The 254,757-nt window shown below is 40.0% G+C and overlaps 2 protein-coding genes across 3 annotated transcripts; one reads left to right on the top strand and one right to left on the bottom strand.

Annotated features, from left to right (window-relative positions):
* Positions 1–15,703: 15,703 nt before the first annotated feature.
* On the top strand, positions 15,704–225,138 carry FSIP1 (fibrous sheath interacting protein 1). The gene is made up of 12 exons (XM_061430723.1): positions 15,704–15,879; positions 23,213–23,345; positions 33,768–33,951; positions 38,732–38,886; positions 40,181–40,274; positions 60,891–60,989; positions 63,263–63,387; positions 64,853–64,963; positions 73,266–73,424; positions 84,162–84,302; positions 202,452–202,962; positions 221,741–225,138. Exons 2-12 carry the CDS (start codon positions 23,220–23,222, stop codon positions 221,785–221,787), a joined length of 1,752 nt encoding a protein of 583 aa, XP_061286707.1. The 5' UTR covers positions 15,704–15,879; positions 23,213–23,219; the 3' UTR covers positions 221,788–225,138.
* Positions 224,355–240,155, bottom strand: THBS1 (thrombospondin 1). 2 transcript variants are annotated; one of them, XM_061430721.1, is made up of 22 exons: positions 239,997–240,155; positions 239,340–239,435; positions 238,497–239,056; positions 237,493–237,568; positions 237,001–237,200; positions 236,765–236,887; positions 235,651–235,744; positions 234,070–234,246; positions 233,578–233,754; positions 233,103–233,276; positions 232,743–232,870; positions 232,487–232,639; positions 231,864–232,082; positions 231,254–231,361; positions 230,559–230,718; positions 230,290–230,408; positions 228,461–228,695; positions 228,045–228,272; positions 227,605–227,876; positions 227,092–227,189; positions 226,848–226,987; positions 224,355–226,457 (listed from the first exon to the last, which is right to left on the bottom strand). In XM_061430721.1, the coding sequence occupies exons 2-22, from the start codon at positions 239,404–239,406 to the stop codon at positions 226,450–226,452; spliced, it is 3,516 nt and encodes a 1,171-aa protein (XP_061286705.1). In that variant the 5' UTR covers positions 239,407–239,435; positions 239,997–240,155; the 3' UTR covers positions 224,355–226,449. The 2 variants fall into 2 exon arrangements, with proteins under 2 accessions (XP_061286705.1, XP_061286706.1); XM_061430722.1 differs by having other exon boundaries at positions 234,070–234,243.
* Between the last annotated feature and the right edge of the window lie 14,602 nt (positions 240,156–254,757).

Here is a 254,757-nt window from a genome sequence, read left to right as displayed (position 1 = left end):
GAGCCGGATATCCTGGAATGTGAAATCAAGTGGGCCTTAGAAAGCATCATTACGAACAAAGCTAGTGGAGGTGATGGAATTCCAGTTGAGCTATTTCAAATCCTGAAAGATGATGCTGTGAAAGTGCTGCACTCAATATGCCAGCAAATTTGGAAAACTCAGCAGTGGCCACAGAACTGGAAAAGGTCAGTTTTCATTCCAATCCCAAAGAAAGGCAATGCCAAAGAATGCTCAAACTACCGCACAATTGCACTCATCTCACACCCTAGTAAAGTAATGCTCAAAATTCTCCAAGCCAGGCTTCAGCAATATGTGAACCGTGAACTTCCTGAGGTTCAAGCTGGTTTTAGAAAAGGCAGAGGAACCAGAGATCAAATTGCCAACATCCGCTGGATCATCGAAAAAGCAAGAGAGTTCCAGAAAAACATCTATTTCTGCTTTATTGACTATGCCAAAGCCTTTGACTGTGTGGATCACAATAAACTGTGGAAAATTCTGAAAGAGATGGGAATACCAGACCACCTGACCTGCCTCTTGAGAAATTTGTATGCAGGTCAGGAAGCAACAGTTAGAACTGGACATGGAACAACAGACTGGTTCCAAATAGGAAAAGGAATACATCAAGGCTGTATATTGTCACCCTGTTTATTTAACTTATATGCAGAGTACATCATGAGAAACGCTGGACTGGAAGAAACACAAACTGGAATCAAGATTGCCAGGAGAAATATCAATAACCTCAGATATGCAGATGACACCACCCTTATGGCATAAAGTGAAGAGGAACTCAAAAGCCTCTTGATGAAAGTGAAAGTGGAGAGGGAAAAAGTTGGCTTAAAGCTCAACATTCAGAAAACGAAGATCATGGCATCTGGTCCCACCACTTCATGAGAAATAGATGGGGAAACAGTGGAAACAGTGTCAGACTTTATTTTTCTGGGCTCCAAAATCACTACAGATGGTGACTGCAGCCATGGAATTAAAAGACGCTTACTCCTTGGAAGGAAAGTTATGACCAACCTAGACAGCATACTCAAAAGCAGAGACATTACTTTGCCAACAAAGTTCGTCTAGTCAAGGCTATGGTTTTTCGAGTGGTCATGTATGGATGTGAGAGTTGGACTGTGAAGAAGGCTGAGTGCCGAAGAATTGATACTTTTGAACTGTGGTGTTGGAGAAGACTCTTGAGAGTCCCTTGGACTGCAAGGAGATCCAACCAGTCCATTTTGAAGGAGATCAGCCCTGGGATTTCTTTGGAAGGACTGATGCTAAAGCTGAAACTCCAGTACTTTGGCCACCTCATGTGAAGAGTTGACTCATTGGAAAAGACTCTGATGCTGGGAGGGATTGGAGGCAGGAGGAGAAGGGGACGACAGAGGGTGAGATGGTTGGATGGCATCACCGACTCAATGGACGTGAGTCTTAGTGAACTCTGGGGGTTGGTGATGGACAGGGAGGCCTGGTGTGCTGCGATTCATGGGGTCGCAAAGAGTCTGACACGACTGAGCGACTGATCTGATCTGATCTGAGTATATTATTTGACATAGAAATATGCCGGGGTCCAGCCCTGGTGGATCCAGGGAATTCGAAGCGGGGACGGCTTCGGTGAGGATCAGGAAACAACTGCTTAATTAAACATTAATTAAGGATATAAAGAGTGGTTAAATAAGGATAGCTCAGTGAGGAAATTCAGGGGAGAAAAGAGGCTGAATAATTCAGCCAGAAGGTGAGAGAAAGAACGACATGAGACCAAGTTTCCGTGAACAAGGCCCGCACTTTATTTTCCAAAGTAGTTTTTAGACCTTAAATTATGCATAGAGGATAATGGGGGAAGGGGTAGAGTCATGCAGCAAGCCAGGCTTTCTTCCTGCAAACTTATCATATGCAAAAGCTTAGGTGATTTGCATCATCTTCTGGCCCAGAGGCCTAACATTTTAAGACCCTTTCTTCAGAAAACTTTTTTTTCTCTAAAGGTGATTAGTCAAGCGCCACCCTCCAAAAGCATTAAAGTTGCATTCCTATAGGGCAAAGGTGTAGTGGGCTATAACCAGAAAAAGAATTAACTCAAGGGTCCCAGGTTACAAACATTAAAGCTACTATTTACACCAATCATATTAATCAATACACTGCCAGGGACACAGCAGGTAAGGGATATGGAGACTTAGCAGCAAACATTGGCCCAACAAGTGAAAAACCCTTCACCAATACAATTTCTAATCAATCTTTTAACTGCTCAAAGGAATCTGTATTTAGACAGTTTAGAACATCTCATGCCTCTCACAGTTGGGAGGCTCTGAGCAATCACATGTGGCCGGAAAAACCTATTCAGGCAGGCTAGAGGACTTCCAAAGGAGTTTGTAGGTTGAAACACTATCACACCCAGGAACTGCATTAACTGGAGCTGTAAGTTAACTCTTTTTTTCAGAGAGAGGTAGTGGGGGACAGCCCCCTGTAAAGTCAGAGGTGTAGGTGAGAGCACAAAGCGGCAAGTGGGCAGACTCTGGTTTTGGGGGTAGATGCTCGAGAATTTCCAGGGGGACTCCTGAGGCTCGATCCCGCGTTTGCGTATGCCGAGCCTCCTTCCTCATGACCTTTGCCACGGGCGGAGTTCCTCACGCTGGCTCCTGGCAGTGATAGACTTCCAATTGAGCTATTCCAGATCCTGAAAGATGATGCTGTGAAAGTGCTGCACTCAATATGCAATATGCCGGGAGATGGCTCCCGGCAGAAATACATGGTTATAAAAATCTTTTCTAGTTTATTTTGACTTCCCTCTATCAAAATTCTCATTCTTGTTTGCATTTTCTTCGTTGTGGTTTTTATGGAGGAAATTTGGTGTAAACAGGTTTTATTTATATACTACTACCCTAAAGTCCATGAAGAATTGGACTCAAACCTGCCTCTGGGCTGTTTCTCTGTGAGAAACATTTAATCTAAGTTCATGATCATTTAAAAGGCAAATGATACAAGGGATAATTTTCTTCTCAAACCCAGCTTTTGAAAGATAATTCTAGGACTTTACCTGATTTTAAATATAGATGAAATAATGACTACAGGTCTAGAGAAATGAGAAAATTGGAACTGCATTGAAAAAGAAAATGTACCTAAAACTTTGTTCAAGTTTTTCAATGGTTAACTGGAAGTTGACTTTGAGAAAGACTAATACATTCTGTCCTTGTGAAGACTGTTTGAACATATAAGAGTGCATTTACGTGAACACATCATAAGTTGGAGCAGATGCCTTCATCCATTTCCTAAACATCCACTTTCCTTCCTTCTTCATAATGTCTACCCTATCCCATCTCCAGGGGAGATTATGATTAGAGGAGACTTCTTGCTATATTTAAGACTAATCCATGTATAAATATAAAAATACAAATTAACTTTACAAAGTGAGACCTACAAAAGTCTATTTAAAAAGCTTCTGAATTTTGCCATGCACCATCAGACTGAACAAGGAAACAAGAAACCATATGTATCCTTAAGGAGAATTGAGAAAACAAGGACATTTAGGCCTTCAGGGTGAGAGTGACCCATAGCTTTTTGCTGATATGTCAAATGATGTCAATTTACTCAGTTAATTCCTTTGGTTTGGCTGTATAAGCTAGGCAATTGTAGGCTGTTCTGAATTACATTCCCTGCCCCCCCATATCTTCTCAATAACAAAGAAGAAATATTTCTTTTTCAAAACAATTTTTATTGGAGTATAGTTGATTTACAATGTTGTGTTAGGTTCTGCTGTACATCGAAGAGAATTACTTATACATATATCCACTCTTTCTAAGATTCTTTTCCTGTATGGGTCATTACAAAGTACTGAGAAGAGTTCCCTGGCTTTTAGGAGCTTCCCTGGTGGCTCAGACAGTAAAGAATATGCCTGCAATGCAGGAGACACCGGTTTGATCCCTGGGTTGGGAAGATCCCCTGGAGTAGGAAATGGCAACCCACTCCAATATTCTTGTCGGGAAAATCCCATGGACAGAGGAGTCTGGCGGACAACGGTCCATAGGATTGCAAAGAGCTGGACATGACTAAGCGACACTTTCACTTTCCCTAGCTTTTAGTTTTTATTGGAGTATAGTTGAAGGTGTATTTATTAAAGCACTTTTAAGAATTACTGCTTTTTAAGAGTAAGTTTGCTTCAGAATAATCTAGTTTGCTTCAGAAATTAATTAAAAACCCCCATCATATTATAGATAAATATGTATAAAATATAAAATGTAATAGATTAAACTATTCTAGAATTGTATTTATTTATCATTAACCATATACTTTAAGAAGCTAAAGTGAAGGTAATATAAATTTCTTTGCAATAACTACTTCAGATCATTAGAGTATTAGAAGATCTTAATTAACTTTAATTTATAATTCTCTCTACCTCAAAGTTTATTCCTGTGGTAGCATTTGGCTTCTCTTTGCCTGGTTTGTATTTATATATGATTCACTGTAGGATATTAAAGCACAGTCCACAGACTTCTGTAGGAAATGATATGATCTCTATTTTGCAGATGGGAAAACTAGATGCACAGATGGCCCTAAGAGATGAAGCAAATTAGAGACAGAGCTAAAAACAGTACAGAAGGTATTAAGAACCAGCTCTTCCACTGCATCCTCCAAAGCACGGATGATCGTTATCATTTCTCATTATTATGACTATTTTTTGAATACCCACTTGGCACATATTATTAAACTATGCTGGAGACTGTATTAAAAGTCTTAATGCCTGACAGCTGTTTTTCTCAATGTTATTTCCCAAAGTTCCTTCCGCTTCATGATTTCCTGTTTCGTGATAGAGTCATTCAGTTCAAATAAATGTTAAGAAACTTACTGGAATGCCAAAACTGAGATCACTCAGCTGAGAGTACTCAGAGTTGTCATCTTCTGCCTCAGGTCCTCCTTGTTAATTTTGAGTCTGAAAGAAGTGAAAGTGAAAGTCATTCAGTTGTGTCTGACTCTGAGGCTCCATGGGCTCTACAGTCCACGGAATTCTCCAGGCCAGAATACTGGAGTGGGTAGCTGTTCCCTTCTTCAGGGGCTCTTCCCAACCCAGGGATTGAACAGGGGTCTTCTGCATTACAGGCAGATTCTTTACCAACTGAGCTATCAGGGAAGCTCTGAGTCTACCTTTAGTCTCTACCCTTAGTTTAATTTGAGAGTCATTGCCTTCACATCACTCTCACCCAATGCTCAACCATACTCTTCCATGCAGGCATATAAAATGTTAACAAGATTCTTTCATTCATAACAGTAACTGTTGTTGCATTTAACACACATTATTGTAATGGAATATGTGTTTGAGACATGGTCCCTGCCCTCTGGACAGTTTAAGGGAGAAAAAAACCCCACAAGAGACAGAGCAGTAAATGATCAAATGCTGACAAAAGTGCAGAGGGAGGAACAATAAAAATTATCCTTCACCGAGAGTGTGCATCTTCCACAGGGATCTTGTTTTCACGGATGGCAAATTTTTCTTTAAATCCAGGAAATTTCTTCCTCCATAAAATGCCCATTTACTTCATATATTCATAGCACTTAGAATTTGGAAGATCTTAGCCTAGTTATATACCACCTCTGTAATTTAATATGAAGAAATGGATGCCCAGGAGATTAAGCAATTTTTTTCAAGGCCGTGGACCAGAACTCGTGAGTTTCAAAAATGCCTAATCCATAAGCAAGATGTGTGGAGGGGAAACCAGTGCTTTAAAATGTCTTTTCCATGACACCGAGAAGATGAAATATTTCTCTAACTAATGCCTTCCATTTTCTTCCTGCTCTTATCATGAATAGATAGGTAACTACTACATATTGGCATTCAGAAATCCCCCTTCTGATGCTTGCTGTCTAAAATGAGTGGTGGTAAGGAGTTGGAGGGGATTAATATGACCATCTAGTACCTGCCTCTGACAGGCTCTCCAATCAACTAGGTATGACTGGAGAAAGGCTGAAAAGCTCACTTGCTCAGAAATAGCTTGCTAGAGGATTTGACTCAGGTAAGGTCATAAAGACTACCTTTATGACCAACATAAAGGTAGACAAATGAATGCAGGAACTCAAGTGTGCCACCTGAATACAAAATTCCCATAAATTTGGGCCAAGTTAATGAGCGCTGAAGAATTGATGCTTTTGAACTGTGGTGGAGAAGACTCTTGAGAGTCCCTGGGACTGCAAGGAGATCCAACCAGTCCATTCTGAAGGAGATCAGCCCTGGGATTTCTTTGGAAGGAATGATGCTAAAGCTGAAACTCCAGTACTTTGGCCACCTCATGCGAAGAGCTGACTCATTGGAAAAGACTCTGATGCTGGGAGGGATTGGGGGCAGGAGGAGAAGGGGACGACAGAGGATGAGTTGGCTGGATGGCATCACTGACTCGATGGACATGAGTTTGAGTGAACTCCGGGAGTTGGTGATGGACAGGGAGGCCTGGTGTGCTGTGATTCATGGGGTCGCAAAGAGTCGGACACGACTGAGTGACTGAACTGAACTGAACTGAATGACCTGTAGATACATAACAAAAAATAGTTCGCAGTTTCCACAAAAATACCAAGTTACCTGTATCAAAATATACAAGATAAGTGAGCATTTAATGGATGACAGGTATGAACTGAACCTGATAATTCACCTTTTTCATTCTTCAACATAGATTAGAAGGTTGCTTTTGTTTGAAGCACAAGTACTCATTTTATTAACAGTTGCAAGAAAACATTCAATACAGAATCACAAGAACATTTTAATTTCTCTATTTCTACAAAGTAAGGAAAAGTATTCAGAAGTTGCCTTCCCATTATTTAATAGATGGGTGTAAATTGGAGCCTGGAGAAGTGAAGAGGCTTGTCCTAGAATCAACAATAGAGGGAGATGTAAACGCAAATCTCATAAACCTAAACCATTTTTCAATTCATTCTATTGCATTGTGCTGTAAAAATAGGGCACGCTGATTGTGGTTTTCTCTGTTTAATACTTTGTAGATCACAGATGAGAAGACCGGTGGCTGTTACCACTGTCCAGATGTTTCTACACAGGCAATTCTTGCTTATCTGCTTGATGAACATATATATATATTTTTTTATATCGGTATGAATACTGTGGAAGTTCAGACTGGAACACATGAGCAGGTGGTTTCCAAAGAGAGCCAAGTCTGCTTATGTCAGATATTCACAGAATCTTGGAGCTGAAAGTAAGCTTAGAAATCTTTATCCTGCCCCTTATTTTACTAGATGGAGAAACAGATTGAAAGAAATTAAGAGACCAGGTCAGCTTGTTGAAGATTCTGGCTGAGAAAGCAGAGATGTGTAATTTAAAATGGTTTTGTGTGCCAGTGTTGGAGTTATATAATAAATTTTGATCCAAATTAGTATATTAATTCCAGTTTGTTTGTGATGATAAAATGAAGAGAAAATAAACCAATCTCAGTTAAATAAGTAATTGAATGATCAAATAATAAAAAGGATTTAAACAAGAAAGCCAATAGTCATCAAAATGGTGACTGGTTCCTAGTCTAATAAACTTATTATCTGTTCAGATAGAAACATTACTTTGAACTGAGAGAAAATATGTGTGAGGATTAAGTGAGACCCTAAGAACATCAGGATGGCAGCTTGAGAGCTGACTAATGAACACCCCTTGTGATTGTTCACCTTTGTCTTCTTTATCTCTGAGATGTTAACTCAGAGAAGAAAAAATTTTCTTTGTTGTTACTGAAGATCTTTGAAGTTTGATCTGAATACATTTGAAATGTGCGATGTAAATTTGTTTAACTTTGTTTCAGTTCAGTTCAGTTCAGTCGCTTAGTCGTGTCTGACTCTTTGCAACCCCATGAATCGCAGCTCGCCAGGCCTCCTTGTCCATCACCAACTCCCAGAGTTCACTCAGACTCATGTCCATCAAGTCAGTGATGCCAACCAGCCATCTCATCCTCTGTCATCCCCTTCTCCTCCTGCCCCCAATCCCTCCCAGCAGCAGTCTTTTCCAGTGAGTCAACTCTTCGAATGAGGTGGCCAAAGTACTGCAGTTTCAGCTTTAGCATCAGTCCTTCCAAAGAAATCCCAGGGCTGATCTCCTTCAGAATGGACTGGTTGGATCTCCTTGCAGTCCAAGGGACTCTCAAGAGTCTTCTCCAACACCACAGTTCAAAAGCATCAATTCTTCGGTGCTCAGCTTTCTTCATAGTCCAACTCTCACATCCATACATGACCACTGGAAAAACCATAGCCTTGACTAGACGGACCTTTGTTGGCAAAGTAATGTCTTTGCTTTTCAATATGCTATCTAGGTTGGTCATAACTTTTCTTCCAAGGAGTAAGCGTCTTTTAATTTCATGGCTGCAGTCACCATCTACAGTGATTTTGGAGCCCCAAAAAATAAATCAAAAGGTTTCTATAATAATAAAGTTTATAAAATTTTAATTCGAGAATACACTTTACTATACAGAGACCCAATTTAACACAAAAAATGAACAAACAGAATACCCTATGGGGTCAGAGACCTAGCTCAGTTCAGAAGTGATTTGGAATCAGACAAGCATGAAGCATGACACCCAGTCCTTGGACTGTGTTCTGAAATCATGAGTTTCTGCCCAGGATTAATTGTTACACCGAAATTACTAAATTTCTCTCCAGCCATTATCCACTGGCAGCGTCTCGCGTCCATATTCCTGGCGGGGGCCAAATGCCAGAAGTAGAACTGTGTAATCTCAACTAGCATCCAGCAATGGAGACTACAGCTAGCCTTGGGAAACTTCTGGCAACTCTTTAAATCTTTACAGGTACAGAATTGCCTGAGGCGACCAAACTGTGGAGCCAGCTGTATAAACCAGAGAGTAAAATAGTCTGTTACTGTGAGGGGATTCTCCAAGAAGAGAAATTTTCCCTTTCTGGTGAGAATGACTCACTTAGCAGAGCTGATTTCTTGAGGGCAGAACTGAGATGACCCAACCCCACTGGCCAAAAAAATTTTTTTTGGATTTTAGAATGTATCTTTATTCTCTTTGATTTATTTTACTACCTTTTAAATAATTAAAAAAAAGTTTTGGTCACTCCTTGTGGCATTGTGGGATCTTACTTCCCTGACCAGGGATCAAAGCCACACAGCCTGCATTGGACCTGTGCCTTCTGCATTTAAAGTCAGGATCTCAACCACTGGGTCGCTGGGGGAGTCCCTATTTTACCATACAAACACCTGTTAGCTTTCTGGGGGCTTCCCAGGAGGCTCAGTGGTAAAGAATCCATCTGCAATGCAGGAGATGAGAATTCGGTCCCTGAGGCGGGAGGATCCCTTGAAGAAGGAACTGGCAACCCATTGCAGTATTTTTGCCTGAGAAATTCCATGGACAGAGGAGGACTTGAGGACACGACATCAAATTGGCTTTCTGGGCCATCAATGTATAGCTGCACCGTGTGTGTTGATCTTTATGCATCTCCACAGCATCCTGGCACAGTTTCCCAGCACACACTGACACTCATATCACTTGAACAAGTTAAACATGATCACATGACAGTGCTGGGTTTACTCTTTTCACTTAAAAAATCAAAGGGTATCATTATGTACTGGGGCTACCAGCTATTGTGAAGTAGCAAGCTTCCCTCGAACCCATAGGGACTTTTAAAATGGGGCCATCCTCTGACTGGCACTTGATTCTGTATGTGTGTGTGCTCAGTTGCTCAGTCGTGTCTGACTCTTTTCGACCCCATGGACTGTAGTCTGCCAGGCTCCTCTGTCCATGGCATTCTCCAGGCAAGAATACTGCAGTGGGTTGCCATTTCCTGCTCAAGGGGATCTTCTTGATCCAGGGATAGAACCCATGTCTTGTGTGTCTCCTGCCTTGCAGGTGGGTTCTTTACCACTGAGCCACTGGGGAAGCCCCTGATTCTCTACACAAATGTGTAATAGACAGAGTAAGGAAAGGGTTCAGAATCCAGGAAGCTGGAGGCGAGAACATTCTCATTTTCTAGCTTACTCTTTACAAAGGGAGTACTGAATGTCTGTGTTCAGAGCCCCTGGATTGCCCAGATCCAGGGGTCTCTCTGGTTCCTTTCAGAGAAGCAACCTCATCACTATTTATCCTTTAAAATGCAAACTTGAAGTCAGTGTTGTTCAAAGCATGCTCATCGTCATACTGCACCAAAATCACCAGTGTTTGTTAAAATGAAGATTCCTGGACCTCCTAACTCAGAGAATAGGGACTAAAATCAACATTGTATTTATTTATTTAGTTTTCAAACTTTAAACTTTTTATTTTGCATTGGGGTATAGCCAGTTTACAATGTTAAACTACCAATGTTATGGTAGTTTCAGGTGAATAGTGAAGGGACTAAGCTGTACACATACGTTTATCCATTCTCCCCCACACTCTTCTCCCATCCAGGCTGGCACGTAACTTTGAGTTGAGTTCCATGTGCTATATAGTAGGTCTTTGTTGGTTATCCATTTTGAATATAGTAGTGTGTAAATGACCTTCCCAAACTCCTTAAACATCCCTTCGCCTACCGGCAAGTTCATTTTCTATGAGTCTCTTTCTGTTTTGTAAGTAAGTTCATTTGTATCATTTCTTTTTATATTTCACATATAAGGGATTACATATGATATTTTTCCTTCTCTGTCTGACTTACTTCACTCAGTATGACACTCTCTAGTTCCATTCATGTTGCTGCAAATGGCAAAAATCAACATTTTAAATAACATCTGAAATGATCCTTATGAACAACAAAATCTGAGAACCCATTTTTAGCAGATTTATTTCATAGCTTTTAAGTATTGAAAAAAGAACTAAACACGTACTAAATGCATTTTTACTGTGAATAAAAATAGGATTACTTGTTCCAGAACTTGCTTTTTGCTGTTTAAGGCTTGATTTACTCCCTGGTCTTGCCTCTTGATTACATGGGTAGCGCTGTGGCCAAGCAGGACCAGGAGGAACAGGAGAGAGTGGAGTTTGGGTAAAAGGGTATATGAAATAAAACATGGACTTTTATAGAAAGTCTGCAGGTTTTACAGGAATACAAATAGGTGAGAACTTTAGTCTTTCAATATTATCAGTGGTTATTTGATATTAGGTATCAAATAATAGGAGCCTGGCATGCTGCAGTCCATGGGGTCCCGAAGAGTCGGACACGACTTGGTGACTGACCAATAACAATTTTATAATATGGAGAGCTTCTGAGGTAACTCAGCAGTAAAGAATCTGCCTGTAATGTAGGAGATGCAGGAGATGCTGGTTCCATCATTGGGTGGGGAAGATCCCCTGGAGGCAGAAATTACAGCCCGCTCCAGTATTCTTGCCCAGGAAATCCGTTAAGGCTCTCATCAGGCTCCAGTCCGTGGGGTTGCAAAGAGTGGACACAACTGAGCACATACATATATTTATATATTTATAATATGTACTAAGATTTAAAAAAATAATCTGCTCTGATATTTTTGGTATTTAATTCATGCTTATTTGGATGGCTATTATATATGTGCATGCTCAGTCACTAAGTCATGTCCAACTCTTTGCGACCCCATGGACTATAGCCCACTAGGCTCCTCTGTCCATGGGATTTCCCAGTCAAGAATACTGGAGTGCGTTGTCATTTCCTTCTGCAGGGGATCTTTCCAACCCAGGGATAGAACCCATGTCTCTTGCACTGCAGGTAGGTTCTTTACCACTGAGCCATCTGAGAAGCCCCACTTAAAGACGTACCCAAGCACAGTTCAAACAAACAGAATATTTCAGTTCAGTAGCCTCTTGGATCACACCTAAAAATCCAAGGAAATTAAGTTTCTGAAAGCGGATTTGGAGTTTTGTTTTTAACGGAAGGCAATCAGCACCATCTAGTGGACACAAGTAAACTTTCTTCTTGAATTCAGTCCAGTGAGAAGGTGAAGAGAACAAACAGGCTTTGGAATTGGGCTGGAATCCAAGTACCATTTAGTTACCAAATGAACTTGGCAAAACCACTTAACCGCTGTGCTCTGCTTCTCAAGTACCCATCTGGGTAATAACAGTGCTGTTACATAGGTGTTATGAAGTGACATGGAATGACGTATCTGAGGCATGTTCTAAACCCTCAGTAAATGTTACTTTTTAATAACTAAGCCATAGATAGATTCACATGTCATGGGAACTGTCCAGTAGCACACATTTTAAATTGCCCATCGAAGAAATGACTGTTAAACCTAGTTTGTAGAATCTATGATACAATTCTTAGTGAGGTTTCTCTCCTAGTACCGTGTTACATTTGGCTGAAGCTCATGGTGAGAAAAAGGAAATTGGGACAACAAGGCTGGAATGATAGTTGGAGTCCAGATGGAATACAACGTGGGCTCATTCATTCATTCAAATCTGACTCCACTCAGAAGGAGAATGTCAGGAACAGAGAGAGACTGAAAACAAAAAACAAAAACCAGCTTTGAAACCAACGCTGCCATATGTCACCAACCTGGAATGAGACCAGGGAAATTTTAGCTTAAAATATCTTGACTGTAGATGAAATCTTTATGAATTATTTTGAAAGGCATAATTCTTTCTAGAATATTTTGGGGGTGGGGTATGAACACAGCTCTAACATATTTGGTGCTCTAACATATTTGACTGTGAATTGTTTTGAGGGTATAATTGCAATGGTTGGCATAGAAGTAATTCAGGAAATTAAAAACAAAGACACAATTTATTGTGTACTAATACACAACAAATACAATTTATTAAAGTTTGCCCTCAAGGCACATACTGTCTCTCAACAATCTATACAAGGGAAGCAGCAGAAGGTAAATAAAGAGAATGAGAATGATAGAAAGCAATTCAAGATGAGGTGAGTTTTATGCAAAATGTTATCAGTGGGGACTTATTTTGAAAGGTTACAAACAGTAAATGGACACTACATTTCTACTGAATTTGAACTTTCTATTCACTTGCTTTATATGTATTTTATGCTGTGTAAGCAACAGTTTTTAAAAAAATGATAACAGTCAATCATGAGCTCTGGACACAATCCTGATTTTTCTTAGTTGTTTTTCCCCCTCACATCCCCAATAAATCTGAAATGTGTTGTTTTCTGAAGAAGCACCATTGATCACCAAAAATAAAAATGGAAAGAATAGCCTTTATTCATGAAATACCAGCATTGTGCGGGCATTTGGAGATTAGTCTGTAGCTACAGAGAGTGATCTGTGGACCAGAAGTATTGGCATCACCTGGGAGCCTGTTGGAGTCTTGGCTTCCACCTGACAGAATTAGCACAGAATGAGGAAATTATAGCCCATAAAAACTTATGGATTTACCCAAGGTCACCCAGCTATTTAGTGCTGTGCTGTGCTTCATCACTCAGTCGTGTCTGACTCTGCCTATGGGGTTTCTCCAGGAAAGAGTACTGGAGTGAGTTGTCATGTCCTCCTCCAGGGAATCTTCCAACCCAGGGATCTCAACCCAGGTCTCCTGCATTGCAGGCAGATTCTTTACCATCTGAGCCACCAGGGAAGCCCATTTAGTATCAGAATCCAAACAGTGGCATCGCTCCCCTTTATATAAAAGTAAGAGTGTCAAGGGAACAGAGTAGGCCTTCCATGGTGGTTCAGAGGTAAAGAATCCACCTGCTAGGCAGGAGACCCAGGATGGACCCCTGAGTCAGGAAGATCCCCTGGAGAAGGAAATAGCAACCAACTCCAGTGTTCTTGCCAGGGGTATCCCATGGACAGTATCTGGCAGGTTACAGTCCATGGTCACAAAGTCACAAAGAGCTGGACACCACTTAGCTCCCTGCCAAATAGAACGGCAGAGATGGGAATTATTATTTAATATAGAGTGGTCAGGAAAAACCCACCTGAGGAAGCAGACACCTGAAGGAAGAGAAGAAACAACCATATGGAAGGCTGGGGAACTGTGTTCCAGGCAATGTGTGTGAGTGTGTGTGTCTGGCAATGTGTGTGAGTGTGTATGTCTGTATGTGTGTTTATTCATATTGGAAGAACAACAAGGAGAAGGAGTAGGATTTCCAAATTCCCAACAGATATTAATATTTGGCATGCATAAACAAGAAATCAGAACTGTTAGGAGCTCTCCAAATTTTAAGTTATTCTTAAAATACTTCCAACCTTCTTCATATTATTTACTCATTATCATGCTATATGAAGCACTTGTTTAAAAAATAAGAACTATTAAAAGCATTTATGAGACGTAGCCTGTAGCAAATATTCAAATATTGGAGTACACAGAGAACATTATTGGGTGGGTACCATTTGAATAATGTAACACACAAATCTCCAAGCAAGGCTAACAGCGCTTCACATAATCATGGGTTGGAAATTGCCCAGTTAAGAACTTATTTCGAATAAAAACTTGTTCCTTGGACTATCACTCATAGAATTTGTGTAAAGTATACAATAAGTATCAACTTATTAACATTTATTTTACTTGCAAGAATGACTATTAGAAGACAGTTAATGTGCAGAAACACACACTTACCACACTAATTGCAAGCAAAATTGACTGGTTGAGTTGTGATCGCGTCCTTCCTAGGTGCTCCTGTCCTGGTTCCTGAAATGTTAATCTCAGCTTCTGACTCACAGTGTTTCCTGCCCTTGCTTTTGATTTATCTTGACATCAGTGGATCTCTATGTTGATTGCTAAGGTTTAATTCTTGCAGGAGAATTAGAACTCTCTGTCCAATTTTCCTGATTTCTCAACTGACTTTCTTTTAATTTGGAAAAACATATAAAGGTCCTGAGAAATGCTGGGAAGAAATTCTTGAGTAGAAACACTAACAAGGAGGACCTTGAGGAAGCAATTATTATCTCAGGCCCCAAGGAGGGCCTGAGACTGGCAGGATGCAGTTATTGATTAGGTGAGACGTAAGAAGGTGAGGTGGAGGAGGGACTGTGGAGAAGTTCAGTTTTTTGACATCTTAAGTTTGAGGTCCTTCTTACATCGATGTCATTGAGTCAGATAAGCATGTGGATTTCAGAGCTGGAGATAGAAATGCAGAATGTAGAAGTATATGGATGACATTTACAGTCAGGTTTTTACACCCACCACTGCCCTAGTTCTGCACACATCACTTTTATCTATTTGATCTTCTGAAAAATACTTACAGAATACATACCTCACGACCTAACAATGAGGCTAAAAGGTCCATGTATTGAAAATCTCTTGTAAACTGTAAAATGCTGCTTATATTGGAAGAAGCAGATATTTGATGGCACTGAGGATGAAGAAAAGTCAATTTGAGGACCCAGGGAAATAGTCTTCATGCGCTTAGAATTTAGAATCACAAAAGAAAGAAAGTGCAAATAGCAATTATTCCCTTCTTTGGATTGTGGTCCAATCTGGGCAAAATTACTATTTTTTATTTACATGCCATCCAACATTTACTAAGAACTTCACAGAACATTATGTTTTTGAGCGCACAACAATGTTGTGAGGAAGCAATCATTATTACCCCATTTTACGGAGAAGCAAACTGAACTCGGAGAGGATAAGCTGACCTGTAGAGCATCATATTAATAGTGAGGACAGAGGCATACAAACATCCATACATCCTCGTTCCGAGTTCAACCTAAATACGAACAAACCATTCCACACCCTCCGCCGTCCGCCCAGAAGACAGAGGAGACAGTAGAGGTTCCTCAGGTCTCAGGGTTTCGTCAGGTTGTGCCCCAGCCGTTCTTGGGCTCCCATGTCTTGTTTCTAGATGGTACTGTCCTTTTCTCCTATCGCGAGACTGGAAGCGTCCGCTTCTGGTTGCCAAGGGAACGGCGTTCTGAGAGGCAAGAGGGCTTAGGACCCGCCGCTTCTTCCACCTGTAGAGAAAGAGAAACTGCGGTGGCGGGAAAAGACCCCTCCCTTTCGGGGGACAGTGGGTGACGCTGAGTGTCAATGCTCTGACGACTGGACACTGGTTTTCGCCCAGAAGGTGAGGGACCGCACAGATTAGCAGCGGAGCTCTGTCGCCGGACTAAAATCCAGTCAGAGTGGAGCGGAGTCCCATCTGGCTGCTGGGCTGGGGATGGGCGGACGGTGTCAGCGGGGGGCCGGCCCGGAGTCCTGGGAGGGAGCTGTGGGTCTGACCTCGGAGAAGCTTCAGTCTCCTCGAAGGCTGTGCCAGGATTTCCTGGACACTGTAGCAAACGTTCCTGACCGTAAGACCTAGTACCAAGGACTCCCACTGTCGTAGCCCATAAGATCTAGAACTTGTGTTACAAATTAATTACCAGCCATTTAAAATAGTCTATAAGTGACAAAGGATGCAAATAGGTATTTCACAGGAATAAAAAAAAAAGGTGGGCAGTAAACATTTGACTAGAGACAACTTCTTTGGTGATTAAAGAAATGTAACTCATAGATACTTCTTGACATGTACCAGATTGACAAAGGTGAAAAGCTTTGACATAATCAGATTGGCCCTGATGGGGAAACAGACGCCTTCATCTCAGCATACCCTGTTGGTAGTAATGTAATCTGGTACAGTTTTGTTGTAGGACAATTTGGTAGTTTACCAAAATTTGAAATCCAAGTGTTCTTTGACTCAACAATTTAAAAAAATTTATTGAAGTGTAGTTGATATACAATGTTAATATCTTCTGTATAGCAGTGACTCAGTTATACATACATATATATATATGTATATTCTTTTTCATATTCTTTTCCATTATGGTTTGTCACAGGATATTGAATATAGTTTCCTGGCTATACAGTAGGACGTTGTTTATTCATCCTATTTTTAATATGTTGCCTCTGCTAATCCCAAACTCCCATTCCTCCCCTCTCCTCTCTCCCCTCCCCCTTGGCAACCACAAGTCTGTTCTCTGTATCTGTGAGTCTGTTTCTGTTTTATGTATATTCATTTGTGTTGTACTAAATTCCTCATATAAGTGATATGGTATTTGTCTTTCTCTTTCTGACTGACTTTGCTTAGTATGATAATCTCTAAGTCTATCCATGTTGCTGCAAATGGTGCTATTTCATTCTTTTTAACGGCTGAATAATGTATTTAATGGGCTAAATAATTGTATATATGTACCACGTCTTTGGGCTTCCCTGGTGGCTCAGAGGGTAAAGCATCTGCCTGCAGTGCGGGAGACCTGGGTTCAATCCCTGGGTCGGGAATATCCCCTGGAGAAGGAAATGGTAACCTACTCCAGTACTCTTGCCTGGAAAATCCCATGGACGGAAAAGCCTGGTAGGCTGCAGTCCGTGGGGTCACAAAGAGTCAGACACGACTGAGCGACTTCATTTTCACTTTTTCCTTGCCTCTTCTGTTGATGGACATCTGTTGATGTCCATCTGTTGATGGACAGATTTAGGTTGTTTCCATGTCTTGGCTATTGTAAATAGTGCTGCTATGAGCATAGGGGTGCATGTATCCTTTTGAATTATAATTTTGTCTGGGTATATGCCCAGGAGTGGGATTTCTGGGTCGTATTGCAATTTTGTTTTGACTTAGCAATTCAATTTTATATTCTGGACATATAAACATAACTAAGCAAAAATTTGTACAAAGAGGTTAACTTAAAATTGAGGTATTCTTTACATACCGTAAAATTTACCCTTTTAATATTGCAGTTCTGTGAGTTTTGACAAACGCATACAGTTTGTGTTTATGTAATTACCATCACAGTCAAGATACAAAACACTTGCGTCATTCTCCCAGAAATCCCCTTATACCGGTTTATGTAGTTAACCCTTCCTTATGCCCAGTCATCCATTTTCTGTCCCTATGCTGCTGCTGCTGCTGCTGCTAAGTCACTTCAGTCATGTCCGACTCTGTGTGACCCCATAGACAGCAGCCCACTAGGCTCCCCCGTCCCTGGGATTCTCCAGGCAAGAACACTGGAGTGGGTTGCCATTTCCTTCTCCAATGCATGAAAGTAAAAAGTGAAAGTGAAGTCGCTCAGTCGTGTCGACTCTTAGCAACCCCATGGACTGCAGCCCACCAGGCTCCTCCGTCCATGGGATTTCCAGGCAGGAGTACTGGAGTGGGGTGCCATTGCCTTCTCCGTCTGTCCCTATAGTTTTCTCTATTCTAGAAGTCATATAATTGGAAACAAATACTATGGAGACTTTTGAATCTGGCCTCTTTCAACTTAGCGGTATATAGTTGAGATTTGCCTAAGTTTTATGTCAGTAGTTTGTTTTCTTATACTGCTGAGCAATGTTCCATTGTATGGCTGTACCGCAGTTGCTTATTCATTGTCTAGTTGAGGGACATTTGGATTGTTCCTAGTTTGGGGCAGTTGTTAATGGAGTTGCTATAAACCTTTATGTGCAGATTTCTGTGTGATTACAAATGTTCATTTCTTGGGTGAATATCCAAGTGTAAGATTGTGGAGTCGTAAGGTAAGTGTATGTTAAACACTGTAAGAAAGTGGCAAGTGGTTCTGCAACGCTGCTATCCCATTTTGTATTTTTGTATTCTCATCAGCAATATATGAAAGTTCCAATTGCTTCAACTTTGTCAACACTTGGTATTGTTAGTTTCTTAAAAAAGTAATTTTCACCATTTGAATGTGTAGCAGTATCTCATTATGGTTTTAATTTGAATTTTTCCCATGGCTTAATGATATTGACCATCTTCTTATGCTAGCTTGCTATCTATACATCTTTGGTGATGTGTCTGCTCAAATCTTTCTTATTATTGAGTCCTGATACTTCTTTATATATTCAAGATGTAAGTCCTTTGTCAGCTATGTGTTTTGCAAATATTTTCTTCCAATATTTGACTTTTGTTTTCCTTTTCAGTAGTGTTGTTTGAAGAGTGGAAGTTTTAAACTTTGATACATTCCAATTTATCAGTGTTTTCTTTTATGAATCATACTTCTGATGTTGTCTGCCAAGGGATTCCCTGGTGGCTGATGGTAAAGCGTCTGCCTGCCACGCGAGAGACCTGGGTTTAATCCCTGGGTCGGGAAGATCCTTTGGAGAAGGAAATGGCAACCCACTCCAGTACTCATGCCTGGAAAATTCCATGGATGGAGAAGCCTGGTGGGCTACAGTCCATGGGGTCGCAGAGTCGGACACGACTGAGAGACTTCACTTTCTTTTCACTTTCTGATGTTGTATCTAAGACATCTTTGCCTAGCCCACAATCACACATATTTTATAGAAAGTTTATAGTTTTGAGTTTTTCTTTTAGGCTTGTGATCAATTTTGAGTAAATTTTTGTTTTGCTTTTTATAGCAAATCTTCCATATAGGCTAAATGAAACTGATTTTTAAAATGCTACATCTATGCAATAGAGTACTATGCCATGATTTGAAAGCATGAAATGTATTTGTGTGTGGTGCTACAGAAAAGTCTCTGAAATGCATAAAGTGTGAAAAAGCAAGTTGTGAAGTACCATGCCATTTGTGTGTGTTTGTGTTGGGTAGGAGTAGGTAGTTACAGGATAGAAAGTTTGCATATGCCTAAAAAAGTAAGACCTACAAAAATCTATCAACTGTGTTTCTTGGGATGAGGGTAAGTTGAACTTGAAAAACTTTTATATTGTTCTATATTATTTGCCTTTTTTCCCCTCTCATAGGCAAATATTTCTTACATAATAAACAAATATAGAAAGTTAAGAAAAAACACCACAAATAGTTTTTAAACATTAAAATCATGAAAATAAATGTAATTCAACTTTTTAAAAAGGCTGGCTATTCACTGTAACTAAACAGAGGAGGATTAATTTTCTTTTTATTCTTTCATTCATCCCAAAACATCAAATTACATTGGCCCAGTGTCCCCATTTTGGTTTTAAATCATTCATGGTGGTTGCATTTCTCACAAGCCTATATGAAAAAGTTTAATCTCACTTGAAATGAATGTTAGGAAAACTTTGTACCTCTTAACAGTGATTTATTGCAAGTTAGAATCTGGTCATATATCCTTTTGTTTAATGGAATATCAAGAACTGAATAGTATTCTATTTTAGAACTATCTTTAATGTAATAAGAAAATGCTGATCACTTAATGTTAAGTGAGAAATACATGGATTCAATTTTGTTGAAAAAATATGAAAAGCAAAAATGGAAAAGAAATGTGCCAGCAGTGTTTAGCTCAGGGTGATGAATACTGGGTGATTTTTATTTATTTTTGAATAGACTTTAATGTATTCCAGAAAATTTACTACAATAAATAAATTCTTTAATTATGAATTTAAAATACTAGAAAACCAGCAAGTAGAGATAAGCAAAAGGTAAAAGAAGACACAAGAACACCCATGAACCTGCTAGTCCAGAACCCACCATTGTTACTTCTTTGATTTGTGATCATCCTTCAGGTCCCTCTCTGTATATTTCTTTAATTAGAGAAATTGGTCTTGTTTTTTAAACAGGATATTGATTTGCTTCCTTCCTGCTTCCTGCCTTCCTTTCTTGTCTATGCCCTTTGCCAGTTTTCTATTGGAATGCTTCTTTTCCTTGTTGATAAGAGCTCTTTAAATATGTAAATGTATTAATCTTTTGTATATTATCTATATTGCATATATTTCCTCCAGTTTCTCATCTATCTTTTAATTTAGAGTTTTTTTTTTTCTTTTTGGTTTGATACTCAAGAGCAGTCAGTGTTATGTGATCACATCTATTAGTCTCTTATTTTTTGACTTATGCTCTTGATGTCCTGCTTGGTAAGTCACTAACCTCATTTTTGGGCTTCCCAGGTGTTTTCGTGCATGCTCAGTTGAGTCTGATAGCCCACCAGTCTCCTCTGTCCATGGGATTCTCCAGCCAAGAATACTGGCGTGGGTTGCTGTTTCCTCCCTCAGAGGATCTTCCCAGCCCAGGGATGGAACCTGTGTCTCCTGCATTGGCAGGCGGATTCTTTACTACTGAACCTGTGGTAAAGTGCCTTCCCAGGTGGCTCAGTGGTCTGAGCCACTCCTGCCGAGTAGGAGACGTGGGTTTGATCCCTGGGTGGGGAAGATCCCCTGGAGAAGAAAATAGCAACCCACCCCATGATTCTTGCCTGGGAAATCCCATGGACAGAGGAACCTGGCAGCTGTAGTCCATGGGGTTTCAAAAGAGTCGGATAGGACTTAGCAACTAAACAACAAAAAACCTCATTATTATGTAAATTAGATGTATGTTTCCTTCCAGTCCCTTGGAGATTTCATATTTTATATTTATTTATTATTAAGGAATTTAAAGGAGAAGGCAAAAAAACTTTTAATAAAGTAATATAGTAAAATATGTCAAAATACAGTATAATATTTACAGTGGAAAAAAATGTCACATCCTTCAGGGACAAATATCTTGAACTTGTAAACATTATGCTTGTTTAACTATTGTTTAGATTTGTCAAGTTTTGGATATTCTCTTTGATTTCCTATTTTGACAGGTTAGATTTTTTATACATTTCCTTTTACATACTCCTTCTCACATACACTCAATATAATTAAGGCACAGTATTTGGTTAAATCAATATTCAGTGCTTATATAATTAAAAGTATTTAATTATCATTTGATTGTTTGCTTTCTTGCACAATGCTTTATTTTTCTTGTGGGATTTCTCTGTGGCTACTGAGATTGTTTTCTAATACACTCAGATACATCTCTAAGTTCCTAATTCACTGCCCTTTATCCGTACTTTTTTCTAGGTGGCCAAATCATAAGATTGTTAGTTATATCCCTACCCATCCTGGGAAGTGTGTTTTATTTATGATTTTCAGGAGCAAACATAAAAGAACAGACCTATTTCTAAAGCAAATGGAGAGATTTCTGGAGCCTCTTAGCTGGTCCATGCCATTGGTGGTTCCCTGTGCCCCTCCCCTTATTGACGTGTATTATACGGGCTCTGCACAGGCTTCCATCTCATTGCTCCCTCTGTGCACTGCAATAAGTCTCCCTTGACAGGCTGCTTAGGGCATTACAAGACATTTGGCCTTTCAGTGACTTACGCTTTTTGATTGTGATGTGACGGGCCAGGGTGATCCGTCATCCCACAATAATAATGTCAGTGCCTTCCTGAGTGAGCCAAAAACCCTTTTACAGAGTTGAATAATGTTGAGATCAATGCCTTTTTCATTTGGTGAGATGGAAAGAGTTGACCTACTGGTCCTTGACGCCTCGGTACATTGAATGGTTGGGAGCTAAATCATATTATCCCTCTGTGTGCCTTGGAGGAGCATGGGGTTGTTCATGTTTGGGCTTCCTCCTGTGTCCGGAACTTTCTTGGACTCTGCCTTCCCTGTTCAAAAAGAGAAAGATAGATGAGTCATTTTGTAGGGTAAGAAAAGGACATTGTTTCACTTGCTGGGCCAGAGGCAGTTGCCTTTATTCTCTTATGAGAGAAATGGTTTGATTCATAACCAGTAGGAATTTAGGAAAGGATTTGTTGGAAGATATCCAGTCACACATATGTAAAGCTAAGTATTGAGAAGGCAAACTCTGAAATTCTCTCTGTTTCTTCCATTTTATTTGGCATGTATGCCACCCCAGCATTACTGAACAAATCTGGAATGGTCCTGATCAAGGGCACAGTTTGGCAGGATCAAGGTGCTGGCAATGCTCAAGTTTTCTCATTAGATTAAACCACCCTGCCTAATATCTCCTGCTTTAGGAAACAGTCCTGGGAATAGAGCAGCCAGACTGGTATAAGGCCTTTGGATGGTGTCACCCGAAAAATAGTTAAGGAGATTGGCAATGTGTATCCAGATAATGAAAGTCTGTCCTCTGCTAGATACAGTAGGTTCAGTTCTCTGTTGCTTCAGGGCAGAAGTAGAGTTGTGGGTCTTAGAAGGGCAGGGTTGATAGAAGAGTGATTACCAGCAGCAGCAGCAGCAGCAGCAGCAGGTACTCCATGAAGATTTGGTACCAAGGAAGAGAGGAGAAATCAGAGCTGAGAGGGAGCCCAGGCTGAAGGCTGAGTTAGAATAAGGAAAGTAAAACCAAAAGCAAGTAGAGGCTTTGGGAAGTTATTACAATGAAGCATGAGTCTTGGCTGAGAGGTGTGGTTCTCCGAAAGTGTCTTCTAAGGCCTAGGACACAGTAAGTGTTTCTCTTGGAGATGCAGAAAGCCACTGAATGGCATTCACTTCTGCACTTTTTTAGCCACTTTCAGAATCTAACATCCTGGGCAGCATGTTTTTTCCACTTACAGTGATGTAAAATGTAATGATCCGTGGACATAGACATCTTTTGATGAAGTTAGGGTCCTGTGAGTTTGGTAGCAACATAATCCTTGTAACAAAGGCTCTGAGTTAACTGAATGTTAACAGTGATGAAACATTTAAACATACAAGTCACAGCTTGCTTAAAATTTTGTTTCAGGATATCAATGGATATTATAAAGGGAAACTTGGATGAAATTTCAAAACCAGCCTCAAATTCAAGAACACGTCCTGGGAGCCGAAGTTCAAATGCTTCTTTGGAGGTACTCTCACCAGAACCAGCATCCTTCAAGGTACTTTGCTGTTTAGAAATGATATAAACGACTTCTTTCAATCTCTAGCAATTGGTGAACCAGAGCTGTTGTTAACATCCCCTTCTAAGGTTCCTCTTTAAAAGGTGTGTTCTGGGAGCACTCATAGATTTCTTGTTTGTTACTTTAGATCTTTTTATGTGAAAATACTCTTTCCTTCTTTACTTTCCCCTCTTTTGGGGGTAGGGAGGATAGAGTATGGCTTAATTTTCCATAGTTGTACTTTGATAATGCTCATTTGTTAACTTTTCTTTTTTTATAAGAAAGCTTTGTATTCCAATATCTACTATGCCACCATTGACTCTTAACTATGAAAAAGATTCATTAATTTAAAAAACAGAGTCTGGATCAAGACCACATGGTGTATATTTAGTAGGTACATTACCCGGCTGTGACTCCCTTTATTATCTTTATTAGTCTTTCTATCTTTTCTCAAAATATCTAATTCAATATTTTTTTTTTTTAAAGAATCTTTTTCTCTCTGTGATGTGGGGCAGTTTATTTGTCTTAAGGTTGTGGGAAACAAAAATTTTGAAGCTTATGGTGAAAATTTTCTTTGCAGTTTTATGACTCCCTTCTCACGTATTCTTTTGACTTATGGGTTAGACTGCATTACAAAACTCTTAGAGGAGTGTCTATCATGATTTAATGCTGGAAATAGAAAACATTCTAGGCATTTCCAGCCTAGAATGTATTCCAGATTGAATACAAGAAATTCAGTTCCTAAATCAATTGAGGGCCAGCTGAAAAGGAAATCACAGAGGGGACTTTTCTTGGATCATTGGTTCCCAGATCACACTGTGTGTGCATGCTCAGTCACGTGCAACTGTTTTGTGACCCCATGGCCCGTAGCCTGTCAGGCTCCTCTGTCCATGGGATTTTCCATTTCCTCCTCCAGGGGATCTTCCCTACTCAAGGATCAAATCCAGGTCTCCTGTGTCTTCTGCATTGCAGGCAGGTTCCGTACTGCTGAGCTACGAGGGAAGCCCAGTCACACCACCGTATCCAAAATCCAGAGATCTGAAAGCTGCTGCTGTTGCTGCCTCTGATATTCTACACTTCTCTCAGAACCATAAAACTGGTGACTAGACATGCAGAGGTGACTGCCTTTGATATTTCTTGTCAATAATATAGGGCTTCCTTGGTGGCTCAGTCAGTAAAGAGACCAGCTGCATATCAGGAGCTTAGCAAGATGGCTTCTACCTCATTTCTGTGGTATAAATTTTGTGCAGATGCACCTAATTGGATGAAACTAACACATATCCAGAATCCAGCCTGCAAGCAGCTTTGTAAAATACAGTTTCTAGCTTAACTCTTATGTTTTTTTCATCTAATCCTGCATCATTACTGTGTGTTAACTCTTACAGCATTGTAATAATTCTTGATATCTGATGAGATCGGTCTCCCCATCATATTTTTCTCTAGGACTGTCCTAGCTGTACTTGGCTTTTTGTTGTTTTTATATTTTAGAACAGTTTTCAAGTTCTTTGAAAAATACTGTTGAGGTTTTGATTGAAATCGCTTTGAATTTATAGATTAATTTGGAGAGAATTTCTAATTTTATGATAGTAAATCTTCCCATCTATTTACATAGCATCTCATTGACTTCTTTGCTTCTAATTTAAACATTTTACATACTGTGAAATTCAGTCTCTTTTGGTGTTTAATTTTGAGTTTGGCACGTGTGTGGAGTGATCTTATCACAATCACAATATAGAACAGTTCCATCATTACCTCTCAAAAATGCCCTCATGCTAGCCTGTCATAAATAGTCTCTCCTACTCTTAATCCCTGGAAACTCTGGATCTGATTTCTGTCCCTTTAGTTTTTCCTTTTCCAGAAGGTCAAATGAATGAAGTTAAAAAAAAAAATGTAGCTTTTGAGTCTGGCTTTTGTTTGCTGGCACACTGCGTCTGAGACTCATCCATGTTGATGCTTGTTCACTCACATCTTTTTATCGCTTAGCAGTGTTCCATTGTGTGGGTAAACCACAGTTTGCTTATTCATTCCCCAGGTGAGGAGCATTTGGGTAGTTTGCAGATTTTGGTGATTATGAATAAAGCTGCTGTAAATATTTGCATATATACAATAAGTATAAAGTAATATCTCACTGAGGGTGCAAATGAAATTTCCCTGATGACTAATAATGTTGTGTTTTTATGTGCTTATTTACAATTCACATATTTTTTTTGGAAAGTTTATGTTCAAAAGACTCTATCTGGAATACATAAAGAACTCTGAAAAGTCAATAGTAAGTAAATAGTCTTTTGTCAGATATATTATTTGCAAATATTTTCTCCTAGTCTGTAGCTTGGTTTTTCTTTCTTTTAACTGTGTCTTTTAAAGAACATTTAACATTTTAAGTGCAATTCATCATGCTTTTTTTCTTTGGAGAATTGTATTTTTTGGTTGTATCTAAGAATCCTTTGTTTAACCCAAGTTCCCAAATATTTTTTTCCTGTTTTTTCTGAAAGTTTTAGAGTTCTGTATTTTGCATTTAGATACTTGCCTCTTTTGTTGCCAGTGAGAAGGCTTTTGTAAGCCCACTATTCATTCCAGTGTGGGTTGTCTATTTTAGATATTTTTCTCTGGCCACTTTATTTTTTTCCCTTTGTTTTTGATATCTATTATTACTCCCCTAGATATGGACTTATTTAATTTGTGTTTCCGAAGACTAGTACTACTTCAATGTAAGGATATGTGTTTTTTATTTTTATTTTTAAAACTTCTTAGCCACTGTATTTTCATATGTTTCAAATATTGCCTGCATTTTTTTTTTCTATTTTAACATCCTGGAAGTCCAATAAAATTTCTTTTGAACCTTTCTCTTCTATTCTTTATGTCTCTTAAAATTAAAAAAAAATTCATTTATTTCTCTGTGCATCATGCTGGGGAATTTTTAATATATATTTCTTGGAATTCTTTCTAATACTATGTCAAATCTGTTCTTTAATCTATCCATTGAATTTTTAATCTTAATGATATATTTTTAATTTCTTGAAGTTCTTTGTCATTTATTTTCAAATTTATCTTAATCTTTTTGTGTTATTTGGATTCTTTCTTCAGACTCATTAGAACTATTTATCTTTATCAGCTTTTTATAATAATATCTTAAGTTCTTTTATTTATTCTGAATCTTGCTTATTATTAGGGCTTCCCTGGTAGCTCAGTTGGTAACGTATCTGCCTGCAATGCAGGAGACCCTGGTTCGATTCCTGGGTTGGGAAGATCTACTGGAGCGGATTAGGCTACTCACTCCAATATTTCTGGGTTTCCCTTGTGGCTCAGCTGATAAAGAATCCACCTGCAATGTGGGAGACCTGGGTTTGATCCCAGGGTTGGGAAGATCCCCTGGAGAAGGAAAAGGCTACCTACTTCAGTATTCTGGCCTGGAGAATTCTTAAAAAGAATATCTTATTCTTTTTGTATTATTTGGATTCTTTCTTAATACTCATTAAATCTTAATACTCATAAATCTTTATCAGATTTTTATAGTAATATCTTAAGTTCTTTTGTTTATTGTGACTCTTGCTTATTGTTGGTCATGTGTTCATGGCTTTTGAACTTTGGGATTGTAAGTTTTAATTTTGGAAAATTTATGGAGCCTGATTTGAAGCTGTACCTTCCAGAGCAAGTTTCTGTTTGCTTCTACCAAATGGCTCAGAGATACCACTGGCATGAACCTTTTTTTTTTTTTTTTGGCTAATTTTTCATCTTGAAGCATTCCAGAGCTCATGAATAATATTAATTGGAATTCAAACCCACATAAAGCATGACCCCATGGTTGCACATTCTCAGGGAAGACTGTTTCCCACTTGGAACTGCTGTTGCTGCTGCTAAGTCGCTTCAGTTGTGTCTGACTCTGTGCGACCCCATCGACAGTGGCCCACGAGGCTCCCCCGTCCCTGGGATTCTCCAGGCAAGAACACTGGAGTGGGTTGCCATTTCCTTCTCCAGGGACACAGACACATTTTTTGTTTGTATCCTGTGCTTTTGGATAGATATATTTTTCTAGTCTGCACTGTCACTGAGGAGGCACCTTTTTAAGGGATCCAGCTTCATGAAGCAGGAGAGGGAAGGGTCTTCTCCATCCTGTCTTGCATGAGCCCAAGTCCTAGTCTCCTAGCTCTGTGTAGGTGGTAAAGCCCAAGGCTATGGCTTTCTGAGGCCAGCATATTTTTCTTTTACCTGTCCTGGTACTAGTGGTAAAGAGTCCTGCCTGCCAACGCGGGACACATAAGAGATGCAGGTTCAGTCCCTGAGTTGGGAAGATCCCCTGGAGAAGGGCATGGCAATGCACTCCAGTATTCTTGCCTGGAGAATCCCATGGACAGAGGAGCCTGGTGGGCTTCAGTCCATAAGGTTGCAAAGAATCAGACATGACTGAAGCAACTTAACACACACATACTCTGCTCCCACCCAGCCCCGACCAGGTCATCTGCTTTAAGGATATATAAAGGTTCCTATTTCAGTTTTTGTTGTTGTTCTTGTTCAGTCTCTTAAGTTGTGTTTGACTCTTTGGAACCTCATAGACTGCAGTATACTAGGCTTCCCTGTCCTTCACCATCTCCCAGAGTTTGCTCAAACTCACATCCATTGAGTTGGTGATGCCATCCAACTATCTCATCCTCTGTCATCCCCTTCTCCTCATGCCTTCAATCTTTCCCAGCATCATCATCTTTTCCAATGTGTCAGCTCTGCATCAGGTGGTTAAAGTGTTGGAGCTCCAGCTTCAGCACCAGTCCTTCCAATGAATATTTAAGGTTGATACCTTTTAGGATTGACTGTTTTGATCTTCTTGCTGTCCAAGGGACCCTCAAGAGTCTTATCCAGCATCACAGTTTGAAAGCATTAATTATTTGGTGCTCAGCCTTCTTTATGGTCTAACTCTCACATCTGTACATGATTACTGAGAAAAGTGTAGCTTTGACTATATGGACCTTTGTTGGCGAAGTGATGTCTCTGCTTTTTAATATGCTGTCTAAGTTTGTCATAGCTTTTTTCCCAATGAGCAAGTGTCTTTTAATTTCGTGGCTGCAGTTACTGTCTGCATTGGAGCAGTGATTTTGGAGCCCAAGAAAATAAAAGTCTGTCACTGTTTCCATCTTTTCCCCATTTATTTGCCATGAAGTGATGAGACCCGATGCCATGAACTTATCTTTTTGAGTGTTGAGTTTTAAGCCAGATTGTTCACCCTCCTCTTTCACCTTCATCAAAAGTCTCATTAGTTCCTCTCTGCTTTCTGCCATCAGGGTGGTGTCATCTTCATATCTGGGGTTGCTGATATTTTCTCCTGGCAATCTTGATTCCAGCTTGTGATTCATCTAGCCTGGCATTTTGCATGATGTACTCTGCCTATAAGTTAAATAATCAGGGTGACAATATACAGCCTTGATGTAATCCTTTCCCAATTTTGAACCAGTCCATTGTCCCATATCTGGTTCTGACTGTTGCTTCTTGACCTGCATACAGGTTTCTCAGCTTTTAGTTTCCTTTTAATTTCTGTTGACTGGCAATTTCCCCAGTATTCTTGTGAGCTTAGAACTATTCATTTCTAAGTAGATGGAAAGTTTCAGTTTATTCGGTTTTCCCTATAGCCTAAAGTGGAGTCTAAAACAATTTTAGATTCCAATAGCCCAAAACAATTTTAGACTCTTTAGTCTCAAGCTTACTGATTATAAACCTAAACTCTGGAGTTATGGGTTCAAAATAGGCTTTGCTGACCACATTTTATGTGATTTTGGGAAAATTATTAATACTTCGACTCTCTGTGTCAGTTTCCTAATCTGTTCAATACTGTCCACCTCTTAGGCATGTTTTGGTGCCGGGGTCCAGCCCCAGTGGATCCAGGGAATTTGAAGCGGGGATGGCGTCGGCGAGGATCAGGAAACAATTGCTTAATTAAACGTTAATTAAGGATATAAAGAGTAATAGAATGAGGATAGCTCAGTGAGGAAATTTCAGTGAAGAAAAGAGGCTGAAATAAGGATAGCTCAGTGAGGAAATTTAGTGGAGAAAAGAGGCTGAATAATTCAGCCAGAAGGTAAGAGAAAGAACGACATGGTGAGACCAAGTTTCGGTGAACAAGGCCCGCACTTTATTTTCCAAAGTAGTTTTTATACCTTAAGTTATGCATAGAGGATAATGGGGGAAGGGGTAGAGTCATGCAGCAAGCCAGGCTTTCTTCCTGCAAACTTATCATATGCAAAAGCTTAGGTGATTTGCATCATCTTCTGGCCCGGAGGCCTGTTAACATTTTAAGACCCTTTCTTCAGAAAACTTATTTTTCTCTAAAGGTGATTGGTCAGGAGCCACCCTCCAAAAGCATTAGATAAAGTTGCATTCCTACAGAGCAAAGGTGTGGTGGGCTATAACAAGAAAAAGAATTAACTCAAGGGTCCCAGGTTACAAACATTAAAGCTACTACTTACACCAATTATATTAATCAATACACTGCCAGGGACACAGGAGGTAAGGGATATGGAAACTTAGCAGCAAACATTGGCCCAACAAGTGAAAATCCCTTCACCAATACAATTTCTAATCAATCTTTTAACTACTCAAAAGAATCTGTGTTTAGACAGTTTAGAACATCTCCTGCCTCTCACAGTTGGGAGGCTCTGAACAATCACATGTGGCCAGAAAAACCTATTCAGGCAGGCTAGAGGATTTCCAAAGGAGTTTGTAGGTTGAAACACTGTCACACCCAGGAATTATTAACTGGAGCTGTAAGCTAACTCTTTTTTCAGAGAGAGGTAGTGGGGGACAGCCCCCCGTAAAGTCAGAGGTGTAGGTGAAAGCACAAAGCAGAAAGTAGGCAGACTCTGGTTTTGGGGGTAGATGGGGGACTCCTGAGGCTCTATCCCGCGTTTGCGTATGCCGAGCCTCCTTCCTCATGACCTTTGTCATGGGCGGAGTTCCTCACGCTGGATCCCGGCAATGATAGAATTCCAGTTGAGCTATTCCAGATCCTGAAAGATGATGCTGTGGAAAGTGCTGCACTCAATATGCAATATGCCGGCTCCCGGCATTTTGGGGATAAAATGAGTGAAATATCTACAATTTTTAGAAGTGACTAGCAATGGCACCCCACTCCAGTACTCTTGCCTGGAAAATCCCATGGATGGAGGAGCCTGGTGGGCTGCAGTCCATGGGGTCGCTAGGAGTTGGACACGACTGAGCGACTTCACTTTCACTTCTCACGTTCATGCATTGGAGAGGGAAATGGCAACCCACTCCAGTGTTCTTGCCTGGAGAGTCCCAGGGATGGGGGAGCCTGGTGGGCTGCCGTCTATGGGGTCGCACAGAGTCGGAAACGACTGAAGCGACTTAGCAGCAGCAGCAGCACCTAGTACAGAGAAGGCAGTGGCGCCCTACTCCAGTACTCTTACCTAGAAAATCCCATGGGCGGAGGAGCCTGGTAGGCTGCAGTCCATGGAGTCACTGAGAGTCTGACACGACTGAGCGACTTCACTTTCACGCATTGGAGAAGGAAGTGGCAACCCACTCCAGTGTTCTTGCCTGGAGAATCCCAGGGATGGTGGAGCCTGGTGGGCTGCTGTCTATGGGGTCGCACAGAGTTGGACATGACTGAAGCGACTTAGTAGCAGCATGTAGTAAGTACTCAATACATCTTAGCTAATTGGCCTTAATTCTTTAACCTAATTGGTCAGTCCTTCCTATGTTATTTTTCATGAAATTCAGTGTAAAGTCAGACACATAGTAGCTGTCACATAACTGTGTTTAACAAATTTAGAATGAAAAATTTACCATTTTATGTAGGTAGGATAATATATTTACAAAGACCTGACAAATTTTAGAGTAGCAAAAGATTAGTATTTCTGCTTACATATTCCTAGGTGATGATTTTTTTCTAAAGCAGCAACTTCACAATATTGATGCACATGTTTTAAAACATAGCTTAATATTACCTCATTCAAATTTATTTAAAAGAAATATATCAACAATTAATTCCAGGCATATTTTATTTGAACCCACTAAGCTGTAGGTCAAAACAAACTCTAGCATATTTATTAACCAATGAGGACTTTGATACTTATAGCAAAGGCAAGACTTTGTAAAAGTTGTGATTTACGTGGAAAATTAGTAAGGTTCATCTGGGGTTGGGGTAGAAAATCCACAGGTATGCTGCATGTTGACTGCTGACTGCAAATGATTAAGTGTCTGTAAGCCCTTTTACATTGTCAGAATAATAAATCTTAGTATTTTGATTAGTTTTATTGCTCATTTGTCTTTTATTAATTTCTTGCAAAAATTTCTGAGTGGCAGAAAATGAATTTAAAATGCTAGAGGTTTTTTTTTTTTTTTTTTGCCACATGCTGTATAGCTTGTGGGATCTAGTTTCCTGATCAGGGATTGAAGCCGTGTCCCCTGCAGTGGAAGCATGGATTCTTAACTATTGGACTGCCAGGAAGTCCCTAAAATGCTAGAATTTTAATGAAATTTCTGTAGTAATGGTATAGTTCTCAGTCTTAGAATTTTGGTTTATTGTTGCTTCTGAATATTTTTCTTGAAGGAGCCAATTGTTGCAACTGGTGTAAAAAATCTCATGGCTTTCAGGTAGGTATCTAATTGTTTAGAAGTGTTTTTATAGACTACCTTTCTTGGGACTAACGTGGAGATGAAGTAGGGTACATGGAGCAATGAAAAGTGGAGGCTGAATGTGGCTTTGAGAGTGAAGAAGTAAAAAAAGCAAACAGGCCACAAGGTAGACGATCAGAGGGGTTGGGAAGAGAGAGGCCCATGGGCAGTGGGATGGGGAGATGGTTGGTGCTACTGGGGTGGGAAACTGTGGGTAAAATTGTGAAATGGGCAGTATTTGCCTTGTGTTGTGTTTCATGTCTTTTGTCTCATTTTTCCTGCTCATTCTAAGCGTCAGGATCATATGAGGTAACACGTGTGAAAGATCTTTGTGTATACTGAAATGTGGTATCTGAGTAGTTGCTAATATCTAGTTTTGTTACCCCTGTATAAAAACCCATTCTCAGGGAAAGATCAGCTTGATTCATTTATGCCAAGATCTAAATTACTGACAGGGCTTGTGTGACTTCTAGCAATTTCAGCATTCTCACGAAACTATGCAGCCTTAAGAATTTACTGGATATTATGGAATTTTAGGCTTTAACCTGGCCTTTCACAGAAGAATATTTTTGAACAGGAAACCCTCTTTAACACTTCCAAGATCACATAAAGTAAGCATTGTTTTGCTTATTATAAATTAGGTCTCTACTAGTTTCAGTCCATAATGTACCTGTTTTCTTCTCTGTTAAATTGGGGTAGTAATACCTATCCCAGAGGGTCATTGTGAGACGTGACTGAGGCAGTGTGTGTAAAGCACTCAGCACAGGACCAGGCCAGTAGTAATTCTCAGTAAATGTCAGTTATGATTTTTATACTACGGACTCAGCTCAGTTCTCCTGGGGCTTATGTCCTAGTTCAGGTGAAGAGAGATGCTTGTGCACTCGTGTAAGCTTGTGCAGTCATGTAAGCAATTAAACCCTGGCAGTTTAATTCTCAGCACCACCTGCCTTCTGTCCTGGAGATTCACAAGGGGACCCAGATGGCAATGATGGAGTGTAGACCAGGAGCATAAAAGCCTCCAAGGGCTGAGTCCTGCAGGGCTGGAGCAGACATTCCCTCCGTTGGAGGCGAAAGGTATGTCTCCACTCTCCCTGAGGTTTTGCCCTCTTGTGGGCTGTGTGAATTTCCAAGGTGACTTTTACTGCCAAGCAGAGCCTTCAAGCCCTGTGATCCCTGTTTTTGCTTCGTGCAGCCATGGATGTCTTTTCCTGTCCTCTCTCAGGAAAACACAGCTGCACCAAACTGATGTTTTCACCAGTTTTTAGCAAATGAACTTTGCTAAAATGGAAAGAGAAACCAAAATGAGATAGAAAAGCTGTGACTAGTATAAGAGTAAATGATTAACCAAAGCACATGGTTCTGATTTGAAGACCTCCATTAGAAGTACACTGTGATTCAGACTATTCACTTTGCAGCTGTTCAGTAGCCACATGTGAGCAGTGACTACTGTGTTGATTAGCTTGCCCTAGACCCTTGACTCTCCATCTGAAAGTAAGCTCAGGCAGCAGGGACCATTGTGCCTCATCCTCAGAGCTTGACAGAGAGAGATTCTCTTTGGGACAGATTCTTCTCTATTATTGCTAGAAATTGCTGGAGAGTGGTGCATATTACTTTGGTGCAAATGTTATTAAATTCAATTGTGTATGTAAATTGTATTTTATCAAGTGTTATATTATTAGAATAATTTAACACTACTGTATGATGCATGTCCTTACATATACTTATATTTGAGTTAAACTAGTCTAGAAATTTAAAATAAAAAACATTATTTTTGAAAACTATTTCTTTGGAAATAATTTTTAGGTTGATACTGCAATCAATTTGAACTCTGGTAAAGAAGGCCACTCAGAAAGCAATAATACAGAGGAAAGTAGAAACAGTAATGATAATAAAGGGGAAAGCTACTCTGAGAAAATAAAATTGCCTGAAGAGGGGTCAGATGATGATTCGAACTTGGGTCAACATCAGATAGTCCCTGAATGTTCAGGTAGGATAATTACTTGGTAATTAGCTAATGATAATTACAGATGCTATAGTTAAAATATTAGAATTACATAGTTTTTTATTATTTATTTTTTATTATGTAGAAATAATGATACATTTTTTTTGTGAGAAAGCAAATCACCAAGTTTTTATTTACAAGAATATTAAGAGTTCTTAAGTACATGTAGAAATATAATATGTCATATAATAAAATTGTTACTGTGATCATTTTAATCAAGTAGGAAGTATTTCTGTATTTTATGACGTGATTTATTGATCTTTTTGAAAATTATATGATAAAATGTATCCTGTAATATATAAATGCCTTTTAAGGGATAATCTCATTTGATTTTAATAACTTCTGGATTTCAAAAAACTCCTTCTTTTCCCATGGTTATTAATACTGGTCAAAGTGAATTAGAACAGCAGTTCTCAAAACATGGACTGCAAAGCCCTGGGCTCTGAGGCCCTTTTAGGAACTCTGCAGAGTAAAAACTAGTCTCATTGTAATACTGATATATCAGTAATATAATTCATTATAATACTGAAATGAGTCTGTTTGCTTTTTTGCCCACTGAGTGGTTTCAGTGATGGTACAAAAGCAATGGTGGGTAAAATTGCTGGTGCTCTGACATGAATCAGGACAATGAATGGCATCAAACTGTACTAATAGTCATTGTGTTCTTTAAGGCCTGGCATAGGCAGAAGAAAGAAATAGCCGATGTCACTCAAGAATGTTCTTGATGGAGCAGTAAAATTTTAAAATTCTAATTAATCTTGACCTTTGAGTACACATCTTTTTTATAACCTATGTGGTAAATTGGGAGGTACATATAAAGAAATTCTGCTGTATGCCAAGATGTGAAGGTTGTGTTGAGGAAAAGTGTTTGTGAGGTAATTTGAGAGTTGAACTGGTCCTTTTTTAATGGGACTCCATTTTCACTTGAAAGAAGAAGTGGCAGACAAACTACTGTTGTTCGGACGTAAGTATTTGGCAGACATTTTTGTAAAAATTGAAAGGGACCTGTTAATTCGGGAAAACAGCTGAAAGTATTTTTTGTCAATGATAAAATTTGAGCTTTCAAGTAAAAACTTAGAATCTTAGAAAATTTGTGTATGTCAATATGAGCTTTACAACTTCCTAGTACTTAGACTTTTCTGATAAAAATCAGTGGCAATATTAACAAATGTGATTTGTTGATATTGTATATTGAAATGTGTTAGTATTTTGAAGGTTTGCCTACTTCAGTGAACCACTGGCTTCCAAATAACCAATGCAGGATAAAATATCCATTTAACATGAAAAATAGATCCATGGATTTATGGAATAACTAGGGTTACAGATTTCACATTATAACTAAACTTTAAGAAACTACCTCTTGTCCAGTTTTAATATTAGTATTAAAGAAGAATATCCACCATTATCTGAAAAGGATATTTCTCCTCCCCTTTCCAACTACTGTGTAAGGCCAAATTTTCTTCATATACTTTAACTGAGGCAACAGATTACAGTAGATTGACTTTGAAGCAGGTACGTGAATCCAGCTGTCTTCTATTAATCCAGGTACAAAAGATTGAAAATATCACTATTCTTCTCAACAATTTTTTTGGAAAATATAGCTATTTGTCATAAAAGTGTTATATTTGTGTTAAAATGTAATAAGTAATGCCATGTTTATTATTTAAAAATGAATAAATATATATTTATAATATTCTTCAATTTCGATTTCTAATATGATAATTATCCATAGACATAACTCACATAAACAAAAGTTACTTTGGGTTTTCCATAATTTATGAACTATAAAGGAAAGCTGAGCTTGTAGTGGTGGCCTCCCCAGCCTGAACCTGAGGCGTGATGGGCTCTTCCCTCTCTGGCACAGGCCTGTGGGCTCCATTGAGGCAGGGGCTGCTCAGCTGCCCCTCTCCACTCAGGCCTTGACCAGCTCACTGGGCTGGCTGGCTCCCACTGCACAAACAGCCAGCTCGGAGCTCCACTCCGGGGGCACCAACTTTGAGGCTGTCTTGAGGGTCACAGGCTGGCTGGTATGGCCAGCAGAGGGCTGTGCTCACAGTGCCCACTGCCTCAGACAATGGTTCTGGTTGATGGGTGTGTCAGCCATCTCCACATGGCCACTAATGGACTATGGGTTGAAGAATGATGTTGCTGGAGCGGCCGGGTGCTAGTTCAGACCTGGCTGCTTTCTGCAGTTGTACGTTTCTGCTTGGGGTGCAGTAGCAGCGAGGCAGACACCAGCCATAGTTGCCCTACTCAGTCATTGGTTGGTGCCACAGTGGGCCCCTCCCCCAAGCAAGTGACTGTTAATGATCAACTGTCAATCAGTAACCATTAGTAGCCCTGCTCAGCCATTGGTTGGTGCCACAGTGGGTTCTTCCTCCTCCCCCTGTTGTATATTTAAAAAGAGTCCAGATTTGGACTGACGGGGAGATGGATGTTTTTTTGAGATGCTAGTCTGACATCTTCTCAGTCGGCTAGTTTTTTGACTCAAGTTGTCATTTCTTGTTCCAACAGCTTGTTTTCTGATTTATTGGCCTGTCATGCGGTGAGCAGAATGAGTTTGGGTTCAGTAACAAGCTCATAAACTTTGAGAACTGATTTAAATTGTGTTTGGCATGAGATCAGCTCTCAGACCAGGTGACTCAGGATTACAGTTATCAGGAAATGAGGTATTAGAGTTGAGACTAGCTAGTGGCCCCATTTACGTTGTATTGTTTATATTACATTATATTTACATTACAATGTAAACATTGTAATGTTTATATTGTATTACATTATATTGTTTCCGTGTAGCAAGAGTTAACTTCAAAAATGCCTGCTGGATAAACCACCTGTATACATGGAGCTTGAGAATGCTAGGGCTGCCAGTTGGAATTAGAACTAGAGGCTTTTGCGTTTGACGTATGTGAGCAATACAATTTGTAGAGTCTCCTTATTAGTAAGATCAGTATTCTTTTTGGGTAAGCTTCTTCCCTCTAAACATATCTCCTTTTCCTTTAAGAGAAAGTGATATACATTATAGGGAAACACCATTGGACTCTGTATTTTCAAAAGTTGCAAAACTTGGCTTTTCTTTGCATAATATGACATTTCTGATGATCTAAGCTGGCGTAGCTGAGACTTTAGGACTTGAACACCTATGCTTATTGCCAGGTTATCATCTTTCATCAGACTTTACAGAGGAATTATCTCCTGATGGTAAAGAGCTTTAGTTCTGGAGTCAACACAGATCTGGGCAGAGACTGACTCTGCCTTTTACTAGTTATAAGATGATAGATCTTGGACATGTATTTAACTCAGTTACAAATTAGCCTCAGTTTACTAATTTGTAAAATAGGGGCAATAATTATTCCGTCTCACTGGTTTATGGTGAGGATTACACAAGATAATGAATGTAAATAAAGCATTTAACACTGTGCCTATCAGGTAAATGTATAAATGTTAGTAGTAGTGATAGTTTTAGTCTCTCAGTCACGTCTGACTCTTTGTGACCCCATGGACTGTAGCCTGCCAGGCTCCTCTGTCCATGGGATTTTCCAGGCAAGAATACTAAGTGGATAGGCATTACTTTCTCCAGGGTATCTCCCTGACCCAGGGATTGAACTGGGGTCTCCTGCTTTGCAGAAGGATTCTTTACTGTCTGAGGTGTTGGCTGCTATTATTAATATGACCATTAATCATAATGATAATTATTATTAATCATTTATAATTATTATTAATCATAGTCATAAGTGAAAACTTAAATAACAGGAGTTCTAAATAGTTCCTAACTATCAATTATCCATAATTCAAGAACATTTTAGAGTGTTTTGGGCTTCCCTGGTGGCTCAGCTGGTAAAGAATCTGCCTGCAATGCGGGAGACCTGGGTTCGGAAGATCCCCTGGAGAAGGGAAAGGCTACCAACTTCAGTATTCTGGCCTGTAGAATTCCATGGACTGTATAGTCCATGGGTTTGCAAAGAGTCAGACACGACTGAGCAACTTTCACTTTTACTTTAAGGTGTTTCAGGAAAATGGGATAACAGGAAGGAGTGTAGATGAAAGGTGTTTAGTTACATGGTGTACTTTTCTGAATTTGTTTCTGACATGGTGGAATTACTCTGTCTCTGACATGCTATATTTTACTATAGCTATTTGTGTAAGTGACTTCTCTTTCAGTTAGTCTGAAGCAATTGCAGGATAGGGTCTTTGTCTTATTCTTTGTTAATTATGAATATAGAAAGTATAGCAGAATGAAGGAGAAAGAATTTGGGGTTAAAATCATATGAGACCCACTTCTGAATTCAGTGCTATAATTTATTAGTTATTTGAAAGGATTAAGTTATCTCAACTGTAAGGGAGAACTAAATGTCTGTTTCACAAGGTTGTTAGATAATTATATGAAAAAAAAAAAAAGCGAAAGCAGGCTTCCCTGGTGGCTCAGATGGTAGAGTCCACCTGCAAAGCAGAAGGCCCAGATTTGATCCCTGGGTTGGGAAGAACCCCTGGAGAATGGAATGGCTACTCATTCCAGTATTCTTACCTGGAAAATGTCATGCACAGAGGAGCCTGGAAGGCCACAGTCCATAGGATGGCAAAGTGTTGGACACGACTGAGTGACTAACACTTTCACTTTTTTCCAAACCAAGATACATGACACCAATGTTAGTTATTACACCAACCATAAACATTTGTTGAATGAAAGAACAAATAGTAAAACAAGAAAAAAAAAAGCTTTATGATTTTAATAAACTTCATGCTCATTCCTACTTTCAACATAATACAGATGAATTTGAATTAAAAGAATTAGATTTTCAACTTCAGGATGCGATTCAAAAGATGAAGAGGCTTGACAAGATATTGGTGAAGAGACAATACAGAGAAAAAGAAATTAAGAAGCAAGGTCTAGAAATGAGAATAAAGCTGTGGGAGGAACTTAAGGTAAGAATTGTATAATCTTGTGCTGACATGTGAGAAGCAACTTCCTCTAATAAGTAGGAATAGCGTGGCCTCTGGTAGTGCTAGTGTGGTCTGCCTTAATTTATTTTGTGGAGGTAGGGCAGTAGTGTTTATATGTGTGTATGGGGTGAGGGAGCAGTGAGAGAGAGAGTTTTCTGGAACTGGAGAAGGTGATTTTGCAGGATTCCAGATTTCGGGCACTGCCCTGAGCGTCTTCATTCCCCAGACAACAAAATAGGCTTCTCTCGCCAGTGGACAGACAGCACAATAGGCTTCTCTCTCCAGTGTCTGGCCTGGGCGCCTGGGTTCCTCCATATCTGGAATAGAAAGGAATTTGGTGCCTACGTTCATCAGCTATGTATGTCAGCTTTTTCTTCAGCAAGCTTACAGTTTGGAGATCAGTACACAAAAACAAAAAAATCTAACCCCCTGGTTACCATTATTACTTGAGTAAACTTTTGTGACAAGCAAGCGAGGAGTTGACTATTTCACATGCTGGTCAAGATCTCTTTGGGAAGCTGTAAAATGCCTGTGGTCTGTGACCATGCTCTATATACTTCTGTCTTAGTGAATTTCTAATGCTTGATTAACTCTCCTTGGCCTTCTTGGACCTTTTATTCTCTGTAGTATTGAGGGGTGGAAGTTGACCAGATGTTGGCACTGACTTGTGTATAGCTATTGCACTTTTAAGATAAGGACCATTATAACAACAGATGGATTGTTTTTTATAAATTCTACCTTGATTAGTTGACTGACTTCCTAGGAAATTTCCCAGGCAATGATGTGAATTAACAGTAAAGTAGTTAAGAATACATTTTTACAGGGTTCCCAGGAAGACCAATGGGAAGGAAAAGTAAGTATATAAAATGCAGTGCTTTAAGCTAGAAAAATACATTTTAGCAGGAAAAGTTAGTCTATCACTTACCTCTGTTGAATTTCAAAGCAAATTTTTACTTGCTTGGAAATATGAATTATAACTGGAATCATAATAAAATAATACCAATTTTGAAATGTATGAAACTTGCTTATTATTAAACAGAAACTTAAAGCAAGGTAATTATCATATAGAGATAGACATATTCCAACTCTTAACTGGGAATGCTCATTGACAGAATTTTGAGGGTATAGGAAACATGAACAGATTTCCTAATTAAAGGAGTAAAAATGACCTGTATTTATGAACAGAATTGGAAACCATCTTAGAATTTAAAAAAATATATCAGTGAATACAGTTGCCTTCTTTCCCCATGTTTAAGCTTTTATTCTCTTTTATTAGTCTGCAAAAAATGATGAAGTTTTGCAAAGTAATGAGGAGATGGAAAATACAAAAAAGTTTCTAGCTTTGACTGCTGCATCAGAAGAAACTGTTGGTGAGTAAAATTGATTCATCTTTATTTTTATCTCAGAGTCATAGAATATTTGGATTAAAGTAAAATTCTCAATTCAGTTTTCTTTTTCTTTGTGAGTTTAATTTTTCTTTAGGAGAAACCATCATGTTAGGTAGGACAATATGAAACTATGGTGAATTTGAGTACATTTCAGAGTCTTCTAGGGTTTGTGTTCTAGGGTTTGTGTCTGCTCAGAGATGAGGAAACAAGGAGTGAAAAATCAGGAAGTAGACCAAGCATGTCTTTGCCGGTAATTGCTGTACCTCTTGGATGCCTCTAGACACCTAGTTTATGTTCACAGTCCCCTAGTTGTGTGACGACATCCCATGGGGTTTCTCACTCAGGCCTCTGCAACCTTTTATAAAAATCTGTTACTGATTTGTCCTTTTCCTATTCTCTCATAGTCCTGCTTTATGAGACCAGCTAGTTACTTCTGTGCACGTGTTTCTACTCCCCTTGTGTGTATGTAGCAGTTGATCCTTGAACACATGGTATTTAGGAGCACTGGCCCCCGTGCAGTTGAAAATCCAAGTATAAGTGTATTGGCCACCTGTCTCTGTGGTTCTACATCCACGAGTCAGTTCAGTCGCTCAGTCGTGTTCGACTCTTTGCAACCCCATGAAATGCAGCACGCCAGGCCTCCCTGTCCATCACCAACTCCTGGAGTTTACCCAAACTCATGTCCATTGAGTCGGTGATGCCATCCAATTATCTCATTCTCTGTTGTCCCTTTCTCCTCCTGCCGTCAATCTTTCCCAGTATCAGGGTGTTTTTCAAATGAGTCAGTCTCTTCTTCCCATCAGGTGGCCAAAGTATTGGAGTTTCAGCTTCAACATCAGTCCTTCCAATGAATACCCAGGACTGATTTCCTTTAGAATGGACTGGTTGGATCTCCTTGCAGTCCAAGGGACTCTCAAGAGTCTTCTCCAACACCACAGTTCAAAAGCATCAATTCTTTGGTGCTCAGCTATCTTCACAATCCAACTCTCACATCCATACATGACCACTGGAAAAACCATAGCCTTGACTAGATGGACCTTTGTTGGCAAAATAATGTCTCTGCTTTTTAATATGCTGTCTAGGTTGGTCATAACTTTCCTTCCAAGGAGTAAGCGTCTTTTAATTTCATGGCTGCAGTCACCATCTACAGTGATTTTGGAGCCCCCAAAAATAAAGTCGGTCACTGTTTCCACTGTTTCCCCATATATTTCCCATGAAGTGATGGGACCGGATGCCATGATCTTAGTTTTCTGAATGTTGAGCTTTAAGCCAACTTTTTCACTCTCCTCTTTCACTTTCATCAAGAGGCTCTTTAGTTCTTCACTTTCTGCCGTAAGGGTGGTGTCATCTGCATATCTGAGGTTCTTGATGTTTCTCCCGGCAATCTTGATTTCAGCTTGTGCTTCCTCCAGCCCAGCGTTTCTCATGATGTACTCTGCATATAAGTTAAATAAGCAGGGTGACAATATACAACCTTGACGTACTCCTTTTCCTATTTGGAACCAGTCTGTTGTTCCATGTCCAGTTCTAACTGTTGCTTCCTGACCTGCATACATGTTTCTCAAGAGGCAGGTCAAGTGGTCTGGTATTCCCATCTCTTTCAGAATTTTCCACAGTTTATTGTGATGCACACAGTCAAAGGCTTTGGCATAGTCAAGAAAGCAGAAATAGATGTTTTTCTGGAACTCTCTTGCTATTCTGATGATCCAGTGGATGTTGGCAATTTGATCTCTGGTTCCTCTGCCTTTTCTAAATCCAGCTTGAACATCTGGAAGTTCACAGTTTATGTATTGCTGAAGCCTGGCTTGGAGAATTTTGAACATTACTTTACTAGCATGTGAGATGAGTACAATTGCATGGTTGTTTGAGCATTCTTTGGCATTGCCTTTCTTTGGGATTGGAATGAAAACTGACCTTTTCCAGTCCTGTGGCCACTGCTGAGTTTTCCAAATTTGCTGGCATATTGAGTGCAGCACTTTCACAGCAGCATCTTTTAGGATTTGAAATAGCTCCACTGGAATTCCATCATCTCCACTATCTTTGTTCGTAGTGATGCTTCCTAAGGCCCACTTGACTTCACATTCCAGGATGTCTGGCTCTAGGTCAGTGATCACACCATTGTGATTATCTGGGTTGTGAAGATCTTTTTTTTTTGTACAGTTCTTCTGTGTATTCTTGCCACCTCTTCTTAATATCTTCTGCTTCTGTTAGGTCCATAGCATTTCTGTCCTTTATCGAGCTCTTCTTTGCATGAAATGTTCCCTTGGTATCTCTAATTTTCTTGAAGAGATCTCTAGTCTTTCCCATTCTAATGTTTTCCACTATTTCTTTGCATTGATCACTGAGGAAGGCTTTCTTATCTCTCTTTGCTATTCTTTGGAACTTTCAGATGCTTATATCTTTCCTTTTCTCCTTTGCTTTTCGCTTCTCTTCTTTTCACAGCTATTTGTAAGGCCTCCTCAGACAGCCATTTTGCCTTTTTGCATTTCTTTTTCTTGGGGATGGTCTTAATCCCAGTCTCCTGTACAATGTCACAAACCTCCATCCATAGTTCATCAGGCACTCTATCTATCAGATCTAGTCCCTTAAATCTATTTCTCACTTCCAGTATATAATCATAAGGGATTTGATTTAGGTCATACCTGAATGGTCTAGTGGTTTCCCTACTTTCTTCAATTTAAGTCTGTGGATTGAACCAGTCAAGGATTGTGTGGTACTGTAGTACACATTTATTGAGAAAAATTTGTGTATAAGTGAACTTGTGCAATTTAAACTTACATTGTTCAGGAATCAACTGTATATTGTGATCTGCCTCCTCCTCTTCCTTCTTTTCTTTTTCTTCTTCTGCAGAAGTGCTGTGAATCATATAACTTATTTTAACCTATTTAGTAATGAATGTTTTAGTGATTGGGAAGAGTTGGTGTTTTTTGGCAGAACACTTTTTAAATCCTTTAAGCTACATCATCTAAATTGGTCATATAGTATTGCTTGGGCATTAGACTGGCTCTGAGTAGGGCTTCCAGGAGTGGGATTGCGGGGTCATATGTTAGTTCTATTTTTAGTTTTTAAAGGAAGCTCCCTAATGTTCTCCATAGTGGCTGCCCCAATTTGCATCCCCACCAACAGTGGAGGAGAGTTCCTTTTTCTCCACACCTTCTCCTGCATTCATTATTTGTAGACTATCTGATGATGGCCATTCTGAATGGTGTGAGGTGATACCTCATTATGGTTTTCAATTGCATTTCTCTAGTAATTAGTGATGTAATGGAACATCTTTTCATGTGCCTATTGGCCATCTGTATGTCTTCTCCGGAGACATGTCTGTTTAGGTCTTCTGTTCATTTTTTTATTGGGTTGTTTGGTTTTCTGCTGTTGGATTGTATGAGCTGTTTGTACATTTTGGAAATGTTGGTCACATTGTTGGCAAATATGTTCTCCCGGTCTGTAGGTTGTCTTTTCGTTTTGTTGATGGTTTCCTTTGTTGTTCAGTAGGGAAAGATTGAAGACAAAAGGAGGAGGGGGCAGCAGAAGATGAGATGGTTAAATAGCATTGCTGACTCAATGGACATGAATTTGAGCAAACTTCAGGAGATAGTGGAGAACAGAGGAGCCTGGTGTGCTGCAGTCAATGGGGTTACAGAGTTGGACATGACTTAGCGACTGAACAACAATGATCAAAATCTGTATTCTAGAATGCAGGAGTTAAATGCTGATTTATCCACTAACGCATTTCTAAGAGGTCACACTTGCTGTGCTTGACTCTGGAGCAAGGACTTTAAGTCAGGCCACTCCATAAGGGAATCCATGGTTGTAGCCTTTTAACATCAGCCTTTTTGGTCACAGGGTTCACTACTGAGTGAGCTTTTGGCCCTGGAGGGCAAGACTTTTGTTTTTATCTGGCCTTTCTTCACAAATTTGAGCTATCAAATATATTTAATTTTTAAAGCCCATGAAAGGTCTATATGGTTAAGTCAATCCTAAAGGAAATCAACCCTGAATATTCATTGGAAGGACTGCTGCTGAAGCTGAGGCTCCAATACATTGGTCACCTAATGTGAAGACCTGACTCATTAGACAAGACCCTGAGGCTGGGAAAGATTGAAGGCAGGGGGAGAAGGGGATGACAGAGGATGAGATGGTTGGATGGTATCACAGACTCAATGGACATGAGTTTGAGCAAGCTCCAGGAGATGGTGAGGTACAGGGAGGCCCGGTGTACTGCAGTCCGTGTGGTTTACAGAGAGTCAAACATGACTGAGCGACTGAACAGCAACAACAACATGGAGTTCACAGTTGTACCTCTGGAGTTACGTGACTACTGTAGACCCTTAGACATTTACATTTCTAACATGGAATCTTTTTAGCCTTCATGGGCTGAAAGCTGGAGTTACTAGAGGCTTAGAAGCTACAGCCAGAGAAAGTCATTGCTTAAATATTATTATTTCAAAGTTTCAGTTTTTAGATTTTGAATTCTTAGTTGATTATTATGTATTGGCAGTGTTTGTTGTGTGCAGAGCAGATAAGATGTAAAAGTAGGGTCAGTATAAAAGGAAATGGGATCTGTATGTCTTCTTTGGAGAAATGTCTATTTAGTTCTTTGGCCCATGTTTTGATTGGGTCATTTATTTTTCTGGAGTTGAGCTGTAGGAGTTGCTTGTATATATTTTTTTAAATTTTATTTTATTTTAAAACTTTACAATATTGTATTAGTTTAGCCAAATATCAAAATGAATCCGCCACAGGTATACCTGTGTTCCCCATCCTGAACCTTCCTCCCTCCTCACTCCCCATACCCTCCCTCTGGGTCGTCCCAGTGCACCAGCTTGTTTAATTTGAGATTAGTTGTTTGTCAGTTGCTTCATGGTATGGGGAGGGAGGAGGGAGGAGGGTTCAGGATGGGGAACACGTGTATACCTGTGGCGGATTCATTTCGATATTTGGCAAAACTAATACAATATTGTAAAGTTTAAAAATAAAATAAAATTTAAAAAAAAAAAGGAAATGGGATCAAAGACACTTTTGGGTAAGCAAGTGTCTGTTGTTCTTCATTCTTGATGTCGTCTGTCTTGATTAGTTCACACTTGACCAGTTCACCAGAACGAAGAGACGTTATTATTGTATTCCTTGTTCTTCAGATTTATTAGATTTTTTTGATGCCTAGTCTTCTATAGGAGGCGAATTTCTTTTTTTTTACTTTACAATATTGTATTGGTTTTGCCATACATTGACATGAATCCGCCACGGGTGTACATGTGTTCCCCATCCTGCACCCCCCTCCCACCTCCCTCCCCATCCCTCTGGGTCATCTCAGTGCACCAGCATCCTGTATCATGCATCGGACCTGGACAGGCGATTCGTTTCACATATGATAATATACATGTTTCAATGCCATTCTCCCAAACCATCCCACCCTCGCCCTCTCCCATAGAGTCCAGAAGACTGTTCTATACATCTGTGTCTCTTTTGCTGTCTCACATACAGGGTTATCGTTATCATCATTCTAAGTTCCATATATATGCGTTAGTATACTGTATTGGTGTTTTTCTTTCTGGCTTCACTCTGTATAATAGGCTCCAGTTTCATCCACCTCATTAGAACTGATTCAAATGTATTCTTTTTAATGGCGGAGTAATACTCCATTGTGTATATGTACCACTGCTTTCTTATCCATTCATCTGCTGATGGACATCTAGGTTGCTTCCATGTCCTGGCTATTATAAACAGTGCTGCGATGAACATTGGGGTACACGTGTCTCTTTCCCTTCTGGTTTCCTCAGTGTGTATGCCCAGCAGTGGGATTGCTGGGTCATATGGCAGTTCTATTTCCAGTTTTTTAAGGAATCTCCACACTGTTCTGCATAGTGGCTGTACTAGTTTGCATTCCCACCAACAGTGTAAGAGGGTTCCCTTTTCTCCACACCCTCTCCAGCATTTATTGCTTGTAGACTTTTAGATCACAGCCATTCTGACTGGCATGAAATGGTACCTCATTGTGGCTTTGATTTGCATTTCTCTGATAATAAGTGATGTTGAGCATATTTTCATGTGTTTGTTTGTTAGCCATCTGTATGTCTTCTTTGGAGAAATGTCTGTTTAGTTCTTTGGCCCACTTTTTGATTGGGTCGTTTATTTTTTTGAAATTGAGCTGCAGGAGTTGCTTGTATATTTTTTAGATTAATTCTTTGTCAGTTGCTTCATTTGCTATTATTTTCTCCCATTCTGAAGGCTGTCTTTCCACCTTGCTAATAGTTTCCTTTGTTGTGCAGAAGCTTTTAATTTTAATTAGGCCCCATTTGTTTATTTTTGCTTTTATTTCCAATATTCTGGGAGGTGGGTCATAGAGGATCCTGCTGTGATGTATGTCAGAGAGTGTTTTGCCTATGTTCTCCTCTAGGAGTTTAATAGTTTCTGGTCTTATGTTTAGATCTTTAATCCATTTTGAGTTTATTTTTGTGTATGGTGTTAGAGAGTGTTCTAGTTTCATTCTTTTACAAGTGGTTGACCAGTGTTAAAGAGATTGTCTTTTTCCATTGTATATTCTTGCCTCCTTTGTCAAAGATAAGGTGTCCATAGGTGTGTGGATTTATCTCTGGGCTTTCTATTTTGTTCCATTGATCTATATTCCTGTCTTTGTAGCTTCTTGCTGGCTCTTTTCATCATAGACATGTATTCAGTAGTCACACATATCTGATTTTTAAAAATCTTAAAACCCAAAAGAGATGACATTTAGTATGTGCTAAGTGTCCGACTTTTTGTGACCCCATGGACTATAGCCCACCAGGCTCCTCTGTCCATGGAATTCTCCAGGCAAGAATACTGGAGTGGGTAGCTATTCCCTTCTCTGGGGATCTTCCTGACTCAGGGATTGAACCCACATCTCTTACATCTCCTGCATTAGCAGTCGAATTCTTTACCACTAGCGCCACCTGGGAAACCAGCATTTACTATAGATTATGTTATTAGCCTAATTATACATTTTGAAACACTTTACATAACATAAATTATTAGCTTATTCCAAAAGAGGTAACTTTTGGAATCTTCAGTTTATGAAATGTATTATTAGCACATGTGAAAGAAATGAACAGAAAAGCAAGAGTCCAATTTGACCACATGACACTAATTTTGACAGTCTCATATTTCTACTATTACAACATAGTCTCATATCATGAAATGGTGTGACACTACTTGTATCTGTTCCATCCTGAGGGTAGTTTCTTTCCCAGATAATTCTCTGAACTTCAGCTATCCCCTCTTAATTAAAAATGTAAAAAAATTTAAAGCTTAAGCAATTATTTTCATCAAACCTATGTATAGCCAGAAAATGTAAAGTGTTCCTGTAAAGCTTATTATGAAAACAGGAAACCGTTTGCTCTGTTTTCCTCCACGGTCATTTTTTCCTCTGTTACCAGGAAAGCGCAAACCCTTGTAAACTGTCCAGTAGGTGGCAGCATCTAGTTAGAATAGTGCTTTAAGAGTACCTCTTGAATTTAGAGCCAGGCTTATTTAGACTTGAACTTTAAACACACATTTACAATTATCCAGACCTACTATTTACCATTCTTTTAATTTTTCCCCTTTAAACTAAAGGAAAAATCTTAGAATGAGTATTCTTTATTTTCCCCGGTCATTTCCTGAACTTCTTACTTAAGAGTAACTCAAAGGACTTCAGGCTAGTGGCAGAATGGCAATTTCCAACCTGCTTTCCGGCCCCCCAAACATAAAATTCACTGTAGTCCCTTTCTAACATCACAAATAACCAACAGTAAAAAGAAAAGTTACTTGTGTATTTTTTATAGGTACTGAACACAAATGAGGACTTGGGTCTAACAGAAAGATAAAAACCACATTAATTTTTTAAAACCACATTTTAGCTTTATAAGTGAGATAATAACCCATACTGAGGTTTTGAAAGGGACAGTATTGTACTTTCTAGACGTCTCAGAAATATTTTAAAAGTCTGTCTCACCATGTTTTTGAAGGATCACTTTAAAGTTTTTCTAGAGAAATATGAAATTACTGAACTAGGAGTTTTCCCTTAGTTTATAGCATTTATCTGACAGATAGAGATAAAATTCACTACTCTCTGAGACAAATATATCTAGTGATGGGATTGTTTGTTACCGGTGTTTTGGACAAAGGTTATTCTTTTTTGCCTCTGTTACATTTGTGACTTGTGTTTCCAGCTCCAAATGTACAAGTTTGTGTAAATACAAAACAGTGACATTTTAATCAATTAGGTTTCTCAAAATTTGCAAATACCTCTTTTAGAGTGCTTTTCTGTGAAATTCAGGAAATTGTTGCTTCTACTCTCGGATGTTAAGATGAAATATTCCAAGAAAATTTGGTATTCTCTTTCTGCTCTGATTTGCAGAGGACTGGGGGAGAAAATCACATAATTGTGCTCACTGGTATAGCTAAGGAGTCTTTTCTTTTTTAACCTCTGCTGGATTCTCAGTATAGCTTAGCGGTTTCTCTTATATTCTCCAGTATGGCTCTTCTGAATTACTACTGTGTGCTTAACCTCCAGTCTTCTTCTGTAAGTCCTTAGCCCAGGCAGTCTTAGTGTTCAGAGAAAATGGATCAACTGGGTGGGTCCACTCTTACTTTCTGCCTTTAAACTGCACTCTGACTGTGCTTCTCCACCCTCTTCCCTCTTCCCTTAAATGAGGATGCGTGCTCTTTTTCTCCAAGGCCGAAGTCAATAATATCCTGTGCTTTTCACTCTGCCCCTGGCTCCTGACCCATCAGTTTTTCTGTCTCTTACCACCTTCATCTCTTTCATCTCCTCTGGGTCCTTCCCTTCAGTTAACCACATTTAAATCTTTTGACCATAAAACAGAAGCAAAGAGCCCTCAAATCTACTAAGTGAAAGTCTCTCAGTCTTGTCTGACTCTTTGCAACCCCATGGACTATATAGTCCATGGAATTCTCCAGGCCAGAATACTAAAGTGGGTAGCCTTTTCCTTCTCCAGGGAATCTTCCCAACTCAGGGACTGAACCCAAGTCTCCTGCATTGCAAGCGGATTCTTTTACCAGCTGAGCCATGAGGGAAGCCCCAAATCAACTAAACATGCGTGTAAAACCTCCTCCGTCGGTTCTTCATGATACTCCCGAACAGGTACCACTCTGTTTCCCTCCTCTCTTAGGGTCAGATTTCTTGAGCGAATAGTCTGCACCTACTGGTGCTACCTGGTCAACTTCCATTTACTTCCCAACTGTATTTTCTTTTATCACACTACAGGAACTACTTTATCAGTGGTCCTCCTAACTTCTAAATCTAGTGACTTACTCCTGATTTTTATCCTATTTGATATCTCTGTAGCATCTGACACAGTTGACCACTCATCAGATAGTAACATTTTTACTGGATTCATCATTCCCTGCTGGCTCTCCTCTCCCTCTCCTTACATCCCATTCCTTCTTTTGTATATTTTCTCTGTCTTGACTGATGGTTTCATCATCCCCCAGTGTCTGTGATGGCTAATTGTATGTGTCAACTTGACTGGATCACAAGATGCCCAGATGTCTGTTTAAACATTATTTCTGGGTGTGTCTGTGAGGGTGTTTCTGGACGAGACTAGCATTTGAATTAGTAGACTGAGTGGAGTGTATTACTCTCCAGATTGTGGGTGGTCATCATCCAGTTAGTTGAAAGCTTGAGTGGAACTAAAATGTAGAGGAAAGGAAGATTTGCCCTCTCTGCCTTACTGTTTGATTTTCTCAGGCCCTCAGTGATAATTATTTTATTTATCCTAATTATCTTTAGTTGTTTGCTTTGAGTTTTGTTAGTTTATAATCACCTGGAAATAATACATATTTTTTTTTGTCCTTTCAATAATTATTCCTATTCTGAGAACCTTGTAAAGACTTAAGTGTTGGGATTTATGCAATGTATTTCAATATCTATTTAAATTATTGTCAACTTTTTTCTTCTTGACAAACCAATGTTTCAAAATTAATAGATTTAATTACTAAATTACTCTGTTACTAGATCAATGAATTTCTTGGTTATGGAGGATTATTCTTTTAATTTAGTACCAGCTATGAATGGTTGAATTTATTCAGAATTTTCACAACTATATTGGTGAGTGAGATTCGCTCTGTGTGTGTGTATGTGTGTGTGTGCCCACGTGTATGTATGTCATGGGGTAGCAGGTAGTGGGGGCGTTAGTAATGGTTGTGTCTATGCTTTTTCAGGCTATGTTAACTTCATAAAATGAATGGAACTAGCTGTCTACTTATTTCCATGCTTTGAAACAGTTTGTAAAACATGGGGATTTTCTGTTCCCTAAAAGTTTGAAAGATTTCACGGGAAAAAACCATCTGGTTCAAATAATTTCTTGGAGGCGATTCTCCGACTCTTTTCAGTGTCTTTCATATTTACTATTGTATTTCAGTTTACTAGTCTTCTGGAGTCAATTTTGGCAATATGTCCATGTCACTGAGATTTTAAAGTTTCCATTAGTGTTTAAAAATGATAATTCTCCTTCTTATTGTTTACATGCCCCATTTCTTCTAATTTTGTTAAGTGTTTGTTTCTCTTTTTAATCTAGAGTTTTCATAAAGTTAATTTTTAATCTTAGCAGTTTTGGATTTATAGGAAAAATATAGAATATATTTTAGAAATATAGAAAGTATAGAGATTTTCCATATACCCATAACCAGTTTCCCTTTTATTAAGATTAGTATGGTACATTTGTTAAAATTAATGAACTGATATTGATACATTCAGTTCAGTTCAGTTCAGTCGCTCAGTTGTGTCCGACTCTTTGCGACCCCATGAATCACAGCATGCCAGGCCTCCCTGTCGATCACCATCTCCCGGAGTTCACTCAAACTCACGTCCATTGAGTCGGTGATGCCATCCAGCCATCTCATCCTCTATTGTCCCCTTCTCCTCCTGCCCCCAATCCCTCCCAGCATCAGAGTCTTTTCCAATGAGTCAACTTTTCGCATGAGGTGGCCAAAACACTGGAGTTTCAGCTTTAGCATCAGTCCTTCCAAAGAACATCCAGGACTGATCTCCTTTAGAATGGACTGGTTGGATCTCCTTGCAGTCCAAGGGACTCTCAAGAGTCTTCTCCAACACCACAGTTCAAAAGCATCAATTCTTCAGCGCTCAGCTTTCTTCACAGTCCAACTCTCACATCCATACTTGACCACTGGAAAAATCATAGCCTTGACTAGACGGACCTTTGTTGGCAAAGTAATATCTCTGCTTTTGAATATGCTATCTAGGTTGGTCATAACTTTCCTTCCAAGGAGTAAGCCTTGGAAGGAAATTAAAAGTAAGTCTTTTAATTTCATGCCTGCAATCACCATCTGCAGTGATTTTGGAGCCCCCCAAAATAAAGTCTCACACTGTTTCCACTGTTTCCCCATCTATTTCCCATGAAGTGATGGGAACAGATGCCATGATCTTCATTTTCTGAATGTTGAGCTTTAAGCCGACTTTTTCACTCTCCTCTTTCACTTTCATCAAGAGGCTCTTTAGTTCCTCTTCACTTTCTGCCATAAGGGTGGTGTCATCTGCATACCTGAGGTTATTGATATTTCTCCCGGCAATCTTGATTCCAGCTTGTGCTTCCTCCAGCCCAGCGTTTCTCATGATGTACTCTGCATATAAGTTAAATAAGCAGGGTGACAATATACAACCTTGACGTACTCCTTTTCCTATCTGGAACCAGTCTGTTGTTCCATGTCCAGTTCTAACTGTTGCTTCCTGATCTGCACATAGGTTTCTCAAGAGGCAGGTCAGGTGGTCTGGTATTCCCATCTCTTTCAGAATTTTCCACAGTTTATTGTGATCCACACAGTCAAAGGCTTTGGCATAGTCAATAAAGCAGAAATAGATGTTTTTCTGGAACTCTTGCTTTTTCGATGATCCAGTGGATGTTGGCAATTTGATCTCTGGTTATTATTAACTAAAGTCCATACTTTATTCAGATGTTTAGTTTTTACCTAATGTCCTTTTCCTATTCCAAGATCCCATTCAGGATACCACATTACATTTAGTCCTCATGTCTCCTTAAGCTACTCTGGGCTATGCACTTTCTCAAACTTTCTTGTTTTTGTTGACCTTGGCCGTTTTGAGGAATACTGGTCAGGTATTTTGTAGAATTTCTGGCAGTTGTGACTTATGTCATGGTTTTCACATGATTATATTTGTGTTGTATGTTCTTGGGAGGAAGACCACAGAGTTAAAGTGCCATTTTCATCACATCACATTGTATTACCAGTATAACATTACTGTTGATATTAACTTTGGTCACCTGGCTAAGGAAGTATTGATATTTGTCAGATTTCTCTACTGTAAATTTTCCCAATATTTCCCTTTTTCCTTACTATCTTCTTTGGAAGAAAGTTACTATGCACATCTCATACTTAAGGAGTGCGGATGTTATGTGTCACTTCTTTGATGGCAGAGAATTCACATAAATTATTGTGAATTATTCAGTGTGGGAATACAGATTCATTCTCCCATTCATCTAGTCTCCCTATTTATTTATATCACTATGCTGCTGCTTAGTCGCTTCAGTCATGTCCGACTCTGTGCGACCCCATAGATGGCAGCCCACGAGGCTCCCCGTCCCTGGGATTCTCCAGGCAAGAACACTGGAGTGGGTTGCCATTTCCTTCTCCAATGCATGAAAGTAAAAAGTGAAAGTGAAGACGCTCAGTTGTATCCGACTCTTAGCGACCCCATGGACTGCAGCCTACCAGGCTCCTCCGTCCATGGGATTTTCCAGGCAAGAGTACTGGAGTGGGGTGCCATTGCCTTCTTCTTATATCACTATAGATGTGGATATTTGTTTTCTACTTTGGGTTATAATCCAATACTGCTTTGTTTTATTGCTCCAGTGTTTCCCACGTTTGGCCACTGGGCGCTCGTTCAGTTGGCTTTTGTGCCCCTTTGTCGTATTTCCTCCATTGTGAGTTTTGTTGTTGTTGTGTGCACTCCGTTACTCTCTGCCACTGTAAGATGCTTCAGATTCGTCTTCTATATTTCCTACGTAAGTCCTAGAAAATCAGCTCTTTCTTCAAGAAGCCCTGGTTCCTCCCATTGGAGAATGATATTAGAAACCAGATCTAGATGCTTGATCAACTTGTTGCTACTGGGGAGTTGTTGCTTCTGAGAAAGAAAGTATTTGTGTGTATGCTAACCTGTTATACACATATCTGTAAATATTTCTATGTATAACCATCTCTCTCTATATTAAGCTAAATATAGGTTCATACTGATGTCTCTGACTTTATTACCACATGGATCATTCTTGACTTTTCCTCTTGCTCGTGTATAACCTACATTCCAACAGTGAAAAACCTGGTTCTCACCATCGGCCATCTATTTAGTTAATTGTTCAATTCTACTGTACGTGTGTAGTGATATCAGAATTTTTGAGGACATAACCTAATCAACTGGAGTAAAAAGCTCAGATGCAATTTCTATTGCTTCTAGTCTTGCAGACTCTATTCATTTCCAGTTTACTTAAAAAGTGAGCATTCTTCCCTCCATCCTCTTCAGTGAAATTAATTTGTACATCAGTAACACAGATTGTTTTTTTTTTTTTTTAACCAAATTCTGTATTTTGTCCTGGGATTTTATTACATCCTAAATAATCTTTTGATAGTTTGCGTACATTAAGGTTCACTTTCTGTGCTGTGAAGCTACAGGTTTCCAAGAATGTGCAGTGTCATGTAATCACTGTTACGGTATCATACAGAATAGGTTTATCACCCTTAAAGATCCCCTGGGTGAATCCCCATTCAACCTGCCCATCTTCCTCCAAACCCCTAGCCACCACTGATCTTTTTACTGTCTTTCTAGTTTTACCTTTTCCAAATGTTGTAAAGTTGGAATCACTCTGTAAGTAGCCTTTTCAGATTGGGTTCTTTAATTTAGCAGTATACAGTTAAGATTCATCCATATCTTTTTGTGATTTGATAGCTAATTTCCTTTTGTCACTAAATAGCATTTCATTCTATGGACAGTATCACTGTTTTTCTCTTCATCTATTGAATGATATCTTGATTGTGTCCAGTTTTTGATGATTATAAATAAAGCTTCTTAAACATTCGTGTGCAGGTTTTTGTGTGGACATAAAATTTCCATTTTGTGGGTTAAATATCTAGGAGCAGGACTGTTAAATCATATGATAAATGTCTAGCTTTGAAAGAAACTGCCTGTCTTCCATATTGACTGTACCATTTGCATTCCCACCAGCAAAAATGAAAGTTCCTGTTGTTTTGCATCCTTGCCAGGAATTGGTATTGTCACGTTTTTGGATTTTATCCATTCTTATAGGTGTTTATTGGTATCTCATTGTTTTAATTTGCATTTATATTTCTGTAATGGCAAACTATGTTCAGCATCTTTTCAGGTGTTTATTTGCCATATCTATATTTTCTTTAGTGAGTTTTCTATTTTCTTATGGTTGAGTTTTCAGAGTTCTTTGTCTATTTTGGATGCAGGTCCTTTATGTGATATGTGTTCTGCAAGTATTTTCTGTCAGCCTGTGGCTTGTCTTTTCTGCAGGGCAGAAGTTTTTAATATTAATAAAGTTTAAATTATCAATTTTTACTTTCATGGATCATACTTGTGGTGGTGTTTATAAAAACTCATCACTAAACTGAAATTCACATAGATTTTTATCCTATTTTTATAGTTTTGCATTTTACATTTGGGTTATAATCCAGTTTGATTTCATTTTTGTGAAAAATGTAAGGTCTATGTCTGGCTCCTTTTTTTTTTTTTTTTTTTGCATGTGAACATTCAGTTGTTCCAGCACCATTTGTTAAAGAGATTATCCTCTTGCTATTCGGAAGTCTTGCTCTTTTAAGATAAGTTGAAAGGATGACCCTATATGTGAGACAGCAGAAGAGACACAGATGTATAGAACAGTCTTTTGGACTCTGTGGGAGAAGGCAAGGGTGGGATGATCTGAGAGAATAGGATTGAAACATGTATATTATTATATGTGAAACAGATCGCCAGTCCAGGTTTGATGCATGAGACAGGGTGCTCAGGGCTGGTGCACTGGGATGACCCAGAGGGATGGAATGGGGAGGGAGGTGGGAGGGGGGTTCAGGATGGGGAACACATGTACACCCATGGCTGATTCATGTCAATGTATGGCAAAAACCACTACAATATCGTAAAGTAATTAGCCTCCAATTAAAATAAATAAATTAAAAAAATAAAAAAATAAAAAGCAGGCATTATTTTGCCAACAAAGGTCTGTCTAGTCAAAGCTATGGTTTTTCCAGTAGTCATGTATGGCTGTGAGAGTTGGACTGTAAAGAAAGCTCAGTGCTGAAGAACTGATGTTTTCAAACTGTGGTGATGAAGAAGACTCTTGAGAGTCTCTTGGACTGCAAAGAGATCCAACTAGTCAGTAAAGGAAATCAACTCAGAATATTCATTGGAAGGACTGATGCTGAGGCTGAAGCTCCAATACTTTGGTCACCTAATGTGAAAAGCCTACTCATTAGAAAAGACCCTGATACTGGGAAGGATTGAAGGCAGGAGGAGAATGGTACAACAGAGGATGAGATGGTTGGATGGCATCACTGACCAATGGACATGTGTTTGAGTAAGCTCCGGGAGTTGGTGATGGACAGGAAAGCCTAGCGTGCTGCAGTCCATGGGGTTGCAAAGAGTCAGGCAAGACTGAGCAACTGAACAACAACAAATCACAGTTATAGGCTCAGAATAATGCTAGGCTCAGAATAGTTCTCAAGGAGGAGTATTAAGCCACAAAAATCGAGCTCCATTTATCTGTATGACTCTGAGTAAATTACTTTGCCTCTCTGAGCCTGATTTACCTCATCTGTAAATGGAGGTAATGCTACTCTGTATTGTGGTAATGCTATGAATGTTCAGCAAAATAATGGATGTAAAGGAGACAGTCACTAAATAATAAATAAATAAAGATAAGTTGAGTAGGCTTTTCTGGGTCTGTTTCTGAAGCCTCCGTTCTGTTGCAGTGGTCTTTGTGGCTGCTCTTTTACCAGTACCATGCCACTTTGATAGCAGTGAGTGTTTTCTCTTTTTAAAATTATACTCGAGGATATGTCTTTTTATACTTTTGTAAATCAATTTTGAATTTCTTTGTTAACTCTAGCGATTATCTTGATTATTTCTTTTCTTGAACTTGTTTTCTCTTCAGTTAAATTAATTTCTTCATTTAAATTAGTTAAGTTCTTTTTATTTTCTCTTAAAATCTGTGTCTGCTAGGGCTGCCATTAAAGAAATACCACAGACTGAGTGGCTTAAAGAGCAGAAGTTAATTTTCTTACAGTTTTGGAGACTATACGTTTAAGGTCAAGGTACTGGAAAACTCATTTTTGGTGAGCTCGCTTCCTGGCTTATGGACCTTCTCACTGTGTCCTCACGTGGCCTGTTCTTGGGGCCCAGGGGGAGAAGAGGTGAGGGTGAAGACACCTCTGGTACCTGTTCCTCTCCTTGTAAGGACACCAGTTCTACTGGGTTAGAACCCTACCTAATAATCTCATTTAACTTTAATCTCCTTAAAGTACAGCCACACTAGGGGTTAGGGCTTCAACATATGAATTTTGGGGGCATAGAGTTCAGTCCCTAACAATGTGATAAAGGCATCATTGCTATGAATTTGTTTCTAAATATAGACTTAGCTCTATACTGCATTCTTTCTTATGTGTCATTATCATTATTCTCTACATGTTGTTACTGTACTCTTATTTCCTCATTGACCTTATAGTTAATTAGAAAATGGTGCTTTTCCTTTGTTCTCCAGAATCTTTTATAAGCCCTCTGCTTTAAAAGCCAATATAGAAATCTGTAATACTGTGGGCATTGTTTTGATATTTTGAGTTTATTGAACTTTTCTCTGTAGTCTAACAGGGTGGTTCTTAATTGCATGGGACATTTGGATGTGTGCATTAAAAAAAAATATTTGTTTTTATTTATTTAATTTTATTTATTTGACTGTGCCAAGTTTTAGTTGCAGCATGTGGGCTCCAGCTCCCCATCTGGGGATTGAACCCAGGCCCCCTGCACTGGGGGCACGCAGCCCCGGCCACTGGACCGCAGCGAAGTCCCTGGCTGTGTGCATTTTTGGCTGGTGTCATGATGTGCGCTGGGAAGGGGTCTGTTTCTAATTCTTAGGGGAAAGCAAGCACTCCTGGTTCTCGTCCATGCTCCAGGCCAGCCATGCAATTGTATGTCATATGTTTCTGTGCGTGTGTGTGTGTATTAGGAGTAGGGGAGAGAATGAAAAAGAGATAGGGAAAAAGAAAGGGTGACTATATCATGCCCTGCCTCCCTTAAAACGTGCCCCACTGCCATTGGTGCTTTGGAGCATCAGGAGTAGGTGTGAGCCCTGTGAGTGGAGTCTCCTAGAATTCCAGGTGTTCAGTGAGGCAGAGCCCCCTGTGCTCTGGTTTCCCCATTTTCTTTGATGATCTCAACCTAACTCCAGGATTTCACCTCCAAAAGGGTGAGTTCCAGGGAGCAGTCTCACTTGTGAGTCACTTGTGTCTACTCTAAACTCATCCCAGTGATGTTCTTCTAGGTCTTTCCCATTGTCTGGGATGGGCTTTCTTCCCTAGGTGACAGGAAGCAACTTAAATCAACCCTCCAATCTTCCTCTTTCAAGACTCGTATTGAAATTTGTAAAACACTGTAGAATTTAATGAATCTTTCATTCAATAAAAAATTAATAAAAAAATTGTGCTCAACCCTTGATCTCTGAAGGAAGATTTCTTTTTTCCCTTTAGCTAAATGTTTGTAGTGAGGACATTTGAAAAACTACCTATTAACTTTTAATTTTGATATAATTTCAGATTGAAAGTCTCAAAAGTATGAAGAATTCGCAAATACCCTTTACTCAGATTTTCCATGTACTAGCATCTTACCATATCTTCTGTCGTCTTCTCTACAGATGGACACACACACAAATCAGGAAATTAGTATTGATACAATAATATGATCCAATCAACAGGCTTTATTCATGGTTCACCGGTTGTCCCACTTAAATCCTTCTACCAAAAGAAAATTCAAGCCCTTTCATTGCATTTAATTGTCATGTCTCTGTAGTCATTTTTTGTATTTTATGACATTGGCATTTTTGAAGGCTATAGGTCTGTTATTTTGTAGATAGTTGCTCAGTTTGGGTTTGTTTATGTTTCCACATATTGGGTTCAGGTTATGTATTTTTGGCAGAAACCCCATAGAAGTGGTACTGTATTCTCAATGAATCATAACAGGAAGTGTGTGATGTCGATTGTTCCATCGCTGGTGATGTTAACTTTGATCATTTGGTTAAGGTGGTGTCTGCTAGGTTTCTCCACTGTAAAGTTACAGTTTTCCTTTTTGCACTGGCTAAATTATCTTGTGGGAGGATACTTTGGGGCTGTTATCCTGTTATTCATTAATTTCTACCTGAGTCAGTTATTATTATGGTGTTTATCAAATCATTATTTTCTAATTCCATCATTTTTTCTACATGAATTAGATTTTTTGGTTTGCTTTTTACTATAAGGAAGAGCTTTCTAATGAAGGACTTTTGTAATTTAGAAAATGCTTTTTTCCTCTTAAGAAGTTGAGTTTCTACAGTTGAATATCTTTCTTTTACAACTGTTGTCTTTTAAACTCAAGGCTAAGCTATGAGACCTTTGTGTTAGGGCTGTACCCTGCTGCTGCTGCTGCTGCTAAGTCACTTCAGTCGTGTCCGACTCTGTGAGACCCCATAGATGGCAGCCCACCAGGCCCTGCCAATCCTGGGATTCTCCAGGCAAGAACACTGGAGTGGGTTGCCATTGCCTTCTCTGAGGGCTGTACCCTAGCTGTACCAATTCTGTCTGAGGCAATTATATCCTGAGACTATGCATGAAGAGCCATAGGGTCACATGAATGATTTCAGCTAAGAAAAACTCCTTGGTTTAAAACCTTCAGTATCACCTTGCTATAATAGTTTTTTGATTTGCAGGTTTTCATATTTTTATGTCTCTATAGGTACTTTAGTATAAAATTAAGTGAAACTGCTATTAAAGAGGAATTATGTGATCAAAAATATATTACCACTTTGGATATATGATGCAACTTAAACCAATAACAGAATGTTGCCAAATTGCTGACTTGCTGTATGCTTCAATGAATATTTAAGAACCCTAATAACAATGGTTGCAAAAAAATTAAAGTTTGAAAAGAACTTCAAAACTTTTTGCCTGCTAAGTAGCTTACCTGTCTTCTTGTAAGGCTTATACCACTAATTTGCTAGATTAACCCATCAAACAATGAACAAGGATTATGGTTGTACTGTCAGTCCTGGTGATGCGACGCTACATTATTATGAATTCCAAATTAGGGAATTTGAATTGATGAATTTGTTTTTACTATCAGAAGTTGTATGTTTTGAATTTGTTGGTGTTTGTGTCATGGTGAATGTATCTTGCCCATATCATCTCCAAGCAGGTGCTTGAATCAGGTTTGTTTCAGAGGTAGGTGGTGAATCCTCTAATATCTTCAAGACATGCCATGTTTTCTTAAGCAAAAACATTTCTGGGCCACAGCCTGACAGATTCTTTCATGTTAAGGCAAAGTGATATTTATTTATGTTAGCTGTTTCTTGTAAATATACATTGTCTAAATTAGCTTAATGGAACATAAGACAAATTAAATTAAACAAAAAGAGTTAAACACAGTTTCTTAAATTTTTATGTGTAGTATCCCAAGAGAATCAAAAAAAGGAAAGCTAACTGCCAAGTGTCTCTCCAGTTTTCTCTCAAACACATTCTGTTATTTTAATAACAGCTCATATATCTGAAATCTCACCTTGTGGATCTAAAATAAGGAGTAGAAACACAAAGTTATTCAGTGTGCATGTTCTCTGTTTTATGAATGTTAGAATTTGGTATATTATATCCAGGTAATTCATGTGATATTTTAGCACACCCTGGTGCATACTTCTTGCACAGAAGTTCTACGGAAACTGTTGACTGGCTTTGATTTCTCGGTTTCAGTGGCTCATGTGTACAAAGATGAATATCATTTCTATCTGAAAGTGACATTGTCTTAAGAAACGTGTAGAGGAAGTTGAGGAATATTGCAGAGGACATTATTAGATCTTATCTGTTTTTTAAAAACAACTGTCCACATAAACGATTCCTTATTTATTTTGTATGTATTGAACAAATGCTTTTTAAAAATTCATTTGTTTTTAATTGAAGGGTAATTGCTTTACAATATTATGTTGGTTTCTGCCATATAATAGCATGAAGCAGCCATAGGTTCCCTTCCTCTTGAACCTCCCTCTGACCTCCCACCCCATCCCACCCCTCTAGGTTGTTATAGAGCCCCAGTTTGAGTTCCCTGAGTCATACAGCAAATTCCCACTGGCTGTCTGTCTTACATATGGCAGTGTATATATTTTTTCCATGTTACTCTCTCCATTTGTCCCACCTTCTTCTCCCCCTACTGCTGCCCCATGTCCATAAGTCTGTTCTCCATATCTGCATCTCCATTGCTGCCCTACAATTGCATTCATCAGTACCGTCTTTCAAGATTCCATATATATATGTTAACATATGATATTGAACAAATGATGTTTAAATCACTAGATCCTTCTTGTAACAAGCATGAAGATACCTTTTTCTCCGTGTTTCACACTCAAGTTCCACCAGAAAACTATGAAAATCATATACAGAATGTCAAACAAGGTATGTGATTTTATATATTGTCCCAAGAAGATACTAGCTATATATACAAATATTCACAGATGAAATGATTTGATGTGATTTAATTCAGTGGTGAGGGGAAGTAGGTGAGGTTCTAGATGAAACAGGATTAGTCACGAGTTAATCATTATTGAAGTTAGTTGTTGAGGGTTCATTATAATAGTCGTCTTTAGAACATTTGAAATTTTGTATAATAAACAGTTAAATCTGGCTGCTAGTGATGGAAATCTAGTTTAAGTGAAAAAGAAAATTTATGAAAAGAATCCTCCTGGTAGATAGCTTCTTTGATTCCTAAGATCATATCCTTTCGCTAGTCATTGAGAGGGTGATTCAATTCCATAATCCTAGAGAAGAGACCAACTGATCCATCTTGGGTTAGGTGCCCACCCTTGGTCCAACCAATTCATCCAACCTAGCAAAAGCTGGGGTTACTACCGGGACATGGCAACTTCTACCCTGGATCACTCCCAGGATGGAGAGGAGAAGAGGACATTTCTAGGCAGATAGTTTTTACCAGACTATCTAAGATTTTTTCCTACAATGTATTAAAAGTGTATTTTAAAGAAACTATTATAAATGTAGACAAAGATGCATTTAATTTGATTTATTTTATTTTTTTATTTTTAAAAATTAGTTTAATTGGATGATAATTACAATATTGTGATGGTTTTTGTCATACATCAACATGAATAAAAGTTTTATATGTATAATGTAACAGTATATAACACTTTGTATAATTTGATTTATTTTAATGTGTTGTTTAAGAGAATATGAAACTTCAGCTGAATGAATAAACTTCAGATTTCAGTTAAAAAGACTATATACAACTTGGATTATGGGAAAGAGTTATATATTTTATATCTAAGAAGGCCACTCACCAAAAAAATAACTCATACTTTAACTATTGGTGTTTGTAAGTCACTCAGTCATGTCCAACTCTATACGACCCCATGGACTGCCTCCAGGCTCCTCTGTCACTGGGGTTTTCCAGGCAAGAATACTGGAATGGGTTGCCATTTCCTTCTCCAAGGGATCTTCCTGACCCAGGGATCGAACCCAGGTCTCCCACATTGCAGGCAGATTCTTTACCATCTGAGACACCAGATTGATTAAAGAATGAAATCTCAGTTATAAAGCGTAGATTTTTTTTTTTTTTTTGCTTAGAAATGTGTAACTTAAATTTGAGTAAAACTTTGTTGTTTTTTTTTTACTCAAATTTATTTTAGTCTGAAAAGAAATTAAATTCAGAGATCTAACACTTTTGATTGGTCTTTCCAACTAGTGTAATTAAAATTTATTCTTTAACTATTAAATTTGTACTGAATCTTTGCTAATGAGCCACAAAACACCAATTGACTAGCTCCCTGAATCCTTTTTATTGAGGTTACCTCTCATAAAACAAAGATAACTTTTAAGTAAGCCTGTCTGCACTGAGCTACTGGCTAGTGTTTTTTTTTTTTTCTCTAGTACTTTAATATGGCAGTTTATCCTGTTTTGTAAGGTGGACTCTATTTGTCATTTAGGAAGACTCTTTTTATGCATATTTTTAGAGCTTTAATGAAGGATTCGCATGGTCTTTTAAAAAATGCTTTAAATGTGACTACAGTGAAACCAAGATATTTTATAAAGGGGATAAGAGGCCACAAGTATTTTTCTTGCTCTTGTCTTGAGCACTCAGGGTCTGAACAATTGACGCTGATGCAAAGCTCTTCAAAGGTTGAGAAAAACTGACAAACTGAGATGGGCTTTAGGGGTTTGTGCAGATAGGACGAGGGACATCCAGAACACTTATGCCCCGACCTGGCTTAAAAAACAGGTTTGAACAAGAAGTTTATTTTTCTAAGATAATAGCGAATCAGTGAGTAGTAGGTAATGGTTCTAGTCTTTAGAGTAAGTTTTATGTCATATAAATACTAAAATAAAATACATGTTAAAATTCTCATGACATCAGCGATTTCTCCTTCATGTATATTGCTTGAAGTTCTTTTCATATCTCCCATGATTCCAAAGAAATCAACAGCAAGAAGTTTGACACATGATAATAACAAAAGTTTTATGAGAACTTCATTGTAAATTATGGTAGCACATTTATCTTTTTAAGAATAAATGTTTGTGTGTCTTAAGTTTCTGATCTGAAATTTAGGACCTTTTCTGCGTGTGTTTATTTCTTATATGTTTCAATATATGCTTAAGGTAAATTCTGGCATAATGGACAATTATAATTCTGAAAAAATTTTGAACTTTTTTATTATTAGATTCTACCTATGATGTGGAAAGAAATGAGTCAATGATCAAAGCAGAAAATAAACCTTTCTCAAATACAGAAAAGATTGAACTCAGGGGTAAACACAGCCAGGATTTTATTAAGCGAAACATTGAGGTATGTACCTAGAAATTTAGAAGCCAGAATGTGGGACTAAATGAGTTGCAAAAATGGAGATAGCTATGTTCGTTGTCTTAAAAAAATTTTTTTTTGACCATGATACATGTATATGTAATTGAAGCAATTTATATAACTGTAAGAGAAGTTTTATGAACCAATGCTTAATTTCACTATTTTCACTCCATCCTAGCCTATTCTATCTCATCCTACCCTCTTAAAAATTGCTAGCTGCAACTTAATACATTTGTTTCATTGCCCAGAAATGAATCTGGTTCCTGCAATTTGAAAAACATTTATTTAAATAATAGTTTTATATACTGTTTCCCAGATTTTAAATTGCATATTAATAAAATTGGTTTTCTTTAAAGTAATGGGACTGATTTTATGGTTGGTGCATTTAGAAATTTGAGTGGAAAATGCTCTTGGCAGAGGTGGAGAGGTCAACTGGTTGTCTGCCTACTGGCCCTGCCTCTCCTCTCCCAGCTCCTGGAGCAGCCTGTTGTTTGTCTCTTGCTTTGATTAGCTCACTGATATAGAGGCTTAACTTGGTTTTAAAGGCTGTGCAGTCTGACTTGGTTTGTCCTCCAGGCAGACTTAGACTAACCAAGGGCACAAGGACTCCTGTATTCGACCAGAATGTGAAATAATTTATAGCAAGAAATAAAAGTATGGTGAACAGAAGGTTCATGGCAAGCCACTCAGGCAGTTAAGTCACTAGAAAGCTACATTGATAAGTGTGACGTTTTAAGAGGAGAGAGTTAAGTAATTCTTCATAGTTCAAGCCTGATGTTTTCCACAATTAGCATGTCTTTTCCAGGGAGACTGGATTCATGGGTCAGCCTGCCACTGCCAGGACTGGCCTCTGGGACTCTTGACTTTTATGTGCTCCATGTTCCTATGATCTGAAAGAAACCTTTGCCAGCTTGCTCTTTTTGCACTGGCTCATTGTTTGTTGACTTAATGTATAATTTTCCAAGAGCAGTAGGGTTTTCCCCACATCCAAGTTCTTGCTGACACAGATAGCAGTTCCACCATAGATTTTCCTTTTTCCTTTTATCAATAGTAACTGAATCCTATTTAAACTCCTGATGTGATAGTCTTGAAACTTAAAAGCCGTTTCATTTAGTGGATATATATCACATAGAAAGTGGTAAGATTCCTCCCAAATGTCTCAGCAAGTATGTTGCATTTGATACATTTAATATAAAGAGAGGTTTGCAAACTGCCCATGTTTTATTTTTTATATAAAATGTTTGTTGAGATGGTTGAATATCTTTGCTTGGATAATGGAGCTCTTCCAAAATTTAGAATAAAACAAAATTACCCAGCAAATGAAAATGCCTAATATAACAAATTTTGCCTTAGTGAATCTGTATTGTAGAAGCCTCAGATTCCATTTTAATTTTTCCTGAACTATGAGTTGCTTTGAGTATTTAATATTTTCTTTTGATACATTCTGTAGTTGGCCAAGAATTCAGGAAAACCTGTGGTTATGATTGACAGAGAAAAGGAAAAGCTGGTTGAACTTTTGAAGGACTTAGACGATAGTGATTCAGGGCTGTCCAGTTCTGAGGTAAGTAAACTCTGATATTCTACAGGCTCCACATGTCTTAATTTTTATTTTAAAAATCATATTGTTGATCAAATAGCAAAAATTGCAGTAATTTTTCAAATTATGAGGCAATATTTTTAACTTAAAAAAATCCTGTTTTACAATTTTATTTTTATCGAAATTTTCCAATTTATTCTTGTTGATTCATTATTGACTCTCTTATGGCATTATAAGAGTGGCCTACACGTTGGTTTTCACAATAATACCCTCTGCCTGTGATGTGACGGGCTTGCTCATTGATGACATAGAGATATGTTTCTCTGGATCCTTTTTTTTGGACATTTCTTATTATCCCTAAACCAATTCCACATAATTTCAGTGTAATCTTTAGTAATCCTTAAGAGCACCATCCAGCTCCTGTCCAGGTAATGTTGGGTATTCAGTTCCCTGAAGAGTCTGGGGCAAGCACAGGCTGAGTCTGAGGAGTGAATCCATGGTGTGAATGTGAGTATTTACAGGGCCTGGGCAGGTCACGTGAGTAACGCAGGCTCAACATTTGCACTTGTTTGCATACTAAACTTCTAGCTCTGTTCTTACTTCCACAAAGAAATACATTGTCCTGTGTTCCTTGAAACTCTTAGCGCTGTCATCTAATTTTTATTCTCCTGTGTTTAATAGAGATAATACGGTGACTGCTGCTGACACCCTGGAGCAGCCTTTTACCTAGCAAATCTGTGCATCCATCCCCTGCTGTGACTCCTTCTCTGGAGAATTGTCCTGGGCCAAATGGGAGCTGACCAGTCCAGGAAAGGATGGCACCCGCCCCCCCGACCCCGCCCGGCCCCTTTGTTTCCTCACCTTGAAATAGGATGAGCTGTGTGCTGCAGTTTGTCCTCCAGAGCTTCCCCAGGGGTCAGTCGGTCTTCAGCTGAGACAACACCCTTGTCTGGCTTTGTTCCCTTGTTCCTAGCCTGCTTTCCTCACACCTCTAATCCTGAAAGCACTCTTCCGCTAAGTCACTTAAACAGGAATCTCTGCCTCAGGTTCTGGGTCTAGGGAACCCAGCCTAAGACATGTAGGTTCAGAGGGCAGTTTTAGCTCTGGCTAAAAAGCAGTGCATGTGCAGCAATACCTGGGCCAGTATGCCAGTCAGTGGCTGCTGCTGCCTAGAAATCCCTGCCCAGGGCTGCCTGGATCCTCCAATTTGTCAAGAGAAACTAGAAATTCAGATTAAAAAAAAAACCAATTCTCTATAATTCCCACTCCAAGAAAGGCTGGTGTATATTCCTCCAGGTTATGTATTCACAGCTGACACTGTGTTCTGGCGAAATGGAAAATGGATCTGCAGACACTGGAGGTGGTTTAGGAGAGTGGTTGAGTGCTGGCTTTGGCAGACTGGCTAGAAAGCAGGATCTGTCACTTCCCAGTTCTGTCACCTTAGAAAGTTAGGTCTTCTCAGCTCAGTTTCTCCTGGACAGAAATCTAAAATGGTCTCACTGGACTAGGATCAGAGTGTTGGCAGTGGGCTGCTTTCCTTTCTAGAGGTTCTTCAATAATTAATTAATTTCTAAAATCTTACGTCTTAACAGGGCAGGATCTTTGGTATGCTTTGATTTCCCTCTTCTCCCATTTCTCTAGAATGCATTGAAATCACTTGGAATTTTAGTTCCAGGATGTTATAAGTTTTCCTTTTCAGGATGTTATAAGTTTTCCTTTTAAAAATAGTATGCTTCTTATATTTCAGGAATCTTTCTCAACAGTAGCCAAATTTTAAAACCGCCTTATTACCTGTGTATTTAAACTCAACTAATTGTTTATTGGGGCTTCTCTGATGGCTCAGTGGTAAAGAATTGGCTGCAATGGAGGAGAGGCAGGAGTTGTGAGTTTGATCCCTGGGTCAGGAAGATCCCCTGGAGGAGGAAATGGCAACCCATTGCAATATTCTTGCCTGGAAAATCCCATGGAAAGAGGAGCCTGGTGGGCTACAGTCCATGGGGTCAAAATCATTTTTCCTGAGTTATTTTTCTGGAATTAAAAGAATTCCCCTAAATATGATGGTGTGTAGATAATTTTTGAGTGTTTGCATATTCAAAAATTAATTCTTCTCCCACTTGAAAAGTGAAAGTGAAAGTGAAGTCTCTCAGTCGTGTCCAACTCTTTGTGACCCCGTGGACTGTAGCCCACCAGGCTCCTCTGTCCATGGGATTCTCCAGGCAAGAATACTGGAGTGGGTTGCCATTTCCTTCTCCAGGGGATCTTCCCAACCCAGGGATCCAACCCGGGTCTCCTGCATTGCTGGCAGATGCTTTAACTGCTGAGCTACCAGGGAAGCCCATATCTCCCCCTTGAATGATGGCTTCAAATGGTAGCTTTAAATGGTGTTAACTAAATTCTAGATGTAAAATCCTTTCTGGAAGCTTGTAGGATTTTTCTCTTTATTTTTGAGTTCACCAATTTTGTCAGAACTTATTTGTGTACATCTTTAAAAATATTTTTGTTCTTGCATGGCATCTTCTATGTAGGCACTTTTTACATGAAGGTTCAATTTTTTCGTCTGTTCAGAAAATTATCTTCTGTTATTTCTTCTCTTCTGTCATCTCTTTTTCTTTCCTTTTGGGCTTCCTATAAAGTGGGTATCAGGTGGGAATGGGATTAATTGCAAGTCACAGAAAACTTTAAAAACCATGACTTAAATAAGAAACCTACTTTTTTTTTTTTTTTTTTTTTGTGACAAGAAATCCAAGTGTAAGTAGCTAGTGTCTTTTGATCTTCTTGACTCATGGTCTTAATGTGTTTTTGTTTTTCAGCATGCAAGATGACTGCTATATCTGTAGATAATGTGTAAATTTTCCAGGCAGAAAGAAAGGGGGAAAGGAAAGGGTAAAAGAGATACCTCTGAAGCTTTGCCTTTTCGCTTGGGAAGCTGTGGTCTCCCCATGACTTCCACCTGCACCTCACCGGCCAAGCTAAGACTGCACATGGTCATCCATTTCATACAGCTGTGCAGTCAAGACCGGGGATCCAAGGATTTTACTTCTTGTTATTTTAGCAGAGAAAGGTGAAGGAGGAGGACATTGGAAAAGGGGACCAGGTCAGTCTATGTACCAAGCCCATACATGGGTATAGAATCTCCTCCAGGATCTCTCCTCCAGGCCTTCAAGTATTTTTCTCATAATCTTTATCCTTTTTGTCCTTTTGCTCATCTACATTCATTTTACAGTTTTCTGAGTTGAATTTCAAACATCTCTATTTTGCTTACTTTGCTTGTGCAGCCCTCTTTTGAGATTGTTGCTATTTTTACAGTTATTATTATTTTTTAAACTAATATTTGCTGAAAGTTCTTTCTGCAAGTCCTCTGAGGAGAAGGTGTCCTTTTTCATTATCTGATGTGGGAGATATTTTATATGGAGATTCTATGACGCCGGATAGGTGGTGACACATGATGGAATAGAGATCAGAGGAGGAAGACGTGAATGTGGCAGGAAGGGACTGCCATTTTGAGGAAGGGACTGATCTATCTATTGTTTCCTGAAACGGTACCAGACTTGTTGCCATGCTTCGGATTTGCTGTATTCTTTCAAGTATCTGTATGTCCTTTTGGAGTGCTCTGCCACTTCACCTCTGACAAATCCAACATAAAGATGACTAACATGGTAATTATGTTTGAATTCCTCAGAACTCATGCCTGCTGGTTGTTCCTTACAGTGGCATGTTTCATTCCATGGATGTAATGTTCTCTTCAATTTGTCTAGGATACTTTGAATTTGTTAAAGATTTTTCCCTGTGTTGGGAACTCACAACTACTAATGACTTTCCCCAAAGCCGGAAGCCTCTGCTGTCACCCTTCCCAGCAAAATGGGTTTTGCATCAGATCTTAAATTCCTCACGTCTAAATCAATACTAGGCGGGTGAATCTGATTGTAGACCCTCATTCTGGCCTGAATCCTAGCTGTAAAGCAGGTGGTGAAAAGCATTTTCTGGGTTCTGTCTTAGGGAGGCGAGATTCCTACACATTGCGAGTGTAGGCAGAAACATGTACATCATCTGCTGCTGCTGCTGCTAAGTCACTTCAGTCATGTCCGACTCTGTGCGACCCCATAGACGGCAGCCCACCAGGCTCCTCTGTCCCTGGGATTCTCCAGGCAAGAACACTGGAGTGGGTTGCCATTTCCTCCTCCAGTGCATGAAAGTGAAAAGTCAAAGTGAACTTGCTCAGGCGTGTCCGACTCTTAGCGACCCCATGGACTGCAGCCTACCAGGCTCCTCCGTCCATGGGATTTTCCAGGCAAGAGTACTGCAGTGGGGTGCCATTGCCTTCTCCAACATCATCTACTACATGTTACATACCTATATGCAGGTCAAGAAGCAACAGTTAGAACCAGATGTGGAACAATGGACTCGTTCCAAATTGGGAAAGGAGTACATCAAGGCTGTATATTGTCACCCTGCTTATTTAATTTATTTGCAGAGTACATCATTCGAAATGCTGGGCTGGATGAAGCGCAAGCTGGAATCAAGATTGCCAGGGGAAATATCAATAACCACAGATACCCAGATGATACCACCCTTAAGGCAGAAAGCAAAGAGGAACTAAAGAGTCTCTTGATGAAGGTGAAAGAGGAGAGTGTGAAAAAGCTGGCTTAAAACTCAATGTTCAAAAAATGAAGATTATGGCATCCCATCACTTCATGACAAATAGATGGGGAAACAATGGAAACAGTGACAAACTTTATTTTCTTGGGCTCTAAAATCACTGTGGATGGTGACTGCAGCCATCAAATTAAAAGATGCTTGCTCCTTGAAAGAAAAGCTATGACCAACCTAGACAGTGAATTAGAAAAGCAGAGACATTACTTTGCTGACAAAGGTCCGTATAGTCAAAGTTATGGTTTTTCCAGTAGTCGTGTACAATGTAAGTGCTGGATGATAAAAAAGGCTGAGCGCTGAAGAATTGATGCTTTTGGACTGTGGTGCTGGAGAAGACTCTTCAGGGCCCCTTGGACAGCACAGAGATCAAACCAGTCAATCTTGAAGGAAATCAACACTGAATATTCATTGGAAGGACTGATGCTGAAGCTGAAGGTGCAGTACTTTGGCCAGCTAATGAGAGGAGCCAACTCATTAGAAAAGACCCTGATGCTGGGAAAGATTGAAAGCAGGAGGAGAAGGGGACAACAGAGGATGAAATGGTTGGAGGGCATCACCAACTCAATGGACATATCTTTGATCAAACTTTGGGAGATGGTAAAGGACAGGGAAGTCTGGCGTGCTGCAGACCATGGGGTTGCAAAGAGTCAGACATGACAGAGCGACTAAACAACAACACACAGTTTCCTTCTGTTACAGTATAAAACATGAAACATTTCAATTTCTGCTGCACTTAGTTGAACAGTTTCTTTTACTTCAGTCATTTAAAAAGAATTCCATTCAAACAAGAATTTAAAATTTATTAACCAATATTTAATCATTGATTCCATAGTTTTTATTTTGTGTGTGTGTCAGATTCTTATTTCTCTTAGGTCATACAGTATTTATATCACTTAGGAAAAAAGATCAGAATTTATTTATGACTAATTAGATTTTTTATAATTATGTATAATTTTCATATGCCAACTTGCAAGTATATTTTAAATGTTTATTGCTATAGTATATCTTATATGGATATAGTATAATCTCACTTTCTCCCTATTTTCAGACTTTTTGAAATTATCCTTTATTATAAGTAACATGGCAAAAAATTCAGTGTTTTGGGTTGCCAGAAATGGAGGCAAATTTTGGTTAAAAAAGGGAGAAAATGAATTTTTTGGGAGACTTGGGTACCTCAGAGGTACAGTGGAAAGTTTGAAGGACCAAGTTTGTAAACCAGGCAGAAATCAAGCAAATGGCCAGAAAAAATAGACAGAAAAATGGCCCTAGAAACTCCTCAGAAGCAGGCTGGTTCAGGGTTGCACTGCAGCCGCCAGACGCCAGACACCCATGCTAGCGAGCACTGCCGCCGCCTTCCCTGCTCCAACACTGGCTCCTCGCTGCTGTTGCTGTCACGGTTAATCTCTTCCCACCTTCCTGGCATCTTTGAATCTCTCTCTCCCTCAACAGTCTAAGTCCAGGCAGGGTGTTTACTTCCAATTGACTGAATCTAGTTCATTTGCTTGTCTTCTTGATGTCAGTGGGTAGGGAGAAGGAGTGTCTGGTGGGGACCTGTTCCCTAGAGAGGCTTATGCAGTATTAGTGTCACTGAAGCAGGAACGGAGATAGGATGCTGGGGCCAGGGAGAGACACATGTTAAGTCTTTCTGCATAAGTTTTTGCATGTACTTTTTCTGGTTACCACTTAGGGATTGATCCCTGGTTTTAGAGTCATGAAACCAAAGGGCATGAAATTCTCATGCTTCCTTGCCCTCCATCTGCCCCTTTGTTGTTAGTGTTCTTCATGGGTCTTCTGTCTTCACGCTTCTCTTTGTGACCTCACCCATTCCCATGCTCTGAGGGTTTGAATCACTATAGAATTATGGGTGAGTCCAAAATACTTATTTCCAAGTCTCTATCTTGAACTTCAGACAAACATATTTAACTATCTGACATAATCTGTGGATATCCTAGGGATATCTGTGAATATTGAAAGGCCCCAAACAGAATTCATTATCATTTGCCTCCTTAAACCTACTGTGTGTCTGGATATTCCTTATTTTGATCCATATGACCACTATCCCCCTAGTTGATAAAAATCAGAAATTTGGTTTTTATTCTTGATTCATACTCCTCCCTCATTCTTCCATCAAATTATTTCCAGATTCTGTACATTCTGCTTCTTAAGTATCTCTGGAATTGGTTCTGTGTTCTGCATTCCTAGGAAACATTCCAAGTTCAGACACTCATCACTTTTCTTTTAGATTGTGGCTTTTTCTTCTTAACTGGATTTTCTGCCTACCATCTCACCCTCACCAGCTCCAGTTTTAAAGTGCACAGCTAATTGTGTTGTTTCTCTAAGATGTTACTAAGATTGATTATTTCCTTTAGGAAGCCTTCTCCAAACACTTTTTATCCTTGCTCTTTCCTGTTCAGAGAGGCTAGTTGACCCTCCCTGATCCCCGTGGAGCCCTGGATTTACCAATACTTTTCACACCTTGTTAAAATCTTTGCTGTCAAGGGACTGAGAACTCCTAAAGGCAGGAATGTGTGAGATTCATATTGAATCACTAGTGCCCAGTATAAAGCCTCCCCACAGTAGGGGATTTAAAAAATTTTTTTAATCTATTTTTTAATTGAAGGATAATTGCTTTACAGAATTTTGTTATTTTCTGCCAAACATCAACATGAATCAACCATAGGTATACATATGTCCAGTAGGGGATTTTTGAATGAAATATTATGAATGGCTTTTAACCCATGAAGAAACTAAAATTGAGATTGACACATATACATTGTTGATACTATGTATAAAATAGATAACTAATGAGAACATACCATATAGAGCAAAGAACTCTACTTAATGCTCGGTTGTGACCTGAATGGGAAGGAAATCCAAAGGGGGGGATATAGGTATCAGTTCAGTTCAGTTCAGTTCAGTTGCTCAGTCGTGTCCAACTCTTTGCGACCCCATGAATCACAGCACACCAGGCCTCTCTGTCCATCACCAACTCCCGGAGTTCACTCAATCTCATGTCCATCGAGTCAGTGATGCCATCCAGCCATCTCATCCTCTGTCATCCCCTTCTCCTCCTGCCCCCAATCCCTCCCAGCATCAGCGTCTTTTCCAATGAGTCAACTCTTTGCACGAGGTGGCCAAAGTACACATATACATATATTCGTTTTGCTGTACAGTGGAAAACAATACAACATTGTAAAGCAACTATACTCTGATAAAAATTAATTTACAAAACTAAAAATAAAAAAGAGAAACTAATGTTGGTTGAATGGCCAGTTGTGATCTTGAAACCCAAACAACTGAGTTTATAGACTCAATTACTTTTCAGGGACAAATTTTGAAAATAACATGTCCACTATAGTGTAAACATGATTTCTTCCTATTCAACAAACCACTTTTCCAGAGTGGAGAAATATGGATATTATAAGACTCAGACTTTGAGGCTAAGAGATTTATTCCATAGTGGGAAAACCCTGCAAAATATAAGAATATGCAGAGTTGGCAGATAATGAAACCTTAAACTATTTAATTTTTTCTTGTACTATCCCAAGTTAATTCTATTTTTTTAATTTAAAATTTTTATTTGTTTTTGTGAGGAGCATTGATGTGGCTGTTTGAAAGGTATATTTTGGGAAAAATGTAGTGTGAGAATGACCTGGTGACCCTTGTTTCCTTTTAGGGAGGTCAGTGTGGCTGGCTGGTCCCAGGAGAAGGATACACGCTTGCAGTCACCCAGCATCAGCAGCTTGCTGAAATTGATACAAAACTCCAAGAACTTTCTGCCACCTACCCAACAATTTTCAGCTCTTCTCCAAGACCAGAACATCAGAATGATAAGGTATATTTGATTGAAGAGCCTATAGATTTCAGGTTTGTATGTACCTACGCTAGTTCACATCGTTTGACAATCTTCTTGTTAACTAAAGAGATTTCTTCCCAGTTGCTTTTCCTATGACTATAATTGTAGTGATAGTGATTTCCACAGCAGTGTGTATTTTCCCTGGCTGACTTTCTGTTCATTGTTCTTTCAGTTGATAATTTGCTAGGATGGGGTTACTGAGGAAATATTTATTTTAATATCTTTATGACTTAAGCTAATTCTTGATCATGAACAGAGGAGAGGAGAGGGAAGAGAATCAATGCAGTACTCATTCCTTTGAGAGCTTTATTTCTGTCTGTTCCTTGGTTCTAGGAGTTAGCAATGATAGTCACCTGTCCCTTACTCTGCCACATTCTTCTAGCTCCTTTAATTTAACAAGCAGTGAAGCTCACCATATGGGTTTCCCTGTGGCTCAGTGGTAAAGAAAGCTGCCTGCAGTACAGGAGACTTGTAGGAGATGTGGGTTCAATCCTTGGGTCAGGAAGATCCCCTGGAGAAGGAAATGGCAACCCACTCCAGTATTCTTGCCTGGAGAATCCCATGGACAGAGGAGCCTGCTGGGCTACAGTCCACGGGGTCTCAAAGAGCCAGACTCAACTGAGTGACTAAACAACGAAGCTCGCCATGCTGATGACCTCTATCCTGTGAGGATTCTTCACTTGATAGTTCCCCCAGATATTCCTTTATGTAGCTCGTGGAAGGTGAAGAAGAGCAGAAGAATGGCAGCATCTTTGGAAAAGTAAATTCTTTTCCTGCCCTAGGTGTCAGTATTTTGTGGGATCTAGTTTGCAGTTGGGTGGTAATTTTGCCTGAAGAGAAAATGGCTGGTCATTTGTTAGTCTACTAATCCTCCATCAATTTTGTAAACATATCGCCAAATCATTTTCTTACGATATTAGATGCATGTGATTTTACTTGTTTTTTTAAAAATGTAAATAATATCAGTAGTCTATAGGTAATAATTCTTATTTATAGTGAATCTTTTCTTCAAGCTGTCAGTTGAAGGTTAGGGATCTGGATTTGGGTCAGTTGAACTACCTTAAGGGAAGGGAGCAGTGTTAATATGCTCCCAAGAAAGTTTGGTTGTGAGGGAACCTTTATGGAGTCATCACAGCTTCCTTAAATTACATTCCTAAGGACCAGGCACAGCTGCCTTTGAGCCCTTTACACAGCTCGGTGGAGGTAGTGGGAACCACTGTTTTCTGGACTAGGGGCAGAGTTCTAAGAACTATAGAATCTCTGTCCTCACCCAAATATACCCCAGGACTTTGACACATCAGCATTTTTGCTGCTAGTTTATTTATGTTTACTGGGTACCCATTCCCAAAAGGAGGAAGCCAGGACAGGGGAATAAAATTGTTCAGGGATATTCTTTGTTCTTTCTCTGTTATAGCTGATTTTTGTTGTTGTTATTGTTGTTAGATTTCAAAGGCTGCTAAGATCTCAAAGCTGGATAATGGTCCAAAATACAGAAAATGTCTTTTTCACAATCATCAAATGTTATTCTTGAAAGAGAAACTTAGAATTTAGAAATTTGTTAGATGACAATGATCAGATGCTGTCATTGTCATCTAAATCACATTTCAAAGTTAGCATTTATGATTTAAACAAAATATTTAAAAAATAATAAAAGGGAAAACCAGTACATTACTTAGTTGTAACATACTGATATTATATATTTTTATGTGAAACAAACTATATTTAGAGAAAAGATAAAACTGCATTTTGGGACTCCTACTGGATGCAGAAACAGAAATGTGACATCCTAGTTATTGAAAGGAGGTAATTAATGCTCCTTGTATGCAAAAAAAAAAAAAATCTTTTGAGCTTTTATTAAATCTCCTGTTGGCATTTCCTCATTTCTAACTAAAACCAGTATTGCACATTGAATTTTCAGGCTAGAAATGCTAGCATGGCAGATTACTTTACGGATATTATTTTTGGATTGGAATTCTCTTTGAATAATACACTGAAAAGTATCTCAGGATAAACCCTGCATATCTATTCAGTTGATGAATGGCCTCCAATCTATTGCTGAACACAAATATTCATAACGCACAGTCATGGTATTTTAAGCTTTCTGCAAACCATTAACTCATCAGTAATTTTTCTCCATGTTCCTTAAGAAAAAAATGTCTTTTAAGTGGAATATAAATTTCTATTTTCAACAATCAATTAAACAAATGTTAATCAAGTGCTCACTGTATGCAAGGAATTGTAGAGCGTTTAAAGATGAGTCAGGCACATATAGAACTGTGGAGTGAGAAAGCCTTGTTTCAGGTTCTGGCTCTTCCACTTACTGGCTCTGAGGACTTGGGTGTTAATTAGAAGCACTTTAAACCTCAGTTTCTTCATCTGTAAAATAGTAATGATAATATTATTCCTGAGGGTTCTTTTAAAGTGTAGGTGAGTTACAAGTTAATATGTGTAAAATACTTAGCACAGTGTCTGACCCCAAAAGATGTTATTATTAATATAATAAGTGACTTAAGAAACTTATTGCCTTGTGAGAGGCACAGAATATATATAGATAACTGTGGTACAAGACATCATAGGTAAGAACAATAGAAGGCTATGAGCAAAGTGCTTTGCTGGTTCAGAGGAGAGAGAGAAAGCTCATCCGTAAGGAATATCAAGAGAGTTCATTTCAAGTGAGGGATAGGAGGAGGAAGAGAAACCAGTGAGTGAGGTAGAGGAGGTCAGAGTCCCTGGAGAAGGCCACCATCACATAGCATGAGGTTGAAAACTGGTGAAAATGGGTGAACTCGTATAAAAAGTCCAGATTTCTAGTTTCTTTTGAAAGATTAGAAAATCTGGCAACATTAGGCTTGAAGCACTGATTGACAAAGTATAGGACTGAGCTGAGTAGCAACTGCTGCTTTCCATGAAGCACAAGTTCTCCAATTTGCTACACCATCCATCACGCCATATTGTGTTGCCTACAAAACATGGGCCTACTTCTTGCATTTAAGTAACTTGCCCAGCCCCTGCCCAGGCCATCAAAACGTCTTTGAATGCCTGTTATTTCATGAGAGATGACGTGGTGGTGGAAGTTGAGTATCCAGATTAGTATGTGGCTTTACTTCTGACCTTAAAGCAGCTTGTAGGGTACTAGAGGATAGAACATATAAACATAGACCAATTTGTGCAGTGGGCCGACCATTCAGTGAAAGAAGTACCACAGTATGGGAACTTATCTTATGAGAAGTATGGAAAACATATGCTTGGGGAACACAGGGAAAGGAAAGTTTGATGAAGGAGTGGTATTTTAATAAGGAGTGATATTTTAAAAATTCATTTGAAAGTTTTAAAATTTTGATCAAGAAAATAAGTTCCCAAACAAGTTGAAACATGCAGGGTTTCTGTCTTACCTGACTGTGGCAACAATAAGATGCTAAACTGGTAGGCACATAAGCCCAGGATGAATCAATAATTTGAGGGGCTCCAGAGAGTTGGAGAAGGCGATGGCACCCCACTCCAGTACTCTTGCCTGAAAAATCTCATGGATGGAGGAGCCTGGTGGGCTGCAGTCCCTGGGGTCTCGAAGAGTCGGACACGACTGAGCGACTTCACTTTCATTTTTCACTTTGATGCATTGGAGAAGGAAATGGCAACCCACTCCAGTGTTCTTGCCTGGAGAGTCCCAGGGACGGGGGAGCCTGGTGGGCTGCCGTCTATGGGGTCACACAGAGTTGGACACGACTGAAGTGACTTAGCAGCAGCAGAGAGGTGACTCTGAGATGAAGGAAGTATTGGTTGTTGTGAAAGGGGCAGATGAGGAATCTCTTCCTTGTGGATTACAATGTTCTCATGTAGGTGCCCTTGCTGTTAGCTTCATGGAGATGTTTTAAAAGCAGCATTTGGCTTTCACATGTCTGATTTCTTTAGTGTAAAACAAAGCTTGTGGTCACTTTCAGAAGAAAGAATGGCTGCTGTTGCTGTAATGTGAGTAATATCATGTGGTTGCAGTTTTACATCTGCTTTTTATTTTCATTCATCATAGCAAAAGAGAACTAATTGAAGCAATTTTTTTCCTTAGGATCTGTGGTTTAACTGTGCATACCTTTTTGTATCCATCCCCTAACCTCCAACAAATCAGTTATTTCTTTCCACGTACTGTAAATCCCACCATAAAATTGAGTGATGTTCTATAATTTAGTTACTGTATTTCTTATTTGCAGCTGTGTTACATTCCAGCTTTCTCCAGAAATATCCAAGATATAGGCGTTATGTAAGCACTCAGTTTAAGTCCTTAGCAACTGGATTCAATAATAAATTCTATTCAGTTTGGCTCTTGTAAAGAAGTGTAATTTATTCGTCTCTCATGCAATCAGTCTTATTAAATCTAGCATTCCAGTTCATCATTAGATTTTGTTTTCCTGGTTGGGAGAGAATGTTCAGAAATGGCTCTCATTGACGTATGAGGAATTTCTTTGTTCTTAAGTCAGCTAGTTTAATTGACTATAAAGGTTTTCCTCAACTCGATTTATTTTCTTGTTCTTAAACTGTTGATTCAGTTGTATATGATTTTGATAAGACCAACAAATATTAACAAACATTTGATTGAGGAAAATTGTAGCTGTATTTACCTCTTCTATTGCCAAGAAAATTTTGACCAGCATTTAACTGTTTTTCGATCTCTTTCTGTTTCAATGTTAGCTAACCTTGAGGAAATATAAAACATGGTTTGATGTGTAATCTTAAAAGATGTTTTATTATTGAGTCCAGGAATTTGCAGAGTTCCAATAATGGCCATGCTGTTCACTTGACCTCAAATTACTTAACATGCTGATCAAGGTCAGGAACTGAGGAGTTTTTTTATGTATGTTAGTCACAAGCACAGAAATCTTATTGACCATCTGTTCATTAAAAAATAATATAGAAGTATGCCATGAGAGCATGGGTTTGTGGATTGAGGAATAAACAGGAAGTTAATTCAGACATCCTTGCCTCTAACCTGGCAAACATGTGCATGTGCAAGCTTGGTCATTCAGACTCTTTGTGACCCCCACGGACCATAGTCTGCCAGGCTCCTTTTGGTCCCTCCTCCAGGGGATCTTCCCGACCCAGGGATCGAACCCGCATCTCTTGTGTCTCCTGTATTGGCAGGCAGATTCTTTACCACTGCGCCACGTGGCAAACGTTCCCAATTAAATCTGTGGAATTCTTGCTACCTGTGTTTTACAGATTACTTTGAAGTTTATTTTTTTTTTCTTGGTTTTTCTATGCTAAGCCTCAAGATTTCTTTCATTTCATGGAAGTATTTTAAAATGATAAAAACAATCTGGCTAAAAGATTTTTTTCTTTAGTTTTAGTACTGCCAGGCAAAAGATCCATCTGATGACAGGAAATAGCAGTAGCCTGTGGAAAAGCATACCATTAGCTTGAAAACACAGGGCAAGATGGCTTTGTTTAGGCAGGTTTGTATTTTTCTGGCCCTTAACTCAATGCCTTATTTTCATATCAGATAACTTATGAAGGCGTGAGTAATTTCCTCTGTATTTGGCTTTTAGAAATGGGTTTACTTAGCTTCAAAGACCCCTGTTGGCTCAGTCAACATCACAGATATTTTTCTAAGCATGAACTTACAATCCCTAGGCAATCAATTAGTCAAATCGGCAAATATCTTGACCTCATGATCTGTTCTATTCCTGTGGCTCCTTAGATGTTCTGTGCATATTATAGAGAGCTGAATTTTTATGGAACTGAATTTTACTTTAACTGAATAAAGGCATTTCTGTATGACTCAAGAAATAGAGAAACAATATGCATGGTCAGAAAATCTGCTAAAAACTTTCACCCAGAGGAAATCAAGATCTTTCTGATGATCAGGAAAACAGACGGTACTGATTGGCACTTGGATGTGACAACAGAACCTCTCCTGGCACCACAGAGCTTCTTGAATATACCAGTATGCAATCTTTGCCAGAACAGATGATTACCTTTTCTTGGCCTCTGCTTTCATCACATGCTGTCTTTCAAATATTTGTACTATATGGTTATGCTATCAGAGACAAAGACTGAGGAAAGATATTATATATCCTTGGCTTTAATTGTGGTGAATTGCAGACTCAGCTTTCAGAACTGGAAGAAACTTTCTCAGAAGAAGTTGAGACCAGGAAAGAAAAAGTGACTTGCAGAACTCAGCTAAAATCTAACCTTGAGACCAGTATGTTTTGGTACAGAGAGTCATGTTGTCAAGGCAGAATGAAGATAGGCTTGGTAATGTTTTGTTTTCTTAAAAATAAAAAATAATTTTTATGCATATGAAATCACTATAGGTTTACTGTAGAAAATTCAGGAAATACAGAAGCGTCTAAGAAAAACAAGGTAAAATCAAGATTTTTACCTTACCTTACCATTTACCATCAAGCTAAATTTCCTTCTAGTCTATTTCTCAACAAGTGTGTGCACATACACACATACATACACAGAGTTCTGGGCAAGGAACAGAAATTGACCCAGGTTGGATTTTGAAGATAATGAAATGAAAGAACTATTCATAGATTTAAAGAAAGGAGTCAATAAGGGATGCTGGGATACTCAGGGACTAGCACCAGGGGTTAGGGAAAAGAAAAATTGTACTGGAACTTGGGGAGGCTAGAGTTGTGGTAGAAGAATCTGCCATCCAAAATTGTAATCATATTGGGCATGAGCAGAGGATTAACCAACTCCTCCCTCTTCAGCATGACAATTTGAGCTGTTTCTGTGGCAATCTGATGAAAGTTGGAATGTCAACAATGATAGGGGGCAACTTTGCTTATGCTAAAAATGACCTCTGGATTGGAAGAATTATAGAGACCTGAAGGGGAAGCCATAAATGCAGTGATTCTTGTGGCTGGGAATGTCCCTTGCTGAGACCCAGATAATGTACCTGTGGAGTCATTTCAACAGATGAGGCTTCTATTGGATATGAAATATTTAAGCCAGGGTGGCTTCCTTGCCCCTTGTACCTATATTGTTATGATGTGGACTGAAGCAAAAACTCCCATTGGCCAGGGATACCTGTCACTGTGTTTCCTGTCCTATAGCCTTCTGAGTTGGGGCTTCCCAGGTGGCTCAGTGTAAAGAATCTGGCCGCCAATGCAGGAGATGCTAGAGACATGGATTCAATTCCTGGGTTGGAAAGATCCCCTGGAGGAACAAATGGCAACCTACTCCAGTATTCTTGCCTGGAGAATCTCATGGATAGAGGAGCCTGGTGGGCTATAGTCCATAGGGTTGAAAAGAGTTGGACATGACTAAGCAGCTGAGCACGCATGCTCATCTTTCTGAACTGACTGGCTCCAAGTGTGCCCTCTGTTTGCTTTTGAACATGAATATTCAGTTGAATCTAAGAAAATCCCCTTAATGGGCATGTCAGGGATATATTACTGCCCAAATCATAGTGGCAAAGCAGGGAGTGGAAGGGGAGAATACCCCAAACTCTTTTTCTTGCTGCCCTCCAACCTTCTAACACTCCTTCTCAACATTGACTAAACCTAACCACAAGACAGAGGTCAGGGAGAAAGAGTGAGTGTCCCAGCTTACATCAAATGTTCATTATGGTTTATCATTCTGGTCTTATTAGTAGGCATTTGACTAAGTGCATGAAGCTGCTCTGAATATTCATGTTCAAAGTTTTAGTCATCATTTTCATTTCTCTTAGATGGAGACACAGGAGTGGAATTGTTGAGTCATAGGATTAGACAAGCATTTAAATTTTTTTTTTAATTTTAATTTTTTAAGAAACTGTCAAGCAGTTCTTAAAATGTTTGTGTCATTATATACTGATACCAACAACGTGTGAGAGTTTGCTTGCTCCATACCTCTCCAATGTTTAATTTTAACAAACTTTTTCTTTTGTCCTGTTCTAGTGGCTATGTCAGAGAAGGCAATGGCAACCCACTCCAGTACTCTTGCCTGGAAAATCCCATGGATGGAGGAGCCTGGTAGGCTGCAGTCCATGGGATCGCTAAGAGTCGGACATGACTGAGCGACTTCACTTTCACTTTTCACTTTCATGCATTGGAGAAGGAAATGGCAACCCACTCCACTGTTCTTGCCTGGAGAATCCCAGGGACAGCGGAGCCTGGTGGGTGCCGTCTATGGGGTCACGCAGAGTCGGACACGACTGAAGCAACTTAGCAGCAGCAGCAGCAGCAGTGGCTATGTAATGACCTCATTGGGACTTTAATTTGCATTTCTCTGATGACTTAATGATGTTGAGGATTTTTTCATGTGCTTATTTGTCATTTATGTTATCTTTTTTTATGAAGTATCTGTTCAAGTCATTTTAAAACTAGATTCTAAAAAATAATTGATTCTTGTTTCTATTGAATTGTGTGAATTCCTTGTATATATTGGATGCAAATCCTGTGTCATATTTATGTGTCATATTTTTCTCTCAGCCTGTGGTTTGTCTATTTTCTTAGTGGTGGCTTTGGATAAGTAAAGTTTAAAAATATTGATGAAGTCTGCTTTACAGTTTTTTTTTCTGTTTTTCTTTTTTAGCCTATCCAGTGATTTTTAGAAAATCATGGTTGTAGATTTTTTTAAAAATAATGTCCTTTAAAAGATATTTTTTCTATTTAAAAATGAAATCCAGTTTGGGTGTTTTTCAGGTCATTATATTCTATAGACTGACTATGTACACACCAAATCCATATGTTGAAATCTAATCCCTAGTGTGACTGTATTTTGAGGGGAGGCCTTTGGGAGTAATTTGGTCATGGGGTGAATAGAGTTAGTGCCTTTATAAAAGAGACCCAAAGAGCTTCTGTGTCCTTTTTATTATGTGAGGATGTAGCCAGAAGATGGCCATTTAGGAAGTAGGAAGCAGGCCTTCTCTAGATATGAAATTTGCCAACACCTTGATCTTAGACTTCCACACCTCCAAAACTGTCAGAAATACGTATCTGTTGTTTATAAGCCACCCTATCTGTGGTATTCTATAATAGCAGCTCAAACAGATGGAGACATTGTGTATCTTAACTTCAAAGTGGGCCATAAAAGGCTGGATGCATAGAGCTGCAGGGAGACCTTGGTACCAGCTATTACAAACTCCTCCTTAACATTAGGTTTCCTTCTTAAAGATCTTGTCGCTTGTAATTTACTCAGTGGATGCTTCTAGAGCTACCAGAAGTGAGTCCCCTTTGGGGGAAATAAGATGTAAGAGAGTCACTTCGTGAAATTGAGATACTCTTTTAATAGTCTCTTCATTAGAGCTTTATGCAATATGAATTTCATTCAGACATTGGTGTGATCAGAGTTCTGAGAACCGAAATTACAGTCTGTTGGCAGTGCTGATCAGCTTCAGGTTTGTGTTGGGTTCAGGGACACAGGGTGGGACCAGTCACGATCCCTGTCTGGGCAGGGACAGTGTAGTGAGTGCAGTGAGGGAACATGTGGCATGAGTGGGGAAGAAATTGCCTTTACTGGGTGTGTCAGGAGATATTTTTTAGGGAAATATGTTTGTGCTGAGCTCAGAAAATTAGGAGTCTCTATGAGGAGTTGGAAGGAAGAGGCATTGAGAGTGGAGAACTAGCAGTGGGCAATATCCCTGAAGTTTTGAGTCTGAGACCCAAGCAACAAGAGATGAGCCTAAAGAGCCATGAAGGAGTGAGGACTTTGTCCTTTAAGTCAGTAGTTCTCAAATTTTTGAGCAGTTGTTTCTTCAGGTGTCCCTAGTTCTTATCTATTGAGTCAGAGTCTCCAGGGTGGAGCCTGAGCCTTTGAATGTTTTCATGGGCTCTGGAGGCGACCCTGAAGCACACCGGAGTCTGAAAACTACTAGTTCAAGTGAATGATGAGGAGGCAGTGAGGAAGAGAGAAAGACCTTGATGAAAAAGGCATTGAAAAAGGCATTGAAAGTGAAATGGTGACCAACTCTTATTTAAGGAGTGAGAATGTGGGCAGATTCTGCCTAAGGCAACTTAAAAAATGTCATTTTTGCCTGTTACCTCATGACAATACAGAGTAGGAAATCTGTGGGGGAAATGTAGGAAGTTTAGTTATAGATACAAGACCAGATTTCTGTCAAGAAATATCCATTTTAATGATCTAGAAATAATACTAATTTTGGGAGAATATGGTTCTGTCAATTCAAATATTGCTGATAGTACTGAAGCCTAATGAGATACTTCCATTAAGTGAAGTAGCTCAGTCGTGTCCGACTGTTTGCGACCCCAAGGACTATAGCCTACCAGGCTCCTCAGTCTATGGAATTTTCCAGGCAAGAGTACTGGAGTGGGTTGCCATACTTCCATTACACAATGTTTATTCTTTTCAAAGGATATCTTCAGCCTGTATTTGTTAGTTATTAAGATTTCTGCATGCATGTGATGTACTGTGATAACTTTGGGGCTAGATCTTAAAGTTAATATCATTTTGCAGATGATGAAATTAAAGCTCAGAGAGGTTTTTTGATTCCCCTAAGGCCATCTTAGTCAGGAACCAGGAAAAGCCAGAGTTCAAAACTCCTGACTTTGAGAAGCCCAATTCTCTTCTCATTGTTGCACAACCACCTCTTGTTTGATGTACAGTTGGACCTTTCCCCCCAAAATAGTAAGACATTAGAAAATTATTTCTAAGTATTATTTTGAAGAGTAGAAATATTGTATGAGAAGCAAAGCCAACCTTCAAGGCTCAGTTACTCTGGAAAAATGTGTGATGGTACAGTTTCAGCCTGTGTATGAATTTTTTTTTTTTAATTAGAAACCTGACCTTAATGGTGATGATAGAAATACAGAAGTAGCTCCAGGAGAAAAGGTTCTTCAAAACACCAAAGAACAACGGGATCAACAGAATCGGTTGAGAGAGATAGATGAAAAGCTAAGAAAGATGAAGGAAAATGTGGTAAGTCTTTTTTTATTTAAAGTAACCATTTGATTGTATTAAAATGTCCCAATTTCCTTTGACTAATTCATGATTGTTTTTATGTGTTACATCAGTCAGGAAAACATGGGGATTTGTCAGTAAGGATTTGAATAAAAGCTAAAACTGTAATTCATAGAACATAAAGTAGTGTTATAATTAATTAATATGACAAAATAAACCTGTGAAATATTATCTGAAGTCAGAATAAGGATCCATATGCCTATATTCTGTGTCTTAAGAGACATACTTGTTCTTTTTTTGTGTGGAAAAATTTGGTAGTTATTCTGTATAAGATCATCTTTACATATTGAACTTAAAGCTCAAATAACTCCCACTTTTGGTTCATAAAAATATATTATTAATCATTAATATTCAGTTCAGTTCAATCGCTCTGTCATGTCTGACTCTTTGTGACCCCATGGACTACAGCACACCAGGCTGAGCTGTCCATCACCAGCTCCCAGAGTTTACTCAAACTCATGTCTATTGAGTTGGTGATGCCGTCCAACCATCTCATCCTCTGTTGTCCCCTTCTCCTGCCTTCAATCTTTCCCAGCATCAGGGTCTTTTCCAATGAGTCAGTTCTTCACATCAGGTGGCCAAACTATTGGAGTTTCAGCTTCAGGATCAGTCCTTCCAATGAATATTCAGGACTGATCTCCTTTAGGATGGACTGGTTGGATCTCCTTGCAGTCCAAGGGACTCTCAAGAGTCTTTTCCAACATGACAGTTCAAAACCATCAATTCTTTGGTGCTCAACTTTCTTTATAGTCCAACTCTCACATCCATACATGACTACTGGAAAAACCATACTTTTGACTAGACGGACCTTTGTTGGCAAAATAATGTCTCTGCTTTTGAATATGCTGTCTAGGTTTGTCATAACTTTCCTTCCAAGGAGCAGCGTCTTTTAATTTTGTGGCTGCAGTCACCATCTGCAGTAATTTTGGAGCCCCCCAAAATAAAGTCTGTCACTGTTTCCATTGTTTCCCCATCTATTTGCCATGAAGTGATGGGACCGGATGCATGATCTTAGTTAATATTAATACTCATTAATATTAATACATCCTAAATCCATCTTGAGCCTATTTCGTGTTTTAATTGCTTGCCACTTAAAGATGCATTTTTGCTGATTAGAAATGCTGTGTAATACTGTGATTTTTCCAGCTACCCATTGGATGTTTCTGAATTTTGGCTGCATGTTTAATTTTTTTTTTTAACCTAAAATGAATCATGGCAAGGCTGAACTTACGAGTCTACCTGCATTGTCTCCCAGGGCTGGTCAATCATAATTGTCAGCCGTATTTACTTCCTGTTTCCTACTAAATCCTACTGTCTTGAGTGAACTTCAGGCCTCTTTAAGTGTTAACCAGTACTTCTATTTGTGGCTCTGTCTTACCACTGTTCCTTTTGAGTTTTTGAAAATCTTTTCTTTTTTGTCCCTACTTGTATCATCCTTCTCTCAGCATCCTTACCTCCTGTCTAACCTCTTATAATCTTGTCACTTTCTTCTCTCGTATTCCATTTCATAAGCTGTTCCATGAGAGTAAGTATCAGGTAAGTGACTTTGATTAGATTCTGATCTCCTCAGAGCTCTTCAAGACTGTCCACCAATATTGACCAAGGTTCTTCACCCCTCATGGTCATGTCCAGCTGAACTGCTCTTCCTATTTGCCGCCATGGACAGCAGCACTGGCTCAGACTTAAAGGGTATCTAGGTCTACCTAATAAGAGTCAGGGAGAAGGCAGTGGCACCCCACTCCAGTACTCTTGCCTGGAAAATCCCATGGACGGAGGAGCCTGGTGGGCTGCACTCCATGGGGTCACTAAGAGTCGGACACGACTGAGCGACTTCACTTTCACTTTTCATTTTCATGCATTGGAGAAGGAAATGGCAACCCACTCCAGTGTTCTTGCCTGGAGAGTCCCAGGGACGGGGGATCCTGGTGGGCTGCCGTCTATGGGGTCGCACAGAGTCGGACACGACTGAAGTGACTTGGCAGCAGCAGCCTTAGCAGTATAGGTTAGCAGTATACTGTTGCTTCTGTTTTACACATCGAAGAAGAGGTAAGCAAAATGGATCACATTTGGATAGTAGAGTGACAAAGATAAGGAAGATATTAAAACCAGGTCATATTACGATTGTCGAAGAAGCTGGGTGTATTTATTTAGCCTGGTGAAGGAAAGATATGCATGCACGTGTGTGTGTATTCATGTATGTATGTATTCATGTGTGTGTGTTGTGGGAAGGAGGGGAGGAATGGTTTGGTAGAAAAATCACACATGATAACTTCCTAAAGAGATTTGAAGGACTGACATTAGAAGTATTAGTTTTCTTCTTTGTAGTGTAGGAAAAAAAACACGGTGGTTGGGAAGCCATAATGCCACAGATTCCTGGTAAATACTAGGGAAGAAAGTCAGAGTGATCTCAGTGGGAGTGGTCTATCTGGGGCAAGGTTTTCAAATTAGGCTTGAGTAACACTTGCTGGGTAGCTGTACAGAGGGTTTAGTATTAAGTCCCACTCCTGGGCATATGGGGCTTCCCCGGTGGCTCAGATAGTAAAGAATTCGCCTGCAATGAGGGAGACCTGGGTTTGACACCCAGGGTGGTAGGATCCCCTGGAGGAGGAGGGCATGGAAGCCCACTCCAGTATTCTTGCTTGGAGAATTCCCATGGACAGAGGAGCCTGGTGGGCTACAATCCATGGAGTTGCAAAAAGTCAGACCAACTGAGCACAGCACCTGGGTATATATTTGGAAAAGATGAAAGCTCTAATTTGAAAAGATACATGCATCCCACTTGGAAACAACCTAAATGGCCCTTGACAGATGAATGGATAAAGGAGATGAGGTACACTGGAATATTACTCATCCACTTTTGACTGTGTGGATCACAATAAACTGTGGAAAATTCTGAAAGAGATGGGAATACCAGACCACCTGATCTGCCTCTTGAGAAATTTGTTTGCAGGTCAGGAAGCAACAGTTAGAACTGGACAGGGAACAACAGACTGGTTCCAAATAGGAAAAGGAGTTCGTCAAGGCTGTATATTGTCACCCTGTTTATTAAACTTACATGCAGAGTACATCATGAGAACGCTGGACTGGAAGAAACACAAGCTGGAATCAAGATTGCTGGGAGAAATATCAATAACCTCAGATATGCAGATGACACCACCCTTATGGCAGAAAGTGAAGAGGAACTCAAAAGCCTCTTGATGAAAGTGAAAGAGGAGAGTGAAAAAGTTGGCTTAAAGCTCAACATTCAGAAAACGAAGATCATGGCATCCGGTCCCATCACTTCATGGGAAATAGATGGGGAAACAGTGGAAACAGTGTCAGACTTTATTTTGGGGGGCTCCAAAATCACTGCAGATGGTGACTGCAGCCATGAAATTAAAAGACGCTTACTCCTTGGAAGCAAAGTTATGACCAACCTAGATAGCATATTCAAAAGCAGAGACATTACTTTGCCAACAAAGGTTCGTCTAGTCAAGGCTATGGTTTTTCCTGTGGTCATGTATGGATGTGAGAGTTGGACTGTGAAGAAAGCTAAGCGCTGAAAAATTGATGCTTTTGAACTGTGGTGTTGGAGAAGACTCTTGAGAGTCCTTTGGACTGCAAGAAGATCCAACCAGTCCATTCTGAAGGAGATCAGCCCGGGATTTCTTTGGAAGGAATGATGCTTTGGAAGGAATGATGCTAAAGCTGAAACTCCAGTACTTTGGCCACCTCATGCAAAGAGTTGACTCATTGGAAAAGACTCTGATGCTGGGAGGGATTGGGGGCAGGAGGAGAAGGGGACGACAGAGGATGAGATGGCTGGATGGCATCACTGACTTGATGGACGTGAGTCTGAGTGAACTCCGGGAGTTGGTGATGGACAGGGAGGCCTGGTGTGCTGTGATTCATGGGGTTGCAAAGAGTGGGACACGACTGAGCGACTGATCTGATCTGATCTGATGAGACCACAACTAAAATTAAAAAAAAAGTAAACATGGGACTTCCTTGGCAGTCTAGTGGTTGGGACTTCACCTTCCAACACAGGGGGTACAGGTTCAGACCCTGGTTGGGGAGCTAAGCTCCCATATGCCTCAAGGCCAAAAAGCCAAAGCATGGAACAGAAGCAATATTGTAACACATTCAATAAAAACTTTAAAAATAAATAAAGGAACAAATATATATATGTATACACACACACACACACACACACACACACACCATGGATAGCAGCTGGCCTCCCTTTGCCTTCTTCAACCTGGTTTCAATAAGTTATCTTTAGTGTAAGAGAATCCTATACTGCCGTCAAAAGAATGAGGTAGATCTATATATCTTGGAAAGATGTCTATGATACCATATGAAGGAAAAAGAGCCTGTTGCATAAGACAGTGATGAGTATTATTCCATTTTTATAAACAAAGCAAAGCCATGGAAAAATCCTAGGATGGTACATATCAAGTGCTTAAGAGTGTTTTTTTCTTTTAGTGTGGATGGGTCAGATGGGGAGGTAAAAAAGGAAATTCACTTTCTATAGCATAAGCTATTGAAAGGGAAAAGTTTGTTGGGTTTCTGAGTGATTTTTATATTATTTCTCATACTTTTATGTTCTAACTTATATGCTTATTGCAATTGTAAACAGAATAAATGTTTAAAAATATGGAACACATTGATGCATATGAAAGATTGCTACTTACTGTCCCTCAATAGGTGGTATTTATACATTTAGAAAAATAGAATGGGTCATCACAAGTAATAATGTTCAGCTTCACTAGTGATTAAAGTTCATATTTCAGCAACCATTAGGCACTATCTACATTTATCAGACCAGAAAAAACAGTGGTAAATGTGATATGATCATGTTACTATAGAGAGGTGTGGAGGTGGGTACAGGAATATTTGAATGTCATTGGTGTGAACGTCTGTTGAACGTCATCGCTCCGTCACTCAGTTGTGTCCAGCTCTTTGGCACCCCATGATTGTAGCCCACCAGTTTCCTCTGTCTGTGGAATTTTCCAGGCAAGAGTATTGGAGTGGGTTGCCATTTCTTACTTGAGGGGATTTTCCCTGCCCAGGGATTGAACCCACATCTTCTTGTCTCTTATGTCTCCTGCATTGGCAGGCAGATTTTTTTTTTACCAATAGTGCCATCTGGGAAGCCCTTGAACTTCATAAGTAGTTTTTTAAATTGATTGCTTTTCCTTTTGGAAAGCAATTGTTCAATTGTTGTAGCAACAACTATTATACTTTTTATATTTTTGACCTACATAATTCTAAAGAATGTTTTAGAAATATTTCTGAAGAAATAACACCCAAACCAAACCAAACAAGAAATAACTTAAATGCTATCAAATAGAATGTTAAAGCATTTATACAACCTTAACCCATTTAATACTATCATGGGACTAATAAAATAACAAGTATGTAGATTTTGTCAGTAAGGACTTTTGATTGGAAATGAGTGCTATAAAACATAAAAATTCTAGGGACTTCCCTGATGGTCCAGAGGTTAAGACTCTGCGCTTCCAACGTGCAGAGTTTTAGTTCCTTAATCAAGAAACTAAGATCCCACATGCTGCATAGCACAGTCAAAAATTAAATAAATGGAGAGAATGAAATTATTAAAAGAAGTTCTAGATGGATTCTAAGTATCAGCTATAACTATGTAATGTAGATATGTATATATACTGACAGTTGTCTGAAGGGAAATACATGTGTTAATAGCTTAGCTTTATTTTTCCACTTTGTATTAAAATTTCTTTATTCCTAAAGAAAGAGTCATAATTGAGGCAATTTCTAATTTTCTTGTTTTATTTATATACATTTTAATCCTTTAACGTAATGATGAACTTTTTGGGTAATTTAAAGAAATAATTCATGTTTGGTCTTATTTTTCTGAGGTATCAAGTGTTCCATTGTGATAATAAAACTAAGAGGATGTTTTAAAAAATAAAGAACATCTTTAATTTCTAGGATAAGATAAAAATTCCTTTAATGAAGTTGCATAATAATTCTAGCTTTCACAAAAGAATTCAATTTTAGTTTTTGCATTTTCTAAGAAAGAGTAGTCAATATAATCTATCTCATTTACTCCTTTAATGATAAAATTTTCTCAAAGATGTTTTGTTACTATTGTCAGGAACTGCTTTCCACGGTTCCATTCATTCTAAATACACTGACCGTACTTTTTACGTCTTTATTGTGTCTCTTTTCAAATCTCAGTTTGAACTGAATTCATTTTTTTCATCATTTGGAAGTCTCTACTATTTCTTTCTGCATTCTTTTGCTTTTTGGTTTCCTGGAAACCACTGAGCCTGACCTTGTCTGGTGAACTGCATTGTCATGATTGCATCAAAATGTTTAGTACTTGAAGTCTTGTTGCTGAGCATTGAAGATAAGAATGCAGTTCACAAAGGGTGATAAATCCTTGTGTTCTGATTCTTATTTCGACATGCTCTTGCCACTTAACCTAGTACAAGAATACACAGACCCCAATCAGAAGACTGGAGGGTTTCTTCTGCTCAGTGAATGGATGGAGGGTCTACCTTCAATTGCTATAAACATGCCATAGAATCGGAATTATAGAATGTGAGAGCTGAAGGGGCCTAAGAGGTCACGTGGGCCAGTTCCATGGATCAGAAACCAGTGCCTTGAACAGCTAAAGGATTTTTCAAAGACTCACAATTAGTTATTGATAGACTTGGGCCAATCCCCAATTCTTTTGACACTTAAACCTGTGGACATTTCATTAAACCCAACCTCTCTAGGTCACTCCTGTATAGTTCAGTCAATTTTCAGCTAAGGTTTGGGGCTACTCACAAATGTGGGCTTTATTCTTAAACTGTTAAGCAGTCATTGTTTATACATCTTTTCTGAGTTCAACAGAACTCCAAACAAACCTAACATGTTTGTGGTTAAACTAGAAGACTAACTAGTAAGCTTAATGTATAGTATTTATACATTAACTAATTAAGGCCCGAGTTGGAAAAGTAATTACATTCTTTCTTTGGTGTCATTGTTCAGAACTGTAGGGTTCATTTAATCTTTATATTTTCATTTGTAATAGCTTTTAGGAAGATGGATAAAATAACATTGACACATTAAAACTGGTATTTTTTTATAGCATATGTAACCTTTGTTTTTCTTCTGTAGGTGATGGCAGGTATGTGCAATGATGATGCAAAATATTTAGTTGAGAAATTTTGAGAGTGAGATTTACACATTGATAGTTAAATCTTAAAAATTTTCTTCTCTTAATCATAGGCCAAGAAACACATTTTGAGACAAGTGGAACATAAAAAGTTTGTTCTCATAATCATAGACAGAGAAACATATTTTGAAACAAATAAGTAGAACATAAAATTTTGGCACATATATTTGTGTGTGTGCATGAACAAATATATATATATATATATATATATATAACAATGCAGAAATTTGACAAAACTTCTTGCAACTGAATAGTATCATCTAATGGTTGAGAAATAGCATGTATCAATTATAGGTACATGGCTGATATTCAGAAATTATTGTGGAGTGAATAAATGAGCCAGTAACCTTTGAAAAGATATTGGTTACATGTGATATTTGACTATAGTGTAGGATGAATTGAAAACAGTTAGTGGTAGTGCTTTGGAAATAGAATGTTAAGGATAATTAGATGTTTTTTCATTGACTTACTTTGTTTCAGTTATCATTTTTAATCCATTTATAAAATACATTAGTAATTTCAGTTTTAAATCCATTTTGGAACAAGAAGAGTTGTAAATATATCTTGTATTCTGTTTGTATAACAAAAGTATTTTTATAAGTATGAAGGATATTTTCTTCTGGTTTTTGACTGTTCACATGTATTATGATAATGCGGACTTGATATTATTATTAGGTGTGGTATGGTGCCTTTTTTGAATGATAATGTGTTGTATCTTGAAAGTCATTTTCAAAATGAAAATTTTGATGGCAGCTTTGTTTCATAATACTGAAAAACTTTGTTTTTCCTTAAAGCTTTACTATTGAGAGAGGCTCTAGGAATAGATAATAAAGCTAGTTAGATTTTAGCATAACACATTTTGCTTTCTGAATTGATTTTCAGAATTCACTGGTTGAGGCCATGTGTCATGGATGGGACCAATGCATGGACATACTTCAAGGAATAAGCAAACAATAACACATTGAAGGATATAATTAAATATAATTATATAAAGTAAATGAAGAAGGCAATGGCAACCCACTCCAGTACTCTTGCCTAGAGAATCCCATGCATAGAGGAGCATGACAGGCTACAGTCCATGGGATTGCAAGAGTTGGACATGATTTAGCAACTAAAGGGAGAGCTATAAAGTAAAATAAATATTATTAAAATTGTAATGTATACTCACAAAATACATTTAACCAGTATCAGATCAGATCAGATCAGTCGCTCAGTCGTGTCCGACTCTTTGCAACCCCATGAATCGCAGCACGCCAGGCCTCCCTGTCCATCACCAACTCCCGGAGTTCACTCAGACTCACATCCATTGAGTCAGTGATACCATCCAGCCATCTCATCCTCTGTCATCCCCTTCTCCTCTTGCCCCCAATCCCTCCCAGCATCAGAGTCTTTTCCAATGAGTCAACTCTTCGCATGAGGTGGCCAAAGTACTGGACTTTCAGCTTTAGCATCATTCCTTCCAAAGAAATCCCAGGGCTGATCTCCTTGAGAATGGACTGGTTGGATCTCCTTGCAGTCCAAGGGACTCTCAAGAGTCTTCTCCAACACCACAGTTCAAAAGCATCAATTCTTCGGCACTCAGCCTTCTTCACAGTCCAACTCTCACATCCATACACGACCACAGGAAAAACCATAGCCTTGACTAGATGGACTTTTGTTGGCAAAGTAATGTCTCTGCTTTTGAATATGCTGTCTACACTGGTCATAACTTTCCTTCCAAGGAGTAAGGGTCTTTTAATTTCATGGCTGCAGTCACCATCTGCAGTGATTTTGGAGCCCAGAAAAATAAAGTCTGACACTGTTTCCCCTGTTTCCCCAACTATTTCCCATGAAGTGATGGGACCGGATGCCATGATCTTCGTTAACCAGTATAGCATTTGTCGATATAAAATTAGAATGCATAGATAAAAATTATGACAATTTTATACGTTAAAACTAAGCCTATTACTTGAATGTTAACTTGGAGTAGGAATACTGTTTATTTTTCAACACCTAAGGTAATTTTTAGTATCATTCTTTTAGTATATTAAATTCTAAGTGAATGATTGAATGATTCTTTCCTAATGAAAATGTTATTAGTATTCACTGTTGTTGTTGTTGTTTAGCTGCTAAGTTGTGTTCAACTCTTTGTGACCCCATGGACTGTAGCCTGCCAGGCTCCTCTGTCCATGGGATTCTCCAGGCAAGGATACTGGAGTAGGTTGCCATTTCCTTCTCCGGGGGATCTTCCTGACCTAGGGATCAAATCCTCATCTCTTGGGTCTCCTGCATTCGCAGGCCGATACTTTACCATTGAATCAGCAGGGTAGCCCCTATTAGCATTCACAGATAGTCTTTAGTCCTTTTATTATTTCTTCAACCAGCTACAGCTGGTACAGTTTTTCACTTGACCTTCAGATCCTAGCTCTGCCTCTGGTTACCATCTCAGACTCCCTCTGGCCAAAGCAGGGACTATCTAAAGCAGTGATCTCAGTGTAGATGGTCAGAGAACTATTTGCTACTGGTGGGATAAGGAAATGTGACCAAAACATAAATCTGTATACTTTTTTTTACTTCATCAAGAAAAGCTCGCTTAGTGACATGGCTGATTGAAATTCTGGCGTATCTCTTTCTCCCCTAGCAGGACGTTAACAATGAGTTTGAGGCCTGGCATTGCTAGCAGGCCATTCTCGGAGGAACAGTGACTGCAGGGCCATTCTTGACCTCTTCTGGTGAGGCCAGAGGGACCCACGTGAGGTTGGGGACAGAACCATGTTCATTCTGTGCAGCTGGGGCTAGAGCAGAACCAGTTGGGCCATGTGGAAGACAGCCATGGAAGGACGCTGAAAAAGCTGAAGCAAAGTGAGAAATATTGACTGGAATCATATAAAGTTTTAACCTTAGAAACAGGGGAAAACAATAGCCTTGCAGTCAGTCAGTCCCTGTGCCAGGTCTCCAAGTAGGTGGATTTGACTTCTAGTTATAGGGCAGACTAGAGTTTAGAGAACATCTGCTCAGTAGGGAAAACCTAAGTATGCTGGATAAGATGTGTTGTTTGAAAAGTAAATTTAAAAGCATTGCTGAGCTGGCAGAAACGTAAGGAACTGTCTTGGAGGACAGAGATGAAAGGGCGGTATGAATCAGCAGGGGGAAGTAGCCACTGGAGCCCACTTTTGTCCTTGAGGTCTCTAATGATCTCCAGTGACCCAAAGCCTGCATTTTAGCAGGCCATGTTTAGGGGGCTCAGGACATAGAGCCTGAGGCTGAGGAACTGGCAACCTTATGATTAAAACCTCGTGAAGGAGGAAAAACTTGCTCTGGAGGGGGAGTGGTAGAGACCTTGCATTCTCATGTATGTGTGTGTATGTGTGTGTGTATGTATGTATCTGCCCTTCTCTATCTATCTATCTATCTGTCTATATCTATCTCTGCTTTGGTTGTGGGTGGAATGGAGAAAAAGTCTTCCATGAGTTTCCAACTACTAGCCTGCATGAAGGTAGGTTTTGGGTTTGAGTTCACACTACTTATAGGGCCTGAGAAAGCCCAAGTTGAATGTTCAGTTGAAAGTGGTCTTAGGTTGGCAGTACTCCTGAGTCCTGATAGAAGGGAAGGGAAATCTCATCTAGAAGAATACAGTTTAAATTCTTGCCGAATTCCCATGAATTCACAATAAAGACCCCCTTCTCCCCTCAAAAAACCATAAGGAAATAAGCCACCATAAGGATGAATTAATAGAAAAAACATACTGAAGAATCAGTTCCACATAAACTGCAGTTTGGAATAGTCTATTTCAGAGTGTAAAGTAAGTCTGCTTAATATATTTAAAGAAATCAAAGAGACTTTTGAGAGTATGGCAAAGGAAGATTTGAAATGGAACCAATAAGAACTCATAGAAATGAAAATAGAGTGAAAGTGGAAATTCTCGGAATGAGACCTTCCTTGATCTTTTCTCAGAATCCTGGCACTTACACTTATTTTCCCCCTCATTTTTCTGTAACTTCTCTAAAGTTTTGCATCATCCCTCTACTGAGAACACCACCAGTGTTTTCCAACCAGCCAAAGAAAAGTTATCATGTAACTTTTCTAGAACAGTACATCAGTCTTTGAAATCTAGGGCAGAAGAAAGAAAAAGGTATAATTACACACAACCTACATTTGTAAGAATCAGTTCAGTTCAGTTCAGTTCAGTTGCTCAGTTGTGTCCGACTCTTTGCAACCCCATGAATTGCAGCACGCCAGGCAGGCCTCCCTGTCCATCACCAACTCCCGGAGTTCACTCAGACTCATGTCCATCGAGTCGGTGATGCCATCTAGCCATCTCATCCTCTGTCGTCCCGCTCTCCTCCTGCCCCTAATCCATCCCAGCATCAGAGTCTTTTCCAATCAGTCAACTCTTCACATGAGGTGGCCAAAGTACTGAAATTTCAGCTTTAGCATCATTCCTTCCAGAGAACGTCCACGACTGATCTCCTTCAGAATGGACTAGTTGGATCTCCTTGCAGTCCAAGGGACTCTCAAGAGTCTTCTCCAACACCACAGTTCAAAAGCATCAATTCTTCGGCGCTCAGCTTTCTTCACAGTCCAACTCTCACATCCATACATGACTACTGGAAAAACCATAGCCTTGACTAGACGGACCTTTGTTGACAAAGTAATGTCTCTGCTTTTGAATATGCTATCTAGGTTGGTCATAACTTTGCTTCCAAGGAGTAAGCGTCTTTTAATTTCATGGCTGCAATCACCATCTGCAGTGATTTTGGAGCCCCCCAAAATAAAGTCTGACACTGTTTCCACTGTTTCCCCATCTATTTGCCATGAAGTGATGGGACCAGATGCCATGATCTTCATTTTCTGAATGTTGAGCTTTAAGCCAACTGTTTCACTCTCCTCTTTCACTTGCATCAAGAGGCTTTTTAGTTCCTCTTCACTTTCTGCTATAAGGGAAGTTCATCTGCATATCTGAGGTTATTGATATTTCTCCAGGCAATCTTGATTCCAGCTTGTGCTTCCACCAGTCCAGCGTTTCTCATGATGTACTCTGCATATAAGTTAAATAAACAGGGTGACAATATACAGCCTTGACGAACTCCTTTTCCTATTTGGAACCAGTCTGTTGTTTCATGTCCAGTTCTAACAGTTGCTTCCTGACCTGCATACAGGTTTCTCAAGAGGCAGGTCAGGTGGTCTGGTATTCCCATCTCTTTTAGAATTTTCCACAGTTTTATTGTGATCCACACAGTGAAAGGCTTTGGCATAGTCAATAAAGCAGAAATAGATGTTTTTCTGGAACTCTCTTGCTTTTTCCATGATCCAGCGGATGTTGGCAATTTGATGTCTGGTTCCTCTGCCTTTTCTAAAACCAGCTTGAACATCTGGAAGTTCACGTATTATTGAAGCCTGGCTTGCAGAATTTTGAGCATTACTTTACTAGCGTGTGAGATGAGTGCAACTGTGCAGTAGTTTGAGCATTCTTTGGCATTGCCTTTCTTTGGGATTGGAATGAAAACTGACCTTTTCCAGTCCTTTGGCCACTGCTGAGATTTCCAAATTTGCTGGCGTATTGAGTGCAGCACTTTCACAGCATCATCTTTCAGGATTTGGAATAGCTCCACCGGAATTCCATCACCTCCACTAGCTTTGTTCGTAGTGATGCTTTCTAAGGCCCACTTGACTTCACATTCCAGGATGTCTGGCTCTAGGTCAGTGATCACACCATCGTGATTATCTTGGTTGTGAAGATCTTTTTGTACAGTTCTTCTGTGTATTCTTGCCATCTCTTCTTAATATCTTCTGCTTCTGTTAGGTCCATACCATTTCTGTCCTTTATTGAGCCCATCTTTGCATGAAATTTTCCCTTGGTATCTCTAATTTTCTTGAAGAGATCTCTAGTCTTTCCCATTTGGTTGTTTTCCTCTATTTCTTTGCATTGATTGCTGAAGAAGGCTTTCTTATCTCTCCTTGCTATTCTTTGGAACTCTGCATTCAGATGCTTATATCTTTCCTTTTCTCCTTTGCTTTTCATTTCTCTTCTTTTCACAGATATTTTTAAGGCTTCCTCAGACAGCCATTTTGCTTTTTTGCATTTGTTTTCCATGGGGATGGTCTTGATCTCTGTCTCCTGTACAATGTCATGAACCTCTGTCCATAGTTCATCAGGCACTCTATCAGATTTAGTCCCTTAAATCTATTTCTCACTTCCACTGTATAATCATAAGGGATTTGATTTAGGTCATACCTGAATGGTCTAGTGGTTTTCCCTACTTTCTTTAATTTCAGTCTGAATTTGGCAATAAGGAGTTCATGATCTGAGCCACAGTCAGCTCCCGGTTTTGTTTTTGCTGACTGTATAGAGCTTCTCCATCTTTGGCTGCAAAGAATATAATCAGTCTGATTTTGGTGTTGACCATCTGGTCATGTCCATGTATAGAGTCTTATCTTGTGTTGTTGGAAGAGGGTGTTTGTCTGGGCAAAACTCTATTAGCCTTTGCCTTGCTTCATTCCGTATTCCAAGGCCAAATTTGCCTGTTACTCCAGGTGTTTCTTAACTTCCTAGTTTTGCATTCCAGTGCCCTATAATGAAAAGGACATCTTTTTTGGGTATTAGTTCTAAAAGGTCTTGTAGGTCTTCATAGAACTGTTCCACTTCAGCTTCTTCAGTGTTACTGGTTTGGGGATAGACTTGGATTACTGTGATAGTGAATGGTTTGCCTTGGAAACGAACAGAGATCATTCTGTCATTTTTGAGATTGCATCCAAGTACTGCATTTCGGACTCTTTTGTTGACCATGATGGCTGCTCCATTTCTTCTAAGGGATTCCTGCCCGCAGTAGTAGATATAATGGTCATCTGAGTTAAATTCACCCATTTCAGTCCATTTTAGTTCGCTGATTCCTAGAATGTTGATGTTCACTCTCGCCATCTCCTGTTTGACCACTTCCAATTTGCCTTGATTCATGGACCTGACATTCCAGGTTCCTATGCAATATTGCTCTTTACAGCATCGGACCTTGCTTATGTCACCAGTCACCTCCACAACTGGGTATTGTTTTTGCTTTGGCTCCATCCCTTCATTCTTTCTGGAGTTATTTCTCCACTGATCTCCAGTAGCATATTGGGCATGTACCAACCTGAGGAGTTCCTCTTTCAGTATCCCATCATTTTGGATTTTCATACTGTTCATGGGGTTCTCAAGGCAAGAATACTGAAGTGGTTTGCCATTCCCTTCTCCAGTGGACCACATTCTGTCAGACCTCTCCACCATGACCTGCCCATCTTGGGTGGCCCCACATGGCATGGCTTAGTTTCATTGAGTTAGACAAGGCTGTGGTCCGTGTGATTAGATTGACTAGTTTTCTGTGATTATGGTTTCAGTGTGTCTGCCCTCTGATGCCCTCTCGCAACACCTACCATCTTACTTGGGTTTCTTTTACCTTGGACGAGGGGTATCTCCTTGCTGCCACCCCTCCTGACCTTGAACATGGAGTAGCTCCTCTCGGCCCTCCTGTGCCTGAGCAGCCACTGCTCCTTGGACATGGGGTTGCTCCTATGGACCTTAAAGCTTGTGGATATTAAAAGTAATGTTTCTATGTTTTGTGTAATTTTAAAAGCTCTTCTAGTGGTGGTTATTGAGATTTGCAAAGAGGGCAAAGACACTGGTTGCTTCAGATAAATGTGGAGGTGGAATTCTGAGTTTGCTGTTGGATTGGATTGGGACAGGAGCTTGAAATTTTGCAAATGACTTGGGACAAAACCCTTTCTGTGATCAAGGGTCTACTTGTATCTAGCTTGACTGGAAGGGAACAGAGGAAAATTGTAAAAATAGAATAGGGCCATATTTAATGGCAGGCTATGATAAAATTGTATGATCAGCTCTTTCCTATGACCTGAATTGAACTTATAGGAAAGTTTTCATTGGTGTGTTAATTGAACTTTCATGACCAACAAAGTTGATGCTGAAAGTAACTATAAGGACTATTCAAACAAGAAGTTCAGTAAAATAAAACCTTTCACATTTGTTGTTGTTCAGTCATTAAGTTTGTCTGACTCTTTGTGACCCTGTGAACTGCAGCACTCCAGGCTTTCCTGTCCTTTGCTATCTCCCAGAGTGCTTTCAAGCTCATGTCCATTGAGTCGGTGATGCCATTCAACCATCTGATCCTCTGTCACCCCCTTCTCTTTCTGCCTTCAATCTTTTCCAGCAACAGGGTCTTTTCCAGTGAATCAGCTCTTGGCATTTAGGTGGCAAAGTATTGGAGCTTCAGCTTCAGCATTAGTCCTTCAAATGAATGTTCAGGGTTGATTTCCTTTAGGATTGACTGGTTTGATTTCCTTGCTGTCCAAGGGACTTGCAAGAGTCTTCTCCAGCACCCAACTCAAAAGCATCAGTTCTTTGACACGCAACCTTCTTTATGGTCCAACTCACATCCATACATGACTACTGGAAAAGCCACAGCTTTGACTATACAGACCTTTGTTGGCCAAGAGATGTCTCTGCTTTTTAAGATGCTGTCTAGGTTTGTTATAGCTTTTCTTCCAAGCAGCAAGCATCTTTTAATTTCATAGCTGCAGTCACCGTCTGCAGTGATTTTGGAGCCCAATAAAATAAAGTCTGTCACTGTTTCCATTGTTTCCCCATCTATTTGCCATGAAGTTATGGGACTGGATGCCATGATCTTCGTTTTTTGAATGTTGAGTTTTAATTCAGCTCTTTCACTCTCCTCTTTCACCTTCATCAAGAGGCTCTTTATTTACTTTCTGCTTTTTGCCATTTGGGTGGTATCGTCTGCATATCTGAGGTTGTTGATATTTCTCCCAGCAATCTTGATTTCAGCTTGTGCTTCATGCAGTCTGGCATGTCATGTGATGTACTCTGCATGTAAGTTAAATAAGCATGGTGACAATATACAGCATTGACATACTCCTTTCCCAGTTTTGAACCAGCTTGTTGTTCCATGCCTGGTTCTAACTGTTGCTTATTGACCTGCATACAAATTTCTCAGAAGATAGGTAAGGTGGTCTGGTATTTCTGTCTCTTTAAGAATTTTCCAGTTTGTTGTGATCCACACAGTCAAAGGCTTTAACGTACTAAATGAAGCAAAAGTAGATGTTTTTCTAAATTCCTGTGGTTTTTCTGTGATCCAATAGATGTTGGCAATTTGATCTCTGGTTCCTCTGCCTTTTCTAAATACAGCTTGACATCTAGAAGTTTTTGGTTCATGTTCTGCTGAGGCCTAGCTTGAAGAATTTTGAGCATAATCTTGCTAGGATGTGAAATAAGCACAGTTGTATGGTAGTTTGAACTTTCTTAGGCATTGCCCTTCTTTGGGATTGGGATGAAAACTGACCTTTTCCAGTCCTATGAGCGCTGCTGAGTTTTCCAGATTTGCTGGCATATTGAGTGCAACACTTTCACAGAACCATCTTTTAGGATTCGAAGTAGCTCAGCTGGAATTCCATCACCTCCACTAGCTTTGTTCATAGTAATGCTTCCTAAGGCGCATTTGACTTCACACTCCAGGGTGTCTGGCTTTAGGTGCGTGACCACGCCATCATGGTTGTCTGGATAATTAATATCTGTTTTGCATAGTTCTTCTGTGTATTCTTGCCACCTTTTCTTAATATCTTCTGCTTCTGTTAGGTCCTTGCCATTTCTATCCTTTATTGTGCCCATCTTTGTGTGAAATGTTCCCTTGGTGTCTCCAGTTTTCTTAAAGAAATCTCTAGTCTTTCCAATTTTGTTTTCCTTTATTTCTTTGCATTGTTCACTTAAGAAGGCTGTCTTATCTCTCCTTGCTATTCTCTGGAACTGTGCAGTCAGTTGGGTATATCTTTCCCTTTCTCCTTTGCTTTTCACTTCTTTTCTCAGTCATTTGTAAAGCCTCCTCAGATAATCACTTTGCCTTCTTGCATTTCTTTTTCTTTGGGATGGTTTGGTCAGTTCATCCTGTGCAATGTTACGAACCTCCGTTCATAGTTCTTCTTAGTCTACCAGATCTAATCCCTTGAATCTATTCATCACCTATACTGTATAGTCACAAGGGATCTGATTTAGGGCGTATCTGAATGGCCTAGTGGTTTTTCCTACTTTCTTCAATTTAAGTCTGAATTTTTCAATAAGGAGCTCATGATCTGAATCACAGTTAGCTCCCGGTCTTGTATTTGCTGACTGTATAGAGCTTCTCCATCTTTGGCTGCAAAGAATGTAATCAGTCTGATTTTGGTGTTGACCATCTGGTGATGTCCATGTGTAGAGTCATCTCTTGTGTTGTTGGAAGAGGGTGTTTGCTATGACCAATGTCATAACACTGGTCAAAACTCTGACAAAACTCTGTTAGTCTTTGCCCTGCTTCATTTTTTACTCCAAGTCCAAATTTGCCGGTTACTCTAGGTATCTCCTTACTTCCTATGGAGAGTTCTGACATATGTGGTCCACTGGAGAAGGGAATGGCAAACCACTCCAGTATTCTTTCCTCAAGAACCCCATGAACAGTATGAAAAGGCAAAAAAGTATGAGAGCAGAAGATGAGCCCCCCAGGTTGGTAGGTACCCAGTATGCTACTGGAGAAGAGTGGAGAAATAGCTCCAGAAGAATGCAGAGGCTGGGCCAAAGCAGAAACGACGTTCAGTTGTGGGTGTGTCTTGTAGTGAAAGTAAAGTTTGATGCTGTAAAGAAAAGTATTGCATAAGAAGCTGGAATGTTAGGTCCATGAATCAAGGTAAATGGATGTAGTCAAGCAGGAGATGGCAAAAGTGAACGTCAACATTTTAGGAATCAACTAAAACGGATGCGAATAGGTGAGTTTAGTTCGGATGACCTTTGTATCTACTATTCTGGGCAAGAATCCCTTAGAAGAAGAGGAGTAGCCATCATAGTCGATTAAAGAGTCCAAAAAGCATACTTGGGTACAGTCTCAGAAACAACAGAATGATTTTGGTTTGTTTTCAAGGCAAACCATTCAACATCACAGTAATCCAAGTCTGTGTCCCAACCATTAATGCTGAAGAAGCTGAAGTTGAACAGTTGTATGAAGACCTACAAGACCTTCTAGAACTTACACCAAAAAAGATGTCCTTTTCATCTTAGGGGATCGGAATTCAAATGTAGGAAGTCAAGAGATACATGGAGTAACAGGCAAGTTTCCCATAATATTTGTTATACTCTCAAGGCTTCTAGTCTCCTAATTTTGTACCCTACATTAAGATTGTAGGTTATGTTGGATTTTTCTGTGATCTCCATCTCTTTCGGTAGTTTTTCTATCTCTCTGGAACAATTGCAATCATATTCGTTAGGATTATAACATGGTGTTAGGATTATAACATGATGTCTTTGGTAGACATCATCAGTTGCCTATCCTAAGTCCATTTACCCTTCTTCCTAACTGATAAAACTCTGGGACAGCCATATACCTAGTTAAGCACACCTCACAGTCTCAGATTTCCTTAATATCGATGGGTGTCCTTGTGTGCCAATTCTGGGCAATGGGATAGAAGCAGGCATGCCCTAAATAAAAAGAGAAAGACTCAGCTGACATATGCCCTTTGCTCTTCATCCTCTCTCTTTTTCTTGGTTGAAGCATAAAAATATTTCTTGAGCCATCAGGAGGCATCTTGAGACCATGAGGGCAGAAAGTGAAGTCGCTCAGTTGTGTCCGACTCTTTGTGACCCCATGGACTGTACCTGCCAGGCTCCTCTATCCATGGGATTTTCCAGGCAAGATTACTGGGGTGGGTTGCCATTTCCTTCTCCAGGGGATCTTCCCAACCCAGGGATCGAACCTGGGTCTCCTGCATTGCAGGCAGACTCTTTACCGTCTGAGCCACAAGGGGGCAGAGCAGAAAGATAAAGGAACATGAGACAGTTATACCATCATGAAGCCACTTTATCAGCCCTTGTCTGTTCACTTCTGACATATCTCTTGAATTAGAAAAACTAGCCAGCCTTGGCTACTTTGGGCAGGTCTTTTTTTTCTTTTTTAATGAACGCAATACTGACTGATATGGTATCCTACTTCCAGTTAGATACAAAATGTTTAACATTTCATGTCTTGATCTGAACCTGTCACATTTTAGGAACTCAGTATCCACATATGGCTAGTGACTACTGTATTGGACATGGCAGTTTTAGAGTAGAACAAAGTGATTTGTATGCTATAGAAATACATTGGTTTATTCTAAAAATTTTTTTCACCAAAATTCTAATTGTCTAGGGTAGAAAGAAATATGCATAAATTAATTTCTAGGAGAATCTAACAATAGTGAGGAAAAAGTCCTACTGAAATTGTCCAACCATCTTTTTAAAGTGAGTCTGACCTTGGTTGTTAGATATGATCTAAAAAAAAGATGACCAAGAAATGAAAATTAAAAGATTTATTGAAACCACGTGTGTAATCTTGGAAGTAGAAAAAATACTCTCAGTTTCACCTCTAGGATATATTAAGAAGTAGGAAACTTATTTGTGTCTTTTTGCAATTATTCACAATGTCTAGCTAAAATGTTGGGAATTTATTTAGCCTGTTTTACCATTCTGTTATTACAGCCTTTTCCTTCTTAAATTGGAAGGGATGAGAGAAGATGAATTTGGGGAACACAGGAAAGGCTTTTATTATTTCATTATTATAGTCATTGAACTTCATATCAACTCAATTTCATTCCTAAAGTTAGAATATCTCAACAATCTTTATTTGGGCATAATATTTGCTAATGTAATTGTTATTTATCTCAGTTCATTTAATGAATCAAATATTCCAAGGAGTATTTAACTCCTTACTCTCTTTTTGATCAACCAGCATCAGATACTCTGTTCACCAGTAGCAAAGAGTCTGATGTCTCAGTAGGGCCCAGCTCCAATGAAGTTCCTCCTGCTGGAAGTACTAGACAACATTTAAAAAGGTTTTTTTAGACATACAAGAAGTTTTTTAGTTTGTTTTGTTTTGATATGACTAGAGACACACTTTATGAAGACAAGGGATTCTCTTGTGCCCAATTAGAAATAATAGATGACTGTTTCTGTTTTGTTTCTATTATTTTTATTTTTTAAATTGGCATATAGTTGATTTATAATATTGTGTTAGTTTTTGCTATACAGCAAAGAGATTCAGTTATACACATATATCAGATCAGTGGCTCAGTCGTGTCTGACTCTTTGCAGTCCCATGAATCGCAGCACGCCAGGCCTCCCTGTCCATTACCAACTCCTGGAGTTCACTCAGACTCACGTCCATTGAGTCAGTGATGCCATCCAGCCATCTCATCCTCTGTCGTCCCCTTCTCCTCTTGTCCCCAATCCCTCCCAGCATCAGAGTCTTTTCCAATGAGTCAACTCTTCGCATGAGATGGCCAAAGTACTGGAGTTTCAGCTTTAGCATCATTCCTTCCAAAGAAATCCCAGGGCTGATCTCCTTCAGAATGGACTGGTTGGATCTTCTTGCAGTCCAAGGGACTCTCAAGAGTCTTCTCCAACACCACAGTTCAAAAGCATCAATTCTTCGGCACTCAGCCTTCTTCACAGTCCAACTCTCACATCCATACACGATCACAGGAAAAACCATAGCCTTGACTAGACGGACCTTTGTTGGCAAAGTAATGTCTCTGCTTTTGAATATGCTATCTAGGTTGGTCATAACTTTCCTTCCAAGGAGTAAGCGTCTTTTAATTTCCTGGCTGAAGTCACCATCTGTAGTGATTTTGGAGCCCCTAAAAATAAAGTCTGACACTGTTTCCACTGTTTCTCTGTCTATTTGCCATGAAGTGATGGGACCGGATGCCATGATCCTTGTTTTCTGAGTGTTGAGCTTTAAGCCAACTTTTTCACTCTCCACTTTCACTTTCATCAAGAGGCTTTTGAGTTCCTCTTCACTTTCTGCCATAAGGGTGGTGTCATCTGCATATCTGAGGTTGTTGATATTTCTCCAGGCAATCTTGATTCCAGCTTGTGTTTCTTCCAGGACAGCGTTTCTCATGATGTACTCTGCATATAAGTTAAATAAGCAGGGTGACAATATACAGCCTTGACGAACTCCTTTTCCTATTTGGAACCAGTCTGTTGTTCCCTGTCCAGTTCTAACTGTTGCTTCCTGACCTGCATACAAATTTCTCAAGAGGCGGATCAGGTGGTCTGGTATTCCCATCTCTTGAAAAATTTTCCACAGTTTACTGTGATCCACACAGTGAAAGGCTTTGGCATAGTCAATAAAGCAGAAATAGATGTTTTTCTGGAACTCTCTTGCTTTTTCCATGATCCAGCGGATGTTGGCAATTTGATCTCTGGTTCCTCTGCCTTTTCTAAAACCAGCTTGAACATCAGGAAGTTCACGGTTCACATATTGCTGAAGCCTGGCTTGGAGAATTTTGAGCATTACTTTATTAGGGTGTGAGATGAGTGCAATTGTGCGGTAGTTTGAGCATTCTTTGGCATTGCCTTTCTTTGGGATTGGAATGAAAACTGACCTTTTCCAGTCCTGTGGCCACTGCTGAGTTTTCCAAATTTGCTGGCATACTGAGTGCAGCACTTTCACAGCATCATCTTGCAGGATTTGGAATAGCTCAACTGGAATTCCATCACCTCCACTAGCTTTGTTCATAGTGATGCTTTCTAAGGCCCACTTGACTTCACATTCCAGGATGTCTGGCTCTAGGTCATTATCTTGGTTGTGAAGATCTTTTTGGTACAGTTCTTCTGTGTATTCTTGCCATCTCTTCTTAATATCTTCTGCTTCTGTTAGGTCCATACCATTTCTGTCCTTTATTGTGCCCATCTTTGCATGAAATGTTCCTTTGGTATCTCTGATTTTCTTGAAGAGATCCCTAGTCTTTCCCATTTGGTTGTTTTCCTCTATTTCTTTGCATTGATTACTGAAGAAGGCTTTCTTATCTCTCCTTGCTATTCTTTGGAACTCTGCATTCAGATGTTTATATCTTTCCTTTTCTCCTTTGCTTTTCGCTTCTCTTCTTTTCACAGCTATTTGTAAGGCCTCCCCAGACAGCCATTTTGCTTTTTTGCATTTGTTTTCCATGGGGATGGTCTTGATCCCTGTCTCCTGTACAATGTCATGAACCTCTGTCCATAGTTCATCAGGCACTCTATCTATCAGATCTAGGCCTTTAAATCTATTTTTCACTTCCACTGTATAATCATAAGGGATTTGATTTAGGTCATACCTGAATGGTCTAGTGGTTTTCCCTACTTTCTTCAATTTCAGTCTGAATTTGGCAATAAGGAGTTCATGGTCTGAGCCATAGTCAGCTCCCGGTTTTGTTTTTGCTGACTGTATAGAGCTTCTCCATCTTTGGCTGCAAAGAATATAATCAATCTGATTTTGGTGTTGACCATCTGGTCATGTCCATGTATAGAGTCTTCTCTTGTGTTGTTGGAAGAGGGTGTTTGTTATGACCAGTGCATTTTCTTGGCAAAACTCTAATAGTCTTTTCCCTGCTTCATTCCATGTTCCAAGGCCAAATTTGCCTGTTACTCCAGGTGTTTCTTAACTTCCTAATTTTGCATTCCAGTCCCCTATAATGAAAAGGACATCTTTTTTGGGTGTTAGTTGTAAAAGGTCTTGTAGGTCTTCATAGAACCGTTCCACTTCAGCTTCTTCAGCGTTACTGGTTGGGGCATAGACTTGGATTACTGTGATATTGAATGGTTTGCCTTGGAAATGAACAGAGATCATTCTGTCATTTTTGAGACTGAATCCAAGTACTGCATTTCGGATTCTTTTGTTGACCATGGTGGCCACTCCATTTCTTCTGAGGGATTCCTGCCCGCAGTAGTAGATATAACGGTCATCTGAGTTAAATTCACCCATTCCAGTCCATTTCAGTTCGCTGATTCCTAGAATGTTGACATTCAGTCGCCATCTCTTGTTTGATCACTTCCCATTTGCCTTGATTCATGGACCTGACATTCCAGGTTCCTATGCAATATTGCTCTTTACAGCATGGAACCTTGCTTCTATCACCAGTCACATCCACAGCTGGGTATTCTTTTTGCTTTGGCTCCATTCCTTCATTCTTTCTGGAGTTATTTCTCCAGTGATCTCCAGTAGCATATTGGGCACTTACTTACCTGGGGAGTTTCTCTTTCAGTATCCTATCATTTTGGATTTTCATACTGTTCATGGGGTTCTCAAGGCAAGAATACTGAAGTGGTTTGCCATTCCCTTCTCCAGTGGACCACATTCTGTCAGATCTCTCCACCATGACCTGCCCGTCTTGGGTTGCCCCATGGGCATGGCTTAGTTTCATTGAGTTAGACACGGCTGTGGTCCTAGTGTGATTAGATTGACTAGTTTTCTGTGAGTATGGTTTCAGTGTGTTTGCCCTCTGATGCCCTCTTGCAACACCTACCGTCTTACTTGGGTTTCTCTTACCTTGGGCGTGGGGTATCTCTTCACGGCTGCTCCAGCAAAGCGCAGCCATTGCTCCTTACCTTGGATGTAGGGTATCTCCTCACCGCCGCCCTTCCTAACCTTCAACGTGGGATAGCTCTAGGCCCTCCCGCACCCGCTCAGCCACGGCTCCTTGGACGTGGGGTTGGTCCTCCCAGCCACCGCCCCGGCCTCGGGTGTGGGGTTGCTCCTTCCAGCCGCCGCCCTTGGCCTTGGGCTTGGGGCATTGGGTAGCTCCTCCCACCCTCTGCCCCTGACCTCAGACGCAGGGTAACTCCTCTCGTCGCCGCCCCTGACCTCGGACATGGGGTAACTCTTCTGGTTGCTGCCCCTGATCTCGGACGCTGGGTATCTCCTCTCGGCTGCCCCCGCTGACCTCAGCCGTGGGGTAGCTCCTCTCGGCCGTTCCTGCGCCATCGCAGTCTGGTACTCCTGGCCGCTGCCCCTGACCTCGGACGTGGGGTAACTCCTCTTGGCCGCCGCCCTTCGGGCATGGGGTCCTCCTGGCTTCTGCCCCTGACCTCAAACGTGGGGTGGCTCCTCTTGGCCGCACTTAGCGCGCCCGTCGCTGCCGCCTGCGCTTTAGCGCGCCCGTCGCAGCTTTAGCATACACATAAATACATTCTTAAAAAAATTTTTTTCATTATGGTTTATCACAGTATATTGAATGTAGTTCCCTATGGTATACAGTAAGACTTTATTGTTTATCTATTCTATATGAAACGTTGCATCTGGTAGTCCCAAACTCCCAATCCACCCCTCCTTCATCCACAACCTGCTTGGCAACCATAGGATGTTCTCTATGTCTGTGAGAGAGAATTGCTTCTAAAGACAATGAAGGAGATTTTGTTGAAAGATTTCTCTAATAATAAAGTAATTATGTAAACCTGGTTAGCAAAAATGGCTTTTCAAGCAATCCAGAAGGTATATAGAAGAAAGGAAAAATCACCCATAATGTCACCTCCTGAAAAGATGACCAATAACACAGCCATAGTTAACCCGTGGCTGGTACCCTACCAGACATTTTTCCTATTCACATGCTGCTCTCCACCACACACAACCCACTCCCCTCTTCTCTCTTTGCTTTCCTTCTGGGTTTCTTTGTTTTTGTACAAGAGTGGATTCATATTCTACAGATATTTCATAGCCTGTTCTTTCCTTTAACATCCATTAATAGGCACATTCCTATGTTAATAAAGTATATACTAACTTCATCATTTTCAGTAATATGCTATTATGATGAGTTTATGAGTGTTTCTGTTGTGCGAGTCCTGTAACTGTTCATCTCTAGTTATGGTCAGTATTTTTGTTGTTATAAACCATGATGGAGTGAGCATCTTTCTTCTATGCATTTGTTGAGTTATTTTCTTAGGATAAGTTCCTAAGTGGAATTGCTGAGTCAGAGTATATGTAGAAAGAGTTTGGCTGTATGTTGTCAATGTACCCTCCAAAGATGATGTTTAATTTTTATATGCACCAAGTGTTCCAGAGTGCTAGATCTATGTCAGTTGTGTTACCATTAAAAAATTTATTGCCACTCTGATAGTTTAAAATGATATCACTGCTTTAGTTTGCATCTTTTGGTTACTAGTGAATTTGGACATGTTTTCAAATGTTTTTTGGCAGTTTGTATTTTTTATTTGGTAAATTTTCTATTTATATATATTAAAAATTAAGGTGTTTTTCTTTTTAATATATAGCTATCTTTATATATTTAGAGTACATTCTCTTTGTTACATATTATAGACCCAACTTTTTCCAGAGTGTTAAATTATACTGACTATTTTCCAGTATTAAAGAAGTTTACAAGGGGCTGTTTTTCTAGCTTATTATCATGTGGTGTCATTTGTGAGAAGTATATGTGGGTTGTTGCAACTTGCTTTATGTTTCTTGAAATGGTATATCAAAAATATTTATATCCTTTCATGCCTAAGCCCTATATCTTTTCTGGAATATGTTTTGAGTAAATTGTGCCAGGGAATCACCATCTAAATTATGTTCCTGCTAAAAAGTCTGTTACTGACTTTGAAGTCTGCTGCTAATCTTTTCTTAGCTACAGTTCTTTGGATCTAAGTTTTAGATAAGCAGTGGCAAGTAGAAACATGGAAGAATGTAATTTCTTGTCTTCAGGGAGTCTACTTTTAATATTTTAGTTTAACGTTATAAACAGAATTAGCCAACACGGTTTTTATTTTTATTCTACCTCTACATTATATGAAAACACACACAGTCAACATCAATGATCTGATATTACCCTTCAGAATATTTTATGAGCTGATTATTCAAGCAACATGCAGCAGTTAGTAAATTAAAAAAAAATGTATTAAGATTTGAAATATCTGTTAACTGATACAGTATTATATACTTGAATGTTGAATAGTCCCATGCAAAAATGAAATAATAATTAGGAACAGAATGGAGATAGTAGATTATGCCATTGCTGGAACCATTTTTTGCAACATATATCTATCAATATGTTTGTATGCCTTAAACATATACAATGTTGTTAATATATGTTAATTATATCTCAGTAAAGCTAGAGAACACAAAAGTTTTGAAACACTTAGGAAAGCACAGAGCTTTTCATGGTTTGGAAAGTTTACTCACTAATTGATGTGTTTAGCTACTATTACACTTTTGAGTGTGAAAATAACATGGTAATATTAAATTTGATGATGAAAGCTAATAATATGTATTAAATTTGTGTCTCTAAGAATTTAAGATTAAATAGAGGACATGAGACAAATAAATACATAACTAGTGGGAGAATGTAAACAATAAAGATTTTGAAGGATGAAGTATAGAAGGTGGTATTTGATGCTTTGGCAAGTGTTAGAGAAACCTCCGCAGAGTTTGAGTTATTCACAGAGAAGGAGGGGAATGGGACAAGCAGAGGAGTCATAGCTGGATGCCACAAGGATATGGATGGAAGTGGCAACTGTGGAGGGCGACATGGCAGAGAATAACAAGGGCAGCGACTAACAATGGATCCTGATGTAGGGGTCAAGCACTATCCCCAGGTAGTCAGCTAGAACTTTGTCAAAATACTGGTCTTGACATGACTATTGCAGGCAATCTAAGAAAACGGGTAAAATGAGATGCACACACGAGAGAAGCACAATGTATGTGAAAGCAAGACAGAGCGCTCTAAAACCCTGTGGCTTGAGTCTGTATCCTGGGCAAAGGTAAACCTCACTGACAATGCATCTCTGCTACAAATTTGTATACCTGTGCCGGATTCATTTTGATATATGGCAAAACCAATATTGTAAAGTTAAAAAATAAAATTAAATTAAAAAAAAATAAATGGGCTAAGAAAGAGAGACTGTGTAATTCATTATGATTTTTCAATGGAACCTAACTCACATTATGTACATTTTAAATTATTTAATTAATTGACTAAAAATACCTTTGAAAACTGCATCATTGTAATTGACACCTTGTTTATAATATATAAAGACATGAACTGATACAGTTTTAAAGAATTTTGTGTATGTAATTTGGATCTTTTAAAAGTTGACTTTGTTTTATAATGCTTTCTGGGTTTTAGCCAGAAAGAAAGTGTGAAAATGAAGTTCGTTCAGTTGTGACTGTATAATCCATGGTATTCTTCAGGCCAGAATACTGGAGTGGGTAGCATTTCCCTTCTCCAGGGGGTCTTCCCAACCCAGGGATTGAACCAGGTGTCCCACATCGCAGGTGGATTCTTTGCCAGCTGAGCCATAAGGGAAGCCCAAGAATACTGGAGTGGGTAGCCTATCCCTTCTCCAGTGGATCTTCCCGACCCAGTAATCGAACTGGGGTCTCCTGCATTGAAGGCGGATTCTTTACCAACTGAGCTATGAGGGAATATTCCATTTCCACAAATTTCATAATTCTTAAAACTTTGATATTCTGACTTCCATATTCTTGACTGGGTTCAGAAAGTCCCAATGATAACTCATAGTAAGTTGAATGAGATCACAAGGCCTCAGAGGCCAAGATGGCTACATACTAAAATCTTTGAATTAGCATGAAAAACATAAAGACTACTCAGTGACATTTGCAGAGCATCATCATTGCCTTTGTTTTTATAGTGCATTATAGTTTGGAAAGTACTTGTCCCTGCAGTGTGACTTGATCTTCACGACAACCTTGGAGGTAGGTATAGTCATCACTACCTCTGTTGTTACAGGTGAGACATCAAGACATGGGGTTTAGGTGACCTGCTTGTAATCCATATCTCCTGACTTCTGGAAGAATTCTTGAAACATACATAGCCTCTGTCATCATTATTTGATCATAACTCCCTAATTAGATGGTATCGGAAAGCAATGCTTTTAATTTTCTTCTTTGTAGGGGCCATACTGTTTCAGGTTTAGTGGATTTGGTATTCAAATATTTGAATGAATTCTTTTTCCCAAGAAAGGTAATAATACAGCTCTACTTTAAATAGATTGTTAAAACCTGCTCCACTCTGGCAGATGTTTTGAAAAAATTAGATATAGGAATAGGTCAGTAGCCACGCACTCAGCTTGATTCCTTTGCAAAGATTTATTGCAGCGGTTAAGAGTGGAGAATCAAGTGGCCAGACAAATCTTTTAATTAGCCCGTGATCATGGAGCTTACCTCATTCATTCCCTAGATCTGTAGGGGCACAAAGAGAGGTTTTTTTAAATAATTTTCATACTGTTTTTTGTGGCTCGTATACTTGACTGTTCAGGAGCCACTAGACCATAAAATCCAGCCAGTGAGAGCATTGGAAGTCCCAGAGCTCAAAGGTTTATTAAGTGGTGTGAAACTCTATTGTTTTGTGCATGTGTTAAATAATTGCTGTCAATGCAAGACTGTTAAAAATTCCCAGCTAATAATAACACGAAGAGTACTTTATGGCTTCAAAAGGAGATAAAAGAATTTCTTATTCAGCACTTTGGCCATATCACAGCAGATGTCAGTTTTGTGATTGTGAGGACTTTACTTTTGGCAGATGCTCTCCCTTCTGGCAGCAGAGCTCTAATTACCATATAAATTAAGCTGGGAAATGAGCGGAGGGCACAAAGCCTGGCCCCTTCTGCTCATACCCACACTGAGAGGGCTGCTGTGCCAAGCAGGCAGAATGGGGGCCCCGGCGATGGAGAGGGTTCCACCTCCCCTTTCTTTCCATTCAGATTGATTAAGCTGCTTAGCTGCTGTGCAAACACAAGGATCATTCTTTCGCACTCACTCTCTCTCTCTCTTTTTTTTTTTTAACCCAGTGTCTTCTCTCCAACAGCATTCCATGAATTAGCCTAATCCATCCTGCTTTAATTCAGAGGCACTAATTATATTTCAGCATACATTCTTACACACTAAATTATAAGTATCCTTACTATAATCAGTTGTAACTAGTCCTTAAATTGAGGGTTTAGTACTTTCCTTTTATGGGATAACAGGCTTTGCTGTGTTATGTGATGGGATTAAATCCTTTAGGACTTGGAGTTGAAGATGTGGATGATGCATTATTTTTTTTTTCCTGAAGAACTCTATGTTTTCTTCTAGCCAGAGTGTAATTCAAACTTTGCAATGTCCTTTTACAATTTGTAAAATGGTATTTGATGTTTAGGTACATTTGGGATGTGAACTAATAACCACAATTTGTTGGGACATAATTATAACACAGATGAATAACGGTTTATAGTTGCAAAGTATTTCCCCTGTAAATTATCTTGTTGGTATGTAATAACCCTCAACATGGGTAATTTAGGAATTCATATGAGGTGACTGCTGCAGGCCACATAGTTAATTGGTAGCATAGCTGGTGTTAGAAGACTTATCTGGCTTTGGGGGGCTCTTTCCTCCCACCTTATGCTGCTTATTTACTGGAAGATTCCCCCAATGTTAAGCTAACAGACTTACAAAATTCCTGATGAAATGATCCTTCCTACCAGCATTATTTATTTGTTTTTTATTAGGCTTGGTGGAAAATCATCACAGTTTGTAGTTTCAAGAGAACCACTTGTGAGTATTGTGCAAAATTTTGCTTTTTACTCATACCATAAAATAAGAAGGGGCTTCTCTGGTGGCTCAGATGGTAAAGAATTTACCTGCAACTCAGGAGACCTCGATTTGACCCCTGGGTTAGGAAGATCCCCTGGAAAAAGGAATGGCTACCCACTCCAGTACTCTTGCCTAAAGAATTCCATGGACCAAGGAGCCTGGAAGGCTACAATCCAAAGGGTTGCAAAGAGTCAGACATGAGTGAGTGACTAACACTTACACTTTTCACATAAAATAAGAAACCATATTTTTTACTCTTTAGCTATTCTGGTTTCTTTGAACAATTATGCTTTAAAAATATGTTTAATTGGTTTTAAGCATCTTTAGAAAATTATAAAGAAGGTAGTCTGATGATTTTTCCCTTGAGAACTGTCTATTCAGAGTGGGTAAGAGAACTACAGAGACTTTCTCTTTTCAGAAAAGGGCTGGGTAAGAACCATATCAGTTGAGAGATATATCAGTTTCCTGTCCACTGTCCCCTTTCTGCTATGAAAAAAACTGTATACCCATTAATCCTCTGTGCTGTCTTGACTTACCTCATTGGGATTTCTCCTCTTTAATATTTAGATTTTAATAGATGAGACTGGGTAGAAAGAACCTTGACTTGTCAAGGTCAGAGACTCATCTGAAACTTAACTTCTTAAAGGAGAGCATTCAGCATGGAAATCTGAAGCAGAGGTTCTTAGTTACTAGGCGCTGCCCAGAGGTCACCGGCTAAGAGTGAATTCCCTTGGGCTTCATTTGGTAAGTCCTGTCCATTGACAGGACTTGGTTTACATACATCAAGAAATGATTGCCATAGTAAGTTTAGTGAACATCCATCATATCATATAGATGCAAAATGAAAAGTACTTTTTCCTTGTGATGAGAACTCTTAGGATTTACCCACTTAAAAACTTGCCTATATAATATACAGCTGTGTGCTTAGTTGCTCAGTTGTATCGGATTCTTTGCAACCATGTGGACTGCAGCCTGCCAGGCTCCCCTGTCCATGGGGATTTTCCATGCAATAATACTGGAGTGGGTTGCCATGCCCTCCTCCAGAGATAATATACAGGAGTGTTAATTATATTTATCACATTTTTACATCTCTAGGACTTCTTTATCTTATAAGTGAGATTTGAGAGGTATTAGAAGCCGCTCTTGGAGAAGGCAATGGCACCCCACTCCAGTACTCTTGCCTGGAAAATCCCATTGACGGAGGAGCCTGGTGGGCTACAGTCAACGGGGTTGCTAAGAGTCGGGCGTGACTGAGCGACTTCACTTTCACTTTTCCCTTTCATGCATTGGAGAAGGAAATGGCAACCCACTCCAGTGTTCTTGCCTGGAGAATCCCAGGGACGGGGGAGCCTGGTGGGCTGCCGTCTATGAGGTTGCACAGAGTTGGACACAACTGAAGTGACTTAGCAGCAGCAGCAGCAGCAGCAGCAGCAGAAGTCACTCTTTACCCCTCCCCCCAGTTAGACATAATGTTTAATGTTAACCATCTTATACAGGGAGGAGCAGAAAAGATTCCTGGTATGTGTATTTATATGATATTTGTGACAAAAAAAAAAAAAAGAAATATGTTCCAGTTGTATGCTGTGATATTGGAATGATATATTACCAAAGAGAGAAGGATACAGAATCCTAATTCATAATCAACAGTTTGGTGAGATATTCTTTGATGACTATAAACCAAAGTATTATATGTAGAAAGTTATGTTTTCTAAACAGACAAAGTTATGTTTTCTAAACAAAGACTCACTCCTCTGTGAGTCTTTGTCTGTTTCCTTTGTTGAAATGAGGCACCTGTGTTTGTATTCTGCTTTGCTGGTATTTCGGGCCATAGTAAAGGAGGAAATAGTGTTTTGAGATGAGAAACGGTGTGGAGGTGCCACCTAGTGGTCACATCATCATGTCTGAATTCTCTTTCTTGCCAGCCCTGATTGGGTGTCATTGCTGGGTTGCCTGGTAGAGTTGTTTCCTGGAGAGTCATTTTAAGATATAAGTGGTGAATCTACTAGCATACTGTTGTCCTTGGTAGGATAATGTTTTTACCTCTGTGTTATGGTCACTAAAGTTGTTCTGCTCCAAATTCATTATTTAAAATTAGTTTTATTAGCTGGATGGCTTTTGTTATTCTTTTCTCTAATGTTAGCTAATTATATCAGCAAGATTTGAGTTCTACTTGAAAATCACAGCTCATGGTTGTTTACCATTTCATTGAAATGATCTCATATTTGAATATGCAGAAGGCATGTAGAGTGTCTGGAGTGCATTGCAAGACCTAACTGACTTCTGGATGATGGCCAGGTGCAGTGAGATTTCGTTAAAAGTCTTTCTTGTTCTTTTAGGATTAATCTCTCTTTAGAAGAATGCCATAGAAGAAAAAGATCAATGGGAGAACTCACCTTTTAGAATACTTTTTCAGATTAGCTATGTTAATTCAGCAAGTACATACCTCATTAGAAAGATAGCCAGGGACAGCTGACTATACTAATTTCTTTTCTTTACCCTTAAATCCGTGTACTCCAGAAGTGTCAAATATTGAAGTTTTTCAAAACAAACTTGGTGATAGAGATCTTAAGAGTGATCAGATTCCCAGAGGTATAGCTTCTGTTCTCAGTGACAGATGATCTCTGAAGGTTCCTCTATGTGTGTGTTTGATGTGGGAGGGAGTTACAGGCTGGACAGATGGGAGGAGGGGATGCATTTATCATAACTGACTTTCATTGGGATATAAAATACATTTCCTCAGGATGATTTTTACTTTATTAGTATTGGTTTGGTATCCATTTTGGGCAGTATTTGCACAAAGAATCTTAACATCTGATTAGGTACTAACATTTTGTCTTTATTATTAGCATACTGAATAATTTTTTTTTTTGTCAAAGGAATTCTCATGGTGGAATTAAATAAGATAAAGAAACAGGAGAGCGTTTCAAAACAACATAGCCTTTAGCTAAACACTTCTCCTAAAGATGCCCTCTGAATTTGCAAAGACAACCCATATAATACACCAGTTACTTAGGTTGTAAAGTGTCTACTGCCTGCCCAACACTGTGTCGGGGTCATGTCTGAGAAGACTACGGAAGTATGTATGATGGAGTGTGTTCTCAAGGTTCTAATGAGAGGCACTGTTGAGACAAGTGTGGAGCCAGATTGCCTGTGTTTGCGTCCCTGCTCTACCCTTGCTAGTAGTGTGACTTTTGAAAAGTTACTCGACCTCTCTTTGCCTCAGTTTCTCCCTCTGTGAGTGGAGATAGTAGGAACTGACCTCGCAGGATTGAAGGGAAAGTGCCTAGGACAGTGCCTCCGCATATGATGGGGAAACTCAAACACTGGGTGTTCTCCTCTTACCGTCTGGTGAGGAAGCCAAAGCGTAGGCACCATAGACGAGAGGACACTTCAACCTTGTGTTTTATCAGGTAGGAAATTGTTAGGACCACTTATTAGAATGATTCACAGAAGAAATACCGGTATCGGCTGGGATATTTTGGAAAGGAAGGAATAATGAAAGAACTGAGTTTTGAACATTAAAAAATGATCTTAAGCCATTTTCTCCATTCCCGTTTCAAATGAGGAGAATTATGATTCTTGATGCTGTTTCCTTTTATACTGCTAAGGACAAAATCACCCTCTCCTCATGTCTGTTCACCATTTGTTTTTCATTCATTCAGCAACAATTTATGGATTGTGTCTCCTGTGCCAGGCACTGTGCTTGGTACTGGGGATCCAATGGGGAGTGAGGCAGATAAGAATCATCACTGCAGTTTTTGTTCTCTAACCTTTTCAGTGATGTTCCCCATGTGCCTAAGTGTCCTGTCTGGATTCCTCATGTTCAACTTTAAAAAATGTTTATGTTAAAAAGCCAATGATTGTGAGAAATTGCAAACACAATGTATTCAGAGGAGTCTAATGAAAATTCAGGTACCCATCCTCAGCTTCAACATTTATCAGGTCTATGACCCTTATCCTGACCCTATGCCCATTGGAGTTATTTTCAGGCAAATCCAATACATTGTGTCATTTCATCCATAAATACTCAGTATGAGTCTCTAATTGATAGGGTGTTTTTAAGAAATATAGCCACCGTGTCATTCTTCACCTAACAAAATTAATAATAATTCCTTAATATTAAATAATCTCAAGGATATTTAAAATTGAAAAAATTTAAATTAACATACAGAAAGTTAGTTAAACATGCAGAAAATGGACATTTTTTTGTGTACGGTCCTATGAATTTTAACATATGTAAGAATACAGAACAACTCCATTGCTTCTCCAAACTCTCCATACTGTCCTTTTATAGTTACCCTCTTCCCACATCTGCAAGAGAACACCACATAAATGGAGTAAGGCAGCATGCAGTCTTGTATCTGGTTTCTTTCGCTCAGCATAATGCCTTTGCAGTCCATTCAAGTTGCATATAACTAAAGTTCTTTCCCTTTTGTGTATATTCCATTGTGAATTATGAAATACAGTGAGTGGTTTTTCATTGTATGGATGTGGCATAGTTTATCCTTTTATCCATTGAAGGATATTTGGTCTATTTCCAATCTTTGGCAGTTATAAGTAGAACTATTATAAACTTCGTATCCAAGTTTTTGTGCGAATGTCAATTTTCATTTCTCTGAGATAAATGAAGTTTCAGTGTATAGATCCTGGAAGTGGAAGTGAAAGGAGAGGAAAAAAAGTTCTCACTGCCACCCCAATATAATACAACATGTCCGACTCTTTGAGACCCAGTGGACTGCCAGACTCCCCTGTCCATGGAATTCTCCAGGCAAGAATACTGGAGTGGGTAGCCATTCCCTTCTCCAATATAGATCCTATACATGCATTTTTAGACTCATATCAAAGTATTGTATTTTGTTTTTTAGAACTATTCTAAATGGTATGGTTTTTGAGTTCTACTTATACCATGCTAGTATATATAAAAATATGATGAATTTTTGTGTGTTGACTTGTATCTGGTGAACTTGCTAAAATCACTTATTAGTTCCAAGAGGGTTTTTTTTTCCTTCCTAATACGGTGGGGTTTTCTCCATAGCCAATCATCTTGTCTGGGATGGGAATAGTTTTATTTTTAATTTCCAGTCTTATATACCTTTTATTTCTTTTCCTTGCCTTTTTGTCTTACTGGTGAGAGTTTCCAGTACAATTTAAATAGGGATGGTGAAAGTGAACTTTTCTGCTTTGTTTTTAATTTTGGGATGAAAGCATTCAATCTTTTACTGTTTAGTATGGTTTTAGTTGCAGGTTTTATTCAGTTGAAGTTCTCTTCTATTCCTACTTTTCTGCAAATTTTAAAGTCAAGAATGGATATTAAATTTTGTCAAATGCTTTACAGCATCAATTGATGTGATTATTATTATAATTTTTTTCTGGTAGACCGCTACTCTGGTAGATTACATTGGTTGGTTTTTGCATATTGAGCTAGAGTTGCATTCCCATGATAAATCTACTTGGTTGAGGTTCATGTCAGGTTTTGAAGTTCCAGCTGAAGATGTTTGATAAGGGAACAACTAGCAGAGAACATGTAGACTTGTGTTTGGACTGATACATTGGAAATCATTTGGCTATTTGTGTTGTTATTCTGCTGCTATTCTGCTGACCTGTTTGCCAAGAACCCACCCAGAAAGCATCCCTGCCTCTGCTGCTTACATACTTTGCCTCTACCCGCTTCTATGTACATATATTTGGTTTTGTTCTCTTTCTTTGCCTTTAGTAGACCAGGATCTTTTATCTATTGACCACTTCTAGGCATCTACTTCCTCCATCTGTGCTTGGCATAATTAACTTATAGCAGAAGAGTTTGGGGATAAATGATATTTTAAGAAACAAAAATCTACTTTAAACACATCTGTGATTAGAGCATTAAAATTTACATGATATTAAAGAATTGCTTTCACAATTATTTAGCATCCTTTCATGAGACAAGAAAACAATATGGATGTCTTGTCATATATAGTCCTCTAAGATTTGATTTTAGATTGTAGTTTATTTTGGAAGGTCCTGGAAACAAACCAGAGAGTAATATAAATGTTTGCATGTGGTTAACATAATTTGCTTGCCTCCCCAGGGGCTAAATTCCAAAGAATTTGTTTCTGTATTCTCGAGTCTGGAGACAGTACAGCAATGCAGAGATCCCTGTGAAAGCAAGCCCTCATCCGCAGAGCCTTGGAGCACAGGGCCTCCCCTCCTGCCCCTTCCTGGGGAGCGGTGAGGATGCCATGGATTGTGGCATGAGCTCAGAATTCTGCTTTCTGTTAAAACATAGTCTCAGTTTCTTTGAGCAAACCATTAATAGATGTCAAGTTCACATTATAGGTTTTAGTTCCCAAGCAGTGTTAAAAGCAAATGTGTGGGGTTTTATATTTCCAGCTGCCTATTTTTTTTCAAAGTAAAATATGTAGGTTTTGGTTTTCAGCAAGCCACATTTCTTCTAATAAAAACAGTTGGAACAAAATATGTTTTATAAGTATATAAAAATGTCAGGCCATAATGATTTTAGTGCTGCATATTTAAAAAATGGGTCATTAATACTTAAGATATTAGTATCTGCAAAGAAAGTAAAGTATGGAAAGTAAATGACAGTGTATCATTTATACAAAGGAGAAGGTGGTTAGAAACTAGCTCAGCAACCATATTGAGACCATTCTGTTTCAGCTTCTATATAATATGCACGTCTTTCACAGCTTCAAGTTATATTTAAATTTTGGCCTTAAAATTATTAAACTTTTGTGCTTGAAACTGGGCCCCAAAGTTTCAAAAATCCCATCTGTGTTTGGAGACATAGTGTTAATGTGAAAAAGTACCTTCCTTCCATGGTCTCACCACAGAAGGCATCTCAGTAGGTTCTGGTCCCCAAATTAGTCGTGTTTCCTTCTCATATGTTCATTTCTATCATCTGATCAACACACTGAGCTCCTTTTGCCCTGTCTGCTAGGAAGCTCAGAAAAAGATTTTTCAGCCCATTCTAACAAGGCTGTGGGACTTTAGCCTATGCATTTGGCACACTATCATTTTCATCTTATTTCTTTCATCTTTAGTTTTGCTGAAGTTTTTTCACTTAACTCTCTTCCCTTGATAAACTGTAGTGTTATAAGTTGCTGAATATCCATATTGGAAAAATATAGTTGGAAATAGACTTTTATAAATCTGATCTCTTTGACCACTTTATCTGCATCATTGCATTTTCCTAGCACTTTGCCTTTTTGTTTTGCTTTTTCTTTTGGTAATTTAGACAATTACATATTCTTAAATGATAAAATTCCAAACAGAAAAATTCCCGGGACATATTTTAAGGGAAATTTTTACTCTTTTTTTCAGATAATAAAAGTAGTGCTAACTGGTTACAAAATCTTCAAAAGTAACAAATAAAAGTCCTCCATAACCTCCTTCCAAAACAAAAGCAAAACTCAAAAACCAAGACCACAAACTGCCGACTGTTTGGTGTGACTATGGCATGACTTTAAGTTTTATTCTATTGGGGTGGCAGTGAGAACTTTTTTTCCTCTCCCATATTTATGTCTGGATAGAAGGTCCAGGTTCCACAGTTATCAAAGATCCAGGTTCTTTGTTCTCTGTTGCTCCTAGTCCTTGGTATCCACGGGGGATTGGTTCCAGGATCCCCCATGGATACCAAAATCTGTGGATACTCAAGTCCCTTGTATGAAATGGCAGTAGTACAGTCAGCCCTGCAGATCCATGGGTTCCTCAAGGGTTGAATCCATGGATGTAGAACCTACAAATAGGGAGGGCCCTTGTAACTTCCATCTGTCATTTCAGATATAGCAGAACTCTTACTTTTAAATCAGACTTCAGCCTTGTGTGAGCAGAATAGTAGCTGAGACTATGACCAAAATTTGGGTGTTACTTGGGGCAGACCTTCTTTTCCCAGACCAATTTTCCAGGGCCACAGTTCAGAAAGATGTACATGGACTTGCACTATTTGTCCAGATCTGTTTGATTTCTAAAGCTTGATTTAAGATATTCAGGGTTTTTAGTTGCTTAGCTTTTACCCTACTTTGGACTTTTGGGCTACTGCAGTGATTATAGTGAACTATTCTCCATCTTTCTTAAAAACCTAATGTCAGTTATTTGAGTGTAGAACTTCCTAAAATTTCATGAAAATCAATTTAGCTTGTTTTAATTAACAATGAGAAAAACCAATTCAGAGACATTAAATAGCTTAGCAAACTTGGCTGAAGAAGGAAACTGAGTATGAATAGCCCAACACTCAGATAAGATCCACCTTTGCTTTTGAATTCTGTTTCGAGATTTTTACAGAGAGGACTTCTCTTGGATTGAAAAAACAAAAGACAACAACAACAGAATACCCAAAGAACTGAAAAGCCTAACAGTCTTTTGATCAGTCAGCAGTGAATCTGGTTTCTAGTGTAAAATTTTTGCAGCTTTGGGGGCTTGGTGTGGGCAGTTTTTTCTGGGAGGCAGACTCAGCCTCTGTGATCCATGTTGCCTTCCTGCAGGGATGCAGGGTTTCCAGTGGATGGAACCAGAAATCTGTTATCGTCATTGATTTTATGTAGTGATGACATAAAATGACATTAAAGAAAGAAAATCATACCCTTGATAATACCCTTGATATTAAATCATATGATCAATATACAATCATACCCTTGATAATAATTGGTAGCAGAATTTTATTTTTAGAAAGCAAAATTTGAAAATAACTATTTATTATTTTAAAAGTTTTTAGAGTATTTTTGTAAGGTGTGTTTCAGTGTTATCATTACTCTACATATGAATGCTTCTATATTTTAAATAAAATATTCTCTGATATTTACCTTTCCAATGAGATATTTTATTTGCATAACTATTTTTAAAGCATGTGCTCATTTTGGTGGAGTTGCTCTCGTGGTGTTTAAACTGTCTTTACATATTTTCCTCTTCCTTATGAATGTCTCGTTTCTGACTTATAAGACTAAATACCAACTGCTTTTTTTGTGTGGTTGTTGGGTAGCTCACAGAACGCACACACAAAAAGAATGGTTATTGTTAACTAAATATATTTATATTTCATTTATAAAGAATTATTTTTTGTCATTTTTATGTTTTTAAATATATTAATTACTAAATTTTATTAGTAAAATGTATTAACTACTTTTAACATTTCAGTGTATTCCCTTTCCACAACTCCTTTTTCTATGTATACAAATTACTCATCCATACCCATATAGTAAATTAGAATCTAAGTGTATGTGTATATGTGTGTTTGTGTATATGTATATAATATATAAATATACAATATATAGTATATCAATAATGTTATGTAGTAAAAATCCCCCTTTTAATAATTATGCTTTGTGAATCACTTTTAAATAACCGCCTAGTACCACATCACATTTTGTGATATACCACATTTTACCAGTTTCTTGTTGTTGAACATTTAGATTTTGTTCTATTAGAGAAAATTCTGCAACCAACAGCCCCATATATTTATTTTTGTAGCTCTGATGATTTCCTTAGGATAAATTCCTAGGAATAGAATTAAAGAAGTTAGTTCTATTAGATTTAAGAATTTAACAGGCTTAATGAAATATGGAAAAAAATTTAAACTCTTTATACATAATTCTGAGTTCCCTCATTCAATCAAAAAATATTTCCTGAGCACCAATAATATGTTGTGTTATTAGGATACAACAATGAATAAGGCAGTCCCAACTATCAGTTCACAGTCTAGTTGGGGGTTAGACATGTGTATGATTAAGCTTAAGTCCATGCTCTCCAGAAGTTTACATACTGATATATGCAAGTAGTTTTGGAATGTGTTGATGTGTTCTGTTGAAATTAGGACATCATGGAATACATCGTAGGAAATATTTGTGTTTTGATTAGTGCATATCATGAATCACATACCTAATAATTTTTGACATTAGTGAGTTAGAAAACCTAATCCATTTCAATATCCTCATTTCTGTGCAAGTATTTGCCTACATTTGTGCTGTGTTCTCATTTCCATAGCTCTATGAGGTCTTTCCTACCTTCTCCCAGTGTCCTGGCAACTTTCTGCCACTGCCACAGAGGAGTAGAACACTGCTCTGACACTTGAAATGGTTGATAATGAACCCATTTGCTTAAAACTATCTTACCACAATTGTGTTCTCCTTTTTAATGAAGAAAGACCCTTATTTTATGTGTATTCTTTATAAATATGGACAAAGCATGTAAGAGTGAAATCTAAATGACTCTAGCAGTGTAAACTCATGATAATGCTATTGTATTTACCCTTAGGGTCTCTGATACCTATTAAGCACTGCTTTAATAATTTAGCACAAAAATGGCAGATTTTCCAGTTTTCAGGACAATAGGTTTACTGGTTGTATTCATATAACTAGTATGTTAACTATCTGGCAGTCAAAGGCAATTATTTGTCATCAGAATAGACTAGTGACATTAAGGAGGGAAAAGTCACATGGTTTTAATGTTATCTGAGAGTTGGGAGTCTAAGTGTGGTTTTCTTGGAGCACTGGGCTGCAGTCCCATGCTCAGAACACGCAGTCCTCGGGAATAATGATCCTATTCACTGCTCGATAGGTTTCCCACATGTGAAGGCTGCCAAGCTCCTCTGGCTTCTAATTTAGGAGCTAAAGAGATTTCCTTACTGGGCTCAAGACTGATCTTTGAGCAAATGTATGGCTTTCCCCATTCACTCAAAAATGGCTGCAGATGGATACTATACCAAGTGTGGCAAGAAAAATTATGTGACTGAGCCGTTTTCCAAAACATATCTTTTCATAATAATATACCTAAAAATGTTTTTCTCAGTTCAATTCAGTGGCTCAGTCTTGCCTGACTCTTTGCAACTCCATGGGCTGCAGCATACCAGGCTTCCCTGTCCATCACCAATTCCCAGAGCTTACTCAAACTCATGTTCATCGAGTCAGTGATGCCATCCAACCATTTCATCCTCTGTTGTCCCTTCTCCTTCTGCCTTCAGTCTTTCCTACCATCAGGGTCTTTTCAAATGAGTCAGGTGGCCAAAGTATTGGAGTTTCAGCTTCAGCATCAGTCCTTTCAATGAATATTCAGGACTGGTTTCCTTTAGGATGGACTGTTTGGATCTCCTGGCAGTCCAAGGGACTCTCACAAGTCTTCTCCAATACCACAGTTCAAAAGCATCACTTCTTTGGTACTCAGCTTTCTTTATGGTCCAACTCTCACATCCATACATGACAACTGGAGGAACCATAGCTTTGGCTAGATGGTTGAAGATGGGTTTGAAAAACCATAGCTTTGACTAGAAAAATATTTTTCTGGTGCACTGGAATTCTTTGAGGCTGTCTTTATGACTGGGTGAATGATCTCCATCCTAAAATGAGTAAATATGCTGTTTTTAATAAATAATGAGGGCTGGCATCACATCTATCACTGCACACTTTTAGTTTCATCCATTTGTATTTCATCTGATCTTGATGAAGTACATATTTTTATTTAGCAAATGAAGTAAGTGAAGTAGGTTGCATATTACACCATGAAACTTCTGAAGATTTGTACTTTTAGGATACATTTTTAGAGAGGTAGGTATTTCAGTTTGATTATTATTTGGATTCCTGGTTTAATATACCCTCAAGTTTTATATTTGGGTTTATATTTGATAAAAGGTATCTGGTAATCTTTGGGGACTTAAATTTTCCAGGCTTTACTATGTTGCCAAGATCTATCTATATTTTTCCATGCATCAGTAGAGCACTCCTTCTGAGGGCTGTGTAACATTACATGGTGGGAACGTACTTAAATTTTTTTATACATATTCTTAAAAGCTTTCAAATTGTGGTGCTGGAGAAGACTTTTGAGGGTCTCTTGGACTGCAAGATCAAACCATTGAACCCTAAAGAAAATCAGCCCTGAATATTCATTGGAAGAACTGATGCTGAAGCTGAAGCTTCAGTACTTTGGCCACCTGATGCGAAGGGCCAACTCATTGGAAAAGACCCTGATGCTGGGAAAGATTGAGGGCAGGTGGAGAAGGGGATGGCAGAGGATGAAATGGCTAGATAGCATCATGGACTCAACGGACATGAATTTTAGCAAACCCCGAGAGATAGTGAAGGGCAGGGGAGCCTGGCGTGCTGCAGTCCATGAGGTCTCAGAGTCAGACACGACTTAGTGACTGGACAACAACAGTGACTTATAAGTAGACATTTGGGCTATTTCCAGACCTTTTTTTTTAAACTATGAAAGCTCTTGTCATGAACATTCTTGTCTGTGTTATCTGCCTTACATGTATAAAAGTTCCTCTAGTTTTTACTACTTTGGAGTGGAATTCCTATTTTAGGGTATCTGAATATTCAACTTTACAAGATAACCCAAATGCCTTCCAAACTAGTTGTACCAGTTTACATTCCTACCAGCAATACTTAGGAAATATTTATTCATATTCTCTCTGAACAGTTGGTATTATCAGACTTTAAAATTTGTGGTCAGTATGTGAGTTTATAATGGTCATTTGCATTTCTTTGATCACTATTAAGGTTAAATATTTATTCAAATACTTATTGTCATATGTATTTCTTCTTTTGAAAAATGCCTGTCCATGTCTTCTGCCTAGTTTTAAAAATTGGATTGATTCATTTTTTCTTATATTGTTATATGAATTTTTAATATATTCTTGATACTAATTCTTTGATGATTTTGTAGGTGGGAGATATCTTCTCCCAGTTTGTAACTTGTTTTTTCACTTTCCCTAAGGTGACTTTTAATGGTGAGACATCCTTATTTTTAATAGTCAAACTTGTTAATGTGTTATAATGAATACTTCTCTTTTTAAAAAAATTAATTTATTGATTTTAATTGGAGACTGATTACAATATTGTGGTTTTTGCCTTACATCGACATGAATTAGCCACAGGTGTACATGTGTCACCCTCTGTCTTTTAAAGAAAGACTTTCCTTTCAAGGTCAGAAAGAACTAAAAAATATTTTCCACTAAAATTAAAAAATTTTTGCATCTGATATGTTTAGTCCAGATCATCTGGAATTAGTTTTCGTATGATGTGAAACAGAGGTTCAGCTTTCATTTTTATTGCATAATTCACCATCTTGGTCATATATTAAAGTTACAGATGTATTTGGGACTTTTCTTCTGAGCTCTCTTCTAGTCCATAGGTCAATATGTTTATCCTTGCCTGGAGTCATGGTCTCTTAATTGGTTCTTAAGAAGTTCTAATATTGGATCGGGCACAACTCCCCTCTGTGCTCTTCTGTTTCAAAAGTGTCTTGGCTGTTCTAGACTTAGTGTTCCACACAAATCTTTAAATTAGCTTCTAAAGATTCATGAAGAACCTTCTTAGGATTTTAATTAGCATTGTATTGGATTTTTAAGTTAATTTGGAAAGAATGTCATATTTATGATGTTAGGTTTTCCTAATTATGAACCTGATATATCTCTCAGTCTATTTAGGTATTCCTTAATGTTTCCCAATAAAGTTTAAAACATTCCCCTGTTTGAATCTGGCATCTATTTTAAAATATATTTATTCCTAGTTAAACTGGATGGAACAACAGACTGGTTCCAAATAGGAAAAGGAGTACATCAAGGCTGTATATTGTCACCCTGTGTATTTAACTTATATGCAGAGTACATCATGAGAAACGCTGGGCTGGAGGAAGCACAAGCTGGAATCAAGATTGCTGGGATAAATCAATAACCTCAGATATGCAGATGATACCACTCTTATGGCAGAAAGTAAAGAGGAACTAAAAAGCCTCTTGATGAAAGTGAAAGAGGAGAGTGAAAAAGTTGGCTTAAAGCTCAACATTCAGAAAACGAAGATCATGGCATCTGGTACCATCACTTCATGGCAAATAGATGGGGGAACAGTGGAAACAGTGACTGACTTTATTTTTGGGGGCTCCAAAATCACTGCAGATGGTGATTGCAGCCATGAAATTAAAAGACGCTTACTCTTTGGAAGGAAAGTTAAGACCAACCTAGATAGCATATTAAAAAGCAAAGATATTACTTTGCCACCAAAGTCTGTCTAGTCAAGGCTACAGTTTTTCCAGTGGTCATGCATGGATGTGAGAGTTGGACTGTGAAGAAAGCTGAGCCTTGAAAAATTGATGCTTTTGAACTGTGGTGTTGGAGAAGACTCTTGAGAGTCCCTTGGACTGCAAGAAGATCCAACCAGTCCATCCTAAAGGAGACCAGTCCTGGGTGTTCATTGGAAGGACTGATGCTGAATCTGAAACTCCAGTACTTTGGCCACCTCATGCAAAGAGTTGACTCATTGGAAAAGACTCTGATGCTGGGAGGGATTGGGGGCAGGAGGAGAAGGGGACGACAGAGGATGAGATGGCTGGATTGCATCACCGACTCGATGGACATGAGTTTGAGTGAACTTCGGGAGTTGGTGATGGACAGGGAGGCCTGGCGTGCTGTGATTCATGGGGTCGCAAAGAGTCAGACATGACTGCGCGACGGAACTGAACTGAATTGATATTTTTAATGCTAATTGTAAACCATGTTTTTAAAATTTTGTATTTTAGCAGTTTATTGGTGGTTTATAAAAATGTAGTTAGCTTTTGATCTTATGTTGGTCTTATATTGATCTTATATCCAGTCATCTTGCTAAACTTGCTTCTTAAAAAAATAATGTTATTTGTAGATTTTTTGGGCATTTATATGTATACAGTCATAGTTGACATTGTTATCTCCTCTTTTCCATTCTTTTTGCCTTTTTTCCTCATACTGTTTAGGAGTTCCAAGACAGTATTGAATAGAAGTCATGATGATGGGCATTCTTTTTCTTGTTCTTGATTTTAAAGGCCATGGGGTGGATACTTGGGATATATTATAGTGATTATGGAGAAGACAATGGCACCCCACCAGTACTCTTGCCTGGAAAATCCCATGGATGGAGGAGCCTGGTGGGCTGCAGTCCATGGGGTTGCTAAGAGTCGGACACGACTGAGCAACTTCACTTTCACTCATTGGAGAAGGAAATGGCAACCCACTCCAGTGTTCTTGCCTGGAGAATCCCAGGGATGGCGGGGCCTGGTGGGCTGCCGTCTATGGGGTCGCACAGAGTTGGACACGACTGAAGCGACTTAGCAGCAGCAGCAAAGTGATTATGAGCATTTGGAATGAGATGGGTTTAAATTTGAACCTTGGCTCTTCTTTTACCAGCTGTGTGGTCTTTAGAAAATTTAATAACCACTCTAAGCATCAGTTATCTGAAAATTTTGCATGACATCTTCATCAAGGTCTTTGTGAGTGTTAAACTGCATCTATTATTATTATTGTCATATCACCATCATATATAACTAATTTTTGTATCTCCAAGTATACTGGATGCAGATTCAAGTTATTGGTCTGGTTTTTCCCTCACGTGTGCTAAAAGTGCTAGTTGTTTTATTCCCTAAATTCTGAAAAGAACTGCAATGCCAAAATATCCTTATCTTTACTTTTCAACCAGTGATTGTTTTCTATTGTGTCTGTGGAGACAGGCCTTTTCTAAGCTGAGCTCATGTATGGATGTGTTTGGGCTGATCTCAATGCTGGGAACAATATTAACAGCAATTAATGCTCCTGGGAGCATCTCTTCAACAGCCCCTGTACTGAATGCCTTACTCTTAGCATCTCACTAGATTCTTACCCAATTCCCCAAAGCAGATTTTCCACTTCATTTTAAACATGAGGCAGTTGAGCTTGGAGAGGTTCAGTAACTAGCCCAGTGTCATGCAATTAGTAATTTTCAAAACCAGGAGGCACCCCTGGTCTTCATGACTCTGAAGCCCACACTCGTAACCACTGCCTATCCAGATGCTATTTCCTGGAGAATTTTTATATTCCATTTTTTTGGATACTGACTTGCAAGTATGTGGAGCCCAGAACTCAGTGGGATTTGCTGAGTAGGTGATAGTTGGATTCTCTGTGCTGTTTTGGGAAGCCAGCCCCTACCTGAGGCAAAAGAGGCTTTGGAATCTTTGGAGGCTAGCTGGCCATTTTCTACTAAAAATTCAATCTAAAACGTTCAATGGTGAGGCTGGTGGGTTTGAGAGACTTTGCATTATTCACTTTGGGTATGAATATTTAGAAATGTGAACTTCATAGCTATATTTTGAATTTTTAAGTCAGAAAACTAGAGGGTTTATAAAAGTCTTTGGAAAATATCTGTAGCATGCTGAAATAAAGTGAGAATTTAATAAAAATATGCATTAATGCAGGAATCCACTGCCCTCACACTAAGCACAAGAGATCTCTGTTGGACCTTGGGAAAAATAAACTTACTCCCTCGGCTTTTATGGCGGTAGCACTAAAATTTGGTGGTTGTGTCCAGCACTAGGTAGGGGTGTAGAGGGAAAACAGTCTGCAGGAGCCTTGGAGTTCTTTAAAACACAACCAAGTTAAACATTAACACAGTCTTTACAGAATGAATTCCTGATTCCTTCATTCCATCAGACAGCTGATTTTTTGAAAAAGAAATTCAACTTAAAACATTAGTTTACTCTTCTACTTTTACCAAGTGTTTAATTAATTGTAATTAACCAAAGCATAAAAGAATAAAAATTTCCATTTAAAGCCTTTTCTTCTCCAGCACACCAAAAAACTGACACCAAGTTTTAGGAAGAATTGTTAAATTTTTATGTTTTGCTCTTTTGCTAGTTCTGTGCCTTGACCCAGTTAATATTAAAATGCTCAGAAAGCAGTCATCATTCATCTTTCAACTTGATGAACAAGTATTTTCATTGCGAATGAAATATGTCCTGTAAATAATTAAACATTAATAAAAACTAGAATCAACCTGATTTGTTTCAACACCTCTGTTTCTCTGCAGGAGGTGACATTTTTCTGTCAGTTTGTCAAAGTGCTATTTTTGCAGCCTCCCTTTTGCTTAAGTAGTGTATATTTGGCTTGGTTTTTGAATTCAAAGAATAGGATTGGATTCTAAAATGAAAAATAACACTCAGATTCTGTTTGTAAAAATGTTTCAAACATGCTTACAATACATTTAGAAGTTTGTGACTCCCAAGAATTTCTATGGCATCCCTCAATATTCAGCATTTTTAGTGTATTTAAGTTATTGGTAGCATTGATTAGCAGGCAGTATAACATGTCAATCCTATTAGGATTTCTGTTTGAATAGCCTTACTAAGATAGCAGCTATTTCTGCCTATGATAGAAGTTAGGTGCAACATACAAGCAATTGATCAATTGACCTTTCTTCAGTATTCTTTTGTACATCATTGGGTGGGCTGCCGTCGATGGGGTTGCACAGAGTCAGACACAACTGAAGTGATTTAGCATAGCATAGCAAGAGAGCTGGATTTCCCTGGCGGTCCAGTGGTTGAAAATACATGCTTCCACCGCAGGGGGCATGTGTTCCATTCTTGGCTGGGAAACTAAGATCCTGCATGCCACACAGTAATAAATAAAACTCTCTGGGCTTCTAAAATATGCTTACTTAAAAAAAAGAAAGTGTAATAATCAATACTCTTTAGTTTTCATCTAATACATGGCTCTTTAATTTACTCCTAATATGTGGAAGTACGTTTTCTGCCCTTTTCATGTGTTTTGGGGCCAAATTTGTTTCCTGAATTCCTATTTCTGTTCACCAAAAGAAATGATCACTACTGGAATAGATTTACCCGTCCAAATATTGATTGACACATTGTAGGTACTCAGTAAGGAATGTTTGAATGAATAAATACGGGACACTGAATGCAGGGACCTTTGGGCTTCTCTGCATGTCTAATTCAGTGGTCATATATTTAACGGTTTAGAGTGAACATTTCTTTCTATATCACTGCTATCTGTGTAATATAAATTATCCTTACCTGAATAGTTTAAAACCCCAGTCTTTAAACATCACCTTCAAATTTAGATAAAAGTAAAATTGAGGCATTGGCTATAATTAAGCAGGGAAATATATTAAATTCTGGCTTTCAAGAGTGTTGGAAAAAAGACTTTTGTAGACTAATCATGGTTCCACTGTAAGTGAGAACTAAAATTAAATGACTCTAGTTGTATTAAGCCTTGGCAGTAACTTGTGAGTGGATCTTCTCTCCCTTGTTGGCTTTATATACATGTTTTGCTGACAAAAATGCTGATTGTTAATTTACTGATGCCAAGCAGTTATAGAACCAGCTTTTTGTAGCACATTGAAAACTAGACTGAAGGGTATCACGTTTGGGTCATTATATTTGTCTTTGTTCTCTTTTGCATCGTGGAATTGCATGTGCACATGTAAAAATAACCCTATTGATGTTACTAATTCACTTCGTATATTTCAGAATTTACTTGCTGAGATATAGTTGAAAGTTTGTGTTCAGTAAGGGTAAAACAACAAGTCCTTTGAATGATAACCTGAAATAATGTATTATAATGAGAATGCGCGTTTTAATGCTTTTTTTGAAGTACACATTTTTTTGATGTCACATATGATCTGAAGGGAAATCTGAAGCCCCTAATTATATTAATTAAGTATGCAGAGAGGCCGAAAGTTCTCTTCCATACTTATTACAGAAGGAATATCATCTAGTTTTAATGTAGTAGATCTCTGCTGTGTAGCGGTGCTATGGCAGCGTCAGTGCAGTGATGCTGTCATTCCGTTAGACACGCTACTGAAGTTTTACACCTTTATTTTTAGCTTCATCACTCTTTTCCAAAGTTATTTGAAATAAAAAATCAGATGTTCAAACTTGGCCTATGATTAAGTTAACTTGAGGGTTTTTTTTTTTTAAGTATCAGCTAGGATTCAATTTACTTAAAATAGAAATAAAAATATCCTCTGTTAATGAATAGAACAATTTCAAGTCAAATTACTCAACAGGCCTGTTCTTGGCATTTCAAATATGTATTGATAGTTAAGTTTTACCTTGGCCTAGAAAGTGTCTCCAGTCAGTAGAATGTGGCCGTTTGGATTCTTTAGCCAAGGTGTGTCAATGGAGTTTGAGGTGCAAGATGTTTATTAGGAGCCTCACCTGTAAAAGAGAGGAGGAGGAAGCATATTTGGGCAGAGGGAGAAGCTGAACTGCCCACAGACCTGGAGAGCCTCCACCCACTGAGGGTTGCCAATCCACAGTGTCCTGTGTTGACTGAAGTGGCTGGCCTTCCTATCCCCTCACTCCATCACTGAACGAAGGCCATCCAGGAAAATATATGGCCTCAGGCAGGAGTCTTTCAGGAGCTGAGGCCACTCAGAGAGCTGCTTGCTAGAGGCTGCCTGCTGACCACACTCCCCACAGCCGGGCAGAAGGTCCTTCTTAAGGGAGGACTTAGCTCTACCATATGGGGCTCTCATTATTATTAGCATTAATACTTATCTGTTGTACACTTATATTATTGTCTTCATCTGACCAGTGAAAAAAATAAACCAAACAGTTTGTTTAAGACCTTATGGATAATTCTAGACAAACTTAGAAAGAATAACTTGTGTGTGTCCTACTCTCTTAGCCTTCAGCAAACTGACCTCATGCTGCAATGGACATATTATTTTTAAATGGGTGGTCAGTGTAAGTGAGGAAAAAGTGAGGGGAAGAAAGTATTCAAGAGCTGGTGTGGTGACCAAGGAAGGGCCCAGGTTTAGATTCCAGCTGACTTGTTGTCCTAGTCCATGCTCTGTCTGGCTCTGTGAAAGTCACGTCCCTAGTCACTCTCACCTTTGGGTTTTGGTTCGTTAATAAAAGGAATGTAGTTGATGTATCAACTAAATAGCCTAGATGAAAGTACATAGTATTGGTGCTTATAGGAGGTAATACATACAGTACTCACTTATGGTCTTAAATACCCAAAACAAGATGTAAAATGTTGTTAAAGAAATGAAGATTTGAACCTGAAGGCAGAGAGAACTTTTTCTCCCTAATTTTTTCTTTTGTATCTCTCTTGCGCCTTCAGTGTTGAGGAATTAGGAAATGAATTAACAGACTTATTTTTCTGGAGAATTGCTGCTGCTCTGTGGGGTCGTTTTGGACAGATACGAGAGGGTACTTTTTTAAAAAAGGAGAAGAAACATGGAATGAAAAAGATTGGCTGAATCAGCAGATATTCGTGGAGACACTTACTGGGTACCAGGCCTTCTTAAAATTTGAATAACATAGTTCATTAGGATATTAATAAAAGTAACAGATCTGAGATCATTATAAACTTCCTGCGTCTCCCTTTCCCACTGCCACTCTCTGGGTTTAGTCTCCCATTATTATCCTTGGTTTACTGAAGTAGGCTGGCAGCTGTTGTCCACCTATCTATTGTAGGCCCCCGTACAACCCATTCTTCACTCTACAGGAATTCTGAACAGCATTTCCTACTTTCATAAAGCCAAAAACACTTGGCATTGACTGTTGCCTGGAGCTCATCAACCTCACCTCTCACTATTTACATTTCCAAACCCAAATCCACAACCTATGCCCTTCCCTCTGCCCGTCCCTCTTCCCTCACTAACTCCTCCAATGGGCTTTGCCCCTTTTGCCCATGCTGGTTCCTAATCTTGGACTGCTCTTTTCCCTTTCCCTCTCCACCTGGCTAACTTCTCATGTACACATTAGTTCCTTTGGGAACACTTTTGCTAATACCTGGGCTAGACTGGGCTCTCCCCTCCTCCTCTATTACTCCCTGTTAACACTGACCATAGCAGATAGTTACATGTTTGTTACCAAACCAAACTTGGGTCTGCTCACCCAAGCACAGTAAAGCCAATCTACTGAAACCAGACTATGGTGAAGGAAAATGTAGCATTTATTGCAGGGCACCAAGTAAGGAGCTCAGGACAGCTAGTGCTCAAAAGCCTGAACTCAACTCAAAGTCCTTGAAGGTTTTGGCAAAGCATTTTTAAAGGCCAAGTGAGGTGGTGGTGGTAGGGTGTCGCAGAGTGTGTGATCAGCTCATGCACAATTCTCTGATTGGTTGATGGTGAAGTAACAGGGTGGTGTCACTGGGGTGAACATCATCAATCCTAGCGCTAGTAGGTCTGGGGGCTACCTGCTGATGATCATCAAGTAGTTTATTTCTTCCATTTGGTGATGGTTTTAGCATTTCCCTGGTGGCTTAGATAGTAAAGCGTCTGCCTCCAATGGGGAAGACCCGGATTTGATCCCTGGGTCGGGAAGATCCCCTGGAGAAGGAAATGGCAACCTACTCCAGTACTCTTGCCTGGAGAATCCCATGGATGGAGGAGCCTGGTGGGCTACAGTCCATGGGATCGCAGAGTTGGGCACGACTGAGCGACTTCACTTTCACTTTCTTTCACTTAGCATACGTAACAAAGAAGAGAAACTAAAGGCAAAGGAGAAAAAAAAAAGATATACCCATCTGAATGCAGAGTTTCAAAGAATGGCAAGGAGAGATAAGACAGCCTTCCTCAGTGATCAATGCAAAGAAATAGAGGAAAACAATAGAATGGGAAAGTCTAGAGATCGCTTCAAGAAAATTAGAGATACCAAGGGAACATTTCAGCAAAGATGGGCGCAATAAAGGACAGAAATGGTATGGACCTAACAGAAGCAGAAGATATTAAGAAGTGGCAAGAATACACAGAAGAACTATACAAAAAAAAAAATCTTCATGACCAAATAACCACGATGGTGTGATCACTCACCTAGAGTCAGACATCCTGGAATGGGAAGTCAAGTGGGCCTTAGGAAGCATCACTACAAACAAAGCTAGTGGAGGTGATGGAACTCCAGTTGAGCTATTTCAAGTCCTAAAAGATGATGCTGTGAAAGTGCTGCACTCAATATGCCAGCACATTTGGAAAACTCAGCAGTGGCCACAGGACTGGAAAAGATCAGTTTTCATTCCAATCTCAAAGAAAGGCAATGCCAAAGAATGTTCAAACTACCGTGCAATTGTACTCATCTCACACACTACCAAAGTAATGCTCAAAATTCTCCAAGCCAGGCTCCAATAGTATGTGAACCATGAACTTCTAGATGTTCAAGCTGGATTTAGAAAAGGCAGAGGAACCAGAGATCAAATTTCCAACATCCGTTGGATCATTGAAAAAGCAAGAGAGTTCCAGAAAAACATCTACTTCTGCTTTATTGACTACACCAAATCCTTTGATTGTGTGGATCACAACAAACTGTGGAAAATTCTTCAAGAGATGGGAATACCAGACCACCTTACCTGCCTCCTGAGAAATCTGTATGCAGGTCAGGAAGCAACAGTTAGAACTGGACGTGAAACAATAGACTGATTTCAAATTGGGAAAGGAGTACGTCAAGGCTGTATATTGTCACCCTGCTTATTTAACTTATATGCAAAATGCTAGGCTGGATGAAGCACAAGTTGGAATCAAGATTGCCAGGAGAAATATCAATAACCTCAGATATTCAGATGACTCTACTCTTATGGCAGAAAGTGAAGAACTAAAGAACCTGTTGATGAAAGTGAAAGAGGAGAATGAAAAAGTTGGCTTGAAACTCAACATTCAGAAATTTATGATCATGGCATCTGGTCCCTTCACTTCATGGCAAATAGATGGGGGTAACAATGGAAACAGTGACAGACTTTATTTTTCGGGACTCCAAAATCACCGTAGATGGTGCCTGCAGCCATGAAATTAAAAGATGCTTGCTCCTTGAAAAAAAACAAAACAAAACTATAATCAACCTACACAGCGTATTAAAAACCTGAGATATTACTTTGCTGACTTAAGGTCCATCTAGTCAAAGCTATGGTTTCTCCAGTAGTCATGTACAGATGTGAAAGTTGGGCCATAAAGAAAGTTGAGCACCGAAGAATTGATGGTTTTTAATCAATTTAAAAAGTTTGACCAAGCTCTGGGAGTTGGTGGACAGGGAAGCCAGGCATGCTGCAGTCCATGGGGTCGCAAAGAGCTGGACAGGACTGAACTGAGCATCTGTAAAACAACTCAGGAAATGTGATTCAGATATTATTATCTAGGTTCTTCAGAGAAGAGCTAAAGCAGGTATTGGGGAGGGCCTGTACTGGGGAGGTTCTATGGGGTCCTGCTGGGTTACATCTATTTAGGTGTGTGAGATGGTCTGTTTTTCTCCTTGGAGTACAGCTCCATGAGAAAGTAGGTCTGTTTTGGCTCACATTTGGCAAGCATAGTCCTGGCATAGAGTAGGGACTCATTGAGTGTTTTTGAATGAAGGACTTAAAAGGCTCGCATAATCTTCTCCAAACCAGCTGTGCTTCACACTTCACTGCTGGGGCCATCTAAGGATGGACATGTGCCAGTGTAAATCCCACTCATATGAAGTTGTATATTTGCTACCACAAAGACTAGGAGCCAAACCTTTACTGTGATGTCTGCAGTTAAAAAAAATTCTGATCTTTGCTTAAACCTGGTACTCTTCATGTTTTAGTGTATGCTTGTTATGGCAGGTTCAAAGATATGGTACTTTGATTTTAAAAATTATTTTTCTTAAGTCACTGAATTATGAGAAATCATAATCTTCAAATATTATTACTAAAACCAGTTTTTTTTAGAGGACTCTTTTTTGGAGGGGGAAGAAGATCAAGCACTTTATTCACTTTTTCTCCTAAAAGCCCTCCCAATCTAATGTGTTTTCTTGGACCCCAAACTTACCTCTTTACAGCATCAAGTATTTTGTAGGAAGAACTGGAGGAAGAGTAAGATGGAAGTGAAGAGTGGAAATCTGTAGTTTGCTTACAAGAAGGAATGTAAACCTTCTCTTAATAAGTGCATTTCTTGGCCATTTTATGCTGGTCTGAGTTCAGGCTGGCCTACTTTAAGATGGACATTTTCTATTTTCATAGGAAACACATGGAATGTCCGGAATTCTGCTGAGAAAAAGGAATCTGCATCCTGCTGTGAAGCTGCCAAGTGCTTGCTTTTTGTTAGTTGTGGTCCCAGACTTCAATTCTAAAGGCATCCTAAAAATCGCACATGATTGACTCATGTCCAATACTGTGTCTTCAGCTGAAAATGAGAGACTACGTATATTTAGTTTGAAAAATTTGAAAATCTGTGTTTCATTCACTTTGATAGTATAATTTAACTGGCCATTTTGCCTTTATGTTTTATTCTGAAACCATTTTCTTTATAAAACCTTCCATATGGATATTTATTTTCACTTTGAATAAATTAAAGCAACTGGTATTTTAATTGTCGCATCTTTGACATTCCAGTGGTCCCTATATATGAATGCCAGAACTAATGGACTAAAAAATAGTTCAGAATCATTCATGCAAATAACAATATTGAAATCATAACAAGAGTAACTATTTGGAACTTTTTCTTGTCTTTTTAAAATTACTGTTAAAATGACTTCTTGTAAATTGTAAGCTTACAGATTTATAGTTAGTTAATGTTAGTCTCTTTAAGTCTTGGCCATGTCATTCTACCATACACATTAATTGTACCAGGAATAGGGCTGGCTGAATTTTTTAGTTGCACAGATATAGCTTTATCTTATTTTATTTTTCAGTGCAGTCTGCCATTTTCACTTTGAGGAAATAGGAATTGATAGATCGATAGAGTTGATAAGCATGGAGTTTCTTGTTTCACTGTTTATTCCTTTCATGATTAACCAGAAGCTCCAAACTGCTGATATATTATTTAATTTTTAAGTTTAATGAAGTTAATAAGTATGTGAGATTCTTCGAAGAGCATCAGTTTCTGCACTGTGGATGTAAACTCTCTTGGGAAACACAAGAATTCAAGAAAAAGGGAAATTAGGTGTTTTTCTTGCATAATCATTATCTTGTAGGAATCCACACAGAAAAATAGCTATTGTGCTCTCAGGGAGTTTTTTAAAAGTGGCTTTTGTTTAGCTCTGTGTGGAATGGCCCAGAAAAAACTCTGGTTTGTTCTTAATCGTTGCTTCCCATTATGTGGTTTACTTAGTACAATTAATTAATTAAAACTTTACTCTGCCTTTGTTCATAGGCAAGATAAAATTATCCACTACCTCCATAAGAATAGAAATCTTGAAGTCTGAGGATGTGGATTGATGGAAAATGAAAGCTCTTTTTAGTGTTGGTGAGATAAAGTGTAGTTAATTGACTTTGCTATGGAGTTAATCTTTGGGGAAAAACATGATCAGTTTTTAGTTTTCTCATTACAGACTTAGACTATCTTTTCATCAAAGTGATTCTGTGTGTGTCAGCTTTATGTCTAAATGACTTGCAAATAAAGAAATTTTTTGGTTATCCATAAAGTACTTTATGGTACATGTTTTTTGTGAAAAACTACGAGCTGGAACTTGGAAATTATTTTAAAAAGCAAATTTGGGCTTTTCCACCAATTCAGCTAGTCCTTCCTGGAAAGTACCGGATTAAAAAAAAAAGTTTCTCCTTTGTTGTAGGAGGGATACAAATGTATGGGAGCAATTAATTTTCCCTGGATGTAGCTGTGTTTGTGTGTGCTTATGCTTAGTCACTCAGTCGTATCCAACTCTCTGCAGCCCCATGGACTTGTAGCCTGTTAGGCTCCTCTCTCCATGGGATTTCCCAGGCAAGAACACTGGAGTGGGTTGCCGTTTCCTCCTCCAGGGGGTCTTTCTGACCCAGGGATCAAACCCGGTCTCTTGTGTCTCCTGCATTGGCAGCCGGGTTCTTTACTACCAGAGCCACCTGGGAAACCTCCAGTAGTTGGGGTATGCTACTTGATTGAGAGTGGTGGTAGAAGAGGTTGTGATTTTCCAAAAATATTCAAGGAATCCTTTTTGCACACCCACTATATATGGGCACTCTTGTACATGTTAGAGAGCCATTGTGAACAAGACATCTGCTTTTAGGAACTTCTCTTCTAGTGGGAAGACATATCAGTAGCTATTTCTGACAAATCGTATTCTCAAAGGTAGAGAGGAGGGAAGTTTTTTCTGCATTTTCTCCCCTTGAATGGGTCGTAGATGCTTTGTGGAAGGTCAAGAGTGCATGTTGGGGGCTTAGCCTTGGTTGAAGGAGGGGCACCTCTACTTGGTAATAGGATGGAGAAAGGGAAAACGGGAATTGAGGCAGAGGTTTGTACCTGATGGTGGTATTTTTTTTTTTTTTTATTTTATTTTTAAACTTTACATAATTGTATTAGTTTTGCCAAGTATCAAAATGAATCCGCCACAGGCATACATGTGTTCCCCATCCTGAACCCTCTGGGTCGTCCCAGTGCACCAGCCCCAAGCATCCAGTATCGCGCGCATCGAACCTGGACTGGCAACTCGTTTCTTACATCATATTCTACATGTTTCAATGCTCCCACAGAGTCCATAAGACTGTTCTATACATCAGTGTCTCTTTTGCTGTCTCGTACACCAGGTTATTGTTACCATCTTCTAAATTCCATATATATGCGTTAGTATACTGTATTTCTGTTTGATGGTGGTATTTTTAAGAACTCTTTGTACAGGCTTTTGTTTTGCCAACAGAGTTGAGTGAGGTCATCAGGTGAAGTTGGGGTCAGGTGTCATTTTGAGGTGGTTGAAGGAGAGAGGAGCAGTGTGAACAGTTGTCTGAGGTGGGAGTGCACACTTAAGAGAAATGTAGCAGCACTCTGGGCAGCGCTGAGGAGAGCAATCGTAAATAGAAAACAAAATCCATCTGCTTGATTTTCCTCTTTTAATAGTCTACTAATATTCAGCTCCTTGCCTACAGCTTGATGTCTGAGTTCATCTAGGGCTGAGGTGTTGACTGACTGCAATAAATTTGATGACTAGATGGATTCTTGACCAATTTTCATATTTTAAAAATTCTTTAAAATGGGCTCATTTAGCCAAAATGGCAACAGATTTCTTAATTCTAATTCTTTTTGAGCATAAAGACTTTTACAGCTTGACATTTAAATATGCCCCACCCTTTTCAATTGCCATGTCAATTCATTAGCTTGCTTTTTTAGAGGGAGTAAATTTGTCAGGCAAAACTGCTATTGTGGAATGTTTTTTAATTTTTGAAGAATAACATAATTTTAGTAACACAGAAACCCTTGCCTTCCCCCAGTGCTCTCTAATTGTGAAGACCTTTTCCCTGCCTCAAACCTTGCAGGTTATTTCATGGCTGCACTTCTCTGCCTTTGTTTCTAACAGCCCTTTAATGTTTTCAATTCAAAAAGCTTTTAGTTACCATTAGGAATGGATCCAAAATCAGTGACAGAAATTAATAAACAATGCCTTTGAACAATGCTTTGTTACATTCCATTGCACAATATCTATCTCCATCAAATTCTTTTCTTGCCAGTGAAGTAGAGTTTAAATAGAATGTAGGATCACTGAAAAAAGCCTTAAGAAACATTCTTAAAACCTAGTTATCCCTTTAAGACTTCTATTTCCTTTTTCTGTGCCCCTGAACAATGTTTTATCGTGGAAATTAATTCTGCAACCCCTTTTGTTTCATATCTTGTTTCTCTCAATACATCACATTGTTACTTCTGCTCAAGTTCCCTTCAATGAAAATGGTTTAGTCCATTTTCATTCCTAATCTTGTAAGGATGTATTATGAGTGTGCCAAGTGCAGTTCCTTTTATTTTAATTTGAATATAACTACTGCTACTATAGAGACCTAAGAGTGAATTTTCATTATCCTCTCCTTACTTTACATTAGAATTTAATTTGGACTGAATATTAAGTTGGATACTGTAATATTAGATTTGAGCACAAATAAACAGATAAATATAGAAATTACTAGTATCTATTGAGATACAAAATCAAATGTATATGTATATTTACTTATACCCTGGGGAGTAAATTACTTCTGTTGCAATAGCAATTATTTGTGGTGTATTTAGAAATTCATTGTGTAGTGTATATATGTAGGTTTTGTTGAAAAACTCTGCACAGATGGGCATAGTAGTGTGATCTACTTATTTTCAGGTGGTAAAGAGTTGTGTTAAATTTAGTCACCATTATATGGCATCTAGGGGATTTGAGAACACTGGTGTAAACTTGTAAGGAATCTTTACATATCATGAATGTTTCAAGTTTTTGGCAGAATTAATTTTATCAAAGCAAATTTTAACAAAAGAACTTGTTGAGTTTGGCAAGGATGTTATCTAAGATTATGTTTTAAACATATCATTTTGTATTTTTGCTGGATAAAGTTTTTTCCAGTGAGAAAATGTATAGAGCACACGAAACAGTAATCCTTTGGCTGTGTTTTGAATTATGGTCTCTTCTTTTGTCCCATTAACCAGATTTGCAATTAGCAGGGAATTGCTTAGCTTTCCTCAGCACTATTTAACAGCAGTTGCATTATATTATCAATTAATAGGCTTTTTAAGGAAATCAATTAATACAAAGCATTGATTGTATTCTATTTTTCCTACAACATAATAGATTTTTCTTAACCTTACAGCCTAGTGCTGAATGTTAAGATAATTATCCCCATCTAACTGAGGAAGTCAATTTCATTTCCCTGTACTGTTCAGTATAAAAGACTGGAGAACACCTGACTGCCTATTAATGTATCCTCTTCATTATTCTTCTTTCAGTAATATTATGCAAGTTAACTGAGAAAGATTCACAGAGTGTATGACTACACATCTTTAATCTGCACAGCATCTGTTATTTCAGAACATCTTACCTGCTAAATCTTTCCTTTTTGAGTAGGTACTGGGACCCTCATGATAATTCATCTTCTAAAGGGCCTTTTAGGTCCTGGGTTTTCAACTTTTCTAAATTAAAAAAAAAATGAAGTAGAGTTGATTGACTTTTATATTTATAGCTGATATTTCAAGGCAGTTAAATCTATTCTAGGCATAGCACATCTAGACTCTTGCTAACCAACATAACTTTATTAAAGTTAAAAAATAATGCAACTTGCCTAAGTATTTGCTTGAATGTATTTGAATAATGACCTTCACCCCTCCTCACAACCATTTTCCCCTACCAATCCACACTCCAGCTAGACAGAGAGATGAGCAGTTGCACATGGAATCAAAGACAGTCTTTTACTGTTATCATTAACTGTATTTCTGAAAACTGGATACCAGCCCTTCTTCCAGTTAGTCCTATTACTCATTCATTTGGGTTACAGTATCCTTAGGGGGCGATCTAATAATTTTTCAAAGACATCCTGACCTGTCTTAAGAATATAACCTTAACAATGCTTACACTGTATTAGAAGGTGTTAATGGAATGAAGGAGAGCAGGCTTCTGAATGCCTGATTAAGTAATATTTTTATATCCTGAAATAATGTTAAAACCAGGCAATCTTAGTGGAAAAAAAGAGTGATTTCCAGCTGGGCAGAACTCTACTAGATATGACCTAAAAATTAATATTTGAGGTTAGAAAGTTACATTGCTTACAGAGTCAAATTTTCTCTGGTGTGTGACTTGAGGGAAGGAATAAGGTAATAAGTTAATTGGTTCTGACATCTGTAACCAAATCCATAGCACTCTGAGTCTAGATTGTCACATTTTCAGCAACTGGGGCCCAGTGAATTTTTACCAACAGTGCTTAGAAAAAAATATACCATCTTGAAGCTTGTGAGTAAGCAAAATCTATTTGGAATTGTCTTCTCATCTTCATATTATTCAGATTTTTCTCAGGATAATCATGTAATTAGACCTGAGTATGAAAAATATCCGAGTAGTTAGATTGTACAAAATAATCTGGGATTGATTTAAGTGTAAAACTTTTGCATTTGCAAAAACAGGCTCAGAAGTGTCAAAATTAGTAGCAGCAGCTCAGCTTCCCAATTATTTAGCCATCTCATGACTTTGATGTAACCTAACTAGAAGTTTATCCTTGTTCTATATGTTGAAAGAGAGTTGGTTTTGAAAATAAATGGGAGAAAAAATTCCACGGGGGATACTTAGTTCCTTAGTATTTTGAAGTTCCTGGTTTGCATACCAACAGTCTTGAATGTTTTTCACCAGAGAAGTCTTCAGTTTCTCAGTGATTGCTTTTGAAATAAGGTTTCTATTTCACACAGGAAAATTCACTAAGATTTAGAATGCAGATGTTAAAAATTTATATAAGATTAATTTCAACTTTCTTATAAATAAAGTTTTTCTCTAAGTTAAGCAAATAATCTTTTGTTATAAACCAGTAAGTTGTTACATACTGTATGTTTTAAAGACTTTTCTTAGCCATTTTTTGTTTAGATTAGTTATTTGTTAAAATATGCCCAAAGTTACTTTCTGATGGAAGAAATCTAACTTTAGGATTTAGAATCGAGGAATCAATACACTGGTTTATATTCCATGTAAACTATTATACTAATAATGTCATACATACCCAATGATCTCTTCTCTCACTCCTTTTTTTCTGATTAAACTTTTTCAATGAGTTCAACTAACATTTCTTGAAAGTTATTAAAAAGACCACAATAAGCTCCATTTGCACAGTGTCTGGGGTGAAGAAAATATAAAAATGGTTGACATTTATGAGCTCTTCCTTCTGTATGGGAGCAGATTGCCCTTCCTGTGTTCCATGCTTAGCAACGGGGAGGGAAGCCAAGGACACTCTGTCCTTCTTTTCACTCTCTCCGGTTTCCCCTGAGGAAGGTGGGGCTGCTCAACTGATTGGCTCAAGCTGAGGATAGAAGTGTTGCTGGTTTTTACTTGCTGCTACCTGATGTGACGAACTGACTCATTGGAAAAGACCCTGATGCTGGCAAAGATTGAAGGTGGGAAGAGAAGGGGACGACAGAGGATGAGATGGTTGGATGGCATCACCGACTCAATGGACATGAATTTGGGTAAACTCTGGGAGTTGATGATGGACAGGGAGGTCTGGCGAGCTGCAGTCCATGGGGTCACAAAGAGTTGGACATGACTGAGTGACTGAACTGAACTGAACTGATGCTGTCAAGGCAGATGTGGGCTCCTCTTTCTGTCTTCCTCTCTTGATCCTGGGGAAGGCTGGCCATTCTTGCTCTTGCAGTTCAGAGTTGGCCATTTTTCTTTTCCCCATAGGTAGGTACAGATTCTGTGGGAATTGTGGGGAGGGATGGGAGGAGGAAGTCACAAACAGGTTTGTGTTATTTCATGTTTTGAAATATTTTTTGGTCTCAGATACTGTATATTTAGAAAAGATTTTAGAATTATGACTAAACTCTTGCTATCATAAGAGGACCCAATGACACTGAATTTTTTACATTATAGCATTTCAATTTTAGATGTAAAAATTGCAGTAAAAATTCCAGAATCAGAATATTATAATGTTGCATGCACTGACAAAGTGTTCAGATTTATTCATGTAATGGACTTTTGTTTATTATATACAAGGAAATAAACCAGTAACAAGAAAGAGTAAAAAGTGACAAATTTTAGAGAGCATTGAAAGGCCATTAGTTTTTCTTTTTTCATTAACAGCTTTGAGTTGTAATTCACATAGTATAAAGTTCACTCTTTTAAAGTGAAAATTCAGTAGTTTTTAGTATATTCACTGACTTGTGCATCATTCATTATTATCTAATACCAGAAGATTTCTCTAATCCTGTACACATTAACCATCACCAATCTCTTACCACTCCAAACCAATACTCTTTGTTTATATTTGCATAGTCTGGATATCTCATATAAATGGAATCTTATGTGGTCTTTTATGTCTGGCTTCTTTCATTTGCATAGTTTTTGTGGTTCATCCATTCTGTATCATGTATCAGTTCATTTCTATTTATGGCCAAATAATATTTAAGTGCATGGAATATTTTTTTCATCAGTTGATGGACATTTGGATTGTTTCCATTTTTTGGCTATTATGAGTAATGATGTTGTGAACATTCGTATATAAGTTTTTGTTCAGATTTACTTTCAATTCTCTAGGATGTATATTTAGAGATGGAATTTCTAGGTCATAGGGCAACTCTATGCTTGGCTTTTCGAGGAATCTATGGCTTTTAATGCAACTTCTGAAGAGGAAGCAGTCAGATATAAGCAAGATTTTGGAATTAGATTATCTATTTGGGATAAACTTGTATTGCAAAATCTAACTTAAAATCATACTTTAATGCACTGAATTATTTTGTAATTATAGATAATTTAGGGAGACTTGTTTGACTGTCTGAGTTATGTTGATTGAAGGAATAGATTATCATGTCTGCTGAAGCTAAAAGAAGAATCAAATTTCCTTGTAGAATATTGGCTAATTTGCCTTGATATTTCATTGTCTAAAATGGTAACCTGATAACTAATGTTAGCAGAGTCCTCATTTTTTAAAAAAGGATGGAGTAAAATAGCATGAAATAAGTAGTTTTATGTCAAAGTACATAGCCAATACTCTTTTGCTAAATTTCAAATTAATCAATGTCCCAATGATTTTGTGCTAACCATCACTGGTTCTACTAAATACACTGTTCTTGAATGAATGGCCAAAATCCTAATTAGGCATTTCGGAATTTTTTGTTGCTAAAATCTTTCCTATGAACTTTTACAGTCATCTCTTTTTGTGATAAATTCCCTTTTACCCACAAATAGTAATTTTTTGTATCTCCTTTTACTCTTGGATGAAATTGCTTCACTGAATGTCTGCTGGCTACGATTTTGTATTAATATTAATTTCGTGGTCAGAAGGTAGAGACTTTGGTTGTCTTCATTTTTATGTCCCCTAGGATTGACATAGTACTGGCACATTGTGGGTGACCCCAAAATGTCTGTTTTATCAGTAAAAGAAAGAATGAGTAGAATTTGACACTGAACTTTTTATTTTCAAGAAGGAGGAATAGCAAAGTAAGAGCTTCAGTTCAGTTCAGTTCAGTCGCTTAGACGTGTCCGACTCTTTGCAACCCCATGAATCACAGCATGCCAGGCCTCCCTGTCCATCACCAACTCCCGGAGTTCACTCAAACTCATGTCCATCAAGTCGGTGATGCCATCCAGCCATCTCATCCTCTGTCGTCCCCTTCTCCTCCTGCCCCCAATCCCTCCCAGCATCAGAGTCTTTTCCAATGAGTCAACTCTTTGCATCAGGTGGCCAAAGTATTGGAGTTTCAGCTTCAGCATCAGTCCTTCCAATGAACACCCAGGACTGATCTCCTTTAGGATGGACTGGTTGGATCTCCTTGCAGTCCAAGGGACTCTCAAGAGTCTTCTCCAACACCACAGTTCAAAAGCATCAATTCTTCAGCACTCAGCTTTCTTCACAGTCCAACTCTCACATCTATACATAACCACTGGAAAAACCATAGCCTTGATTTTGGAGCCCCCTAAAATAAAGTCTGTCACTGTTTCCATTGTTCCCCCATTTATTTGCCATGAAGTGAAGAGACTGGATGCCATGATCTTAGTTTTCTGAATGTTGAGCTTTAAGCCAACTTTTTCACTCTCCTCTTTCACTTTCATCAATAGGCTCTTTAGTTCTTCACTTTCTGCCATAAGGGTGGTGCCATCTGCATATCTGAGGTTATTGATATTTCTCCCAGCAATCTTGATTCCAGCTTGTGCTTCTTCCAGCCCAGCATTTTGCATGATGTACTCTGCATAAAAGTTAAATAAGCAGGGTGACAACACATAGCCTTGATGTACTCCATTCCAGATTTGAACTAGTCCATTTTCCCATGTCCAGTTCTAACTGTTGCTTCCTCACCTGCATACAGATTTCTCAGGAGGTAGGTAAGGTGGTCTGATATTCCCATCTCTTGAAGAATTTTCCAGTTTGTTGTGATCCACACAAAGGCTTTGGCAGAGTCAATAAAGCAGATGTTTTTCTGGAACTCTCTTGCTTTTTCAATGATCCAACGGATGTTGGCAATTTGATCTTTGGTTACTCCAGCTTGAACATGTGGAAGTTCATGGTTCATGTATTGGTGAAGCCTGACTTGGAGAATTTTGATCATTACTTTACTAGCGTGTGAGATAAGTGCAATTGTGTGGTAGTTTGAACATTATTTGGCATTGCCTTTCTTTAAGATTGGAATGAAAACTGACCTTTCCCAGTCCTGTGGCCACTGCTGAGTTTTCCAAATTTGTTGGGATATTGAGTGCAGCACTTTCACAGCATCATCTTTTAGGATTTGAAATAGCTTAACTGGAATTCTATCACCTCCTCTAGCTTTGTTCATAGTGATGCTTCCTAAGGCCCACTTGACTTTGCATTCCAGGATGTCTGGCTCTAGGTGTGTGATCACACCATCGTGGTTATTTGGTCATGAAGATTTTTTTTTTTTTGTATAGTTCTGTGTATTTTTGCCACCTCTTCTTAATATCTTCTGCTTCTGTTAGGTCCATACCATTTCTGTCCTTTATTGAGCCCATCTTTGCTGAAATATTCCCTTGGTATCTCTAATTTTTTTGAAGAGATCTCTCGTCTTTCACATTCCAATATTTTCCTGTATTTCTTTGCATTGATCACTGAGGAAGGCTGTCTTATCTCTCCTTGCTATTCTTTGGAACTCTGCATTCAGATGGGTATATGTCTTTTTCTCCTTTGCCTTTCACTTGTCTTCTTTTCTCAGCTATTTGTGAGGCCTCTTCAGACAACCATTTTGCCCTTTTGCATTTCTTTTTCTTGGGGATGGTCTTGATCACTGCCTTCTGTACAATGTCAGGAACCTCTGTCCATAGTTCTTCAGGCAGTCTGTTTATCAGATCTAATCCCTTGAATCTATTCATCATTTCCACTGTATAACTGTAAGAGATTTGATTTAGGTCATACCTGAATGGTCTAGTGGTTTTCCCTACTTTCTTCAATTTAAGTCTGAATTTTGCAATAAGGAATTCGTGATCTGAGCCACAGTCAGCTCCTGGTCTTGTTTTTGCTGACTGTATAGAGCTTCTCCATATTTGGCTGCAAAGAATATAATCGGTCTGATTTCAGTATTGACCATCTGTTGATGTCCATGTGTAGTCTTCTCTTGTGTTGTTGGAAGAGGGTGTTTGCTATGACCAGTGCGTTCTCTTGACAGAACTCTATTTAGTCTTTGCCCTGCTTCATTCTGTACTCCAAGGCCAAATTTGCCTGTTACTCCCCGTATTTCTTGACTTCCTACTTTTGGATTCCAGTCCCGTATAATGAAAAGAACATCTTTTTTTGGGTGTTAGTTCTAGAAGGTCTTGTAGGTTTTCAAAGAATCTTTCAACTTCAGCTTCTTCAGCATTACTTGTCAGAGCATAGACTTGGATTACTGTGATATTGAATGGTTTGCTCTGGAAATGAACAGAGATCATTCTGTCGTTTTTGAGGTTGTGTCCAAGTACTGCATTTCAGACTCTTTTGTTGACTATGAGGGCTACTTCATTTCTTCTAAGGGATTCTTGCCCACAGTAGTAGATATAATGGTCATCTGAGTTAAGTTCACCCATTCCAGTCCATTTTAATTCACTGATTCCTAAAATTTCGATGTTCACTCTTTGACCACTTCTAATTTGCCTTGCTTCATGGACCTAACATTCCAGGTTCCTATGCAGTATTGTTCTTTACAGCGTCAGACTTAACTTCCATCAGCAGTCACATCCACAATTGGCTGTTGTTTTTGCTTTGGCTCTGTCCCTTCATTCTTTCTGGAGTTGTTTCTCCACTGATCTCCAGTAGCATATTGGGCACCTACCACCTGGGGAGTTCATCATCAGGGTCATATCTTTTGCTTTTTCATACTGTTGTTCATGGGGTTCTCAAGGCAAGAATACTGAAGTGGTTTGCCATTCCCTTCTCCAGTGGACCGCGTTTTGTCAGAACTCTCCACCATGATCCGTCTTGGGTGGCCCTACACGGCATGGCTCATAGTTTCATTGAGTTAGACAAGACTGTGGTCCATGTGATCAGTTTGATTATTTTTATGTGATTGTGGTTTTCATTCTGTCTTCCCTCTGATGGATAAGGATAAGAGGCTTATGGAAGCCTCTGACTGAGGGGGAAACTGGGTTTTGTTCTGATGCTCAGTAAATCTTTTCTGTTATGCATGCAGCTGTGTTCCCTCCCTGTTGTTTGACTTGAGGCCAAACTATGAAGATAATGAAGGACCTCCTTCAAAAGGTCCTGTGCAGGCACTGCCGTGCTCAGTGCCCCCAGCCCTGCAGCAGGCCAGTGCCGACCCACGCCTCCGCCAGAGACTCCTGGACACTCATGGGCAAGTCTGGGTCAGTCTCCTTGGGGTCACTGCTCCTTTCTCCTGGGTCCTGGTGCACATAGGGTATTGTTTGTGTCCTCCAAGTGTCTGTTTCCCCAGTCCTGTGTAAGTTCTGGCGGCTCCTAATGGTGGGGTTAGTGACGACCTCCTCCAGGAGGGCTTGTGCCATACCCAGGTCTGCTGTACCCAGAGCCCCTGCCCCTGCAGCAGGCCACTGCTGACCCGTACCTCTGTGGGAGAAGCTCAAACACTCAAACCCAGTCTCTGTGGGTTCTCCTTGTGTGCACAACGTTTTGTTTGAGCCCTCTGAGAGTCTCTGGTGGGTATGGGGTTTGATTCTAAATGCGATTTTGCCCCTCCTACCATCTTGTTGGGGTTTGTCCTTTGCCCTTCGGTGTGGGGTATCTTTTTTTGGTGGGATCCAACATTCTCCTGTTGATGGTTATTCAGCAGCGGGTTGTAATTTTGGAGTTCTGCAGGAGAAGATGAGCGCATGTCCTTCTACTCTGCCATCTTGGATATGTTAGAAGCTTATTTGGTCTATTTATAAGCATAATTTGAACCTCCCAAAACACAGCAAGTTCACTACTAAATTAAAGGTGTTTCAGTTTTTCTCCAAGAACAGAAAAGGCAGGATAAGGCTTTTTTGTTTAAGGTTAATACAGTAGAAAGAAACATGTCATTTTTTGTTTGCCAGTACTTTTTTCTCATTATATCGATTGAACATAGTGGTGATGTGGATCAGTTATGATCCACTTTTATAAGTTGTGCAACTTTGTCCCTGTGTTTATGTATAAACTCTTCTCCACATTGAAGACATAAAATTCTGAGTATGAAACTGATTTACATAGAAGGCTTCTGGTTGATTCTTTTTTCTTTAAAATAAATTTATATATTTGGCCATGCCAGGTCTTAGTTGCAGTATATGGGATCTTGATCTTCACTGTAGCATTGCAGGATCTTTGCAGGACCTTAGCTGGGGCATGTGGGATCTAGTTCCCTGACTAGGGATCGAACCCGGGCCCCCTGCATTGGGAGCATGTAGTCTTAGCCACTGGACCACCAAGGAAGTACCTGTTGGTTGATTCTTTTCGGTAATTCTTTTCATTGATCCTGATTCAGGTTACTGCTCCCCTTCTCTCCATTTAAGAGGAAGTTTTGCATATCATAAACATTTTGTGAAATTTTGGGCCAAATCTGCATTTGAAAATCCACATTTCTTACTTCTTGATGATTTCATTACTCTAGTTCTCTTTTGTTACTTTTCATCACAGGGGGACCTACAGTAATGGTTTTGTTCTCCCAGTTATTTCTAACAAAATTCCATGGACAGAGGAGCCTGAGGGGCTACAGTCCATGGGGTTGCAAAGAGTTGGACGTGACCAAGCAACTGAGTATACACACACACACACACACAAACACAGAGTAGGAGAATTCTTTAAATATATAATGAGGGCTACTAGAGGTTTATAGAATTATTTTCATGCACAACATTCATCCTTTCTAAAGGATGCTGATTTTTCTGATATTTGCTATTTGTACTTGATAGCTTTCCATTTATTCTACTTTTTCCTTGTGCTAAGAAAGTCAAGAAAATGCATTTTGTGTTAAGTTCCTCCAATTTCCCACTTGTCTGATTTCAGCAGTCACAGAAACTACATTTTTTGTTTAGCAGATGCCCCCTGTGATCTTCTTCATACAGGATTGCAGAGAACCCATTCTTGGATTTAACAACTTTGTCAGTTATTGAGGTTCACTGAGTTGTTAGAGTTTGTTACATGATCTTCCCCTGAGTAGATCTGAGAAATTACTATAACAGCCACAGTGCTTGTTGAAGAAGAGAATGGAGTCACTGGTGAAGAGGAATAGCGTGACTAATCCTAACTGTTACTGTTCAAAACTCAAGCCATCTTGGCTCAAAGTACTGAGATCCAGGATGTGAGAGCTGTAGTGCATGTTTTTAGGTGCACAACCAGTATTCTGAGGATCGGTGCTGATGGCTTTTTTCAGGAAGTGCCAGATACATTTGGTCCTGCATCTGTGTGGTCTGTCGGAGTGCAGCCAGCAAAGCGCAAAGCCCAAACCTCAGAAAGCAGATTTGGCTCTGCTGACTTCTCTTAGGGAGTCATTAAAAAAAAAAAAAAAAAGACAGCAATATTTGTGTTTAGCCTTTTTTAAAAAAAAAAAAAAAACAAAAAACAACAGTTCTTCAAAGTTGACTTACAAGTGCAAAACTTAAAAAAGGTCAATGTTTTGGAAAACAAAACCTATACAATCTAATAATTCATATGATTCTGGAAAGTACACAGTTTCATTGGTGCTAATAACTCTGCTCTTAAAGGACTTCTCTTTGAAAAAGAGTAGGATAAAGCCTGTGTTTCAGTTCAGTTCAGTCACTCAGTCGTGTCCAACTGTTTGCAACCCCATGAATCGCAGCACGCCAGGCCTCCCTGTCCATCACCAACTCCCGGAGTTCACTCAGACTCACGTCCATCGAGTCAGTGATGCCATCCAGCCATCTCATCCTCTGTCGTCCCCTTCTCCTCCTGCCCCCAGTCCCTCCCAGCATCAGAGTCTTTTCCAATGAGTCAACTCTTCGCATGAGGTGACCAAAGTACTGGAGTTTCAGCTTTAGCATCATTCCTTCCAAAGGAATCCCAGGGCTGATCTCCTTGAGAATGGACTGGTTGGATCTCCTTGCAGTCCAAGGGACTCTCAAGAGTCTTCTCCAACACCACAGTTCAAAAGCATCAATTCTTCGGCGTTCAGCTTTCTTCACAGTCCAACTCTCACATCCATACATGACCACTGGAAAAACTATAGCCTTGACTAGACGGACCTTTGTTGGTAAAGTAATGTCTCTGCTTTTCAACATGCTATCTAGGTTGGTCATAACTTTCCTTCCAAGGAGTAAGCGTCTTTTAACTTCATGGCTGCAGTCACCATCTGCAGTGATTTTGGAGCCTCTAAAAATAAAGTCTGACGCTGTTTGCACTGTTTCCCCATCTATTTCCCATGAAGTGATGGGACCAGATGCCATGATCTTCGTTTTCTGAATGTTGAGCTTTAAGCCAACTTTTTCACTCTCCTCTTTCACTTTCATCAAGAGGCTTTTTAGTTCCTCTTCACTTTCTGCTATAAGGGTGGTGTCATCTGCATATCTGAGGTTATTGATATTTCTCCCGGCAATCTTGATTCCAGCTTGTGCTTCTTCCAGCCCAGCGTTTCTCATGATGTACTCTGCATATAAGTGAAATAAGCAGGGTGACAATATATAGCCTTGATGTACTCCTTTTCCTATTTGGAACCAGTCTGTTGTTCCATGTCCAGTTCTAACTGTTGCTTCCTGACCTGCATGTAGGTTTCTCAAGAGGCAGGTCAGGTGGTCTGGTAAGCCTGTGTTTAAGCAGTTATAAATATGACTCAGAGAAATTGTTCTGGAAAAGGGAATTACACGGACTTGGGGGCATTATGGGCTTCCCAGGTGGCACTGGTAGTAAAGAATCTACCTGCCAATGCAAGAGACATGAGACGCAGGTTTGATCCCTGGGTTGGGAAGATCCCTTGGAGGAGGGCATGGCAACCCACTCTAGTATTCTTGCCTGGAGAATTCCATGGACAGAGGAGCCTATCAGGCTACAGACCATCGGGGTGCAAAGACTCAGGCATGACTGAAGGGACTTAGCATGCACGCACAGGGGCACATATAGTGTCATGCTGCCTGTCAGATCAGAAGGAAAGACATGGGTTGACATTCAGAGATATTGGTGGTTAGGATAGTGCCCTTCCTCTGCATGATGTGTGGGGTGAAGGATTAGCTCTTACCCTGAGCACTGGTGAGGGTCCTGAGGAGTGATGACCCTCCATCCTCCTTGGGAACTGTTGAATCTTCTCTGAGACCCACTTTAGCCCATTGTATGGAAGAGGGAGTCATGGAAGGGTGCCCAGGTATGCTTTCCACAGAAGGTGTTACTTTTTGCTTTTTCTTGGCATTAATGATGAGCCTTCTGGCTTATCACTGGGGAAAGGATCTGGGATCCAAGAAGCCTGAGCTCGTTTGCCTTTGTCACCAACACAAGAGGGCCCTCAACCTGTCTGCCTTTTCTCCTCTGTAAATGAGGGCGCTAGATGGAGGAACACATGATCTCCTGAGTATAATTAGTAAAAAAATAAGTGATTACCTCTTTCTCAAAAAAATGTAAACTTTGATGATTCTCTCAAAATGGTTCAGAATTTCCAAAAATGTCACTTAATTCAGCAAATTTCAGTTATCTATTGGATATTAATACAAATCCACAAGATTGTGACAGTGAGAACTTCTTAGAAAATACATTATAGATAGTAGGGTACTTTCCACTTATCTCTTGATTTTCAAAAAACCATGTGAGGTAGGTTATTTTGCTCACTTGATAGATGTAAAAATTCATGTTCACATTAAGAATTTGCCCAGGTCTCCAGCAGGTAGCAGAGTCAGGACTTGAACTCAGGTCTTCTGCTTCAGGCTCACACCCTCAGACAATTGTTCATTCCCCAGGGAGGATGCTGGACATCCTTGACATGTGTCCAGTAGCAGGAAAGGACGAGCTTTAGAACAAGACTGTCTATTGGTAACTTTGTTTTGGTTTTTAATTTCATAGGAGCTATCAGTTCAGTTCAGTCGCTCAGTCGTGTCTGACTCCCTGCGACCCCATGAATTACAGCACGCCAGGCCTCCCTGCTCATCACCGACTCCCAGAATTCACTCAAACTCACGTCCATCGAGTTGGTGATGCCATCCAGCCATATCATCCTCTGTCATCCCCTTCTCCTCCTGCCCCCAATCCCTCCTAGCATCAGGGTCTTTTCCAATGAGTCAACTCTTCCCATGAGATGGCCAAAGTACTGGAGTTTCAGCTTTAGCATCATTCCTTCCAAAGAAATCCCAGGGCTGATCTCCTTCAGAATGGACTGGTTGGATCTCCTTGCAGTCCAAGGGACTCTCAAGAGTCTTCTCCAACACCACAGTTCAAAAGCATCAATTCTTCGGCGCTCAGCTGTCTTCACAGTCCATGGAGCTATAGGTATAAGGAATTTATATCTAATTCTGTGTTGTACACATTGAAGTAACATTATAATAATAATAATTTAACTTGAAAAATCATTACAAGCAGGCTGTGTACTATATTCAGGCATGAGAAGTGTTGTGGTAAGGTACTGTGCTTTTGAAGCCTCTTTCATTTTTACATTCTCTTCTGAGCTGTTATAGCAGACTTCACTGGCTCCCCAGCCTCCACACACTTCTTGCTCCAGTCTGGTCTAACAAAGGCATCTTTTTAAGAGTTCAAACTTATTCATATCCTGCCTTCCTCTATGTACAGATGTTCTTGCCTGACATTCAAAGTCCTTCAACTACACACAACTGTCCTTTCAGCCTCATCAGATCTCTTAAGTTTTATTCTAGACATGGAGTTCTCTACTGAATTTCTCCCAATATCCTCAGATAATTACTCAGTGCCTTTGGTGACATCCCCTATCCCCCATTTCCTACTTCTGTTTGTTCAGTTCAGTTGCTCAGTTGTGTCTGACTCTTTGCGATCCCATGAACTGCTGCACACCAGGCCTCCCCGTCCATCACCATCTCCCGGAGTTCACTCAAACCTATGTCCATTGAGTTGGTGATACCGTGTAACCATCTCATCTTCTGTCCTCCCCTTCTCCTCTTGCCCTCAATCTTCCCCAGCATCAGGGTCTTTTCAAATGAGTCAGCTCTTCGCATTAGGTGGCCAAAGTATTGGAGTTTCAGCTTCAACATCAGTCCCTCCAATGAACACCCAGGACTGATCTCCTTTAGGATGGACTCGTTGGATCTCCTTGTAGTCCAAGGTCAGTGAACCCCAATGTCAAGCCTTTCCATAAGACTCCAAGCAGAAGCAATCTTTTTCCCCTATTTTTTTTAATGGTGATGAAACACATATAACATAAAACTGATCATTTTAACCATTTTTCAGCTTTGATGAGATATGATTGACAAATAAAATTGTAAGATATATGAGGTATATAGTAATTTGCTAGATGGTGGGAATCCTTTCAAAATTTATCTATATATCAAATCACCATGATGTACCCTTTCAATATCTTACATTTTAACCATTTTAAGTGCACAGTTTGGTGGTTTTCTTGTTTTCTTGTAACCATCATCTCCATCTATCTTCAAGACTTTTTCGTTTTCCCAAACTGACACCTGAGTACTCATTAAACAATGACTCCCCAGTTCTCCTTCCTCCCAGACCCTGGAAGCTGCCATTCTACTTCCTGTCTCTATAAATATGACTACTCTAGGTGCCCCATGTAGGTGGAAACATACAGTGTTTGTTCCTGCTTGTTCTTCTGTGTCTAACTTGTTTCACTTACCATCATGTGCTCAGGGTGATCCATGTTGTAGCATGTGTTAGAATTTCCTTTCTTTTTAAGCCTAAATCACATTCCATTGCGTGTGTGTGTATAAATATACCACATTTTGTTAATCCATCCATCCTTTGGTGGACACTTGGTTTACTTCTACTTTTCAGCTATTATAAATAATCCCACTATCAATATGGGTATATAAATGTCTGTTCAACTGCTTTCAGTTCTTTTGGGTATATACCTTAGAAATGGAATTACCAGATTGTATGTTTAGTTTTTTGAGGAACTGATGTTTTCTGTAGTGGTTGCAGTATTTTACATTTCCACAACCAGTACCCAAAGGTTGCAATCTCTGCATCCTCACCAAAACTTCTTTTCTTTTCTTTCTTAATAATAATCATCCTAATGGATATGCAAATTGGTATCTCTTTGTGGCTTTGATTTGCACTTCCCCAGTGGTTAGTGATGCTGTGCATCTTCTCATGTGCTTATTAGCCATTTGTATGCTATCATTGTAGCAGCACAAAAGAAGATTTGAAATGACCTGACATACTTCAAGACTATCAGGAAAGTTTTGAATCAACTGTTTTTTTCCAAGCCAATAAGAGCAGTTCTGTCTTGAAAATCACAGAAGTCCTTGCACAAGGCATTTCCAGTTTGGAGTATGCTGGTAGCAACAGGCCAAGGGTGACATAACCCTGCCTTCCATTCACTCCCACAATCAGCTACTGTTTTCAGAGGTTTCTGGGATTTAGGGGCAATCCTGTCATATTACACTCAATTTCTGCGTCTTAGTGCCTTCTTGACTAACTTCCAGAAACAAAGTGGGGGTTCATCTGAACACTGGCTGTGATTGATGCCTTCAGCATCTCTTCATCTCAGCTGCTTGTATGTATGCATATATATATGCATACATATATGTATGTATGTATGTATGTATGTATATGTATATATGTAGACCTACATATATCCATATGCAACGGGAATGGGACACTCAGTGTCTCAGTGACTGATCCTGTTCTTGGACTGGTGGAAGGATCCAGAGCAACCTGCCCAAGATTGTGAGTTGAATCCCAAAATAAAATATATCGTAGTCTCCCTTTAGGTTGGTCCATGTACTTCCCCTCCCGGGGGATTGGATGGCATCTGAGTAAGGAGGATGGTGTTTCTCTAGCTTGGCTTTTAAAAAGTAGTTACACACTAGCAACCAGTATTTTAGAGACAAAGACACTGACACTGAGAGTTCAAGAAATTTACTCAAGATTACACAGATTTTGGGTTTCTGAGCCAAGATTTCTAGAGCATTATTCCAACATGGGGGCTTCCCAGCTGGTGCCATGGTAAAGAATCCACCTGCCAATGCAGGAGATGCAAGAGATGTGAGTTTGCTTCCTGGGTCAGAAAGATCCCCTGGAAAATGAAATGGCAGCACACTCCAGTATTCTTGCCCAGGGAATCCCATGGATATTGGAGCCTGGTGGGCTACAGTCCAAGGGGTTGCAAAGAGCCAGAGATGACTGAGTGACTAAGCACACACACGCACACGCACACACATAGACACACATTACAACATGGGTTTTGTGATAGGCATTCAATAAATGTTTGTTACATGAATGGATGAATTAATAGATGGTCAGTCTGTTAATGTCAGCTGAAATGTCAGATCAGCAGAAGAATTGGTTGATGATTGCAACTGAACAGAAGATATCCATTCTTAGGCTTGTTTCTCTGAAAAAAATTCTAGAATGGAGACATTGTTTTAATATAACAGGTCTCTAGTTCAATATTTTTGAGCCTAAATGGCAACTGTTGGTGGGGCGGGGGGTTGGGGGATCATCTATATCCATGAAGACCCTTAGAAAAAGATTCCCTATATGTTTAAATTTCTTTTCCATAAGGACAGGTTCTCATGTAACTTAGTTCATGACCTGTCTTAAATCTCTTTATAGACAGTATACCTTCTCACATTGCTAACAAGGAGAAAACAGGTGCTGGGAAAACTGTAGTTTGGGGAACCCAGATGACAGGGAATTACCTTGGGATCTTTCTGTACTTGTTATATAAACACTCATACCCTGATACATTTTGATTGGTGAAACTGATAAGACAGAATGCCAGCTTAAGCAATAGCACGTCATTATCAAGGTTTTGATGTTTTTCGTGTATTACTGGAGAAGCCATCTTTTTATCAGCTAGTGTGTCTTTTTCCAGAACATGTGCAGTTCCATGATTCACCTTTAAGCCTTTAGGCAAACAGCCTTCCTGTAAAGGAAAGAAATTTACATGGTCGGAACAGGCAACTATTTTCATTGTCATTCATCATTCACCAGACTTGGGGGCTGTGGAATTTTGTCCCCTGTTTAGCCCATTAGTCATGAGAGCCATTGGTCACACAGGTCTTCCTGACTGATGTGTCTTTGTGAGCCTGCAGGCCTTGAGACTGGTGAAACATGGATATACTTGCTATGTCTGAGAGAACATTCGCTCTTGCCTCCTCTTTTGAAACTTCCAAAGGGCTGTCTTTTTCTACTGGGCAGACTGAGTTGGATGATTTTCTCTCAAAGGGCTCTAGCAATTTTTCTCTGTAGATGCTCTATTTAAAATTTCTCTTCAGTTGTAGTATTTCAGGCATCCAGTATTCTCACCTATTGTTCTTTTGAAATTTTCTGCCTTTATGGTGATAAATATGAGGTCATAATTTTCTAATCTAATAAATGACAAGACCAGTTCTTCTGACTAACTTTAAGAAACATGTCTTTCTTGCAATTTATGTGACTTTGAGAACATTTCCTGGACGCATGGACACATGAGAGGACAGCTTCTCCTCCATTATTAGGCACCCTAGAAGGTTTGCTTAAACAACTGGTGTAGAACAGATGGTCTTGTTATCTATTGCACTGTTTAATTTAGTGATTTATACAATCTCTCCTCTAGTGATAGAAACCTTTGTAATTAGCAAGACAATCTCTGGGCTTCCCTGGTGGTTCAAGTGGCAAAGGATCTGCCTGCAATGCAGGAGACCTGGGTTCAATCCCTGGGTCAGGAAGATTCCCTGGAGAAGGGAATGGCTACCCACTCCAGTTCTCTTGCCTGGAGAATTCCATGGACAGAGGAGCCTAGCAGGCTACGGTCCATGGGGTGGCAAAGAGTCAGATATGACTGAGTGCCTAACACTTTCAACCTCTTATGCATATGAAAGTAGTTTGTGGAACCCAGAGGAAAGAGGGGAAAAAGCAATGAGAAACACATACCTTTATTTATTGGTCATTAGGCACATTCATTTTTCACATTCCCAAAGGTATACTTGGACTTCTACAGAGTTTTTCAAGAAACTTGACATGTTTTACACATGAGATCTTGCTAATCTATATATCCAAACTCAATTTGGAATTAGAGTAGAACAATTGGGAAAATGGAAATTGTTACATGCTATGAAAGTAAAAGTGTTAGTCTCTGGTCTGTGTTTGCTCTTCATGTGTGATCCCATGGATTATATAGCCCTCCAGGCTCCTCTTATCTATGGAATTCTCCAGGCCAGAATACTGGAGTAGGTAGCCATTCCCTTCTCCAGGGGATCTTCCCAACCCAAGGATTGAACCCAGGTCTCCTGCGTTGCAGGCAGATCCTTTACCACCTGAGCCACAGGGAAGCCCACACACTATACACAGAGAAATGAAAATACACTATTAAAAAAGTACAAGTCTTTGTATCTAGAATCTGACATTTATAACCCTCTATTTGGTGAGCTTCCAGAGACCAGAAACTGTACTTTTGATTCTGTAATGTCCTTAGTAACCTCTAGGATGCTTCTTTTCATGTCAAGTTAAAGAGAATGGAATATTTTGAACTTCACTGCATTTCTCATCTACATCATCCAGGTTAATTATTATAAATTGCTGTGGGTGGGGACTCTAAGTAGCCTTGTTCTCCCCAAAATAGCTAGCACAACATATAGTTAATGATTAATATATTCTTAGTTAGTGGTGTTTGACTCAGTCCAAAGGAAGGTACTGTCTGCTTGAAGAACTTCCATTAGTTAATAATTATTAAATGTTATAACAAATAAAATGTGCTGAAGTCTTAGAAAAAAATGTTTGAGCAATATCATAGAGTAAGTTTACTTTTCCTTTGGTTTCTTCCAGCAGAAAGGAACCCTTAGATAAGTAGGATCCAAGATTAAGAGGGGAAAAATAGAAGGAAAGGTTTAAGTAAATGAAATCTTTTCGCTGCTAATCTGCATGTGGAAAATCGACGACAATTTCTTTTTTTCAGCATCGCTTAGTCCTATACAAGTAGCATTTGCTTCTGTTAAACTCATATATGACTAAGTATGTATTGATACTAACTCTGAATGTAGCAAATATTTAGAAATTAACTTTTAACCCAAACATCACTTCATGTTGTCTTAATCTGCACTGTAAGAATTTAAGTAAATGAGTTGAGGTTGTACTCATCAAAACGGAGTTATGCTTCATTCTTGAATAGCACTGAGCTTCTTTTTAAAATGATAATATTTAGACTGATCCTCCCCTTCAGACTTGACTTTCCAGAAAGCAACAGTGTGGCCTTTGAGGCTGCCTTCGAGTTGGAAGGGAACCACCGAGGTCATCTAATCCAGTGGTTTCCCCACCTACTCACAGTGACGCAGCTGTCTATTGACATGAGTCGGCTATGGGGGCACAAGTTGTGCCTTCTGCCTGGGGAGGAACAATCTCTTCTTTTTGCTCCTTAATTCATCCTCCAATCTGTGCGTCAAGCATTGAGCTGTTTCAGTCTAATTTCATCCAATTTCATTTTACTTCTTTCCCCCAGTTAATTGCTTTAAGCTTCTTGGATGACATGAATTGGGGGAGACAGATGCTTAGTGGTTGAGATTGGGGAACTGTTAAAGGCAAAAGAAATCACATGAAAAAGATTTTCTGGGTTTTTTCCCACTTGGGATCTGGCTATTTTTATAGGTTGATTTAGAGGAGTGCAAAAAAAAATTTTGGCTTTCAGATCAAAGTGATGTAATCTCCTCAAGAGGCTTCATAGAATCCTTTCTGTCATTTAAGAAAGAACACTACTACTACTACTACTAACAAACAATGACAACAACCGTAGTAAAACAACAGTAATAACAACAGCAACAATGATGTGTCAAGTGTTTTAATATGTTATTTTCTTGAACACTTATGACAACCCTAGAAGTAGATATTATTATAATGTAATCTCTGCTTTGAGGAGGGGTGAATGAAGAAATGAGGAGGCATGAGAAGTTAACTTGCCCCAAGTCACACACTTTAAAGCTTCTTGAAAAAAACAATGCAGTTTCCATAGCTTGAACTAAACATCCTTTTTAATAGATGGTTAGAAGAAAAAATATGAAAATTTGAGTTGCTTATCATTTTGCAGTATATTAGGAGAAAATCAATTAATGTTGCAAAATTCATTAGAAGACTGGAATAGAGATTAACAGTCACCATTTCTGGAATCTTGGATTTATGATGATTGTTTTTTTTTTCAAATGGATTCTTGAAGCATAAGAAATTTTGTATTTGTTAACTTGCTGCTGCTGCTGCTGCTAAGTCGCATCAGTCGTGTCTGACTCTGTGCAACCCCATAGATGGCAGCCCACCAGGCTCCCCCGTCCCTGGGATTCTCCAGGCAAGAATACTGGAGCGGGTTGCCATTGCCTTCTCCAATGCATGAAAGTGAAAAGTGAAAGTGAAGTTGCTCAGTTGTGTCCGACTCTTAGCGACCCCATGGACTGCAGCCTACCAGGCTCCTCCGTCCATGGGATTCTCCAGGCGAGAGTACTGGAGTGGGGTGCCATCACCTTCTCCAATTTGTTAACTTAGAAATCCCTAAATTTTGAAATGCATTGTTTGTTTAGTTGTTAAACCATAGAACTAGAGCTATCACTAGACATGGGGACTTGCTTCAGTTGTTTTTCAGAGGTTTATGCCACCCTCCTCTTTAAACAAGTTTTCCTTACCGTAGACAGTGCCCTTTGGGACTCCGTCTGACCGACCAGAGATGTATATTGTGAATTAAAGAGCATTTGGGGTGTTGCTGTCACTATTATAGCTGAGAGGCATCCCATTCTCTGTCTCATGAAACCTTGGTTAACTCAAATTCAGATCACAAGAAGCCTCAGTTAACACGGATGTTTTTTATTTAAAGGAGGCAAATAATAAGAAAATAAAATAACATTAGAATAATGAGAAAGCAGAGCACAAAGCACAAAGACTTCTTAAGAATGTTCTGGGAATGATGAGTTCAGTCTACGATATGATTGTTTTGTCCTTTCCTTTATGGGGCCATACAGTAAATACTCGTCTAAGGGATAATAATTATAAGACGCTTACTCCTTGGAAGAAAAGTTATGACCAACCTAGATAGCATGTTGAAAAGCAGAGACATTACTTTGCCAACAAAGGTCCGTCTAGTCAAGGCTATGGTTTTTCCTGTGGTCATGTAAGGATGTGAGAGTTGGACTGTGAAGAAGGCTGAGCACCGAAGAATTGATGCTTTTGAACTGTGGTGTTGGAGAAGACTCTTGAGAGTTCCTGGGACTGCAAGGAGATCCAACCAGTCCATTCTGAAGGAGATCAGCCCTGGGATTTCTTCATAAGGAATGATGCTAAAGCTGAAAGTCCAGTACTTTGGCCACCTCATGCGAAGAGTTGACTCATTGGAAAAGACTCTGATGCTGGGAGGGATAGGGGGCAGGAGGAGAAGGGGACGACAGAGGATGGGATGGCTGGATGGCATCACTGACTCAATAGATGTGAGTCTGAGTGAACTCTGGGAGTTGGTGATGGACAGGGAGGCCTGGCGTGCTGCAATTCATGGGGTCACAAAGAGTCGGACACGACTGAGAGACTGAACTGAACTGAACTGAATACTGAGATGCTGGAAGACAGACCATCAGAACTGGGAGGTTCCTGTTATTATTTAGATGAGGACACTGAGGCCCAGGGAGGTGGTCTACAAGAGGTCACTTTTAAGAGTGGTGCTATTTTATTATTTCATCCTGCCTTGGCCATCAGAGATTTGTTCATTATGCTGCTTACTAAGGCATAGATATAGATTCATGTGTCTTAAAAAACTTTTACCAAGGATTGAGTAAACAGTATTTTCTGTTTTAATTGTTTGCTTTTAGTCATAAGGGTGGAAGGACTTAATAGTTTGGATATTGGAAAGTGTTAAGATGCATAGAAAGACAGAGGAATAATAGGATAATACCAGAGAGCCAGAACAATTAAGTGGTAAATCATGTAGCAGTTTTAAATTGGTACCAATTTTAAATACCAATGAACAACACTTCCCAAGCAGGATTTCCCTGGAATATCGGTAGAAATATAAAAAAGTTATCCTCCTTGTCCAAGTAAGTTTGTGAAATGCTGACTCCTTTATACCTTCTTAGGAATTCACAACTGATGTTAACTTTTTATAAAGGCTCTGAGAATTCCTATAGTAGAGAAACATATTCAACCTTGTTTAAACCAGAATTTTCAATTTTATTTGAGGAATGGAGTTTTTGATGGCATCTTTTGGTAGTTTGGAGTGTTCTTACTTATTTTTGGCTGTGCTGGGTCTTTGTTGCTGCATATGGGCTTTCTCTAGTTGCGGAGTGAGGGCTGCCCTTCCTTGTAGTATGCAGATCTCTCACTGTGATGGCCTCTCCCATTGCAGAGCATGGGCTCCAGAGCTCTGGCTCAGTAATAGTTAAGGCACAGGGGCCTGGTTGCCTTGCAGCATGTGGGATCTTCCTGAAAAGTGAAAGTCGCTCAATCCTGTCCAACACTTTGTGACTCCATGGACTATTCTGCAGGCCAGAATACTGGAGTGGGTTGCGTTTCCCTTCTCCAGGGGATCTTCCCAATCCAGGGATTGAAACCAGCTTTCCTGCATTGCAGGCGGATTCTTTACCAACTGAGCTATCAGGAAAGCCCAACTGACATTTAAACTAGCGGAGGGATCCTACTGGACCAGAGATCAAACCTGTGTTCCCTGCATTGGTAGGTAGATTCTTAACCGCTGGACCACTAGGGAAGCCCGAGGGATGGAATTTTTTAGTGTTCTAGGCCAATGTTTTATAAACCCAGATTGAGAAATGTGTGATTTAGGGATTCTGAGGATAAGGGAGGCAGGTGGCAGGTGAGCAGAATTGAGAGCTTTGTGGAGGGCAGGGTGTATGAACCAGGCTTTAAAGAATGGGTGAGGTGTGAATATACAGAGAGGAACAAGCATGAGCAAAAGTGTGGGGCCAGGAATGACCACCAGACACAGCACTCAGCTGGTGCTCAATGAATGTTAACTGAGTGAGTGTATGAGTGAAAATCTGATTTCCATGGAAGGCAGTTTGAATATCAGCTGGATTGGCATGAACAATTGAGAGGTGGACCCAAAGTTGAAGGGGCAGCAGCATTAGATTCTTGAGGGTCAGGCTGAACGTTCAGGACTTGATCCAACAGGGAACACTTGTTGATTCCTAAGCGGAGGGTGACAACACTAAAGCAGTGTTTGGGAAGAACACCCCAGGGTGGTGTGGGGCCAGGTAGGGGCGAAGAGACCAAAGCCACAGTGAAGAGCAAGGAGCCTTAGAAAGTGATCTAAGCTCTGTGGTTAAAAAGTAGGTCACATACTGGTTTTTATACATACCCAAGTAATAGCAAAAACAGGAGACCTTTTTAAATATAAGAAGTAAGCTAGACTATTCCATCACAACCATCTTTGATATCTTGACGAACACAGGGATAGTGAAGTATTATCATAATAGGTAGGAAAAATGTCCCTGGAGACAGGAAACTTGTGGTATGTATATATGATATAATATCTGTATATCTATTACTAATGCATATTTGTCCTTATTATGCTAGCAAGGTGTGAAATTCAGGATAAAATATTCTGTCAGAAAATGTCACCAGTCAGAGTTCCTGAAGTGGGTTAGACACTGGCTTTCCAAGGGTTTTTTGTGTCCTCATTTTGCAAAATTGTGTATATGAAGAGGCCAGTAATTTCTTTTTATGCATCTTATGAAAACTCTTAGGACTCTCAACACAATTCCTTTTCCCTTTCTTAAAGAAAGAAAACTAAAAGTGTTCAGTGAAATGCTTATGTGCCTGTTTGTCTTCATTTTGCTGTTATTTTCTGTTTGCTTTGCTTAATTCTCTTTCATTTGCTCTTAGGCTAGACAAAGAGTTCAGTTCTCTTTCGGGTGAAATATTTTCCAGAATCAACCAAAGTAAAAAACTTTACACAGACACACACACCCCCTGGTCTTAAATAGCATTCCTTTCTAAACAGTTACATAAAGATAAGTTACATCACAGCCATTATTGCTTGGTGGCTTGAATGCTCAGATAGTTTTAAGGGGTGGTCTTGAAATGCCTACTCATTTATTCCATGTTCAGTGACTCTATTGGCTGTTATACTTTTATTTATAGTGTACCTTTTGTAAGAAGTACCCCCAACCCTGCACCATTGACCCTAAACCACCTACCACATCTTACATCTATGCTTTCCAATCTACTTTTACTTTTGTGCACAGAGCTAGTATTTTATTTACATAATTAGCATGTTCTATTTGTGTGCTTATTTCTTCCAGGTTCTTAATCATTGCATCTATCTTTTCCTAAGGAGTCAGGTCTTGGAGATCATTGCTCTGCCCCAGTGGTTCTCAATCACTAAAGATAAGAATCACCTGGAGAGCTTTCTAAGCATTCTGATGCTTAGGTCTCACCCTCTTAGATCATGAATAATTTGTAGAACCCCCTGTTTATACCAAACCCAAATCATAAAACTATGTTGTATTGAGTAGGTGCTAGGAAAATCTATTAACATATGGTAAATGCTTTATATTAAGGTAATGAAAATTGTTTAGGAAATTTCAAGCTGCCAGTACAATGACAAATTTATTATTATTATTTTTTGGTAACAATTTTCTAAAGATCACTGTTGCTACTGTTACTGCTAAGTTGCTACAGTCATGTTCGACTCTGTGCGACCCCATAGATGGCAGCCCATCAGGCTCCACCGTCCCTGGGATTCTCCAGGCAAGAACACTGGAGTGGGTTGCCATTTCCTTCTCCAATGCATGAAAAGTGAAAAGTGAAAATGAAGTCGCTCAGTTGTGTCCGACTCTTAGCGACCCCATGGACTGCAGCCTACCAGGCTCCTCCGTCCATGGGATTTTGCAGGCAAGAGTACTGGAGTGGGGTGCCATTGCCTTCTCCGAAAGATCACTGGTGACCATCTTTTAATTAACTCAAGGGTAAAATCTAGTGATGATAAATTCACTTTTGGATTCCGACTTTATCATCCTGGTTTTAAAAAATTCAGCCTACTAGTGCAATATACTGTATGTCCTATTTAGCAGATATTGTTGGAACACTTAAACACGCATTTTCTTTTGGAAATTAGAAATTAAAAAAAGTCTTTTAAGAAATATTTTGTTGTAGTTGTTTAGTTGCTAAGTCATGTCAGACTCTGTGACCCCTGGACTGCAGCATGCCAGGCTCCTGTGTCCTCTACTGTCTCCCAGAGTTTGCTCAAATTTCTGTCCACTGAGTCAGTGACACTATCTGCCCATCCCATCCTCTGCTGCCCGCTTCTCCCTTTGCCCTCAGTCCTTCCCAGCATCCCCCCATCCTTGGTGTGTGTGTGTGTTTTCAGCCTTTGAGGGATAATTTTTGGAATGATTGTTCTTAAATTTTACCCATAAATTATCGTCCCATGGCCCACGTGTGTTAGAGAACACCCAAACCAGTGTGTAACAACACCCTGTGAGAGGCCTGGGGGTGTGGTAGGAAGGTGTGGAAAGAGCAAAGGTGTGGTGTGCCCGGGGCAGGAAGGGGTGGGATCAATACCTGAGGCCCACTTACCAGTAGACAAAGCCACATATTCAACGTTAGGGAATAAACCCCAAATTATGCATCCTCGGGGCTTTTGTTCTCATCCCTCTTCCTGGCCACTTTGTTCTGAAAACCTTTTTTCGTATAACTGCCTGATGATTATTCATCTCACCAATGCCTGGATGAGAAATGGAATTATACAATTTTACACGAGCAATTTGAAAGCTTGAATTAAATAATTTTTTCAGTTTTTGAGAGCAGCAGATCTTGAGAAAGGAGTTTCTTGAACAAATAGAAACTAACTATAAAATAGTTGTACCTTTAGTTAGGTATTTAAATCATCCTTTCTGCTAAGTTTAGTTTTTCAGTACTTATAAATCACAGTGCATTCCAGAGAGGTTTTGAACATCATGCATCCAGATGCTGGTTTTCAGCTCTAGTGGAAATACTGTTCTCAGCTTCTAAATTTGAAACTGCTTGCAAAATTCTCTTGAGTTCTTAGAGGCTATAAAGCAAGTCATGAGCAATTAAACAGGTCTCTCTTGTTTGTGTCTCAGATGCACACCAGAAAAGAATCATTTTGGCAGATTTGACTGATAAATGAGCACTGGTGGGGGATGCATGGTGTGCAGTCAGGACATCTTGACAGGTGGCAATGACAGAGGGTCTGGGGTGACCTGTCCACAGGGACACAAAAGGGTTGCAAAGTTCCAGTCATTAATCACCTCTGGAACAGCTGTTTTAAATGTTCAAACCTAACTGATAGGAACGTGGCACAGCCAGACGGCTGGAGGTTAATGTACTTTCCTGTAGGCAGGGGAAGTGTTTGGATACTCACAGGCAGTCAGCTGTGATGGGCATGAAATTCCAGGAGAAGGTGCACTTGGAGAGGTCAAGTGTATGGAGGGAGTTTCAGAAATTGAGTTTTTAAAGTAACAAAAGCCTTATGAAACATCTAAAGATGGAGAAGGACGTCTCACAGATTATTTTGACTAATAGTTTCAGCTGAGGAAAGTGACTGCCACCAAGGTTTGTTATTCATACACTTCATGACATTAGATCTTTTGTAGGCTTGTAAGCTGGGCTCCCCTGGTGGCTCAGCAGTAAAGAATCTGCCTACAACCCAGGAGCCACAGGAGACGTGGGTTCGATCCCTGGGTCAGGAAGATCCCCTGGAGGAGGGCATGGCAATCCACTTAAGTATTCTTGCCTGGAGAATTCCATGGCCAGAGGAGCCTGGCGGGCTACAGCCCATTAGGGTCACAAAGAGTTGGACACGACTGAAGCGACTTAGCATGGCACGGCAGGCTTGTAAATCATGTAGCCACATGGTCACCCCTTCAGACCTTATTTCAATTTATGGTTGGCACACTTGCAGAATTTTCCAATCATACCTCACTGGAAGGTTGACAAATATGACATTGATTGTTGAAGCTTAGATCCTATTTAAAGAACTTGCTTGTGAAAGAATATTTGCAGAGGCAGTTTGTAAAGTATGCACCAAATTGCAGGCACATCCAGAAATAAGGACCAGACTTAATAATCCCACTTGTTGTAGGTAACAATCGTTGTTTATTACTAAAGTTGAAGCACATCATCTAGATTTTTCCAAATATATCCAGAAGTCCCAGAATAAATACAAACAAATTTGAGACCTATAAGCGTTAAGTATTTTCTCATGGGTGTGGGCAAGCTTGTTTCAGATCAGAAAACAGGCTATGTTGTTCATCTTTTCATCTTTTTCCACATCTTTTTTTTTTTTTTTTTTAATCAGTGTTTCTCAGATCTTTCCTTCCAGGTGCCTCAGGATTTGATAAGACCCAAATTAGCCTACTTGGGCAGTTCCACATAGGAGCATAGGATTTGTATGGGCAAATATTTTCCAGAATTACTCTCAACACTTAAGAACTCAGTTTTAACTTTCTCTAATGCCTTCAGTTTGAAATCCATAAAAAGAAAACAAAAATTTTGTGATTTTCACTGTTATTGCTTGTCTTTTAAATATTTTCTCATACCTGTAATTACTGTTCTAATAAAATAACAGTCACTTCATGTATTGGACCTGTTTTTTTTTTCTTCTTCTTCTTCTTTTCTCTTTCCCACTGTGTAATCAAACTTTCCTCTACCAATACCTAAAATGGTGCCATTTTTCTGCCACACTTCTGACCTCAGGTGCAAAGGACTAATAACATAGCCACAGGATTCTCTCCAAGGCCAAGTCTGAATATGAACTTGTTGATTCAGTAGTACGTCCTAAAAATGAACTGCTTTCAAGGATGAAATCAATTGTGTAAAGAATTTCTCCATTAGAGAAATTTTATTTTCTCACTACAACTCCTGGGAGAAAATCATAGTACAAAGTTATTTTAGAGATACGTTCCATGAAGGTCGACAAGTACAATGATAATAAACATCCAAATTATTCACTTTCCCAAAGGAATTAATTTGCATGTTATTTTAAATTTTATTTAATCATATTTATTTATCTTAGATTTCGTTAAATGGACCTTCATGGTTGTCATTTCATGATCTGTACCATTACTGAGACAAACTGAAATCATTTTGAAAGTTTATCCTACATCTCCCTTCAAAAGAAAAGCTCTGGATTTTCTTAAATTTTCTTATTTTTACTGAGACCGTTTCCTCCAAGAAATGAAAAATGACTTTATAACTTTGAACTTGCCAGCTGAGTCACAGCAGGCCTGAATATAAAATAGCTGAAAACACGTGTGTGCATTCCTACCCAAAGCAGCATTCTTTCTTCCATAGATCACTGTCACTAAAGAATTCAGTTAAATACAAAGACCCTCAGGTAGAAATGGGTTGTTGAGAGCCACCCTGAGTCTCTGAGTCTGCGAGGGAGCTGGAGAAAGCTACTCATATATGTGAGCCCTGCTGGAAAGGTCATTAGTAAATGTCTATCACGCCAGTGGTTTCTTGGACCCCAAGCAGGTTAAAAATAAATAAAATATAAGGGTGGGGGAAGGGAGCTTACATTGAAACTTTTCTGTCTTATCAAAATTAGCAAGAATGCTCAGTGCTTTATTCATTATAATAAAGAATCAGCAGATAAGGTATTTTATCCTGTAGTATTCTGCTTCTGTACCATGAATACTTATAGTATTATTTAATGATGATATTATAGTATTGACTGATATAATAATAACTGTGATAATGGAATCAGGGATAGATATTGTCTGTGATTCATTTCAGTTTCACTAACTCTGACAAGTATAACATTAAAATTGGAGGCTTTGTAGCAGAATATTACATGTGAGGTAAAAAAAAAAATGAAGGTTGATTTCAAAGGTCCCAATCCACATCCTATTCTTATGATTACAATTTGCATTTTTATAGCACCTTTTAATCAAGGACTGCTCAATAATTTTGTGAACATTATTAAGGCTTACAAGCTGCTATACATTTATACTCGCATCTAGGTGATCTATTCAGACTTCTGAATTTTTTCCTATTTTACATCTGATTGTTGATGCAAATGTCCTAGAACATGGGTGGTGGACTTGCGTTTTAATGCTGTGTAATTTTGTTATAACATAGGAAGGAGAGCAGATTTTGGCTTTAAATCATGTAAATGGCAAAGTGGCAAATAGAGACTGGGGGCATGACTCATAGTTCTTCCACTGTACCTCCAAAACAACATTTCATCAGGGAAACCAGAAAAATTACATTCACTGGAAAGTCAACTAGAACACCACATTGGTTTAATCTCATTTTTATATGTCATATTTTATAGTATTAGTCATAGTGCTTATTTGATTTCAAATACCATAAACCCTGTTAATTATAGTCAATAAACAGTTTTGAGGATTTTTTGCCTGCTTATAAAAACTGGTCGGAGAAGGCAATGGCACCCCACTCCAGTACTCTTGCCTGGAAAATCCATGGACAGAGGAGCCTGGTAGGCTGCAGTCCATGGGGTCGCTAAGAGTCGGACACGACTGAGCGACTTCACTTTCACTTTTCTCTTTCATGCATTGGAGAAGGAAATGGCAACCCACTCCAGTATTCTTGCCTGGAGAATCCCTGGGAGGGCGGAGCCTGGTGGGCTGCCGTCTATGGGGTCACACAGAGTCGGACACGACTGAAGCGACTTAGCATTAGCATTAGCATAAAAACTGGTTACTATATGTAATGTGAAAAGAGGAAAAACGACAGGCATCCAGGGGAGTTGTATGCATGTATTTACCCATTGGTGCAATTGAGAGTTGCCAGCCACCCATGCTGATTATAAAAATGAGGGCCTAAATTTGTTCTTATGCCCCAGTGGTAGGTAATGTGGTGGTACCACATCTCTTAGACTGAAGAGATGTGTACTGTAGAGAGAAACTGCTTCCCTCTCTCTTGAGAGTAATGGGAATTAAAAAAAAAATTATTTCAGTCTGAATTAGAAATGGAAAAAATTTGTATATATAACGTGTATATCTTCCTTACTCATATCCTTCTGTGGCTATATGAGACATCTTTGTCTCCAAAGATTTTCAAGCATCTAATAGATCCTACATGTAGTAATGAATCGTTTCTGTTTGAGCCTTTTTGGGATTAAAAAGTTTGAATAAACATCTGAACCATTTAGTCTTTTTTGCAGCACCTTGGTGGATGCCATCCCTCGTAGTTCTCTGTTGTACCAGGTGAGAAGAGGAATGTGGGAGAATTGTGTTTTACACATAGGCTCTCCCACCTTTATTGTTCTCGTGTAGCCTTCATTTGGGGGGCTCCCCTCGTGGCTTGGTGACAAAGAACCGCCTGCCAATGCAGGAGACTTAAGAGACATAGGTTCGATCCGTGGGTTGGGAAGATCCCCTGGAGGAGGGCATGGCAACCCACTCCAGTATTCTTGACTGGAGAATCCCATGGACAGAGGAGCCAGGTAGGCTACAGTCCATGCAGTCACAAGTCGGGCACGACTGAAGTGACAGAGCACACACACACACACATCCTTCATTTGGACCACTTTTTGAGACTTCCCCTGAGGATCCAGTGAGGTTGTTAAGCACCTCTCCTTTTTTGAAGCATTTGAGTCCTGTTACTACCAGTTGGATTTAGAGGTCCTGGTGTCATTATCGAGACAGTTTAATACATTTGCCTATTTACATTTTCCCTAACTGTAGGTTAAAAGCCAGAGGTACGGTGGGAAAAGGCCTAACTCATGAGTGGGAAATGAGAGCCTAGAAATCCAAACATTTGCTCTAGAGCTGTTTTCACCCATCCTGTATGCATCCTGATGCCACATTGGAACTCAGTCAGCCCGTGAGTTTTGTGGAGAATGACTGTGTCACATTGCTATTAGAATGGAAGTAGAACAGTTGGACTGTGAAGAAGGCTGAGCCCCGAAGAATTGATGCTTTTGAACTGTGGTATTGGAGAAGACTCTTGAGAGTCCCTTGGACTGCAAGGAGATCCAACCAGTCCATTCTGAAGGAGATCAGCCCTGGGATTTCTTTGGAAGGAATGATGCTAAAGCTGAAACTCCAGTACTTTGGCCACCTCATGTGAAGAGTTGACTCATTGGAAAAGACTCTGATGCTGGGAGGGATTGGGAGCAGGAGGAGAAGGGGATGACAGAGGATGAGATGGCTGGATGGCATCACTGACTCGATGGACGTGAGTCTGAGTGAACTCCAGGAGTTGGTGATGGACAGGGAGGCCTGGCGTGTTGCGATTCATGGGGTCGCAAAGAGTCAGACATGACTGAGCGACTGAACTGAACTGAGAAGAAGTTCAAACCTAGAAGTGGCTTGAAAGGTCTTGAATTCTTAATGAATGGTTAAAACTCTGGTGAATACAAGCTAATAAATATCTTGATTGTGTCAAACTTTAGGACTCTGAAGGACGGAGGTTCAGGTTTTCACACTGCTGCCAGGGCCCTGGGCCAGGGTACCTAGAGCCTCTGGGAAGTTCTTCATGTGTGAATTACTGAGGTTGAATTAGATGGTTCATGTGTTTCCTCCCAGCTCTAGGGTTCCTTGATTCTATGACATGACAACAGATCCCCAGAGTAATTGTACAGCCAGACGAGACTTCATTTTACGTTATTAGGTGTAATGGTGTGGGGGGATCATTAATTATGCCCGGAACAGTATTATCTCTTTGGTGGCTCCTTGAGCTATTCCATTTGAAGAGCTCTATTAGTTGAAGGATGAGCGTTTTCAAGGTGCCATTGACTGCCAATAGGATTTTACAAAGGCAGGTGATATTTTTCTCTATTTGTTTTTGCTTCTCATTCTTTCATTTTCTCACCTTTTCCACTTCTGCTTATTTCTTATTTATATACATAAATATATATTTGTCTGTGCTGGTTCCTCATTGCAGCATGCAAACTGTTAGTTGCAGCATGTGGGATCTAGCTCCCTGACCAAGGCCAAATCTGGGCCCCTGCACTGGGAGCATACTGGCCTGCCAGGCAAGACCCTCCTTTGCTTATTTCTTAGTTGACATTATTTGGGGACTAAGTATATTTTAGTAGATACATGAAGTTAACACAAATATTCATTGAATTATTCTCCTATATATTGAATATTCATTTATTCAGATATATGTTTTTTTCATTTTATTTTATTTTAACTTTATTGTATTGGTTTTGCCATATATCAAAATGAATCCTCCACAGGTATACATGTGTTCCCCATCCTGAACCCTCCTTCCTCCTCCCTCCCCATACCATCCCTCTGGGTCGTCCCAGTGCACCAGCCCCAAGCATCCAGTATCGTGCATCAAACCTGGACTGGCAACTCATTTCATATATGATATTATACATATTTCAAGATATATGTTTTGAGCATCTTCTCTATGTCAGGTACCCTGTTAAATGCCAGCATTACAACAGTGAAAAGAGGAAATTTACCCTTGCCAAATGGTACTTAGAGTCCAGTGGAAATAAAATACAATTTCTTGTTTCAATTTTGAGAGGAATTTGAAACTACTGTTTTATAACTAGATTAAATTGCTTGTTACTTATTTGTGAACCTTTTCTTTTCCTTTCATGGATTAGTGAGAATTTATATGAAATAATAATTCTGTCTCTTCTATATCACACTCTTGGGTATCCTGAGGATTCAACTGAATATTCACTGAACTTTTATAGTGTGTTCTTGTTTGCATTTGTGATTCAAACAGGAAAGGTGCTCTCCATACGTTGCTGTATTTTGTGGGGATAGAGAGTCAAAGGATTACTTGGAGTAAAAAAAAAATCTGACAATCATAGGACTCATGAAAAAAACTTCACATGCTCAGTTGTGTCACAAAGTTCCAATATAAAATAGAGTTTATCCATTTCCTGACTACAGCCTTTTCAAGAACATAATTGTAGAGTCTTGTATACTAACTTATAATTCTTTTTTGTTCTGACAGCTTTTATTGCCTTTAACTGAGATTGTTTATTTAATTACAGACCAAGTTTGTGGTTTCCTAGCTTTTTTTTCACAAACTTTCACAAGGACTTTCAAGGAGACCTAGGAGAGCTATGTTAAAAACACTTAAATGTTGCCAGAGAAATAAGAAAAAATACTTTCCCTGCCTCATCACCTCCAGGGCTCAGTCATTCCTCTTAAATGTCTCTGGATCCCCCACAGACCTTCCAACTTTGGCCGTGACTGCTATGGCTTTAGCTTCAGAAGAAAGTAAAGTGGTGAACTTTGGCCTTAGGTGTCTCTTGGGGACTAAGAGAATTTGGTAAATTTTTAACCTCATATTTTGAAGCTATCTGCTCTTTTTTTTTTTTTCTTTTTTTCTTTCCCCAGTATTACTTGTGATTTCACAATATCCCTCTGACTTCATAAACTACTTTTAAAATCTGAGGATACACCTTTAAATTTTCCCCAGCATATAGCATTGGGTCTTGACCTGACCTGAACTTTCTTCCCCTAGCTTTATTGAAATATAGTTGACATATAACAGGTATAAGTTTAAGATGTACGGTGAGAAGATTTGATATAGGTCTGTATTGTATGATGATTACTATGACTTATAAGGTCAGTTAATATCTCCATCACCTCACTTAATTACTTTTTTTGGTGGTGAGAAATTTAAGATCCTCTTTCTTAGCAAGTTTAAGGTATATAATATGGTATTTTAAATACAGTCACCAGGCTGTACATTAGATCCCAGAACTTATTCATCTTACAACTGGAAGTTTATACCTATTGACCAACATCTCCCCATTTTCCCCACCCTCCCCAATCCTTGGCAGCCACCATTCTCCTCTGTTTCTGAGTTTAGATCTTTTAGATTTCACGTGAAAATGAGGTCATAGAGTATTTATTTTTTCTGTCTGACTTATTTCACTTAGCATAATGCCTTCAAGGTCCATCCATCTTGTAACAAGTTGCAGGATTTCTTTCTCAGGCTGAATAATACTCCATTGGTGGTAGTGGTGGTGGTGTGTGTATATTTATCCACTTATCTATCCAGTGACACTTAGCTTCCTTTCCATGTCTTGACTTTTGTTAATAGCTGGCACTAGTTTTATACTTAGAAATAATAAATACAGAATTGTGAAGTTGAAAAGTGAAGTGAAGTGAAAGTCGCTCAGTCGTGTCTGACTCTTTACAACCCCATGGACTATACAGTTCATTGAATTCTCCAGATCAGAATACTGGTGTGGGTAGCCTTTCCCTTCTCGAGGGGGATCTTCCCAACCCAGGGATGGAACCCAGGTCTCCCACATTGAAGGTGGATTCTTTACCAGCTGAGCCACAAGGGAAGCCCTTATACTTAGAAATAATAAAAACAGAATTGTGAAGTTTAAAGTTTCCATTAAAATGGAGCAAATTTGCTAGTCAAAGCCACACACATACACACAGATATAAACACACATAGGGAATAGTAGAGTAGTCACTTTTACCTTTGTCTCCTCCTCGCTGTTTCCCTTTCCCTCTTTTCTCTCTTTCACTCTTCCTGTGGTCCACCTAGCTACATTTTTATGAAGTATTTTGTCTTCTTGATGTCCATAATGAAAATACACACAGTGAGATCTGTGTAACCACTCATGCTAACAAGAGGCTAAATTACTTAAATAATGGTCAGGAGATTTATAGCTAGAGGGAGGGACAGATCCTTGCTTAAGATGAGAGATCACTGTGTACTTCTCTAGCTTCTATATTTTCTGTTTTCTTAATATGGAGAAAAAATGCCCTGCTCTTTGCCAATGGCAAAATTTCTAAGATCGCCATGTACTCACTAATTCCTTTGCCAAGTCACATATTACCTCCCCTTCTCCATCCAGTTAGACTTCTGGTTCTCCATTGTTGCTCTGTTTCTTCTTTTGTTTCTCCTCTTAGTTCTTGTTGGAAAGCAGATGTCTTTAACATGCTGTTCCATAATGTGCTTTAAGCACACTTAAGGAAAAGAATGGAATAAAGTTAGAAGAATTTTTTCTCTTCTTTGATGCTTGTATCCATTCAGATTGGTAGCAAATGTTCTCCCGTAGGTCCTTGTGGAATTTTAAAACATTCTTGAGGAAATATTAGCAGATATTTTAAATACCTTTTCATGAATTGGGTTTAAGTGAGAACTGAAAAAAGGATGAGGGAAGAGTATTATTTCCAGATTCTCTAATTTACATGGACAAACTCAAGGGAACTTTTACTATTTACCAGCTTCCTTTTTTTCATTATAAGATACAAGTTTGGGGAGGAATAGATACATGTATATGGATGGCTGAGTCCCTTTGTTGCCCGCCTGAGACTATCACAACATTGTTAATTGGCTATACTCCAATATAAAATAAGAAGTTTTAAAAAAAGATATTCCTCTCCTTCACAGATGCCAAATACCCACAGATAAGTGAAACTTTTGCAACACTTTGTTTTCCCCTTAGCATTGAAAATTTCCAACTTTGGTTCGCATAAAGATCTTATCTTCCTGTCTTTTTCTGCTGTAATGATGCTTCCCAATAATATAAAGGGGATACCTGTATGAGATGTCCTTCCCTTCCCTTCCCTCCTTTCCTTTCATTTTCTTTTTTCTGACTGCCTAGCATATGATTCCTCTTCCCTTGTTTGAGAAAGTCCCCACTTTATGAATCTTAGGATTCAGATCTGCCCCTCTTACTATAGCATCTGGGAAGTCTCACTATTTAGTTTCATAGTGGCCTTTGCCACAGGACATACATAAGACCTAGCCTATCCATCCATCCAACTCTGAACTAATGGTTGGGGCAGAAAGAGTGGAGAATCCACTCCACGTCACCACTGGGGATAGAAATGTCAGTTTCCTGAGGCAAAGTGCAGCACCGGTGGTGTGATAACTTGCTGAATGGCCCAGTGGAGCAGCAGCCTTGAACTCTTTGGCATGATTCTGGTGGTGGTGGTTAGCCTTCTATTGGTCCTGATTGTTTCCCAAAACCCTTCTTAAACCTTCTCAGTGATTATGTGAGAGTATCCAACATCATTTCCATCAATTGTTTCTACTTAAAATAGCCAGTCTCAGTTTTGCTATTTCTATTGTTTGCAACTAAGAACCTGGAGGTATGAAATTTGGTAACAGAAACGGTTGCAAAAAATGGAACTGCAGAGAAATTGGATGGTGGTGGGGGCTCTGGGATTGGTTGTCTGATTTAGTTGGAGCTAAAGGTAATATAAAAGTCCAGCTGCATAAGGATTGAAACCCTGGCATACAATAACATTCAGGGGCAAGTCAGCAGATAGAGCATTTGTGAACTACTAAAATTAAGTAGTCATTGAAGGAAAAGGTCTTTGGGAACCTTTATGGAAGCAGGAACTTCCATAAAATAATGTGATGGGATGAGGATTTCAAGGACTGGGGTGGTGTGTTAGTTGCTTCTAACAGTGCTGGACAGCTTAAAGAAAGAGAATTTGAGCTCAAATTCCAAAATGTTTTTCTCTAAGCATGGATTAAAAACTAGGCACTTTCCATGACTACGGTAAAAGAATCTCTTTTCTTTTGTAATTCTTGGTGGCAAAGGTCAAAAGCCAAATGCAATCATGCAGGTTGCCAAATTAGTGTCAGTTGAATTCACAGCTAGGTCTCTTATGTTAAAGCTGGGGCTTTGAGAGAGAAAGGGTGGGACTCTGAGAATTAGAACAGGGGATATGGCAGGATTTGGTGAACTTGGGGTACCTTGAATGCTTAGAGTCGTCAAGCCACCCTTCCCAGCTGAAGTACCACCTGTTTTCCTGTTTGATGAGTCTGTTCCTCTTTTGATTGAATTTTCTGACACCTGAAGGAGTTGCATTACCAAGTCAGTTCTCCCTGTGTGCCTATGACCAATTCACAGATGTACAGCTAAACCTGGATCCCAGCATACCTCAGAATGCCAATAATAAAGTCAATGTTAGGAGGAAATAAGTTAGGGTGCTAAAAAATTGTAAAATTTTGCCAGTTAATATTGAAAAAAATAGGAAATGTTAAAATGGATTTTGAAGGTTCTATGTCCAAGAAAGAAAACTGTGGGAGCACTTAATCAGAGGTTCTGGATTCAATGTGCTAGTCTGAATAGGCAGCATTGATTCTAATTGTTTCCTGGATTGGTTGGCCAAAACTGGGATGTGACTCCACTGAGATGCTAGAAATTCCTTTATAGAATGTAAAAGTAAGGAATCTAAACACTTAGGGAGATAAGATCAACAGTGGGGACATGTCATTGGTATTGAATCCCTTGAGGGTGTCCTGATGAAACTCCTCGGTGAAAGCTTGAGAGATACAGTGATAAAGGGCCTACTCACATCTTTGGGAGAAAAATTAGTGGTCATTCTGTGTAGGCCAGTGGTGCTAGTAGAATATGCTCAAGCTGAAATGGGGCTCCCTGATGTTACTAGGAATATTAAGATCCTGATATAATGGAGCTTCTGGAGAAAGGAATGGCAACCCACTCCAGTAGTCTTGCCTGGAGAATTCTATGGACAGAGGAGCCTGGTGGGCTACAGTCCATGGGGTCGCAAATGGTCGGACACGACTGAGCAACGAACACACACACATAATGGGGCTTAAGTAGCAGCACTTTACCACTAGAAGCCAAGATGGGAAACATGGCTACCATAACAGGCAGCAGGATGGGCGTTTTGAATGCAATGACAATCAGGGATCTTTGGGAATAGCTATTGATGATGGATCCCTGTGACTGAAATAGATACTTAGCTGTGCTCCTTGGTTCTTACAACCAAAATCTCAGCATCTTGGGCAAACAGAGGCTTGTTTGACTTTTCTTTTTATAGGAGGATGGTTTGGGCTCTCACCTAATTCCTAGACAGATATCTGTTCATAAGTCCAACATCCTTTCAGTGGAAGCAAGATCAAGAACTTCCTACAAAAGAGACCTGAGCATATTTATTACAATCTTTTTATTGAAGCAACCAAACTCATTCCTTGATATTTGCTGTGCATTTATTTACCTGGCAAATGCTTTTTCCTCTGGGCAAATAAGCAGAGCATACTCTAGAAACAATTTGCTTTTATCTAGTGAGAGAAGCAGAATAATTTCACTGCCTTGCCTCAGAGTGAGTGATATCTCCTTTGGCACTGTGTCACCGTTTTGTCCACAAAGTTGTTGACCATCACACAGGACATCATGTTAGTCCAGTGTATTTTGACTTGCTAATAGGATCTGGAGAGTAGGATAAAGCAGGTACCACTGATATCTTGGTATAAGACACGTGTGTAGTAGCATAAAGGAGACAGTCCAGGCAGCCGGCTGCCATCCATACAACAGTGAACCTCCTTTCTCTGTCCCTGACCATTGACAGAGTAATTCTCACCATGTTATGGATACTTTATTTTGCTGTGAGAAATAATCCTGAAAAGATCATATACTGGTGTGGTGATGGAAATGAATAAAGGAAAAAGTAGTTTGAGAAAGTTATGGTTCTTGGCCAAAAAATGGAATTGTTGGTTAAATTAAAGTAGAAATGGCACTAGCTTATGAAATCTATAATATGCTCTATGCAGGTACTGCTAAGTGTTCTTCCTTCCAAGAGTAAGAAGGTTACTTAAATGTATAGATGAGGGTAGGACAGTACAGAGAAGAGTTGTTCTGGCAGACTAGAGAATATACACATTCTTACATTCTTCTTGAAGACATTTAAATTTTAAAAAAAGATTAAAAACACTAGACCATCCAAAAGAAACATATTGGTTACAGAAGTAAGAAAAAGTGATTTATCAAATTATTCGAGCAAAGATTCCAAATAATGCCAGTATCATTCATCAAGTAGGAGATCAAATTTTACTGGAGAATAAAAAAAGGATGCTCAAGTCATGATATGAGCACATCCAGGTGTAGCACGTCCCTTTCTAAGAAAAAATATTTCATTCATTAGCCAAGTTTCGTTAAGCTCCTACTATGTCAAAATATTTTTCTGGGGATAGAGTCATGAAATGATCAGTGAACATCTCTGTCCCCTTTGAGCTTGCATTCCAATGGAAGGAGGCAGGCAACAACAACAAAAAAATTATAGAAAATATAAGAAGGGGAAGTCCTGTGTATGGAGAGAAATAAGGCAGGGAAGGGACACCAGGAGTGGAAGTACAGAGGACGTTCTTGTACTTTTATGTAGAGTGGTCAGGGAGGGGTTCCATGAGAAGGTGACATTTGAACAAATGCTTGAAAGACATGGGAGAAGAAGTTGTGAAGATATCTGGGAGGTGGCCGTTTCAGGAAGATGGACAGCAAGAGCAACATTCCTATGACAGGAGCATGCCCTTCATGTTCAAGAAACAGAAGGGTAGTTAGTGTGACTGGAGGAATTGAATTGAAAGGAAAGTAGGAGATAAAAACACAACGGTGATAAGGGAACCAAACTCCTAGGAGTTTGACTTTTATGGTCAGGTAGCTGTGGACCATTGGAAGGTTCTAAGTAGAAAAGCACCCAGTGGTTTAATGTACATTTCTGATAGGACTCTCAGGGTTGAGGATGCTCAATAGGGCAGCCAAGGGAAGCAGCGCAGTCTGGAGGACAAGCAGCAATCTGGTGGGAAATGATGATATGTTAGCGTGATAGCATGGAAAAGTGAGAATAAGCTAGATTCTGGATATATTTTGAGGTAGAACCAATATTTCCAGATATATTGTAGACATGGTGTGAGAGAAAGAATGGAACCAGGGATGGCTCCATGGTTTCTCACTTGAGCAGCTGGAAAGCTGGAGTTGCTATTAACTGACATGAAGACTGTGGGAGGAGCAGGGTTAAGGGCGAGATCAGGAATTTGGCTTTGGACATGTTAAACTTCAGGTGCATCAGTTCAGTTCAGTCTCTCAGTCGTGACCGACTCTTTGTAACCCCATGGACTGCAGCACGCCAGGCTTCCCTGTCTATCACCAACTCCCGGAGCTTACTCAAACACATGTCCGTTGAGTCGGTGATGCCATCCAACCATCTCATCCTCTGTCATCCTCTTCTCCTCCCGCCTTCAATCTTTCCCAGCATCAGGGTCCTTTCCAAGGAGTCAGTCCTTTGCATCAGGCGGCCAAAGTGTTGGAGTTACAGCTTTAGCATCAGTCCTTCCAATCAATATTCAGGACTGGTTTCCTTTAGGATTGAGTGGTTTGATCTCCTTGCAGTCCAAGGGACTCTCAAGAGTTTTCTCCAACACCACAGTTCAAAAGCATCAATTCTTCACCATTCAGCTTTCTTTATAGTCCAATTCTCATACCCATACATGATCACTGGAAAAACCATAGCCTTGACTACATGGACCTTTGTCAGCAAAGTAATGTCTCTGCTTTTTAATATGCTGTCTAGGTTGGTCATAACTTTTCTTCCAAGGAGCAAGCGTCTTTTAATTTCATGGCTGAAGTCACCATCTGCAATGATTTTGGAGCCCAAAAAAAGCCTTTCACTGTTTCCATTGTTTCCCCATCTATTTGCCATGAAGTGATGGGACTGGATGCCATGATCTTAGTATCTGAATGTTGAGTTTTAAGCCAACTTTTTCACTGTCCTCTTTCACTTTCATCAAGAGGCTTTTCAGTTCCTTTTCACTTTCTTCCATAAGGGTGGTGTCATCTGTGTATCTGAGATTATTAATATTTCTCCTGGCAATCTTGATTCCAGCTTGTACTCTACCCAGCCCAGCATTTTGCCTGATGTACTCTGCATATAAGTTAAATAAGCAGGGTGATAATATACAGCCTTGATGTACTCCTTTCCCAATATGGAACCAGTCTCTCTTTCCATGTCTGGTTCTAACTGTTGCTTCTTGACCTGCATACAGATTTCTCAGGAGGCAGGTAGGGTGGTCTGGTAGTCCCATCTCTTTAAGAATTTTCCACAGTTTGTTGTGATCTATTGCATATCTAAGTGGAGATATTCAGTAGGAAGTGGGACAGAAGAATTTAAAGTTCGAGGAGTGCTCCAACCAAGAGGTAGAGATTTGAGAGTCAGCCTTGTACAGATGCACAGGATCACCAAGGTGGTGAGATTAGTAGAAAAGAGGATTGATCCAAGGGCTGAGCCTTGAGGCATTCGCCAAGGTAAAGAGATTGGGGAAATCAGGAAAAACTGGCCAAGGGGCCAATGAGGAGGAGCAACCAGTGAAGAAGGTGGAAAATTGGGAGAGAGCAGTGATCTGGAAGCCAAGTGAAGAGTCGTCAGCTGTCTTACATGCTGAGAGGTCTGGTTAGATAGGGACAGACCTATTGGTTATGTCCTCCATAACCAATGTGGAGGACATTGGCCCATGGGCAAGAGCAGTTTAGGTGGAGTGGTGGGCTAAATCCTATTAGGAGTGGGCTTAAGAGACATTAGAGGGAGAGGGATTTGATGACAGTAAGAGCATTTAAAGAAATTTCATTGTAAAGAAAATGAGAGCAATGGAGTGGTGGGTGGAGACAGATACAGGGTCAAAGATGGGTGTTTTCTTAAGGTGAAGAGCAACAGACTTTTTGTATGCTCATAGGAATAATTCAGGTGGGAGAAGGGAACATGGTGATGCAGAAGAGGATGGGGAGAATTGTCAAACAATGACTTTGAGTAGGCAAGAAGGGGTCATCTCTTTGTACAAGTGAAGGGGTTAGCTACAGAGAAAAGCATGGAGAGTTCATCCAGTGATGACGAGGGCCAGCAGGGCAAGAGGTAGAGATTCTGGTAGATGGGGTGGTGGAGCTTGTAGATAAACTGAGGGGAAAGCCAGGAACTCATACATGTGTTTATGTATTTGCAGATTTGGGGGTCATGAGAGTCTCAGGTTGGGCCTTCTCTGGTGGCTCAGCAGCAAAGAATCTGGCTGCAATGCAGGAGAGACGAGTTCGATCCCTGGGTTGGGAAGATCCCCTGGAGGAGGAAATGGCAGCTCACTCCAATATTCTTGCCAGGAGAATTCCATAGACAGAAGAACTTGGGGGCTGTAGTTCATAGGGTTGCAGAGTCAGACGCAGCTGAGGTGATTGAGCATACATGCATGAGAGTCTCAGATCATTTCGGAATGACGATAGTCTACTTTGCTGTTGCTTTTTTTTTTTCCCACTTTTTGTACAGTATACATGGTGACCAACTGTAGTGTTTCACATTACATGTAGTTGGAGATGGTGCAGCTGGCATCTAATCTTTTAATATCTAGCTCTTAAATATGAAATATATTTGAAATAAATTAGATTGATAATGTGCAGTGGTTTCAGGTTAGAAACAGAGCATTAAAATCCCAGATGAATCTTCAATATCATGTATTTATTAAAATAATTAACTACAATCTAAAGATTTTCATTTCCACTGGCTTTATAGTTATATATTATTAATTTTAATATGGTATGTTAGTTACGACATGATAATTATACTATAGGTTGATAGAGTTATAATTTATAAATACAAAATTAATTTTAACAAGTTAGTCATGAAAAATTAACTAGTGAATTCAGATAAAAATGCATTTTAATAATTAAAAAACTGGACTTATTAAGTTAATAGTTTTGGCATTTTATAAGGATGGTCTATGTGGGAAAAATTTTGGACATTAAAAAATGATAATTATAGTAAGAGAATTTACACCCAACAAACGGAAGTGCTTATTTGAATATACTTCCCTTTTTAAAAAAAAATTTACTTAAAATTTTTTTTTATTTTTTTAATTGAAGGATAATTGCTTTACAGAATTTTGTTGTTTTCTGTCAAACCTCAAAATGAATCAGCCACAGGTATACATATATCTCCTCCCTTTTGAACCTCCCTCCCATCTCCCTCCCCATCCCACCCCTCTAGGTTGATACAGAGTCCCTGTTTGAGTTTCCTGAGCCATACAGCAAATTCCCGTTGGCTATCTGTTTTACATATGGTAATGTAAGTTTCCATGTTACTCTTTTCATACATTTCACTCTCTCCTCCCCTCTCCCCATGTCCATAAGTCTATTCTCTATGTCTGTTTCTCCATTGCTACCCGGTAAGTAAATTCTTCAGGACCATTTTTCTAGTGAAACTTCCCTTTATTTCCATTTTTTTCCAAATGCATTTTGTATTTAGCCTGTCACCCTACAATTAATTATTATTAGCTGCTTTAGGGGAACTTGTGTTTTTACCACACATACTTGAAGTTAAAACATTAATTTGAAATTTTATTAAAAGGAGATAAAGGCTGTTCATTATTTTGTCTGATTTGACAGTATTTTCTGTATCATAAAATCAGAAAATACAAAGATTTAAAGCTTTTATTCTTTTTTTCCCTATTTTTTTCAGGAAGATAATTTTAACACATTCAATTAGATGATGTTTCCAACACCACCATGTTGAACATGGATTGTACTTATTTGTCTTGATACCTTGCATATTTCATTCTAAATAAGTGACTCAGCACCCCCACCTGGAGCTGGGGCTGTAGCTAATCCTTGCTCACCCCTGGAAATCAAAAGAGAGAATGTTAACATGACATGATTAGAAAATATATCCTGTGAAAAGTGGGGACTCTATTTTGCCTTGTTTATTTAAAGTATTTACTTCCTAATAAACAACCTTTTTAGAAGGCTCTTTTCCTATAAATACTTATGAAAAGAAATGGTTTTCTGCTGTGCGTGTGAGGCTTTCTATATAAATACATGAGCAGATTTCCATAATTAAACCTAACCACAAAGACTGTGATTATTATTCAGTTCTATTTTCATGGCAGACCAAATTAAACCTCTATGTCAAACATGTAGTGAATATCACAGAGATAGGCCTGGAATATAGGCTTTTTATTGCACTTGAAAATTTTTGTGAATCTGAAACATTTTTTCTTGGTCAGTGGGTATGGAGATGGTGGGGATGAGGGGGCATCCATAGATGGGGGGAGTCATTGCCTGTGATGGGTGATATAGAGAATACCAGAAGTATCTTCTCCCTTCAGCCAACTTGTCTGCCTGTCTGCTGTTGGCGACATCTGAAATGTTGGGGATTCTTTAGGAGTTAAAGCTTTGTTATCTGGTCTTCTCAAATAGTTAAGTGAAGCTTCATTAATCCATTAAAACCTTACCTTCCAAAGTCAAGTGGAGTGAGCAGGGTCCAGAGGGAGCGGGACATAGGGGTGAGAAAGGCCTGGGGGGACAGGCTAAGCCACTGAGTTGAATTTAGAGTGAGTGCTACTGTGGAAGGTGAAGGAGCACCCAGAGAAGGTCTCAGGTAACCTATAAAACTTTGCCGTGTGTCTGTTTTGTGCCACAGACGTGGGAACACAGAGATGGGAAGAATCTAGTCCCAGTCTTGAGAAACTTAACATCTATCAGGAAGGGCAGATGAAGGGGGTGCTGTGCTGATATAACCTGGCACTGCAGGTTTGGGGGAAGAAGGGAGCAACTGCCAGACACTGGAAGGAGGTTCTTGATCATACTTGTGTTTCAGGTTTGTGAAGCGGAAGGGGCTCTACTAGGCTGTTTTGTTGTATAATGTTTTCAGATGTAGAGTGTGGAGGGGACATGTCATGGTACCATACTACTGCCAGAGTGCTTCCCCTGGAAAATGGAGCTTCACCAACTCTTCTGAGCATCTGTGTGAAGACAGTGAAAGTGAAAGTCACTCAGTTATGTCCGACTCTTTGCGACCCCATGGACTATACAGTCCATGGAATTCTCCAGGCCAGAATACTGGAGTGGGTAGCCTTTCCCTTCTCCAGGGGATCTTCCCAACCCAGGGATCGAACCCAGGTCTCCTGCATGGCAGGCAGATTCTTTACCAGCTGAGCCACAAGGGAAGCCCAGTAAGATTATGAAAATTTCTGGGTTTATATTCTGACTTCATTTTTTATTACATCTGGACCTTGGACCAAGATGCTTAATTTCTCTGAGCCTTAATTTCCTTATCTGTTCAATGTGAAGAATGATTTCCCAGTTCCCTCATTGGGTATTTGGGAGAATGGAATGGAATAATTATGTCAGCATTCTTGGTACATACCAACAGTAGTATTTGACTTCATATAAACTCTATCCACACCCCAACTCCACACCCCAACCCTAGTGCAACTAACTAATGACCAGAGCTGGAACGGTTACCTGCCTAACGTAGGACTCGATGGCCAGAGAGGTGGAAAGAGTTATCCCTTTAATATGGCTTCTTGCTCTGTGTAGAAGGGACAATTAAATTCATCATTTAAGAGAGAATATGCATCAAACAGTTTAGATTCTTATGAATTTGGATCCAGTTTACTACATGGATTTTTTTGTTTACTTTCTGGAGAATTTAGCTCCCACAATTTGGGTCATAGCAAAACTTAGCAGTTATTGTTCCCAGCACATTATCCTAAGTCTCAGTGGTAGCATGACTTCACTTTCAGATTGGCAAATGTAAAAGGACAGTTCACTGAGCAGCAATATTAATAGGGAGCTTCATGTTTATGTAATGATGTCGGGCTTTGTGTGCCATGCAGAATGTATGGGGTAATTAGATGTTTCAGATACATGTCTAGACAGGATAAAGCTTGAGGAGCACTGTTGAAACCCTGGGAAAAGCTACAGGCCACCCATTTGTGACCAGAAAAAAACTCTACTTGATTATCAAGTTAAACATGGAGTTAACTCTCTGGCCCTAGACTTAACACATAAGAGGAAAATCAGATCGTGATGAGATTAGACAGGACTGACCACTTCATAGCTAGACTAGGCCTCACTGTGTGACTTCTTTGAGGCTGCTAAAACTGGGATCTCCCAAATATCTGCTACTGTGCAGTTGTGGGGCCTGGATTCCCATTCCTAAAATTGCCCCTTCAGACTAAGTCATTCTATTTGAAGAGCTTGCTCCTTGCGAAGATTATCCATAGACCCTCTCAGCACAGGTAAGTTTTGATGGGAGGGTGGTGAGACATTTAAAAAGGTTTGGAATTGATGTACTTTTTGAGAAGCATGTGCTCAGGGGAGAGGGCTGAGGAGATAGCCATAGGGTCTCTAGATGTCTTAGGGCAGGGAGCAGAGCAAGGAGGGGACATTGGTGAGAGGGAAACATGTCCTCTGCAGGAAAAAGCCCATTTCACCTACATTCCTATACTTCACAAAAGTCATCCTGAGTCATTGATTATTTTGAGTACTGATATAAGTGTCATGAAACCATCCCCTCTCTGGTCCTTTTTGGTTACTGCGGTGCTTTCTGGTACTGAAGACTTTAGAGCATCTTCTTGAAGTGTCAGCTTTGGCAGGGGTGATGGAGATTCACTTTCAACCTCTTGCTCGCGTGTGTCCTCTCCTGACATCTGATGGTTGCCGTAGCCCCATATGAAGACATTAGAGGACAGTTCACTCTTTGCAAACTACCGTGACACAATCTGAAAAGCTCTACTCCTGGTACTCCAGACAGACTATCAGTGGGTAGGGGCCACTGGAAGTTGGGATGTGCAGATTTCAGTAGGCAACTTCATAAGTGGGTCATCTAGCCCCTGCTTTTCAAGTCAAGTTTAGTGTTTCTCCCGGTGTTCCGACATTGATTGAAATCCGTCCTACTTTGCGTCAGGCACAATGCCAGCAGCCTCACACCTGTATCTCCTTCTCATTGCCTATTATTGGTTGTTCATACTCCTCACAACCAGATGTTCGGAGTCAGTGAGTTGATAGTGTTTCACTTTTACAGTTTAGACGTGTGAGGCTTTGAGAAATCGAGTACTCTGCCCAATATGAAATGGAACAACTGGGAATGAGAGATCTGGGGTTTAAACTCAGAAACAGCAGCCTCAGGCTCCTACTCTTGCTGTTAAAGGTGTTTTTTCTCCTCCTGGGGATTTCTGTTGCTTCCCCCCATCCCCACCCCCCCCAGCAGAAAGATAGCATGCAGCCTAAGAACACTTCACTTGGGGGCACTTTACCAAATGGAATGTCAACAGCTGTGGGAAAACAACACGGAGAAAGGATGCTGGAGATGCATTTAAGAAGAGGACAAATGCCACGTATTTGCACAACTTGCCCAGCACTTTGTGTTGATCCATCAGTAACTGCTGACAAGAAAGGGTTTGCTTCTGCTTAACTCTCTTTCGAGCCTGGTCTTGAACTCTGCCCACCCAGAATGAAGGCAGATCTCCCTTGTCTTGGCAGTGAATGTGACTTTGTACGGAACACCATTCCATGGCCACTTTTACAGCTTGTGTTGGTCATTTTCTGTTTATCTTGACACTCAAACCTCAGCTGTCTCGCCTTGGCTCCAGTTCATATTCTCCCTCCAGCTTCGCTATCTCTGACTGCCCCGGGCAAATGTCCTCCCAGGACTCCAAGGGCTTTTCTCCTTTGAGCTGATCCCTCAGGCAGTGCTGTACTGTGGCAGTAGGAACCAGCTTTAAGCCATAAACCCCAAGGATCCCAAAGCATTACTTTGCCTCCTGTGACCTTGACAGTGCTGGCCATAGTTCGGCAATGTCTGTGCCCAGCCAGCTCTGCCTTGCAAGCCTCTGACCAGTTTGTAGAGATTGGGGCGGAGCTGCTGCCCCACTGCTCCCAGGCTGATCCTGCGCAGCTCAAGCTGCCACTTCCAGAGCCCTGCCCAGACTTGGAAGCTGTGGCTTATTGTGACTGTCTCAGTCTGGATAAGCAGAGCCTGAAATTTACAAGCTGTCACTTAATTGACTATAGTAGCACCAGAAAAGCGGAAGTGGGTGGGGGCAATAAAGCTGGCCACAGCAAGTATAGTTAGTTGATTGTTTCATCTTGAGGGATGTCTTCAGAGGGGATCCATATGGGGGCTACATATTAGGGCAGTCCTCCCAGAGGAAGGAAGGGAAAGGATTTTATTCACTGGTTGTCCACTCTTGGTCAAAATCTACTCTAAGGGCCAACTAATCTGCACAAGTGTGGAAGTGGCCAGCTGAGCATCTCCCGCCTTATTAGCAAGTCACAACTCAGCCTCAGGAGGACAGCCTTGGATGAGTGGCTAGAGGGGCGCGGTGTGCCTGAGGGTGACAGGAGGGGTGTGGCAGTGGCATCAATAGCATGCCTGAATCTGTAGCTGTGGGGGCACACAAGCCTTGTTAGATCTGCTCCGCCCCGCTTCAGGCAGGTGCACAGCTCCCAATGATGGATAAACTGAATACAGTCATATTGGAGCATTTTAATGCCAGTGCAACTTGGTCCCTGGGCTTGTCCGTGCTGCTAGGAAACTTCTTGTATATTCAAGGAAATAGTTTTCCTTTCCAGTTCCCAGGGTTGGGGCATCTCTCTGAGGGATGTCACACGTGTGGGTTGTGTTATGGAACCAAACTCGAGTCTGCTCTCTGGGGCACAGTAAAGCCACTGATTGACAGCAGGTTGTGATAAAGGAAAGTGAAGTGTTCACTATACGGCATCAAGCAAACAGTCTGGGGCAACTTGTGCTTAGAAGACCTGAACTCCCCAGACTTTCAGGGAAAGGTTTTTTAAAGGCAGAGTGAGGGAGGGGGTTTGTGGGGTATGTGATCCGCTCGTGGACCTTCTTCTGACTGGTTGGAGGGGAGGTAATAGGAAGTCACCATCATCAATCTGATTACAGTCAGTCTGAGATCTTTGCTTGTGTCAAAGTACAGTTCACGTCTTCTACCTGGTGGGGGCGTCGGCACCTGCAAAACTGCTCTAAGGACGTGGCTCAGAATATTATATTGACTTTGTTTAATGGCTAAACTATTACTGTTTGGTCCTGTTTGACTGTTTTCTTTTGCCTTTGCATTTTTTTCCCACTTCTCTGATTAAACTTAATCTTTGACTAAAGTTTTTCTACAGACAGAAGACCTGCAGAGGACATGGGGGAGGGAAGGCTGTCTGGGAAGGCTGCATAGGGTCCTGCTTGGTGACCGGTGAGGTCCAACTGAGTGTTCTCTTTGCTTGGGGCTTTCTAAATAATACTGCCATAATGAGATCCTTCACAGCAAAAGGCAGAAGAGCTGTTCTCGGAGCAGCTGATGAATGTGGCACTGATGGCCGCTCTCTCTGGAAAGCAAAAGTCCTCTTGGTCAGAGCCTGTAGGCTTTGTTCAACCCATTGACAGGCCGTGTGAGGCGGCCAGGTGCTACGTTTAGGGCCATGCTGTATCTCCACTTATTTCAGCACCCCTAGAGATAGCCTCCTTTGTGGTCTTGTGGGCTGGGCGTGAGTGGTGGTCAGTTATCCTCCTCAACACCTGTTGGATATACCCCCCTGACCTTATAGGAGCGCTTGTTGGGGATGGTCCTGTACTGACCGCAGCACTTCTGCCTGCAGGCTAGCCTAGAGAGTGCATATTGAAGATCCCAGAGACAGGGTTCTAAGATCACCTTCTCCTTAATGGGAAGTTTAGATGATGTCAAGAGAAGTATTTAAAGTTTTAGGGAGGCAGCCCTGTGGGCATACAGAGGTTCTTTAGGTTCTTGTTTTTTGGGCTTTTTTTTTTTTTTTTCATTGGAGTTATGGCACCCCACTCCAGTACTCTTGCCTGGAAAATCCATGGACGGAGGAGCCTGGTAGGCTGCAGTCCATGGGGTCGCTAAGAGTCAGACACGACTGAGCGAATTCACTTTCACTTTTCACTTTCATGCATTGGAGAAGGAAATGGCAACCCACTCCAGTGTTCTTGCCTGGAGAATCCCAGGGACAGGGAAGCCTGGTGGGCTGCCGTCTATGGGGTCGCACAGAGTCGGACACGACTGAAGCGACTTAGCAGCCGCAGAGTTGATTAACAATGTTAGTTTCACATGTACAGGTTTCATCAAAGTAATTCAGTTATGCATGCATCTATTCTTTTTCCATTTAGGTTATTACAGAGTATTGAGCAGAGTTCCCTGTGCTATATAGTAGGTCCTTATTGGTTATCTATTTTGATGATACCAAATTTCTCTAACTTGACTCAAGTCCCGGCTGACCTCTGACAAAAGGGTGAGGCTTGATCTGGACTCTGGCCCACATTTAAGCATTTAAGTAGGTAGTGGCCGTCTTGACTTCTGACCCCATCATGACTTCCTCTGACCCAACTTATCTCTACATAGTAAAGATAAACTTCAAACTGAGAGTAGAGAAAACCATGCAAATGATTTTCACAACTGTTACTGTGCAATAAATCAGCAATCTTGCCTAGCAGTGAGACGTGGTTGTTTTAAAAGTGACATGCAGGATTTATTTCTCCAGGGAGTGGGGGGTGGGTGGGTGGTCCAGCCCCCTGTGACCAGAAAAAAATGCGTTGTGTGCAGGCTTGTCCACCTCATTGCCAACAATGTCCTAGTTAAGCTTTGTTTTGTTGGGAAAATGTAGGGCAGGAGTGCCAGGCTCTTTCCAGCTGTGGAGTTGTATCCCAAGCCTTGTTTCTTCAAAGAAAGTGACAGATGTGTTAAAGAGGGGCCATTCCAGTGTGTTGCTCAGTGCAAAGGGAATCTGATTGAAGTGGACCTACTGTTTCTATCCTAGAAAATAGCAACTGCTGACAATCCTAAAATGATAGTTTTCCCCCAGAATGGAAAAATGAGAGCTCCCTTTCCCCATCATTGTTTTATGAACCAAAGTTGTGAAGTCGATCTAGCTCTCCATCTGCACCCTTCTGACTATGTCCCCAACTAAAGCTCAGTTCTTGGCCCCTTTTCAAATTGGATGAATGGAGAATCCCATACCTTGGTTCTAGCTCCTCCCATCCATGCCCACCCTTCCTTTATACACTGGGATTCTGCTGGCATCTCACCCTTCTCATCCTCTTAGAAACAGAAAGCCTGATTTCATGGAGAGCAGCTCTGGTACCGAGGCTGGGAAAAAACCATCACTGAGCGCTCAGGGGCACAGCAGCCTTTCATTGAGCAAACGCATCAGGCAAACCCTCCCAGGCCCTGCCTCGCCCAGCCATTTGGGGAAGATAGGTGGCCTGGGCAAGGGCAGTGTCCTGTGCTACATAGTTCCTTTGACATGCAGGCCTTGCATCAAATCAGGCTTCCAACACCACTGCAACATTCATGAACTCACTTCGGAACCACTTGTCTTGACCTGTTTCACACTCTGTGTTATTCTGTCCACAGATTCTCCGGCTTCTGACCTGAGGGCTGACTCATTTTCCTGTTTACAACCTTGCCTCAGCCCTCATTCCTAATGTTTTACATAGTTTCTCTGGCAATGACCTTTGCTTTCTTTTTAACTAGAGTTCAGATTCTCCTCTGGCTGGACTACTTCTGAGTATTCTGGGTGAAAATATGCCAGATCTTGCTTGGCCCCCAGGACCTTTGTGACCTCCTGAAGAGTGTTGTACCTGCCAGACTTGCCTCTATGCAGTTGGGGCAGTCTCAGTGTAAGAGAGAAAGAGGCAGGAATAGGATAAAGAGGAAAGGAGCTAAGGGGAAAGGGAAAGGGAAGTCGCTCAGTCATGTGTGACTCTGCGACCCCGTGGACTGCAGCCTACCAGGCTCCTCCGTCCATGGGATTTTCCAGGCAAGAGTACTGGAATGGGGTGACGAATAAGTTCATTCCTTCTGTGAATTCCTTGGCAGTGCATCCTGGTTGATGCAGACATTAAACAGAATACTAATCACTTACCCTCACCATTTTTTTAGACTTTACTCTTAAGAGCCTCAACTAGTGATATGACTCTATTGAGCCTATGTGAGCAGATTGGTGGTATGTCAACTTGCAAATGCTGTTCTGTAGTCCAACTGTAAGTCTTACTATTCTATCCCAAGTGATTATTTTCTGACAAGTAATTCTGCTTTTATATCTCAGTGAGCTATTCAATGAATGCTCAGACTGAATGAGATTGGTGAAGTTCAGCAACACCTTGATTCTTAATCCTTTATACTTTATTAAATGTCAGGTCCCTTCTATTGTTTATTTACTTAATAGCAATTTCAAAAGTTGCACAATGATCAGTAGATCCCTCTCTGCTCATGCCTTCTTCTTTGGGAAATACCCCTTACCCCAAAACATGGACTTGAATGGCCAAGTTCATACCATGTGACCCTCACCACAGGTGATTGGACGAGTGGTTGAACACTTGAAACTGACATGGGTCAGTCTGTCACCTGGTCAATAACCAACTCAGTTATCTTGCTTAAAAATTGGAGCTAATGGACATAAAGACCATGGTCAGTCATTGGTGGGTGTTAGACTCAACATCATGTCGAGTGCAGACAAGAGTTAATTCATGCTACCTGGTCAAGCTGAGGTTGTGAGAGAGCAGAAACCATTAATAAACAGAGAAAGCTGATTTGGAGAGAAGAGGTTGGATCGAACAAGCAGTTGAGACCACAGGCCTTAGTAAGAGAACAAGATGAAGAAGATGACTTTGGTTCCTGGGGGCTTCTCAGCTCCAGACCCCAAGAGGCCTGTTGATAGTTCATTTCCTGCTTGTTGATGACTTCAGCAAACCATCCATGAGATGACTTCTTAGATCTTTCATCAATACTCACCTCTACTGCCTGAATAAAGAGTTTTCCAGGCAAGCAAAAACTAAAGGATTAGTTCATCATTCCCTACCTTGTTTTTTTGAGATAAGGATTTCTGTTCCTTGTGGCTAAAAACCTTTGATTACACCACTACTTAGGTGTTGCCAGCCATGGCTGCAACAAAGAGTTGTAAACTTATATATTGGTAATAAAGCAAAAAGTGGAATGTTTTCTAGTTGCTTCTTTTAAAGTAGAACTTGATGTCATTGAAAGCTGTTTACATCCATACTCTTGCTGTTAATCATTTAGGATGTTCCAGTTTTCCACCCTTTTCTCATTTGTGATCATTGTATTGGCTTTATAGGGTGTGTCTTCAGGAACTTAACATTGTGGGCGGGAAAATGCACATCAGACATAAGCTTACATCAAAGGACAAAATTGCCTTTGCTAGTTTATAATGCTTGACTTTCTGGTTATCTGCACCAGAGATGTAATCTTGATTGCCTTGTCAATAAATCCAGTGTGAAATGAGTAGAGATTTTTATGGCTGGGGAAATCCAGTTACAGAGCATAGTATGGGAGGCAGGGATGAGGGTGAGGTAATCCACAGTCTGTGATCCCTCTCCAGCAATTACAAGTTGCACTCCCCATCAGATTGAGCTCCTACATCAAACTGGTGTTTGTATGGGTGGAGAAGTGTAAACAGTGGGCACCCTGGGAATGGAGCTGAGGTTGTCTTTTTTTTTCCTCCCTGAAATGAACTGAAGGAGAGGACACTGTATAAATCTGGGCAAGATACTAAGCTAGTGTGGGTAATAAAGTCCAAAGTTAAGTGAAATAATCTACAGGAAGAGTTTTTAATATCTGAGGGAATGGACTGAAGAATGAAGCTCAGTTTGGAAAAGGACATGTAGAGAATGGTAGAGGGAGAACTCATTTATAGTGAGAGGCTGTGTAGCCTGGTAGTTAAATATGTAGGCGGACCCAAACTACTTGGATTCAAGTTCCACTACTTACTAGTTGTATGCCCAAGGACAGTTTTCTTAATTTCTTATTGCTTTAGTTCTTCATCTATAAAATGGGAATAGCAATAGTATCTACATAGATTTGTTATGAAGATTTAAGGAATTGATACATGTAAGGTGCATAGGGCAGTATTGGCCCAAAGTAGGTGCTTAGTGAATGCTGGTTATTATTCTGTAAGACATCACCTGGGGTGCCAACAAGACCAGCAAGATGCCTGAGAACTAAGACCACAAGTGGTCTATAGTATTTTTTTTCTAATGAGAAAATCGAATACATTTACTCATTGACTCTGGAGTGTGTCTGTTTTGACTAAAACAAGGAAGAAGATCCATAAAAAGGTTACTAAAATGAGGATGGGAAAAGAGGGGCTTTCATAGAAGGAGAGAAAATAGATTGGGCTCTGGTCTGGAAAAATGAAGACTGAAATGCTCTATGGTGAATTTCATAAAGGACAGGAATAGCATGAATAAATAACTTGTTTATGAAATACTGGAAAATTAGAGCTGGCATGAAAGATGAATACTTTGAGGTGAGGACTTGAACAGATGGTTACTTGACTGTGCTTGCACAGTGAGTCATTCAGCTAATGGAGCTCATTAGGTCAGAGTTTCAAAGCAAACTGGATGAAGGATATGGATTATGGCCCCTGCACTATCAAGGGTCATCAGGGATATTTGTTATAAGACCCAGTTTAGTCCCATTCAGCATTTGTAAATAACTTATATTAATGTAGTACTTAGCCATTTCAAAAACTCAGCAGCCTTAATTCATTTGATTCCCACAATACTGATTTACTGAGCTTAGATCGTGGGCAAGGTTCTGCAGAGAATCAAAAGATGAGAAAGATGGCTTGTGATGGCTTGTGTTGTGTCTGATATAATTACCACTACGAAACACTGTGATGAATTTAATTTAATCTGCAGGCTTAATATACTTGGTTCACTTTTACTTATAATGTTTTGAGACTAGAGGATTTTTCATTATTTTTTGAGTTCAAGATTGGTATTGTGAAGAAATTCAAGAAATACAAGTTCTCTTTTTGTGATATTTTGTCTTCATAAATTCTATCCAGGTCATATTCTGAGGTACAATTGAACATCTCATATTTGTTTTTAATTTTGGAGTAGTTATTCACAGAAAGCACTTTTGTAGCTGAAAGTTAATGCAGAGTTCTTCAGTTCCCTATTTCATAGCTGCATGAGATGGGTCCTTAAGTGACATGAACAAGGTGGGAAAGCTTTGACTAAAGCCCAAGTTCTAGTCTTCTAGGTTTTCTTTCCCATCAAACTGCTTCTCCCAGAGGATCAGGGTGATTGTAGTTGAGCTTATTTATCTGTGTGTATTTGTGTGTGTGTGTGTGTGTGTGTATTTGTATATGCACGTGCTTAGTTACTTCAGTCATGTCCAACTCTTTGCAACCCTGTTGACTGTAGCCTGTCAAGCTTCTCTGTCCATGGGATTCTCCAGGCAAGAATACTGGAGTGGATAGCCATGCCCTCCTCCACATTTCTGTGCTTTATCTTGGAGCACTCAGGAGTAAATGTACTATGGACCCAGTGAGGCTTAAGCTCCAGAGCCCCTTTCTTGTATGAACCTTGAGTGGGGAGAGGAAGCTAGGTTGTAATCAGGAAACATTTCTATATGAGCATTTTTGGTAAATGATCTAAAGAGATAACATAAGAGATGAACTTGATTTTCCAAGCCTCCATTAAGTTGCTGTGATCTTTTCACATTCTAAAGAAAAAGAAACTCACTCTTGTACCTATTTTCTATTTGTATTTTTGTATTGTTTTTCTTAAAGAAGTACCTTTCCCCTGCTACAAGATTATATAAATTTCAGGCTCCTTGAAATCTGGATAGGCTTCTGATACCCAAAGATATAGCTGGTTGACATAAGACAAACACCAACAGACATAAAAGGAGAAATTGACAGTAACACAATAATAGTAGGAGACTTTCACACCCCACTCGCACCAAGAGACAGATCATCAAAACAGAAAATTAATAGGAAACACAAGTCTTAATATAAATAGTGATGACCAGGGTAACCAAAAATTGTGATTTGACTGTTTTGGTAAAATGGTAGGAAAGAGAAGGGATATTTGAAGTAACAAAGTTCAATCTTTGGCTACTGTTAAAATAAGTCAGCATATAATTGATGTAATAATTATTACAATTATTACAATTATAATTGATGTAATAATACGATGCTACTGTAATAATACAGTAGCATTGTATGATTGATATGAAATGTGAGGTATTGACACAAAACTGATCAATTAGGAAAGAAAACTATTAAGAAACAGTATGAAGTCAATGGCAGGGGAAAACTTCTAAGGAATTAAAAGGGGTTGACTCTGAAAAACAAAACTAAAGAGTGGGGACACAGGGGACAAGGAGCTACCATATTTGCTTAAACATTTAAACAGTTATTTCTTTAGCATTTTATTACTTTGAGAAAATTTAAAGTAACTTAAAACATAAAAATAAAAGTGCTATTCAAAATTTTAAATAAAATTAAAAATAATAATTTGAAATATTAAAATGAAATTCCAACCAGCTCTTTTTTTCCTTGTATAATATTTTTAATTTTATTTTAAATATTTTATTAAAGGATAATTGCTTTACAGAATTTTGCTGTTTTCTGTCAGACCTCAACATGAATCAGCCACAGGTATACATATATTCCCTATGTTTTGAAATGCCCTGCCATCTCCCTCCCCATCCCACCCATCTCTGTTGATACAGAGCCCCTGTTTGAGTTTCCTGAGCCATACAGCAAATTCCCGTTGGCTATCTATTTTACATATGATAATGTAAGTTTCCATGTTACTCTTTCCATACATCTCACCCTCTCCTCCCCTCTCCTCATGTCCATATTCTCTATGTCTGTTTCTCCACTGCTGCCCTGTAAATAAATTCTTCAGTACTATTTTTCTAGATTCCATATATGTGCGTTAGAATATGATATTTGTCTTTCTGACTCACTTCACTCTGTATAATAGGTTCTAGGTTCATCCACCCCGTTAGAACTGACTCAAATGCATTCCTTTTTATGGCTGAGTTATATTCCATTGTGTATATGTACCACAATTTCTTTATCCATTCATCTGTCAATGGACATCTAGGTTGCTTCCATGTTCTAGCTATTGTAAAAAGTGCTGCAGTGAACAATGGGATACATGTGTCTTTTTCAATTTTGGTTTCCTCAGGGTATATGCCTATGAGTGGGATTGCTGGGTCATATGGTGGTTTTATTCCTAGTTTTTTAAGGAATCTCCATACCATCTTCCATAAGGGCTCTCTCTATTAATTTACATTCCCACCAACAGTGCAAGAGCATTCCTTTTTCTCCACACCCTCTCCAGCATTTATTGTTTGTAGACTTTTTGATGATGGCCATTCTGACTGGTGTGAGGTGATATCTCATTGTGGTTTTGATTTGCATAAGGGATTGGGGGCAGGAGGAGAAGGGGACGAAAGAGGATGAGATGGCTGGATGGCATCACTGACTCGAGGGGCATGAGTCTGAGTGAACTCCAGGAGTTGGTGATGGACAGGGAGGCCTGGCGTGCTGCGATTCATGGGGTCACAAAGAGTCAAACACGACTGAGCGTCTGAACTGAACTGAACTGAATAATGAGCGATGTTGAGCATCATTTCATGTGTTAGCCATCTGTATGTCTTCTTTGCAGAAATGTCTGTTTAGGTCTTTTTCCCACTTTTTGATTGGGTTGTTTGTTTTTCTGGCATTGAGTTGCATGAGCTGCTTGTATATTTTGGAAATTGATCCTTTGTCAGATGTTTCATTTGCTATTATTTTCTCCCATTCTGAGGGTTGTCTTTTAACCTTGCTTATAGTTTCCTTTGCTGTGCAAAAGCTTTTACATTAATCAGGTCCCACTTGTTTACTTCTGTTTTTATTTCCTTTACTCTAGGAGGTGGGTCATAGAGGATCTTGCTTTGATTTATGTTATTGAGTGTTCTGCCTGTGTTTCCTCTAAGAGTTTTATAGTTTCTGGTCTTGCATTTAGGTCTTTAATCCATTTTGAGTTTATCTTTGTGTATGGTGTTAGGAAGTGTTCTAATTTCATTCTTTTACATGTAGTTGTCCAGTTTTTCCAGCACCATTTATTGACGAGGCTGTGTTTGCCCCATTGTATATTCTCGCCTCCTTTGTCAAATATAAGCTACCCATAGGTGCATGGGTTTATTTCTGGGCTTTCTATCTCATTCCATTGGTCTATATTTCTGTTTTTGTGCCAATACCATAGTGTCTTGAGGACTGTAGCTTTGTAGTATAATCTGAAGTCAGGAATGTTGATTCCTCCAGCTCCATTCTTTATTCTCAAGACTGCTTTGGCTATATGGGGTCTTTTGTGTTTCCATATGAATTGTGAAATTTTTTGTTCTAGTTCTGTGAAAAATGTCATTGGTAATTGGATAGGGATCTATCTCATTGAATCTGTAGATTACATTTGGTGGTATAGTCATTTTCACAATATTGATTCTCCTACCCAGGAACATGGAATATCTCTCCGTTTATGTCATCTTTGATTTCTTCCAACAGTGTCTTATAATTTTCTGTGTACAGTTCTTTTGTCTCCTTAGGTAAATTTATTCCTAGATATTTAATTCTTTTTGTTGAATGGGATTGATTCTTTAATGTCTCTTTCTGATTTTTCATTGTTACTATATAGAAATGCAAGTGATTTCTGTCTGTTGACTTTGTATCCTGCAACTTTGCTAAATTCACTGATTAGCTCTAGTAATTTTCTGATACTTTCTTTAGGCTTTTCTATGTACAGTATCATGTCATCTGCAAACAGTGAGAGCTTTACTTCTTCTTTTCTGATCTGGATTCCTTTTATTTCTTTTTCTTCTCTGATTGCTGTAGCTAGGACTTCCAGAACTATGTTGAATAATAGTGGTGAAAGTGGACACCCTTGTCTTGTTCCTGATCTTAGGGGGAATGCTTTCAGTATTTCATAATTGAGAATAATGTTTGCTGTAGCCTTATCATATATGGCCTTTACTATGGTGAGGTAGGTTCCTTCTATGCCCATTTTTTGAAGAGTTTTAATCATAAATGGGTGCTGAATTTTGTCAAAGGCTTTTTCTGCATCTATTGAGATTATGGTATGGTTTCTAACCTTTTGATTTGTTAAGGTAGTGTATCACATTGATTGATTTGTGTAGATTGAAGAAACCTTGCATTCCTGGAATAAACCCAATTTGATCATGGTGTATGAGCTTTTTGATGTGTTGCTGAATTTTGTTTGCTAAAATTTTGTTGAGGATTTTTGCATCTATGTTCATCAGTGATATTGGGCTGTAGTTTTCTTTTTTTGTGTTGTCTTTGTCTGGTTTTGGTATCAGGGTAATGGTGGCCTCATAGAATAAGTTTGGAAGTGTTCCTTTCTTCTGCAGTTTTTTGAAACAGCTTTAGAAGGAGAGGCATTAGCTCTTCTCTAAATGTTTGATAGAATTATCCTGTGAAGCCATCTAGTCCTAGGCTTTTGTTTTTTGGGAGATTTTTGATCACAGCTCCAATTTCAGTGCTTGTAAGTAGTATTCTATAGTATCCTTTCTTGTACAACTTTTTTTGTTTGTCATAGAGTTAATAAATATATTATTTTCTTTTGCTTATTTTTCTGTAATCTCTCTGAAAAACTACCTTTCCTTTCTTTTCATATAGCTTCTTGTTTTTTCAGAGTTCACAATTATTTTTCCTTTGACTTAATTTTCTGTGTATCTAGCTAAATAAATCTTTGGAACTTCTAAGCATTTATCCTATCAATATTATTTTGGGACGTGGTCAAACATATCAGATAATCTACGAATTTTCCACCGCCCCCTTTTTTATTTCCTCCCAGAGACCTCCTTCCATATTCCTTCACCCTCTTGCTCCAGGATGGACTGATTTTATTCTAAGGTCTGGAAATTTCATATGTTAAGCCTTTGGTTTGATGTTTGCTGAGGATAACAATCAGTGGACCATTTCTAAATCCTAGCGAATTGTTTATGCATTGCAAGGAATTTTATATAAGCAGTTTTTGAAGGTGTATTTTAGTTGTCTGGTATCATATAAGGACTGCTTTCATTTTCTAGCTGTCTAGCTTCACATAGTTGGGTGAAGGAAATGCTGCTAGTAATGGATAAAGTACTACATCTGGATACCTGAAATGTCTAGTGATTAAAAGTAGGATTTGCTAATATATGATACAACTCTTTTTTTTCTTTAGAAAAGCTACAACTCCTATTTTTTTTTGTCATGCACATTAGCCTTAAGGTGAAATACCTGAATTTTGAATCCCAGATGATTATTAAGAATATATTCCCAGATAATTTCTTGTTACTTTTAAACTCTTAATGGTACTTGCCAGTATGAAACTTGGTTTTTAATATATGGAAGTTAAATATAATTTTAAAACATATGATATATTTTAAAAGCACGATATGAAGTTCTTTTTACATGCTACTTTTTGTTAGCTACATTAGAGGCATTACACAGTTATGGGGAATTAACTATACTAATTCCATGATAGCTCCCCACCAATACTTTGTAAATGCAGAATATTCGGTTAATTCTTACTGTGTACTACAGATTAGACCAATAACATTGTTTTACTTTATTGAAGTAAAAGTTAAAGTCATTACAAGTCATGATTAGGTTTTCTTATGGGGACTTCTTGTTGTCAGATAATTCACTCCCCTGTAAAGGAGGATTAATGTTATCATAGATAATCTACTATGTAAATCAGGTACAGTGCTAATTCTTTAAAGAAGGAGAATTTTTTTCAGTGTCTTTCAATATATTTCAATCATGTTCCTTTCTAATCATTGTTGCAATTCAGGTGGCGTGCTGTTCAGTTGAATTCTTGTAGAACACATAGCTCTATAATTTTGTTTGATTAATTTTGTTTCCTGAGAACATTACTGGAAGAGAAAAAAAATGTTTTTAAATCTTTACTATCTTGTTTGAAACAATCAATCCTGATAATGTTTACAAACAGAGATTAAATGATCAAATCCTCCTCCCAGAGTGCACTGCTGTTGGGATGCCCCTGGCCTCTGTCTAGACCTGTAGCACTGAAGCCACTGCACATCTCAGGATGCATCACCCCCTCTCCCTTCCTTCTCTGTCTTCCGTAGTATTGTCCACTGAAAGCTGTAGACAGACATAGGAGTGGTGAATCCCCAGGGGCAGGTTAATCCACCCTGTTTGCCTGAGTTAAGGAATTGGGTGGTGATAGGGTTCATACCCAGAAATGGAGGAAACAGAGAAACACCAACTAGATATTGTGGCAGAATTTCTTGCTTTCTATCAAAGAAGTGGTTACTTACTAACCCTGCTTGATGCCCCAAGACTTAAAAAATTGAAGGGTTTTTCTAATATCTTCATTTCAGCCCAAGGTTATTACTATATGTGAAGTGTTAGTGGTTAGTTTGGTGCAGTAATTTGTTTCCATCAGTGTCATGGGACTTTTCCTGGATTTTAGTATGTGTGATTGATTCTAAGCTTCTTCTCTAAGTGTGTTGTACATTTCCCCTGCAATTTTGAATGGCTTAAAATGAATGATTGTACTATTTGGGTGTTTTGTGTAAAGGATTTTCTGTTACTTGCATTTATATTGTATTACTGAAAGCTTACCAAAGATAAATGTGTTTACTCATTCAACTAACTGAAAACTTTTGGTTTGTCTTATCAGTTAGATTCAACATCACTTCTCTCTGAGGAACAGTTAAGGTGTCTTCTGGATGAATGCTCGTTCAAACAAAAATCCACAGTTAGACTGTCTCCAGAACGAGAAGAGAAAGACATTGAGGATGTGATACCTGAGTTCCCCCAACTTTCTGGATCTAGTCTCTCTGAGTCATTAAACAGGTCAAAAACAAAGGTTAGAAGCACTGAAGTGGAGGACATAAATGTGCCCAGGAATGTAGAATGTGCAACATCCAGAGGCTACTTTCTCACCAAAGCCTTGACTGGGCATCACATGTCACCAGCTCTTCTCCTTGAAGCAGAGAATGTGAAATGCCTTCAGTTTTCTGAGGACAAGGTTATTAGTGATGCAGAAGACTACTTTATGTCTAAGACTCTGGGCATCGGGAGACTGAAAAGGCCCTCTTTCTTGGACGATCCGCTGTATGGCATCAGTGTGAGCCTTTCATCTGAAGACCAACATGTGAAACTCAGCCCTCCAGAGAAACTCAAACCAGGTGAGGCTTGGAGAATACGCTGAAAATAATCTTTACTAAAACCTCTAATATAAAGGTAATACAGTTCAAAATATAGTAGGATAAGGAGGTATCCTTGAATGTCACAGATGGGTCAATTAAGAGCATGCTAACATAAGAACATATTTTTTAATGTTTCTATCAGATCATTGTTGGGATTAGTACTTTTACAAAATACATTATTTTTAATAACTAATGCCATTATTAGTTATGGTAGTTATGGTTATCCAGAAAGCAGTGTTGATTTCAGAAGAAAAGAGAAATTAGTTTGAATGGCTACAAATAATTTGAGTAGATTTGCTTAGTATTTTAGCTTCCAGATATCAGTGGTGAATATTTGTTCCGAGGAATGAATTCGTGGAATGCTGTGTATCATTGTGGTTTTGTTAGTTTTGGTATACAAACTTCCCCTCCCAGCTACTTGTATATTGTCAGGGTTTTTTTTTTTTTTTTTGATCGAGTGTTGCATCTTACCAATGGTACAAAATACCAATACTACGGGCAGTTTTTTGGATATAAACAAATATTCAATTATTTATGTTACAGGTCTAACATGGTCTGTGTTATATTTGTTGAGTTTATAAACTCAAACTTTGAAGTTAAATAGCTTCAACTTTTGCTCTCATGTAGGTTAAAATATATTTCCTATTACCTATTAAATCTATAATCTGTTAATTCTGAACTAACTCCTTAGCCCTGTATTTCTAACTGCCATCTGGATATGAACTCAAACTAATTTCCTCATCCTTCCCTCTCAACTCAGATTTTCCTCTTGACTTCCATTTCCTCAATCACCCAGGCTTAAAATGTGAGTCATCATTGATTCTTCCCTTTCCCTCGCTTCCCACTTCCAGTCTTCAAATCTTGTTTGTTCTGCTTCTGCACTGTCTCCCATGTCCATCACTCCCTTGCTGTTCCTGCCCTCTCAGCTGGATCAGTGCAGGAACCTGATCAGGTATGCCTGCTCTGCTGTCTCTTCTCCTGCCATTGTCAGCCACCTAAACTTATTCCCCCAAAGTACAACTTTGATGAACATACTCTCCAGCTCAAAAAGCTTCCATGGCTCTCCTCTGTCTGTTAATGAAATTTGCATTCCTTTACTTGCTGTTCAAGGCCTTCAGAATCTGACCTGAAGTTGTCTTCATAACCAGTCTCTATGTAGTGCCTTAAATGTTATTCAGGTTATATAGCTAATTTGGGCTCAGGAGGTACAGTGCTCTCTATGTTGCTCAAGTCTATTTCTTCTCAGGAATGTGCAGGTGTACCTTCAATGGTAGTTGAATTCTAACCCCATCCTGTCAATGTAACCTTCCCTGCTCCTCTCTTTTAAAAGTTTTACTTCTCTTCTGAATGTCCAAGGGTATCAGTCCCCTATCACATCATTTTATACACAGTCTCACATTGTTAGGCACACACACCCATATACTCTTCCTTAGAACTATGTAACCTTTTTGAGGACAGAGGTCCTATCTTCTGATTCATTGTTAAATCTTCTCTGATGTCCAACGTGCTGCCTTACATCAGTTCAGTTCAGTTGAGTTGCTCAGTCGTATCCGACTGTTTGCGACCCCATGAATCGCAGCACGCCAGGCCTCCCTGTCCATCACCAACTCCCAGAGTTCACTCAGACTCACGTCCATGGAGTCAGTGATGCCATCCAGTCATCTCATCCTCTGTCATCCCCTTCTCCTCCTGCCCCCAATCCCTCCCAGCATCAGAGTCTTTTCCAGTGAGTCAACTCTTCGAATGAGGTGGCCAAAGTCCTGGAGTTTCAGCTTTAGCATCATTCCTTCCAAAGAAATCCCAAGGCTGATCTCCTTCAGAATGGACTGGTTGGATCTCCTTACAGTCCAAGGGACTCTCAAGAGTCTAAATCAAGTGCCTGTTTAATAAATAAAGGAATTTAAATTATCCAGGTTTAGACGTGTGAGTGCGTGCTAGGTTGCTTCAGTCATGTCTGACTCTTTGAGACACTGTGGACTGTAGCCCATCTGGCTCCAGGAATTCTCCAGGCAAGAATACTGGAGTAGGTTGCTGTATCCTCCTCCAGGTGATCTTCCCAACCCAGGGATCAAACTCACCTCTCTTACATCTCCTGCGTTGACAGGCAGGTTCTTTACCATTAGCACCATCTGGGAATCCCTAGTTTTAGTATAATACACTGAAAATGCAGTTCAAATTTATTCTTCGCATTATGAATGAAAGCACGTGGTATTGCTTAAGAATTATGCAAGCCTGATATTCTATATAAAGATTTGGAACTTTTTTCTTTTTTCTTTTTTTAGTGAAATTCCACAAACTATACTCTTTTTACCTAGCAACAGAGTTTACTTACAACAGATAATTCAGTTAAATGAGTGTGGGCTGTCTTCTCCCACTAACCTTCTTCACTTAACAAATAGACTGTAAAAACTTTGTTCTACTCTAAAATTGCAGTGTATTTTTCTCTTTGGACAAAAAGGTTTTATTAGGAAGAAAGTATTGGGATTTCTTTTTTGTCAACTGTAATCAAAACTTATTCAGGTGGGTATGATGATTTATTGTGTATGGGGTCTCATTCTCATGGAATCAGTATGTGGGGGTTGAGAAGAGTATTTTACTGGGATATGACACTACTTCCATGTGAATGTCAGTCATACTGATGTACATCTGTCGCCAAGTGGAGCATGAAAATATGGAATGAACTAGAATTTAAGAGCCTGGTAGGCCGCATTCCATGGGGTCGCTAAGAGTCGGACACGACTGAGCGACTTCACTTTCCCTTTTCACTTTCATGCATTGGAGAAGGAACTGGCAACCCACTCCAGTGTTCTTGCCTGGAGAATCCGAGGGACGGTGGAGCCTGATGGGCTGCCGTCTATGGGGTCGCACAGAGTCGGACACGACTGAAGTGACTTAGCAGCAGCAGCAGCAGAATGTAATGTGACATAATGGAAAGAAGTTATGGTGATTTACCTTTAACTTCTGAAAACATGCCTCTGATGGCTCTAGATATTCCTAGTATTTTACTAAAACAACCTTGTGATTATGGAGGTTTAAGATAGAATAGATGTGAATATATGAACCATATTTTACTTTCTGTTTATTACATGATAAACTTTAAGGAATAAATCCTACATTATTATTTTGGATGCTTGTCAGCCTATCTGAATCTGGGAATTTTTCTTTTACTGACCTCAATATTTACAATTATTAAAATAACTTGCTAATCAATTTATTCTAAAATACCAAATTGGACATTATGTGATTTATGCAAAAGTGAACCCCAAAAGTAAATGCTAAACCAGTTTTCCTGGGAAAAAGTCTTTTAAAGATGTAATTATAATGAGAAATTACAGTGTATTCAGCTGTTATGTTATATTCCCTCTCTTTCTCAGGAAATAGATATGTGTGAATACATGATTCAGATGAGATTTCTGTAAGCAGACAGGAAGAAAATAAGAAGAATCATTCATCATTTTCTCTTTAAGTAGCAAATATATTGTTTTATTTTCCTACATGAACTGAGGTCTGTTATGAATTTTAAAATTCTGCTTCTAAAAGATAGAGTCAGATAAAACTTCAGTTCAGTACTCAGTCGTGTCTGACTCTTTGTGACCCCATGACCTGCAGCATGCCAGGCCTCCCTGTCTATCACCAACTCCCGGAGTTTACCCAAACCCATGTCCATTGAGTCGGTGATGCCATCCAACCATCTCATCCTCTGTTGTCCCCTTCTTCTCCTGCCCTCAATCTTTCCCAGCATCATGGTCTTTTTAAATGAGTCAGCTCTTTGCATCAGGTGGCCAAAGTACTGGAGTTTCAGCTTCAGCATCAGTCCTTCCAGTGAACACTCAGGACTGATTTCCTTTAGGATGGACTGGTTGGATCTCCTTGCAGTCCAAGGGACTCTCAAGAGTCTTCTCCAACACCACAGTTCAAACGCATTGGGGTCCACATCTAGTGACACTGAGGACCGATTTCAGTTGTGGTATTGAAGATAAGGATTTGCTTCACAGATGTATTAGAGGTTTCCAGTGTGAAGTACCTCATTTTGGGGGAAGTGTGGTTGATTTACAATATTGGTTTCAGGTGTGTAGCATAGTGATTCAATATTTTTGCATATTATACTCTATTAGTGGCTATTACAAGATAATGTCTAGAATTCCCTGTGCTATATATTTTTGTTGCTTATCTATTTTACACGTAGTAGTTTGTATCTCTTCATCACATATCACTAACTTACCCCTTCCCCTTCCCTCTCCCCTCTGGGAACCATTAATTTGTTTTCTCCGTGTGTGAGTCAGTTTCTGTTTTGCTGTATACATTGATTTGTATTATCTTTTAGATTCCACATGGAATTGATATTATACAGTATTTGTCTTTCTTTCTCTGACTTAAGTATAATATACTCCAAGTTCATTTGTATTGCTGTAAATGGTAGAATTTCATTCTTTTTATGGCTGAATAATATTCCATTATTGGAGAAGGCAATGGCACCCCACTCCAGTACTCTTGCCTGGAAAATCCCATGGATGGAGGAGCCTGGTAGGCTACAGTCCACGGGCTCGCGAAGAGTTGGACACGACTGAGCAACTTCACTTTCACTTTTCACTTTCATGCATTGGAGAAGGAACTGGCACCCCACTCCAGTGTTCTTGCCTTGAGAATCCCAGGGACGGGGGAGCCTGGTGGGATGCCGTCTCTGGGATTGCACAAGGTTGGACACAACTGAAGCGACTTAGCAGCAGCAGCAATATTCCATTGTAGGTAGGTAGGTAGATAGATATGTCACTTTTTATGCATTTTTCTGTTGATGGTCACTTGGATTGCATCCATATTTTGACTATTGTAAATAGTACTGTTAAGAACTTTGGGATCCATGTGTTTTTTTGAATTAGTCTTTTCTTTTTTTTTTTTTTCCTGAGTATAGAACCAGGAGTGGAATTCCTGGGTCATATGGTAGTTCTCTTTTTAGTTTTTTGAGGAAACTACGTATGGTTTTCCACAGTAAATGTACCAATTTACATTCCCACAGACAGTGTACAAGGGCCCCTTTATTCCACATCCTCTCTAACATGTGTTATTTGTAGACTTTTGGATGATAGCCATTCTGACAGTTGTGAGGTGATATCACATTTTGTTTTGATTTGCATTTCTCTGACAATTACAGTGTTGAATATCTTTTTTATGTGCCTGTTAGTCATCTGCATGTTCTCTTTGGAAAAATGTCTATCGAGATCTCCTGTTCATTTTTTGATTGGGTTGTTTTTTTGATATTGAGTTATATTAACTGTTTATATATTTTAGATATTAAACCCTTGTTAGTCATATCATTTGCAAATATTTTCTCCTATTCTGCAGGTTGTTTTTTTGTTTCACTGATGGCTTCTATTGTTGCACAAAAGCTTTGGAGTTAAGTTAGATTCTGTTTGTTTATTTTTGCTTTTATTTCTTTTGCCTTAGGCTACAGACTAAAAAAAGTTACTACAACTTATGTCAAAAAATGTTATGCCTATTTTGTCTACTAAGAGTTTTATGGTTTCAGTTGTTGCATTTATGCCTTTAATCTGTTTTGAGTTTATTTTTGTACATGTTGTGAGGAAATGTTGTAACCTCATTCTTTTACATGTAGTTGCCCAGTTTTCCCAGCACCACTTATTAAAGAGAGATTTTTCTCTCCATTGCATATTCTTGCCTTCTTTGTCATAGATGAATGGACCATAGGTGCATTGGTTTATTTCTGGGCTCTCTGTTCATTCCACTGATCTACATGCCTGTTTTTCTGCCAGTACCATGCTGTTTTGATTTCTGTAGCTCTGTGGTATAGTTTAAAGTCTAAAAGGGTTATACATCCAGCTTTGTTCTTATTTTTTCTCAAGATTGCTTTGGCAATTTGGGGTCTTTTGTGGTTCCATATGAATTTTAGGATTATTTGTTCTAGTTCTGTGGAAAATGGAAAATGTCATGGGTATTTTGATAAGTCGGAGAAGGCAATGGCACCCCACTCCAGTACTCTTGCCTGGAAAATCCCATGGATGGAGGAGCCTGGTAGGCTGCAGTCCATGGGGTCGCTAGGAGTCGGACACGACTGAGCGACTTCACTTTCACTTTTCACTTTCATGCATTGGAGAAGGCAATGGCAACCCACTCCAGTGTTCTTGCCTGGAGAATCCCAGGGTTGGGGGAGCCTGGTGGGCTGCCGTCTATGGGGTCACACAGACTCGGACACGACTGAAGCGACTTAGCAGCAGCAACAGCAGCAGCAGCAGCATTTTGATAAGTATTGCATTAAATCTGTAGATTGCATAGGGTAGTATGGCCATTTTAACAATATTAATTCTTCCAATCCAAGAGCACAGGATAATTTTCCATTTCTGTGTATCTTCTTCAATTTCTTATATAAATGTTTTATAGTTTTCAGAGTATAGGTCTTCTACCTCCTTGGTTAAGTTAATTCCTACATATTTTATTCTTTTTGATGTGATTTTAAAAGAGATTGGTTTTAAAAGGGAAAATTTTCTTTTTCTGATAGTATTATTGGTATATGGAAAAACAATAGACTTCTGTGTATTAACCTTATATCCTGTTCTCTTGTTGAATCTATTTATTAGTTCTAATGGGTTTTAGGTAGAGAATTTAGAGTTTTCTATATAAAGTATCATGTCATCTACAAATATGACTTTTACTTCTTCCCTTCCCTTTTGTTATCTTTATAAAAAAACAGCTCTTGGTTTCATTGATCTTTTCTAATTTTTTGCCCCTATTTATTTCTTCTTTGATTTTTATTATCTCCTCCTTTCTGAGCTGACTCTGCTGCTTTTAAGTGTCTGTTTTTCCCTCTCCCTGTTCAAAACTCTTGCCCCAGAGAAGGGGGCTGCTGAAATAAGTAAGGTCCCTGCACAGACAGAAGTCTGATGTGCTACTTATGGAGGCAACCGTGTCTTTTCTCAGATGCAGGCTCGAGTGCTAGTAACCTTTGTCCCTCACAACTGATCACTGCCCCCAGCTTCTACCACCCCTGCCCTGTGGTGGAACCATTCTCCAGGGCTGACTGGGGCCCATGTGGAGTCTTGATGTGTATCAGGAGGTGAGTTGTGGTGGAGCAATTGCTGTCAGAGATCTGAGCAGTTTCTGAGATTCCATTTGAGTAAATGCCAACAGTGGCAACTGCCGTCCCACCCAGACTCCACCTCAGGACTGGGTTACCTCTGTGTCCTACAGTTGAGTTGTTTCTTGGTCATGGGCACCTCAGATTCAGTGCCATGGTGTGGCATGGGGTGAGCAGGCTGGAGCTTCGGCTGGGGCACATGGCGAGGGAGGTGTGGAAAACCAGCTGCTCCTAGAGCAAATGTCTCTCTGTCCTGCCTTAGGCCTAGCCAGTGTGTATGCACTCCTTATATGAACAGTCTAAGCTTCCCACAACCCTTCTAATTGTTCCAGAGGTCCTCCAACAAGCCAAGGGGCTTATCTCCCCTCTGTAAGACCCCAGACTGGAGCACCCAACCTATTGCTTGAATTGCTCACTCTCCAGGGCAGGTGTCTGCTTGAGTAATCTCCATTTTCATCTGAATCCTCTCCCAGGGGCCCAGGTCCTGTCCCGATTGCTTTTCTTCCCTTCCTAATTCTGTGTGTATCTTTCTTATAGCCTTGGCTGTATGAGTCCTGCCAGTTTGTTTTCAGAGAGAACTGTTTCACATTAGATGTGTTTTTGACGTGTTTGTGAGCTTCATGTCCTTTCACTCTGCCTTTCTGTCCTTTCACTTGCTTGCCCCCTCCTGAAATACTTCATTTTTCATTCTGTGCTTTAAGCTTAGTGGTAACTACTGTTATTTGACTTTTTGGATATAATGTCTAATAAATTCAGTGTTAAACTCACCTACTGTTGGGGTTTCAGAAGACCGATAAATAGCGTCTTCTCTTCCCCACTCCTATCAAACCAACTGAGAGATGTATAGATTCTGAGAAATGAAGATTAGGAGGTTGGCTTTATTGCTGATGAAAAGTAGGGGATTGATGCCACCTGGGTAGGTAGCCAAATGGTCTTTTTGATGTTATGCCCTCAAGATAAACCTACATACTCACTCTGGCAAAGGTGAAAATCATCAAGCCTCACCTATGGAGACCTGTCCATGTGGATCAGTAGTACAGAGGAGCAAAGGGCACCCTGGCAGAGAATGGTGACCCCCTTGGAGAGAGGAATGAGTTGAGCATACTGTTTCTTCCGCTAGACTCACCAGTCAGATAACTGGCTGTTCTTTCCCATGGTGGGGGTGAAGCTGGATGCATCCCCACTGAAAGTTCCCCCACATGGAAGTGTGAGAGGAGTAAGTGGTCTTTGATCACATCAACCACGGAGACACTGCCAGGTATGCTAGTGCTGCAGGTCTGTGGTTAGTCTAGTACTTAATCAAAGCTTCTTATGCTGAATTGATTTCTAGATAATCAAAAAGGCATCTGTGCATGTACAGTTTTTTTTTTTTCTAATCAAGCGCTTGAGCTGCTTATGAACAAATTCATGTAACTAAGAGGAAAATATGATTGGCAAATAACAAAGATAGAGTAAGGCATAAAAGGACACAAAGTCAATCACATAGTAAAAAAGGGGGACAAGACTACACTAATTTTTCAAGGAAAACAGTGAAATTTCCCATAGGATGGACCCATTTATTGAATAATGTTTTTTAAAATTTCTATAACAAATGTAACAGTGAATCAGATAGGGTTATTTTTAACATAACACCATTAAATGAAAACTAAGGAGACCAACTGTCTTGGTTTGCTCAGGAGTGTCCTGATTTTACACTGAATGTCCCTTGTCTTGGGTAACCCTCAATCTCTGGCAAACTGGGAAGGTTGGTCACTCTAAATTAAAACTGAGAACATAAAATCAAGGAGAAAATTAATTACTCAAAGGATAAAGTTAACAGAGTCCAGCTAAGTATCAGGATGAGCAGAGATGTCTGGCTCAACCACCCACCAGCATGATTGGTTTAGGGGTTAGGAATATGGGCTGTGAGTGAGACAGACCTCCGTTTGAATCTTTGCTTGACTTTTAACAGATGATCTTGTGCAAGTTACTTAATCTCTCTCTCCTCTCTACCTTGGTTCCCTTATCTATAAGATAAATGGCTTTAGTACTTATCCTCTAGGATTGTAATAAGAATCAAATGAGAAAATTCACATAAAATGATTAGTGCAGTGATTGGACTTGGCTGGCCTACATAGTACTTAACATTTCATCAGATTTCTCATAAAAGCCTAGATTTCTGACTTTTCTAGCAAATCAGCAGGTCTTACACTTGGGGAGGAGAGCCGAATAGCAAATATTCCCCTTAGGAGCATGTACTCTGCTAGAAAACGTGGCCGCATTTGGCCCTCTCTACTTCATGTGCTTGACCCTTTGGGGCCATATGATATCCATCCCATGTTATAACCCTTTGTTGCTTAGAATATTGTCCAATTACTGGAGCGTTGTTAGAAGTTCAGGGCCTAAGGCCCCACCCCAAGCCTACTGAAACAAAATTTGCACTTTAATAAGCTCCCCTGTGATAATTACAGTGAAGTTTGAGAAGCTCTGTTACAAACCACTAGAACATTATTCCTAACCAGGATGAATGTAGAGATCATCTGGGAATTTTTTTACTTGTCTGTTTTATGCAACCCACTCCAGTGTTCTTGCCTGGAGAGTCCCAGGGACAGGGGAGCCTGGTGGGCTGCCACCTATGGGGTCGCATGGAGTCGGACATGACTGAAGCAACTTAGCAGCAGCAGCAGCAGCCAAGGTACTAGCCAGACTTATTAAAATCAGGCTTCCTGGTGTGGAGTGCTCAATCTGTCAAATTAATGCAAGTGACCGATTTTGCCCTGCATATTGAGAAATATGGCATTCAGTTTATATATAAGAAAACTAATTACATTATCCTATTAGGGTCCTCAGATAGAACAAGTTCTCAGTTCAGTTCAGTTCAATCACTCAGTCACGTCCAACTCTTTGCAACCCCATGGACTACAGCATGCCAGGCCTCCCTGTCCATCACCAACTCCTGGAGTTTATTAAAACTCATGCCCATTGAATCAGTGATGCCATCCAACCATCTCTTCCTCTGACATCCCCTTCTCCTTCTGCCTTCAATCTTTCCCAGCATCAGGGTCTTTTCCAATGAGTCAGTTCTTCACATCAGGTGGTCAAAGTATTGGAGTTTCAGCTTTAGCATCATTCCTTCCAAAGAAATCCCAGGGCTGATCTCCTTCAGAATGGACTGGTTGGATCTCCTTGCAGTCCAAGTGACTCTCAGGAGTCTTCTGCAACACCACAGTTCAAAAGCATCAATTGTTCGGCACTCAGCTTTCTTTATAGTCCAACTCTCACGTCCATACATGACTACTGGAAAAACCACAGCTTTGACTAGATGAACCTTTGTTGGCAAAGTAATGTCTCTGCTTTTTAATATACTGTCTAGTTTGGTCATAACTTTTCTGCCAAGGAGCAAGTGTCTTTTAATTTCATGGCTGCAGTCACCACCTGCAGTGATTTTGGAGCCCCAAAAAATAAAGTCTGACACTGTTTCCACTGTTTCCCCATCTACTTCCCATGAAGTAATGGGACCAGTTGCCATGATCTTAGCTTTCCGAATGTTGAGCTTCAAGCCAACTTTTTCACTCTCCTCTTTCACTTTCATCAAGAGATTTTTTAGTTCCTCTTCACTTTCTGCCATAAGGGTGGTGTCATCTGCATATCTGAGGTTATTGATATTTGTCCCGGCAATCTTGATTCCAGCTTGTGCTTTTTCCAGCCCAGCGTTTCTTATGATGTACTCTGCATATAAGTTAAATAAGCAGGGTGACAATATACAGCCTTGATGTACTCCTTTTCCTATTTGGAACCAGTCTGTTGTTCCATGTCCAGTTCTAACTGTTGCTTCCTGACTTGCATACAGATTTCTCAAGAGGCAGGTCAGGTGGTCTGGTATTCCCATCTCTTTCAGAATTTTCCAGTTTGTTGTGATCCACATAGTCAAAGGCTTTGGCATAAATAAAGCAGAAATAGATGTTTTTCTGGAAGTCTCTTGCTTTTTTGATAATCTAGTGGATGTTGGCAATTTGATCTCTGGTTCCTCTGCCTTTTCTAAATCCATCTTGCTCTGGAAGTTGATAGTTCATGTAGTGTTGAAGCCTGGCTTGGAGGATTTTGAGCATTACTTTGCTAGTGTGTAAGATGAGTGCAATTGTGCAGTAGTTTGAGCATTCTTTGGCATTGCCTTTCTTTGAGATTGGAATGAAAACTGACCTTTGCCAGTCCTGTGGCCACTGCTGAGTTTTCGAAACTTGCTGGCATACTGAGTGCAGCACTTCAGAGCATCATCTTTTAGGATTTGCAATAGCTCAACTGGAATTCGATCACCTCCACTAGCTTTGTTCGTAGTGATGCTTTCTAAGGCCCACTTGACTTTTCATTCCAGTATGTCTGGCTCTAGGTGAGTGATCACACCATCGTGATTATCTGGGTCATGAAGATCTTTTTTGTATAGTTCTTCCATGTATTCTTGCCACCTCTTCTTAACATCTTCTGCTTCTGTTAGGTCCATACTATTTCTGTCCTTTATGGAGCCCATCTTTGCATGAAATGTTCCCTTGGTATCTCTAATTTTCTTGAAGAGATTTCTAGTCTTCCGCATTCTATAGTTTTCTTCTCTTTCTTTGCACTGATCACTGTGGAAAGCTTTCTTATCTCTCCTTGCTATTCTTTGGAACTCTGCATTCAAATGGATATATCTTTCCTTTTCTCCTTTGCCTTTTACTTCTCTTCTTTTCACAGCTATTTGTAAGGCCTCCTCAGACAACCATTTTGCCTTTTTGGGTTTCTTTTTCTTGTGGATGGTCTTGATCCCTGTCTCCTGTTTAGTATATCACAAACCTTGGTCCATAGTTCCTCAGGCACTATGTCTATCAGATCTAATCCCTTGAATCTATTTCTACCTTCCACTGTATAATCATAAGGGATTTGATGAAGGTCATACCTGAATGATCTAGTGGTTTTCCCTACTTTCTTCAGTTTAAGTCTGAATTTGGCAATAAGGGGTTCATGATCTGAGCCACAGTCAGCTCCCAGTTTGTTCTTTCTAACTGTATGGAGCTTCTTGAAAAGAATATAATCAATCTGATTTCAGTGTTGACCATCTGGTGATGTCCATGTGTAGAGTCTTCTCTTGTTTTGTGGAAAGAGGGTGTTTGCTATGACCGGTGTGTTCTCTTGGCAAAACTCTGTTAGCCTTTGCCCTGCTTCATTTTGTACTCCAAGGCCAAATTTGCCAGTTACTCCAGGTATTTCTTGACTTCCTACTTTTGCATTCTAGTCCCCTATAATGAAAAGGACATCTTTTTGGGTGTTAATTCTAGAAGGTCTTGTAGGTATTCATAGAACCATTCAACTTCAGCTTCTTCAGCCTTACTGGTCTGGGCATAGACTTAGATTACTGTGATATTGAATGGTTTGCTTTGGAAATGAACAGAGATCATTCTGTTGTTTTTGAGATTGCATCCAAGTACTGCATTTCAGACTCTTTTATTGATTATGAGGGCTACTCCATTTCTTCTAAGGGATTCTTGCCCACAGTAGTAGATATAGTGGTCATTGAGTTTTCCAGTCCATTTTAGTTCACTGATTCCTAAAATGTTGATGTTCACTCTTGCCATATCTTGTTTGATCACTTCCAATTTGTCTTGTTTCATTCCAAGTGCACCTAACATTCCAAGTTCTTATGCAATATTGTTCTTTACAGCATTTGACTTTACTTCTATCACCAGTCACATCTACAACTGGGTGTTTTGCTTTGGCTCCCTCTCTTCATTCTTTATGCAGTTATATCTCCACTGATCTCCAGTAGCATATTGGCACCTACGAACCTGGGGAGTTCATCTTTCAGTGTCCTATCTTTTTACCTTTTCATACTGTTCATAGGGTTCTCAAGGCAAGAAAACTGAAGTGGTTTGCCATTCTCTTCTCCAGTGGACCATGTTTTGTCAGAACTCTCCACCGTGACCCACCCATCAGTCTTGGATGTCCCTACATGGCATGGCTCATAGTTTCACAGAATTGGACAAGGCTGTGGTCCATGTGATCAGATTGGTTAGTTTTCTGTGATTGTGGTTTTCAGTCTGTCTACCCTCTGATGAAGAAGGATAAGAGGCTTATGGAAGCTTCCTAATGGAAGAGACTGACTGAAGGGGAAACTGGATCTTGTTCTGATGGGCGGGGCCATGCTCAGTAAATCTTTAATGCAATTTTCTGTTGATGGGTGGAGCTGTGTTCCCTCTCTGTTATTTACCTGGGGCCAAACTATGGTGGAGGTAATGAAGATAAATAATGACAACTTTATAGTCCAAATACATTTCATCTCAAAATTCTCCCCATCAAAGGATCTGATTGCAACTTGCTCAGTTGGGCCTGGGTGCAGGTAAACTGGGTTTGGGGAAGATGTTTCGTTGGTTTGAAGGAGGTGTGAGTGAGTGTATATCCTTGCTCCTACCACCTGAACAGTCTGAAGGGAATTAGATTGTTTTGAGAGAGTTGTGCTATATATACAACAATGTATATGTATATTTTTGTACTATAGTCTTACTGGTTTGCAGCAGAACAGTGAGATTCTGAAAATTACTACCACTCCTAGCTGATTTTTTTTCCAATAAAAATATTTTGTCCTGCTCGTAGGGTAATGTTCAACTCATCATTGCTTTGATGGAGTTCTCTTTCTCTCAAATAGTGTGTGCCTTCAGGCCTCCTAGTTATCATGTAAAATTACTTTTCCAAGTCTACTAATTGCTTCTCAGATGCTCTTAGTAAGCCAACCCTCCAAAGTTTCTTTAATCAAAATATCACAGTTGGCATATTAGGAATTCTCAGTGTTAATTCCCGTTTTATGTAAGACCTTAGTATATAGTAAATTCGTATCTGATGAATTTATTTTTTCAAGTTACTCTCAACTAATTTTCTTTTTTTTCTTAATATATATTTTGTTGAAGTATAGTTGATTTACAGTGTTTCAGGTTAGCAAGGTAATAAATAAATAGCAAAGTGATTCATTTATACATATACACATATATTATTTTTGAAATTATTTTTCATTATAGTTTATTAAAAAATTATTGACTGTAGCTCCCTAATTCAGTTCTTCTTGGGGTAGACTTCATAGAAATATTTTCCCCCTGGTTATTTTCTCTATCATAAAATAACACTTTCTCTACTGTTTTATTTAGTAGTATAAAGTGAACAATGGTATGTTGGAGAGTTTTGATATTTAATTGTAATGAACTTATCACTTTGTCAAGTATTGGGAACTTCTGATTCCACTGCATCATTCAAATTGAATAAAATGAAAACATGAGTTACTGAAGATCATGACTGTAGACTAGATTTATGAGCCAGCAGTATTGGCATCCCTCAGGAGCTTGTTAGAGCTGCAGAGTCCCAGACCTACTATATCAGGTTCTGCATTTTAACAAGATGCCCTGCAGTAGGTGTATGCACTCTGAAGTGTGCTGCTGCTGCTGCTAAGTCGCTTCAGTCGTGTCTGACTCTGTGCAACCCCATGGGTGGCAGCCCACCAGGCTCCCCCATCCCTGGGATTTTCTAGGCAAGAACACTGGAGTGGGTTGCCATTGCCTTCTCCATTACTGAAGTTTGAGATCTGAATTAGATGGTTTACTAGTCTCTCTATTTTAGGATTATAAAAAAAATAGCCTATGTGGTGATGGTGAAAATAATATCAGAAAGTATCTTCTTTTCCTGCCTGCTCTAGCCCTGCTTTATCCTCTTGAATTTCATTTTAATGAAGACACTGCCTTCTCCAGACTGTCCTTTTACCTCCCTACCCATCCCACTTTTCCTTCTTGTGTATAACCTTCTTCTTCACCACTGAGAGCAAGCTGTTGCTGCTGCTGCTGCTGCTAAGTTGCTTCAGTCGTGTCTGACTCTGTGCGACCCCATAGTCGGCAGCCCACCAAGCTCCCCCGTCCCTGGGATTCTCCAGGCAAGAACACTGGAGTGGGTTGCCATTTCCTTCTCCAATGCATGAAAGTGAAAAGTGAAAGTGAAGATGCTCAGTCGTGTCCGACTCTTAGCGACCCCATGGACTGCAGCCTTCCAGACTCCTCCATCCATGGGATTTTCCAGGCAAGAGGACTGGAGTGGGCTGCCATTGTCTTCTCCTTGAGAGCAAGCTAGTCCTACTCTTTAGCTCTCTACTACTTTTTCATGGCTAGTATTTTATTTGGAGACATACCTAGCTGGTATGGGATCATCTGTACTTTGTGTACTTTTGATTTTCAGACCTCTCTCTTTGGCATCTGCCTCAGGTCTGCCTGGCATGTAAAGCTATACTGAGTCTATCCCTTAGACAGTGCTTCTTATCTCTGCACATTAGAATCATCAGGTAATATTTAACAACAGGTTAATACCTTGTTTCCATTCCAGAATTAAATAAATTTCTAGGGGTTGGCTCTGGGCATCTGTGTTTTTTAAAGCCAGTTTCTGAGGATGGGGTCTGGGTGATTCTGTTGTTTAGTTATGACTAAAACCTGCTCCAGGGTTCCATCGTATTCATTCATTAAGGATGCTGCTCCTAGGTTATCAGGTGAGTAGGACATGATCACTGCTCTGAATTATTTCATAGGATATTGATGAAGGCAGGCACTTAAAGTAGACAATCTCAGCATATGGGGCTAAGTATAAGAGCTTCTGGACAAAGTATTTGGCAACACTAGAGGGAATGATGAACGATTGGAGAGATGGGGAGGTGGCGTTTGAATTGAGCTTCTGAGGATGAGTGGTCACTTACTGGGTGAGAAGGAGAGCGCTCCAGATGGAAGGACTAGCACTTATGAAGATGTGGTGCCGAGGGCTTATCAATCCTCACCTCACACGTGAGACACGGAGGTGCACTTCTCATACATCCCACCTTCTTGTCCATGCTAATATTTCTTCTCCATGCATTGACAGTGTCACTACATTTCTCATTGTACTCTGAAACTTCAAATAATTTGTTGTTAAATATTAGATTGATTTTTAAAGTAACCGCTTTATCGACATCTACCCTAAACACCTGCGTTGCTGCTGCTGCTAAGTCACTTCAGTCGTGTCTGACTCTGTGCGACCCCATAGACGGCAGCCCACCAGGCTCCCCCGTCCCTGGGGTTCTCCAGGCAAGAACACTGGAGTGGGTTGCCATTTCCTTCTCCAATGCATGAAAGTGAAAAGTGAAAGTGAAGTCGCTCAGTCGTGACTCTTAGCAACCCCATGGACTGCAGCCTACCAGGCTCCTCCATCCATGGGATTTTCCAGGCAAGAGGACTGGAGTGGGGTGCCATTGCCTTCTCCAAAACACCTGCATTAATTTCCTACAGTTGCCACAGCACATGATCACAACAAAAATTTATCGTCTCAGAGTTCTGGAGGCCGAAGTCTGAAGTCAAGATGTCAGCAAGGCCACACTCTGCCTGGAGGCTCTATGGAAGGATGCTTCCTCGCTTCTTCCACTGTCTCAGGCTGTTGACATTCTTTGGCTTCTTCGCTTTGTGGCCATATCACTCCAGTCTCTGACTCTGTCTTCACATTGTCATTCTCTCTCTGCACGTGTCTCAAATCTCCCTCTGCTTGTCTCTTATAAGGACATTTGTTCATTAATATAGGTCCCACTTGTATAATCCAGGATGCTCTTATCTCAAGATCCTTAATTATATCTGTAAAGATGCTTTTCCCAAGTGAGATGACTTTCATAGGTATCAGGGATTAGGATGTGGATATAACCTTTTTGGGGTAACATTTCAACAATACCATACAATTCAGTGGGTTTTAGAATGTTCACAGAATTTTGCATTCATCACCACTATCAATTTTACAATATTTCCCTTATCCTAGAGAAAAATACCATACCCACTCACAGTCAGTGCCCATTTTCCCCCAACCCCCAGCCCTAGGTGATCACTAACCTACTTTATGACTCTATGAATTTGCCTAGTCTGGACACTTCATATCAATGGGATCATATAATATGTGGCCTTTTGTGTCTGACCCCTTACTTATTATAATGTTTTTAAGATTCATTCGTGTTGTGGCTTGTATCAGTACTTTACTCTTTTATTATTGAATAATATTCTTTTGTGTGAATTTACCACATTCTCCTTATCCATTCATTAGCTGATGGACATTTGAGTTGTTTCTAACTTTTTGGCTGTTATATGTAATTCTGCTATTAATCATGGTGTGCAGGTTTTTGGGTAGATACATATTTTCATTTGGGGCTTCTGTGATGGCTCAGCCATCAGTTAAAAAAAAAAAAGTCTGCCTGCAGTGCAGGAGATGCAGGAGATTGTGGGTTCAATCCCTGGGTCAGGAAGATCCCCTGGAGGAGGGAATGGCAACCCACTCTAGTATTCTTGCTTGAAGAATCCCATGGACAGAGGAACCTGGTGGGTTATAGTCCATGGGGTCACAAAGAGTCAGACATGACTGAGGGATTGAGCTCAAACATGTTTCTCTAGGGGACATACCTAGGAGTAGAATTGCTGGGTCTATGGTAACCTTTCGAGCAACTGTCAGATGTTCCCCAAGTCAGCTGCCTCCTTTACATTCCCACCTGCAGTATTTGAGGGTTCCAGTTTCTCCTGATTCTCTTTTATTGTCTTTTATTTGGTGCTATTGTCAATTCTGCCTTATATGAAAAGCTTCTTACTAAGATTAGAAGAATTTTTACATTCCACTGCAGTTAGTGTCTCAATTTGTTTCTAACATTGAAGAAATGAAGGGCGATCAGTTCTTATCTACTGTAACTGTCACATTTACTTCTTGTTTCACCCAGCTTCCTGGAATCTTAGTACAAAGCAAATAATAATGATAATAATCATTTTGATGTATGTCTCCAAATTCATAACCATTTTAGTTCAAAACCCAAAAACCTGTCCCATAGCTGTAAGCTCAGTGAAGGCAAGCCCCTTATCTTTCACTTTTTCTTATAAATTTTGTGTACAGCTTGTGGTGACTGTGCAGTTCAGTTCAGTCACTCAGTCGTGTCCAACTCTTTGTGACCCCATGGACTGCAGCACACCAGACTTCCTGGTCCTTCATGTTCTTTGAGTCAGTGATACCATCCAACCATCTCGTCCTCTGTTGTCCCCTTCTCCTGCCTTCAGTCTTTCCTAACATCAGGGTCTTTTCCAGTGAGTCAGCTCTTCATACCAGGTGGCCAAAGTATTGGAGCTTCAGCTTCAGCATCCGTCCTTGCAATGAATAGTCAGGGCTGGTTTCCTTTAGGATGGACTGGTTTGATCTCCTTGCTGAAGAATCTTGCTCCTCAAGATTCTTCTCCAGCACCACAGTTCAAAAGCATCATTCTTTGGCACTCAGCCTTCTTTATGGTCCAGATTTCACATCCACACATGACTACTGGAAAAACCATGGCTTTGACTAGATGGACCTTTGTTGGCAAAGTAATGTCTCTGGTTTTTAATATGCTGACTAGGTTGGTCAGCAAGTATCTTTTAATTTCATGACCGCAACCACTGTCTGCAGTGATTTTGGATATTTTGAATATTGATTTTAATATTCAATAAATATTAAAATAAATTTAGTATTTGCTCTACAGTGGTGATTGTACAATAAATATTAAATGAGAATGTGACTCGTCTTATGTGTAAAAGGGTTTAATGTTTATAAAACATAGGCTGATAATTTTTCTTAATTATGCGCAGGTATCTGACAAATTTGGTTATTCTTTTTAATGTGCAGATGAACAGGAGACTGAAGATGTGACAGAAGAATGTAAAGAATCTTAAGCACTGACTTGCTGGGTTGTGCTTTTAAGAGAGTTGGTAAATTAAGTTAAACCACATTTTTTTCCAAATTCTTTTAATTCAGTGAATGCATTATAGAGACTATTCCTCAAATGACTATTTTAATGTTTAGATTCTCTCTTTCTGGATCATATTTTGTGGTATTTTTTGAGACTTGTGGTAAATTGCTCACTGGTTTTTCCTCATTGAAATTCCCAGGAAAATTGTTTTTTTATTGCATTATAGAAACCAACATTTTATGTATGTGTGCTATGGTAAAACTAGTTGAAATTTTATGATTATTTTGTATTTGATATTACACATTACTACTTTGTTGGGGTTTAGACAGGTTTGTTGACCATGACTTGTAGTTTTGCCCTGATTTCCCTTCTTTCCTTCTCTCTATGCCTGTTAAATAAGTATAGCTTGCTGTGAAGAGAAATGAATTTTCCCAACAAAACAATGTTAGGCTATCCTTACTATCTTATTAGTAGTGGTACTTTTCATAAGCAGAAGTTTGACTGAATTATTTAATATATGATGTTTAGTTTGTTATCGTCTTTCAGAGTTTACCTTTTAGAATTCAGCAAATAAAGATCAGCTGGTTTTAAAAAAGCTGTATTACTATTTTAAGAGAGAGGGTTTGTTAGTTACAAGTCAGTAACCTGAATTTATGAGAACATTTTATGTCTTTTCCAAACGATGTGCTTCTGATATTTGATTGATAAGTATGTGTGTGTGTGAGAGAGAGAAAAAGAGAGGGAGAGGGAGGGAGAAAAGAGGAGAGGGAGATAGATGGCGAGGAGATAGTTTATGGCTTTATAGTATATTTCTCCAAATGGTATTTGGGGCATAGTGGACCTTTATGTTACAAAAGTTCAACAGAGGGTAGGAAAGCAGAATGATTACGTAATTAATTTTACCCTTGAAAGGAATGAGACCCTTCCATAGCATGTAAACTGAAGGTACCTACCTCTAACAAAGAGCTGGCAAGCTGAATTTGTATAATATACTCAATAGGCTCCAAATTAAATGAAAGATTACCTTGATAAGAAAGAAAATGTTCTTTAAAAAGCAGTGTTTTTATTTTAAATTTCCCTCTAGACCTGAGTGTTTGCCCCCAGAAATGGTAGAGAAAAAGTATGAAAGAGCAAGAGCTAACTCATTTCAGGAATAAATTTAGGATCTTAAAATTTGAGTTTTTTTTTTTTTTACTTATGATTCCTCAAGAAAACTACTGGCACCACCTTTATTGTAAATTCCCATAGGACCTAAAGTTTATTGCCCTTCAGTCCAACTCTGAAACGCATGACAATAAACTCCTACAGAAGGAGAGAGCTATCACCCTGATGGCATAGTTTAAATTTTTAACAAGTCCTTTATTTCAGTACAACATGATTCGAAGGTCAGTCTTGGAGTGTATATGGAGCATTCCTGGTCAGAAAGCTCCAGGTCCCAGTGTCTTCTGTCCCATCCTGATACTATCAGTTACTTTTGTTTCGTTACTTAAAAGTGAATTCGAATTCTCTCCCAAGACTTCACCTGCTGAGCTGCTCTGAGAATGAATGGTGTCATGTTTCAAAGAATATTTCTTTCAAATCAGTTTTCCAAAGTTTATAACCAACACCTTCCAGTTCCTGATTCTTCACCTAGATACCATAAAGTGATTTGGCAATTTATACTTATATATGACTATACAATTTATACTTATTTATGTTTCTAGAACGAGAGAGAAAAGTCAATAAGGGGAAAAAAGATTCTGTCTCACTCAGCCTGTCCTTTTTGTTTAATGGACCTCAAAGGGAGATCTTTAGTCATAAAAATTTTTATTCTAAAATTTTTAAAAATTCTTTTTAAAACTAAAAATTGGATGGTATTCTACATTCATGGTTAGTGCACCTGAAGCTCAGATTCTGCTTTTTGTAAGGCTTTGGCTTTCTCTTCACAAAATAAGTTGATATTTTATGTGTGTGTGTGTACATATATGTGTGTGTGTGTATGTGTATATATATATATTAGGATTTATTCCCAATTCTCCCTCTCTTAAGTCGTCTTTCTGACCAAAGGCATAGTCACTCTCCAAAATGTGGTATCTATAGAATTTGACCCAGCTTTTCAAGGACACTTTGTCTTTCACTAACATTTCTAAAGCTTCTTCACAGCCTGGTGTCCTCATTCATGGGTCGGAAGATGTAGCTGTGAGTATGTGCTTCACTCCTGTTTTCCTTTTTATTTTCAGGAACAGAACTGGGCTTTGAAAAGGATTCGATAAATGACATTTAGTGACATTAGTAAAATATAAACTTATATCCTTTTGAGTCTCACATCTTGTGGGGGTGGTCATTTCTCATTGCTTGTTTTTAGTATGATAGGCTAATTTATTTTGTTCTTTTATTCCACAAATCCAGCAAATACGTCATCTAAGCAACTGCGTCTTAAATTGTATAGGAACTGTGAACGTTACTGTTAACTGTGATTTCTTTTTGTGTATGCTCTATTGGCTTAAGGATACAGTTTACCCATACCTCATAACATAAGGCCAGAAATCAAATAAACACGGATACAGTAAGTATAAATATAAATTTCCATATGATTTATTGTTGTTCCTTGTACATAAGAAACAGTAATATACAACTTACACTGCTTTAGAATGTAAAATGGATAAAAATGTGTACAAAAAAGCACATTCCTAGAAAAGTATTGGCAAATAGTAAAAACAGGGAGGAGGGTAACAAGCAAAAAACAAATCAACAAAACAAAAAACGAACAATTCTTCAATTCAGTGTGCAAACATTTTATAAAAATAGAAATACTAACTCTACAGGCAGTATTTCCTGATAAATTATTTAAATAGCATATCTACACAATCTGAGATATCTATTCCAAAGGCATTGAGAAAATAATTTATAAAAATAAAGCAACGGTATACAAGATGATAGAAAAAAAACAACTTTCAGAAAACGTATATAACATTTCAATGCTATTTCCTTACTGGGAATACTTTTCTGCAAAGAATTTTTATACTATGTACAACATTGATTTTTTTTTTTTTTTAGGTACTACAGTAGCTTTAAGTTTGTTAGACACTTAAACTCTTTCTGTTTGATCCCAAAATTCTTTACTCAGTCACACAACAAATGAGGTAATATTTGTATACAAGTTTCACCTTTGTCATTTTTTTCTTTTGGAAAAAGGCAAAAATAATAAATGTAGATGCTTTTCATCTCCCTGGAAATAGGCACAAGGGATGGGATAAGACAGTATTAATGGCCTCTTGGCTTTCTTTGCAAACTAAAAACACTTGCAAATGGACAACCAAGTAATTCCACTTGGGAAAAAAAAAGGAAAAAAGAATTCCAAATCATCCAGTCTCAGCACAAGGTGAAGAGCAGCTTGCTATGCTGGTTTCCTTGTGCCATTCCTGTGAAAGATTTGCTGATCGATCTCAACTACCTGCTCTCAAACACTTTCCATATGAAACTAGATTCCAGGTAGAACAGAGTTAATAAATAATCTGTATTTACAATCTTACAGTCATAATGACTTGTAGCAAAGATGATATGGATAGTCCTTACGCTTCTTCCTGTTCCATGAATAGTCTTTCAGACAGATCCCCCAGAATAAGTAAAAAATAAATAGTTTACATTGTAAAGTGTTTGTTTAAAACACTAAAAACTACAGTCCAAAAGAGACAACTGGAAAACTCCATGATGTTCAGGAAAAAAAGAGAAAAAAGGAATGTCTTAGTTGATAATTTTGTGCCTTTCTAACCATAAAAATACAAGCACGGCTGCCCGTCCCTTGGGAGACAGCCTGGTGCTCGCTGAGATGGTGGGTATTCTTATTTTGCTGCTACATCTGCAGAAGCTACATCTGGAATACAACTGACAATTTCAATAGAACCAAGCTGCAGCAGCTGGCCCTGCCTTGTGTCGGGTTAACTCCGACTCCCTGTTCTGGTCACTACAGGTGATGTGTTAAGGGGTGGAAATCTGGGAGGAAGTCCAGAAGCCAGTCTTTTCCTTCCTTCCCTGCTCCTATTTAAGTGCCTATTTATGTGGGTTAATCAGCTAACACCGGTCAGCATCATGAAATCCAGCAATAGTCTTTCAATCCCCTGAAAATGATTTAGTACCAAAAATGTAACAGTTCCTCCATATTTTCTTCATACAATCATCTCTTGGGTATGCATCCTCCCCTTTGGGCTTTGGCCCCCCCGCCCCCCCCCATTCCAGAGGGAGTAGGTCAGGGCTGGTTTTGTTTGTCAATTCTAGTGAGTCCTCCCTTCTCTCACATGCCTGAAAACATTTTGGAGTCCACTGCTCAGAGCTGGCCTCACAGTCGCATTCTGCTCTGACAAAAGCAGAGTGGGACAGGCACCTTCCAACCAAAGCATGTGGATGCTTTTGCTTTTGCAAAAGCCAACCAAAGTCATTGTTTGTCTCCTTGGAAGATTCTTCTCAGTCAGAGGCTGAATGCAGGGTCTGATTTGGAAAATTGCATTTTCTTGAGGCAAGTCACATGTTCTAGGAGTCCACACTCATGCAAGCAGAGAGCAAAGGCAGGCAGCGAGGCGCGATCCTGGGGGTTTTCTAAAGCCCATGGTTCCAGAAGGTGCAATACCAGCATTGGTTATGATCAGTCTTTTGATCAACAGTTTGATGATTAGGAGTCTGTGAAATAAATATATAAACACATAAATATATCAACTAATTCACTGAGGCACTGTCATCTTAATATCCACTAATACATTAACAACCTTGGCACAGCTCTACTTTTATAATGGTAAAGGTATATTTTGAGATTGGTAGTTTATAAAATTACACATTAATGTGTTTGAACACCATTGCGAGGTGTTTGATATAGTATAACCTTCCAGAACTTATGCTCTGCTTTCTAAGGCTTTCATTATTTCATTTTTTATCACTGTGTCTTCAACAGCAAGATAGAAACAACCCCGTGTCTTACACAGCCTTTATATCAGCCTCTTGCATGACCGCCGTTCTTGATACTGGTCTGAACTAGGGATTTCACCTACATATTCACTGTCATTTTGCTCCTACCTCTGCATTCATATTTCAGGTCGGAGAAGAACACCATTTCTTGAGAGAAGACGAACAAGCCTAGCCTCCCACCAGCATAGGTTTTGTCATAGATGGGTCCTGAGTCAGCCATGATTTTCTTCCCTTCATACATTACCACTCTGCGGGAAAAAAGGAAATCACCTTAGTGCCACCCCTTACCTTTGGTCCCCTCCTCCCTGCCTGTCAGTATGACTTAAGGGATATTTAATCAGAGCAATCCTACCTGATGAAACCTGTCTTTGGCCTGTGGCTCAGATGCCATCTGTAGGCAGTGAAATCTTTCCAGCCAATGTGACGAGGGTCATGCCACAGTGTGCGCACCTGGAGGAAAAGGAAAAGCAAAGGTTGAAACAGCTTCGTTATAAGATTTATGGTAGATTCCATGAAATGGAATGGTACTTGAAATGGTACTTGAAAAGGTACTGAGTTGACCTAAACTAGAGGGCTGCAATGTAGGATTTTTTTCCCCAAGGGCTTTATTGGCTATGTAACCTTGAATGTGCATATCAGCAAAGAGAAGGGACGTTGACATTTTTGTTTGTTTGAAGAGGCTAAAACAAACAGTTTGAGCCTTTTGATTTCAAGTGAGCTACCCTCTCAGATGCTAGGATGGTTTTTGCAATGCAGAGCTTAATGCTACAGTTGGTGATGCTGGGAAGGTGCTGTCTAAGACTCCCTGGTGGGAGGCTTGGCCAAACACAGCCTCCCTTCCCCTCCTGCAGGGTGCTGTTCTCACCTGGCCAGAGGTGTTTCCTGTGTGCCACAGGGCATTCCGCAGGTGCTCGCCAGGCCCCGTGGTGGAGTTTACAACCTTCACGGAAAGTCCAGAGTACCCCTGAGCCCTCGTGGGGTTGGTGTCCCAGTAGGACTGAGTGACTTGCTTCCACATCACAACATAGAAGCGGCTGCTGGACTGGTAGCCAAACACAAAGCCGGCATAGTCGTCGTCCCTCTCGGTGTTGATGAAGAAGGTGCCACTGAAGTCCACGGCGTTAAATTCGTCATAACCTGGAAGAGGAGGCCACAGCCAGGTTAAAACCTGCAGCCTTCAGGAGGTTCTCTGTCACATTCCCAGCCATTTTTAGCACGCATGGGGACACATGCAACTGCCTGCTTTTACATTGGCTTCTTTCCCCTGTACACACTGGCCTTTCGTTTGAAGAACTCTCTACTCACCTACAGCAAGTCCAGGGTCACAGTTGACAGTCTGGACGAGTTCTTTACCCTGATGGCGTACAACCCAGTTAGGGTCATTCTGGGATGTCCCTTTGGGATCTAGAGGAATCATCTGGAATCGGCGGAAATCAGTCTCACTGATATCAACATTTTCGGGACAGATGTCATCAATGTCTGGCACCTTGTCCTGGTCAAAATCATCTTTGCAAGCATCACCTCGACCATCACCTAAAGGCAGAAAGGCAAGAGTTCAGTGAAATTCCAAAATACCATTACTGGTGCTAGAAATTCCCTGTCTTGTCAAAGTTAACATTCAGTCTCTTCATCCTCAAGTGTATTCAGCTTTGTTTTTATTTCCTCAATCCAGACAGCCATGGTTTCAGTTACTCGCTTTAAAGGTGGCTCCAGTGACTCACCATCAGAGTCCTTCTGGTCAGGATTGGGCACCAGCCTGCAGTTGTCCCGGTCATCAGGAATGCCATCATTGTCGTCATCATGGTCACAGGCATCGCCTTTGCCATCCTTGTCATGGTCAGCCTGGTTGGCGTTGGGCACGTAGGGACAGTTGTCCAGATTGTTCTGGTGGCCGTCTTCATCAATATCCTGATTGTTGTCACAGGTGTCTCCAATGCGGTCCGAGTCAGAGTCGAGCTGAAAGAGCCAGAGGGTGAGTTGGAATGTGAATCGCTGATGCTAAAGAAAACTTACGGAGATTCTCCAGTGTCTGATAAGACCAGTGAGGTTTCACATCTATATCAACAAATCTTAAATGTTTTATTCTTGATCCTTGTATGTATTAGACAGTTTTTAAAGGGATATTTGAAAGTTCTTTTAAAATAGAAAACTTTCTAAATAAAATTAAATAGAAAGCATCATTTCATCACTAAGGATAGAATGCCATATTAACTACTTATATCTTAATAGATGAATTGAATGCTCTGGGTACAATTTATGTTCTATTCAAATTTTCAGTTAGGAAATTGTTGACATGTCAACTTCTACTCCAGGTCATTAAATCATGGCAACATGTGCTGCTTTTCATACATACTGGGTAACCTGTATGGTGGGATAAATCATTTTCTTCTCTTTTCAGTATTTGGTTTTACATATCTAGTCCAAAAGGATTGTCCAGTGTTGGCTCAGGTAAAGTCAAAATTCTAATTTTTTTCAAAACCATATTTCTCAGAGTACCTTTTTTACCTTATTCATTACATATGGAATGCTTACAGATTATTTATACAGAAATTACAATTTTGCTTGCCAGTATTTATGCTCTTTGCCATTAAGATTTTTACATGATGAATTGTTATAAATTTTATTATCATCTGAAGAACCAACACCTTATCCAGGGAGGTTAAATGGCACTGAGGTTTAATTTACAGTAAGACTCAAATTCAAAACAGATGACCCTCAATGCCTTTTGATCAAGAATGCTATCCCAAATCATTCATGCTTTCCTCTATTTCCCCAAAGCAGTTCATCCTGGTGCTTTTTGTTTTAGAGAAAGTCGTAGAGCAAATAGTAGGAGAGTTTCTGGATTCCTCCAGAAATTAGCTGGCTTTATCATTTCTTGAATCTTTTAAAAAATATTTGCATTTATAAAAAGGTGGTTTCTAAATTTCCAGAATAATGGCTTTTAGGGGAAAAAAAAAGCCCTAAGTTTCACACCGAGAAAATAATGATGAGCGATTATACCAGAAAAGAAACACCTTCAGACATGGAACTTGTTCTGGCTATGTCTGTTTGCAGCACTCCGTAGCACCGGTACAGAATTATGTGTTTGCAATGCCAAAACACTTGAAGAATGACAAAGAAATCCCTGGATTTCTTTTCTTGCAGTCAGATTATATCATGAGCCATGAAAATGGCTGTGTATCTTGCTTAGGGATATTTTCTTCCATCTCTTAGTTTCAGACATGATTAATATTTCTGTACAGTTGTTAGTCACAGATTTCTGCTTTGTATAATTTATCTTAACAATGGTAGATTCCACTGAGCAAATCATGTGGGCTTCTTATAGAGGATAAGATTGAAGTTACAAGACTGTCATGCTAAAGACCTATGGAACTCTGCAAAGAGCTTAGGTCAGGCAAACTGTTCACATGAAAATGCTGTAATTGGCTATGAGATCACTGATAGCCGTGGTAGTGAAAGTTTTTGAACTTAAACTCTTCTATTTTTAAAAGTGGTTTAGAAAGGGATATTCTAACAGTTTACTGAAAGATTCTGAAAGGAGTCTACGTACCTGGTCTGGATTGTGTTCCAGGGGGCAGTTGTCACACTGATCACCAACCCCGTCCATGTCAGTGTCTTTCTGGTCCACATTGTAGACATACTGGCAGTTGTCCCGTTCATTGAGGATACCTGCAGAGAACACGGGACAGATAAGAGCTGGAATCTTTAGCCTCAGCTGTTTCAACCAGACTGCACACTAACAGCCAGCGCTGTTCAAGGCTGAGAGCTGAATGCCGTCACAGCTGCCTACGGGCTGGCTGGAATCAGGTAGCGCCTTACCGTCCCCATCAATGTCAGCTGCGCAGGCGTCTCCTTCCCCATTGTTATCTGTGTCAGCCTGGTCTGGGTTGTGGTTGTAGGGGCAGTTGTCACAGCGGTCTCCCACATCATCTCTGTCATAGTCGTACTGGGCTGGGTTGTAATGGAATGGACAGTTGTCCTGCCAAGAGAAGAAGCGGAGCATTGTACAACTTGGTCCATGAAACTAGCCTCAAATCACATGCATAATATATATAAAACTGTGAAAATCTGCAACAATCATTTTCTACTTGGTGGATATACTAAGTCCCCTGTAAAATGATCACTGCAAAAGTTAAAAGCCAGGACATAATGAATGAAAAATGAATTTCTGTTGGTTATGAGTCAGTGAGATGTAAATAGAAACTCAACATCTCCATTCTCGGTGCAAGCAGAGAAAACCTTACTGTGACCTAAAGACATTTGAAACCAACACGGGGAGCAAAGTGTCATTTGCTCACACATAGTAACTTTTTGCTCCAACTAGGGGAAAGGCAAGCTGTGATGAAAAATAAAACCCTCATTTAAAAATTCTCTTGGCAACATTTATATCTTAAAACTACAGAATCACAATGAATAATTTCTGATGACTAGATATCAGTAATTTTGTTGAATCTTAAGGGTTACAGGCTGTTGCTGAACACAAAAGCTGAAAGAGGAATGGAAAACAATTTTACCCTGTCATCTGGAATCTTATCATTGTCATCGTCATCATCGCAGGCATCGCCGATTCCATCCTTGTCATAGTCTTCCTGCCCTGAGTTGGGAAGGTTGGGGCAATTGTCCTGGAAAGAGAAGACACATTGCAGCTGCAGTTTGCAAGCCTTTTGCTCAGCTCATGCACTAAAGCGTGCACCGAAACACTGCAGACAGAACTGAATACTACTTTGTGACAGCAAGTATTTTCAATGGGAAGACAAAAAAGTTTGCTTGGAGGAGCTATACACACACACACACACACACACGCGCACGCACACGCACACGCACACACATGCACACAAATACTTTGTATAAATGTTCTAAACTTTATATATACTGGGAACATGGGTCATGCTCTGCTGGCATTTGGTAGAGAAATGAACTTTTTTTGGACAACATAATCGACTGTGGAACACAATTGCCCAAAGGGCCTGTCCCATTCATGTTCTCGGCATGAAGTGACTTAATAAGAATTAGTGTTCCTCTGCCTTTGGATGATTTGATCTTTCAGTTCCATTCCCCAAGTTTAAGCAATTCCTCAGCTCATCCCCTTGATATGGTTTCTGGAGGCGGGTGAGGGCGGGCTACCTTTCTGCAGTGGTAAGTTGCGTTGGCCACACACAGCAGGTCCTCATTGGGCCAGCCGTCCAGGTCTGTGTCCTCCCCGCAGATGATGCCGTTGCCGGCGTAGCCAGGCTTGCACTCGCAGCGGTACATGGGGTCGCTGTAGTGGCCCAGGTAGTTGCACTTGGCGTTCTTGTTGCAGTCGTGTGTCCCGTCTGTGCAGGGGTTTCGGGGCTTGCATACCTGAAGGCACAACATTCTCAAGTTAAGGCAGAGCCTTGGAGGGTCCCCAGCTCCCCACTGCCTCTGGACAGAGATCCATAGGAAGAGTGCGAGTCCTCCCCATCCTCCCCTGGGAATGTCGATGCCAGGTTATAGGCTGACATGGCTTTATGTGTGTTTTCCTTGAACTTGCACATCACCCTGGCACTTACAAATCCATCCACTCACAACTCACTCCAGAGCAGCATGGTCAAATGTGATGGACCAATTTTCTCTGCTGGATGAACAATTCATTTTCTAGTCCTGTTTCTAAAAGCCAGATTGACACTCACCCCCTTCCCTACTCTCCCTGAAGGGTGTGAGAGGACATTCCCTGCATTCATGCCCCCCCTCCAACTCCCATCTACTAGTCCCCTCTGCTCTACCTGCTTGTTGGTGGTGGCATGTTCCACGCCCCGGCCAAAGGGCTGCGAGCCAGTGAAGCGCGGTGGGCAGGGCAGGCAGTTGTAGCCGGGGTCTGTGTTCTCACACCTGTGCTCTCCATTGTGGTTGAAGCAGGCATCAGGGACTTCTTTGCACTGTGGAAGAAACAGGTTTGTTCATGTTTAGAGAATACTGCCACAAGAAGTGACCAAGGCAGATGAGATGCTTTCCTAGGTCTGGTAGCTCCCAGCTCCTCACCTCATCAACGTCTTTGCACTCGACTCCATCTCCACTATAGCCTGGGGGACAGGCACCACACTTCCAGCTGCCATCAGGGTAGCTGGTACACTGGACACCAGCAAAGCAGGGATTGGACAGGCATCCATCTGAGATAAGAGTGACAGGCAAATGTGGGTCTCAGCTGCTGTTACTGCCATTCTGGTCACTTTAAATGGGGGTATAATATTGTAAGGTCTGTGTAACTGCTAACTTTTGAGATTATGTTGTCCATCTGGCATTTTAATCAAACCACTCAGGACCATCCAAACTGAACCCCCATGAAAGCTGACCATGCCATTAAGTGGTTTTGTCCTGGGCTGCCTGGGCTGTGTGGCTTACCAATGGGACAGTCCTGCTTGTTGCAGATCTGGTTTTCTGTCACATCACCAACGCAGTCCTTGCCTCCAAACTGGGGTGTGGGGTTGTTGCAGAGCCGGCTACGTTTCTGTACCCCTCCTCCACAGGTGACAGAACAGATGTCCCATGGTGACCAAGGTCCCCAGCCTCCATTGACTGTAAGAAAATGAACCACAGGCCAAAGCTAAGACCAATTTTCAACTACTTTACCTTCATAGGAGACTCTCCTGAGTGTGTTCAAGAAACCTCCATGACCCTGACACATGGTAAGGATGTCTGGGAAGAGGGTGAGTCTGAAATGGTTCTATTTGTTGTTAGAAGAAGCTGCTGTGCCCTGCAGGGCTGTGCTTCTGTTTGTTTCTCTAGGAGGCAACCTCCCCCCATCCGTGACTCATGGATGCCAGGCAGCCAGCGGGATGGAGCTGCCAGCATCATGCCGGGGGATGCATGCACTTACTGGGGCAGGAGTCTTTCTGGCAGGCTTTGGTCTCCCGGGCTTTGCCCTCACACGGCTTCCCATTCATCTGGGGGCTGGGGGAGTTGCAGAGCCGGATCCTTGTGATCACACCGTCTCCACATGTTACGGAGCAAGATGACCATGGGGACCAGTGGCTCCAGCCGCCATCCTGTTTAACTAAAGGACAAACCTGATGGTTATATGGTGCTTCCCACAAGCCAAGCTCTATGTTAACTCTTTAAATGCATCCTCTAAACCAAATCTTCAAACTCGCCAAACTAAAAATCTTTAAACTATTTTTACCCCCAATTTACAGATAAGGAAAGAGCCTCAGAGAGGACAAGCTGTGCTCAGGGGCTCACAGATAAGGCAGAGAACTGGGATTAGATCAGAGCCTAGAACCTGTGCCCTCAACCTCTGTGCTCTGGAGTTGCTATTGGTGACAACAGGGACAAGTCAGGTCTCTACATCCCCAAGTGGCCAAACACTTACATCTCTTGTCACACTCCTGGATGTGGCAGGTCCGCGTCTGCACAGAGGAGCCCTCGCATCTGTTGTTGAGGCTGTCACAGGAGCGGCCACGCTGCTGGATTCCATTGCCACAGGTCACAGAGCAAGAGGTCCACTCAGACCACGGGGACCAGCCGTCGTCTGCAGAGTCGCTGGCTGCTGAGCAAATGGGTGCATTTAGTGTGTTATCATGAAAACAAGCTATTCTTTGGACTGCTCTGCTCAGGACTTTCTTCCCATTCCAGAGAGTGAAAAGCAATATATTTGTTAGGCCAATGGCCAAGTGGTCATTCTGTGCACAGCTTTGGGGTAATTGCATGCTTTGCCTGGGTTGGTATAGCTGAACCTTTCCCCCACATGTTTCTAGTCATCCTCGCCTCCTTCTTCCAGTCTGGATTTAAAATGAGTTTCCCTTTTTTGACTTAAGATGTCTTGGTAGGCATTTCTAGCCCCAGGCTTCCAAGAATACTTGGGTTTTAGGCAACTTATAGGAGTCACTTCTGACTTTCAGGAGAGCCCATGTGTTTGGCAGATGAATCTGAAGGCAGCGGAGCCGCTGTTGGCTCTGGCCCTGGATCAGTCATAAGGTCAGTCAGCGGGTGGCCCCTCTCACCCTAGCATTTGGGGCCTTTTCTGCACATATTTTCATAAGAGGGAAGTGTGTTTGTTTACCATCTGCCCAGGCGCCATGACTACAATCACGTTCTGTATCTGACAGGAGATAGAACTTGTTTTCTCTTGCCATCAGTTGGAAGTTTTCCTAGTAATCCCTGACTCAAAATTTAGTGCTCTGCTAGCCCCTAGCTAGCCTTGTTCCCTTTAACCCACATCTGAAGTGAATGCTGAACAGAAAGCAATGTACAAATGATTATGACAGTTCCAATGTCACTGATATCTCTGAAGGGAACTGGTTCTTCTGAGCTGTGATCCGTGTGTGTAGGAAACGGGGAGTGTGGGGGGTGTGGATGTGAAGGGTGAGTGCTACTTTCCTGTTTTATGCATCTTAGTTGTGATAAATCATTTCTATGACTTGTACTTACTACAGTGTCTCAGCAAAGTGATTAATTATACTGTCAGCAAAACCAGTACCAGACTGGGTACCATGAAACAATACAATTTCTTACAGAGCCCTGAGACTCAAACTACTATTTTTTCTTAGGTCTCCTATGCCTGTAGATAAAATGGGTAGAACTTTCAGGCCCAGTTAAGTCCATCAATTTCTCCAGTGAGCAGATTTTTCTTGACTCTAGGCCATAAGGTCAGATTCTAAATCCAGTTAACTTAAAGCTATTGCCGCTACCAATTCATCTCTTCTTTTCTCAAAGCACAGAATCATACTCAATAAACTATACTAAGGTTATTGTCTACACCATAATCCAGGGGGGTAATTAAGTTTAGTCATAATGGCATTTTTTTGGCTGTATACAGCAGACAAGCCATCAGCTAACCAGATGCTGCAGCAAGAAACTGAATGAAAACGTGACAGAGATGGGACTGGGATTCCAGCATTATGCACAATTGATCCAGTCGCTGAAGCATGGTTATGCAATCTTAGGAACTTACGCCAGCACCGTGGGCAGCATTCTCCATCCGGAACTGTGGCATTGGAGCAGGGCATGATGGGACAGGACACTTTTTTGCAGATGGTAACTGAGTTCTGCAGGGCAACAGTGAAGGAGAAATGGGTACTAAGCATATTGCAAGCAGAAGCTTACATACTGCAACATTTCAATTACAAGCTGAAATGTTGTCTGGGCTATAAACGCTCTAGTGGAATGATTTTAATAGAAGATCTGCCTGTCTTTGGCAGCCACCAGTACTGTGGAGACAGTTCTAGAGCTGCTTACTTGTCACTCCATCCCTCTAGAATTCTTCTTAATTGCCACTTAGTCACTTCTTCATGCACAGAACAGCATGAATTTATGCAATTGGAACCACCTAATATCACGAGTCAGATCTGTTACTCTGTGTCTAAAGTCAAACTCCTGAAACTCAGCCAGGACTTAAAAATTTTTTAATTACATCTTTATGGGGAAAAGAAGATCAATGAGCATCTTACTTTCTCATATATAAATATGGCTTTATATAATATTGGACAAGAATGGGAATTTAGTAAAGGTGACTCCCAAATCCAGCAATCCATGATTTGTAGTTAAGCTTGACTTTGCTCAATGAGCCAGTAACACCCCCCAAATCCCTCTGCCCCTGGCGTTAGGTAGCGGGTGAGCCAGAAGGACACATACGCTGCAGGCAGTACCATCTGAGGTAAGTGGATAGTTCTAACGACGTTGGGCTAAGTGATTTGAACAGCAGTCAGTACCGTATTAAAGAATCTCCATGTCATAGCTGAATATGAATCAGGTTTGGGGGAGAAAAGTTCCAACTCGGTTTTACTTACCTGATATTCAACACTTAGCTTTTGAACTAAAGCAGGTAAGTTACCGAGATATTTAAATAGATATATTCTTTTAGATATTACTCTTAGCCTATGGTATAATTAAGACTTTGAAAACCTCTGAGCATTTAAACGATTTTATAGATGTCATAACTGCATCTTAAGAAAGAGACACCACTTGGGTATCCAGCCATGGAACATGAACAGAGCCTCTGCAGCCATCTGGCTGTCTCTTCAGAGAGTGCGCCATCCGTTCGTGTCTCAGTCCGTCGAGAGCCTTACCTGGCAGCGACACTCAGTGCAGCTGTCCACCGTCCACTCGTCGCCAGTCCTGTACTGCACTCCGTTGTGGTAGCAGAGTGGGGGCCTCCTCAGCTCGTTGGCCAGCTCTTTGTTCTCTTCGGTCTAAAAGGGGGAGAAAGGTTATTAGCATCGAGCCTCACTTTCAGTCCCTCAGCATCATCAGGGATACACATGCAGGGGCTCCTGCTAACAGGGGGCGGGTGGAGGCCACTGACCACTTTGCGGATACTGTCCTGCAGCGTGGTCACGATGGTGCGTAGACCCCTGAGCTCCAGGACCATGCTGGACAGCTCGTCACATGAGATGCCACAGATGGCTTGCAGGTCCTTTGTCTTGTGGCCAATGTAGTCGGTGCGGATGGCAGGGCTGGACCCATTCACCACGTTGTTGTCAAGGGTGACAAAGACACTGGTAGCTGCCAAGGAACAAAGGAACACAGTGAGGAAAGTAGGAGAGTATCTTCAAGTAGATGCTCCCACCAGCCATCCCCTGGGCATCCTAAGTGTAAAAGACATTTCATTTTGGGTGAGGGAGGCAAAAGGAGGGGACCGTTGAGTGTGGAAAACTGTTTGAGGTCACCTTTATATAAAGGTAACTATGTTACCTGGGGTAATTTTTGCACAATCACCATTGCTTAAGTTTCTCAGCTTGTTTTGGGTGGAATGCCCTCAGTTCCCCATATGCCCTAAAAACAGAGGGATACTTACAGCTGGAGCAGCCTTTGTTCCTGAGGATGTCTTCTGGTGTGGTTCCAAAGACAAACCTTACATTCTGCAGCACCCCCTGTGAGCAGAGGATATACAGTGTTTGTAGAGTGTTGGTGGGGGCCGGGGGGGTCGGTGGGAGGGGGGACTGTTTACGCTAGAAGGAGCACACAACAGATGTTCTAAAATTTGAAAAGAACTCCCTTTCAAGATCACCGTGTCAAAATAACACACCAAGTAACTGTTGGTGAATTGCCAAATTCACGGGAATTGCAAAATAACTTCAAAAATCTTAATTGTCTCTTCTGCCAAGTCTGCAGTCTTTTACAAAGAATTCAGTTATCGGCCTACTTGGGGATACAGGAAATGGAATCTGATATTGAGACCGGAGGATACAATGACACTCTCCAGTGTCAAACAGTTAAATGTGGGAGTTTCAAAGCCACAGACGGAAAGATCTAGAGGTTTAAGCAAGGAAGACACTGCAGCAGCAAATAGCCACTATTTTAATCTTTTCTTTGGGATCGGTTACATCCCCATGAGGAAGCAAATAGCCAAGTGGTATTTATCCTGCTCATAAAAAGTATCCACTTCAAGCAATATTATAATTGGTGCAATGCATTTGAAATTATTTTCTTGAGAAGAGCATAAAGAGTAAGGTTTGAATAGGCAGTTACAGGAAAACCATTTCTTGTTTCCTTTAGAGGTTTTCAATGTCTGACCCCTAGAACACCAGCACCAACCTCACCTTGGAACTGGTTAGAAATGTAAATTATCAGGCCCCATCCCAGACCTATTGAATCCAAAACTCTAGGGGTGGGATGCAGCAGTATACATTTTAGTAAGCTCTCCAGGTGATTCTGATGCTCCCTACTGTGTGAGAACTACTGCTTTAGTGCATAGGCAATATTTCCTATACTGGAACCCCTGCCTCTCTTGTTATCACACTCCTGGTCATAAGCTGCCTAGCAGTTGACCCCGTGGATCAGGAATCAAAGCGACCTCACCTGGAAATTGTCATTGACACCTCCTTTGGCAATGCGGAGTCTGGCGATGCTGGCCAGGTCCCTGGTGAAGATGCTCTGGATGGGGACATCCAGCTCCGCATTCTCCATCTTCTCACAGTCGATGTACAGCTGGGCCCTGTCCTCCTGCACAAACAGGGTGATGCTCTTCCACTGGCCAGTCGCCAGGAGTGCTTCTTCCACGGACACCACATGCTGCTTCCCCTGCACGGTCAGGCTCAGGTCCAGGGTGCCCGCCTTGCCATTGGAGACCACGCTGAAGACCTGGCCAGAGTGGTCTTTCCGCTCCACAGCCAGCAGGGTACCCCGGGTCTTCTTCATTTGCCTCAGGGAGGCCAGGAGGAGGAAACCTTTCTCCGCCCGCACAGCATCCACTAGGTCTTGGAACTTCTTGTCAGGCACAGGGGGGATCAGGTTGGCATCCTCGATGCGGAAAGCTGGGCTAGAAGGGTCAGGGCCCTTCACCAGTCGGCGCCCAGAGCCCTTGCGGGCAGCTCCGGTGAGTTCAAAGATGTCAAACACACTGTTGTCTCCCCCAGACTCTGTTAGACAAGAGCAGGACACGTGGTGAGCACTCTGGGTTGGGGGTGGGGTGGAGGCTCAGCTCTGGGGGGTGGAGGTGAGGCAGAGGGCTGGAATGAAAGCTCTTGACAGCCACTGGAAGAGCTAAATAAAGGGCACGGTCAGAGGCAACCGGCATCCTGAGGTTTGGTCAGGGCTCAGGGCAGAAGCAGCTGAGAGGAGTGCACAGGGAGGGAAGCGCACCTGGGGTAACCCGACCTCCTCCTCTTCCCTCCCCCCACACAAGATATTATACAGACTCACCTGGAATGCGGTTGGAGCCGCAGGCATGCAACAGGAGCAGGACACCGAGTCCCCAGGCCAGCCCCATGGTGGAGCTATTTGTGCCCAGCAAGGAGCCTGCAGCAAGGAGCACAGAGCCCAGGGTCAGAGGCTGCCAAGCAGGGAGTGTGGGCAAAACCCGGCTGGCCTTGGAGCTGGGGATCCCTGAGGATCCCCCTTTGGGCCCACATTTGCTGGAAGGAGGGGCAACCGTATTTACTTTGGAGAGAGCATCAGGAAGAAAGTAAGAGTTGAGGGGAGATTACCGCTTTAAACAGGTGTTGGGGGCAAGACCAACCACTGAGGAGGGGTTTTTCCTTGAGAGTTAAGGGTAAACACTGGACCAGGAGATGTAGTTTAGGGGCGCAGGGAGGCACAGTCCTTTTCTAGAGGACTGATAGGACTCGGGGAAAAGAAGAAAATCTTGGGGTGTCCTGGTGGGTTAGTCTGTGAACCCCAAGGCTGGAGAGGATGGCTCTGGAGCCCTTCCACAAGAAGAGTCCCCCAGAGGCTGGGAGCGATAGTATGGGGAAGGCAGAAAGTATTGAGATCCGGGGTTCCGGAGGCGCTGAAGCCTGGGAGCTCCAGGTGGCTGGCCAGGGCAGCACTCGTCCTCGGCGACCGTCCGGGAGTCCTTACCTGTGCGGACGCGGATGCAGCGGCCGGGGCCGGCGACAAGGGCGCAGCGACGGGATAGAGCGCTGGAGAGGCGCGGGGTGGAGGCCGTGGATTCGGAGGCTGCGGCTGGGAGAGCTCGCCAGGGTGGGCTCTCAGCGGCCGGCCCGAGTGCAGTGGCTGGCGAAGCGGAGGAGCCGCGCTCTTTTAAAGGGGCGCTCACATTCCTGGGGTTTCCTCTGACCAATGAGAGGCCGCGGGGCAGGAAGCGGGAGGGGGGCCAGTCTGGGTTCCTCTCTCCGCCCCCCGCTGCCTGGCGCACAACTTTCCAGCTAGAAGGTGGAAGGGGGGCGGCGGGGGTCGGGGCCTAGGAGCACTGGAACTTCTCAGAAAAATAGGTGCCCGCCCACGCGGCCTTGGCGCTCACGGGCTCAGCACTTTGGCTCTGGCGCCGAGCGGCCCCAAGCCCTGTGCGCGCATCCCGAGCCGACAGGCCCTAAGCCACCCAACCCAAGACCCTTAAGAGAGGCTTTCAGGCAAACTCGTCCCCTTGAATGCCTGCGCGACGGCTGAAGGGTGGACACTTGGGGAGCGAACCCGTTTGTACAGAAAAAAATAAGCCCAACGGGGTAAATGGGACCAAGAGGGAATCAGTAGTTGAAGGAGTTCCCTTTTGGGTACTTGTTGATCCTTGTCCATCCATCCAGGTGGGGTGGGGACCACGCGACCCGCTTAGCGCCGCGCCCCTGCCCTCGCCCCACGCCTGCCCTCCGCCTGTCCTCCATGGACGTGAGTGGGTGTCGCACTGGCCAGCAGTGCGGGTACCGGCTCGGCTTCCCACGCGTGTCGGGGCAGCCTTTCCGCAGGGGCTTGCCGCCCGAGTCCCCGGGAAAGTGCCATCCCCCAAGTGCTGCGGCGCTTCCACGGCTGGCCGCTTGGGGGCGATGTGCGAATTCTGATCAAGGGGATGCGAGCGGACAGCTTCTTTCTAGTCAGGAATGTTAAGGAAACGTACTTATTCTTACCGACTTTCCTAAAGCCAAATTGGAAATTGTGTCTTGAAAAACAGTTTTTTGTGCCCACTCGTGCTGCTTAACGTGACTTCTGGTTGGAGGATTTGCAGCACCATCTGGCTCCAGAGTCTTGAACTATTTACAGAATAGACTCATGGAGTAATAAATTACCTTCTTCCTATCGTTTTATTTCCTTTTTTTCCCCCCTCCCTGAACGTTCTTTTCATTTTTAGGCTCCCGAAACCGAGGTGTGGGTTACATTTCTGTGGGTGCACCAACTGCCATGAGTGCTGCCGCTTGCTTAATGCTTCTGTCATTGGAAGTTTGGTGTCCAAGCCACCGTCCCAAGCCAGCATGACTCCAGCTGCCTGGAATTCCATTCATCTCTTCGGCTGGGACGTCAGCAGCCGCACTTCCCCTGCTGTGATCCCAGACTATCAGGCTGGCCCTGGGACGCAGGGCGCAGGTAGTAGCTTCACCAAATAAGGATCTCAGCCACCGGACAGGGGAATCCCTAGGGTTCACTTCTCTCCTTAGCATTCACACCTGGCCAGATTCCCAACACCCACACGTGTGTAAACATTCATCCAACTGGCAATTCACTTTTCTTGTGTGGGAGTGTTGTGTGACAAGGGGCATGTGGGTGATGGAGTATTTACTAGTTACTCAGTACACAGCAAACACCTCTAGAAGATGACAAGTATGTTCTTAAGACAGTTGTTTGTTGCTTAAGTAGTTGCTAAACCTGACAGATAGATTTCACATGCTGGGAGACAGAAATAAAAACCTCTATTGGATGATTAGTCAAATCAGATTCCTGTCGTGAAAGTCATAGGTAATGATTCATCAAACAGATCTGACAATTCCAGAGTCAGCAGCCATACACTCCCCTCCCCTTCCTTCTCCTTCCTAGCATCCTGTTAGCTCCTTGAAAGGTGATTTTTCTTTCTTTTTTTTCTTTTTTTTTCACTTGCTACTGATAATACCAGGTACTTAGGAACAGTTTCATAAGATGGCCTGATGGTCTCCTGCTCCTCTGGCCTACTTGTTAATTTTATATAGATGAATGGAGGGTTTGGGGGCCACAAGAGGCGCACAAAAGCAGAATACATTGCCCCTTTTAGATCATCTCCTCCTATAGGCTTAGCTGAAGGGACAGAGCAGAAGCTTACTGGAAGGACCCTTCAGGGGGGCCACTTCCAGGACTGAAGGACTGTAGGCATTCCTCTGGACTTCTCTTGGAACGTGGCTTCTTCCAACAAAAGAAGAAATCTACAACCTGTTATATACCCTGCAAATAGCAAGGTGATCTGTACGGTAGCAGGGAAGAGCTTTCCTGCCAGACAAAGCTCATGGAGGCCGTCCAACACAGAGGCCTTGCCCAAGCTGTGGTACTCTAGTTTTTCTGGTGGAAAGGAAGGATCACAGGGGAAAGGGTGGCTGGGTCACTGATAGGAGCACATCCACATTTCTGCTAGTCAATGTGTGCTGAAAATATTCCTCAGAAACCTAAATACTTCTTGGAGAAGCAGGATGGCAAAAGGGGAAAGAAAAATTATACCTTTAATATGGATGATATTTCCCTCTTGTGTGTGTGTATCCTCGACCTGGAAGTTCTGGGATTTCAGGCCAATAATCTGACATGGACTCAAGGGACGGGCCTTTCAGGGACAGGATCTGGTTCTTGCTTTGCTAAGTTGTTATCATTGAGGATTACATATTTAAAATAAAGTTGTTAAGTATATGACATTTTTCTATAGGATTTTATTTTTTATAAGTTCCTCCTAATTGGATATGGAATTGATCTAAAACCATTGCCCATGAATAGGAGGAACAGGACTGTCAGTAATATCTATCTTAAAAACTACACGTGATTAAAAAGAGCAGGATAATTGAGGAAAAAATTGCTTATGTAGCAAAGAGAAGCAAGATGTGCTGTGATTTTGTAGGAATTTAAAAAATGCTAGAAATGTTCAGCCTTTTTATTAGTAATTTCCTAGAAGTGAACAGCAGCCAACTATTGTATTCTAGAATGGACCAAAATCCTAGCATCTCTGAAATGAAGACATCAGGTATTCATTCCTTCTGTGTATTTTCCCTAGATCACGGTTCAGAGTTTGCTTTAATTCAGCCACCTGGATGGTCCGAGCCAGAGGGGAGTTAGCAACAGGTGTTTCTTATCTTTCAATCAAACATCAACTCAGGCTTCCCTCTCCTTCAGGAGATGTTCTCCTGCAGTTTTAAATTGACTTGTTTCTTCTTTGGAAACATGTGTTCTCTCTACCACACTACTCATCGCCCTCCATTCTTTAGTTTTTCAAAATCGATTTTATTTCCAAATGTGTAAGGACTAGAATGTAAGTATCCAAAGGTTTGGGCTTGGAAAGAGCTCCAATATTTGGGAATTTCCAAATCCCTTTATACTCAGCTTATGGCCCAGAAAGACTGGAAACTCACCAGCTCTCAGACCAGCTCCAGCATTTCCTGCAGTTATGCCTGAGTTCCTGGGGTAGATGAGGTGACAGACCCCCCAAAACATTGCACCCCTTCCCCACAGAATTGAAGCAATACTCTTGGGGAATTGATCTTAGTGGGAAGAGGTAGGACTATCACTTTAATGGTAATTATGTTTCCTGCTTCCGTCTCCCTCTTCCCAGCCAGAGATTGATTTGGAGATTAGCATGAGACCCACTTCTGGCCAATGAGAGTTTTGCTGAAGGCTTCTGGGAAAACATTCTTACTTGAAAGAAAGAGCCACGTGAAGTCAGGTTCTCTCCATCTCCACTTAAGTGTGAATGCTGGCAAGCCGTGTTGGGTGCTGCTAGGGGAACCAGACTTAATGTGAGACCAATGCTGGAGAAGGAGGAGCAGGGAGATGAACAGAACTGTAAGTCAGAGCACATTTTTGAGCTGCCAACCTTAAAAGCCATGATACCTCCAGATTTCTCTGGATATGTGCTTATTATGTGTGTGATTGTGTGAGACTCAGTTGTGTCCAACTCTTTGCGACCCGATGGACTGTAGCCAGACAGGCTCCTCTGTCCATGGAGTTCTCCTGGCAAGAATATTGGAGTGGGTTTCTGTGCCCTTCTCCAGGGGATCTTCCTGACCCAGGGATCGAACCCAGGTATCCTGCATTGCAGGCGGATGCTTTACTGTCAGAGCTACTAGGGAAGCTTATTAGTTAGGCCAAGTTGTTGTTTTTCTGTTACTTAGAGCCGCAAATATTGTAACTCATGAAGCTTTTAAATTCCCTCTGCTTAGGTTGTCTTTTCACACACTTTGCTTTAACCTCTTCTGAATTTTTTAGAGTAAGAGAAATAAGAACAGGTCATAGGATAAAAATATTTTCAAAGACTCTTCACGTATATTATTAAGGTGCTTTCCAGAAAGGTTGCATTGTTCTCTCTCTCCCTGTCCTTTTGCCAGCAGGCCCTGCTAGCCCCAAGCATGACTCACAGCTGACTGGAGAGACAGAGCATGACTTCTGATGTTATTGTGTCTTTGCATCCCTTCTTTGGGGAACTGGGAGGTATAGTCCAGTGCGTTCAGGAAAGAGTATCCAGAATAAGCTTATCAGAGGGAAGGAGTTGGGAAATTGATCTATTGGGAAATTGAGGATATGGGGCAAGAGGATGGAGAAAGAAAATGAGATTTTGACCCGAGCCTAGGGGTGCAGGGCTAGCCAGGGTGGGTGATGGAAAGCCCTGCATTTGAGACCAGTCTCTCTGACTCCCCCTTCATACTCTTCTCTCTATTCAACTTTTTTCCAGCTTCCTTGAGGTGTAATTGACCAATAAACTTGTAAAATACTTAAAGCATACAATGTCATGATATGATACATTGTGAAAGTATTCCATCCATGGGTTAATTAACATGTCTATCACCTCACATAGCTACCTTTTTTTGTGTGTGAGAGAAAATGTTTAATTCTATTCGTAGCAGATTTCAATGATACAATATGGTGTTATCAACTACAGTCACTGTCTTATCCACTAGATCCTCAAACTTTATTCTCTATTCAACTTTTTATGTTTTATCATCTTAATGCCCCTCAGGGCATCAATAAGGATGGGCTGGTTTGAGTTTCATTGTAGAAACTTGTTTTCATTGTTTGTCACCCTGCAAGAAGACTACACATCCATAGGTACTTACTAATAGGGAAGGGAGCTGGGAAAGCATAGTCATCTTTGGGACTTGATTTTTTTGTTTTTTTTTAGTGGTTTTTTTTTTTTTTCACTTTTTAAAAAAAATTTTATTTAATTTTTAAACTTTACATAATTGTATTAGTTTTGCCAAATATCAAAATGAATCCACCACAGGTATACATGTGTTCCCCATCCTGAACCCTCCTCCCTCCTCCCTCCCCATACCATCCCTCTGGGTCGTCCCAGTGCACTAGCCCCAAGCGTCCAGTATCATGCATCGAACCTGGACTGGCATCTCGTTTCATACATGACATTTTACATCTTTCAATGCCATTCTCCCAAATCTTCCCACCCTCTCCCTCTCCCACAGAGTCCATAAGACTGTTCTATACATCACTGTCTCTTTTGCTGTCTCGTTCACAGGGTTATTGTTACCATCTTTCTAAATTCCATATATATGCGTTAGTATACTGTATTGGTGTTTTTCCTTCTGGCTTACTTCACTCTGTATAATAGGCTCCAGTTTCATCCACCTCATTAGAACTGATTCAAATGTATTCTTTTTAATGGCTGAGTAATACTCCATTGTGTATATGTACCACAGACTTGATTTAATGCGTACAAAGCATACCTCCTGCATCCCAGTTTCTTCTCTTTCCACCAGGACTTCAAGTTCCTCCAAAATAAAACCTTGGAACTTTTTTAAGCCAGAAAGAGCCTTCTGGTCCAACTTCTCAGTTAACAGATGAAGAGGTTGGTTCAAGGACGTGAAGTGACTTTTGAGCGTGTTGATTGGGGGGAAGTCCAGAAAACAATTCAAGTGCTCGTACCTCCAGCTTAAAGTCTTGACCTTCATAGGGCTTCACCCTTTGAAATTCATTTCATATGATTTCAAAAATGTTTTAGTAGTAAATCAGAAATGCTTCCCAATTTTCCAGTTAACAGCAAGGTATGTGCCCACAGTTGGGAGAGGTGGGAGGCTAAAGAGGGCTAGGCAAGAGAGAGGAAGGAAAGACAGCAGAAGAAACTGATGTTAGCTTGTTAACCAAAGGCCCACCTGCACTACGTATTCCCTTCTCTTCCCTTCAAGTGGAGTCCCAATCCTCCTGGACCCCACTCCTGAGTTGACTGAAATGCTTACTGCTGCTCCCAGGAGAGTGTTACACTTTGGCTTGAAGTCAGGATTGTCAATTGCCTTAGAAACAGAACGCGTGTTTAGAAACATGATATCACCTCAGATTTACCCAGCCTAGGACACAATGAAGAATCACTTTGATTCTCAAGCAAGTTTTATGGAACCTGAGGCATCTGGTCTTCCGGGGTTTCTAGGAATTGTGAAATAATCCTTCTGCCCAGTACCAACCTAATCTTTTGTAGGGTGAGATGTTTAGTCGTTCTGACCACAAATGCAAGGCCCAGGGAGCACCTTGGTTGTGTATTAGACCCATAGAGATGGTTAAAGATTAAAAAAAAAAAAATAGGCAAGTTAGCTTGCAGAAGAGTAGAATGTGCTTGAGTTCTGTGCCTTTTTTGGTACTGAAATTGTAAAGGTATTGATCCTGTTACTTTCACGAAGGATGTGGAGCAATACCAGCTTCTTTGGAAATGGTGAAGGATTTCCTAAAAGTGAGAATGATAATGCATCAGAATGTTCCTGAGATAGATTGTGAAATGTTTTCTGGTTGTCTTCACCCATAGTATGGATTTGGTAGTTAATCTGGAATGGAATGACCTCCAGAGGTCCCTGTCACTGAGGAAGTCTGCGAGTCTGCCAGGCTCTGACACAATGGAGTTTCCAGGACTGCTATGAGGGAGTTGGCTTCTGACGCTAATGAAACACATTCCTCCTAAAGAATTTAACTTTTCTGAGGTTCTATTTCACACCACCCATTTATTAATGATAATTTTTCAAATTTTCTGAACAGTTATCCCATGTGCAGTCAAGATTAAGTGATATTTCCAAATTTTCTATTGTTATTTTTTCGCCCTCTGGAAGAAAATTATGAGTGTCAGTTAAAAGGGTAAGACAGGCACAAATAAAGAAAACCCCAACTATTGTGTGAAGAGTTTTGAAGATTAAATGTGACATGGAGATTGGCATCCAATTTCAGTCTGGATGAAAGACTCACACGGCACTGGGAAATGTGGCCAGCACCCAAATGGCTGGGTTACCCAGGCATTTGTTTTAAGTGATATCCATCTCTTGGGAGGTTGTTTTTTCCCCGGTCCCTTTGTTAATAGTGAGATCATGACAATTTGCATTTTGTAGAACTGAGCCAAGGGAATTGTCACTCTTTCTAATTTAAGAGGATGAGTGTGTAGTCTGGAAAAAGCTTTTAATTTTATTATGACACCAAAGATAAGCACTATTGCTTCCCAGGAAAGAGGTGTACAGGGAGGATATCTTTCTCTTTCTCCACCCCCCTCCCCAGCCTCCTTTCTTCTCTTTTCTTTCCCTTTCCATTTTCCTATTTTATCTCCTTCTCCTCTTCTCCTCCTCTTCCTTTTTTCTTCCACTTCTCCTTAGGCATTTAGTGAGGACGAACTGCAGTAACACACGGAAAGCACTTGCAAGTGTAAGTGTTAGTGGCTCAGTCGTGTCCAAGTCTTTGCAACCCCATGAACTGTAGCCCACCAGGCTCCTCTGTCCTTGGAATTCTCCAGGCAAGAATACTGGAGTAGGTTGCCATTCCAGATCTTCCTGACCCAGGGTTCAGACCCGGGTCTCCTGCATTGCGTGTGGATTCTTTACCATCTCAGCCACCAGGCAAGCACTTAGTTCACCATTATTCAATGCCCTGGAACTCTATGACCACTCCCTCTGTCCCTCATTGTTCCAAGACTTCAAGGCAGAGGGCACCTATGTGGCTTCACCCTTCCTGATTCCCTTATTGGTCTGTCTGTCCTTCTCTAAGAATGGAACTGGGTGTCTTGAGCCTCATGGCCTTGTAGGTAGGTTGGGAATTGGATTCCATGGGGGATGGGGCATGGGAGGAGGGCAGAGGTGTTTTTACAAACAAATTAATGGAACTTAAGTTTCAGGGCTCCTCATGTGCCTGGGTTCCTTCCAAGGCCATAGAGGGGCCCTACTGATATGTTCACATGGTCATATGCTTGGTAGCATTTATTAAAGTAAGATATTTTAACTGCAATTGGTTAAGTCCACTGAGTTTTCCATTCTAATTTGTTTCATTCACTCTCCCTCTCATGTTGAAGAGTTAGAGTGACTGCAGGAATTTTCTGGATCTAATAAAGAGGGACATAGAAGAGGGATCTATTTATATGGTTTGCAGTCCTTTCTACATACAATGAAGTAATGACTAGCTGTCCTTGCCCTTTGGTGGCTTCCGTGAGTATTCCTAGTGCCCACCTGGTATCTAACAGGAAGGTGTAGGCTTAAAGGTAGTATCATGGCATATGTAGTGTCTGATGTGGATGTGTGTGAAGAAGAAACAAATGTTGACATGTATGGAGTCAGTATGGAAAAGTGTTATAGAAATGTATCATACAATTTTTTTTATTTTGTGATGTTTTGTGGCATTTGTTACTTGAAGTATTTTCTAATTTGTTGTGACTTTCCTCATTTTAAGTAATTATTCATTTTTACCTTTGAATTTGAAATTTTATATTATTTAACTAAGTAAAATCATCTAAACTGTATACTTTTCAGGCCCAACCTAAGTTGAGTCCTCTCTGGTTGAGGGGCATAAGAAGGAGACTAGATAGGGAGAAAAATGAGGACCACCACACTGAACAATATCAGGCCAGTTTGTGAAAGACACTCAGGGCTGGGTGCACAGGTGTCTGTGTTTTGGTGTCTGCACCCGCGTGCAGTGTGGTAGGCACTGTAGACACTCAGGGCCACTTGCAGACACTCAGGACCACTGCAGACACTGGCGCTTCTCCACACAGTGAACGAATTAAGCCAGAGGGGGAAAGGAAAGTACAATTTAGCCGTGCTAATTATTATAATAATTACATGAATTACTTACCACTGATACATAACTATTGTGGAGCAGAATAATAATTACATATACCAACTCACATTTCCATGTAACTTCTTTATTTGATTGTAACCTCACATATTCTCTACGTGCAGTAATCTTGTAAAGTTTGATGAGTGAACTCCAACAGCTAAAGCTTTCCTTGGTGTAAGATTTCTGTAGCTGAACTCATGATGCCTTCAGTGTGCCTATGTGTCAACATCCTGTTCTGAAATGCTTTCCACTATTAAAAATAATGGACCCTACGTCTTCCGTGATTAGAGTTGCCTTTAGGCTAACTTCTCCTTTTAGGCATTTTGGAAGATGGTGTGAGTTACATATACCCTGTTGGATAGGTCATTCTTTTATCTTCTATGTGCCAGATTTTGTTCTGTTTACAAATGCAAACTGCCTTAGTGTAGTATTTAAATGTACACAATGAGTATTTTCTTTTATGTTTTCCTGTAAATGCATGCTCTGAAAATTTCATCATTTATGTAAGTATGTGTCATTTTTAAGTGCCTATTTTGTGGCAAAGACCTGCCATTTGGCCACCAGGCCTGTGAGGGAGGGGACCCACAGACCCACAACCCTGACGTTGAGGGATGAGCTGTGAGGGGAAAGCAAGGAGGCATGGGAGTGAGAAGGGGCCTCTCCTGGCCTGCTGTGTGAGTGGGGTAGCGGGTGGAGAGGCCACAGAAGCTTTTCATGAAGAAGTGGTATCTAAGCTTAGTCTCGGAAGACTGTTCAGAAAGACTTGGGTCTTTGAATAAAGAGGAAAGGCCAATTAATGTGCTGGCATTCACAGCCACCACTTTTGCTTTCACTAAACTGTTTTAGAATCTGGGCAGGAGGCTCTGACCAAGGGCCCTGGAGAGGAACATCTGTGTTTTTTATTCTCCCTGGTGTATTTTGGAAGAGCAATTCTTTCAACTCTTTCTTGGCTTCTCTTGCCTTGTGTGGTAAGATAATACTACAGAGCCAGGAAAGCAATTAACCAAAGCCAGTAATTAACTTTCTCCTTCCATGGACATAATGAATTGAGGTTTCTTGGCTGATGAAATCTACTGTGGATTGTTCTGTTTAATATCTCCTTTGTTGGCAGCTTTGCCAGCAACATAGACGCTGCATTTCCTGAGGTTTAATTAGTCCAAAATCTCAGAAGCTCAAATCATGGTACTTTCAATTTGTATGTGTATCAACATCCTTCTCTTAAATACTCCAGGTTCCTTCCTGTGTATTTCTCTTAGCACAGAGCCTTGAATCGGAAGGTACACAGTCAACTCTTAAGAATAAAAGAGGAATGAATGTAGGAATGCATATCCAGGATAAGTTTTAGTATCAACAGGACTGAGTCTCAAAAATTAATAAAACTCTACAAAACTGAGTAGGGAAAATACAAGAAGGGGAAATTACAAATGCCAATTCAAAATATTTTCTCATTTTCCTTGAACTTTTCTCTTTGACTCATGGTTCATTTAGTAATGTGTACACCAAAAATAAAAAAATTAAAAAAAAACAAAATAAGAAAATGCTATAGAATTTTTAAAATTGCCTAGAAAACCCTTTCCCAGAAGGAAAGTAGATAATAAGCTCTATTTTCTTTCATTTTTAAAATACCTTCATTTAGATAAAAGTATTCATTTAAAATATCTTAGAAAAAAACAAAACAAAACAAAATAGGAATAAGTCTCAGAGCATGGAGTAATGTGGGAAATAATTTTTTTGTGTGTGTGAATCTGCTTAATTATGCTAACCTTCCTCCCCTCTCTCTCCCCTCACAAAAACTATACACACTCACAGAAACACTATACATTTCAAAAAGAGATTTAGGAAGTAGTTTTCAGTCTATTTTTAAGCTCATAAGGGTTTAAAGACTAATCCTTTGTGAAAAGTCATCTAATTCAGAGAACATGCTTTGTTGTGGTCCAAGAAAAATGTATTTTCTTTGAACACTATAGGTTTAAAACACACACACAAAACTCAAAGGAAAAAACAAAAACCCTTCAACCATAGATACAGCTGAATGACCAACACAGAGAAGTGAATGGCCCCGGATGACATCCATAAAAAGAGCAGTGCTCCCTCTGGCTAGCCTGGCCTGGTTAAGGAACGTACGAAGGCCAGGTTCAGGTACCAGGACCTTGTTCCCCTCTCAGCGCCCCAGTCAGGGAAGTGTCCATGGCCACCTAGTAGAATCTGACCTGAAGCCTGCCAAGGTGAAGGGCGACACAGGTAACACTCCTTAGCTCGGGTGTGTATCTAGTAAAGACCCAGCTGTGTTTCCTTTTCTCCGTGTCTTTGTCTGTCACCTTGGGTTATGGGTCTAAATTGAAATAGAAAATTGTTCTCTAGGTTACAGCCCCAACAACTAGGAACACTTACTGTATTCATATTTTCAGGCTTACACAGATAGATTTAGAGATTAGATCTAAATGAAAAGAATCCTTAGGCTGAGAATTATGGAATGAGTTACAGGAGTTAAACAATTCTTTTGGCAGTAAGGACAAGAACAGGTGTGGCGTTGAACAATCTTTTCTCTCTAGGGCTCTGTCTCTTGATCTGCATTTAGATAATTGCTACAGTCTCTTCTAGTTCTGACATGATGTGTGTGTGTGTGTGTGTGTGTGTGTGTGTGTATATGCTAAGTTGCTTCAGTCGTGTCTGACTCTTTATGACTCCATGGACTGTAGCCCACCAGGCTCCTCTGTCCATGGGATTTGCCAGACAAAAATACTGGAGTGGGTTTCCATGCCCTGCTCTGGGGATCAAATCCAAGTCTCCTGCATTGCAGGCAGATTCTTTACTGCTGAGCCACCAGAGAAGCCCCTCTGACATGATATCTTTCTCTAATTCTTCCCCTTGCTGCTTTAGGTCTACTATGCTCAAATGTAGACAGGTAAGCTGATCAACGTGTGACTTAGTTGTGTGAGAGGAGATAAACTACATATGGTTTCTAGAAATACTATGTACTATATACAGTATACTATAAAAAGAGTATCAGTCAGATGACTTGACAGCAAGGAAATGGATTCTGGCTAGTTTAAGCAGAAAAGGGACTTGTCACAAAAATGATCTATAAGGCAACCCACAGACTCTCTGGAAGGCTGAGAACTATTTGAAATAATGTAGTGTTGCCAAAGCCCACCCAAGGTTGCTTTGGTAAGGACTCTGCTCAGATTATGGATAGCTGGAACATTTGTTTTTATCTCCTGAATATTGCCAAATAGCTAACCCTTGAGTGTACATTTTCTATTGAGGTAACTGACTGCCCCTAGAGTTGAAGCTGGCATACACATATTACACCATGCATGCTGAAATACGGAGAGGAATACAGATACTGCCAAAAAAAAGAACCCAGTTACAGGAGTCCCCACTTCCCAGGATAAAAGACAGAAACTCACCACACCAGCCACCCTTGCTACTAGGCTGTCAACTGGATGCCCTTGTACCTGACTGACTATGAAGTTAGTAATACAAAGAAAGAGGTAAGACTTTATTAATAAGCATAATAAAAATGAGAGATGGATTTTTAATATGAAAATAATGGCATGAATTAGCAAGATAAATATTGGGTAAAATTAGGATATTATTAAAGACTGAATTGTGTTCCCCCCAAATTCGTATGTTGGACTTTAACTCTTGAACGTCAGAAAATGGTTGTGTTTAGAGATAGGGCCTTAAACAGATGATTAAGTTAAAATTAGGCCATTAGGGCTGGCTCTAAGCCAATATGACTGGTGTCTTTGTAAGAAGAGGATGTTTGGATATACAGCCAGAGCCAGGGATGCACAGGCACAGAGGAGAGACCATGTGAGCAGGGTGAGATGGGAAGGCAGCTGTCTGCACACCAAGGAGCAAGTCCTTAGGAGAAACCAACCCTGCTGACACCTTGAGCTTTGACTTCCAGCCTTCAGAACTGGGAGAAATAAATTTCTGTTGCTTAAGCCTCCCAGTTGGTGGTAATTTTTCAATAGTAGTCCTTCCTTGGACTACCCAAAATTTCTGAAATGTGTAAGATTTGAAAGTAAACTATGGCCTCCTAGGAACTACTTGAATTTGTAATTACTAGCTGTGCTGTATATGACTATGGATCTAAATCTAGAAATCAACCACCAATAAATTATAGTAACTTCTAATTAATTTAGACTCTCTAAGGGGAAGAGAGGCTTCCCAGGTGGTGCAGTGGTGAAGAATCTGCTTGCCAATGCAGGAGATGCAAGAGACACGGTTTCAATCCCTGGGTCGAGAAGATCCTCTGGAGTAGGAAATGGCAACCCACTCCAGTATCCTTGCCTGGAAAATTCCATGGACAGAGGAACCTGGTGGCCTACAGTCCCTGGAGTTGCAAAGAGTTGGACATGACTGAGCAACTAAGTACACACACAAGGGGAAGGGAATAAGTAACTATAAGCCCTAATAATTTATAAATTAAAAAATTGATCTTTGCATGGATTCCAATCTTACTGGAAGGTGAGCATTATTGGATTTAGAGAATCTATTTGAAAATCATCTAGTTAATTTGAATCATCTAATTAACTTGAATCACTTCTGTACCCTCCAGAAAACCAAGATACATTTGAAAAGCTATCATCAACAGTGGAAAATCTATTCGCACATACTGTCGGTGTGTGTACAGTGTGTTTAGACTGATATGGTAGTTAGTGCTGTCCACCCATACTTCCAAGTCGTTTTCCTTTTAGGCAAATGTAGGATAGAGTTTCTTTGTCCTTTTGAAGGCAGGCATGGTTGTATGACTTGATGTGACCCATAAACTGTGATGGGAAATGATGTGTGTCCCTTGCAGTCAGAGGCTGTAAGAACCCATGCATAAATTTCCAGCTTTCCTGCCCCTAAGCCAAGCAACAATAACGGACGACACTGGATTGTGAAATGGGCCCTTGAGACAAAAAACTTAGAGCCTAAGTGAAAAATTCAGTCTTCATTGTTCCACAGTTTTAAGATTTTATGGTTGTTTTCTAAAGCCATAAAACTTAGCCCATCCTAGTTAATATAAATGATGACAGCAACCCCAGATGTTGCATTGCTCATTCACATTAAGAGCTGGAAAAGATTCATATGATTAAAAAGCCTAAGTAGTACAATTATATCACAAAGAAAAATGGTGGCTTACTTAGATAAAATAAAATAGAATAAGAATAGTAGTATACTATTGAATAGAATAAGTATACTACTTGAAAGTAGAGGATTAAATTATGAGTATAAATAGGAAAGATTATGTGTCAATCTAAAAATCCAAGACAATCAACTGGAAAAATATTAGTTCAACAAGATGAATGTGTTCAAAATAAATGTTCAGGGGTCAACAGTTTTTCTTTTCTATCAACCATTGCCAATTAGAAAATTTAGTGGGAAAAACGGAGAAGGCAATGGCACCCCACTCCAGTACTCTTGCCTGGAAAATCCCATGGACGGAGGAGCCTGGTAGGCTGCAATCTATGGGGTCGCTAAGAGTCGGACACGACTGAGCAACTTCACTTTCACTTTTCACTTTTATGCATTGGAGAAGGAAATGGCAACCCACTCCAGTGTTCTTGCCTTGAGAATCCCAGGGACGGGGGAGCCTGGTGGGCTACCGTCTATGGGGTCGCACAGAGTCAGACACGACTGAAGTGACTTA

This window comes from Bos javanicus, chromosome 10, assembly GCF_032452875.1.
Source record: "Bos javanicus breed banteng chromosome 10, ARS-OSU_banteng_1.0, whole genome shotgun sequence".
Taxonomy (NCBI): domain Eukaryota; kingdom Metazoa; phylum Chordata; class Mammalia; order Artiodactyla; family Bovidae; genus Bos; species Bos javanicus.
This window is presented reverse-complemented; position numbering and strand designations above follow the sequence as displayed.

Bases quoted from the DNA above. Each gene is read 5' to 3' on its own strand.
- THBS1 (XM_061430721.1), bottom strand. From the start codon at position 239,406: ATGGGGCTGGCCTGGGGACTCGGTGTCCTGCTCCTGTTGCATGCCTGC. The intron at 233,755-234,069 runs GTAAGTGTTTGG...TTTGTCCTTTAG, and splicing joins CCAGGAGTGTGACAAGAGAT to TTAAACAGGATGGCGGCTGG. The intron at 232,871-233,102 runs GTAAGCCACACA...CTCTTATCTCAG, and splicing joins CAAGCAGGACTGTCCCATTG to ATGGATGCCTGTCCAATCCC.
- FSIP1 (XM_061430723.1), top strand. From the start codon at position 23,220: ATGGATATTATAAAGGGAAACTTGGATGAAATTTCAAAACCAGCCTCA. The intron at 64,964-73,265 runs GTAAGTAAACTC...GTTTCCTTTTAG, and splicing joins CAGGGCTGTCCAGTTCTGAG to GGAGGTCAGTGTGGCTGGCT. The intron at 84,303-202,451 runs GTAAGTCTTTTT...TTGTCTTATCAG, and splicing joins GAAAGATGAAGGAAAATGTG to TTAGATTCAACATCACTTCT.